The sequence below is a fragment of the Chelonia mydas genome, chromosome 2 (assembly GCF_015237465.2).
Source record: "Chelonia mydas isolate rCheMyd1 chromosome 2, rCheMyd1.pri.v2, whole genome shotgun sequence".
NCBI classification, from domain to species: Eukaryota; Metazoa; Chordata; order Testudines; family Cheloniidae; genus Chelonia; species Chelonia mydas.
This window is the reverse complement of record NC_057850.1, coordinates 130,634,102-130,883,258: the sequence shown is the minus strand read 5'-3', so window position 1 is coordinate 130,883,258 and position 249,157 is coordinate 130,634,102. Positions and strand designations below refer to the sequence as shown.

Sequence of the window (249,157 nt, the reverse complement as noted above, 5' to 3'; positions counted from 1 at the left end):
AAGAGAGAACCCTGAAACGTACAACAAAATGTCAAGATAGGCCAACTGTAAGAGGAGCACATTTGTAATGGCATAATTCATTTGTGAAGGATGAAAGACTTTTTGTGACATTGTTTTTGTAAGAATAAGAATGATAGGTTCGTGATAACAATTCATGATCTTTTAAACTATTTCTTTGGCCTCTGAAATGAACCAAAAATGAAAGGAGAACTGTTCAGGGTCAGCACTGAAACCAATGTCTGTTAGCAGTAGCATTTTTTATTAGTTTAAAAGGTATTTTAATGCATTCATCCCTAATAACTGAGTATCTCACATACATTAATGTCACATTTGCCAACAAATACATTTTATTGATGTTTTCCTCTTGTCTTTGCTGGCTAACATGCCAAATTTTCCTGTGTTATCTTGATGGATCTATAAGTGTTTTAAATGTACCAAGATTTTTACATCAGTTAAAACACTTCTGTTTTTCAGCAGTTTCCCCTGGTGCTAATTCTCTGCACCTGTGTCACCAGTATGAACACTGGATAGCAGATTTGGTTAAAACCAATTATATAGGGCTACCATTACTTGTGTGAATAGTCCCATTGGATTCAATCTGATTAATCACAACAGTAAGGACTGCAGATCCAGGCTTTATGTAGTGCTTATCTTTGTCTGTATCTTCACATTGTATTTAATTCAGAACTCTTATTCCTAAATTTGAGTTAAAGCTGCTCCATAATCTCCTCTGTTAGAATTTGATCACCAAAGTGTTTTTGGAATAGGAATGTCCCCATAGCCTTCTGTAGAGGAGCCACAAGATTCACTGGATGTTTCCACCACTTCATCCTGTTTAATTGCCCTCTTGGTGGTGTAAAGGGCATGTAGTTACACAATCTTCTTCATCCCATCTATTGAAATAACTTTTTCTCCCCTTGGTATCAGTCACTACAATTTGTTCTTATAATATCCCAGTTTTGCACTTTTATTGCTGATTTACTACTTGGGTAAATTTTTAAATGCCTGAATGACTTAGGAATCTAAATACTGTTTTCAAAAGTGACCCAGGAACCTTATGAAGCTATATTGTAGATTAAAATTAGACCTTTTAATTGGGTCACTTTAATTCCCTAGCCGCTGGATATTTCACTAGGGATGGGGGAATGAATATGTAGAGTACCATCAATGTTCTCAAGAAACAGTTCCAGTTCCAAATGTTTTCTAATTTATTAAATAGCTCAACACTTCAGCTATCAAACGGATTCTGTTCAAGTCAATACATGAGGCACAAGGTTCATGTGTGCTGCTCACATTCTTCCCCTGGGGCTCACCTTCCAACACCGTAATTGCATTCTTAAGAAATATCTCTACTTAATCAGATATGTTTGCTAATGATGTTATATAGCATTTTCCAACAAAATCTGTCCCCAAATGTTTTACAAACTCTTACCGATTTCTGAGGCTATATACATTAAACACGTTGCTCACTTCTGAATAGCCGCCACTTCTGGGGGAAACATGGCAACTCTTAATAGCCCACAGTGGTTTAGGACAGGAAATGAGACCATATCTGCTGGGAATTCCAGAGGGGGGATGCATGTTCTGAGTAACATTCTGCAGGTGTCTTTCTGTGGGCACTTAGGGGCATCATTTCTCATATAAGTCAATGGGAGGGGGAGAATGCTCAGTATCTCTAAAAAGTCAATTAGCACATTGCAGACACAGGCCCTGATATAATTTTAAAATGCATCTAACAGGATCAGGCCTGTCATTATTTTTACATGCCTGCATCTTACAACTCCTGATCCTAAAAGTGACAGAAGCAAGATACCTCAAGAAAGGCTGCGCTCATATTTGTGGTCCAAAATAAGCAGAAAGGGCCATAAATCTAGCAATAAGCCTGCTCTTGTGAGATTTCCAGCCCAGTTTTGCAAACTCAAGAGGTTTAATGGCTCTGATAAGATTCAGATTAACATCTAAACTTTAAGTGCTTATCTAACCAATCTTGAATTTTACCCGTTGTTAGTGACAGATACTGAGGAGCAAATCCTGTGAGTATTTACTACTTGGTGTTCTCCTATTAATGAGAGAGACCTTACACTTTATTTGAAGAACTTAATAGCGAAATCAGAGGGAAGAGGGTTGATAAAATTAGAACTACTTCAGTAGATAGGCCGACTATAAATCAAATTGTTCAGAGCCAAAGAATGGAAACCAATACATTTCATTTTATTTGGGCTCTGAGCAATTTGATTTGTAATCAATAAATTTAAATTCCAGAAGTATCAATGCTGAAAATACCGAAAGAATGATCAGAATGTTTTAATATTTTTAGCAAATATTTCATCCATAGATGTTGCTTTCCAATCTTTTTCTATAACTTCAGCGGGACCCTTTTGTGAATGGTCTTGTAATATCCTTCATTACAGCATGACATGCAGAAAAACATATAGAAATTCCTTTTAGTTAAGCCAATACAATAGTTTTAGCCAAGTTGCCTGCTCCTTTGCCTGTGGGTTTGGTCATGCTAATCTAAAGGTACCTGTTTTCCTATTTTATACTCAACTCCTAGTCTAAATATTGTGTTCCTAGTACCTATAAATTCACAGCCACCCTGGGGGTAGAATTTCAACAGTGGCTGTAGTGACTTAAAGCCCTGAACTTGCTTTCATGGAAGCAAATGGCAGAACTCACTGACCTCAACAGGAGCAAGATTAATCAAATCTAAGCGACCATTATGATCTAGTCTTGCCTCCTGTATCTCGCAGGCCAAAGAATTTGGCCCAATAATGCATGCATCAAGTCCATTCCTTGTGGTTGAGCTAGAACATATTTTGTAGCCAGCCATTCAATCTCAATTTAAAGACTTCAGGATGGAGAATCAAGCATATCCTTTAAGTTGCTGCTATGTTTAATTTCCCTCACTGTTTAAAAACTTATACTTTATCTCTAATTTAGCAGACACAGGCATTACAAGACCCAATGGCTGGAAGATAAAGCCAGATGTCCCTCTTTAATAATCTGAGTCCTTGAGGTTTAAGAGGAAGAGAGTCCAAATAGGAAACTTGATAATAGAAAACCGCCAAGAGGAAATGAATAAACAAAGTGTACATGCAAGTGTGATACTCCTGAAGGGTACCCAGGTTTTGAGGCACCTCACCACCGTGTGCACTTGGCGTGAGGAAATCTTGTCTGTGTCTGCTGTGGATCAGCTCCCTGAATTCTCCAGTTTCTGACAACAAATGCATTGCCTCTCTTTCTCTGTACAGGTAGCGAGTCCTTGGAGCATTCCCTGTAGTGTCCAGCCATTTATCCCCCTTCCTACCACTGTTATGAATAACCTCAACTCTACATATCATTCCACACCTTTAGTATTTCTTCAGCCCCAGTCCACTCTGCCTGCTTTGACCAGCGAAACTTAGATACATCTTGACTTCCCTTCAGCTAAATGTCTCAGTGCCAGGTTTACAAAGGTATTTAAGTATTAAAAGATGCAGACAGGCAGCTAGTGGGATTTTCAAAAATGCCTAAGCTGGTTATCTAAGCAAGTATCTCAGTCTCAGGCCTCTAACCTGCCTAGGCACGTCTGTAAATCCCACTAGGCACCTATCTGCATCTTTGACCCTTAAAAATTGAAGATGCTCCTCTTCCATTAAGCTCCACACATCACACCATCTCCCTATAAAAAAGTAGTATTCTCATTTATTCTCCATGGTCTATAATTAAATAAAGGTCCAAGCTTTCCAGACTCTAGGAAATGCAGAATGCTTCTGCCATTATCGCATCAAATGTACAACCAAAAATGAGTATGATACCCTCACCCTTAGTTATGCTGGCGCGCTATTCATTTCAGGACCCAGTTCACACTTAAAGGTTTAATGTTAACTTTTTGCCTTGGCTTACCTCATGGGTCTCCTTCCCTCTTTTCTGTCCCTTAACATTTGCTTCCTCTAAGGCTTCCTACAGTTGGAGGTAGGGAGAGAAATCTTCTTCCCTGTAGCTCCTGTCTTCTTGAGCAGTTTTCTGATATCTCTTGGTCTCACTGACTCCATCTTTTTTCCGGATTCTCTCTTTTTCTCCCTACCCAAACCATCTTAGTGGAGATTTTCAAAGTAGTGCGGGGGGGGGGGGCATGTTAGCTACATCTTTCACAGAAATTAACAGAAAAGGAATATTGCTAATTCCCCTGCACTACTTTGAACAGTCTCCACCCTTATTTTCCATTCCTCTCCTGTTAGGCTCTAATGGATTGTATTTACATTTGCTTTGTAAAGCATTTTGAGAGTCTCAGTGACAGAATAGGAAATAAACTTTCAGCTTCATTGGACATAAAACACAGATCTTCTTTCAAACATGCAATATACTATTGCTGATTTTAGATCTTAAATGAGCTTTAAATGATTGCCACACACGCGCCTGCTTTAAATTAGCCTTGCAATGGAGGGTTATTTGCATTTTTTAAATACTGGAATAAAAATGTTTTGTTAAGCATTCCTACAAATGTCTTTGCAAGCTGGTAGTTTTTTTCCTCAGTAGTTCCTGGGTAAATGCACTGGATTTCTTTTTTTTAATTTCGAGTGTGTGATTAGCCTTAGGCTCAAGTGTTAGGCGTATGAAATAAATCATATGGCCAAAAGAGCAAGAATTTACAACTCAAGCTGAAACATTTGCTGCTGTTCTTACATTATGCTCATAAACCAATGTGGATTCTAATGCAAAACTGCAGCTATGATATGAGTGCTAAATTGATGTTAGGATGCAGAGGGAGATCTATTGAGAAGGAGAGAGTGACAATTTGTAATAGCAGAAGATTTTCCAGATTGTTGCAAAAAATCAGATGACCTGTCTAGACTTTACCATATGTAATTTTACTATGTAGCCCCTCTTATACACATCTTCAAAATGCTATAATCTATTCGACCTGATCCCCCTCATCCTTAATAAGAATTGGATTTGCATTGATCTCAGTCATGTCTGAGAAGGACTGCAGGATCAGGGCTATCTACTAAGTAGAGCTTGATCCTGTCACCCATCCTTGTGTGACCTTTCCAATTCAGTGTAAGGAAAGGCTCCAGATCAGACCTGTAATGTTGTGACCTTCACTGTTCCAGGGATCAGGCAACCTAGGCAAATGCCATTTTCAGGCGACTGGCATCCCCTGTCCCTCACTGATATATTGTTTTATATGCTGAAAAGCCCGAATGTTCTAAAGGAGAGTCTAAAGTGTCACGTGACGTTTTGGTAGCTAGTCAGGAGCACTATGAATACTGGTAGGCTAAATCACAGCTTCATATGACACAATATCAGGGCAAATGAAAGGCCCACATTCACATTGCTAAACCTTCCTCTCCTACTTGCATAAGGCTTCTTATCAGGTTTTATTCAGGGGACATTAATTTCACTCCAATTGCTCAACTATTGCCACCACCTCTCCTCCTTAGCTGAAGTAAGCTTAAGCTAGAGGCGAAACAGAATGTAGCTTCAGAGTATTGAGCGATGGCTCTTGCCTTGATTTTGAAGATCACAGTTAGATAAAATTATATCCCACCAGCTTTCAAAGTTATGAATTGTGACACATTTGTCACTTATGCCAGGCTCATAGTGTCAGTCAAATCCTGCAGCCAGCGACTGTAGTAATTATGTTGTCCAGTACTGTCCTATCTAATTATTTTAAGGGACATTTCCAGAGCACAAGACACATAATATTTTTAACTGCAGCTGCATGGAAACAATCAACGTATTCATTTAACAATAAAATAGTCGTAAAATACTGCCTGTTCGTTCCTGGCATATTCAATTATACTACTCATAAACTGATACCACTGACTACTAATGCACACACTTGTCTGCCATTACCACCTCCTCCACTACTTCTTCCTATTTGTTCCCCTTCCCCACCCCCGATCTCTTGTGTATTGTCCAAATGCTGAATCAAGTTTTGGGACTGCATTATGTTTGTACAGTGCCCCTAATGCCTGTTTGGTGTCCTTAGGTATTACTACAGCAGAAATAAATATTAGAATGTAGATAGGACTTGAAGGCAAGAATCAAAATATCTCCATTTCTGCACAAAAGCCTGATAATGTTTTAAACTTAATATGCTAATATCCAGTCTAGTTTTTTGCATGCTGTATACTATGTCGATGACACTCCATGGCTAGGTCCTCCCACTAGTTACATTCCACTGGAAAAATGAAACTGATGACCTAAAGGGATTTTAGTTCTGTTCTTATTTATTATTTTTTAAATACAGTATTTAAATTGTCTTAGGAGTGTGAGCCAGCAATGGGGAATCAGAGATGAGGTATGATGAAGGCACTGCAGGAGAAGTGTGAACTTGTATAGTATATGGGATCAAGGAGTTTGCTCTAGATGTGGGAGAAATGTGGGCACCAGTGGGAGATAGATGCAAAGGAACTGTGACAAGAAGCAGAACTGGGACAGAAACAGGGCCTGAGTGTAGGTGTGGCTGGAGATGCAGAGAAAGTCAGCTCTATGTAGTGCCTTGAAGACAAGGAAAGTAAGTTTCCATTTGATGTGGAGGCAGTGAAGAAGTTTGAGAATGGGATGAGGTCAGACCAGGCAAAGAATAGTGCTTAGATGGGTGGGGTGCGAGGCAAGTTCACATTGCTAGAGAGATGGAATTTGCAGTAGTTCATGAGAGAAGATTACCAAGGCATGGACAACCGATTTGGTGGTAGTGATGGAGAGGAGGGGACAGATCTGGTAAATTTTGTGGAAGAAATAAGATTAGCCAATGGCCTAGATGTGAGAGGTAAATGGGAGGAATTGAGGATGAAGGGAGGTTGCATGCCAGGGAATCCAGGAGCCTGGTGGTGTTTTCTACCATGAGAAAGAAGTTAGGAAGGATATAGGGGGAGCACATATGTTGAGTTTGTGATGCTAGCAGTGAATTCAGGGAGAGAGACATTTTACTCCTGGGGGAATTCTGTGCCACTGTGCGTGTCCAGAATTCATGTCCCCTGCAGATTTCTTTGCTTCCCCACAGAAAAATAATTTTCTGACAGGGAAGCAAAGTGAAGCTGTAAGAGCAGCCACTCATCACTCCCTAGCAGTGCAGGTACATTGTTTCAGGCACTCAGCGCAGCCAGCAGAAAAGTAAATCTCCTCGGGGCTGGGGACATGCCAGCCAGTGGCTCCTACCCTGAGCTGCTAGTCCCGGCTGGGCTGGAGGCAGGAGAGAACAGGACTTCCTCTTCCTCTGCGAGGAGTTGCCATGGCTGTGTCAGATCCACCCCCAGAAAGCTCCCCCAGCTGCAGGAAGCTCAGCATTCTCCCTGACTTCCTCCCCCCATCGCTCCTCAGCTGTGGGGGGAGGGGTCACTGTATAGGGACCTGCTCCACCATCCACCCAATCCTCGTTCATCCAGACCTCCCAAACCCAGATACCCCTGCCTAGCCTCACCGGGTACATCCAGAACCCCCCTAGCCCTCCATACCCAAACCCCACCCCACTGAACCTCAATCCCTCCATCTGGAGCCCCCATGCACCCAGACCCCCTGTCTCTGGACTCCCCACCCCTGCACCCAGACCACCCCTCACTGAGCTCCCTGCCCTCAAACCCCCACCTTGATGCCCCACCCCTGTACCACTCTGAGCCCTCACATCCAGACCCCCATGCCACTGACCTCCAACTAACAGCCACGCAGACCCCTCTGCTGAGCTGCAACCACCTTCACCTGGAAGCCCCTGCAAAGTCCCATTTTCACTGCACCTGGAACCCCTCCAACAAGCGTCTGTGCATCCAGAAAACCCCCCCACACACTGAGATCCTCCACTGAGCTGCCTGCACTCAGATTGTCCCACACAGAATCTTACCACACATCCTTAATCCCCCCACACTGAGCCCCTCCATACTTGGATCCTGCCTGGTTGAGCCTGCCTGCCGCACACCTGGTGTGCCTGGTGCAGAGGGGCAGGGCCTCAGGGTGTTTCTAGGGCAGGCCTAGGCCTTGTGCTGCGTCAGGATAGGGTGCAGCCTGACTGCTAAGCCTGTGTCCCCGGGGTGGGGGGACTGCACGGTGATCTCCCACCTTTGTGCAGCCAGTGGCCTGTGCTCCCCAGTGCCATGCTGGAGCCTGTACATTTATTTATTGACAAAAAAAACTTGCAGAATTTTGCAGATTTTTAAAATATTGTGCGCAGAATTTTTAATTTTTTGGCACGGAATTTTTATTTTTTTCATGCAGAATGCCCTCAGGAGTAACATTTGCAGATGTGAGACTCAGAGTGCAAAAGTTAAGGGTAAAGAAGGAGACTGTGGAGCAGCTGCTGTTGTCTAAGGGTGTGGAAAGCAGCTGGGGCATTCAGAGGGTCACAATTCATATAGCAATGCGGGGATCTGTAAATGCTGATCAGTATGGAGAACTGCTTGCCTGCGCTAAGAGCAGGTTCTGCTTTGTGGGATATTAGGTGGATGTAAAGTTAAATAAGATTTTATTCTTAACAAGCACCTCTTTTGTTAATGAGATATGAGAGTCAGTTACAAATAGGTTTAGGTTGTTTTAAAGGTACTGGATTGTTGCTGAATATTGTATATCCTGTCTGTGAATGGAGTGTCTATTGGTGTTTGGTCCTTATGATCACTCAGCTGCCAGTTAATGTTACTGGAGGATGTTAAAGTTAATATGAATAGTTTTGACTCAGCAACTTATTAGAGAAGTCAGCACAGGACATATTTAGAGCAATGTGATTGGATGAAGAAATCCAGGGATAAGCTGTAGAGAAAGAAATCACAGACTGAATGCTGAAGGCCACTGACAATGTGGGAGGTGGGAAAAGGGAAATCAGTGGATATTCACTCCTGCTGCAAACCTCAGATACATTGTTTTATACGGGGGATTTACGTAGTATGCTCATTTTGTATGAATGTATTTGCCCTTTAGTGGCACTCCCATTCCCACAAGGAGGTCTGTAGCTCAACAGACAGAGGTCTGAGTTTGGCGTTCATGGAGCAGGGTTCTCCTCACAGCTCTGTGTGTGTTTCTTTACGTAGTAACTGTTGGACCGCAGTACGTAAATTTGCTGAACTCCTTACTTCCATCACACCTTGTATTCTTCCCCTCTCTCTGGCCCATTCCCTGATCTCATGTGGCTCTTTTGTTCTGCATCCCCTGTCACCTGGTTCTGGTTCCTTTGCCCTGAAATCTCCCATAATCTTTTTTTTTTTTTTTTTTTTTTATACTAAGGAGCCCTCTTGACCTCTCCGGCCGGTCTACCAGCAGCAGCATTTTTCTTTCACATTCAAACTCCTTGACTGAACTGTCTGTTCCCAGTGCCTTGACTTCCTGTGAACTTGCCTGTGCAGTCTGGTTTGCCCCCTTCTCTCCACTAAGACTGTCTTACTGGGGCCACTAATAACCTCCTGGCAGGCAGCTTCTCTACCAAGGGACCATAGCTGTCTTCCCTTCATGCCAGGATCAGCAAGATGGTAGGGTAAGGTGAGTGTCTCCCAGTCTTCTTCAAATGGAATTAGAGAGAGAGGCTCTGGATGGAAGCAAAGGCCACTTGGGCTGTGAGCCTTGTACTGGAGTATGCCCTAGCACTCCCTGGTAGGCTGAGATATGTCTAGTGCTTTTTCTCTTCTTGTACCCCTCTTTGGAGAAGTTTGGTTAGTTTAAAGGGGCAGGATGCTATTTTGATTTTTTGTTGATTGACAGGAGAGCAATTGAAAATCTTTGTCCAGTTTTATATTTGTTTTTCAGATTTAGTAAAGCATCTACTTCCTAATGCATATGGTTTACATACAGATATTTCAGATATTTCAAAATTTAGCCAATTTTCAGTTGTCTCTGTGATTTAAAGTGTGTGTAACACAAATCTCCCTCTGGTCACATCATCCCAAACCTCTAGATGATGTCTGAGTTCATCCACCAGGGACAGAGCATCAATTACATGATTATATAAATAATTCAAAAATGACTGAAGGATTTTTCTTCAAACCTTCAAAAAACAAACCACACCAACCACCAAATTTCACCTTTGGTCACAGATTAAACACAGAATCGAAAATTGGCATCCAAAAAAGGGAATGTGTCAGGAAGTGGAGTGTGAAAACATGATGGTGTTACAGAAAATGTTTTTGCAACCTTAAATGTAGTGATCAGTACAAATAGCATCGCAATACTGTACACTATTTAATTCCATTACCATTTCTCTCTAGAGCATTAGGTTTAATAAAATTTCTCCTCAGAACTGAATTGCTGAAATCTAGATAGTGCCTGGTCTTTAGTTTAAGCTGCAAATAAACAAAATAAGCCCAAATAGGCTTTTCAAATCTTTAAAGGCCAAACCAGCCCAATCTTTGTGCTACTATGGAAGAAAATATATTTCTGGCATTGCTAATGACAACAGAAAGCATTAATTTATTTGAATAGCATTAGAATACAGGACTCCTGCAGTGCTCACCAGTGACCTGCTCGGCACAGCTGCCTTCTCAGCTGAGTGTTCTGAATCAGCTCTGAGAACAGAGAGAAATGACCATCATGCATTTGTTCATTACAGCAATTTCCCTCACAGTGATGGAAAGGTACTGTTCAATTAATATCCTAGCCTTCTGTTTTCCAACAGACTCGCTCCCATTTTTTTTTCCATTCACTGTATAAATTTAGTCAACTGAAAATGTCTTGGTGCTTGTAATGATGGTACTAGGGAGCTGATCTTTAAATAGGTCTACTGAAAACAAAGAACAGAGCTAGCAATCATGAGACATACATATTTTATATTTATTATTTAGTGGTAAGTGTGTATAATAGATATACAAATATTTGCACCTATGCAGGTCTCTCTCTACAAACACACAGTGTACTTAATCCTTTGGTCTGCTGAATTCTACTCCATGCAGAAACTAAGTTGAGGGCAAAAGTGGGTTTACGTGAACTTCATGTTACACCTGATCACCCCAGGTCTGATCAGGGATGTTACACTGACTGAGGGACACAGTACAGCAGCACTCCTGCTACAACTGCCCCCTGGCCATGCCCCCTATACCCAGGGGATGTGTAAGGGAGGGCTTAAATTAGCTGCACTGGCTGTATTACTTGGGGCTTTCTCCCTGCTGGGGGAGTCCTTAACATCTTAATGGTAACATTTTACACTCACTTTGCACTAGTGTAAATAACTAAACAAGGTGCAAGGCAGTGGAAAATCAGGTCCTTCAATTCTACATCTATTCCAAAATACACAATTCCAGCAGCAGCAGCAGTGTCCCCTACTGCCATTGTAGGGCAATGGTTTAGTATAGGTTAGAGTCGGAGGGGATGAGAAGAGTACCAACAACTGCGTTGTGCAGGAGGTCAGACTAGATGATCATAATGGTCCCTTCTGACCTAAATATCTATGAATCTATGAATCTATGAATCGCCAGTTCAGTTGCAACACCCATTCAGAAGGGTGTATTTAGCATATTTTTTAAAAGCTAAGACACTCAACTGACAGAAGATATACGTGGTTTGCATAAATGCCTTTGACTCTATGCTTATGAAAGTCATGGATTAACAGGCATAGGATGAGTTCATTAGATATGCTAGGGTGTTTTGATTTCTGTGTGTATATGTATGTGTTTGTATATATAAAACTGAGATTTAAGTTTCAAAATGCATCAGCCACAAATGAACACCAGCTATTTTTTAGTGGTTTATATGCATTGCTTTCCACATTACATTGCAGATGCTGCATTATAACTGAGGTGCTGTATAGATTGGATGCATGCATACACAAATCCCATGTATTTCAAAGAGACATTGCCTACTAAGATTTGCTTTGTAACAGATATTCAGAAGCCATTTACAGTGTCAATATTTTGCTGGGATTTTGCATGATATGGATGGCACATTATTCCACTGGTATTCTTGGTGGGAACAGTGCACAACTGAAGGAATCCATTAGCATTTCATTGGATTAAACAGAATTTTGTATCCAACAGTGTCAGTGGTAGAAGTGGCCAGCTCCTATTGGTTTCTGTGAGAGAGCAAAGGGAGTAAGAAGGTATGAGGGAGCAGCCTTCAAGAGACTTGAAGCCTAGAGCAGGCTTGCTAAATGAGCTAACCAGAGACACCTGGCACAGGTAGGGAATTGCAAGTAGCTAGTTCCTTATAAGAGAGCTGAGCAATTGTTTGTGGGAGCCAACTCTGGGAAGTCAGCTCTGAGCAGGACAGCTACAAGCCAAACCCAGGCTCTCAGGTAAGAGTCATGCCTGGGAACAGATTTGTGGACATCTGAGCTTTTTGCCTTTGAGTTATTGTCTGAATAAACCCAGACCTGTAGCAGGGTAGTGATTGGATAAGCAAGTGAGTGGAATCTCTGTAAAGGAAAGGGGCCTAGAAGTGGGAGAAGAGAGGGCATGGTAGAGCTGAAGCACCCTGGGCACAAGGGGCCAGGCAGCTCCTCTACAGTTTCAAAATATCATCCATGGAAATGCTGCCTGAGCAAGGACTGCAGGGGCTGGCCACTCTAATGCCAGTGGGAAACGTCTTTATAGCTGTGCTCTGATGATAGATGAAGCTATTACAAAGGTAAATAAAGTGCAGTGAGATATGTGAGAGGTAGTGATTAGGGTGCTTGGGTCTTGGGAGAACTGGGTTCAGTTCCCAGCTTTGTCTCAGACTTCCTGTGTGATGAGTGCGGGTTTTTGTTTTCTGTTTTGGACAGGTCACTTAGTCAGTCTGCCTTAGTTCTCCACTTGTAAAATAGGGATAATAGGAGAGTGTACTGTCTCATAGGGCTGTCATGAGGATATCATTAAAGACTGTAAGGTGCTCAGATACTACTGTGATGGGGACCATATAAATACTGAAGACAAATAGCCATGTCAGATAAGGTAAGAACTAACCCAAACACCTGAGGTTCAAAGAGATTTTTCTTTATATTTTCTGTACCTCTTTGGTCCTGGGTCACAGTGTTTTTTGACATATATTCACCTCATGTTATGCTGAACACAAGAGCCAAATTCATCTCTGGTGTAACTAGACTGGCTTCAAAGGCATGATGTAACTATCACTGATTCCAGAGGCCCCTGCAGGAGTTGCTGCTGCTGCAGAGAGATTCAGGCTCCAAAGGATGCCTCTACAACTGTCTAATGTGTGATGAGGAAGGTATGGGGGGCAGAGCAGGTTCAACAGATGGCACAGCTAAGAGGGAAGAGAGCTACCAAGTTTCCATTTTCCCTGAAGATGCTCCACTTGCTGCTAGGGAGTTGGGAGAAGTGACTGGCAAGTACTTGAAAGTTGTCCACCTATCCATCTGCCAACTGGCTCCACTTGGGTCAACGAGCACCCTTTGGAGCTGTGGGAGTAGCACAAGGAGCTGTTGCTCAACAGAAGTATAGCAGAGAGCTTCAGCCCCTCTTGCTGGCCACCAGTAGATGTGGATATGCAGAGAGAGGGAAGAGAGGAGCTATACCGCTGCGGGCTTGTGATGGAGGTGGTGAGTTGAGGGCCCAACACAGTATAAGTAGGACTATTTAAGGAGAAGGTTATGGGGTGGGCTGCTTTAATTCTGAACTTGGGAACCCACCCAAACATTGTTATGCCCCTGTTCAATGGCGTTGTGCCAGAGAAGTTTGGTTACGGCTTTTGTCTGAAAGTAAAAATTGACACACAAAGTACATTTTAAAAACTTGGACCATGTTCACTCAATTTATGTGAACCTCAGTGGAAGTTTTTGGCAAACCTAGCCCAAGTTTCACTTGATTTGGAGTTTTATCAAGAGTTTAATACAGCTTTATTCTCTAGAGTTTTTCAGTCAGGTTTGGAACCTGATGTACTAACAGTGTAAGAAGCTATTCTCATGATAGTCTCAACTAATCCAAAACAAGGAGACACTAGAATTTTCATATCAATACTAGGATGCCTAGTAAGATTTCAATTCTGAACCTTTTTAAAACATCTTAAGGTTCATCCATTGAAAAGAAAGGCACTGACTATGTCCTTTTCCCATAGGCCTTGATTTTTAACTGGACTACACATTGACACAGGGGAATATGAGTCCTCCTTAACCCCTACCCAAACTTATCAGTTCCTAATCACTCACTTATTCCTTCCTGGAAGCAGGTGTGTGGGGAGGGAAGAGAATGACTTGCTGGCTAGTGTAATTGAGCTCATGTGTGGTAAAGGTTGGAATTTACTGCTGGTATAGGCTAGCAGTAAATTCCATCTGTCTAGGGGCAAGGAGGGAAGAACTGTTACTCAATGTGTGTTCAGGTCACAGTAGCTCCTGGGTCAGCATGTCTTGCTCAGGGCTGTGCTGAGAGTCACAATCTAGCCCATAGTGGGGTTTTTTTTGTATTAGTTATGTTAATGAAAGTTTTAGGAAATTAAGATGCCAGTACTGAGAGAGTAGCATAAATCAAATCTTGGACCAAACAATTTGTGTAGCAGGGCTTTGCTCTGCACATAGTACCTTCGTATGTGGGGGTTCTGAGTTCACTTGCTTGGCTTCTCCCAGGATGGGTTTAAGCAAACCTGAACTCCCCTGCCAACTAAAAGACTGGGACCCTGGGATAAAAGCATGGGATTTTTTTTTAATCCCACCTGCCCCAAATTCCTATGCCACAATGCTGGAGCTGAACCCCCCACAACAGGAGTAAAGAGAATAGAAAATGTGTCCAGATCTGCTCTGACAGTTTGATGTTCATTAGAAAAAATGGCTGGAGGTCTCCTTTAAACCAAAGGAGAGGAAAAAAGCTGGTGATGTGTCCTAGAAAGGGTCATGAAAGAGGAGAACTTGAGCACCTTGGGGGATTAGCACAACACCACAGCAGATCATGCTGTCAGCATGAAGCAGCACATCATGTGTCAGTGGGGCTGGAGCAGTAAACATCACGCTAGCTTTTCAACCTGTCCCTGCTGGGAGGAGGTCCCACCCATCAATGACTGCAGATTTGGCAGTGTTTGTCTGAACCAGCCCTGATTTCTCCCCTGCTTTGTCTGCTGTTGCAGTGGAAATACAGAATTTCCATTGCTCTTGGGTTTTCTGTGCCCTTGTGACTTGGATACTATTTACTTTTTTTCAAAATGCATTGCTGAAAGAAGAGCATTGGTGTGCAAGTGTACATCATAGAGTAAATTTTGTGTCTACAGTTTTATGTATTTGTATCTATATATGTGTGTAATATTTTGAGGCTGTCTAGCATACTAATTTAGCCACCTGTTCTAGCCTCTCTCCGCTGCACAAATTAGATTGTCTCAAGGGAGACTATGCAGTTGATTGGGTCTGCCTTGTTACTAAGGCAACCGTTTTTCTTTCTGCTATATGATTTAGACAGTGCTTATAACTCAGATTCACCAGGCAAGAAATACAAGGGAAAAAATTGGTCCAGACCCTGGGGATATCAGTACTTAATAGATGCTCTTAGCAGACTTATTTAATCAGACAAGAATACATTTCCTAAACGTTGTTAAAGTATTGAAGCAAGCAAAGTTAAATATAACAGCACACGGTGATGCTGATAAAGACCAAATTAAAGGTGGAGAATAATTTCTACTGCAAATAGAGTATGAATCTTAAGGGAAACAGTTATTCAATATACTGTACATATTTCATGTGACACTGTCATTAGACATACCAGCAGTTGTTCCTATCAAGGACAGCGACGTCCAGGGACAAAAATATGTATGCACGGAAAATCCAATAATTTAGGGCAAAATTCTCCAGCCATATCCACAGGGTGGATGTGATGTGCAGCAGAATGGTGGTTTGTTAATCTCAAAATGGAAATTGCTCTTCACTGGCTGCTTCTACCTTTTTCAATAGTGATTTGGGTTGATTCAGAACATTGCAGATGAGGGGTGCAAATTCTCTAAAATGTGAGGTGGGTTAGCTACAAAAGGCATCCTAGAGTCCAATAACAATCCTATCCAAAATGAAGCCAAGTCGTGTAAAGGACAAGTAGCTGGTGTGCAGCACTAAATGCAGAGGGGGAGCTACAACAGATACTGATGGACTTATTGGCACTGTGGGTCAGATTTTTTTTAAAATAAAAGCTTGAGGTGAACATGTGAAAGCCGGTATAAATTTGCACAAGCAATTACACAATTGCATAAACATATCCAGCATCTAGACATAGTCTGATTTACATGGAAAACCACCCATAAACAGAATTCCCTCTATAATTTTATTTGGTGTGATCAAATGAAATTGTTTGACATCTTTTAGTGTTTGTGCCCACTGTGCAAAGCAGGCCCAAACTTGTGGGTATACTTATTCACAGATGCAATACTGCACTTATGAAAGTAGACCAAGCTGAAAGTCAGGGCCCAAATGAGTTGTGTATGCAACTGTAATCGCTCACACAAATGTAGGTGGACAGCACGAGTGCCCTTTCTTGTGTGTGGATCTCTTAATTAATTTGAACCTGTGTGTAACCAAATGTGCTAGGAGTTGGGCTTTTTAGTCTGCAACCTGCCAAATGGCCAAAGCCATCCTATAACAACCATATCCAATCTGCGGGGGAGAGGGAGGTTTTGGAGTGCTGGTGCTGATATGGTGTGGGGCTAATGATGAGCTGGAGGCAGCTTGTGGGTGCTGCTGTTTGTATTTGGGCTGGATGTGGAGATGCCAGGTGAAGTGCCAGCTGTAGAATCTTCCACAGATCTGATTAGGGGAGAAGGAAAGGGGAGCACCACTGTGATAAGTTTGGGGGGGGCTGGAGCAGAGGCATGGTAGTAATGGTAAGATGAGAGCGGAGGACATTCTCCTGACGTTCATGGAGACCTAGCAGCTGTAAAATTCTACCCATTTCTCTTCCCCCACACCCCCCCCCCTTAGATGGCCAGGTATGACTCAGTGGGTAGCTACTTAGGATTCATTTTTAGCTTAGCCTCCAAAGGTTCAGAAACATGACTGCATACAGTTTCTGATGTTGGAACTAAACTTTGATTGTCAGACTTTCAATGAAAGTCTGTCTCCTACAGGCCATAAATATTGGCTGACAAGTTCTGATGGACATGATCAGATTACCATGTCTCACAGGATTTAACACATAGAATCAGAATATTGATCCATCAAGGCCAATTTGTCAGTAGCAGTATTCAATACATAATGCTTCAGAGGAGTTCTCCCTCTACCCCCATATCTAATGCAACTATCCTGGTAGGCACCAATATACAAAAATTCCTTCCTTGAAACATGAGATTTGGTAACCCTTACATTATTTGCAGTAGGACCAGTGTTACTTATCATAAAATGAGCCAGGTCTTATTAAAATATAGCCAAAGTATATGACTCAATGACCTTCCCTCTACAATGTATGAAGAACAAATATAAAATTGTTCCTAAAGCTCTTACCTTTCCAGGTCAAATGACCCCCTTGGTCTCATTAGGAGAAATGGTAAAAATATAAAGGTGGGTTTTTTCCACAACACTTCACAAATTTTAAATTCCTAAATCAATTGCCACCCAGCACTTGACTCTTCCTGAAAAATACAGAAGGCTGGATTCTCTTCTCCTATTTTTATACTAATGTAACTTTGGCTTCTGGAAATTATTCCTGATTTGTAACCATGTTTAGTGAGAGGAGAATCTGACTCAGAATTGATTAGTTTCTGCAGTCTGTCAGACTTGCTTTCCACTAACAATCTTTGTTTTCTGTGTACTTTTAAAATCTGACCTAGATCTGAGAAGTTGAAAGAGTGGAACATGAACAGTGCACTGAATGTTGGCAAACTCCCTTCCCCTTTGATGTAAATGGAATTATTTTCTATCCCACCTAGAATGCTCTCACTCATCCAGCTTGCGTTATTAAACTACTGCTGTACATTAGGTTGACATCTTCATTCAGCTGTCCAAAACTGCTCCTGTGTATTTTTTCCCCACTGAGAGAATCCTATAATTTCTCAGACCATTGGTGTGTTTTGAGAATTTAGGCTATTTTTGCCAATGCATGTTACCTCACATTGATCAAATTACATATGCTGTTGTGCGCACAACCTAATGCATTAAAATCCATCTGCAGTTTCTCACAATCCTCCAGATTGTTACTATCTGAAATAACTTGCCCAGTGGCATTATCAACAAGCTTCAACAGCGCATCCAATCTCTCCTCCAAAACATTAGTACAGGCAATAGCCTTACTCACCAAGCGCCGCTTTCCTAGTGATTGACAGTTTTTAAAATTCCACACTTTGGTTTTTTACCCTATACGTATTTATTTAAAGCTGTAATTGTGCAAAAACTAGGGCTTAATTTGACATTGACTTTGAAGAAGCAGGCTGTATGTGAATTTGCTGTCTCCACTCCTCATGGAAGTAGTGCTCTCCAGGGCCCTACTTCAACAAGGCATGTACTTAAGTCCATCCCTATTGAGCACAGTGCCTAAACACAGCTTAACTCCAACTGTAGTCAATGGGATTTAAGAACATGCTGAAGTGATGTGCTGAATAAGAACAGACTGCTTGATTAGAATCCAGGCTCATAAATATTTTATATTTAACTTGTTTCCATTTTTATTCTCATCTTCAATAGATGGATTAAGATAAAACTTGCTCAGTGTTGTATAATTCCATTTCCTCCCTCCCCCAATTTCTTGTAGCTCTGGTGTTGTAAATATTTAAACACACTATTTATCTATTTTTGACTTCCTGTCAGTTCATTCTAGCATTAACTCCCTATGGGTCCATTAATTGAACAGACATACCAGTACCACAACTGGAATAAGCTCTGTTTACTATAGAAATAGTGTGGCACCAGGAGAAAGTCAATGTGTATGGCCAAACACCACTTGGGTCTCCAGTCCCAGGGGGACTGGCTACATAAGGGGGGGAAGATCCTTCAGTGCTGACACATACATGATGCCAAACCTATTGTAAGTACCAATAGGTTAGTGTCAACCATACTAAAACCTGAAATAGAACCAAGAAATTTGAGGGTGCTGCATAGCTTACTACAAGAATGGCCTGAGATTTAATCGGGCTGTATATGGAATTGTCTTTGTAGGTTCAGCACCATGTGATATTTTCTTTGCTAATGGGTTATAACCTGTAGGCAGCAATTCCATATCTAAATAAAATGGTCAGATTCGAGCAGAACAGGCTTCACTGTTGTTGGTATGATCAGCTATCGAAACATACATTTTTCACCTGACAATAAGCATGTCTCTAAGATCTAGTTGCTATACATTTAGTCTTGCCTTTTCTGCTTATTTGTCTGCAATACTGGCAACTGGAGATTCTTACTAAGGTTACATTGTAGGTGGATGAGGGCTGAAGCAGGACCGAGACCTCTGGTTGTCTTGGACTTTCCTGCCACTGGATCCAGGACTCCTTCCTGTAACATCTCATGGGGTTGCCACCTGCACACTAGCTCCCCCACGTTAAAAGATTTAACTTGTATGACTCTGTTAGTGGGAGATGTTAATACCCTTGGCAAAGTCCTGGAGTGATGGAGAAGTGGTGGTGGGAACAGGAGTACTGATCTCTCAGGGTATGGCTACGCTACCCGCCGATCGATCCAGCTGGGTCGATTTATCGCATCTAGACTAGATGCGATAAATCAACCCCAGAGCGCTCTCCCATCAACTCTTGTACTCAACCGCCATGAGAGGCGCGGGCGGAGTCAACAGGGGAGCAGCAGCAGTCAACTCACGGTGGTGAAGACACCACGGTAAGTTGATCTAAGCATGTCGACTTCAGCTATGTTCATGTCGCTGAAGTTGCGTAACTTAGATCAATTCCCCCCCCACCCCCCAGTGTAGACCAGGGCTGAGAGTCCCTAGTCACAAATCTGTACACATGCTGCAGCGGTGTCATCGTGTGCTTGGATGAGTGAGACAGAAGTGCAATTTGGCAGCTGTGGCTGCAACTGAGCAGTCCTTTTTAGGATTCCCTCTGCTTACCCTGAATGAGAAAGGAGCCTATGTATAGGGCACCTTTTCTAGCCATCTCAAAACTGCCTCCCCAACCCCAGCTAGATGGCTGTGTCCAGTGGGATCACTTTACATATTGTCAGAACATACGAAGCAAAGTAATGCCGTTCGCCACTTGGAATGTTCACACTTTCATGGATTCCCTGAGCAGGGGCTGTCTTGAAAGAAATAGTGCCACAATAGCAAGATATGACATTGATATTCCTACACTAAATGAGACCCATCAGGCAGATGAAGACCAACTGGAAAGGAAAGCTACCTGAAGAGAGGCTGTCAAGACTGATTCCCCATTCTGGCATTTCAAGTACAGAAGGTGGGGTCCCACAAGGATTTTTCAAAATTAATATTGGCTGCTCCAGGCTTGCATTAAACTCTCAAGGTTACAGCTTCTCTCTGACCTTGGATGGGTAGATGCTGCCACCACCCAAGTGCAAAAAACCCCTTTTGAAACCAGAAAGGCACACTTGGGAATTCCTTTCTGTGGGATACCCTCAAGCCCTTTCACCCTCCCCCCACCTTCTCTCCCCCCTCCCCCCCCGGAAGAGCTGAAAAAGAATAACAAAGGAAATCAGCTGTTGCCACCAGCTAATTAAACAACATATGCACAAACCCAATCCTGTTCTTAAAGGTAAATTTTATTAAAAAGAAAGAAAATACATTTAACTTAAGCTTTTGGTAGATTTTAAAAAATACACTTACAAAAATTAAACAAAGAATAACCTTCTTGAGGTCCAGTTTAAAGGTTACAAGCAAAACAAAAGCATTTGGGGTTAGCACAGAGGAGTCCACAAGCCAATAAGAAATAAACAGAAATACAATTAGGTTTATCTTCCAAGACATTCCCTAATTTAATTACATATCTGGCATTCAGATAAGCAATCTTTAGGTATGAGCTGATGGTTTTTCATACCTGGCTTTCAGCTTCTTACAGCATAACTGCTCCCTGTTCTCCTCTTTCCCGGAGAAGCACAACACAGAAAAAGGGAAGCTTTTTTCCAATTTTAAAAAGTTTGAGCCCTCCCATTGGCTCTCTTGCTCAGGTACCCACTCCTTTCCTTTTACCTGTGGGCTTGTTAACCCTTTTACAGGTAAAACAAGTAGAGAACAACCACCAAGAGGGATTCCATAGCCAACGGGCTGGCTGGGTGCCCACAAAAGGGAGCAATCCCCCCTCTCATTATCACAGAGGCGTATTCCTGGGGTTGGTTTTGCCATCGAGAACAAGATTACCAGACTGCTTTTAGAACTCCCTATGGGTATTAACTTTGTCTTAAGCTTAGTAACAACCAGTATGACACAGTCACTAGATGGTGATGACAACAGGGAGCAGTTCTATTGTGCTCTTGATGGAGTTCTCACTGCCACAGACAAGGAAGACAAGCTTATCCTCAGGTTACTTCAGTGCAAGAGCAGGGAAACACCCCAAAACTCTGGATAGGTATCACTGGGAAAGTAGGGGTGAAGGAAGTCAACTCTAATGGCATTTTCCTCTGCAAATGTGTAGTGCATGATTTGTTTATCACAAATACCATCTCTAGACAGAGGGACAAATCTAAGATCACTTGGAAACATCCACATTCTGAACACTGGCATCTTCTTGACTATGTCCTTGTCAGAGCCTGTAATCGTACTGATGTGCATATTACTTGAGCCATGAGAGGTACAGATTACTGCTGGACAGACCATTGTTTGGTCAGATCAATCATGAACATGTGGCTTGCACCACAACACCATAAACAACCAAAAGAAATGCAGAAGAGATTTACTATCAAGGCACTTCAAAAATCACACTAGTTGATACTCTTCAACACCTCAGTGAGAAGCTCTCTAATCTACATGACAACATCAGTGACATCCAAGAACATTGGGAGGCATTCAAGACCATTATTCACAAGGCATGTGCTGAACTGATTGGATATTCCACTCATCACCATCAGGATTGGTTTGAGAACAATGAAGAAATCCTGGCACATATTCATCAGAAGAGAAGCACATTTTGCACTTGGCAAAATGAACCCTCTAACCAGCAAAAACAAGAGATTTATCAGCTTAATGCTACAGTTCAAAGGCGGCTGCATGACATCAAGAATAGTGATGGCAAGCAAAGCCCATGGAGATCCAGAGTTTCACTGATCAATATGGCATGAGAAGCTGCTTTTTTTTTTTTTTTTTTTTTTTTTTTTCCAAGCAACAAAAGCCATTTACAGGCCAAGCTCAAGTGGCACAACTCCTCTGAGATCCCAGGACTGCTTCATCATTCTTCAGGACAATGTAGCCTTCAAACAATGTTGGAAGGAGCATTTTGAGATTTTTATTGAACAGAGAATCAGAAGTCCCAGCTACCACCACCAAGTCCATTCCTCAGCATTCCGTAATAGAACCTCTTGCTGACTCCCCATCTTCTGAGTAAGTTTGAGCCATCAGTCAGACTAGAAAAAACAAAGGTGCCAGGCCCAGATGGCATTCCCTTGGAGGTCTTCAAGCTGGTGGAATAGCACTCATGCAAAAAATTCAACTTGGAATTTCCTCATTAATGTAAATTATAACACCTGACCTAAAGAATGCCAATACTGTCCCCAACTTTAGGAAAGGGGACAAGTCAATGTGCAGGAATTACCAAGGCATTGCTCTCCTCTCCATTGCTGGGAAGATCCTTGCTCGCATCCTTCAGAACAGTCTCCTCCTTGTTCTCCCAGAATCCTAGTGTGGTTTCTGCCCATCTCTGGGCACCACTGTTCTTGTTTTGTTTTCTGTTGCATGACAGATCTAAAGTGTAGAGAACAATACCAGTCATTGTTTCTGGCATTTATTGACCTAACTAAGGCCTTTGATTCCATCAGTGATGAAGAATTATGGAAGGTGCTCTCTAGGTTTGGTTGTCCACTGAAGTTCATTTGTGTTCTCAGGCTATTTCATGATGGGATAACCATCACCATCCTCTAATGTGTGGAGATGGACCCATTCATCATGTGTACTGGTATTAAGCAGGACTGTATTGTTCCAACCCTTCCCCCCCAACCCCCCTGCATCTACTTTGCTGTAATCTTGATTCTTATGTGTGACTGCCTTTTTTTTTTTTTTCTGGAATTGGGATTGAGTATCGCTTAGATGACCAGCTCTTCAATCTGTGGCATCTTCAGTCTAAAACTAAAGTCACCAGGACTGTTATTACCAACCTTCAGTATGCTGATGACTGTGATATCCACGTGCACACTGAGGCTGACTAACAATTCACCATAGATCTTTTCTCAGGTGCCTCTCAGAGCCTGAGACTTTCCCTCAACATCTGGTAGACTAAGGTGCTGCACCAGCCAGTTCCAGCACAAGTTGCCCCTGTTCTCCCACAAATTGTCATCAGTGGTGAACCCCTGGAAAACATCGAGCATTTCCCCTACCTCGGTAGTCACCTCTCCCAGACAGCCAATCTTGATGTACAGATTGAACATAGGATCCGTTTTGCCTTCAGAAAGTTGCTTAATCATGTCTTTGACAGAGATCTGCAGATGGAAACTAAGATCCTGGTCTACAATGCAATAGTCATCCCCTCTCCTTTTTATGGGTGTGAGACATGGGTGACATACTGAAGCCATCTTAAGCATCTGGAGTGGTACCAACAGCCCTGCCTTAGGAAGATTCTCTGTATTAGATGGGAAGATCATCGCACCAATGTCAGTGTTCTCTCTGCAGCTAAAACTTTTTTCTCTACTTAATCACAATAAGAGGACCCATGGGGGACAGAGGAAATGCTAAAAGGACACACTGAAAGTAGATCTTAAGAAGGGAGGCACTGACCCCATGAACTGGGAAGAGCTGGCTGGCAATAGACTGCAATGGCGTCGTCACATACGTCAAGCCTCAGCCTGTTTTGAAGAGAATTGCCTTGCTCAAGAGGCTGGGAAATGGCAGAGGAGGAGGGAAAGGGTGCAGCATCCTGGCCAGCAGTGATGCTCTCTCCAAGCAACCACAAGCCTCATGTGGAAATACCTGTAAAGCATGGATTGGACACCTCAGCCATCAAAGTCTCTGACTCTTTTTCCCCCCAGCAGACATCCTTGTACTGAGGGATAGCCACCACCCACAACATTGTAGGAGCTACAACATTAAGCATTACCTTATACAGTAAAAACAGTAACACTCCATGTTATGGGGATATTTAATTGTATGCACTTTAAGTCTTGGAGACACTTTGCTCTTGAGAACCTTGTACTTCACAAAATGCCTTTCAACATATGCAATGTACTACACATTGATATCCATGTGACAAATTTCTCATGTGACAAGGTTTATTTATCATGCATTGTAGATATCCTCACTTGCATTCTGCTTAATAATCCAACCTCCCAGGTTCAAAACCCTTATGCAGCTTCAAGCAGCTCCTATTTTTTGTAAAATTTTGTTACATTAGAGCAATATTTTATTTTCCTTCCACACTCAAATTACAGTAGACAGAGCCCAGGAAAGGTAATACTGTCCTGTACCAGTGACAGATTTCATGTCTGCTCTCTCAGGACCCAAAAGGACTAGAAATGCAGGTTGAGATTTTTAAAGACATCTAGAATATTTAAGACACAACTCCAGTGAATATTAATCTGCTTTGAAACTTTCAACCAGTAGCTTGATACTATTGGAAAGAAGAGCTTCCCAATGGGCTATACAGCATTGGCTTCCAGCCCTGGAAATTCATGATCTTGTACATTCAAATTATCTTTTAAATGTCAGTTAACTTTTCTGTGCCCTGTATATTTGCACTCATGATACTAGGGGATCTGCAATGAGGCTAAATGGCTTTGGGATTTGCCATGATAACTAAGGAAGCCTGTTTTTTCAGAATAAATGTAGTAAAGTACCAATAGAGTTTAGAACTTCTAATATATTTACAAAATATTTTGCTGTCAAATGTTATACAGGAGGTTTGGTATCCCCTACTACCCTTTTTGTCCTCTCTTTTGAGAGCCATGCATGCATGGCTCGGTCTCCTTTAGCTGAGCTCTTTACTAGTTAGCAAGATACCAAATCTACTGTGTATGCTGAATGTGATATTTTGTAAAGCTCAAACTGTCATATGAAAACCAATACTCACTGCAATACTTAAAAGTTTTCACTGTAGAAAAGCGCCATTTCCAAGCCAAATCTCAACTTTCTACCTCTGGCCATTTTGCCAGGAGAGCTGCTTAAAACATGGTCACTCTTTTAAAGGATAGTGCAGATATTTAATTCAATCTGCTACTGAACTGTGTTTTGGTGGGTGTTTGGCTTTTGTTTTTTTTTCTTTCCCCTCTCAAATTTTCCAAAAACATTTCTTTGTTTGGAGAAAAGGACATCCCGCAGATAGCTGTGGAAAGTTACAAGTGACTGAACTACAGTTTGTGATTTAGGATTGAAACCATGATGCATTCTTAACAATAGTGGCAGATGCTACTCTGTGTATGTGTAAATATATATGATCTCCAATTTTTATGTAACTTATTTATCCTCTAAACTCTTAATTTCATAGAAAAGTTTGCAAAATGTTTCCTCAAACATTTCCATGAAAGCAATGGCCCATTGCACAGTATCCTGGAAGATCTGTGTACAGGGCAGTCATTAATTATATAAGCAAAGTGTTAAAATATACCTTAGAACATTTGTAAAATAGGAGTTTGGATTTTGGTATGCCAGGTCATCCCTTATGTGAGCATGTGGTGGGCAGAGGACATGGTATTGAGTCTCTGCCTTGCATCTTGTAAAATTATTTACATCTGGGTAGAATGGGTGTACTACTCGCATTCTGATGTGATAGAATTTCACACCCACTCAGTAAAAGTATAAATGACTACACAAGATGCAAGTATGCAGTGTTGCTGAAGCCATATCCGTTCCAGGATATTAGAGAGAGCTCTTATTGGACCAACTTCTGTTGGTAAGAGAGCAGCTTTCAAGATTCCCAGAGCTCTTCAAGTCTGGAAAAAGTACTCTGAGCATCACAGCCAAATAGAAGATCAAACTGGGGCATGCACAACCTCTTTTGGAGGGGCACAGAAGCTCACTGCCCCCTTCTCGTTCCCCCAGGAAGCTTGCTGCTCCTCCCTCCCTGGCCCTGGCCTGAGCCCGATCTTCCACCCTGCTCTGGGCAGGAGCTCGATCTTCCCTCCACGCTGCCCCAGCAGGAGCGCAATCTTTTCTGCCTCTGTAGCTCCAGGGACAGAAGTTCTGTGCCCCGGATGATTATTGGGAGTGGGGGTACACCTGCTTGACCCACCCCACTTGTGCACACTCCTCGATCGAACAGATAGTTTGGCAGAAGTAGTTAGCATTCCACTTCACCTTGAATGGTCCTGTAGAATGTGCTAACACTCATGTAGACAGAGGACAAAAAGGGGGATTAGTGAGTAACAGATTATTTGTAAAAAGCCATAAATATTGTCTGAAGACCATGATGTTCAGTGTCTAGCAAAACTATGAAATTTGAGTCCTCAGGCTCCTCTTCTGAAGGTGTTTGTCTAGGTTTCTTTTTGCAGGATGAGGACTGATACTTCCAATATAGAGTGCAAACACCACACAAGATACAAAGCATTGAGAATCAGGTCCTTGTGTTTTCTCCAAGTGCTTATGAAAAAGGGTCACAATTTAGGTTACTAGGGAAGACTTAGTTATGATAGCTATGTCTTTATACATTTAGGAACAAAGATTGCACACCATACCTATAGAGTTGGTGGGGAGGAAGAGTGATCCTGGAAAAGATTGGTGGCCAAGCAACCAAACATGAGCTTCCCATGCAATACTTCAAATCCTTGGGTGTATAAACAATAGAGAAGAAGGGAGGTGATTTTTACCTGTATATGGCATGGGTGAGACCGATAATGCAATATTGTGTACAGTTCTGGTGTTTACATTTTTAAAAGGATGATGGAAAAATTGGAGAGGATGCAAACAAGTCACAAAAGTGATACAAAAAGAAAAGGAGTACTTTTGCGAATACAGACTAACACGGCTGCTACTCTGAAAAGTGATACAATGGCTGAAGAAAACACCTTACAATGAGAGACTTAGTTATATTTGTCCATCGGGCCACGCTGAGAATGCTCAGTCAGGGCAAAGGCCAAAGAATGGGGCAAACAATCCCCAAAATTGGTGGTTTATTATAATTAGATTAACTAAGCCAGTCACAAAACAGCTTCTGTAATACCTTACTGGTTACAAAAAAAGCCAAAAATATAGTTCCCCTTAAGCAATCCAGTTATTGGCTCCCAACCAGACAGCCAAGTCAAATATAGTGAGGATTACTTAAAATAACACACAGTTCTATCAATCCCAAGAGATCGAACACATTGCCACCAGGTCAATGACTATTTCAGGTTTTACCCAAATACATGCTGATAGATTAATTAATCTTAGCCAATTCTTATTAACTAAAGAAAAAGCTACTGTGGTTAAAAGATTATACACACAGATATGAATGAAGTTCTTAGGTCAATTTCATAGTAGAGATGGTGAGGATGCTGATGTATAAGTCCTTCCAGAATCAATTCAGTGGGTGATTGCCTATTGGACTATAAATATATAGAGTTTGCTCAAATTCTTCCATGAGAATTTGCAGGGATATTCCAGCATAGGCCTGGAGACCTCAGTTTTGCAGCTTGAACTGCTTCTGACAAAGTTTAAGAAGAGCTGAGATTGTGAGGATCAGGCCTGAAGCTTCCTTTATAGCTCTCTAGAGGGCTAATAGCCTCTTGACAGTAGACATCACATCAGGGGCCTTCCAGGATGAAGAATAGACAGTGTGTATTGTTTTGAAACTAAACTTCTATTTCCTATATATACACAGGTAACAAGTTTGTGTTGATTAGCATAAGGCAATTAACCATTCAAGCAGTTCATAGACACTTCAAAGAGACAATTATTGAACCACTGGTTTCACCTAAATGTTAATATCCCTTTTGATATCTGAATCAATATAATATAGTAATGAAACAGACAAGAGAAGGTTAGTGTCTACAAACTAATTAGATCAGTGTTAACCTCTAACAAGATAGACATAAACCCAGACAGATACAATTGGTATCTATTCATAATACTCTAACAATGCAGGTTTACATTTCAAAGAATTTAGTCTACTTAACATGGCTTTGATAACTATATACAAGAAATTGCCCTGTTTACCATTTCAAAACTTCTCTAATATGTCCTTAAAGGTTGTGGGGGGAGTCTGTTTTTGGTGGTGGGCGGTCACTTAGCCTGCTGGTTGTTTAACCCTTGCTGGCTCAGTGTCAGAGGTATCAGCCACCAGCCTAGGACTTACTGTAGACAGCCGTAACTGACACTAGACTGTTCAAAATACCACCATCCATTTCTAAGCAAGTGTCTGTCTGCTAAAAAGCTGTGCTGGAGACTGTATTCTAATTCTTTCGGAGTATGGCCTTGTCTTCGCAGGGGAGGAAAAAAGGGTGTGTTGCTAACATGTTTAAATCCTAGCATATACAAGGCAGTTTTAGTGTTAGCACATCTTAGCTGGTTAAGATAAAGTTAAAGTAAAACCTGTTAGCTGGTCATGGAGGGGGCAGGGAACCAAACCACACACAGTTTTTGCCTAGTATAGACACGACTTACCAGGTCATAGACAACAGTTGTTTCTTCTTATAGACAAGGAAATTAAATTCATACTTTTTGCTGCTGGACCTTACTGCCGCACATTAGTATTGATCAATCACTCTTGTTTTGCCTCCAAGAAACTGAAGGGATGACCTTAGACACCCTAAAATGGTTCAAATCCTTCCTAGAAGAAACCCAGAATATATAAGGGGCAACTGTTCTTGCTTTTACACAGTACCAGATTTACCACGGCACCAGGACCACAGTCCAAAGGGGGCCCGGCCCAGCTGGCTCTTCTTCACCTGCCCCCTTATGGGGACAGAAATTTGGTGCTTCCAGCTCCTGCTGCAGCAGGGCAGTCTCCGCCAGCAGCCAAGCTCCTCCCCCGCCTGTTTCGCCAGCGTGCTGCGTTTCCCACCCTCCCCCTGCCGCTGATCAGCTGTTTGCCGGCGGGAGGGGGAAGAGTGGAGCCTCAGCGCGCTCGCTGCTCCAAGGAGGAGAAGAGGCGGGGGAGGGGCCTTGCCCCCTCCAGCCCCCTGCCTGCACCCCCAGCTCCCTGACCTGACCCCTCTACCCTGACCCCTGTATCTCTTCACACACACCTCCAGCCCCCTGCCCTGACTCCTGCACCCACCCATCCCCACCCCCATCCTGAGCCCCAAACAGGAGCTCCTGCACCCCCCCACCTCATTCCCACCTGCACCCCTCGCACCAAACAGGAGCTGCCCCAGGTAAGCGCTCTACACTCCAACCTCCTGCCCTCACCCCAATGTTTTGTTTTGTTTTTTTTTTTTACAATATTTGGAAAGATCATTAAATGGTCCATTGAGACCCTCTGATTTTTCAAGTGGTCTCTGGGAAAAATAAGTTGCACTAAAAGAACAATCAAGGTACCTCACTTTATTTTCATTTACTACTTATTACTTATAAGAGTCAGAGTAGCAGCCGTGTTAGTCTGTATCCATAAAAACAAAAAGGAGTACATGTGGAACCAAATTTGTTAGTCTCTAGGGTGCCACAAGTACTCCTTTTTCTTTTTACTTATAGGGAGAGGATAAAGAATGTTCTTTTTCTTGGCTGGGTCCCAAGGAGGGGCCCCAAAAATGAAGCTGAGCACAGGGCCAGGGGGCCCCACTAACTCTAAATCCACTCCTGGCTGTCATGTCACCTGGACTGGGGATACTGTGTCAGCTGACTTTTTTTCCCCCCAGTCTCCAACCTACAGCAGACATGGCCCTGACCATTAGCTCCTCTCCACTTCCTAGCCCGGCCACCCACACCTTGCTTCTCACTGCTTAAAGCTTAACCCTCTCACTTTTAAAAAATGATTGCTTGCCCCTCCTCCCCCACTCAGGCTTCTGTGACACCCCTGGTGCCAGGTATCCAGTTTTAGACTGGAAACTCCAGTAGAAAATGGGACCTGAGTGTCTGGTTAGCAGTGCTGACTGCAAACTAAAAGTTCAGTTATAGGAGTAACCACATTAACCTCTGCTCCTCCCACTCCCAATACCCACCCCACAGGGCTGGAAGAGAACTGTCCTGCTGCTGCTGGATGTCATGGAGTGTGGGGGAGTCAGGGTCCTGCACCCCCGACTTCCTGCGATTCACTGTGACTCTCATCCAGCCAGTAAAACAGAAGGTTTATTAGACAACAGGAACACAGTCAAAGCAGAGCTTGTAGGTATGGAAAACAGGACCCCTCAGTCAGGTCCGTCTTGTGGGGTAGGGAGCCTAGACACCAGTGCTGGACCTCCCTCCATTTCCCCAGCCAGCTCCAAACTGCAACCCCCTCCAGCTCCTCCTGTCCCTTTCCCGGGCCAGGAGGCCACCTGATCTTTGTTCTCCAACACAAAGATGGCATCTTGCAGGGGAGGGGCCCAGGCCATCAGTTGCCAGGAGACAGGGTGTCAGCCATTCTCTGTGCAGACTGCATCACATCTGCCTAGGGCTCTGCAACAATCACCCCCTCCCCCATCCCACCACCTAGATCCTTAAGAAATTCATAGGGGAAACTGAGGCACCCACACAGTATTCAGAGAAAACCTTAAGAACATTCCCACTTTGTCACACTGGAGGAGGGGCAACTCAGTGCAGAGAGAGACTAAGAGAATGGGCTAGAACCAGGGAGAAGGTAAGCACCCACCCTGTGGGCAGGGGTGGGGGGAAATCCTGTTTACCCCCAGCCCTGCTGCGCTTGCAGTTTACCCTGGCCCCTCCCTTACTCCAGGGACCAACCCTAACTCCCACCCCACTGTGCTCTTGCCTCCAGCCTCTTTTACAATCATTCCTTGGGGGGTGGGCCCACAAATACATTTGGTGCTGGACCCACAAAAAGCTAATCCAGCCCTGCTTTTACAGATCCATCACTTGGAATCACACAGCCCTGATTTTTCTCTTGATCACACATGCAGTCATTCGGAAAGCTCTGTGCACTGGCTCCCTGTTAAATACAAAGTCCAATCTGAGCGCTGTGGTGACATTCAAAGTCTTCCATGGGATCAGCCCTAGCTACCTAGGAAATTGCTTCTCTCATCATGATCATATCCTTCCAGAACAGCTGTAATCCACTGGAACCATGAACCTATGGTTAATAGGGGAGACTCACTAACAAGGTAGACAGAATACTCTCAGGAGCTGGGCCCTAAACTAGGGAATTCACTCCCACAAGAGATAAAAATGATGCCACGACTGAGTTCAGAAAGAAATTCAAAACTCATATTTGAGTTGACTTAGAGAGAGAGCTACATGAAATGTGTACTGGTCATGATTTACACTGCCCCTTAACAGGCCAGATTATATCTGTAACTAGTGATTTACTAAATGGTAAATCAGTACTAATACTGTGGTAAAAATGCATAACATTATATTGAATATAAATTGTGCAAGAAGGGAAGAAACAATTACCAGTAGCCCCTACTAAATAATAAGCTGGCACCACCAGTATTTGCTTTCTGAGGATGTCACTGAAAACAATTGAGTGAGAGTAGATTTCATTTTGTTGCCAAGCAGCTATAGAAAAGGTAGCATTAGGCTCAGCAGGGAGTATCTCCTCTGCAATTCCTGCATGCTGGCAGAGCTGTTCCTCAGAAGCCCTTGTGAGTGAATGTCTTTGCTGCTGAATTGCTGCTTAATATCTGTCACTATTCAAAACTGCAATCTGCAGGAGGTGTAAATATTATAACTAAACAAAGTCTAAGCTTGTGTCTGTGGCCATTTTTTGCTTTCCTAGAGACAAAATAATCCCCTCCCAATGTCCAAAGCTTCCTGACCATGTAGGAGTGGTAACAGTACTCTAGGCAGTGGGGCACTGCTATCTTTCTCAGAAGCCATATGTGCACTTACCTGTCAAACACACTTTCTTCTCCTCAGATACTGTTGCTAAGGAAACCATTTCCTTTATGTGTTCAAAGTAGCAGACTCATTTTGGAGCGTGAGTCTGGGATTCTAGCCAGACACACAATTCCCAAATTCAAGACTACTGCAGCTTACTTAACCTCTGCAGGGGCCAGAGTTACATTACTAGCTCTTCTTGCCCCCCCCCCCCCAGCAGGAAAACAGATTATCAGGTCTGAGCTAGGGGCATGGAGAAATCTCTTCCAGTTTAACTGTAAAGAAGGCTAGTGATTCAAGTCACGGCTTCCAGTATTTCAAAAGGAGGATAAAGTCCATTTTGAAATTCTTTAATGCTGCTACAATAGTGTAGTGTAAAGAGAAGCAAATGTTAACCATGAAACCATACCAGGATAGGTTTCAGAGTAGTAGTCGTGTTAGTCTGTAGCTGCAAAAAGAACAGGAGTACTTGTAGCACCTTAGTCTAAACAAATTTATTTGAGCATAAGCTTTCGTGGGCTAAAACCCACTTCATCAGATTCATGCAGTGGAAAATACAGTAAGAAGATTTTATATACACAGAGAACATGAAACAATGGGTGTTACCATACACACTATAACGAGAGTGATCAGTTAAGGTGAGCTATTACCAGCAGGAGAGGGGGAAAAAAAACCTTTTGCAGTGATAATCAAGATGGGCCATTTCCAGCAGTTGACAAGAACGTGTGGGGGGAGGGAGGGTGGGAATAAACATGGGGAAATAGTTTCTTTGTGTAATGAACATCCATTTCCAGTCTTTATTCAAGCCTAATTTAATGGTGTCCAGTTTGCAAATTAATTCCAATTCAGCAGTCTCTCATTGGAGTCTGTTTCTGAAGGTTTTTGTTGTTGTTGTAATATTGCCACTCTTAGGTCTGTAATCGAGTGACCAGAGAGATTGAAGTGTTCTCTGACAAAAGCTTATGCTCAAATAAATTTGTTAGTCTCTAAGGTGCCACAAGTACTCCTGTTCTTCCTACCAGGATAATACTTTTTATAACCTATTCTTCACTGAAAATATTTGACCTGGGCTGTGCAAACACGTTCAAATAAGATTGAAAACAAGCCTGAACTGTCTCCTGTCCTTCAATTTTTATGCAAAGCATAAACTGTTTAAAAATATATGGTGGTTCTCCAGATAAAACTGCAACAAGAGCAGAATCTAATGGGTCAAGTAACCCTCTCCCCTCTCAAGAGATTCAGAGTTCCAGACATGGCTGCCCAATCTTGCCTTCCCTCACACAACCCTTCAATGGACAATGGGACTACATAAGCTTCCTATTCCATGACTGACGCCCTCCTTTGCAGATCTGATTGGGGGGGGAAAAAAGCCCCATAAAGTCAGTGGAGCTATGTTGCTGCTGAATTAGAATGTAGTTTACACACTCTGGAGGCATATAATCTCACAGCACACAAAAGGCTGAATTTAGTGGGAGTGGGGGCCAGCATAGTGTCTGCAAGGTTTGCTCGATTCTTTTCCTCCTGATGCCCTAGAGGGCTGTGTAACCTCTTCTGACTTAACATTCCTGTTGCTATATGGAAGTGAGGGGGGGAAAAATGGTCCCCCTTAAAAATAATCCTCCTGCTGAACTGGATGTGGAGAAGCACAGACATCCCCTGAAGATTGTCCTCTTCTCCCATCTGTGCAGAGAACAATGGACTTGAGGGAGGAGAAGTCACAATGACTATCAAAGGCAAAGATGGCTACCATGGATGCAGGGGGGGGGAAAGATGTGGGTCTGTCAGAGGGAACTGGAATCTTCTTGGGAGTAGACCCTGTAAAATAGCGGGAGAGGGGAATTTAGATGGTCATGAAAGAGAAATGAGGCTCCCAGGGGAGAGCTTAAAAAAATTGATAAGCATCCTAACTTTTGAATAATTATGCTTAATAAGGCCCTGATCTTCTAAACTTTTACTCATATCTTCAATGGGATTGCGGTCCTTGTGCAAGTCATGGTTTGCAGCAACTCCAACCTTTTGTGGTTCATCCATTACATTGACCTTTTAGCAGAAGCCTTATGCTTTAGTGGCTAAAAATATCATTTCATATTCTACAACATTGTGTTCCCCCTTGATACTCTGGATGAGCTACTTTTATGGTGTTGATTTTGGGCAACTGGTTTATTTAGTGATGTCAGAGGTTTTATTTAGTGTTTGCATACATCATCACAAAATTCACCCACAATTTAAACAAAATGCAGCTTTTAAAGCAACAATACCTAGTGCTATACAGCCTCATAGAAATCTCATTTATTTTTTTTATGGAACCCAGCAATGCCTGAAGTGCTGAAATTGCCATCCAAAGACAGTGAGCTCTAAAGACAATATTACTGAATCAGTCAATAGGTATGTAGATAACTGAGACTGCTGCCAGCACTCTCACTAGACTGTCAGAACTTCTCTTTGGCAAGCTTCAAGGAATTGTGCAGGTTTATTTGCTTTCAGATTTTGGTAGCGAGGAAGGATCGCCCAGTGCTTAGGGAGCTTGCCTTACTCAGGAGACCCAGGTTCAGTTCCCTTCTGTCACAGACTTCCTGTGTGACTTCAGACAAGTTACTTAGTCTCTCTGTGCCTCACAGTCAGGATAATAGTAATGCCCTACCTCACAAAGGTGTTCAGGATAAATACATTACATTATGCGGTGCTCTGATACTATAGTAATGGGACTCATCTAAGTAGCTAAGACATTCGTACCTCTCTCCAAAAGCATTGGGATTAATAACCAGCAGTGAGATTTATTACTGTAAGTGGCTTCACTTGCTTTACATTTTGCAAACAACCAGTTTCGTTTCACATACTAATGCACTTATAGTAATTAAAATTAATACAGTTGACGTCTTGTATGCATGATGACACAGACAGTAAAGACTTTTTTTTTTTTTTGCAAAGTTTACACTTCACCGTTAGGAGCAATTACTTTTTTACAGCAAGTGTTTGAAAAGGTACTGGACTGGGACTCAAGAGATGTGGGTTCATTTCTTGGCTCTGCCACAGACTGCATGATCTTAGCAAGTCTCTTAGGCCCCTAGTAAACCAACACACTTAAGTACTTAAAATTAAGCACGTGAATAGTGCCTGTGAGGAAGCGGGATGTAAATTTTTATGCTTCAGTCTGCCCCCACCCCTCAACTGAGGAAAAGTGGTCGTCCCTTTCTCCCACCTGCTGTCACATTCATAGGCAGCGCGCTACATGGACTCCTGGAGCCCTGGCACCAGGAATATTCAGAGCCGGGGACCCTGCTCCGCCAATATTTGGAGCTGGGTCTCTCCCCCGGCCCCGCCTGGAGCAGGCCCCGCCCCGCCCCGCCCCGCGGAGCGTGGCTGCCGCCGGAAGGAGAGCGCGCGCAGCGGGTGGCTGCTGTTGCCTGTGGTAACAGGAGACGCCGACGGCAGTTGGAGGCAGGCCGCTGACTGCTGCACCGGGGGAGGGGGAGGAGGCACCCACGTGCTTGGCAGCCCCCCTCCCCCCACCGGTCCCCAGGAGGAGACTCCGAGGGGACCGAGGGGACCTCGCTCACCTGAGCAGCTGCTGGGGCTCCGGTGAGTATTTGATCCTGTGATCTCCCGCCCCCCCCCCCGCGCAGCCACCACTCCTGCCCCACACTGGGCAAGGGGCAGCCCCACCCCCCCGTGAGGCTATGGTCAGGGGCAGCAGCATGGGAGGCCACACATGATGGCAGCCCCCACCCTCCCCCCACTACCCACCGTAGGGGAGGCGAGGGGGCTTCCTGGACCTGAGTGGGGCCCTAGGAGCACGTGCAGCGTGAGTGTGCTGGGGGGGGGGGGGGAGATGAGGGGTCCCTCACCTGGAGCTCGCTGCTGCGGGGGGGGGGGGGGGAAGAGTCCTCTCTGACCCCAGCCCTGGGGCACCCTGTCTGCACCCCAGCCCTGGGGCACCCTGTCTGCACCCCAAGCTCCTCGTCACCAGCCCTGCCCCACCCCAGAGCCTGTGCCCCCAGCACCCCAACCCTGAGTCCCAGCCCTGAGCCCCCTCCTCAGTGTGAACCCCTCATCCCCAGCCACACCCCAGAGCCCTCACCTGAGGGGAAAAACATGCAACTTAAATTTGGCGGTCAGTTTGGGGTATGATCTTATTTAGCACAATACTTCATTATTTTACACCCTTTAAAGTATATAATTGGTTGTATACAGGTGTTATGAAGTGGGAATGTTCTTAATGTTTTCTCTGAATACTGTGTGGGTGACTCAGTTTCCTCTATGCACTTCTTAAGGATCTAGGTGGTGGGATAAGGGTGTGTGATTGTTGTAGAGCCCTAAAGGGCCAGTGTGATGCTGTCTACAGAGAGAATGGCCGACACTCTGTCTCCTGGCAACTGATGGCCAAGGTGTCAACTGAAAGTGTTGGAGAACAAAGAGATCAGGTGGCCTCCTTGTCCAGAAAAGACACAAAGGTCAGAGGAGGGGCCGGAGGCAGTGTCAGTTTGGAGCTGGCTGGGGAAACGGGGAGAGGCCCAGAACTTGGGTCTGGGCTCCCCACCCCCCAAGTTGGAACTGATTGACGGGTCCTGTTTTCTGTACCTACAACAAGCTCTGTTTTATACTGTGTTTCTTCTGTTTTACCGGCTGGCTGAGAGTCACGTCTGACAGTGGAGTTGGGGTGCAAGGCCCTCTGGCTTCCCCAGGAGCCCTGCTTGGGCAGACTCACTGCAGGAGGTGCACGGTGTGGCAGATAGCATCACACTGGCTCTCTAGGGCTCTACAACAATCACACACCCTTATCCCACCACCTAGATCCTTAAGAAATGCATAGGGGAAACTGAGGCACCCACACAGTATTCAGAGAAAACATTAAGAACATTCCCACTTCGTCACAGCAGGTACAACAAAATAAAATATACTGAAGTAGGCGAGTGCTGCTTTTGACTTTCCACTTTTAATTGACCCTTGAAATCTTGTGGCGCCGGTGCGCTGTAGCTTCATTTTATCCTAGCAACAAATTCTTGATTTGTAGGACCACTAACAATCAACAAGGGATAAATTCTTAATAAAGTTACTCAGAGAAAAAGAAGAAAAGGGTAATTCATCAAGTGAGGGCCTGAGTTCGATACCCAGCTTTCAAACTGAAGTTATACAAAAGAAAGATGTGGCAAATCTACAAAGTAAGAAAAGGAGTTTTCAGCAGTCTTGGCTATCAGGATTTAAGTGGTTGGAATACAATAGCGAATTAAACAGAGCTTTTTGCTCAGTCTGCAAAAACTGTTCTGAAAAGAAGATCTTCATATTTTCTACGAAGGCCAAACCAACATTTATTTCGTCTGGATTTCAAGATTGGAGACATGCATTGTGTGGTTTTACATCACACGAAAAATCCGCCTGTCACAAGGAAGCGGTAATGAAGTATGCTTTTCTGCAATCACAGGTAAATGTTTCTGCACTAATGTTGGCCAGTTACAGAAAAGAATCACAATCAGCTATGTGTTTTAATTTTAGAAAATATTTGCTTTTGAGGGTTTTTTCTGTATTCAGAAGAGTATTAATAACATTGATATTCTTAGTTAAATAATTTTTTCTTACAATAGTGATATCGTGCATTAAAGGGAAACAGTTAAACGCTTATGGTTTCCAGTCCATTTTTACATTATTTAATAAAATATATATCGGCTTACGGGGGGGAGGGGAGGGACTAGACCCATTCTGGGCACCGCCAAAAATTATACAAATCTGCCGCCCCTGGTCACATTAGGTTGTAAACTACTTGGGGCAGAGGTTGGCTTTCTATGTATCTACACAGTGCTCAGCATAATAGGGCTTTGATCTCAGTTGGGGCCCTTAGGTGCTACCATAATACAATAATAGCTATAATATGAAGATTCAGAATGCATATCTTGCCTTCTCAGCTCACACACTTGACCCTTGTGTTCATCCTCAAATAGAAGAAAATTTCTTGACCATAAGTAAATAAAATGGGACATTTACGTTCTTGCTCACCATGTTTCAAATTCTCACAGTACTTAAAATGAAGCAGTCTGTAGGCATACTGGTGTATGCAGTTTGCATTCAAGAAGGAACCAGATAGACACAGTACACTGTTTAATTCTGGAATTCATTTCTTCACTCTGCTCTGAATGCATTTCCCTGAAAAATGTGAATTCCTGTATTCAGCTGTCTTACCTGATTCTGTCACAGAGGTGGGTGAGCAATCTCTACAGCCAGATGATTACTGTTTACTGCCATGACTGGACTCTTTCTTCAATTTCCCATGGCTAGAAGATCTTCATATGTAAATAACCGAACTAATCCTTTTTGAACTTTGTTATTCATAAAATTTGCATCCAGTCCTCTGTGCTCCTGACACAAAACGCATGATCAGAATTCCTTCCACTCTCCTCTCCCACTCCAGCTATAGTTGTAATGTGGGAATATCTGACACGGCATACTTATAAATAAGTGTGCTGGAGACAAGACACATTTGTGGGCACAAGGGGGGAAAAGACACAGGCTCAGCTTTTAGGGAAAAAAAATGTAGCCACAAATCTTCAAAAGTATTTCTAAAGAACTATTGCCTAAAGAAATATGCATACTATAGCCATTATAGGGCAGCCTAACTTCTTGACAGAAGTCTTTACAAATTCCCATATTGTTCCTATTAGCACCCAAATCCTATGATTTCTGCCCTGGGTCCCAATGCTGACTCTGTTTGGCAGACCCTCTGACACCTGCTCGCAGGTCCACAGGGGGACTCAGACCTCTAGTTGAGAATTGCTGCTTTATCCATGTGGGGTAACATGTAAGGTATCTAAATACTCGGTAATATAGGTTGGTGTAATGAGTTTGTCAGATCAGAAATGGGTCCCTTGTTCTTTACAAACAACCCTCAGTTGCTTATCCACCTGATCCAATAACATAATTCCTGTGTTATGACACTTAGATGGGTAAAATGTGGTCATTAGAGCTCCCTATTCAGGTAACTACAAGGAACTTAGCTACAGGGTTCATTCAAAATATTACCGTGCTCCAATGTCATGCTAGGGCATTGCTTGTACATGTACATGTGTACGTACGTGTACACACACACACACACACACACACACACACACACACACACACACACAAAAGCTGCATACTGAATTATCATTGTTATTTGTAGCAAATAGCTATTTGAAAGTTTCCTGTTTTAAGTATTGCCCTAGCCTAGCTCGTGGGAGCTGAGACCACAGCACAAGGTGGTAGGGCCACAAAATGTCAGATAATACTGCTTTACAAATAGAGTGAGGTGTAATAGTATTGGAGACATGGTGTCCAACAGAATAAATAGAGCCATAATGCGTAGTTGCTGACTGTCTCATTTTAGGGTTCTGGTGATGTAAAAATCACAATAGTAAAGTATGTAGTTGCCAGAAACTTAAACTTAAGATTCAACTCCAAATATTCATGGAAGCAATTAAAACGAACAAACAAAAAAACATTTGCTCTCCTGCTATGTTCTGCCCCACGTTAGCAGGCAACTTCTTTGGACAATAGTTAGTGGTACTATAGAAGATTTGATTGATGGGCTAGCACAATGTCCAAAAACATGTAAAAGAAGCTGGATCATACCACATCCATCTCTATCCAATTGTAGGAGATGGACTGGGTGACTGGGAAGGTTATAGTCTTAAATCATCCCTGCTTAGTGTTCCCATTCCCAAGGTCACTGCCAATATGCTTTGGAGTAAAACTTCAGGAGATCCCAAGTATGATGTGGTATGTATATAAGAAAATTAACTGGTGAATTGTTAATTCCATGTATGTCATGAGATCCATTTGCTCCCCAGTAATGAATGATCCTAATAAGTGTATCCTAACTCTCTCAAACTGGCATCCTGCCCTACCGGTCTTTATTAGAGCATTCAGGTACAGTAGCTGTATCTCTTCAGTAACAGTCATTTACAGCAATGCTGTTATGAGCTGGGAAGCTGGAGGACTAATAGTGGCATCAGTTTAGTGGGCTTCAGCTCTCATGAGGGTCGTATTTGTACTTGGGTCATCCAAGAAATAGCACTCTTCAAGCTGTGTTCAGATTCATCTGCCATCAAAAGTTAATTACTATTTTTCCACTTAAACATAAGACCAAAAAATGGTTGTACATAAAACTGTATTTTGCTAATTTGCAATGGCAAAGTTTGATTTGAAGACCTTGGTTTGTTTATTTTTAACAGCACTTTCTGCTTCTTGAAAGCTTTGCTATCAGTCTCCAGACAAATGTAAACATGAAGAGCAGCATATCAGTTAATAGTAGCAAACAAGAAATTAGCAACTGAGGTCAGATCCATTGCATTTATGAGATAGGATAGGAGAGCTAAAAACCATGCTAATTTTCTGCATTAAGCTAAGGTGTACTATGTGAGGGACGTGTGCTGGTGTGCTGTTTGTTTTTTACAGCTTCATTAGCTGACTGTATTGTCTAATGGTTTCAGGAATGCTACAGCTGGCAGCTGAGATGGCAGTTTAATTCTAGTGTAAGTCCTTTTATTTTCAGTTGCTTCCCCAACCCTTTTTTTGTTTTTGCATGGAAATTTCTCATGCCTGCTCATAGCCTAGAGTAGAATATTTATAGGGAGCTTGAAAAGTCCATTCAGCCATTTCAGAGTTAGTCAAGCATTAAAAACCAGTGTGTTCCACCAGTTGTGATATTTTTCAGATTTTTTTTTTTTTTTTTTTTGTGCTTGGATAACTCAAATGATTTGAATTCAGACCTTCAAACTCAGAACAGGCATAGCCTGCAATGAGGAATGTGCATTTTGCTAAGTTAGAGTAAATATAACAGTGACAAGCTATCCCTCCTGAGCTATTTTTCCATCTTTTAAGACTACATCAGAAGGGTATGGCAGAGTTTTGGCTGTACATTGGCATCTCCAAATTCAGTCTGTATTTTAGTCTCATAGCATGCAATATTTGAATAGAATGGCAATCTCTCACACTCGAGTGAACATTCAGTTCCATGGTATTAAACACATACATATAGACTGTCTACACTGTACAATGGTAAGAGAATCAAAACAATAAGTGAGTTGCTATCTACATATATAAAAGTACTTCTGTAGTGCATTTTAAAATTTGAGTTAAATACTGGTATGTATTTCAATCACTAGAAATCAGGTAATCAATAAACAAAATCTTCCTCTAGAAGTTAGGTGTCCGTGCTCGCTCTCAGACACTGGAGAGTTAATTCAGTATATGGCAGTGGGGCTGCCAACAACAATGCCAACTATTTGTGTTCCCAAATCACTTTAATTTGTCCATTAGGAATTGGATTGACATCACAGATTTCAGACAGGTCACTGAAGAGCCATGAAATCTTTGGTTCAACACTAACCAGGGTTGAATTCAAACTGGTGATCCAGAAGTGAAAGACCATTGATAATGCAAAGCCAAACATGCAAGATATCCAGACTCTAGCCAACAGGTCCCTACCCCTACACTAGGTTTTTAATGGATAAAATAAAAACTACAGCCACAGTAATAGGGCTAACCTTATTTTTTGAGCTTCAATGGAACTATTTGCCTTAGTGAGGCAACCAGAATTTAGCTCTGATTTAACTTGTGGAGATAGAAACTGTAACTATCTATAAATAGAACAATGTGTTCAAATGTAGGATCCTAAAGTTAGGCGTCTAAATCTGTATTTAGACATCTAAATAAAGGAGACTCCTAATTAGTGCAGATGCTCATCCTCTGGAAATCAGGCCAATTATTTAGTGTAACTTTAGGATCTCACACTTGAAAAGTTTGTCCAGACCTAAATAATGCTTGTATTGTGGCGGTTTTCACAATTTAACAAAATCCAAAGCCTTGGATGTCTAAGGCTTCCAGAGACATCTACACTGGACACATCCAGGCACAAACACCAATTTTGGATGCATGCTTTCTGATGTCTAAACACATAAGTACATGCAAATGTTTGGGTCATTTTATAATGAGACTAATTACAGAGTAGTTACATTGCAATTGCATTAGTTCTGCTTTTTGATTTCTGTATAATTATTAGTGGTAACATACTGTAATAAAATGCAATACATAACTGAGAATAACTAGAGTGTAAATACAATGAAGCTAATATAGCTGAATTCTAGTAGTATGTGTCATAAGAACAATAAGGGTAAAAGTATAGTGATGCATGTAACCTCCCGGTAATATGAACTGGTGGTGTTAGAAAAGCAAAACTATGGTGTAATAGCACTCATTACACTGTAACTAAAGCACAGTTACCATTATAAGATATGGCTAACTTTGATAACCTGGTCCTAAATATATTAGATGTCTATAAATGTTTGTGGCAGCAAGAGTTAATATCCCAAGTCTTCCAAAACTCTTTGTCAAAAATGGAGGTGCCCTTCTCCCTGCCACTATCCCATTCAGAGTATAGATAACTGCCTGCCAATATTTTTTAAACTTCAATTTTTGTTTTGTTTTTTTTTCCCCAGGGGGCGACATTTTACACCAGTAAAGACATCTTTTAAAACTCTCTTTCATCCAGTAAAAGTCTGAACTGACTCCAAGTTCCTTTATAAAAATTTCAGTGCTCTGTCTTGTGCAAAACTGTGTGTGGGTTTTATATTGTGTGCAACTCACTAAAAGAGAGTAATGCTGGCAGATAACCAAGTACCATGGGATCATATAAACACAACATTGTTGTTTTCGTAAGGAGTTGTTTCAATTAGGAATGGGTGAACTATCTGAAGTCTGAGGTGTTGCAAACTTCAGAGATTGAGGGTTTTGCCAAATTAGTGTCTGATCGTGGAAGATTCTGTGCACCCTTAACTTCCACTGAAGTCAATGGGAGTATAAAATAGTCAGTACATCAAAGGTGGTTCTTGGCAACTCACCTAGGCTATGTCTACACTACAGCCGGGATCAACACTCCGCGATCAATTCACTGGCGCTCGATTTAGCGGGTCTAGTGAAGATCCACCAAATTGACAACAGATCGCTCTCCAGTCGACCTCTGTACTCGCCCTACTCTTCTCGTCAAAGTAAAGTCGACGGGAAAGTTTCTCCCATTGATCCCCCGTGGTATAGACCCCCACAGTAACTCAACCTAAGGTACATCAACTCCAGCTACATTATTCACGTAGCGGGAGTTGCGTAGCGTAGGTTGACTTACTGCAGTAGTGTAGACATAGCCCTAGTTTGTGAACCTCGTTCCTGCAGTTTTTAAAGCTGATTACGTTAAAATGTTGTTTTGTTTTTGTTTTTTGTTTTTTTTTCCTAGCTTGAGTGAAGTGTATGCCATGCAACAGGGTCTCTCAACAGTTGGGTTGGCGCTCGTGGGTGCTATGTCTATGTAATACATCCTGAGCCAGATCTTGATCCTCTAAGAGATGAGTTATCCCCATGTGCAGGAATAAGAGGCATCAGCCTGTACAGGACTGACCCTGAAGATACTCAGGCCAGCATGAAAGGGGATGTAACACAGCTTTGCAGAGGAGACAGACATGCTGAAAGGAAAAAGGAACTCTTGCAAACAGTTAACAGATCAACCTTCCTACTTCCAGTAGGTATTTTTGTTCCCTTCTCTCAAAAAATGGAGTGTAGGGGTGCTGTGCCATCTCCTCTTCCTCTCCCTCTTATCCTTGGGCAGGGGGTGATGCTTGGCCTTTGATTTCTGTCTGTAAGCTCTGTCAGATGGCATTGCAAGCAAGGGCCACTCAGGCCCTTCACCATCTGCCCAGGTGTTGCTCAGCTGAGGAGAGTTAACTCTCAGTGCCTCTGCTGCCATCTGTGCCATCTCACTCTCCTCCAAGGCAGGTGGCCAGGCTCCATGTCCACATTCAGATTTTAGGCTGCTGTTTTCAGTCAAAAAATCCAGTATGCCCTGTTGCTTGTTAGTTCAGCTGAAAAAATTGGTGAAGTCAATGGGAGTCTTTCCATTGAAATTTATGGATTTTTAGAGCACATCCTGTGTGAAATTGCTTAAGCCTTAATACATTACTGGTGTGTGAACGACAGTGATCTGCTTTATTTTTGGCTATAAAATGATGCAAAACATCCTATTAATAATTCTGTATGGCTTAGACCAGTGTTTCCCAAACTTAGGACGCCACTTCTTCAGGGAAAGCCCCTGGCGGGCCGGGCCGGTTTCTTTACCTGCCACATCCGCAGGTTCGGCCAATCGCTGCTCCCACGATTGGCCGAACCTGCGGACGCAGCAGGTAAACAAACCAGCCCGGCCTGCCAGGGGCTTGCCGCTTGTTCAGGGAGTCCCAAGTTTGGGAAACACTGGCTTTGACAATAAGCATTTTCTCCCCCTCAGCCTCTTGTTTAGGCTCTTGGGGAGGCCTCCTTTATTGGTGCATCTTCTAATGAGTTGTTTTAATTACTCAAGGAAATAATATTAGTGAAGAAAAGCATATTCTAATTTCCAAAACAGAAAAAAGTCAATACGTGAATCTCAAACTAAAATCCCAGTTCTCCCTAGGTTTTAATATAAAAATGAGCAAGTGAACAGAGGCTGTTTGATCTCCTGGTAAATAATACTAAAATTAAAGTAAAAGGAGATTTAATTTAATAAGAAAATGTTTGTGTAAAGTAGATTTCCTGAGTCCATTTTAATTTACTGCTACTAATGTTATATTAAAATGACTAATTAGAATTATGGAAAACTCCCCCTCCCCCCCCCATAAATGTGAAGTAATTTGATATTCTTGTGAAATGTGTTGATGAATAAGATCAAAAAGTTCTATTAACAGAATCAGGCAATGAACCTACATTCCAGTTAACAAAAATAATACTGATCTTGTTGGTACATTACTTACACCATAAAAATGAACTTCCCTTCACCCCCTTCTCTAGTTGTAAAGAGTTGACTGTTACAGCAACAGTGAACTGCCTTTTGAGATTTATAAGCTGTGAATAGATCAAGGCCACCTGGCTTGGTGGAAAGGAAAAAAAAAAAAACAACTCAGGCTGGCTTATTTGTTTAAAAACCTGGGGTTCAATGGGGGAACAGATGCACATATAAATTTAGTCTTGGCCCTCCCCTTTCATAAATCCTGATTGCTAATATTTTCAATATTTACTTTTATCTCAGTGAAAACATACAATTCCATGGCTACATTTGATAAAGGCCCAATAAGTTCCTGTATGGTGCAAATCTGCCTTGATCTTCTTTTAGCAGAGGTTTTTTGTTTGTTTTTTGTTTTGCATTTTGCACTGAATGTACAATATTTCTCTTAAGACTAAAGATTTAGAAACATGAGCAGCTGTTTACATGCTTTTGCGAACATCAAGCTATGCTAGAGATGGAAATAGCTGAAAAGCCCCACAACTTCTAGGCCCAAGGAAAGTGAGAATCATTCTTCTGAGAGGTATTTTTCTGTGTTCCAAAAGAGGAAACCTCCTTTAACCCTTGTTTTGTAAAATTTTTAGAAGTGTACATTTTAGACAAGCATTTAATAAAAAAACTGTGTGCTCCTATCAGTGACTTACATTGCCTTAGTCACAATAAATGGATTGCTAAGGTAGTAAAGGGCAGTAAATGCAGGCTTCTGTCTGTTCTACCTGATGTCAGTTCTGTCTGGACAACCTGCTTTAAATGGGGTTGAGGAGGCGTGATTCAGGATCAGCATGTGGACATCCATAACAAATTGTGGGTGTGACACTCTGTACCTCGGAGGAACACACTGCAGCCCCATGTTCATCTTCCTAATATGATTGTGTGGTATCCAATGCAAAGTTTGTCATATTGGATGTCTTCGGAAGGCTCATGATGCAATGAGCATTGTTGTTATAGGTTGTAATTTCATGTATATAGTTACGAAGCTGAAAATGTGTCCTCATGGCTTAAAACAAGCCCAGGCAAAATTCCCCAGGAGCAGAGGGGCAGTTCACACCTCATCAGGGCATATATGGGACAAACCCAGCCCAGCCTCACAGGACCAAAGGACACTGGCCTAAGCAGCGACAAAGGATCTGCTGTACTCTCGCGTGAGTCACCCCCCTTCTCTTGGTCAGTTTGGGACCACGATGAGGTAATGCTCACCTGACTCTGAAGGCGGGGGCCAAAGCCAAGAGGGAGGAAAGAACATGATAAAAGGGAGAGATGTTTTCTATGCTCTCTCTCTTCCACCTTCATCTAAGACATCACCACCAAGCGTCTGAAGCACTGATCAAAGGGGTGAGCCTGGCTGAAGGGCAACCAGCCAGCCTGTGGTGAGAAGCATCTAAGTTTCTAAGGGCACTGAAAGTGTTCAGATCAGATTAGAATACATTTTGCTTTTATTTCATTTGACCAAATCTGACTTGTTGTGCTTAGATTTTGAGTGATTATAAGTCAACCTCTTGTAGTTAATACATTTGTTTGTTTTACCTGAAGCAGTGTGTTTGGTTTGAAGCATGCCATAGACTCCCCTTGGGATAACAAGCCTGGTACATATCAATTTCTTTGTTAAATTGATGAACTCATATAAGCTTGCAGCGTCCAGCGGGCATAACTGGAAACTCCAAGATGGAGGTTCCTAGGGTTGTGTCTGGGACCAGAGATACTGACTAGTGCCATTTGGTTGCACAATCCAAGCAGCGGCTGGCCCAAAGTGTTCACTCTTGTAGCTGGGAGCAGCATACATGCTAGCGGTTGTGCGTGAACAGCCCGGGAGTGGGGGTTGTCAGAGCAGATCAGGGTAAGGCTGGTTCCCAGAGTCAAGGATTGGAGTGATCTAGCAGATCACTGGTCCGGATAACACCAGGGGAATGTCACAGTGGAAAGTGGGAATACGTAGGAGAAAACATTGACTCTTGTTTTTTGGGGGGAAGGGTCATGACTTCATAGACAGCCTTGATTTGACTTCTCTGCAAAGTTCCCCAGTTACACCATGTTATCCTGTGAATGTATGTTTTTTTGGGTGTGCGTGGCTGTGCTCGTAGGGCATGTAAGGGAACAGCACTTTGTGTCCCTTCCAGCTCTTCCACTGCTATCCATGTTCTCCAACTTTGTGAATACAGATTAACACGGCTGCTACTCTGAAACCACTCACTGCTCTGTCTCCTGAGGTCTCCTCTGCCTCTGCATCAAGTCTCCCTAATCAGGGAGGTGTGTCCCTGTCCCAGCAGGAGAGGGACTTGACATTCTGATATTTCCAAGGTAAAAAACAAGCAAACAAGTACAACTTAAAACACAACTCATATTTTAGGTACCAAATCTGCCTCACTATAGGTTTTGTTTTTTTTTAAACTCATGCTTAGCCTGATTAGGCCCGAATCCTAACTGGGACTTATATCATAGTAGTGCATAGAAGAAATTAGTGATAAAGCAGGAAGATATGGCTAGGTTTTTTACCTTTGCATTTCATCTATAATATTTAGCAGGCTTTGTGGAAGACTGCTTGAATTCAAGCAGAGGCTTTGTACAAAATACTTATAGCAATGAAACTGAGGAGAGGGAATTGTCTCAGAAAGAGAAGCTTTGTGTAAGTAACTTTTTGACAAGACTAGTATTAAGCAAAGTAAAGCCAAATCCAATACGTTACATAAGTGGCACTAGGATTCTGCTCTTCTGGTCCAGGTATACACCAAGATTTTATTTTTAAGAAGCTCTGTTACTGATGTACAACATCAGGCATGTCACAAATATATGTGCCAAATAAGGTGTAACATTGAACATTGTGAAATCCAATCCATATTGGTTTTGCTTTCTATATTAGGATTATGTTTTGTCTGCCAACTGGTGGCCAGACACTAAAAATCTAACCAGCTAGCAATCCCTCCATTCAGTGGCTGGTCTTGCTGGGCCTGGTTCTGCTTTTATTTATGTTGGTGTAAGTGCAGGATAACTGTCATTCTCACCTGTGAATTTGATTTGTGGGTGCAGTCATTTATACCTGCAGGAGAGTCTGCATTTGGATGTGGAAAAAGCACTTACACTTGTTGATCAATAGTCATATAGGGTCTAATCCTGCTCAGCTGAAATCAGTGGTAGTACAGGTATAAGTATCTGACTTAAATGTGAAGAAATTTTTATGTACAGAAATTCAATATGATCTGTTGACTTCAGAAGTGGCTTTGGGTGTGCAAGGAATGTAGGATAGGGTTGTCTGTACTTACAAGTGCAAAACTTCTTGCACAAAGTTGTTAGGGTTGCCAACTTTCTAATTGCAGAAAACCGAACACCCCTTCCATGAAGCCCCACCCTGCACGCTCCATCTCCTCTCCCACACCCTCACTCACTCTCACCAGGCTGGGTCAGGGTGTTGGGGTATGGGAGGGGGGTGAGGGTTCCGGCTGCAGGTGCAGGCTCTGAGGTGGGGCCGGATGTCATAGAATCATAGAATATCAGGGTTGGAAGGGACCTCAGGAGGTCATCTAGTCCAACCCCCTGCTCAATGCAGGACCAATCCCCAATTAAATCATCCCAGCCAGGGCTTTGTCAAGCCTGACCTTAAAAACTTCTAAGGAAGGAGATTCTACCACCTCCCTAGGTAACGCATTCCAGTGTTTCACCACCCTCCTAGTGAAAAAGTTTTTCCTAATATCCAACCTAAACCTCCCCCACTGCAACTTGAGACCATTACTCCTTGTCCTGTCCTCTTCTACCACTGAGAATAGTCTAGAACCATCCTCTCTGGAACCACCTCTCAGGTAGTTGAAAGCAGCTATCAAATCCGCCCTCATTCTTCTCTTCTGCAGACTAAACAATCCCAGTTCCCTCAGCCTCTCCTCATAAGTCATGTGTTTCAGACCCCTAATCATTTTTGTTGCCCTTCGCTGGACTCTCTCCAATTTTTCCACATCCTTCTTGTAGTGTGGGGCCCAAAACTGGACACAGTACTCCAGATGAGGCCTCACCAATGTCGAATAGAGGGGAACGATCACGTCCCTCGATCTGCTCGCTATGCCCCTACTTATACATCCCAAAATGCCATTGGCCTTCTTGGCAACAAGGGCACACTGCTGACTCAAATCCAGCTTCTCGTCCACTGTCACCCCTAGGTCCTTTTCCGCAGAACTGCTGCCTAGCCATTCGGTCCCTGGTCTGTAGCTGTTGGGTTCTTGGGTCTTGGGTTCTTCCGTCCTAAGTGCAGGACCCTGCACTTATCCTTATTGAACCTCATCAGATTTCTTTTGGCCCAATCCTCCAATTTGTCTAGGTTCCTCTGTATCCTATCCCTCCCCTCCAGCGTATCTACCACTCCTCCCAGTTTAGTATCATCCGCAAATTTGCTGAGAGTGCAATCCACACCATCCTCCAGATCATTTATGAAGATATTGAACAAAACCGGCCCCAGGACCGACCCCTGGGGCACTCCACTTGACACCGGCTGCCAACTAGACATGGAGCCATTGATCGCTACCCGTTGAGCCCGACAATCTAGCCAACTTTCTACCCACCTTATAGTGCATTCATCCAGCCCATACTTCCTTAACTTGCTGACAAGAATACTGTGGGAGACTGTGTCAAAAGCTTTGCTAAAGTCAAGAAACAATACATCCACTGCTTTCCCTTCATCCACAGAACCAGTAATCTCATCACAGAAGGCGATTAGATTTGTCAGGCATGACCTACCCTTGGTGAATCCATGCTGACTGTTCCTGATCACTTTCCTCTAATGTAAGTGCGTCAGGATTGATTCTTTGAGGACCTGCTCCATTAGCATGTGAGGGGTTTGGGGTGTGGGAGAGGGCTCCGGGCTGAGGCAGGGCATTGGGGTGCAAGGGGTGTGTGTGTGTGTGTGTGTGGGCTCCGGCTGGGAGTGCAGGCTCTGGGGGTGGGGCCAGGGATGAGGGGGTTTGGGGTGCAGGAGGGGACTCCGGCCTGGGGAATGGGGTTGGAGTGTGGGAGGGAGGGACAGGCTCCAGTTGGGGATGTGGGCTCTGAGGTGGGACTCGGGATGAGGAGTTTTGGGTGCAGGAGGGGGCTGGAGTAGGGTGTTGGGCGTGGGGGGGAGAAGGGTAGGCTCCATGAAAGAATTTGGGTGCAGGAATGGACTCTGGGTTGGGTGGAGCAAGGAGTTGGGGTGTGTGTGTGGGGATTTGGGGTGCAGTTTTCCGGTGACACTTACCGAGGCTCCTGGGAAGTGGCCGCCAGATCCCTGCAGTCCCTAGACGCATGGGCAGCCAGGTAGGCTCTGCGCACTGCCCCTGCCCTGAGGGCTGCCTCCACAGTTCCCACTGGCTGGGAACCATGATCAATGGGAGCTGCGGCAGCAGCCAAGGAGACTCCATGTTCTGCCCTCACACCCGCAGGCACCGCCCCCGCAGCTCCCATTGGTCGTGGTTCCTAGCCAATGGGAGCTGCGGAGCCAACCCTCAGGGTGGGGGCAGCACACAGAGTGTACTTGGTTACCCATGCATCTAGGGGCTACAGGGACCTGGCAGCCGCTTCCAGGAGCCGTGGGAAGCTAGGGCAGGCAGGGAGTCTGCCTTAGCCCTGGGTCCCCGCTATGCTCCGACTGGCGCTGCCAGTCTTTTTGACTGGGTGTTTTCCAGTCGAAAACTGGACATCTGGCAACCCTAAAAGTTGTGGGCACAAAATTTAGCCTATTTATGAAAATATCACCCGTGGGTGATGTGGTACCCAGGAAAACATAACAGTTTGACTCATGCTCTCCATGTGAAATTTGATATTCTTCAACATTGTGATACTTCACTGACTCTGTTTTCACTTTTCACTGTTTGTGTATCTGAATGCTTTTAGGATAGTTAAAAACAGATTCCCCAAATGCCAGACCAAAAGTGATCAGGAACTCACACCTTATTACAAGCAACACAGTGAATTTAGTGTGCAAGATGGGCATGTGTTATAGGGAGCATGGGTCATCTTTCCAAAGCAAGGATGTGAAATAAAAAGGGATGAACTCCATCAGACACACCCAGATATTACTAAAGTGAAAGGGTTAGCCTGGTGTTACATGTGGTGGCCAAATATAGATATTGATATTGAAAGTAAGGTACAATCTTGTTTTATTTGTCCAGAGTGACTCAACTACTGTGACTCGACTCCATCCTTGGGAGTGGCCAGATAAGCCTTGGAGGAGAGAACACATTGATTATCCTGTCAGGGGGTGGAGGGGAAGTGTTTTTAGTACTAGTGGATGCACATTCCAAATGGGTAGACACCTGTCCCATGAACACATCAACTAGTGATGCCACCATAGAAAGACTAAGGACTAGTTTTAGTATCCATAGCTTACCTGAAATGCTTGTATCTGACAATAGAAATTCTTTTACTAGCATGAGGTGGCAAGGGTAGGGTCAGGCAAGGTGGTCTAGAGAGCAACTAGCAAAAACTGGTCTGTTGCTCAGGAAGAGGAAGCTATCTATTAGGGGCTTTATATAGCCCAATACCATATGAGAGTGTTGCCTGTCCATCCAATCAGGGGCCCAGGGTGTGGCTGTTGTGGGTCTGTAGGCATTTAGCATGAAGACTGTTGGTCAGGGGTGCTAGATTTGTGCATCTCTGCGGCGCAGCAGCTAAGGCTGCTGCCCCTGGTAGATCTGCATTCAATACCAGGCTCCTAGCATAAGCAAACAGATGAGACAGAGAAAATGTATTTGTTTATGCAAATATTTAACTTTAGGAATGGAAGTAGTCCCATTTACTTCAGACCTGCTTAAAGTTCAGTGGGGCTACTCCTGGTCAGAATTAAGCATGTGTGTGAGTATCTGCTGGATCAAGGCCTCTATTTGTTGGCTTTCCTTCTCCCTGTATCCCATACACACACACACACCATAAATTTGAATGTGTTTTTTCTTCCAAGAGAACAAGCCCAAGATGAAAGCAGGTATCCACTCTTAGTTCAGTCTGAAGCTTATATTCCAAAAAGATCTGAACATACCTATGTCCATCTATGGAGAGATATAATATACTGTTAAAGCCTAGAATCAACATTAAATTAACTACACTACTATTAACTTATTAACGTGCTATTTTACAATATTTAATTGCCATTAACATATATATTGGGGATAAATTATATTGGGGAGGTATATTGAAAAATTAGGTTTTATGTTTTTTCAGTGTGGCACACTATAATTTTAAAGCAATTCTTTATGGTCAAATTGTTCGCTAACATTAACAGTAGGGTAAAACAAAATAACACACTCATCACTCGAGAGTTTTCTTTGGTCTCTTTTAAGAATGAGATGGTGGACTTACATTTTAGACTACAGACCTAGTCCTGTATAGATTGAAGCATGTGCCTAACTTGTGAGTAAAGATATGCATGTTCTTAAGAGTTTGCAGGATTGAGGCTTTTCTTGCTCATTGTATTTTAAAAAAAATTGTGCCCCTATGCAAATCTAATTGAAAAGAGAGAAATGCAATAACTATTAAATAATACGGAAATATAAAAGTAGTGAGCATATAGAAGGCCAAAGACTCAAAAGGCGATAGCATTTTTTTAAAAAAGTACATCAGAAGCTGGAAGCCTGCTAAACAACCAGTGAGGCCACTGGACAATCGAGATGCTAAAAGTATCGGAGGTTAGCAGTGTTAGTCTGTATCCACAAAAAAAAGAGCACTCAAGGACAATAAGGCCATTGCGGAGAAACTAAATGAATTCTTTGCATCAGTCTTCACAGCTGAGAATGTGAGGGAGATTCCCAAAACTAAGCCATTCTTTTTAGGTGACAAATCTGAGGAACAGTCCCAGATTGAGGTGTCATTAGAGAAGGTTTTGGAATAAATTGATAAACTAAACAGTAATAAGTCACCAGGACCAGATTGTATTCACCCAAGAATTCTGAAGTAACTCGAATGTGAAAGTGCAGAACTACTAACTGTGGTATAAAGAAAAGGAGTACTTGTGGCACCTTATAGACTAACCAATTTATTTGAGCATAAGCTTTCGTGAGCTACAGCTCACTTCATCGGATGTAACCTACCATTTAAATCAGCTTCTGAAACTGATGACTGGAGGATAGCTAATGTGACACCAATTTTTTAAAAAGGCTCCAGAGGGGATCCCAGCCAGTAAACCTAACTTCAGTAACAGGCAAACTGATTGATTGCAACTATAATAAAGAACAGAATTATCAGACATATAGATGAACATGATTTGTTGGGGAAGAGTCAACATGGTTTTTGGTGAGGCATGATTTTTCTTTACAATCTACTAGAATTCTTTGAGGGGGCCAACAAGCAGTGGACAAGGGGGATCCAGTGGAAAGAATATACTTTAGTCTATCTCAATTTCTAGATTTTCAGAAAGCCTTTGACAAGGTCCCTCACCAAAGCCTCTTAAGCGAAGTAAGCTGTCATAGTACACAAGAGGACCTTCCCTCTTATATCACTAACTGGTTAAAAGACAGAAAACAAAGGGTAAGAATAAATGGTCAGTTTTCAGAATGGAGAGAGGTAAATAATGGTGTCCCCCAGGGGTCTGTACTAGCACCAGTACTGTTCAACATATTCATTAATTATCTGGAAAAAGGGATAAACAGTCAGGTGGCAAAATTTGCAGATGATACAAAACTACTCAGGATACTTAATCCCAGGCAGACTGCAAAGAGTTACAAGGGGATTTCACCAAACTGAGTGATGAGGAAACAAAATGGCAGCTGAAATTCCATGTTGATAAAGGCAGAGTAATGCACATTGGAAAACATAATCCTAGCTATACATATAAACTGATTGGGGGTGTGTGTGTGTCTAAATTAGCTGTTACCACTCAAGAAAAAGATCTTGGAGTCATTGTGGATAGTTCTCTGAAACATCCACTCAATGTGCAGCGGCAGTCAAAAGAACAAACAGAACATTGGGAATAATTAAGAAAGGGATAGATAGTAAATATATTCCCTCTATATAAATCCATGGCATGGCCACCTCTTGAATATTGTGCAGATCTGGTCACCCCCACTCAAAAAAAAGATATTGGAGTTGAAAAGGTTCAGAAAAAGGCAACAAAAATTATTAGGGGTATGGAACAGCTTCCATATGAGGAATGATTAATAAGACTGGGACTGTTCAGCTTGGAAAAGAGTTGACAAAGGGGTGGTATGCAATCATGATGGGTGTGGAGAAAGTAAATAAGGAAGTGTTATTTACTCCTTCTCATAACATAAGAATTAGGGGTCATCAAATGAAATTAATAGGCAGCAGGTTTGAAACAAACAAAAGGAAGTATTTCTTCACACAACATGCAGTCAACCTGTTGAACGCTTTGCTAGAGGATGTTGTGAAGGCCAAGACTATAACAGGATTAAAAAAAGAACTAAATAAATTCATGGAGGATAGGTCCATCAATGGCTATTAGCCAGGATGGGCAGGGAAGTTGTCCCCAACCTTTGTTTGCCAGAAGCTGGTAATGGGTGACAAAAGATGGATGACTCCATGATTACCTGCTCTTTTTATCCCTTCAAAAGCACTGGCATTGGCCACTGTTAGAAGACAGGATACTGGGCTAGATGGACCTTTGGTCTGACCCAGTATGGCCGTTCTTATGTAAAATATGTTTGTTGTAGCACCTAAAAGCATGGATTAGGATCAAGGCCTCACAGTGCTAGGTGTTGTGCAGATGTATTCTCCAATTCTGCAAACACTTGAAGTTGAATATGCTTAACTTGAAACATGCATATTCCCATAGGGCTCAATGGAATTAATGATGCTTGCAGCACTGGGGCCTAAGTGACTTGCCTAAGGACACACACAATAGGTCTGTGTCAGAACTGGGAACTGAACCCAGATCTCGTAACATCCAGGCTTGTCCCTCAATCACAAGATTAAGCTTTCTTCTCTAAAGTTACTCATGTGTAAGGGCCCAACTGAGCAAAGCTCTCATGTTTAACTTTAAGAATATACTTTAGTCTATCTAAATTCAGCACAAAACTTAAATCCATTCTTGAAATTTAAGCAGATGCCTTCATGTCTTGCTGAATTAGGACCTAATTTAAGACAGTACTGCAAGTAACCAACATAAGGAGATAATAGATACTGGTAACAGTGACTGGAATATGTTGTCATATACACTGGCTAGATGCACAAGTTGTCTGGTCAGAGTATCTTTAAATGATTGTTTTTAATTCTAAGACTTAAATAAATACATAAAATAAACATCAGTATTCCCATTTGCCAACTTAATCATTGCGGGGAGAGGGGGAGAAAGCACAATACAGTTATGCAATAGTGAAGACCACACTTTCCAATGCAAATGATTTTTAAAATGAAGTACGTGACCTTAACAAAACGTTTAATTTTTTTCCAGACCACTGATACAGCACATCAAAACCTTGCCAAAGGAAAGATCTGTTTTTAGAACACTGAACATGTCTAGTTTGGCTTCATATACTTTCATTGTACATTAGATGTGATATATATTTATATTTTTAAAACAAAACAGACCTGAAGAGTCATTTAAGATCCAGTCTGCTGTTGCTAAGAATGGCTATTTCCTAGAGGTTTGGGGGGTGAGACATACAAAGAGAAAGACATGGCACTGAAAAAAACACAGGGAAATATGTAGCCGTGCTTTGAAATGTAAAAAATGCTCTGTGTGCATGGTAACAGTAACTGAGTTTGAAATTAGGTTACCTAAGATGTTGTAGCCATGTTGGTTCCAGGATATTAGAGACGTAACATGGGAGGTAATATCTTTTATTTAACCAACTTCTGTTGGTGAGAGAGAGAAGCTTTTGAGCTACACAGAGAGCTCTTCTTCAGGTCTGGGAAACGTACTCAGAGTGTATCTACACTAGAATAAAAGACCCATGGTATGGCTGCAGCTGGCTCGGGCTGTGAGGCTAAAATTTACAGTGTAGATGTTTGTGCTTGGGCTGGAGCCTGGGATCTGGGATACTTCCCTCTTACAGGGTCCCAGAGCTCTGGCTCCAGCCTGAGCCCAAACATCTACAGAGCAATTTTACAGACCTGCAGCCTGGGTCCCATGAGCCTGGGTGAGCTGACCCAGGCCAGCTGTGGGTATTATTGCTGTGTAAACGTATGCAGAGTGTCACAGCTAAAATCAAGGTAGAGTAAGCAATTCACCTTGAATGGTCCCCTGAAATATGTGTTAACTACTTACTTTAAACAACTGGTAATTTAGCTGTGACACTCTCTAGGTACATTCCCCAGATCTGAAGAAGAGCTTTATGTAGGCTCCGAAGCTTGTCTCTCTCACCAACAGAAGTTGGTCCAGTAAATGATATTATCTCACCCATCTTGTCTCTCGGAGAAGATGTTGCAAGCAACTAGGGTATGTTAGCTAGGAGTAAATTACCTGTGGTTAGGGAAGTAGATATGCTTTTTAAGATGACTTTACAATTCAGTCTTTCCTTATTGATTATCCAACCACACTGGTTTTAGTAATGTAAGGGTTGTGATACTGGATCAGACTTTTGGCCAGCTCAAATTAATAAATGGGAAGAAATACATTAGCTTTTTTAACTTTTCCCCATTCTTTCATGAAAATTTTAAAAAAAATTAACCAGCTCTATGGTTGGTTGAAAAAATGATGGGAAGAAGGGATTATGAAGTATTCATATTTTTTCCCTCTCGTTTTCAATCAGCTTTTCATAATGTCAATTTTTTTTTGGCCAGTTATCAAAATTTGATCAATTTAGACTATAATAAATAGTGGTTGAATCTTCTTTCTGGGAGTGTCCCATATTTAATGTTTTATGGGATGGGAAAACTAATGATTTGAACATTGAGTCTGTATACACACAGATTATTTAATTGCATAATCTTATGACTGCTACCTTCTTCCACCCTTTCCTCCTGTAGGCTCATATCCTCCAAATGCTTATGAACGTGCTTAACTGTTCTCATGTGTAGATCTATTGACTTTGAACAGCATGTTCCATAACCTGTAAATTTGTTTACCTCTATTTCCTGCTGCCATCAAATATGGGAATCCCACAAAAGAAATGCAGGGGTCCTCAGAGGTCAGGAAAAAAAAAGATAATGAGAACATGACTTCCTAAACAGGCTTTCAGTTAGCTGACTTCACGTCCTCATTCATTTAGGAGAAACATTGATAGTAAAACATTTCCTCTATCCATTGCAAGACAAAATATAAAGGGGAATTTTACATCCCCTATTAAGATGGGTAGCAGATATGAAACCCATCTGTGAAAATTAAGTTTTCATTTTCTCTTTAAAATAAATTAAATTTACAAGATAAACACCACCCCACAAACAAACAAAAACAAAACCCACCCTAGATTAAATCTCTTGGTGTTGACCACAATGGATGTAAGGAATATAAATCTAGATGTTGGGGAGTTGAGGGAAGGGAGAAGGTTACTAATTTTCTGATTTAACTCTACTGAACTTGGTTACACCAACGATGAGTTTGGCTCTTTTTGTGTATTATAGCCTAAAAGAAGCAACATAAATGCAATGTTAAAACTGAGCTTTAATTACATGAAATTCAGTTAAAATGTGCATGGCTAATTTAACTTTGCCTCTTTGTGTATGCATGCATGGCAATTAGTGACGGATGAACCTCAAAAGGTCTAGTGTTCAGGTTTGATCCGGATAATCAGTCTCCAGCTATTACAGAAATGGAATGAAGGATATTGAGTTGGACCGAAAACCCAATTAAGTAAATTGGGCTCTCTTCATTGACTTCAGTCCCCCTGTGAGAACGTGGAATAAATAATCTGAGAGTGAAATTCACCTCTCTATGGCAGCCCCCATTTAAGTGATGCATAAGAATTGTGGTGGTCCCTGCAGTGGGGTGACTTTCACCCAGGAGAAGAATTACTTGGTTCTGGGGCTCTAGAACTGAAAGGCTCCCAAACTAGACTCCCAAGATGCCAGAGAGTGGCAGTGGGGGGAAAAACAGGGTCATTAAGCTGGTTCTTGAAGATGCCATATGTGGGAGAGGATCCCTCAGATAATCAATGGAGGGTGCAAAGAGTCCTGTTATGCAGAAAAAGTGGGGGTCTCTATCAAATATTTCAGTATCTTCTAAACTTTCGGAGTCTAGCTTGTAAAACTGAACCAATATGTTTAGTTTACCCGTTACATTTTTTTTACACATTTGAATGGTTCTTAATAATGCAACGGTTGTCAGTGTTATGCATCTGTTTCTCAACTGTATTTTACCAATTGTGTCTTACAATACACATCAGAGACCAACATGAAAATCTATCTACTATCATGTAAGTATCTGCTTCATCAACAAGCAGTTACCAAAAACAGCAGTTCAGTTTTTGCCTCAGATTTTTTCGTAGTCTATTTTTTCAGTAATGTCTCTTCAGCTCAACCTTAGGATGTTTGCTCATAGCACAAGTTCATTTTCAAAATATCCTCAGCTTAATGCAATGCACCAGGTGTCTTTAATATCTGGCAAGCTGGCTGTGCTTGAAATTTTTATAGTTTATATTTTGTCATATTTTAAACATATTTAACATACTACATATGACATATATGGTAAATACGATTTTCCAGTGCCAAACAATGCCTCTAAGATTTACCCATGTTTATAATCTATCCTGTCTCTTGGTATTATTACAGGTGAATTTGGCATCAGATCTGTGGTATTTAGACTATTTTTTCCCCAGTTCAGAAAAGCACGTAAGCTCGCGCTTCACATTAAACGGGTGATCAAATGTTTTCCTGAATTGGGATCTTTATCAAGAGAATAGAATGTTAGACTGTGTTTCCTTAAATCTGAAATGCTGCCATGATGACTCACATCTGTCCATGAAAGTGTTTTAAAACATGCTGTAATTCAATGCTGAGGTTTAAAAAAAAATAAAAATAGAACAATGTCTGACTTTACACATCAGTTTCATCAGTTATTTATGATGCATCTGTATTTTATAAATCTGTTCTCACCAAAATATGAATCAGATATTGCACAGATTGGAAAAACACATTTAATCACTGCTGAAAATTATTAACCATTTAAAGACTATAGTAAGCTTTTAAAGATGCTGTGCATTGTTAATACTAAACTGTTTAACATATCTGTGGGAAAACTTTTTAAATACATGAACGTATGATGATATAATTGTGCATTAGTTTAAATTCCATAGGAAATGGTAAGATAAAAATACTAAAATCTAAGTATCGCTCAGTGTGTGTACATATGAAGACTATATATTATGGTGTTAGTAAGTATAAAAGTTTTATCAGCATGAATGTAGGATGGCTGCCTTACTCATGAAGCTGTGAGTGAATTTTGCAGGTCTATGGATAAATCCTTTTATACCATACTACACTTCTACATATTCCATGTATACCATATTGTGATGCTCCCCAGGGGTACCCAGAGTTGTGTGGTACCTCACAATCACCTACCCTTAGTGTGAAACAGCCTTGTCCATGCCTGCTGTGGATCAGCTCCCTGAATCCACCAGCCTCTGGCAACACAAGCGTTGCTCTCTAGGGCCTCATTCCCTCTGTGCAGATTAGTGAATGGCACACACCTAACCCCCAAGCCTGCTCCGAGCATTCCTTATAGTGTCCAGCCCCTTATCCACTGAATACTCACAGGAACATCTGGCCTGCTGCTCCCAAAGGAACAGTACCAGCTTGTAAGATTAGACTCTTAACACTACAGCACTTAGACATATTTATAGTGAAAACAAAAATACCTTTATTTTAGCAAAAAGAAAAGGAGGATTTGTGGCATCTTAGAGATTAACAAATTTATTTGAGCATAAGCTTTCGTGAGCTACAGCTCACTTCATCCGATGCATGTAGTGGAAAATACAGTGGGGAGATTTATATGCACAAGAGAACATGAAACAATGGGTGTTACCATGTACACTGTAACAAGAGTGATCAGGTAAGGTGAGCTATCACCAGCAGGAGAGTGGGGGGGAAAAAGCCTTTTGTAGTGATAATCAAGGTGGGCCATTTCCAGCAATTGACAAGAACGTGTGAGGAACAGTGCGGGGGCGGGGAATAGTTTTACTTTGTGTAATGACACATCCACTCCCAGTCTTTATTCAAGCCTAAGTTAATTGTATCCAGTTTGCAAATTAATTCCAATTCAGCAGTCTCTTGTTGGAGTCTGTTTTTGAAGTTTTTTTGTTGAAGAATTGCCACTTTTAGGTCTGTAATCGAGTGACCAAAGAGATTGAAGTGTTCTCCAACTGGTTTTTGAATGTTATAATTCTTGACGTCTGATTTGTGTCCATTTATTCTTTTACGTAGAGACTGTCCAGTTTGGCCAATGTACATGGCAGAGGGTCATTGCTGGCACACGATGGCATATATCACATTGGTAGATGTGCAGGTGAACAAGCCTCTGATAGTGTGGCTGATGTGATTAGGCCCTATGATGGTGTCCCCTGAATAGATATGTGGACACGGCAACGGGCTTTGTTGCAAGGACCCATGGAAAAGAAGCCCTTGAGAAATTCCACCATGATTTCAACAATTTCTATCCCACCATCAACCTCAGCCTGGACCAGTCCACACAAGAGATCCCCTTCCTGGACACTACGGTGCTAATAAGCGATGGTCACATAAACACCACCTTATACCGGAAACCTACTGACCACTGTGCCTACCTACATGCCACCAGCTTTCATCCAGACCACACCACACGATCCATTGTCTACAGCGAAGCTCTACGATACAACCGCATTTGCTCCAACCTCTCAGACAGAGACAAACACCTACAAGATCTCTATCAAGCATTCTTACGACTACAATACCCACCTGCTGAAGTGAAGAAACAGATTGACAGAGCCAGAAGAGTACCCAGAAGTTACCTACTACAGGACAGGCCCAACAAAGAAAATAACAAAACGCCACTAGCCATCACCTTCAGCCCACAACTAAAACCTCTCCAATGCATCATCAAGGATCTACAACCTATCCTGAAGGACGACCCATCACTCTCACAGATCTTGGGAGACAGGCCAGTCCTTGCTTACAGACAGCCCCCCAACCTGAAGCAAATACTCACCAGCAACCACATACCACACAACAAGAACACTAACCCAGGAACCTATCCTTGCAACAAAGCTCATTGCCAACTGTGCCCACATATCTATTCAGGGGACACCATCATAGGGCATAATCACATCAGCCACACTATCAGAGGCTCGTTCACCTGCACATTTACCAATGTGATATATGCCATCATGTGCCAGCAATGCCCCTCTGCCATGTACATTGGCCAAACTGGACAGTCTCTACATAAAAGAATAAATGGACACAAATCAGACGTCAAGAACTATAACATTCAAAAACCAGTTGGAGAACACTTCAATCTCTTTGGTCACTCGATTACAGACCTAAAAGTGGCAATTCTTCAACAAAAAAACTTCAAAAACAGACTCCAACAAGAGACTGCTGAATTGGAATTAATTTGCAAACTGGATACAATTAACTTAGGCTTGAATAAAGACTGGGAGTGGATGTGTCATTACACAAAGTAAAACTATTCCCCGCCCCCCAGCACTGTTCCTCACACGTTCTTGTCAACTGCTGGAAATGGCCTACCTTGATTATCACTGCAAAAAGTTTTTTCCCCCTCGCTCTCCTGCTAGTGATAGCTCACCTTACCTGATCACTCTTGTTACAGTGTGTATGGTAACACCCATTGTTTCATATTCTCTGTGTATATAAATCTCCCCACTGTATTTTCCACTGAATGCATCGGATGAAGTGAGCTGTAGCTCACGAAAGCTTATGCTCAAATAAATTTGTTAGTCTCTAAGGTGCCACAAGTATTCCTTTTCTTTTTGCGGATACAGGCTAACATGGTTGCTACTCTGAAACCTTTATTTTAACAGATTCAAGTGGTAATGAGTGAGAATATTGGAAACAAATGGCTACATAGAAAACAAAATCACAACACGCTTTCTAGAGACTAAACTTAATACAGGTTAACATCCTTCTAAAGAAATCTTATCTCACCCAATTCCTCTTTAGCATTTTCAACCAAGGCTGGCTGAGATCCTATTTTTGTGAATGTAAACATGTTATATGTTTAGTTTCCAGGTGCAGGATGAAGGGGTGTCATCTTTGCCTTCTAGAAATTACCCCAAAGTTCATGGTCTTCATTCAAAAACAAGATAATCCTCTGTGGCTTTTTTTGCTGTGTTCCTTCCCTGTTGACTTCAGTAATTCTTGATTTTGCATTTAAAAGGACATCCATTGTGTTAGCTTACAATGCTTAATTTACATCCCTGACAAAGATACACATTTCTTACCTCCTGTCTGGGGGGAAACCTGTTTTTCACCTTTGCTAGTGACTAATACTTTGATATAGACTTTAAAAACATTTGCAGTGTATATATACATTATTCTTAACATAGTAGCTGTTTATATATGTCACACTAATCATCAATATAATTGTGAAACTAACTTTCATTTGAGATCCTCCCATTATATCCTTTGAACTAGAATGTTTACACTAGACTCATTGAGATTACTGCATCTCCTCTACACACCTTGCCAGCTGGCATGAAGAGGTTCTTGGGTCTCACACAAACATCACAGAAAAACTGTTTGATAAATTGTTTAGAAAGCATCTTGTAACTTTGACAGACTTGTAAAGCCAGGTGCCTTAGCATGATTCCAACTCCTACAGTGCTCTTTTTAGATTGTGTCTTACTCTAACCTAAAATATCTTTTCTACACTTAGCAGACTAATAATTTTTTAATAAAAAAAATCTTGGACCTTCAAAGTCAATAAGCTAGCACTGTGTGCTGCTTTAGAAAGCTGGGGATTGCTCCATTTCAGTTATATAAAGCTAGAGTTTCTACCCCTACAGACTCATGAAATGCTAGAATTTTTTTTTTTTAAACATGGAGACAAATATGTATTGAAAATTAATCACTGGTTATATTGAATATTAATCATTGGAAATATTGTTTGTCCTGGGTCATTTTAGAGTCATAGTTTAAAGGGACCAGTAGATCAGCTAGACCAGGGGTGGCCAACCTGAGCCTGAGAAGGAGCCAGAATTTACAAATGTACATTGCCAAAGAGCCACAGTAGTACATCAGCAGCCCCCATCAGCTTCCCCCCCCCCCCCCCCCCCCCCCCCCCCCCCGTACCTCCCTATCAGCTGTTTCATGGCATGGAGGAGGCTCTGCAGGGGGAGGAGTGAGGGCATGGCAGGCTCAGGGGAGGGATTGGGAAGGGGTGGAGTGGGGGCAGGGCCTGTGGTAAAGTCGGGATTGAGCAGTGAGCACCCCCTGGCACATTGGAAAGTTGGCACCTGTAGTGCCAGCCCTGGATTAGTGCCTATACAAGGAGCCACATATTAACTTCTGAAAAGCTGCATCTGGCTCCGGAGCCACAGGTTGGCTACCCCTGAGCTAGACTGACCTCTGTATATCATAGGCCAGTTGAGTCCAATAACTTGTGTTAGGTTCAATCAGAGCATATATTTCAGAAAGGTATCCAGTCATGATTTGAAGGCATCCAGAGAAAGAGTCCACCACTTCCCTGAGGAGTTTGTTTCAGTGTTTAATCATCCTCTCTGTTAAACATCTGTGCCTAATTTGAATGTGTCTGGCTTCAGCTTCTGGCCCTTTTTTCTTGTTATGCCTTATTCCACTAGATTGAAGGGCCCTTTAGTACCCAGCTTTTTCTCTCTGTGGAGGTACTTAGACACTGCAATCAAGTTGCCTCTCAGTCTTCTTTTGGATAAGCTAAGCAGTTTTAGCTGAAAGTCTCACGGTGTAAGGCATTTTCTTGAATTGGTTTTGTGGCTGTCCCTCCTCCACCCCCCCCAGCATCCTTTTTAAAATGTTGTTGCATGCTTCAAGTTAGTAACAGTTGGAGACTGACAAAAACAGGCTGAAATGAAATAGTTAATCTAATATTGCCTAATCAATATTAGTACAGCGTGATAAAGAATTCAGGGCTGGTCTACACTGTCATTAGATAGACATTCCCCACATTAGGTCGAATTTATAATGTGCGCGTCTACACTACAGAGCCCTTCCCGCTGACCTAAAGGGCTTTTAAAATCAACACTTGTACTCCACCTCAACAAGAGGAGTAGCACTAGATTCAACCTTCCTGGGTCGAATTAGGGGTAGTGTAGACAGAGCACAGTGTATTTTGACTTGTTTGGCCTCCAGGAAGTATTCCAGAGTGCTCCAATGTGTCTACTCTGGACAGCACTTTCAACTCCACTGCACTTCAGTCAGGTAAACAGGAAAAGCCCTGGGCACTTTCAAATTTCATTTCCTGTTTGATCAGAGTGGAGAGCTCACCACCACAGCTGAACATGCCTGCCCAGGTACACAAATGTGCTCCAGTGTGGAGCATACAGGAGACACTGGATCTGACTGCTGTGTGGGGAGAAGAGTCTGTGCAGGTAGACCTCCGAACCAGCAGAAGAAATGCTGACATCTATGGCAAAATCGCACTGGGCATGCGGGGGAAAGGCTACACCAGGGACACACAGCAGTGCCATGTGAAAATAAAGGAGCTCAGGAAAGCTTACCAGAAGACAAGGTGGGGAAGGGGGGATGGCGAATAGTCACTCTGGTGCTGAACCACAGACATGCTGCTTCTGTGAGCAGCTGCATGCGATTTTAGGTGGGGACCCCACCAGTACCCCAATGCTGTCCGTGGATACCTCCCAGCGAACCTGGGTGGCCACGGGCAACAACAAGGAGGACGTTGTTGATGGGGGGAAGGAGGAGAATGCACAGCAGGCAAGTGGAGGATCCATTCTTCCTGACGGCCAGGACCTTTTTCTAACTCTGGAGTAATCCCCTCCCAGGACCCACTGGTGTGGGACTGTGATGGCGGGGAAGGCACCTCTGGTGAGTGCACGCTCATAATAACACTACAGGGATTAAATGCAATTGTGGTTAATATTTAATTTGAGGTAAACAATTGGGGTACAGTGGCAGCCAGTGCAGCCATGCAAAGGGTGTTCCCTGGAAAAGCCTGTTTATGTGCCAAGAGTTTCCACACTAAAAAATGTCCCCAGGTGTGCCCTCACACTGCCTACCCTTTCGTGTGTGCTTACCAAACCAAAATCTGCTGCCCAGCGTTCTGCCACATGTTGTACCTTATTGGCAGGCTCTTCTTTTAAAACACACAATTTGCCCGAGTACCTCAGGGAATGTATTTACTGCTGTGAATTGTTTCATTCATTGCAACAGTTAACCTTTTATTTTCTTTTCAACAATGTATGCTTTTCCCTGTAGCTGCAACATTTTCTTTGGGTGTTTCCTCCACTCCAGCACAAAGGCTGTCCCAGATTAGAAGGTGAAAAAAGCGGACAAGGGAAGACATGTTCTGTGATTTGATGCGTTCCTCCGAGGCTGACAGGGCATTCAGCTAATGCATGGAGGCTCACACTCTCAGAGAGCATGCGCATTGACCAAGAGGTCAGGAAAGCAAGTAGGGAACAAGAGTGTAATGCACAAGAGGAGATGTTGCAGCTTATGGGGGAGCAAACAGACATGTTGAGGCATCTGGATGAGGTGCAGGAAAGGCAGCTAGACCTTAGAGTCCTGCTGCACCCAATGATGAACCAGCTACCCTCCTCAAGTTCCATATCCTCCTCTCCTAGACGTCGTAGAATGCGGGGGGGGCGGGGGAGAGGAGGAGGGGAGGAAGCTCTGGTATCCCTTGAACTCAGCTCCGGAGGATGATTCATAGAGCAGAAAGCTCTCATTCCCACAGCTTTGATTGCTAGACAGTGCAATTGTAATAAGCTATGTGTCCTTACTCCTCCCTGTGTTATCAGGCCCTTACCTGGTTATCATTGTTATTCATTGCTGTCTCTGTTCAGTGTTTGTTAGCATAATAAACATGCATGCATTGAGTACAAGAGGCTCTTATTCACTGTGCACACTGTGGTTGGTGGGTGTTTAGTTTACTGGGCAGTACATGCGAAAAAGGGGGCAAGTTGGTAAGGAACAACACACACAACTGTCCCATCAGTGTTGGATCATTCATGAAACTGGTTTTCAAAGCCTCTCAGAGATGCAGTGCACCTCAATGTGCTCTTCTTATTGACCTAGTGTCTGGCTGCTCATAATTGGCAGCCAGGCAATGTGCCTCAACCCCCCACCCCACCAGAAACTTTTTCCCCTTTACTTTCACAGATATAATGTAGAACACAGCAAGCAGCAACAACAATAGGAATATTGCTTTTGCTGAGGTCTAACCTAGTGAGTAAACTGTGCCAGCGACCCTTTAGACATCCAAAGGCACATTCTACCACCATTCTGCACTTGCTCAGCCTATGGCTGAACTGCTCCTTACTGCTGTCCAGGCTGCCTGTGTATGGCTTCATGAGCCACAGGAACAAGGAGTAGGCTGGGTCTCCAAGGATAACAATTGGCATTTCAACATCACCAATGGTAATTTTCCGGTCTGGGAAGAAAATTCCTTTTTGCAGCTTTCTGAAGAGACTAGAGTTCCTAAAGATGCTTGCGTCATGTACCTTTCCCGACCATCTCGCATTGATGTCAGTGAAATGGCCCCGGTGATCCACTAGCACTTGCAACACCATTGAGAAGTAGCCCTTTTGGTTTATGTACTCTTTGGCAAGGTGGTCTTGTGCCAAGATAGGGATGTGCGTTCCATCTATCGCCCCACCACAGTTAGGGAACACCATCGTGGCAAAGCCATCCACTATGTCCTGCATGTTTCCCAGAATCACTACCTTTCTTAGCAGAAGTGAATTGATTGCCCTGGCTACTTGTATCACAGCATGCCCCACGGCAGATTTACTCACTCCAAACTGATTCCCGATGGACCGGTAGCAATCTGGTGTTGCAAGCTTCCACAGGGCTATTGCCACTCACTTCTCAACTGTCAGAGCAGGTCTCATTTTGGTATTTCTGTGCTTCAGGGCTGGGAAAGCAATTCGCAAAGTTCCATGAAAGTGGCCTTACTTCATCCCATACCTGCATCGTGATGTGGTCCCACCAGTCAGTGCTTGTTTCCCTGGCCCAGAAGAGGTATTCCACTGTGTCAACAAGCTCGGCTGCTGCTTCTGCCAGTATGTGAGAGTTGCTCTGTTCCATGGCTTCCAGCACAGCTATTTGCGTGGCATCACATTCTTCTGCGCGGCTGCTCCTGGCTATGCTCTGCAAATACCACAGGATGATGTGCAAGGTGTTTGTGATGCTCACAACAACAGTGTACAGCTGAGCGGGGTCCATGCTTGCTGTGCTATGGCATCTGCATGAGTAACCCATGTTTAGGTGTGAAAATGATTGTTGGCTCCTTCCTCCCGCCCTGAAAGGAATGGCAAAGTGCATCATGGGAGGCTGACTATATGAACCCAAAACACCTCACGAAAATGTTTTTGTCCCCTCAGGCATTGGGAGCCTAACCCAGAATTCCAATCGGCAGCAGGAATTGTGGGATAGCAGCCCACAGTGCATCTCTCCGTGAGTCGATGCTACCAACGGTAGTGGGGATGTGCTCCGCTGACGGAATGTGCATAATGGGGACATACACCATCGATTTTGTAAAATCGGAGGCTACAGATCGACTTTAATAAATTTGACCTAATTTCATAGTGTAGACAAGCCCTTAGAAGAAAACCTACTTTACTAACCTTTGTAGATGGTGAAGAGAAAGTAGTGTGGTGTGGTCCCTTCCTTTGTACCTGGAGGAATGCTGACAGTGTTCGTTCCCAACCTAACTTTCCAGCTCTCTTTTCTTTTATAGGGTGTGAGACAAAAACTCCTTTTCAGAGGAAAAAATTATTTCCCATGATTAATTTCATCACACATTGTTTTCCTAATTACTGATGGAATTTATGGTCCTCAGTTTACCTGGTTGGTGAGTAAAAAGGAATTTCTAACCAGGTCATTATTACTAACAGCTGTGGCAACCAACTGTTCTTAATGAGATAAAAACATCATCTTTCAATAGGTTATTATTTCTTCCATTACAGAACCCATCTGCAATAACAAATATCAATCATCCAGTTTTGTTTATACCTTACTTCTGTGGACATTTTTATTAGTTTGTGGAGTCTTTTCCCTGGAGATCTATAGTCCCATAGATTTGGAGATGCTGAGGATAATTAGATACAGCCCAACACTCAATTACATAAAACATCTTGAGTACAGGTCACACACAGGTTAAGAACCAACACTGGACGTTAGAATTCAAACACATGCATTGCTAATATAATAAAGATTCTGGAAGAATATTTAATATGCAGTTTTTTGGCAAAGAATTTACAAAAAAGAGGATTAAAAGGGTTAATGTCTAACAGGTACTAACACTAGAACTGTAGACAGTATTCCAGTATTGGTGTCACTAATGCAACATACAGAGGTAAAATCACTCCTCCTTACTCTCTCCTGGTTTGTCTCTTCCTAGAATAATTTTGGGGAGAGAGTCTGTGTTTGATAGAGGAGGAGAACACAGCTGTCTGGCAGGTTGATTTAGATAGAGTTGTGAGTCTTTGAAGCCCTAAGAGGGTTGAAAATTTGAATAAGTCTGGGGGGGGGGGGGGGAGGAGGGGGAGATGGATTAATGGTCAGAGTGCAAGTGACGCAGTAAAAGGTATCTTTGATAAATTAATTTAGCACATGGTTCTGCAATTCATTACATGAATATTATGTTCGTAAATATACTTATATTTATATATAAAAAATTAGAGCAATTTTGGCTTTCTAAAATTGTAGCATTTTATATCCATTTTACATTCATTGTGCACTGGTATAAATGACTATATAAGATGCAGAGCAAAGATGAATTGGCTTATACCAGTATTTATTCAGCAGCAAACATCACCATAGACGGTCAAAACAGGCAGTTTAGATAAGCAGCAGCAACACTAGCAAAGCTGGCCTGTTCTCTGCCATGATCCTGCTATGTACCCAAAGCACTTGTTCTTGATTACTCAGGAAGGCACCATTTTATGACCTTTACATTGCACACAGTCATGAGGGGATGATGATCCCTATAAAGTACAACAAATGCAGGCAGAAGAAGCATTAGCTGCAGACCTAGACCTTTCATGCTTGTCATCAAGCATAACCTACTCTAGGAACTAGATTAAATAAAATGTGACTTTAACCATTAGTCTTCAGCCTCATCTTGAGATATGAAATGCAAAATGCACTGTGAACTAAATAGCCATTTAGATAATGAAATACATTTTCTGTGAACTTCAAAAAAAAAAAAAGATGGTTATGTGGAATATTTCATTTAGACCATGTGGAAGCTCCACAGATTTCAAAGTAGGTAAATAGTTTTAAACTTTGCATTGAATATATCACACAACTCTAATTGCTGTGGAAAACATGTAGTTTAGTTTATGTAATTAAAAAATTCTGTAGCACTGTAATAGATTCAATGTTTTTTGCATTAGGGTGAAATTTATCCCTATGCAGAGAGCTAGCCCAAAGTATACGTAAGCCCTCAAAATAAAAATTATTGTTGTATACTGTTGTGCTTTAAGGACAAAAAGTTAGTACCAGAAAACTCTTCAGGAAAAACTTTGTCATTTTTCACTTTTGTGAAGTGTTACAATTAACTTACCCATTCCTCTCATTTCCTGTGTTTACACTTTCTAATTTTCTATCTCCTTTTTCACTTAACACAAGCTAAAAAGTGGGGGGGGGGGAGGGAGGGGAGATGATGCAAGGGAAAGGAATAAAAGACAAATCGTTAGCCTGCTCTGCTTCATCCTCCAGTTCAGATCATAAGCACACTGATCAGATCACTGCAATAAAATATTGTCATATAACTCATATTTGAAAGAAATCTCCCAACCCCCCTCCTCACCCCATCTTCCCTCCTCCCCAAACACAGATACTTCCTAAACTTAAGGGTCTGGAGCATATGAGAGGGTACTGCACTTTCTAAAAAGAAAACAATGTAGGAAAGACAAAGCAAAGCTCCAAGGACCGGACTTATATGATGCCAAAGGTGACTAAAGTATTACTACAAAACACTTGGTGCTTTTAGTCAGAAATAAATGAGCTCTGGAAACTGAAGCATGCTATCACCATCTAAAATAACTTTTCACTTAATATGGAGATGTGTTGGTAGCTGCTTGCTCCTTATCTAGTTTCAGAGCTACAAGATACTGCTGCTATATCATTCCTGGGGAAATATCAAAATATTATATTCTGAAATGTAGTCAGATATCTGACAAGATTCTCTCAGTCACAAAGTTTTGGAACAATTTTTTGGGTGTAGAATGTAATGTTAGATGTAGCCCTCAGTAAGCTGCATCACCCCAGGGTAGCTTCAGGAGCCACTGTAACATAGATGCCCCTCAGTCTGAATCCCTCTCCTGGTGCTGCTTTGTTCTAGTGATTTGGATAGTGATTTTTCTGCTGGCCACTACCGGCAGCAAATTGCAGCACTACTTGTGCAGCCTCAACCATGCTAGTCAGGGGGTAATGGGGTGAAACTTAGGCTCTGACCGTCTTCCTGCTCTTTGCCATCCACTCTCCATCTGTTCTAGGGAGGGAGTAAACCAGTACATCCAGACCCAAGGTCCACGTAGGTCATGAAAGGGTGTTAGGGAGATTCTTCCTTTTTCTCTCTCTCCTGTGTGAGTGCATCATCAAATCACAATCGAGCCCTTAGTAATTTAAACTCAGTTTATATTTCACATACATTGTAAGAGACTTCTTGAAATAATTGCATTGTTGCTCCAGCCAGTGTGAAAGCAGTAGTACAAACGATGTGGGGATTTTCTCTTCAAACCCTAGTTTTCCACTTACAAATTACTTTCTGAGTATTTCTTCTTGCTATCCAAGATCTCAGCCCAGAGGTGATCTTTGAAAATGTGAGGGTGGGTGGGAATCAAAATGTTTGTGCTATAGAAGTATTATTTTGAGCATGCTCATTTGGTGCATCCTCATTTGTGGTATTTTACTATACCTCTCTGGTCTAGTTACATCAGAAAAGTGTGCATGTTGCTTGACATTATTTTAATTTTGCCAAGATGTAAAACAGGTGAATGACCTGTTGAGGATGATAGTTCACTCCTACGATGATCACCCTGGGCTAGATTCCTCAAGTGTGCAGAAGAAAAAGGAAGAGCAATGTCATGCTCAGTTGTGCTTCTGGCCATGGGAGTGGGAAGCACAATCTGGCTACTCCCTCAATATGCACTTTATGGGCAAGTGGGTGGGAAAGGGGTGGAAGGAAGTGGCTGGTGGGATAAGCCCTTGCTCTGCCCCTCCTACGTATTAGTCACAATAGCTTGTTCAGAGCACAGTCAGGAGTAAGCTGCTTCTTGAAAAGGATGAAGTAATTTATTCCCTGTACAGTGAAAAGAAGGAAACAGGGGATGAACTATTACTGAGTAGCACTTCATTCTCTAGTCTCCATTCACATAATAATGTGTTCCCAGATTCAGTTGTGGGTGGCTGATCACTTCACTCTGCAATATTGAACTTCTGACAACACGGTTCCAGAGACACCCTATGGAGTACTAAGGAAAAGTTGGCTAATGTTCACCCTTACTAGCACAAAATGTTGCTGTGCCCTTTTCCTAACAAAACACAGCCTTTAGCTCCACTTCCTCTTGATTTCTTTAAATATTTTTCTCTTTCATTTGACTCCTTGATGCTATACAGCTGCCAGACACAAACTTAAGTAACTTTGCTTTTGATCAGTTGAATAGAAAAGGAGCGTAGGGTTATATTCGTGTGTTTCCCTGATGGCACTAAGGACTCAAGCAAAATTATGTGAGATATGTTAAAGTACTTCCTTCCCAGATTTCTACTTTTTCACCAAAGCTTATAATAAGAGAGGGAAGAATTACTAACAATCTGAATTAGTTAAATTTGGAATATAGGAAAATTGCCTTCCATAGAGTGTGTGTGTGGTTTATAGTCTTGTTAAATGGGAACAATAATGCTTATTGCACAAGTGTGTTGTGGTGAATATTGATAAGGTATTTTTGAAGATGAAAAGTACTGCTGACTGATAATTATCACTGCTTTGACTGAAAAAGGAGGAAAAGCCACCCAAATGGTTATGTAAGTCTTTTTTTATTCTGTGAATACAGCATTTGCAACACAGGGTGTCTACACTGGAGCTGGAGGTGTAATTTGCAGCTCAGGTAGATGTACCCACACTAACTCTGAGCTAGTGCACTACAAATACCAGTGTAGTTATGGAAGGATGGTCTAGCTGCCTGAGTAGGTACCTAGCTGCCTGGTTTCAGACAGGATTGTACTCAGGATGGGTAGCCTCCACAGTTACACCTCCTCCTCAAGCTCCAGTGTAGACATCCCAGAAACTTCAGCCCAGATTTAAAAAGGGATTTAGAGGTCTAAAGGTGCAAATATGCACCTGGTGGCATTTTCAAACACACCTAGGCACCTAACTCCTATTGAAGTCAATGGGTGTTAGGCTCCTAGGTGCTTCTGAAAATCCCACTAGGAACTTAGTCTGTGTGAAATTGTGAAGGAAGCAAACATTTCTTCTTGTCTGCCATAGCATCTGTCATATTTCAAAATAGGGATGTACTCTGTAATAGACTTTCAGTGTAAATGTTATGTTTCAGAGTAGCAGCTGTGTTAGTCTGTATCCACAAAAAGAACAGGAGTACTTGTGGCACCTTAGAGACTAACAAATTTATTTGAGCATAAGCTTTCGTGGGCTACAGCCCACTTCATCAGATGCATAGAATGGAACATATAGTAAGAAGATATATATATATACATTCAGAGAACATGAAAAGGTGGAAGTAGCCATACCAACTGTAAAAGGCTAATTAATTAAGATGAGCTATTATCAGCAGGAGAAAAAAAAGTTTGTAGTGATAATTAAGATGGCCCTGTCTTAAATGTTTCTTTTGCACATCTGGATAAATGCTAGAAAGAACTCTGTGCCTCCGATACTGAAAAAACTGAAACGTGTTTAACTTTACTTATGTGATCTCTAATCACATAATTAAAGTTATGTATGGGTTTAAGTGTTTACTGGATCATGGCCCATATTTCCATCCTTCTATCTCTTTAAAAGTGGACCTCTGCTTCCTGATTTTGCTTAGCTCTAGAGGACAGGAAGTGATTTGGCTGCAGAGGTTTGAGTTCCTTGTAACAATTTGAATTTGCAGGTATACTCATATAGCTGACTGATCAACACCCTGGGCTGTGAATTTTTACAGCCTGGTTAATCTAGGTTGCTTTAACTGACTTGAGTTATCTTTCTGAGGATTCTTCATGGTGCCCTGGGGAGGAACAGTGATCACTGGGACAAATTAAGTCTTTTCTCAAGGCTTTTATGCTGTGACTGAGATTCTGGAAGTAAAGGGTGCAATCCAGAGTATAGTCTGTGGGACAGATTTAGCTGCAGATTACTCGGTCCACTGTTTGGTAAAAGTCAAAGCCAGCTATTGAGGCATTGGAGTTAGTAATAGCAATGCTTAAGGAAGCTATTGTGAGGTTTCTGCTCAACAACCATCAGTACTGACAGGCTTGCTAATAATTTAAGTTTATAATCAATCTTCCATTATTTTTGGAGGCATTGAGGAAAAAGTGGAAGGTTACTGGGGAGTTTGTAAAAGGGCAGCTCCATTTTTCTTGACCCTCTTCTCCTCCTCAATCAGGGTTCAGGCCTAGGAAGCTGAGCTGGTATCATTGTTTGATGTTTTAGCTCTTCCTGTTGCTTTCCCAAGTAGGCGACTCTAATGATTGGAAGTCTGTACCAGCTGCCTGTTAGCTTCTGTAGTGATACCTTTACATACGTAGCCCTCCTGACCAGAGGCATTTAGAAGACATTAGGAGGATTTTAGAATTCTGCTCCTTCTGGTGATGAGGGGAAAAGACAGGTCATTTGCATATTACCAGTAAGTCCACCATGTAAGTTTTGTTGTTTTGGTTCAAATTTGTTTAAGTTTTTAAGAGTGTGCATGATAAACTTACTGTCCAATGAAAAGGCATGGATATTGTACTAATGCTCTGGGTTAAGAGTGACCAGGGGGTAGGAATATGTAAACTAAGGTTGGGTAATGAAGCTTGGGCCCAGCAAAGAAGGGGAAATGCTCTGGTGTAGAGATCAGGAGAGTCTATCCAAAAGTCTTGTTTTTGTCCTGGGTTTCTCCTATACAAAGATCTATTACCCTGTGGAAAGGAGCCTGTGGGACTAGGCTTGACTAGATTATGAGTGGACGGAATAAAGTTCACTCCATGAGGAGACCTGCCTGGTCCCAGGGCAATGGAGAGCCCCCTTCTGGTGAGGATTTGAATTAACATTTTCTCACCCTGACTGATGACACAAGCAGTCCACCACATTTCCATACACAGGTTAGATATCCCTTTAACCTGGAACCAGCACTGCCCCCATTTAAGTCTTTTTTTCCTCAGCTATTTTCAGGAATTCTCTGGGCCTCACTCCCCACACAAGTTAAATTCCCAGTCCAGGTTGTGGAAAAATACAGGTACCAAAATGGAGTTTAGTGTCATGTGGTCTTGCCTTGCTGAGTCCCTTGCATGCCTTGCTGAGTCATAGCAGCCATTACTCATAGTCTGGCTGAAATGTTCACTGGAAGGCTAAGCTCTTCCATGGTCCATTCTCTTTGTTGATGAATCATTAGTACTGTCTAGCGTCTTCATTGTTGTACCCAAAAGACTAGTAGCAGGTTTTACCCAGAGTAAGCACATTTGAAATACAGATACATAGTCAATATTCATAACTTCAGATACAAAAATGATACGTGCACACAAATAGGATAATCATATTCGGCAAATCAGAACTTTTCCAATGACACCTCACATGACCCATCTTGTACAAAATGCATCATAATAAAGCCATAATCATATCATAATCACATCACTATGATGAATATGGGGTGCAGTGTCACAGCCACACCTCAGGGTGGCACCAGGCTGAGCAGCTTTGATAGGACTGGAGCCAGACTGGGAGAAGAGTGCCTCACTCGTGGATGCCTTGAGCTACTGCTTTTAACAGACTCCAATTTGAGAGTGGGATTTCAGATAGGTTGAGTTGTGGTGACCAGGGTGTTGGACTTTGAACTACAGGATATTGATTTGAGAGAGAGTGGTGGTGATGGTTTACCAAGAGTTTGGTCTGTTAACTCGGTTTTGTAATCTCCTTTCCCCAATCTCCTGGCAAATAAAGCCTTTTTATGTTTGCTTGTGAGTGGAGAAGAACTGCACAGGGAGTGTTTGTTTTATTTTTCCCAGAGCTGAAATACAAGATGCTGGTTGGGGGCTTGAAAAGTGATATTTTTCTAGAAGGACTTCAAGATGCTTTGAACCCAGCCCTTGTTGCTGCCATTGACACCTGACAGAAGTGTTATGCTTGTAATACACTATTTAGCTACTAAATAACTCTGTGCTGTACAGAGATGCAGAGGGTGGGTTTCCTCATGAACAAGGGTGTTAAGGTAGAACTTAAGCTATGTGGAAGCCTGATGTGTGTCTGTAGTTGGTAGTCTTGTTTCTTAAACACCTCCTATTTAAGATGTAGTCAATACATCATGACAGCTCCAACTCTAGGTGGAGCTTAAGGTACAGGTTTTGAACTTCAAGGCCCTATGTGATTTGGGGTCTCGCTACCTGAAAAAAAACACTTAACCTGACTGCGATACCGGGGTAGTTGTGATCAGCAGAGACATTAGAGTGAAGAGCCTTTTGGTTGAAAAAAGGGATGGGATTGGTGACAATGATTTTTTGTGCATCTCTAGAACTTACTGTCCCCTCTGACAGGGCCTGGATTTGGCATCCTGCAATGCTAACCTCTCCTGCTGGGCTTCTGAGAGGAGGTGGGTTGAGGAAGGTTGGCTGAATGGAGGCTGGATGACTTAACTATTGTGGCTTGTTTGGGGCAGATCTGTTGTGTATTGTCTTGTGAATTTTATTTCTTAGAATAGCTAAACCTTGAGAAAGGTACTCTAAAGATAAATACAGTGTATATTAATATCAGAGGTATCTGGTACAGAGCAAAGACAATGGGACAGCATTTGCCTTGTTTTTCAATAGTTAGTCAAAGCTTTGAATGAGACAAAAAGAAAACCAACAGAAGAAAACAAAATCAGAACCCAACTTTCAAAACACAGTAATAGTGTATTGAGTTACCTACCTACCTATTTTAAAATGTCACCTCTAGCTAAGAGTATTTTCTTAACTAACTTGTGGCTACTAGTGTTACCATAGCTGAATATACCAACGTATACATTTTGGAGATTGCTTATTTACAGTGAAGTGACATAAATACAGTGTTCAGTGCTAACTAATATGTAATGATTAGAAATTGCTGAATGTGACTCAGAGGGAGAATGTTTGCGAAACTACAAGCACAGTGCTTACAGTGCTCTGATGAACTCTCTGTAGCACCAATATCTTATAGCTAAATACTATATCAAAATAGGTAGTAGAAAACTTGTCTTCACATAGTTTCTCAAGTAGGCCAGCATCTTCTGGAGTACGGGATTCTGTTTCACTTCAGCCAGTCTCCGCAAGTGCATAGCAGGGGCTTGCCAATTGTAGTAAGTCAAGTGATCTCAACTGAGATCTAAAATTTGGTCTTTCTGTTGTGGGAGGGGAAGTTACCTGTGTTTCAGTTAACAACAAAAATGAAGCTTTAACCAGCTATCTACACTCAGACAACGATCTGTTCAAGTTCATAATTTGTAATATCCAGATACTGTACTGGGTGGAGCTAACATAAACTCATAGATATGAAGGTCAGAAGGGACCATTATGATCATCTAGTCTGACCTCCTGCACAATGCAGGCCACAGAATCTCACCCACCCACTCCTGCAATCAATAGCTCAGACATAGGTGAGAGGTTTAAGTCCTCAAATCATGGTTTAAAGACTTCAAGGTGCAGAGAATCCTCCAGCAAGTGACCCATGCCCCATGCTACAGAGGAAGGCGAAAAACCCCCAGGGCCTCTTCCAATCTGCCCTAGAGGAAAATTCCTTCCCGACCCCAAATATGGCCATCAGCTGAACCCTGAGCATGTGGGCAAGATTCACCAGCCAGATACCCAGGAAAGAATTCTTTGTAGTAACTCAGATCCAATCCCATCTAACATCCCATCACAGGCCATTGGGCCATATGAACCTAGAGCTCGAAATCAGGTGATATGGGTTCTGATTCTGCTGTTTTACTGGTGTAAATAAGGAGTAGCTCCTTTGAAATAATGTAGTTTATATACCAATGTAAAAATAGTAAATGAGATCAGAATCAGGCCATTTCTCTGATTGACAGTAGCTGTGTGATCTTGACATTATTAGACCAATATAAGTCCCATTAACTCCATTTCCATCAAACTTTTTTAAAGTGTGGTTGAGAGTGATTGAGGAAAAGTAATATAGAAGTGCAAAGCATGCTTGTCAACCTCCCAATTTCCAATTGCGGGACGCTTAATATTTAGTATTGTTTACTTTTTTTTTTAATAGCACCCACAATGTGTTTGGGGCTATCCAAACCCTTAAGGAGGATGGTCCCTGTTCTGACAAGCTCATGATCTATTGGCAAATAAGGTGACACAGGTCAGGGAATAACAGTAGGCAACTTGTACACTTCTTTCCTTTTCATTTATCAAGGCAACTTATTTCACTTTTGACACATGGCAAAAACCAACCTTTAAGAAGGACTTAAATGCAGACAAGGTAGCGGCCTTGCAATGAGCCAGGGAAAGTCAGCCCATGTATAGTATGTTGCGTGGCAGAAAGCACAAAGGTGATTGCGTGAAAATTTGACTAATGGCCTGATGATGGTTGGAGCAGCGGCAGAGTAAACAGAAGGTGTGGAAGGCAACATGAAACTTAACAAGGAAGGATAAACAGGGAAGGGTAGAGTTATATGGCGCTTTGACAGTGGTGACAAAAAGCTTAAATTTGATACAGTATCAGATGGGAGGCCAAGAGAGGGATTCAAAGAGGAGCATTACATAATCAGAGAGGCAAGGAAGTTGAGCATAGACAATACCCAGAATGAGAGTCAGATTATTCTTGCAGGAAACTTAAAATGCTGCTGGATCCTTTCCTTTAATGAAAAGAAGTCTTCAGGTTTATGTTTCTGTATTGCTCATTAAAATAGTTTTCAACAATAAAAATGAAGACAGCAGATGTGTGTGTGTGTGTGTGTAACTTTGGGACGAAAATGAGTAACGTCCATAACAATGAGACATTTAAGAGGTATTATGCAAAGTAGCTCATTCTACTGCTGTTGCTGCAGTTCAGATGCAAAGAAGGATGCCTACATTGGGTAGCTTAATTTTAGAAGTAATTAGTTCATTAGAACTGCATTACCATTTTTGCTTATGGATGTTTCTGTTCAATGCTTTTCTGCAAAAGACTATCCCCAAAATTATTATTCAATATGCACATTTTTACACTATTAGGAAAAAAAGGAGGTTTTGTCGTCAAACCCAAATTTAGGATTATTTCAAATTCTGCTACCCTGTCTGAGTATGTGCTTCTGCTACAGTGGAGTAGGTAGCAGGGTCAGAGCAGTGATGGGGGAGGGGGGTCAAAACGTGCAACGAACTGGCAAATCCCATAGTTTCAAGTTTACATTTCTACTTTTGGAGTCACTTTAATTAAAACTGTCTTCTCTTTTTACTATAAGAACATAAGGACAGATTTTGGAGACCCGTGGCAACCTGAAGTCAGGTGACACAAGAATAAAGAGAAAAATATCCAATAAAAACAGAAAGAAAAAAGGGAGCAGAGGGACAGGAAATGAAAAGGATTAAACACAAAACAAAGTTTCATACCTCAGAAAAGCTTATCCAGTTTCTCTTTGTGCTGCCCCCAACCCTTGATGTAGCCATTGTGACACAGCATGGCCAGAGGGCAGTAGGAGAGTGCTTTTTTTTTTTTTTTTAATTTTTATTTTAAATCTCTTTTTATTTAAGCCAATCTCATGATTTTTTGAGTACCTGATTCATGATTTGTGAATGTTTGGGGTTGGTGATACTATGTGGAGTACATGGCGGTAGGCAGCCCTCAACTATATTCATAGCTTTTATTATTTGTTTAGCATCATAACTGTGCAGGATGCTCTACAGGAATAAGAGACACTGATCCTGACTCAGGGAGCTGACAATCTGAATTAGACAACATCAGGAGACAACAAAGATATCAGAAAGGAAGAGGTTTACATCAAAATACAGTGATTTGTTTATTTTTGTTGCAAATGTAGATTTTTAGTTCTTTAAAAGCCTGGTCAGTCATGAGAAAAGGAGTAGCTGGAACTGGTAGTGCAGGTTACTGTTGTGGATGTGGTTTGTGAACAGAAAATAATCTTCTATTTTAACTTTTCAGTTTCTTAGACTCTTCTAGTTTTAGTCACTTCCAAAAGGGTAAATATTTTAAAGTTAGCCTGAAAAATGGCTGTACTTCCGCTCTGCATTACCAAAGCTGTAAGCATATATATATATATATATATATATATATATATATATATATATATATATATATATATATATATATATAATGTGATACAGCATGACCAGAGGGCAGCAGGAGAGCGTTGTTTTCTGCTTTAAAAAAAAAAAAGAATTTTATTTGTGTAACACTTACAAAGAATCACGAAAAAGGATAAAGCAAAACTATGCAACAAAACAAAAGCAAACACAAGGTATAACACAGCAGCCTTCAGGAGGGAGAAGTGTTCAGGCTAGCCTGGGCCCAGAGCGGGGGGGCTTCCTCGACACTCATGGTCTTCCATCCCCTCGAGTTACCTAGTGCCAGGCCCAGTGTCACCGATTATTCCTCTCCTGAGAGTGCCCGACAAGATGGGCACGGCTGCTGGGTGGGCGGTTTGGGGGTGGGGGGGACGTACACCACGTGTGATAGGACCCCTCCTAGGTGACAGTGATGATGGTATCCACAGTGGCAACGGCTGGGGCTGGGGTCTCTTGCTCTTCCCCTCAATCAAAGGGTCAGACGGAGGGAACCGGATGGGGTCACCGAGCAGAGAACCTCGGACAGCGCCCATCGCTCTTCGAAGGCGTCAAGGGAGTCTGTGGATGCCGCCCAGAGGAACTCCGCCCGGATACGTGAATGTACTGAGGATCGGAAAACGGCCCTACAATCGCAGGACGTTTCATTAGCCAACCTCCCCTCTCTGGTTTTATAAATGGCTGTTTTAGCTAGGGCTGCGAAAAAGAAAGAGGGAGGACCCCGCCCTGCAAAGACTCAGCCCAGACAGTGGCTAGGTCTGGGCCAAGGATGTCCCAGAACGCGCGGTAGAACTCTACAGTCAGCCCGTCCATGCCCGGAGATTTATTGGTGGGCATGCGACGGAGGGCTTCCAAGAACTCGGCCAGGGTGAGAGGCAGCTCTAGTCGGTGTTGGTCGCCCACGCTGACCGTGGGGAGTTCCTCCCAGAGCACCCTGCAAGCGCCAGGATCGGTCGGATCCGGGGAGAAAAGGCTTGTGTAGAAGTCATGGGCCCTCCTACACATCTCCACCGGATCCGTGAGGGGGTGCCATCTTATGAGTTCTCCTCTTAGATGTAATTTGCAATACACCTTTTGGGTACTGCATATACCTCTCCCAGCCTCTGCTTTACATGAGTCTGCCAGCTCTGTGGACTGGCTCATGGAAGGCTGGGGATGGAAGGGAAGGAATTCTGGATTTCCCTGCTCCCTACTGCTCTTTGCTTCCCTGGGTACTTGAAGACGCAATAATGTGGCTGCAAAAAGTAACGTTGGCTGTGTTGGTTGAGTAACCCTTCTCCCCTTTATTCCCTTGCTCAACTTTTGGGGGGTTAGTTTATAATAAGAGCTGGTCAAAAGGGGGAACTTTTCACCAAAAAGTCATATTTTTTGTGATTATTAACAAAATATTGTGGAAAAATTAATTCTGAAAATTTTAAATCAGTTCTATTTACAATCTAACGCCTAATGAAAAGATCCTTCCTCTGTAAATAGTAAGGCAACTGTGACACTCAGCTCACTCATAAAGGATTATTAATATTGTAACTTCTGAAAGAATAAAATTATTCAATTGAGAACACTTTTTTGCCATTTTCCATTAAAGAAAAATTCCCAGAACCTCAATCAACTGAAAAAATCCATCATTTGATACTTCCCAGTGAAGAAATTGACCCAGAGTCTTTATGGTATGGGAAACTTCAGAACATGAATGAAGACTACATCTATTTCTTTAATAATATAAATCCACATGCTAGAGGTTTACTTCTCATAAGGAGGGTAATTACCTCACATTATTAATCCGAATCAACTGTGGCAAATAATTTTACATTATCAATCTTGAAAGCAAAAGTTATGAGGAAAAAAAACTTTCTGCTCAGCATACATTTTCTTTACTTTGAAAGAAAATTCCCCCCGAGTCAAGTTAAGCAGGTATTATTAAATGGAGATAGATATTGAAGTTCATGTTCAGCTATTAAGCAAAACATGAAGGGGAAAAAAGTAGAAAATTAAAGCTTGATCTCAGTCCATTGAATTTGATGGGAAACTTTTCATTGACTTCAATGCGCTTTCGATTAGGCCAAGAAAGGGGGCTTTTTTTTTTGTTTTTAAGGTGTGGTTTGAAATCCATTGAAGAAATAAGTGAGTATTTCTTTCGTTTTTAAGTGTTTTCTTTTGTGCAATTGAACCTCCATTTGTTCATCCAGGGTTTGTTTCTGAACTGTCAGGCTTATTTAGGGCCAAAGATTGTCATTTTTCTATGTTCCGAAGAGTGCTGAGAAAAATAATAAATAAGCAGCTACTATGGCGTTTTCTAATTTCAAAGCCATATTTTTTATATAACTCATTGCATAAAGGTAAATGTACTTCCAACTGATATCAACTTATATTTTAAATAGGTACAGAAGTTGTTTGGAATTTTTTCCACCACCACGTTTCAGGCTGTTACCATCTCCTGCAACTATCTTTTTTTTTCTATTTGAAGATCAGAGACAAGCCAGGTTTTGTATCTTAAACTCTATGAACATCCTTTGGCTTGATTTTTTTTAAAGTCTTTAAATAGTGTGCTCAGTCCAACCCTCGATACTTTGAAACACACTTGTACATCCTTGCTGTTAAGCACTGCTTACTCAACTGCAATTCATGTTCACTTTCAGAATCTATTATCTTCCAGTTGATAATGACAACACTAACAGTTGTGAAATACTGAAGTCAGCTCTTATTCCAGTGTCAGGACTTTGTGAGATGAGTCACTCCATTTCAGAGTTATTGGGCTGGACATTTGCCTAGCATCCAGAGGCTGGTGCCAACCAGAAAATCTTAAAGCAGTACAGCCTCCAAATGAGGTTTTCTTTTAATAAATGTGAATTTACTGAAGTATTATGAAAGCTTAGGAAGGAGGTAGTTACCACATATGCTGAACTGCACTGTGGTCTCCTGAGGGTTCCCTTTATCTCCTCATAGGGAAGCAGATGCCATTCTGGAAGTTTGGATAGCTTAGCTTAGCTTGTCTATATTCTTTTCACACTGTTTTATTGAGAAGGGAGGATAGGTGAAGGAGCAAATGCCTCCATTGTTTTCTTAAATAGGATTGTCCAAGGAGCATTTTACTGTACAGTTCGAAGCTTGCATTAATTACAGGAGAAATTTGCCAATATGTTGAAACTAACCCATTTCATGGGAAAGAGTTAGTTTCAATGAATTTCTTGACTTGAAAAAAATTCAGAGTTATTGAAATGTTTTTGACAGTTTCTAAAGAAAAAACCCTCCGGTTTTCTGATTCAAAATGACTGTTTCATGATTTAAGCTAATCATAGTGGTTTTTTTTAAATGCTTGAAATCGAAACAATGTGTTGAAATAATCAAAATGTTTAAATTGACCTGAAACAATTTTTTTGTCAGATTTTTGGTTCAGAAAAAATTTCAAGATTTTTTTTTACTCTGTCCCCGTTCAATAAGGGAGGACTTGAAACATCAGATTTTCATCACAGGAGAACCATCCCCACCTCATTCTCATCTTCTTTCCCTCTCATTGGCATCACTTCCGTTTTATACTATTGTACCTTCCCGTTCATCTGAAAGTGTAGAGTGGGATTTTTCAATAGCTCAGTAGGGAATTCGGCAACTCATATATTTTCAGTGGGAGTTAGGCTTCTAGCTCTTAAGTACTTTTGAAAATCCCACCCATGATCTTCTCCAGCTCATCATTCTGGAGTTACTCTATAGTTTCTCCTAGCTCATGTACTCTCTAGCAGGAAACTCTTATAGCATCATTGCTGAAGCTATAATGCTAGCGGAAGAGGCTTAGCTCTGCTTTCCGTAAAGTCAAAAGAAGATTGCTGCTAGAAATCATTCAAATATGCTTAATAAGATTCCAGTTACCATTCTCAGAAACCTACAGCCAGGGTTATTGCTTCCTGCTTCTCAAACACTGATCAATGTATGTTTTCTTTATTATTCTGGGAACTATTTTACAGAAAGCTAAAGATGAACAACCTATGCTGTGATATTTCTGGAATTTCCACATTCTTTCCAGAAGTACCACATCTATAATGTTAATGGTTAAGCAGCACCATGCAAGATTCACAAGGCTAGAACTAAAATACCATTCCTGTAAATGTCTGAACACCTGGAAAGTGTAAATTCTCATACTACTGCCATGCGTTTTTGCTGATTCAAAAAGATCTTTCAAAATTTCTGCAGATGTGGTTAGAATGAGCAGTGTCCAGTTTACACACCTCCATGGTATTGTGTGTAGCTGACTCCTGGAGTACTGCTGGCCTCCAAGAGGTAGAGTCCCCAGTCAGTCCTTCCTTCTCTCTGGCCTCCTTAGAGCCAGTAAGCCTGGGGTTCTTTGTATATTTGCTTTCTCAGGGATGATGAAAAGGAAGAGGATACATCTCTATCTGCTGCTGGAAGCTAGACCCCTTCCCCTGCAACGCTGTTCCCATCCAGGCTCAGTGCATGTGTTTGGCTGATCCAAGTCAAGTGCAAGTTCTTCTGGGCCTGCAGTTTATTGCCCTAGCATGTCAGTCAGATCTCCTGGCCCAGTAAATCATCCTTTTCTTCCTTGGGCCTCCTACCACAGAATGTCCATGTCTTAAATCACCCAGGTTATGCAGAACTCTGGAATTTCTTCCTCCTAGAAATCCTTCTCACGCCTGGAGCCTCTTGATTGGCTCCCTGTTTAGGGTCGCCAAGCATGCATTTTACCTTTTTCCAGTTGCTGCTTGTAGGTTGGTGCTGGTGGGAACTGCTTCTTGCATGTGTAAGGGGACTCTTGTCCCCTTGCTAAAACTCAGTGAGGTGTTTTGGTTGGCTAGCTCCCAGTAGCAAAAGAAAGTTGAAGGGTCAATTTGAAATCAGGACCTGAGACTGACAGTCTCCGGGAACAACTGGGAGAGGCCAATGCTCCAGGCCAATGCTCACTGATGAACAGGGCGGGCAGGCTAATCAGGGAGTCAGAAGGCCAGGGGGATCCCATCCTCTGTGTGAGCGGGAATTGCCTGGGTGAGACAGAGTGGGGCTGAGCTAAGGAGAAAGCAGGGGTCCAAGCTGAGCTGGGGAGCAGAGCGTTGCCAGCAAGAGGGGCCAGAAAAGCAGCCCAGGAAGCAGGTCAATGCTGGGAGCAGAGTCACAGAAGCAGCCCACAGAGCAGACCTGTGCTGGGGGGAGAGCTGCAGCATCCAAAGCCAGAGGGGCCAGAGAAGCAGCCCATGGAGCTGGAGGCAGAGCAGCAGCAGCAGTGCTGAGGCAGAGTGGAGCTGAAGCAGAGTGGAGCTGGAGCAGTCCGAAGCAAGGTGCAGTGAGCAGCTGGGGAGATGGAGGGAGACCCTGGGCAGCAGGCCCAGTGCAGGGAGATGCCCCCAGCCAAGAAGTCTTGCAGGCCAGACTTGGAGGCAGATCATAACCCTGACGGGGCGGGGGTGACGCTGGGAAAAAGGGTCCTGCCATCTAAAGCCTGAGGGCGTGTGGCCACCGCCAGAGCAAATGTCTGACCTGCAACACAGCCAGGGCCTGAGAAGGAGGCCTGGGACTTATGAGGAACAGACTGTGAACTTCCCTTACATTCCAGAAACGCTGCTTGTGATATCCCCATGCCACAGAGCGGGGTTAAGTGTTTTCCTTTAACCTTTCCCATTTTTTCCTTATTTTTTTAAAATTGATTGCTGTTCAATAAATTGTATTTGCTTTGAACTGTATGTAATGATCAGTGGGTCAGGGAAGCATCCAGTGCAGAGAGAGCACCCTAGAGTAGGGTTACCCTAGCCCCTGCCCTAAGTGACCATGACAGACTTGGGGGTGGAGCCCCCCAGGAATCCTGGGCCCAGCCTTGTTGGGGTTACGAGGACTCCGCCACACAGGAGAGTGGAAGGGGAGCCCTTGAGGTCAGGCAGGCCTCTGGGTAAAGGAAGTGGGAGCGAGGACTTGGATCCTTTCGCTAGCCCATTTCACCAGGATAGTGTATAAGCCAGGAAAGTTCCCCACAATAGCGGGACCATTCCCCAGGTTACACATGCTCAAAATGGGAGTAGGAGCTGCACCTAATTCAGAGAGTAAGCAGCATCTTTTACCACAAATAAGGAAATATATTGAGTTTTTATTACAGGTGACATTTGAGACTGTTGCTCAAGTGCTAGAGAGTGCTGGAGTATCCCAGCAGGACATCCAGATTGCTGCCATAGTTGGTGACAAAAGATTTGTTAATTTGTGGATGAATTCATCAAATTCTGGAGAGCTAGGCGGGCTTAAGGTGAGTGTTGTCACTTGCTAGAAAAAATTGGTGTGGAAAATATTCCGACTAAACATTTTAATTAACACAAATATTTCAATAAAAAATAGACCACTCCTTTAACCAGCCATTCTCCAGCCTCTTATATTCATAACACTACTTTTGTTACTAACTAAGGCCCTGTTCCTGCAAAGTAATCTGAATGGATTGATTCTTACACTTGAAAAGAGGCATTGATTTTAGCAGAACTTCTTGTAGGTGTAAATGTCTGCCTGTATATAATTGTGCAGTATGAGGATATTAGCAGGAGTGGGAGCTATGCATTGAGAACAGTCCCTGGGTCTACTCAGTTCACAAAGTTAAACACCTGCATTAATCTTCAGAGGTTTGGATCCTCTGGAGGTTAGTCAGTAAAAAGGCAAGTTGACAGACCTGGTGACTTCCTTATCCCAGTAACTTATTTTGTTGAACTTAACATTGTTTTAAATAACACATTTTTACAAGTAGCTGAAGGAATTATAACACTTTAAATAAAAATACAGTTTCTTTAAAACCTGATTACAATAGTTTCTACTCTTTAAGATTTCTCCTTTAAAAAGAGAGAGCATGCTGGATTCTGGGGAGAGGTCTGCATTTCACTGATAGTTGGAGATGCAAATTTCCCCACACAAATGGCAACACGTGAGCAATTCCCATTTCTACCTCAGCCAAGCCACAATGAGCGTTGTAAATGAGGACAAATAACCTTTTAAACTAACCCAAATATTTTAAGATAAAATTAGCAAGTATTAGGGGAACCATACAATGTTGGCTGATTTCATATTGTATAGCTCTTATTAATGTTCTTCCCAGTGGAATGCAAATTGAGGGTACATATAGCCAGAGCCAACATAAATTACTGGATTATGTTCTTCCTCTCAGTGGAGCCATCCTGATAAAAATACAAAACACAAAGTACTGAAGACTTCCTATGCATATAAAGTATATAATCATGCCTACAGCATTCTTGCTACATTTATTTTGTACAAATACGATTTAACTGTTTCTGTTAATCACAAAACCATTTTAATATTGTGAGCAAAGCATGGATCTGGGTTACTTTCCCATACATTTTCAGAGATATGAAGACCAAAATCCTTGCAAATTGTAGTGTTTTGGAGACTTGGGAATATATTTGTGTGTGTGTGTGGGGGGGGGAATCTCAGTGATAGTCAAATCACCAAGTATACAGAAGTATGACATCTTGACATATTAAAAAGTGGAGGATGGATGGTGTGCTGGCTGAAGCATGACACTGAGGATCTGAGTTCAGTTTCTGCCTTTCTGCAAACTTCCTCCTGAGAGATGGTTGAAAAATGGAAATTTCAACATTTCAAAATGTGCTTTACTTCTATATCAGAATGAAAACTGACCCTTCAAAATTTCTCTCAGAATGAAAATTCCAAAAACTTTCAAGTTGGGACCTTGCGACATTTTGTAATGTAAAATGTCTTCTGTCATAATTAAATTATTGAAATAAAGTCCAGATAAAATATTTTTACCATATTAAAATGAAACATTTTATTTTGACTCTCACCGAAAACTTGGTTAAAATTGACAATTTCATAAAATGTTTTGATATTGATGAAACTACATTATCCAACAGTGTTATGTCAAACTTTTCAGACAGCTCTGTATGATGTTGCACTCCATATGCTTTATGGAAATATGCTTATGAATATGACATAAATGGAATATGCTTTACGCTAAATACCCCTTGTATGGTGTCATTAGAAAGCTTGTAATCTACTAAATGTGTTCATCCTATTTGTTTGCATGTATTATTTCTATATTTGGAGTTAGGCGAATAAGATATAAACTTGTATTACTGATGTAAAGATATTAAGTAGAAGCCATTAAGAGTGCTCCAGAAAAAATCAGTTGTAAATGGCCTTAGTTACATCAAAGTCTTCCTGTGTACGTGTGGGCCAGTCCATGGGGAATGGAGACTAGGGGTCTTACAGTGACATGTGACCATGATAATGAAATCCATCTTAAATCTGGTATTTTTCCTTTTAGAAGAAGGGTGGGGACTCAAAGAGACAAAAGATTCCCACCTTGTGCCAAAGCTATAAAAGGGGGTGGAGCAGAACAAAAGGGGCTGCAAGTCAAGAGAAAACCCCTGCTTACCACCTGAGATGTCTGCTGGAACTAACAAGGACCATACCAGGGGAAAGGATTGGGCCCAGACTAGGAAGGAGTCTAGTCTGTGAAAGAAGCTTATTGGAACATCTCTGAGGGTGAGATATTACCTGTAATCTGTTTCTTAATGTATTAGGCTTAGGCTTGCGTGTTTTTGCTTTATTTTGCTTGGTGACTGACTGTTCTGTCATTACTTGAAACCACGTAAATCCTACTTTTTGTACTTAATAAAATCACTTTTGTTTATTAATAAACCCAGAATTAATACCTGGGAAAGCAAACAGGTGTACATATCTGTCTCAGTGATATAGAGGATGAACAATTTATGAATTTACCCTATATAAGCTTCATACAGAGTAAAACTGATTTATTTGGGGTTCAGGCTCCTAGAAAGGCTGAACGCTGGGGACTGGGAAAGTCCCTGTTAACTGAGAAGCTCCTGGGCTGAGTGAATCTCAGTTTCAGTGAAATGCAGAGAGGCATGGCCCAACCTCTGGGTCTGTGCTGGAGCTGACTGGAGTGTCTAAGTCAACAAGACAGGAGGGTTGATCTCAGTAGTATCCCAGCTCATTGAGTGGCAGTCTCGAGGGGAGTCTCTGTGACCGAACCCATCACATTCTGTTCCTGTGCGATCTAGTGCAAGTCACTTCATCTCTTTTTCTCAGTCGTCCGTCTGTAAACTGGATCTTATAATGTGGTGGTGTGAGGATATATTCATAAATAGGTGATAACAACAATATACTTACCTAGATAGTTATGCTCAAATATTTGCTCACTCCTGATTGGCATACACTAATGTTGCAAGCGTTTTTCTCTTCTTTAAAAATCTTCCATGGAAATATATCTGAACTATGGCTCTGATCAAGCAAAGCAGTTAAGTATGTACTTAACTTTAAGCATGTGAGTCTTATTGGACTACTCATGTGGTTAGCTATGCATGTGTTTAAGTGCTTTACTAGATTGGGTTTTAAAAGCTCTATGGGGAAATGTCTAAAACAACCAAACAAGTCTACTAGACTAGCAGTCTAGTCCTTCTGTCACTGAAATGGGCATCCTGCTATTGAACTGATAAATCAAACTGAGGGCAAAATTATACTTACTGTTGTCACATTAGCCATTGAACTTGGAATACATACATGTATAAGGAGAACAAGGTTTAGTCTTTAAGTAATTATCTGAGATGATACAAATATGAAGTTCTGTAACCACAGCTGACTGTAAGTAATTATAGAGACAAGAACAATGTCACAAGGCTCAAGTAGCAAATGCCCCTTGAGTAGTATTTGATAAGTCCTCTTGAGTTCAATGGGACCACATGCATGAGTAAGTGATAATATGTAAGGCTGCAGAACTGGGACCATTATGAATAGTATACGTAAAACTTCATATGTATTACACTATTCACAAAAGGACTTAGATGCCTAAAGTGGCAGTTAGGTGCCTAAGTTCCAGAATCAGGCCCCACAGAGATTCGCAAAGCCTGTGGTCAGCTGCCTCCAACTCTTATACGTGCGTAAACTCACTCGGTATCTAAATTTTTGCAGTTAAATTCCCTAGGCATGTATGTTTCTGCCTTTGAGCATGCACAGTGCAGCCTCATGCTACACATCCAGACACCTAAGGCCCAGAGGGATGTGCAAAGCGAGGGAAGATAGCCATTCCTCCACCTAACTTATCTGCAGGACTTGATCCAGTAAGCATGTTCAGAGCTCTCCTACCAGATCAGGTCCCAAGAGGAAAGCTTACCCAAAAAGGCTAGGAGGAGGATCTCCCTCATAAGTTTTAGCATAGTGCTCACCTGGGATGTGGGAGACCCCTGCTTAAGTTTCCCTTTCATCTGTGGGTGAGAAGGGATTTGAATAGGAGTGCATCACAAGTGCCTTAACCATTAGGCCATGAGATATTCTCATGTGGGATTTCCTCAGTCTCTCCTCTTGAAGCTGTTCTACTGTGGATACATAATTCAAAAAGTCATGGGATCAGGGGGACTAGAGTCTCCACCTCCCTGGTGAGGGCTCTAAACTCCAGGCTACAGAGTCATTCTTATGTTGGCTCGCTCTCTGTGGCCCAATGAGTCTTTTACTATTTATCCACAGTGGAACAACTTTAAAGGGAGAGAATGAGAGAGTCCCAGATCAAAATATCCCATTGCCCAGTGGTTAGTACATTCACCTGAGAGGTGGCAGATCCCAGTTCAAATCACTTCTCCCCCTACAGGTACAGGGGGGACTTGAAGTTGGAGTTTCCCACATATCAGGTGAATACCCTAACCACTGGGCTAAAAGTTATGAGGGAGCTCCTATGTCTTCTTGCTAAAACAGTTAAATGCCTTATCCCAAGAGTTTATTTGCAGCTGAAAAACACAAGCAGAGGGAGGCAGCTCTCTGCAGGCTGGATTTAGGGACCTACCTCTGAGAGAGGGGCAGGGCCTAGGAAAAAAACCTTCATCTTGGTATCTCCCATTGGCTAGTTTGGGGGAGGTGCTGCCTAATGTGCTGAATTTTGTGAATGCCCTACTGAGGTGCCTATCTCTCTCCATTCAGGGTATAGGGAGCCTAGACATCAAACACAGGCTTTGTGAACTCCAATGATTTTCTACGGGCCGAAAAGTTAGGCGTTTTGATGCTCAGCATTCCATGCCTATGTTCCTCTGTGTATCCACTTCATGGTCTTCAGGAGGTTAGAAACACTGGACCACTTATTTTTAAAAATGGCCTCTAAATCTGTATCTCATGTCTGTGCAAATTGAATTTGACCATACAAACTGAGTAAAAATGTAATTATCTACAAACGCAGGTTTTTATGCTCATGACAATTTGCATGTGCAAATAAATGGGTAGAAATAGAAGTCAAATTGAGGCCACACTGTAAATCTGACTGACTGTTCTATTTTCTGTTGGTTATTTTAAAAATAATTGCTCTTCTATATGCTGAGTAGAGCCTGATAAAATTCCTTGCCAATAATATTCACTTCAAATTTAATCCTTTTCTGTTTGAAGCCAGTCTGTAAACTGATCTTGATTCTGGTGACTGAATTTGCTATTTATAGTGATTCACCACATTTCTAATAGCTGTTTAAATACATTTCAACCTATGGGTTGTTTGCAAACTGTTAATTACTTTAACTATCTTCAGTTTGGTATTTATGGCATGTGTTTGCTCCCCTTAGTCACTTGCTGTTGGTTTGTTCTTTGTTTGAATAAGATTCTGTTTGAACAAGTAAATGAACAATGAGTAACGTGCCTTCTGGGACTAATCATCCAATGCATAATCGTTCCTGACTCCTGAAAAGGTTTGCAAATAAAGGAAAGCTTCAAGAATTTTAGCCCAGCCTTTTCAGGAATCAACTAGCAGTCACCTAAATATTCATAAATAACATAACAGCCTCCCAAGTGGCACTTGTCACTTTTTGTCTTGGAAATGTTGACAACTAACTTTTTATATTGAGCCAGATTTAGTGTTGAGTCCCATAGAATCTCCCTGCCCATGCATGTACTTAGCTGATTGGCTTTTGCCTATTCTCAGCCCTTCTAGCCTCCAGAAGACCAATCCTCTGCTTCTGTTTGCCAGTTAATCTTTGGTGGCCTCTCTGGACAGTTCTGGGTATAGGAGGGGGCTGAATTCAGTGATTTTCTTCCCCCAAAAGGAGACCTTCTTCAGGTGGAGTGTGCCATGGCAGCAGGGCCTCCACCAGGAGGCAACCAATGCCTCTCGCACAGTCCTTGAAGCAATAGATGAACAGACTATAGCAGACAAAGAAATTTGTATCAGACATTTTCTTTCTTTTTACTAAATGGAAAGGGTCCATTACAGTCTATTTCTCCTTTGGCAGCTCTCCCCTTTTGTTCGAATATAAAACAGTAATTAAGCCAAGATAAGATAGGTATAGGGTTGTTGTCATGCTCTCTGTGTGCAGTCCACTAATAGATGTAATTGACCTTATTAAGTAGTTACTCCAGATGACTAAGTCTGACCTGCAGTTTAATATTAAACACTATGAATCCGTGTTTCTCGATGGCAACAATCCTCTGACCTGCCCAGGCTATCTTTTGGTTTCTAGACTGAATTTAAGGCATTGATTTTTATCTAAAATGCTTTAATTTGGGTTGGGAACTATTTGTGTGTCTCCCCCCCCCCCCCCCCCCCCCCCCCCCCCCCCCCCCCCCCCCCCCCCCCCCCCCCTGCTGTGCTGCCACAGATAAGACCAGCAGTGGCACTTGAGCTGGATTCCCCTCAATTTGAGAGAGGGCTGGCAGCAGTAGTCTCTGTTCGTGGTCCTCAGCTCTGGAACATACTTCCCCATTCGTCTTATATAGCCCATGTGACCTTGAGAGCGTGCTGCAAGATGCATCTGTTTATGCAAGCTGTGACAGAGGTGGGCTTTTGAGGGGATCAAATTTGGTAGGGAAGGAAGGTTGGCAAGTTTGAGTGTTTGTTTTGCTGGCAGTTTAATTTTGGTTTTGTACGGCAGGGAAGCTGAGAGTCTTGGATTGGTTTGCCTTTTAATTCTTTGTATAAATCTAAATGAATACAACTAATTATACTCCAAAGTAATTGCATTTTTAAACACTCAAAACCCTGTCACATGCAGCTGGCCTGCTTTGCGGTGTGAATGAAAATCATGTAAAATTGGTGGTTCTAGGTGGTTTTAAAGTGGAAGCATTTCAAACTTGATGATTTGATGGAGTATCCTTTTATGATTCTGCGTTACTCTAAATATGAAATTCAAAGGCAATCCCTGGTTTGTGGATAGAAACCATAGAAAATATTCAGATGAACACCTGCAAAAAAAGAACAGCAATTTTTGCATCACTCAACACCTGTGCTCCACACTGCCTTATTTTACTTTCTTGGATCAAGAAGTCTCTGAGCACTTTATGAGGTATGTGGAGAAAAATTGCTTCTTCATCTTTATGGTGATCAACTAAGGCAATGAAGATTTATATTAGAATAGCCCATTTTAGTGTATGTAATGTTAGTAGTTGTTTGGTTATATTATGCAATTACTTTTTATGTCTCTTTATCAATCTCCTTCTATAAATCTGCTCATAGTTCATGGAAAAACCAATTTAGCAAGTACTTTATATCATGTGATTAGTGAAGGGATAAGGTAGGGGGATTAACATACAGTCCACCTAAAATGTACGTTTTTTTCCTCCCTATGGGCCTGATCCAAAGCCAACTGAGGTCAATGGGAGTTTTCCAATGAATTTCAATAGGCTTTGGATCAGGACCGCTATGAAGAAATATTTGTCTTCCATGTAATGAATAAATAATTACATTATAAATGTTCTAAATGTTACAAGGAATATTTTAGGGCCTGGATGGCACTTAGGTAAAACACACCATTTTAACTTGTAGTTGTGCTTAATTTAGGCCTTCAGGTTCTGTCCCATTTTGTCTCTCTCTAGGTGTTGCAGTGGAGAAATAAACTTCAATATATTTTCAAATTTGCTGGAAATGTGTCACTAACAGATTGACTCAACACTTAGTACACAATTGACATTCTCTCTATTTTAATTTAATTTTATTTTATTTTATTAGAATACAAGGCAGTTACACAATTTAAAATTGTCTAGAATACAGACCTATGCTCAAGTGCATTATCCTGGTTTGTGTTTAACATGGTTATGGGGAAATAGCTTGATAAATGTCTCAGTGAATGAATGACATAATTGAATGTCTCACAGCTTGACTTTTTTTCCTTTTTTCATGTTTGTATAAATTGTCTAAGATATTTGTTAAAGTTAAGATTATGTAACTGTTCATAGGGACATAAATTGTGGTTTAAACCAGAGGGGCTTGAGCTGCAAACTTCCCAGATTTTGATACTCTTTTCTCCTCCTTGAAGTTTGGGGTGATTGGATCTGAAGAATTGGTTCAGGCCCATCTCTAGTTTAAATTTATTTTTCCTCCACTTTTATGAGGCACTTCATGTTCTCTTAATGGCAACCCTGTACTAGATACATGTATTGTAGTGCATTTAGCTTAGGAAAACACAGCTATTATTGTCAAGAAGAGCTCTAATAGGTATATTTATGGCAGAAAGCCTTGCTTTCACATCCTTCAGTTGTACAGCTGGATCCTACTCACTGCAGCAAGCCCAAATAAACAGAATTTTGTTGCTGCCTTAACAGCATACAATCTTTGTATGTGCTTGTACCTCAACGGTCAGAATGGAGCTCTGGTCCCTGACTGGGGATCCTAGGGGCTACTGAAATACAAATCGTTATTAATCTGATGGGAGGAGGGAATCCTTGATTCTCCCAGATCCTGGAGTGGCACTAGAGATGATCTAGCTGTTTCTGCAGCCTTAGTAACTTCTCCACCACCATGACATTAAGCACCCCTGTGTTCACACCATATATGCTATTGTAGTAATTTTTGTACAGATATGCCTGAGATATCATTGGAAAACTAATAACTCACTGATCATAATATTCTTGTGTGATGTATGTACATGGTGGATATCAAAAGTTGTGGAAGTATGCTAGAATTATGACTAAAGTGTTGTTTTTAAACCAGGCACGTCAGGAGGAATTAGGGTGACTAGATGTCCCGTTTTTATAAGGACAGTCCCTTTTTTTGGGACTTTTTCTTATATAGGCGGCTATTACCCCGCACCCCCTGTCCCATTTTTTCATAGTTGCTATCTGGTCACCCAAGAAGGAATTGGTAAACAGTTCTGTACTAGACAAAGGAATGTGATTTCCCTACCTGGGAGTTACTTCCGAAGTATTTTGAAAGACCAGGATAATGTATTTACATATAACATAAACAAACCTATCATGCTAACAATGTGTGGAGACAAACCTCACACTATGAAAGCATGGTGTCTACACCCACAAGGGGAGAGAAGCTTGGTCTGGGTTTTACTTTTCAAATAATACATAGGTCTATAAAGACTGGGGGGCTGAACTGGAAGTGATAAGCAACTGAATCAACTGATTGTATACAAATATTACTGTATTATAAAAGTGTATAGAGTGAAGCCTTTTTTTGAAAGCTTAATGACACACTGGTGATTAATATCATTTGAAATATATGTATTAACACTATGAGGAATTACAGATACTCATTGATATTACGTAGTACAGTCTGCCCAGATAGGAGGGAATGTCATGGCTATCTGCCTGTCTCTCATGTAAATTAAGCATGGTGGAATCAGAAACAATGAAAGCCACATTTACATAGAAATCAGCAGGGGGAAGCCTTCAGGAAGGGAGGAAATGCAGGTGGTCATCCTTACCTGAAACAAAGTAATTGAACTTTTGAAAATATAAGCAAGGACATCAGTCATCTTTGGCATCCATCGCTAGACAGGTACAAGAGAACAGAGTTCTTGCAAGCTGAGAAAGATGGGTCTTTAAACCAAGGGGGTGGGTTGAAATGTTAGGAAGTGAATACTGTATAGGGGAGAAACCTGCTTAGGTAAAGATCTTTACCTAGGAAGAATAGGGAAATCAGCCCCTCTTGCTCCTGTGGAAGGTCCTTTCTAAGACAGACAAGGCTGGGAAGAAGAGTGAATGGTGAGAGAAACCATCTTGAACAAAGCTGCCTGTACCTTGCTAGATTAAGTTTTAGACTTTTAGATGCACGCTTTCATTTTTATTTGCATGTAACCCTTTCTAATTTTATTCCTTTTACTTGGCATCAGTTAACCTATGTCCTGTGGTTAATCAAATTTGTTTTATGTTTACTAAAACTAACTCAGTGGAGTGTTTAAAGGGAAAGGTGTATTAACCACAGTTACATTAATAAGCTGGTGGGTTTTGTGTCTGTAGAGGAACAAATGGCCCTTTTTATTTCTCTGAACTGTCCAGGAGAGAGCTGGAAGTTATAGAGAACACATATTTTGGGAAAATTCGGGTCTGGGAGTTTGTTGGGGTCACCTTGATGCTTGTAACAAAGACTGGTGGAAGTCAGCGTGGGGCTATATACAGGCTGGTAGGGTCAGAGATGCTGACCCTGGGCTGTCTAAGCACACAGTTGTTTCAGTGTATGACCTGCATGCTGGTAGGTGTGACATTACCTATGGTAAAATCTGGACTGATGGACAGCTGTGTCCCCTCAATGCTCCAACCTGGGATGCCTTTTACACTGCTTCACTGGGGGAGCGACCAATCCCGGTGTGTCCACACACAGCCTCCGACATGTAAATCACCCCCAGCTATATTGTATGAATGCTATAACCAGCCACCCATGAATTACACTGCAATACAACACCAGCAAACTCCCAGTCCCAGACTTTCCCCCAGAAATGTGCATCTTGTACTGTCCAGCATCCTCCTGGACAATATAAGCTCATATAAACTCCGTCATTTCATTAACAGAAAATGATATGCCCAAATCCTGTTATTCTAAATGGAGTTTCCCAAACACTTCAAACCAAGCACACTGGTTTAGATGAAACAAGTTTATTAACTACAGAAAGAGAGATTTTTTTAAAGTGATTATAAGTAATAAGGTATAAAAGACAGAATTGGTTATAAGAAAATAAAAGGTAAAACACAATATCTAACTTAACAAGCTAAATGTTTGTTAAGGTTCAAAACAAAGGTTTCTTTCACCACATGCTTCAGGCTGGAATCCTTTCAGCCAGGACCCCTTCCCCAGTTCAGTGTTACTTTCGTTGTCCTTCAGTTGGTGTTGATACCATGAGCAGAGAGAGAGGGGTGAGTATTTTGGAGCATCTGTTCCCCTTTGTTATAATTCTGTTTTTTTGGAAATCATCTCCAGCTTTGGGTCAGGAGACAGAAGGTCTGTGGGGATGGGAACCTCCAGCTGTTTCTTTGCCAAAATGTAGATTTCTCACTCTTACCCTTTTTCCTGCTGAAGAATGGCCACTTCACTAGGTGATAGCCAGGTATCAACAAAATCAAATAAACTGAGGCATCAGTTTGTCTTTGAGGAACTGATTTGTTCCTGCTTTTCTAAACTTGGAACATGTCTCAGTAAAGTTATACAATAGAATCTTAACTTTACATACAATGCCACATATATTTTACCAGGACAGTAATAAGCAAATTGAGTTTTCAAATGATACCTCACAAGGAATACTTTGTACAAATCCATTATAGTTTTGTAAAAATGGTGAACATAGGGATGCAGACTGCTACAGTAGGCTGGTTGTGAACATCCCAGGCTGGGAGCTATAACAACAAAGCACCGTGAGGCGCCCAGGGTTACAGACCAGGCAGTGACAGAACCCCTTACTCGTCTGGATTGTACCCAGAATGTCCATGGCAACCACCACCTCCTCCTCCTGCAGAGGGGAGATATACAGCCAATGGCCCCACATAGCTCCAAAAGGTTCTGAAATGGAAGGAGTCCCCAGAGAGCACAGTTCCATAATGCTAGGGCATGTGAATTCCCTGTGTTCGCTGTTTGCTCACTGAGCAACAAAACCTCAACAGTTCCACTACATATTGAGTCTTTGGCACCTGCAGGGATCTGGGAGTGGAATGTGCTTGGTAATATTCTTAAATCCAGTGTTAAACTGTTTCATATATGGCCTTAAACAAGAAGACTAATATCCTTTAAAGTGACATTATCATTGACCTTTAACTCATGTTACACACTTCAGGTTACATGGCTGATTTTTCAAACCTGTTTCTTGAGCCAGTGGAGATCCATGGAGAGCTGCAAAATCACTCACTCAATGGTGCTGCCTCCTGTTGGTTTCTAGTTCTTCTTATATGTGTTTTGGGTCAAATTCTTTCATTGTAGCTCCATAGAGATGAATAGCTACACTGGCGCTGAATTTGATCCCTCATTTCTAGCTGCTTCAGTAAGCTTTTTTGGATGAGCCTGGACACCTGTACAAGAAGATGGAAACAAGAAAGAACCTGCCTCCATTAAGGACCAGAAGGAATTAGCAAAGAAAAGAGGAGCCACTCTCAGGGCTCAGAGGTGCCAGCAGGAAAGGCGTGTCAATGGGACAAGAGACCCAGTAGTTGGCCAACGTGTCCGGGGAGGCAGGGATCAGGTAGCCAGGAGATCTGGGGAACCGGGTGCTCAGGCAGCATGCGTGGGGGAGATGAGAACCACAGACTGTGAAGCGTTCAAGGGAGTTAGCGAGAAGGGAACTAGAGGCTTCTACAGCATGTGCAGTGAGAGAGGAGGATGAAATGGAAAGAGAACAGGTCCAGGGGAAATCCTATTGTAACAGAAGGTTAAATGAAGAGCAAAGGAGAGAAAGGGATAAAGTCCTGACCACATTAAGGACAGCTAAAGATACATAAATACTTTTACTTTTCCGTGTAAACAGTTGCTGTAGCTGCCTCAGATCTCCAGTGGAACTGGGAGGGGATGTGGCCTGTGAGAAAGTTTGAGAACCCCCTTTCTAAGCCCACCTTGGAATGAAATCTGTGTTAGCACAGGCCAGCTGGCCTCTTCTGGTTTTTTAGGTTATGATGTTCAGCAAGCTTTGGCAGCAAGTAAAAGCAGTTGCAGTGCACTTTATCAAGTGGCAGACTGCCTGTGTAAATCAGAACTGATGAAAGCTTAGATGGGTAGAGGGAAGGTGAAATATTTTCATAAGAGATGTTGGAAACACCATGAACAACTCCGCATCGAGGCACAAAATGAGCATCTGAATTATTTACAACCCTACTGTGTGACGCAAATATAGACAAAGCATCATGTTTTTGTTTACCCTCTGGAATGTTGGTAACTCCCCAGTTAGGCCATTATTGTAGCACAATTTTTTTTTGCCTCGTTTATTTCTTGAAAAATATATCTGTACATTTCAGGGTAGTGGTGGTTCTATCCAGCGGTGCCTGATGTTTTACACCTTTTGCTTTGAAAGGCAAGTGGTTGTGAAATAGGCCAGATTTTAAAAAGGAAACACTTCAAAAAGGAAACATTGTTTATAGATGCAAGTTGATGCCACTTGCTGAAGCAAGCATTCTCAGATCAGTTCTAATTTCACTGCTGCCAATAGATGTCACAGCAGACTGTTTACTGTATGCTGCAGCATCATTAGGAAAATTGCAGAGAAAATGTAACATACTTTGAGAGAGGCATAATAAATTAAGATATCACTTTAGTTTGCCAAATATGTATCTGTCTTGCATAGTAAAAGCTAACTGTTATTTTGAATTTACATAGCATTGCACAAGAGAACTGCACAATAAAATACCTTCTTGAAATAACATGGAAGCAAAACAAATTCGTCTTTAAAACATATTATCTCCTTTTGGGCAAATCCAGTTTGGTGACACTCTAGCTATGTGTATATGCAAGTCTGGTGGAACGTGAGCGAAGTATAAACACTTTTGAATCCATAAATGTGTACCTGTCTATATGCTGCAAATGGGGCCAAAATATTTTTCATTGCTTATCCTCTTAGATCGGGACTGGTAAAAATAATGAATACTTTGCATTTTATAGCACTTCAGGAATCTCCAACCTTTTTACAAACATGGGTCTTGATTCAGAAAAACATCTCTATACAAAAAGGGCACTTAAGGACAACTTAATTGCTTTCCCGAATTGGGGGCCATTCTAATTAAGCCTCACATCAACCATGCTGCAAAGGTAAGGAGACTCCACGGGTCAGATAATGACTTCATTTGCGCAAGTGTACAACTGGAGTAATTCTATTGAAGTCAATGCCATCACTGAATCCTATATTTAAACCCAGTGGAGAAAGGACCCCACTTCAGCATTGCATGTAGGCATGTGCTTAAAGTTAAGCTCATGATAAAATGCTTTGCTGATCAAGGGCTACTTTTGATGTCTTGCTGAAGTTATTGTTACAGGTTCTTAGATGTCTGAGCCCTCAGACAGAGCAGTGCCAGTTGAACTGGGGCCTTGATAATGAAACAGTAAAAGCCATATTATCACTATTCACATCTCTGTGACAAAAAAACAATTATCTCTTCAGCTTTGCTCGGTGTCTGAACGACAGACTCCCTAAAGCCCTGAGTGGTTGGAGAATTTCAACAGAGGAGAAATGGTGCTTCAAAGGAGGGATGTACCATAGCTCTGCATGTGGAAGAAGTGCCTGGAAACCAGTTTTCCCACCAGTGAAACTGTCTCAAAGTCTAGATGTGTGTCTAGCATATCAGTTTATTTTTTGAGTTGACAGCAGTAGGTCTGAATCATGAGGAAGGATTTTTTTTCTTTCAATTTTTTAACGTGTTAGTTGCTTATAGTTAGGCATTTGTGGCAATCTCTTTGAAAGCTCTTATGGGTGCTGTCAGTTGCAAGCACAGTTATTAGGCTGAGGTGAAGGAAACAAAGAGCTGGGAATGTGACTGGGCAGCTGGCACCGGTACTGGTAGTTTCAGACATGTCTCCATAGACTTCTTGGTTAGCTGAATAGTGTTTAAGTGATGTTGCAGAGATGGGATTCCTAGACTGTAAAAAATCTCTGCTCACGCTTTGATGTACTGCAGATGGCAAGGCAAAGATCAGCTTTACTGACAAGGAAACACATTGTGCAGATGGAATGATGTTCCTTCTGCAGGCAGAGGTAATCCTTAGTTCCAGTTCATACATTCCAGCTGGTATCCTGATGTTTGTAGCAATTTTAGCACTTGTTTCTTTTCTGACAACCCGAGAGCTGGTTATTTATTTTAATTACTTTCCTTCCAACAGCAACTTTGTTTATCCATGAAATTGGGAACAAGTTGCTGAATCACCACATGATAATCAGTGAGTACAGGGGAAGCAAAAATACATGTATGTGGAGGATGCTGTTGAAGGCAATGATGTCACTAACCCATTCGTCTTTATGAATGGAGCAAAACTATAACTTGCAAGCACAGCTGTGAAGCACAACAGAGTCGAAGGCGGTAGGAAATATGCAAGAGGTCATATAGCCAATACAGGGTGTGGCCTAATCTGAAGCCATATGACCCTTCCCAGATATTTTCAGTCTGAGACAAATGCGGGTGCCCTACTTGTTAACATCGTACATTGACACTTGGAAACAACAGCTGCCTGTAAAACAGCACAGCAGTATGGTGTGTAGCAGGGCACAAGAACAGATGGCACAGCGAGTGTCTTCTGTGTTGCATAAAGGCATTCCTCTCCCCCCACCTCCTATAAACAGCTTCTGTGGGTTTTCTTCATTGCATAGAGAGTTTAACCTTCTCTCACCCTTATAAACAGCTGCTGTTTTCTACTCTGTGTGTATAAAGGGGAAAGAGGGAAAACCCCATTAAACTATGAATTTAGCAGGTCAGAAAGGTCATAGGGGAAACAAATCTCCAGGCAGCTTTCTGTTCTGAGGGTTGATGGTTAGAGAATTGTAACAACATTTGATGATGGAGTTACTTCATTGTGCATAAGGGAAGCAGCGCGATATCAAACCATTGGAGGGAACTGGTGCAGCCATTATTGTCTCATCTTTTCTTCTAAACCATAACGTCACAAAAGATCTTAAAGCTTAAACTTTTAGTTGGTATAAATAAAACTTTTAGTTGGTATAAATAATATAAATATAAATAAAAATTATTCTATGGCTATTACATATTAAATACTACCAGTCGGGGAAAAAGGAAATAGCCTGATGATATATGTTTAGGAGACTGGCTTTTAGAAATTACATGTTTCTCTGTACTGTGTGTGTCTGTGTACAAACCAAGAGTTACATGGAAAATATGCACTGAGTCATCCCTGCCGAGAACACAAATGAGTTATTGAGGTCATATTGATACTTGTCATCTCACTGCTATTGCTGTGCCTGCCAGGGCCAGTCTCAGGCCCTCAGCTCATCACAACCCAAAGCCACCCTGGCCCTGCACCCTCCAGCAGCAGTGGCTCTCCTATGCCAGGGAGGCAGGGGTGGTGGTAAAGGACTTCCCCACTAAGGAACAGCAGAGGGGACCCTAGTGCTCACCCTTCAGATGCTGTGCTATCTAGTTGGTTGGGCTCATCCTACAGTACTCACCACCTCCTGCCTCAGAGTCCTTTGCAATGGTGGTGTTGGTAGGAGTCTTTAGAGCAGTGGTTCTCAACCTATTTGCCAGTGTGGGCCACACAATATATATAAATATACTACCTGTATGGCCCTGAGGATGTCACATGGGCTGCAGCTGTGTGCTGATTGGGCCGCAGGTTGAGAAACACTGATCTAGAACCAATGGGTTTTGGAGTGAACATCTCGGGTATGCATGGGGTATGTCATGCCTCCCGGGGCTACTTGTTCAGACTGTCTGCAGGGTCAGGTAGTGTCTGTGATTTGGTTGCACTTGGTTCACATTTTCAGACCTTTCTCTGAAACTATGAACTTAGTCATTATTTTTTAAAAATGAAAGTTCAGATTTGTATATAATCCCATGACTCCAGAAACTGGGATTTTAGACACTGGTGAACTATGCCTGTGCTTTAATCCATGCCTGGTGTCCTCTGTCTATTCCTGTGATTGTGGCCATCCTGTGATTCTAAGAAGCTTCACATATACAAAGGATTCATACAACATATAAACTCAGAACAGAGGCCTAAGCATAAATGGACCAGTGGAGTCAGAGTTCATTTATATCTTTACTAGGTAAATATGTTTCAAAGGGTTTTCATTTCCATTTGAGAATAAGGAAATCTCTCTTCATAATTTGCAACAATGTCCTACATGATATTGAAAATAACCTCTTGAATTGTTTAAGGATCAGAATCCAAAAGTTAGATGTTTGCCCAGGGAAGCCCTTGAACACATTGTTCAATTAACTGTTCATAAGCAGAAGAAAGTCTTATGGTTTGCTTTCAAAGTCTTCGGGAAACTGCCTCCTGATCACCTCCCCCATCCACATAAATACTCCTTACACATTCCATTAAGATGTGTTTTGTGGTGCTGTAGTTGAATCTCCAGAGACTGGATCCGGAAAGGCGCTCTTTGATATTTGCTAATCTTTTCAGGGCTTTGTAGAAACTCACTTTGAAAATGCAAAATGATGGAAATTGGTTAGCTGTGCTCTCAAGCACTATAGTTTATGTAAACATTGAAATGTTGCTTCTAGTTGATATGGTTTATAATGTCTATCTTGTGCTTTATGACAGGATAATCATTAAGCTGCTATTCTCTATGAAAGAGAAAAACACAATGTATTTCAAGTACCTTCTTTTAATATAAAACTATCTAGTTAGATTTTTACATTGTTTATGGAATTAACATGGCAAAAACAAAGCCACAATAAAAAAAATTAGACCATAAATCCAGGGCAGATGTTTTTACTTTTAACAAAACTTATTTCTCTGTACCTCTTTTACGAGTCTGATCTGTCTTGCATACTCCCAACTTTCACCTCACTTAAAAACTACTTGCTTACAAAATCAGACATAAGTACAAAAGTATCACAGCACATTATTTGTGAATATTTGCTTACTTTCTCATTTTTGTCATATAGTTATGAAATAAATTGATTTGAATATAAATATTGTACTTACATTTCAGTGTGATACTTTAACCTGTTTTTCACTTGTGAGCCTTATCTGATGCCTGAGCCCTGCCCCCTGGGGCTGAAGCATGTAACTTAGCTTTGCGGGGCCCCCTGCAGCCACCCCTAATGCTGGCCCTTCACTTGCAACCCCTCTAAACCCATCCCGCCACCCCAGTTTGAGAAACACTGATCTAGATGAGTACACCCTGGAAGACCTCTGCATACCCGCAGTGGTACTTGTACCCCTGGTTGAGAACCACTGGTGCAAAACATTGTTCCTATTCTAAAGAGTTAACCATCTAAGGGCCTTAAGTCACTGGAGTGCAATTACCCTCAGGAATAGTTCCAACAGAGCTCATCCATACAGCTAAAAACATTCGTAATCTGGATCCATGTAGATGGGCAACATGAAGCAGATATAGAACCCATTTGGAAATTTAGAAGATTGGATCTTTGTGTAATTTGCTTCACAATGGGTAGATGGTGGCATTTTTACTCATGTGGATTAGGTGTTTGTCGGCTTTGTGAAACAAGTTTTATGGAGACATTTGAAATAAAATATGGTAGGCACCTACAGCTCGTGCTGGCTTTAGGGGCAGGTGAGCAGAAAAGTCCCTAGGAGCCTTCTTCCAGGAGGTGCTGTGCCACTTGGGTGGTATTTGTCTCACTCTGATTAGCCAGCTTTTTTCTCTCTCTGCTCATTAGCTAAGAAGGGGATGGGACTTTGGGGGGGTCTTGGATTTCTTTATTTTTGTTTTCTGCTTTGATCAGCCTAAAGCTTTTGAACATCCCCTTAAGCACTGATTTGAATCTGTAGGCACCTAAATACCTTTGAAAGATCTGGATCCTGGTCCTATGAAGTGCTCAGGTCTCTGGCCCTCATCCAGCAAAGCACTTAAGCATGTGCTTGACTTTAAGTATGCAAATAGTGCCATTGACTTCAATAGGATTGCTAACAAGTAGAAATTTAAACATGTGCTTAAGTGCTTTGCTGGATCAAGGCCAGAGTGCTTAGCACCTTTCAGGATACAGCCCTGAGATAGGGCGAGATTTGCAGGGTGGGGGGCAGCATGCGAAAGTGAAAGGAGAGATGAGGTGGAACTCACTGGTGGATTTAGAAGTGAAAAATCAAAATGAGATACAGCGGGCGATGGAATTGTATGGGACCTTGAAGGGGAAGACAAGGAGCTTGAACAGAGGGCAAGGGGATACAGAGAGGCAAGGGGAGGCCAGTAGAGGGATTCAGCTGTGTTAACCACCAGACTGTCCTTTCTCTTCCTCCAGACCAGTCTGCAGCATCAGTCACAATACATTTTTCAGCTCCTTCAATAAATAAGGCAGGGGTCAGCTGTCAGACACACAACAGCCTCCTTCACTACCCAGCCTTGAGTAATTCCCAGAGCACATCCATCCTGTGCACTGAATGAGACAGAGGGACTGCTGAACAAAATGCAATTACAGTATCGACAACTCTTGTGCTCTTTTTGTGAGTGACATGATTTTCAGCTGTGGCTGGAGCCAGTCTCATGATGATGTGAGAAGCTCCAGCCGTCCAGAGAATTCAAGCCCTGACTGGGGGGCGGGGGGGAAAGCCCCTCTGTCAGCCTACCCCACTTGCCCACCTCCTGGGCCTGATCAACTAATCAGAGCTCCTTTGGGAAGTACTCTTCCCTCTCCCCTTTTTGAAGTAGGTGTCCCATGAAACCTGTTCAGGGGCTCAGTGCACACCTGCCAGCTGTCAAGTGTTATGGGCTCAGGATCATTCCAGATGCCCTGTGTTTTTGTACCTGAGAGATGGCAATCCTATAAGGGAGGAGGTAGAGCTCTCTGTCCCATACCTAGAAGGGACCCCCACTGCAGCCCCCTTAGGCCTGGGTGAGTGTGAAGAACTCAGGAGGAACAGAAGTGAGGTTGGGAAGCTGAACTGATTGGGGGGACAGGACTGATTTGGAAGTTGGGGGCAGAATTAATTGCTGCATGGGTGTTGGGCAGATGTGGGGGTGAAATTCCTGCAATGGAGGCCAAAATCATCTTTCCTAACAAACTTGGAAGAGTGGGCAACACTTACTGACAAATCCACATCGGGGATGGGCAGGGGAAATTCAAAAAATAGACCAAAAAAACCTACCATATATTTTAAAAAAAAACTTTTTGGCCAATCTCATGATTTGGGGATTCTGACTCATAATTTTTGATCTCTTGAGATTGACAAAACTGTAAACATGTAGTTGAAGTGTGTGTGATTATGCATACATTCAAAGGGCTTAGAAGTAAGGGTGCATAGGTGGCCTTAATTATGACATTTTCAAATTTTTGAGTGCCTGAGTTTGCAACCTTGACGTTCTTTTAATGTGGATCTTTTTATCTAATGCTTGTGATGAGGTTACTAAATGAGAAAACTGATTCCCACCTTCCCATTCAGCAATAACTTTGAAACTTCATAGGCTGCTCAATGCACAGAAAAGTCCCAAATGTGATATCTGTCCTATCCACCAGAGGTGGGCCAAAGATCATCAGCCATTTCTATCAGCTTTCAACTGTGCCTTTTCTATTGCATGTATATTCATCACCATCATCATGTTCCCATTTCGGGTCTGGCATTTAGGGCAGTGACGAAGCTCCTCCATTCCTGTCTGTTTCTGGCAGGTCTTTCGATGGTTCCCCAGCTGTGCCCCAGGTTTTTCAGCTCGGCTTCCACAGCTCCTTGCCATGTTGTTTTCAGGCAGCCTCGTTTTTGCTTGCCTGCAGGTGTCCATCTTACTGCTACTCTGGTGATGGAATCAGTTTCCATCCGAAGCACATGGCCAATCCATCTCCAGTGCCTCCTGGCAATGATGGTGCTCATATCCTCTTGGCTGCACTGTATCAATAGATCTTGGTTTGAGATTGTTCTGGTCATGTATATAGGGGGGTGACAATTTTTCATTTGTATTAATTTCTTCTATGAGGTGATCTCGCTGGGTAAGATAACTCTAGTTTAAAGATATGAAGATGATAATCTAAAGTTGATCACATTTTAGCCAAGAAAATGCCCACAGAGATGTGTCAGCTAGGTGATTACAAAACTTACATTAACTTAAGTGCCATGTGCTGCAATCAGTATTGCCAGTTGCACACATTCAAAAGTCATGCTTCAGACCCCCAAAAATCACAATTACCGGTAGTTTAAAATTTTGATTTTGACTTTTTTTTTTTAATTTGCCTTCTGGTTTTGAGCCTTTAAGGCTCATGTTTCCAAGCTTTCAACTGCAGCTGGGAGGGCTGGAAATGTATTTAAACAAAAAAGGGCATGGGGGCTTCCAGAAGCTGGGGCTTTAAGTAAAATGCCAACTGTTGTGAGACTTGCAGTTCAATTGCAAGGGCTGGCAATGCTTTGCCATGTAGGGCCATGTGTATTTGCCTCTGGGCAGTTGTATGTTGCACTAGAGTAGGCTTGGATCACTGACTCATACAAAAATGTTCAGTAGCAAAATATTAGTATGAAGAAACTAACTTCTTACCAAACTCTTTCCCATTATAAGACTCCTACAACTTTTAAGCAGGTACATACAAAAATAAGGCTTTAGGATATTAAAATAATAGACCGTATACCAACTTTACTGTGTCTTAATGGATGATAAAATCACTTCTTCAGTCTTTACCATACATCAAAAAATCGGAAGCAGTGTTACCGGGAGGCTGAAAAGTTGAATATATATGAAAAACAGATTGATGATGAAGATAAAAGCATCTGTTTATTGATTACAGGCTGTTCTGAGATGAAAATAATAAAACTAATAAAACTAATGTTGCAGCATTCAAATGTGATTTTACTGAGCAGTGAGTAAGTGTCCCTGCAGGGAATAACATTGATAGTCACATCCTCCCCAATACTAATAAATCTTTTTAATTTTGTTTGGTTTAAAAAATAAGCAAGTTGTGAAGGCAAAGAATTGGAACCATTGGTGTTCGTGGAGTGCTATAGATATGCATAGTTCTTTATCTTTTATCTGTATATAATGTGCTTGCTCTAAGTAGGTCATGAGAGGAGGCGGGGTAAGGGAAGGAGTAGGGATATGCAGTACAAGGACATAACATATGTTGCTTCCTGTTTAATTTATATTTCAGTTTGTGACTATAAAGAAAAAATACAGGGAAGATTAGTTAAGGACTGAAATAACAGAAGCTCAGTGTTTACAGTATTACCAAAAAGAACAGGGGTACTTGTGGCACCTTAGAGACTAACAAATTTATTTGAGCATAAGCTTTCATGAGCTACAGCTCACTTCATCGGATGCATTCGCTGTAGTTCACGAAAGCTTATGCTCAAATAAATTTGTTAGTCTCTAAGGTGCCACAAGTACTCCTTTTCTTTTTGCGAATACAGACTAACATGGCTGCTACTCTGAAACCTACAGTATTACCATTCACCTGTCTAAATACTTTAATTAAGCTATGAAGCAGGACTGCAGTTTGTGATATCAGTGATCCTATTGCTTTCTATTATATCAGGTGTCTTGCCACAATTTATTGTGGTGCACGTAGACATGTCAGGCCTGGTTACTCCTTGTAACATCCTGTAATGAAGCTGCTGGCTCACTGCTGTGGGGCACTGTGTTAATTCCTAGTTTGACATCTAGCCAGCAGCTGGTTCCATAACCACCAAAGAACAGGAAAGGGAAGTATTGCCAGAGGGCAGAGGGAACTGGTTCAGGAAGGAGCCATAGGCAGGAGCCTGGGGACTGGCTGCAGAGGGAAGGTATGGGAGGGTGGGGTTGGAGGGGGCAGCAGGAAGATTCAGGGCTCCAGTCGCAGGCAAGAGTACAGTGCAGAGCATTACCCTGGGACTCTTACTTTTGTGCCCCTGGGCTGGGCTGCTCTAAGGAGCTTGTCTGGGAACTGTTGGGTTTCCTTTTCCTTATTATAACCGTTAAAGAAAATGTGCCCAGGATGTTTTCACCTTTCACTTCTGGCAGCCCAAGAAAAGGAATCCTGAGTTACTCAGAGGCAGTCAGTATGTATGGGAACCAACTGAGGGTTACAGCGTGGTGAGACCCATGCTTCCAGTGCCCACAACACTTCCTTCCAAACATGTGGGCCACCTCGCGTGCTCCCAGACATCGAGGGGGTTTGTTACAATACTGAATTTATGGTTTTGCTATCTGAGAGTACTAGTCAGATCCATTTTGGATATGCATAATGAGTGTACCTCAAAAAGGTTGAGAGGTTCATTTCATATAAGCTTCACAAAAATCTGGATGAATTTGTACATATTGATCTAAGTAACCCACACTGCGGAGCCTCCAAATTTGGGCTGCAGATATCAAAAAGGCTGCTGTCTTGAGATTGCAGCACTTCCTTTTCCAAGCCTAACAACAACCAGGAAAATCAGGAGGCATTTAAAAATAGTCCAAGTCTCAAAATAGGTTTAGGTTTGGTACAGATTTTGGTGAAGAGTCAGGAATGGGGACAGTGGATTGTATTTTATCCCAAATCATTAACCCTTCCCTAGACTTGGGGCTTGATCTGTGAGTGAAAATTTTGGTGAGGAAATGGAGATACAGAAATTGGATCGAATCTATAGAGATGTTGGTAATAATTAAGGCTACGTTTTAGTCACAGGTATTTTTAGTAAAAGTCATGGACAGGTCGTGGGCAGTAAACAAAAATTCATGGCCTGGTGCTAGTGCTGGGGGGATGCGGGTGGCGGCGTGTGGCCCAGGACCCACACTGGTGCTGGGGGTGGGCGTTGGTGGGCCCAGCAGGCTTCCTACTTGACTCCCTCCCACTCCCCCAACAGCAGCAGAGTTTGGGTGTGGTAGGGAGCAGGGGGTTAGGGCAAGGGACGGGGTGAGGCGGGCTCTGGGTGGCGCTTACCTGAGGGCTTCCCGGAAACAGTGACATCCCCCTCACTCAGCTCCTAGGTGGAGGCATGGCCAGGCAGCTCTACGTACTGCCTCCACCTGCAGGGAAGGGAGGAAGTGCATGCAGGCTTGTACTGTCAGGGCCTGATTTAGGCCTTGATTTAGCAAGATGTTTTAAACATGAGTGTAACTTTATGCACATCAGTAGTCTCATAGACCAGTTGTTCTCAAACTTTTTTTTTCCGCTGACCACTTGCAAATTGCTGAGGGTCTTGGCGGACCACTTAATGATCTTTCCAAATGTTGTTTGTACCGTTAGCTAACTATTGTAAAGCACTTTGGATAAAAGCGCTATATAAAAAAACCTTAATAATATTTGTTTTGTTCTACAAATAAAAGCACACCACTCATATTTTACTATCAGTAGTATTACTTTTCTAAAGCGATGGATGTGCCCTCTCTCCCCTGCTGTGGCAGCCTCTGAGCTGGGGCTGGGAAGGAAGGAGTTGTCTCCCTCTTTTCTCCCACCGCAGCAGCCCCCAATCTGGGTCTGGGAAGCAGTGAGGTCTCTTCCCCATCACAGAGCTGAGGTTGGGAAGGAGGGCCATCTTTCCCTGGGAGCTGCAGCCCTGGAGTTGGGGAAAGTTGCCTCTTTCTCTGGCCGCCACAGCCCTGCACGTCCCAAATTTCCCCCATCCCCTCTTCTCACCCCACTGCCTGCTCCCACCTACCTCCTATTCCTCCCAAGGCCACCACCTCACCTTACATGTGCATCTTCTCCAGGGTCCATACACCTAATTAGTAGAGCCACGCCTGTGTGGCTCCACTAATTAGGTGGGTGGCCCTTCATTCTTTTGTGTGCCGCCACCCAAGCACACACCTTAGAGGGAACTATTTGCAGACCACCTGAATGGAGCTTGTGGACCACAGTTTGAGAACCTCTGCCATAGACTTCTACAGGACATAGCTAAATTAAAACAGAGAGAAAACAGAAAGCTATTCTTGCCCATATGTTGCACTATTGTCTCTACCAGTTCTGTTTTACAGTGTAAACTAATGAAAGATCATGACATAAGTTGCTGAGGTCCAAGCTGTAGGAACCTTTTGTGTAACTAAACCTTCTATGGGGGTGGTGGGTAAAGTGTGTGTAAAAGAGAATGCACCTTGGAATGCTGTTCTGCATTTTTGTCCAAAGCCATTTCTACTCAGAGCACTGTATATTACCTTTCCTCTTGATGTTTTCTACTCAGCTCCTTATTAATTGTATCCAGAGATTAGAGCATTTCTTTTATGTTGCTTGCCTTTAATCTCTTTTACAAATCTCAGAGGTTACTCTACCTCAATTGTTTATTCTTTTCTTGCTTTTAAAATTAATTTATAGTATATTATGGGTCTAAAATAATTGTGGACATGAAACGTGTTATTTAACAAAGCTGCCTAGTTTAATACTGAAAGAGTCACAAAGTTATATATTTTACCCAAGGTATATTACATCTATTTCTTTCAAATCATGGATATCAGAGTAGTTTAAATTTATCCAGTTCCGACTCAATATATAAACACACATACACACACACCACACAAGACATGTGTTTTACAGTATTTCCCATAAATTTGGGGAAATGTGGACAAATGCAATATGTAAGTAAATATATATTTCACACGCAATAACTAGTGTTCAGAATGAGCTCATGGAAAGATGATTCAAGTAAATTTAGGCTTTTTCACCCCTCTTTAATGAGGGAATCACTTCTTGCACAATTGAGAAATCATAAATATAGACAAATGATGCAAAGGACCAGATAGCATGATCTCAGAAATGCAAATGCTCCTCAACAATGCAAAACATGCTGCACAGTACATAGTCCAGTCATAGCACTTCCCATAAGGCAAACTTATCTCAGTTCCTAATTTCAGTGTTTATAAAAAACTTTAAAAAATCATTCCTGTTTTCAAAAAGGGCTTGTTTCTCCTGTCACACTGGCTTAAATCAAAAGTGACTCCACTGAAATCAATGGCATTACACTGGGGTAAGACTACAATAAGGCCTTATGTATTCACAGCTCTAGCTATCATGATTAGCCTTTAATCTCTGAAGGCCACTAGTCCCAAAGGCATCCTGCCTGCAGAATACACAGGCAACATGCCCCTGAGTGTGCTAAGCTAAGGAAACCATGCTGTGAAGTGCCTCCTGTGCTTTCTTTCAAAAGGTGCAGCATGCTCTCATAATGTGGCCAGTCACACCCACATTGCTTTCCAGTTGTGTCACTGGAGAGCTGAAAAGGGGTGGAGACTGTCTCAGTCTGTAAAGATGACTAATGGACCCAGAACTGTTATAAACTTTTTTCCCATTGTGTGCCAAGTCTTAAACTTGGAGGGAAGTTTCAACAAAAAATCAGGAGAATAAAAAATTAAGTGTTTCAATTCTGTCTTGCTCCTGCTGCTAATGCAAACAAATGAAATGAAGGGTTGCTGCCTCTGGAATTGCTTCTGAGATCTAAAGGACAAGATTCAGTTGGAAGAAATATTGTATGTCAAAGCTATGGGTTTTTTCCTGCAATAATTTTATAACTGCCTCTTGACATTGAGGAACAGTCTAGGGAAACCAATATCAGCATGAGCTGACATGAGAAACAATTTAATGAGAACTGAATTTCACACTTTTAGGTCAACACAGAAAATAAGCTTTATATGTTGAGGCAGAAGTAGGGTTGGATTGGGTCCATACTTTTCACAGTACCAAATCAGTCTTTTATCCTAAGCTGCATGAAAAATTGCAGTGCCCTGAGAAGCTGCTCTTGGTACTATTAGAATACATTTACTTTTAGCTTATAAACTGTACATTGTTTTAATATATTCCAGGCCCTGAGATGGGATAAATACAGAAATAACAGAATAGGGCTCTTATGTACTTAACTCAGGAAAAACTTCCATGGGGGTGCACTCTGCAGCTCTTTACTCTGTCATTATTTAGGCAAAGCTATTGAAGTCAGTTTTGCCTGACTAAGGATTGAGTTAACATCTCTGAGGTGGGCCCAGTGGGAGTTTTGCTTGAGTAAGAAATGCTGGAATGGTCCCTACATATAACACATTTACTGATTGATGTTATACTACATAGGCCTAATCTATCCTGTATTCGTTTCAAGCTGCAAACTTCCATTAACCTCTGTGGAAAATAAATGCAGGACTGGGCACCAAAAGTGGCGCGTATAAATATATAGTGTGTGTTCCACTGCCCTCTTTTGGGTGGACTCAGAACTGCTCAACTCTGCATCACGTAGTGTTGACCAAATGGTGCAATAATTTTGTGGTGAATATTTGTTCAGATACGAAAGCAAATCTCAATTCAGTCAGGTTCATTACCCTTTTGTGTTCACTTTCCATGAATGTTTAAGCAAAAGAGCTTTTACTAGCGTCAGTGTTTGTGAAAAGCTGATTAGTGCAGGAATCTGCTTGATAATGTGAAAAAACCTGGAGCCTGAGGCGTTTGCTAACAGACTGTTTAACATTTTTCAGTCCTTTATGCCAATAACTGCATGTGGACTAGGGCTGCCTGGAAAACAATTCCATCTCATGAAAAATGTCAAGTTTTTAGAATTAGGTTTTGTTCTGATGCAGCATGAAACGGAGACCTTTCACAAATAAACAAGAGATGGGGCAAGAGATCCCAAAGGTAACACACTTACCTATGAAGAGGGAGAGTCAGATTCAAGTTCCTGCTATGAATTAACGAGAGCTGACTTGAATCTGGGTCTCCTACACCCCAGGCAAGTGCCCTAACCACCGGATATAGAGTGTCACACTAGAGTATGAATATTGAAAAATTTATACAAAGTGAAACCACTCCAACACCGGGAGAAAAAGACTGATTCACCTTGGGTGCAAGAAACCAAAGGTTGAAGTCCCAGTTTGTCTGATGCAGAGCTGGAATTTCAGCATTGTCTCTCACATCCCAGGTGAGTGCCCTGACCACCAGAATATTCTGAGGGAGTGGTGAGGGGTGGGTCTGTCTACAAATTTCAGTCAGAACTGATACATTTCCACAAAACATTTAAGTTTAAATAATTTTAAAATCCCTCCCCCCTACCAGTTCTAATGTAGATGACTGTAGCCTGAAAGGAGCTATGTTTACTATGAGCTAGGACTGTGATCCTTCTTCTTGTATACGCATGCACTCATAGGTGCTGGAACCAGGGGTGCGGGGGATGCTGCAGCACCCCCTGACTTGAAGTGGTTTCATTAGATCCAGGGTTTACAGTTTGGTTCAGTGGTTCACAGCACCTCCACTATAAAAGCTGTTCCAGCATCCCTGTTTGCACTAGCTCTGATGGAGCTAGCATGAGTATAAACAGCAGTGTAGCTGAGGTAGCATGGGCTGCAGCAGTGGAGGCATGGCTGAGCCACACTGAGCACAACCCCCCTTTCCTCCCCCCGAAACTGGTGGGTAGGTACATAGCATGGCTCAGCAGTGCCTCTGCTGCTGCCTGTGGACTGCAGCTACACTAGTGTTTATACTCACACTAGCTCTCCTTTGAGCCTGTGTGAATGTGTACACAAACAGAGGAATCCCATCCCTAGCGCTTAGTGTAGATGTAGACTTAACCTTCAGGTTTCATAAATAGCTGAACATTTAACAATGGACTGTGTATGTTCAGTACAATAATATTCAATATAACTGGTTTTTAGCTAAAACTGTATGTGTGTTAAATAGCTCTTCACTCTGAAGTGAGAATACACCTCTTAAGGATCCATTACAACCTTAGCCTGGGGAGTTTGCAACCTAAGTATGAGGGACCTTCTCTTGAAACCTATCATTTTGTTGAGTACAGAACCCCTCAATAGTTCTACAATTGTAGGTATCTCGTATAGGGAAAAGAAGCAATTAAATAACCTGAAAAGTAATCGGTGGATGTAGTGCACTCAGTAAACTGCCATTTTTGATGGTATCAGTGTTGGCTCTGAATTGAAAATGTTTGTAAGACAGCTATTTTTGTTCATACTGATCTAGTGCTTTATGTCCCTGTTGTGAAGTCTGGTGCCCTAGCTACCATTGGACCAACTGCACAGGCCTTGGTGGAAGAGAAATGTACTTAAAACACCCCTAAAATGACGCAGAATAGCTTTTCTATATATAGAAATATCTTTAAAGACTCATTCATGTAAATGCCTTTTAGAAACTCTGATAACTGGAGACATTGTAAGGGTAGAAGCAAGTGCTGCATAACCCTTTTGGAAAGCTGTGACTCTCCTCCTTTCTCTTGGTGTAAAGCTCCTCTTCCCCTAAAGGGATGTTAGTTGAGCTCTGCACAGCTGTAATGGTCCACTCAACAGAACTCAGTTGAAGGACTGGCACTCTAGATTGGAAGTTTTTCAGTGCAGAGGCTCACTTCATCTTGTGTCTTATACAGCACCATGCATATTGTTAAAGCGTAACAAATTAACTGGAGGTACAAAATAAATGAAAGAGCAGCATGATCTTGGTTTTAAATCTGACATCCTTAAATACAAGGACTCTTTTGGCCAAGGACTACTTCTGCATGTTTTTTGTGTGCAATCTCTACCATTGTTTCCAATTATTCTTTTTTATTATGTGAGAGATTTTTATTATATTGTATAGAGCCAAAAGTAAAGGGTATAAATCACGATCAAAAGCAGCTTTCTTCCAAAAAAGATCTATTTTTGTTTTGTCAAGTAATGGTTGAAAAAATAAAATCTTAAACCATTGTATTTTAACTGCTGTAACCTCCAGTGCTTTGTTTTTCTTGCTGGCAGCTTTCTGGTAAATGTGGAAAACAAAATCCGTTCTGTTGTTAGTTATGTAATGCCTTGAGAGGAAAAAATGTGCTTTGAACTGACAGCAGCCTTGTCAGCCTGAATGCTGAAGCTACAAATAGCTTCACAGATTTCTTTATGCTGCAAAACCCTATTTAGTGCAAAGGGGAATGGGAAGGAAGGAAGAAAGGGAAAGCATGTACGCACACATGACGCACACATGGTGCAACAAATTAAACGGGATCAGTAGCAGCAGTGAACTATATATTTTAGAAAAGCTACACACCTTGGGTGTTAGTAAGTGCTGTGCACTGTCTTCCTACCAGGGCTAGTGTTGATTCTCTGCATGCACACATTGTGCTGAATGACAAATGGAAAGAAATGGCTTCCTTCAGCTGTAGAAGTCCTCGTGGCACTATATGACTCAAAGTCCTTATCTGTCACTCTGCATGGATGTCTATGCATCCACAGTTAATCGCCTCATTTAAAAACCAAAATACTGTAAAATATACAGGGGGAACAAGCTGCCGGTAATAGGATGGATGAGCTAACAGTTCTTCTCCCTCTCTCTTCAGTATGGAACATATCATCCCCCACGCAATCAGATGCCATGGTGCTTAGTGCATCATAAGACTATAGACAGAATATTTATTCACATTTATACTACACTAAACAAGAGTAGTTCAGAGTACCCTTGTTAAACTTCAATATACATTGAATCAAATAGGCAGACAACAGCAATAACCTGCAGATCACACTGTGACGGGGTAGATCACAGAAACCCCCTTGGGGCTGCCAACTGATGTGCCAAGACTACTTCTTCCCCTGCTTTCCCTGCCAGCTTGGGACTCCAGCACCCTGTCTTGTCGAGCCAGACATGCCAGTCGGCTCCAACACAGACCCAGAGTCTGAACCACATGCCCCAAAGCTGCAGATTTAACTGAAAGCAGCTTAAGAAGTGTTCCTGTCTTTAACACTCAGATACCCAACTCCCAGTGGGGTTCAAACCCCAAATAAATCTGTTTTACCTTGTATAAAGCTTATACAGGGTAAACTCATAAATTGTTCGCCCTCTATAACACCGATAGAGAGAGATGCACAGCTGTTTGCCCCCCCTCCCCGGGTATTAATACATACTCTGCATTAGTTAATAAGTAAAAAGTGGTTTTATTAAGTACAGAAAGTAGGATTTAAGTAGTTCCAAGTAGTAACAGACAGAACAAAGTGAATTACCAAGCAAAATAAAAAAGAACATGCAAGTCTGTCTAAGAAAACTGAATACAGATAAAAACCTCACCCTTAGAGGCATTCCAGTAAGCGTCCTTTTACAGACTAGTCGTCTTCTAGTCTGGGTCCAGCAATCACTCACACCGCCTGTAGTTCCTGTCCTTTGTTCCAGTTTCTTTCAGGTATCCTTGGGGGTGGAGAGGCTATCTCTTTAGCCAGCTGAAGACAAAATGGAGGTTTCTCCCAGGGGTTTAAATAGACTTTCTCTTATGGGTGGATACCCCTCCCTCCCCCATGTAGAAGTCCAGCTATAAGATGGAGTTTTGGAGTCACGTGGGCAAGTCACATGTCCATGCATGACTCAAAACTTACAGGTAGCAGTCATGGTTTACATGCTACCTTGAACGTCCTCATGTAGACTTCTTATGTGGATTGGAGCCTTCCAAGATGCATTGTTCGTTAAGTGCTTCTTGATTGGGCACTTAATTTGCACATTCCTTTCTCAAGAAGCTGACCAAATGCTTTACTAAGGCTACTTAAAAATTAAGCAAGTAAACAACCAATATTCATAACTTTGAATACAAAAATGATACATGCATACAAATAGGATGAATAGATTCAGTAGATCATAACCTTTACAGAGAGATGTTATATGGCATATGTAGCCTAAAACATATTCTAGTTATGTCATATATACATTCATATGCATATTTCCATAAAGCCTTGTGGGGTGCACATTGTACACACTATCCTGGCAGCAACTTGGATCACCAAACTTAGCAAACTCTAACAATATTACCAGTATATGGATAAAATCAGTGATTAAAATAGATTGAAATAGTAGGGGAGCTCTTACCACACTAGCCAAGAATGAGGGGGAACTGTGAGGGAGTGCTGCTCTGCTAGGCTAGGGAGTGGAGGGAGAACTCCCTGCATTTAGATGCTCTGCTCCCCTTTACTTCAGCCCTTGGATTATACTGCTTAGATAGGTTAGTTAATACCAAGTTAGATGCTGGCTATGGCCATGTATGGTAGGGGACCAGAAACTGTACAAGCTTGCACTTCACATTTGTCTTGGAGAGAGTGGGCTTCTTCCCTGTCAAAGTGGGGGTTGGGTGGGGGTTTGGCCCATAAATCCAGCAGGATTCTGCTAATATATGTGGAGGGCAGGGACCTCAGCAAGGAATCCTCTTTGGCAGTATTGTCTCACTAAGGGTACAGCATTTGAGTTACGTTAGTACCATAACTTAAGTCAACGTCGCTTAGATCTACTTAGGTCCACACTACACTATGGCGACCGGAGACGCTCTCCCGTCGACTCCCCTTCCTATTCTCATTCCGGTGGAGTACCGGAGTCGATGGGAGAGTGATCTGCGGTCGATATAGCGGGTCTTCAGTAGATTCTCTTGGGTTTCATCCCCTCTGACTGAGGTTGGCAGAGGGGAGTGATATGTCTCATGATTCTAGGCTATGTTGATTGCCTTATTTCCCAGGCCCTCATGAGTTAATGCCCATGCTGCAGACTGTTTGGTTCTGTTTCCCTGCATGAACGCTTTCAATCATGATTTTTATTTATCTCTCTGAGGGAGGTGGGAAAAGCTATTATTTGGCCATTTTCACCTCCCTGGGATAATGGCTTGAGCTGTTAATTTACAATTTGATTGCAACAATGATTTAGTGCTGTAAAGTACTGCTTTGGGTTCTGTAGGCTCGTTTGATATTTGCTCTAAGATTTCTTTTTTTCCCTCTGAGCTTGCTTCAGGTTTTGATTCTCTTTTCTGAGTATTTTTTAAAAATTTTGCAGCTGCAGTTTATATGTCATTATTAGTGGCATTCTAATACTACGTTATGCAGTATGTCTAGTGTTCTATTACTGTGGCCTTCTGTGACTTTCTTTAAATTTATCCCACTCTGTTGATAAGTATTTGCTGTATTGTATTACATTTTATGATGAGTTAGGAATAGACATAACAGTTCTGGGGCAGCCCATGCTTTACAGATGTACTAATCAATTGTACAGATATCAGTGACTCACCAATCTTGCGTCAGAAAGAGAGAATCTATCAAACTGACATCCAAATGAGTGTGACATTCTCAAGACATCCAGAAATGTCTCTTACGTGAGAATACTTGGAAAGCTAGGCCAAGTGACTCATTGAACAGGGTCTTTAATAACTTCTGTCATAACTGTGCTAATTTATTCCTTTTACAAGTAGTTTACTTTGTATTGTGTTTAGTATTAAAATAGAACGTATTAAGGTAAAACATGCTAGGTACAGAGACAGACCATCACTGACATGCTCCTATGTTTACTTGAGTGACCACATGACTATCTGAACCTGAGCATCACTGGAGCCGCTAATAGCCTAATTTTCTGAGATGCTGAGCAGCTGCAGTTCTGTTGAGTTCTTTGGGAGCTGTGGATGTTTGGCAATCTGATTTTTTCAGAGGTGTTACACTGTGCCATTTGCTTCACCTACATATAGCTTGACTAATTGGGTTTTGTATCAGATGACCAGATGCCCGATTTTTATAGGAACAGTCCCGATATTTGGGTCTTTTTCTTATATACCCCAGCCCCGTCCTGATTTTTCACACTTTCTATCTGGTCACCCTCGTTTTATATGAATTAAATAAGTAGAGGGGACACCCATCACCCTTAACCACAAACACCTGGATTGCTTTCCCAGGCCATTTGCTAGACCAGTGACCATAGCCTCTCTGACTCCTTTCTATAGGATGTTAAAGTCTCTGGCTCTAAAGGCTGGGCCTGGGGAAGATCCAGACTGCCAACCTATATGGAAAGCAGGCTATAATGAATTTCTAGCTACCTACTTACACCACATCCAATCACACATGTACAAACTGGGGATCACGTTCTGATCTAGATGCATAGATCTCTATCACTTGAGCTAACAAGATCGGTCTATTTGGAGTCAGGTATCAGCATAGAGGACTCCAGTCACAGTCTCAGTATTCAGAGGGAGCAAGCTTGTGTATGAAAACAAACGTGTGAGTGCAAAACAGGTAACTCAGTTCAATACACAGATGTGATTTAAAAAAACTCTGTGTGTGTGTGTGTGTGTGCGTGGGGAAATTGCATACACAAATGCCAGTTTATCAGTTTTCCATGCGCTGGCACACTTCTTTTCGTATGGAAATTGATGTGGGCACTAGATAGAAGATTATTTAAAAATTGTCTCTATGTGAATTAACAATTTCTGTGGAAGAAAGTAAACAAGTATGAGTAAATAGAGCTGATACCTTTTCCCCGTGAAAAATTAACTAAAGGATTTTTTTCATTTTTTGTCAATTTGTCACTGAAATATTTTAGGGTTTTGTTGAAAACTTTCAAGGAAAAAGGAAATTTTTGAATAGACTTTTTTCTGGCAAAAAGCCATTTTGTTTTAAACACTTTGGCAAACTCTAATGCTAGTCACAGATTTCCATGTTAAGTTAAATAACCTTTGAGCATACAGTTAATATTATATTAATGCAATACAGTAAGATATAACTTCAATGACTTCATGAGATTTATGTACTTGTATATGCATGCTTCAAAAATTTAGGATTCATAACTAGCCAAATGCAATGAAATATTTGATACTGTTGTAACTTACTAGGTGTGATGGTCTAGCAATGTACAGTGGAGGCCTTTAATTAAGAGTGGGACTAAGGTGGAAAAAACACTAAAAATCTATTGGCACAGCTAGAAGAAATGAAGAGGAGCATGTAAACACTTTATTCCATGGACTACAAAATGTTATTATAGTTATTCTTAGAATTCTAATTTTAAACTTTTGGTCTTGATAAGAGCTGAATGAGACGTCTGTCAGAACAGAGGATTCTATGTTACAGGGTGTCATAAATATAGGGGGAAGGGTAGCAATCTTTATGTATGCATAGCATAAAATCCCTCCTTGTCAGCTGTACTGGATTGCCTTACCTGTAAAGGGTTAAACAGTTCAAATAACCTAGTTGGCACCTGACCAGAAGGACTAATGAGGAAAGAAGATACTTTCAAATCTTGGGGGTGGGGGGTGTGCGAAGGATTTATTTTTGTGCTGTGTGGTGTTCCCTACCTGGAATAATCCATCTGAAACCACAGAAACTGTGAGTAGGGCAAGGAAATGCATTAGGTTATCTTTTGTTTTGGGCTTGTGACTTTTTTCCTATGCTTTCGTTCCTGTTTTTGTAATGGTGAAGCTGAGCCCAGAGGGGAATCCTCTGTTTTAAATCTTTTTATTACCCTGTAAAGTTACCTTCCATCCTGATTTTGCATGTATGATTTTTTTATTTATATATAAAAAAAAAGTTCTTCTTTTAAGAACCTGATTGATTTCAGTGTCATGAAGACAAAGGGTCTGGTGTGTGCTCACGTTGCTAAGGCAACTGATTGCTATATTATTCTCAAGCCTCCCCAGGAAAGGGGATGAAGGGGCTTGGGGGGATATTTTGCGGGGATAGGGACCCTTTCCTGAATTTTTGTGTAAATCACTTGGTGGTGGCAGCAATACCGTCCAAGGATAAGGAAAGGAATTTGTGCCTTGGGGAAGTCTTAACCTAAGCTGGTAGAATGTAAGCTTAGGGGGTCTTTCATGCAGGTCCCCACATCTGTACCCCAAAGTTTGGGGGTGGGGGGACCCTGACACAAGGTCTTCAAAGTTTTGAGATACAGCTTTCAAGCTTCCTGATATTCACTCAGCAGGCTTGTTCTTCATTTGTGAACCTGAACGTTTTTCTTGCACAGATGATTGAGTCTAAGAGATAAAAAGGCTTAATTTAATGTCAGAATTGCACTGAAAAGATGGATACAGGTGGAAGTGCCAACACAGCTTCTGAAATCAAAGCATTCAGAACAAGGTTATTGTGGTCTAATCTCATTTTGGATGAAGGTCCATGGCCTACCATTGATTTGATTTTGTATTTGTCTCTCCCCCCACACCCCTTCAAAAAAAAACTTTAGTAACTTGTGACAATTAACTGAATTAGCATGTATGATTTACAGTTTCTATGGTGGTACAGTGAATCTGTTGGATTAATACGGTCCTATCTGTATTTATGGTTTTTATGCTATATCATTCTTTCACACAAGGGAGCCAAGAGTTGTTAAAATACTAAGGGAAAACTTATGACTAGAACTCATTAAAGACAACATCTAGTAGGACAGGGATTCTCTCTTCACCTAACTATGACACTCATGCAAGCCTGATTTCATATCTCAACTACTGCATCCTCCTTGTAATGGGGCCAGTTGCCCCTCTCTGGTCATATCTGTCGCTTCAGTTTCCCCAAATCAGCTCCCCAACAAATGCACAGACATTCATGTAATTAAAGTACAGCCTTTCTTGGGGTCTGGTTTATTTAACAAAACAGAACACTTCAACTTCAACAAGGAGGATACAGGATGGGTTAAAAAGGATTACAAGGGAGAATGGGAATGGAAAGAACTTGCAGCCAGAGGGAACAGGGGATAGACTGGAGAATAACACCGTCACTAGGAAAAGGCAGGTCTTTGTGATTGGGGACTCTTTACTGAGAAGAATAGATAGGCCTGTAACCAGAGCTGATCCAGAAAATAGGAGGGTGTGCTGTCTTCCAGGTGCTAAGATACGGGATGTAGAGGTTGAAAAGGATTCTAAAGGGAGCGGGAAAGAATCCCCTAATTATCCTTCCTGTGGGAACAAATGATACGGCTAGATTCTCGCTGGAAAGTATTAAGGGAGACTATGCTAGGCTGGGGAGGACACTTAAGAAAATTGAGGCTCAGGTGATCTTTAGTGGGATTCTGCCTGTTCCTAGAGAAAGGCAACAAAGGTGTGACAAGATTATGACTATCAATAGATGGCTTAGGCAGTGGTGCTATAAGGAGGGCTTTGGGATGTATGGCCACTGGGAGGCGTTCATGGATAGAGGACAGTTCTCTCAGGATGGACTTCATCTGAGTAGGGAAGGAAATAGACTTCTAGGATGGAGGCTGGCACAACTGATTAAGAGAGCTTTAAACTAGGAATTTGGGGGAGATGGTTGGGAGATGTCCAGGTAATCTCCACGCCAGAATTTAGCATTGAGTGGAAAGAAAATGAAGTAAGAGTGGATACAGCCGTAGGTAGGAGGAAGGGCAGTGTAGATACAAGTCTAATAGGTTATACTAGTAGTAAAATAACCGTGCCTAATAGGGTACAGAATGTGAGCGAGGCCAAACAGCAAAAATTAAGATGTTTGTACACTAATGCGAGGAGCCTAGGTAACAAAATGGAGGAACTAGAGTTACTGGTGCAGGAAGTGAAACCAGATATTATAGGTATAACAGAAACCTGGTGGAATAGTAGTCATGACTGGACTACAGGTATTGAAGGGTATGTGCTGTTTAGGAAAGACCGAAATAAAGGTAAAGGTGGTGGAGTAGCACTGTATATCGATGATGAGATAGAATGTAAAGAAATAAGAAGCGATGAAATGGATATGACTGAGTCCGTCTGGGCAAAAATTAAATTGGGGAAGAAAACTATTAGAGCCTCCCCTGGGATAGTGCTTGGGGTGTGCTATAGACCACCGGGATCTAATTTGGATATGGATAGAGCCCTTTTTAATGTTTTTAATAAAGTAAATACTAATGGAAACTGCGTGATCATGGGACACTTTAACTTCCCAAATATAGACTGGAGGACGAGTGCTAGTAATAATAATAGGGCTCCAATTTTCCTAGATGCGATAGCTGATGGATTCCTTCAGCAAGTAGTTGCTGAACCGACTAGAGGGGATGCCATTTTAGATTTGGTCTTGGTGAGTAATGAGGACCTCATAGAAGAAATGGTTGTAGGGGATAATCTTGGCTCAAGTGATCATGAGCTAATTCAGTTCAAACTGAACGGAAGGATTAATAAAAATAAATCTGCAGCTAGGGTTTTTGATTTCAAAAGGGCTGACTTTCAAAAATTAAGAAAATTAGTTAGGGAAGTGGATTGGACTGAAGAATTTATGGATCTAAAGGTAGAGGAGGCCTGGGATTATTTTAAATCAAAGCTGCAGAAGCTATCGGAAGCCTGCATCCCAAGAAAGGGGAAAAAATTCATAGGCAGGAGTTGTAGACCAAGCTGGATGAGCAAGCATCTTAGAGAGGTAATTAAGAAAAAGCAGAAAGCATATAGGGAGTGGAAGAAGGGAGGGATCAGCAAGGAAAGCTACCTTATTGAGGTCAGAACATGTAGGGATAAAGTGAGACAGGCTAAAAGTCAAGTAGAGTTGGACCTGGCAAAGGGAATTAAAACCAATAGTAAAAGGTTCTATAGTCATATAAATAGGAAGAAAACAAAGAAAGAAGAAGTGGGACCGCTAAAAACTGAGGATGGAGTGGAGGTCAAGGATAATCTAGGCATGGCCCAATATCTAAACAAATACTTTGCCTCAGTCTTTAATAAGACTAAAGAGGATCTTAGGGATAATGGTAGCATGACAAATGGGAATGAGGATATGGAGGTAGGCATTACCATATTTGAGGTAGAAGCGAAACTCAAACAGCTTAATGGGACTAAATCAGGGGGCCCAGATAATCTTCATCCAAGAATATTAAAAGAATTGGCACAAGAAATTGCAAGCCCATTAGCAAGAATTTTTAATGAATCTGTAAACTCAGGGGTTGTACCGTATGATTGGAGAATTGCTAACATAGTTCCTATTTTTAAGAAAGGGAAAAAAAGTGATCCGAGTAATTATAGGCCTGTTAGTTTGACATCTGTAGTATGCAAGGTCTTGGAAAAAATTTTGAAGGAGAAGGTAGTTAAGGACATTGAAGTCAATGGTAAATGGGACAAAATACAACATGGTTTTACAAAAGGTAGATCGTGCCAAACCAACCTGATCTCCTTCTTTGAGAAAGTAACAGATTTTTTAGACAAAGGAAATGCAGTGGATCTAATTTACCTAGATTTTAGTAAGGCGTTTGATACCGTGCCACATGGGGAATTATTAGTTAAATTGGATAAGATGGGCATCAATAGGAAAATTGAAAGGTGGATAGGGAATTGGTTAAAGGGGAGACTACAACGGGTCCTACTGAAAGGTGAACTGTCAAGCTGGAGGGAGGTTACCAGTGGAGTTCCTCAGGGATCAGTTTTGGGACCAATCTTATTTAATCTTTTTATTATTGACCTGGGCACAAAAAGTGGGAGTGTGCTAATAAAGTTTGCGGATGATACAAAGCTGGGAGGTATTGCTAATTTAGAGAAGGACAGGGATACCCTACAGGAGGATCTGGATGACCTTGTAAACTGGAGTAATAGGAATAGCATGAAATTTAATAGTGAGAAGTGTAAGGTCATGCATTTAGGGATTAATAACAAGAATTTTAGTTATAAGCTAGGGACGCATCAATTAGAAGTAACGGAGGAGGAAAAGGACCTTGGAGTATTGGTTGATCATAGGATGACTATGAGCTGCCAATGTGATATGGCTGTGAAAAAAGCTAATGTGGTCTTGGGATGCATCAGGAGAGGTATTTCCAGTAGGGATAAGGAGGTTTTAGTACCGTTATACAAGGCACTGGTGAGACCTCACCTGGAATACTGTGTGCAGTTCTGGTCTCCCATGTTTAAGAAGGATGAATTCAAACTGGAACAGGTACAGAGAAAGGCTACTAGGATGATCCGAGGAATGGAAAACTTGTCTTATGAAAGGAGACTCAGGGAGCTTGGCTTGTTTAGCCTAACTAAAAGAAGGTTGAGGGGAGATATGATTGCTATCTATAAATATATCAGAGGTATAAATACCAGAGAGGGAGTACTCAGTACCAATGTGGACACAAGAACAAATGGATATAAACTGGCCACTAGGAAATTTAGATTAGAAATTAGACGAAGGTTTCTAACCATCAGAGGAGTGAAGTTTTGGAATAGCCTTCCAAGGGAAGCAGTGGGGGCAAAAGATCTATCTGGCTTTAAGATTAAACTCGATAAGTTTATGGAGGAGATGGTATGATGGGATAACATGGTTTTGGTAATTAAATATTCATGGTAAATAGGCCCAATGGCCTGTGATGGGTTATTAGATGGGGTAAGATCCGAGTTACCAGGAAAGAATTTTCTGTAGTATCTGGCTGATGAGTCTTGCCCATATGCTCAGGGTTTAGCTGATCGCCATATCTGGGGTCGGGAAGGAATTTTCCTCCAGGGCAGATTGGAAGGCCCTGGAGGTTTTTCGCCTTCCTCTGTAGCATGGGGCACGGGTCACTTGCTGGAGGATTCTCTGCTCCTTGAAGTCTTTAAACTACGATTTGAGGACTTCAATAGCACAGATATAGGTGTGAGGTTTTTTTGTAGGAGTGGTGGGTGAAATTCTGTGGCCTGCGTTGTGCAGGAGGTCAGACTAGATGATCATAATGGTCCCTTCTGACCTAAATATCTATGAATCTATGAAACTTCACACATGTCTTCCAGTCCTCTTCCCCAGGCTCCACAGTTCCTCCAAAGCGGGTTTTATAACTCAGAATCATGCCTCCTGATTGGTATATACATCTTATCTTTTTCCAGCCAGGATTTCTGTTCTTGCTCCTGTTGGGTGTCTTCTACCAATCATTCCACGTGGTTGGTACAGAAAGTCTACATCCAACACTGCCCCTGGGTTGTCTTCTTTGTCAGAACAGGCTTTCTCTTCTAGGAAGTACCACCACATGGCCATCATCAGGTGACTGTTGGCCACCTGAATCATCCTTAGGCCAGAGCATTGAAACAGAGCACAGGGATGTGCACTTGTGCCCCTAGGACTTGCTGGCTATTACATGACTTGCATGCTCCCACGGCAAGTTCTACCATATTTATTTTAACCAGGATAGCACTTCCTCTTTTGGCCTCAACCAAGAAGGTGACCAAAGTCTTGGCAGTATTTCTGTTCTTGTCATTAAAGAATGAAGTGACTAGACCCTGGGCTTCACTACAGTCTAAATAACTCATGCAGCTTTCATAGTCCTTGGCAAATTGTAGTTTACAACATGTTGTATGCCTGAGGTGTCCAGTACTTCTGCTGCTGCTTATATTTTCTACAACATTCCAACTGATGAGTCCAGCACACTGTGACACTTCTCTTTTCTGGCCTGCCAAATGCCATCTTGTCCCCATCCCTGCCTTAAATACATTCAAAACCCTGCTGAAAGATAATCTCCATGCTTTGTCACTCAGACCATATAATCCCTCTCCCTGTTTTCCCCCCCTTTCACCACATCAAACACAAACTACTTGTCTTCAGTTTTAAGGCCCTACTTACCCCTTATATGCTGCAGAGCTGTCAGCCCCCACTTTTGTTCCACCTACAATGCAAGCCTTTACTGCCCATTAGTTAACCTTCCCACCAGTACCTTATTTCGTCCCTAGTGGACCTTTATGCACAAAAGGAGTTCCCCATAAAAATTTATTATCCTTCTTTAAATCTCTATTTTAAACTGCTCTGCTGCCTACAGTCCACTCAACAATAGCTAGGCAGTTGGTGTGCCATGATCACTATTGATTATGCTTATCACAGTTTTCACTATTACTTTGTGCTTAATTCATAGGCCCCGGGGCACCCACGGAAAACAAATGGTGGGACCTTAGCACCCACTGGCAGATAGCCACCCCCCTCTTCCCCAGCGCCTCCCATCCACAGGCAGCCCCACCAATCAACCCCCTTCCTCTCCCACCTGGCACAGCTTGCAGGAGGTGGTGGAACTGAGTGGGAAGAGGCGCAGTGGGGGAAAGGGTTGAATGGGGCTGGGGCCTGGGGCTTGAGCGGTGGTTGAGCACCCCCAGACAAAGGAAAAAGCTGATGCCTGTGCTTAATTTTACTAAAGTTGTAAGCTCTTTGGGGGCGGGAATCATCTTTTCATTGTGTGTGTACAATGCCTAGGGTGCTGGGGCCTTCAGGCACCACATTATTTCAGCAGGTTGTCTGAACTGTTATGAATCCTACACTAATCTAGGTATAACAGCAAAAGGTGGATTTCAGAAGAAATATCAATGGAGGTCAAGTAACTGGGAGAGTGGGTGTGATAAACTATACCCTGTGTGCACACCCTACACACTATTGTAATAAGGCTTGTACAAGATATGCCTTGAGCCATCATTTTAAAATCTCAATTAGGTGATCAATAATATCATGGTAAAATGCACGTCACTGGGTGTGGCTCCTTTGTGGCCTTCTCCCTGCAAGATCTGTGCTGACTCCCATGGTTGTGCCTTCACAATGTCTTTTTCTTTTGTATTCCCTCCACCAATTTCACAACAGTCCTCATGCAACAGCCTATTTACAATATTCAACTAGTTTTTGGCCCTCTTACCAGGGCGTGAGAGTAATAGAGGCTCAGAACAGGGAGTCTTCTGTCTGGCGAGGCTCAGCTAATCCTGTTCCTCCCTCTCTCCTTCCTTTTTCCCTTCTCACACTTCCTTCCTGTGTCGCCTCTTATCATCCCAGGGGTGATGGGGTAATTGGCTCATCTGGGAAGCCTGACTGAGTAATTACCCCCATCAGCTTCCTACTGGGGAACTAATTACTATTAGAGTGATCAGAGTGCAGGTGTTCCTGTTTGCACTCTGTCACAATGTTTAAAAGTGTGTTTTCCAGATAAGTCCGGGGAGAAGCAACAAAGTTCCTCAGAAACAAAGTACAAGCTGATGACTTAGCCAGGTACAAACAAGTCTGCTGGACCATTACCCACTAAGTGGCCATTCATTTTCAGGAAAGGGGGCAGAGGTAAAAATCTACATCTCAGCAAAGACACAGCGTAGACTTTCCTTCCACACACACAGGCTGCTTGTTGCCCTGCTCCTAGCTAGAGATGCTTCTCAAAGGGGGGGACAGGACTATAGAAAGAAGGGGCAGACACATTAAGACAACACTCCTCTCTCTCCCTGTCTGCCTCTGGAATTGCTCTAAAAAAGACAAATGAAAACAGCCCTTGGACTCTGGAGGGTTGTTCCTGACCTTACAGTCTGGTCAGTGATCTGCTGGAGCATGTGGAGATAACACAATGCTTTGGCTATAAAATAGTTTGTTAAGTTAAGCACCAGTAAGTGCTGTATCTTTATTTTTCTTGTACCTATTTCTGATTTTATGCCTCATTACTTGTACTCATTTAAAATCTCTCTTTTTAGTTAATAAACTTGTTTTATTGAACCAGTGTGTTCAAGTTGAAGTGTCTGGGTAATTCCATTTGGAGTAACAAGTTGTGTGCATATTATTCCCTTCAACAAATAATGAACTTATTTGTATGCCCAGGAGGGGGATGGGTAGTACAGGACATATATTTGTGGGGAAAGATCCTGTATTGGGGCTGTGTTGGGGTCACCTTGCAGCATAACTAAGGCTGGTAAAAGCCAAGATGTGGCTAGCCGACTGCAGCACACACACAGACATAGCTGGAAGTGACTTGCATGCTGGAGGCTGTTTGTGAGCAGTCCAAGTTGGAGGCAACAAGGTATTGTGAAGGTATGAGATTCGCCTCTGGTGTTGTTTGGACCAGTGATCTGCTGGGCCACTCCAGTCCTTGACTCTGGGAGCCAGCCTTACCCTGTTCTTCTGTGAGAACCCCCACTTCTGGGCTGTTCACGCACAGCCTCTGGCATGTAAGCTGCTCCCAGCTACTTGAAGTGAATGACACAAGCCAATATCTCCAGTCCCAGACACAAACCTAGGTACCTCCATCTTGCCGTGTCCAGTTATGCCTGCTGGACGCTGCAAGCTTATACAAGTTCATCAATTTAACAAAGAAATTGATATGTACCAGGCTTGTTATCCCAAGGGGAGCCTCTGACACACTTCAAACCAAATTCACTGCTTCAGATAGAATAAACAGATTTATTTGCTATAAAGATAGATTTTAAGTGATTATAAGTCAAAGCATAACAAGTCAGAGTGGTTACCAAAAGAAAAGAAAATATAAGCACACAGTCTAAACTCTCAACCCTATTAGACTGGGCAGCAGCTAGATTAAGCAGTTTTTCTCACCCCACTGGATATTGCAGACTTTAATGGCCCAAGTTTAAGGAACAAACCTGTATAATCTCCTCTGTTGGAGTCTTGTCATCTTCTCAGCATCTAGGTTGCTTACAGCATAGGTGGGGGCAGGAGAAAGGCCCAGTATGTGTCCACTGTGTCTGTTTTATACTCTCAGTCCATGTGCTTGTAGAACACAAGTCCAGGCATGTCTGTGGGGCATTGCTGGGTCTCTCCAAGCAAGGTTGAACAATTCCCCTGGTGGGGCCTCATGCAGGTGAGTCACTGCATTGCAGCTCCCTTGCTGGACAATGGCTGTTGATGGACTGTTTGACACCCTGCCCAGGCGTTGGTTACTTTTCTTGCTGTTGCCTCTGGGGAGCTAATATCGGTGTGATTCCCCAACCTACAGCATGCTTTAGTGACCACCATACAACACAATTCTCATAACTTCATATGCATTAACAATACCCATATATGGATAGAGAAATGACTTTCAGCAAATCATAACCTTTCCCCTGATACCTTACAAGGCATGCTTTATATGTAAGATCACGATTATATGAAAATGAGGAATATGGAAGTTACAGTATGCTCCCCCAAGGTATGGAATGTCACAGAAGGTCACCCCAGGTTAGAGAGCAGGGGTGACCCAGCTGTGCATTAGTCTGGATTGTAGCCTGGTATATCACACCGGGGTTCTGAAAAGAATCATGTTTTGTGTATTTGGAAAATTAAGATTCCTTATGACTAAATAGAAGGATAGTCTGTTGCCTGAAAGGTGATGTGACATAAAACAATAGTATTTGCTTACTTATTGTAAGGCAGATGTAACCGTTAATTGACTTGAACAGGGGAGTGGGAGCTAAGCTCTCAACACACTATCTTTGGGAGCTTGCTTCTTCCCAAAGCCTGTCTCAGTGCTATTTTCTCAGACAATGAGCAGAGAGACATGACACGATTGTAGCATCTTGAAAGTCAAGTAATTCAAGTAATTTTGCTATAACTTTAGTGCTAGACTAGTAATGCTTTTGATAGTTTCCTCTGGGAAAATGTGTTTTCTCTTTATTTTGGCAAAATTGCCAGTAAAAGCTGCTTTTAGTCAGGTTTTCAGTTCATTTCAGTATGACTTATCGGAAGCAGTTGCTGACTAGCAGACTTTGAAGAAAACTGAACTTAGTCTGCTAAAGTTGCAGACCAGCGTGGGGATAAATTTGTCAGTGCATCAGACAAGAGGCATGGAAAAGGCTAAAGTTCCCCTCTGAATGGGAGCCTTTGTGTCTAGTGAAGGATGTTGTCAACAAAGATATGAATGAATACAGACAAGCAACCAGTGACCACTTCAGCTGGACTTCTGCCTACAAAGTGATGGCTAGACATAGTCCATAGTCTGTGTGCGGTGGTAATTGATAAAGATAGTACATGGTGTGGATAAATTGGTGTGCCTCACTTGAAGTGGGGACACAGAGAAAGGGCCAGATAATGCTCTTAGTTGCAAAGGGGTTGCCTTAGGGGTGTATGGACCTGTAGTGTCTAAAGTGTGGTGGTGCCCCGAGGCATTATTTCTGTGTCTGGCAGACACATGCAGAATGTCAATCCTCTCGCTTCCAACTACTCCTTTGAACAGGAAGTGTGTGAATTGCTTTCAGGCCTGATGTGTCATGTCAAATGGTGAACAAGAGTGGGGCATGGTAAACCTTAGGGTTTACTGAAGGTAGCAGCAGCAGCAGGTACGTTGGCAAATTCAAGTCTAATGCTTCAGGAAATGTCAAGACTAGATACTGGCTGGCTCCTGTGTGGATGTACTAGTGGAAGAAGGGGTTCCTTCTGCAAGTTCTCACAGCACACCTGTGCAGGAGCAGTCAAAAGCTAGCACTAAATACAGACTTACGGAGAAAGGACTATGTAACAACACTTAGAGTGGCAGATTCCTCTCCCCTTTTTCAGATCTAGTCCCCATACCCGACTGGCCCCCTCTGCTCATAAGGGATATGCTGGGATGGGGGTCAGGAGTAGGAGGGGGCAAGACTATAGAGCATGCTGCTGTCGTTGTTCTGTCGTGGGGAGGCTGCTGTACATTATGGTCCATCATAACCTAAAGAAACCCCAGGGCCACATCCCTTCTGGCCACACACCTTTTCTCCCTCAAAACATCTGTGCCAAAGCCACAGCTTGCCCCTGTGGTGAGGGCTGCAAAGTGCCTTGGTATAGGGCTCTTAGCTGGCTCTGTGCCATGTGGGGAGAAAAATTAAAACACCAAACACATATTTTCAACATCCTGGTAAGTACGGTGGCACATTCTAATACCACAGAATGTTACAGTATATTCTCTACTGCATTCTGCTGATATGTTCCCTGCAAACAAACATCATGTTTGGCATTGGAATCAGAAACAAAATCCATAGTGAGGTTGGGAGTACTGGCCCATATGCTTCTGTGGTGGGGACAGGGGCTTGGGATTAGAGGCATGGGACACGGGTTTTAGCATATGCCACCTATGGTCATCTTCACTTATATGGTTCCTTCAGTATTTTGCATGGCTGGCTGAACAGGAATTGTGTGGGCTCTCCGAGGCTGGGCACAATCTCAGCTGAGAATAACACTTCTTTTGTAGTGTTGTTTTCCACATTTTACAGAGGGCAAAAGTGTGGAGGCTCTTCATTTGACATGTATTCATAGGATATATGGTACTTAACACACTATATCCACAGCTTCATGCTGGCAACTTATCTTTTTCCAACCTGGAAAACAATCACAATAAGTAGTGGCTTTATTTATGCATCAAGAGAAGCCAAAGCACCATCTTAGTCATAGCTGCAGCGATAATAAGAAATAGAATGAACAGCTCTTTATTGAGAGCACAGATCATTTCAAGTGTGTTTCATAAGACTTCTGACAAAGCAAGTATCTTCTAGTGAATGAATCAGACACTCTAGGGCCATAAAATTATACTAGCCCTTTGAGCTGAAAATAAACTCAGCTTCCCTGCAGGTTTTCTGGGTCTACCTTATTGTCCTCATGTTATACTGGCATATTGCAAATGTCTACATCAGAAATGGAAAATTTAGGAGGGGATTTAAAAAATGCTCCATTTTGTCCCAAGTCTGGTCCCACTGGAGTCAGTGCGTGTTTTTAAATGATCTTCAATGGGGGCAGAAATAAGGTAACATTGAATGTTTTTGAAAATCCTACCCTAAATGGAAAACGTTAATTTTTATATGATCTTCTCTCTCTCATTCCAAGTGCCTCAAGGTAATGATACCAATATGACTCTACCTCTCTCTTTCAGGCTGATTTGGTGCTTTCAATGAAAAGGAATTTTAGACAACCTTGTGAGCAACACCCACCATAGCTCTCAGTGCTCAACATTACAGTGTTCTTCAGCATTCGCTACATGACATTTGAAGTCTCTGCTGCCTTAAGCTTCCCTTGTTTAAAATATAAAGCTGGACATCCTCTTCCTCTAAGATACCATCTTCCTGGAACTTCTCTGTATAGATCAGAACACTTTAGAAGTCTGTGGGTGTCGGGGTCAGGATCCAAAACCGAGAAAGAAAGGGTTGATTTATGCTTCCAGGGTTTGAAAGTAGAAATCCAAGCTTCAATTCAGGCCTTATGGAAGCCTTAGCACCTTTCTTTCACTGGGACTCCACTCACTCTTGCTCTTTTCTAGGAGTCATCTCACAGACCACCTCCAGCCTATCCGAGGCTTTCTGAGGGATTGTCAGCTGACTACTCCTCTTACCCACTGCGTCTTTGAAGTGCTGCTGTATCAGGCAGCCTCTTGTATCCTAATACAATGGGGATATTTCTGGGGTGTGGTAATTACCCCAAACTCCCCACTTCATTCACACACAAACACAGTTAGGGTAGAAGAAGTGGTCAAATTGTAGCTAGCAGCAAACTTTGCCTCTCACTTCTGTCCTGTGTATTTATGTAGGAACAGGTGAGTGTTGGTTGTATAGAGTGCCACTCATAAGTCTGCTGCAGTAGCTGCATAGTGGCGCTTCTATCACTCCAGACCATGGTAGTATTCCGGACCCATCCCTCTAGCCCCTGTGGACCTCCTTAGAGCCCTCTTCACAGTGTCCTGCATTCCCAGAACTCTCACTGAACATGAGCATGAAGACAATGCAGGAACAGAGACTTAATATTGCATTGCCACAGCAAATACTTCTGTAAAAATTTAAATAAGTTAGCATTCCCAGTGATTTCCAGGGAAGTCCCTGCCTGAGTAAAGACTACTATGTGAATAAAGGTTTTTGTATTTGATTTCCCACGTTTTGTCTGATGAAGGTCAAACTAGATGATCATGATGGTCCCTTCTGATTGTAAAGTCTATGAAAAAACTGCTGTCATTCCTTACAAGAATTTGACAACTCAATGTGAATTTCTGGAAACAAGTCAAAGTAAAATATTCTTTCCTGTGTTTGGTGAGTTGGAAGGGTTTATTCTACTCTGGCTTGCTCCCACTTTAATATGTTTTGGTTTAATTCTCTTTTGGTTAAAAAATGAACATATTTTACCTCTGCCATCATTTAGTGAATCATGTCAATTCTTTTCTAATTCCTGGGATATTTTAATACATCAATTTCCTATTTGAAGTTATGCACAATGTATACTATTAATAAACATAAAAGGTGCATTTCACACTTTCTTTCAATTGTTTTATTCCTGTTCTGTTTAGTTTTTAAAGAGAAAACTGAAAACAGTGATCTAAAGGCACAATGGAGTTCATGATCATACAGAAAGTAGTCACAGTGCTAAACAGTCTGTCAATTATGGCTTAAATGCTTTCCTCACTTCCAGCAGTAGAGATGAGCACACAGTCCCAGCTTTTGGGGACTTAGGAGATGACAGTGCCTATTCCATGCTATGATAGCACTTTCCTCTAAACCTCTGACTCCCCTCTGTTTGTGCTTTATGGAGTCTGGGTCTTAGAGAGTGAGGAAGGTGTTGTGTCTTGCCCATTACACAACATGCATAATGTAGTTGAACCACATGGGCACAGTGGGGTCCAAATAATTGTCTTTAGTAAACATATATAACATATCTACCTAGGGTTACATAACCATTGCTGATCTGGCAGCTTCCAGAAATATAGTACACACTGGGTGCCATGCAGGGGCTCACAAACTATTTAAAGGGATACTATTTAGTTCTCTTACACAACAGAATGTTTGGCTGGGAGGCTAGATCCATGAGTGAATTGTGGGGATGGTGCTATCTGTGGAACTGTCCTTCCCTTAAATCTGTAGCCCCATCCCAGAACAAGTTAATACAGACTGTGACACTCTGGCACCCCAGTATTCTGGCACCCTATCAGAGATAGTTTTACACAATGGGAACTGTTTGACCCAGGTCACAGCAAAAGAGCTTTCCAGCAAGTGGGAAGAAGATACAAAAAGGGGGAAAATGACATCATGATGGTACCTCACTCTCCCTACAACAACATACCTGGAGACACCTGAGGAACAAAGACTGAACTGGGGGAAGTGATGGTCCCAGGCTGAAGGAATTTTTAGCCTGTGAATGGAACACCTAAGGATTCCAAGCTGTAAGCCTACACATCTTATCTTGCCCCTTAAGAACTTGAGCCTGTTTGAATCATCATTTAGGGTGAGAATTTGCTACTCATATCCAATCTATTTAGTGTATTAAGCTCAGTTTGCGGGTTTGTTTATTTCCTAGGTAATTTGCTTTGCTGTTTGCTACACTTATTTAAAATTTATCTTTTATTGTAGCTAAACTTATTTTATGTTTTAATCCAAAAGTGTGTGTGTTTGACTAAGAGGTCTGGGCAAAATCTCAGCTTGGTTACCACAAGTGTGCATGGTCCTCTTCACATTGAGGGATAGGCAGACGGGGTGTTAAACTCATACACTGGCCAGATTCATCTCCATGGGGTCCTCCACTGCATGCTGAACCTCTATCTTGGGTATTTATCTGGCCCCCATCACTATAGTATCTGAGCAGCTCACAATCTTAAATGTACTTGTCCTCACAACACTGCTGTGAGGTAGGGAAGTTCTACTATCTTGGTTTTATAGACTGGGAACTGAAGCACAGAGGGTAAAGCCCAGATTCTCAAGGGTATTTAGGCTCCTAACTTCCACTGAAACCCATGGAATGCCTTTGAGGGCTGGGCTCAAGTGATTTGCAGACTGGGAGTCTGTTGAAGAGCAGAGAATTGAACATAAGTCTCAAATTCTAGGCTAGTCCCTTGTCCACTGGATTATCCTACCTCAGTGACCCAGTCCTTTGAGCTCAGTGGGAGTTCTGGTTTCAAAAAGAACATTAGGATTGTGTGACGAAAAAAGGAACACACTTAAATGTAGTCAGTAACTGAATTATGTTATCCAATACCTAATATTCCCCATTAACTTCAACTAATCTTATATAATGTAAGGGGAAGGGTCAATGGGAAGTGAGGACCCTGAGACTGGCAATCCCCAGGAACAATGGGGAGAGGCCAATGCTCCAGGTCAGCCTGATTGACAAGGCAGGCAGGCTAATCAGGAGGCCAGAGGGGTCCTGTCCTTCATGTGAGCTGGAATTGCCTGGGTCAGACAGAGTGGGGCCAAGCTAAGGAGAAAGCAGGGGCCCAAACTGAGCTGGGGAGCAGAGCCATGCCAGCCAGAGGGGCCAGAAAAGCAGCCCAGGAAGCAGGTCAGTACAGGGAGCAGAGTCACAGAAGCAGCCCACAGAGCAGACCTGTGCTGGGAGAAGAGCTATAGCAACCAGAGCCAGAGGGGCCGGAGAAGCAGCCCAGGGAGCTGGAGGCAGAGCAGCGCAGAGGCAGAGTGGAGATGGAGCTGAGGCTGGGGCTGGAGCAGTCGAGCCACGTGTGGTGAGCAGCTGGAGAGAGCCAGGGGGATGCCCGCAGCCAAGATGCTTGGCAGGCCGAACTTGGAGGGGGATCATAACCCCGACGGGGCAATGCAAGGAAGAAGGGTCCTGCCATCTAGAGCCTGAGAGCGCGTGGCCACTGCCAGAGCAAGTGTTGGATCCGCAGCATCCCTGCAGACAGCCAGGGCCTGAGAAGGAGGCCTGGGACTTGTGAGGAACAGACTGTGAAGTTCCCTTACATTCCAGAGATGCTGGTTGTGATGTCCCCATGCCACAGAGTGGGGTAGTGTGTTTTCCTTTAACCTTTCCCCTTTTTTCCTTGTTTTTTTAAATTGGTTGCTGTTTAATAAATTGTATTTGCTTTGAACTGTATGTAATGATCAGTGATTCAGGGAAGCATCCAGTGCAGAGAGAGCACCCTGGAGTGGGGTTACCCTAGCCCCTGCCCTAAGTGACCAGGACAAGCTTGGGGGTGGAGCCCCCCAAGAATCCTGGGCCCAGCCTTGTTGGGGTTACGAGGACTCCGCCACACAGGAGAGTGGAAGGGGAGCCCTTGAGGTCAGGCAGGTCTCTGGGTAAAGGAAGTGGGGGCGAGGACTCAGATCCTTTTGCTAGCCCATGTCACCGGTGTAGTGTATAACTCAGGAAAGTTCCCTGAGTACCGGGACCATTCCCCCGCTTACATAAAGAGGTCAGAGCTTGAATGGACACCTTTAAAGAAATGGGACCAGATTGCTTCCATTATTTCTCTACAGATATCTCCTCTAGGCAATGCTGAATCAATGAAGGAACAGCTTGGTTCTATTTGAGAAGCTATTACCTCTTTCTCAGTTATAAGAATCCTATTTAAAAGCCAGTCTAAATAATGTTCAGTTAATTTTATTTTCATTTATGTCCCTCAGGAAGCAATTGAGCACATGGGGGGATAAGAGGTGTGTGAAATAATTTACAGGATATACAGTACTTGGTTATTTCCACACCATGGTCCTAGTTCTCCATTGCCTTATACCTTATGAAACCCTGCTGAATCAATATGGCAGCCTTTTACACACACTTATGCTTAGATGTAACTGAACATGCAGAGTCCCAGGCAGCGAAGAATCAGGTCTCCTATGACTATGGTACATTGCATTTCTACAGATGTCAACGTGCTTTACATACATTCATAAATTAAGTCTCCCAAAAATACGGTGAGGCGGGTAAGCATTGTTGTCAGGAATACCTGTGTGCTGCAATTCTGTGACCATTGAACTTGCTGTAGAATTTACTCCTTTTCTGCAGTATTGTGCTCCAAAATCTGTGTCCAGTTTTCAATTTAAAAAAATGTGGTTATGCTATAATTAAGGATACATTTTGTTTATAAAAAGTTAATAATTGTCACAGAGTAAGCTGCCCCTTTAAGGGGGTTAGGGCCCAGCTGCATCCCATGCCAAGCTTAATGTCCTTCCCCCCCACATGCCCCTTCCCAAGTGAAGAGAATGAGTGAAAGGAACACAGGATAAAGATCATGTGACTAAAAATTAGGAGGCTCCCAGGCCGAGGACTGGGGAAAGAAGTTATTGGATCAGGGAAAGGACAAAGCTGAGCTGAAGTTGTCAGGGTTCCCTCCCCACTCTGAACTCTAGGGTACAGATGTGGTGACCTGCATGAGAGACCCCCTAAGCTTATTTCTACCAGCTTAGGTTAAAAACTCCCCAAGGCACAAATTCTCCCTTGTACCAGGTAATGCTGCCACCACCAAGTGATTTAGACAAACTGAGAGAAAGGACCACTTAGAGTTCCTACTTCCCCCCGAAGCCTCCACACCCTCTTTCCTGGGGAGGCTTGAGAATAAACAAGATGAGCACAGACCAGCCTTGGGGTTTTTTTAGGACACTAAAAAAAACACTAATCAGATTCTAAAAGAAAACAGAACTTTATTATAAAGAAAAAAGGTAAAAGAAGCACCTCTGTAAAATTAGAATGGAAGATAATCTTACAGGGTAATCAGATTAAAAAACACAGAGGATTTTGCCTCTGGGCCAAACTTTAAAGTTACAAAAAGAAAACCAGGCATACAACTTCCTCTCAGCACAGAGAAAATCACAAGCCAAAACAAAAATAAGCTAACACATTCCCTTGCTAGTACTTACTAATTCTAATGGAATTGGATTGCTTGCTTCCTTGATCTGTGTCCGGCAAGTACACAGAACAGACAGACCAAAACCTTCCCCCACCCCCAGATTTGAAAGTATCTTGTCCCCTTATTGGTCCTTTTGGTCAGGTGCCAGCCAGGTTACCTGAGCTTCTTAACCCTTTACAGGTAAAAGGATTTTATGCCTCTGGCCACGAGGGATTTTATAGTACTGTATACAGGAAGGTTGTTACCCTTCCCTTGATATATATGACAGGAGTTATAGCCAATGAGTGGTATAAAGAACTGGTAAGCCTGAAGGTGGCTGGGAGTTTTGAATTAAGTCGGTAATAAACCAAATCCTAGAAGAGGAAGGGGAGTGTAATTGCAATCCCTTGTCTGTGATGGTTTATCTAATGATGGACAAGTCCCAAAAAGGCATGTCTGGGGATACTTTGCTACAATTAGATATGTATTAAAATGTGCATTAATCAGTTGTTAGAGTTTGATCAAAAAGTTGCTCATAGTAATCATTAACAGTAGTACTCATGTCTAACATGCTTATAGCATTAAGTCATTTATAAAGGATATTTTAATATAAAGTGTGACCAAAAATATTTCTCAGGGCAGAGAAATGGTCTGCCATTCACTCCTCCAGGTTAGCCATGAGTCACAGTCACCAGTGTAGCAAGATGCCCTAAAGCTGTGGAAAGGGTATCTTCTATGGTTACAATTAGTATAAATAGTTCCAGTCCAAACTTATCAGGGTAAACACCTCCCCACTTATGGAGTGGTTCAGCAGAGACCAAAACATTCAGTGCTGTGGAAAGGCAGAGAGACCCCTTCAGGAATGTGTTTATAAGATTCAAAAACCTATTAACAATGTTTGGATGTGCTGCCTTGTGGTGAGGCCATGTCAGGCAGATAATGAGTCCAGAAAGGAATGGTCTTATCCATGGGAAAATATAAGAATTTTGGGGAATTGGTATAGCCAGGAACACTTTCATACTCATTCACCTACTATGTGGTCATCATGTGGTTAATGCTGCCATTTGAATCCAGGTGCTGAGCACCCAGGCCCTAATTTCAATATTCCTTGTAGCAGATGCAAAAAAGGTGCTGGTGTGAAGCTGAGATACAAGAGCAACAAGTGGGCAGTATAGCAGAATGGCACTCTGAGACTCCTTTATATAGCCACTGAGCTGTGATAAGTTACCAAAATCTATACCTTCTTGCATAACTTTTGTTATTAATTAATTAGTTCACTGCTAAGTGCTAGCAGAAGCATTTCACAATTCCAAATCACTTACTGAAACTGAGATACCCGAACCTTGTATTGTCCCCTCCCTAGCTCTGTGCCCCCTTCCCCCTTGATGGGCGTCCCTAATGGTCTGAAAATTACCTATATTCCACACACATGGTGTTCCATATTGCTTGCATTCACATTAGAAATAATGACTCATGACACTAAGCTTATAGAAAGATTTATTGACACTAATGGAATGAATCCTACAGCACTCAGATTTCCTTCCTGAATAATTTTGTGTCCCACTGTTTTTTTGTTTTTGTTTTTTATGCATTGCAGCAACATTTGGACTCTAAGTTGAAGTAAGTTGGACTCACCTGCGCAATCTTGCCCCACGTGAGGCAGTGTGCAGAGAGGCTGTGCTCGCTCTACCTGCCTTTAAGCTTGGTATTCTCTTGGGCGCCAGTTTGGAGGAGGGACAGACTTATGTTCTCCTCTGCCCTCACCTTCTACCTCCCCTCTTTGGATGATGTGATTTGCAAAGTTAGCAAGGAGCAAAGGGATGGAGGTTGTCCCTGGCTTGCGTCAAGAAGAGGGAGGGTTTGCCCCCTACCTTCCCCCACCATCTGTAAGAACATGCCAAAGTTCCTCCCTTAAGAGTTGGTTGTAATGAACGAGAAAGGTGGCCCTGAATATTTCAATTACACTGAGCTACAGCAAAAGTTAATTGTGTTACACCAGTGTGCGATCAGAATCAGGCTCGAAGCCTTGTACACTGAAGGCTAAATAAATCCTGCTCATCTTAGTCATACAGCAGTCGATCCTATAAACTGATGAGTTCTCTGGCCCCAATCCAGCAAAGTACTTAAGCACATAGTTAATTTCAAGCACATGAACAGTCCCACTGGCTTCAGTGGGGTTATTCGCATGTTTTAAAATGAACCAGGTGCTGAAATGCTTTGCTGCATTGGAGCCAGCGTGTCCGGCACCTCACAAGATCGAGCCCACAAACAGACCCTTTGAAGTTAATGGGGACTAGGGCTGTGAATAAGATAAAGGGATTGACTCCAGCTGAAGTCTTTTCACAAATCAAACTAAGATTATTTTGTAGGTGCCCTTTCTTCAAAATGGGCCTGGCATGCATAACTTTAGCTATGATCTTTTGGTATTCTACATCATCAGCCTCAGTAGTCATCAGAATCAGAAATCAGAATTTCTGTGTTATATACACAATTGCCTGCATATAATATGCAGTGGGAGTTCTACTCTTCATGTACATCAACTGGAGAATAGATCCATTAACTAGCCCTTTCTTAATTGTTTCATGAGGCAGATTAGAATTGTCTGCTTTCCAGCAAATATATTGGCTCTTATGCCACCAGCAGTAAACCATTTCCATTTGATTTTGATGTATATGAGCTGTGTTTTTCTTTTATGTGTGTTGGGTCTCTGTTATGCTGCAACAAGTATGCTGGTAATAAAACACAAATTGCCTTAACAAAAAGTAAACCTGGCCCTAGGCTAGTCAGAACTCTGTCTGCCCTTCTAAAACCAATTCATTTTTTTCTTTGATTAAGCCCTCATTACATTCTCCAGTATAAATTATGTGGAAAGAAAATATTTCAAAATAAGTCTTTATTTTAAGTTTATTTTCTTTTTTCTCTTTAATAAAGTGAATTTAATTTTTCATTACAATAAATCCTATGGTATTTGAAATGAGGAAAAATAATCAAAAATGCTTGCTTGCTAGTGCCTGAGTAGTTGATACGCTCTGCCAACAGGGAAGTAATGTAAAAGTCTATCCTAAAATGATCAAACTAATAAATGTTCACACTTCAAGCCCAAATTCAGTCCTGTGAGTGCCATATCATCCACAAGAAAGCCAAGACGTTACCATTCTGTATTTGTACACCTGTGAGAGAGAGTGCATTTTTCCTAATCAAAATAAACTACTGCCCATTCTGTCCCACTGAGGCTAGTATCCTCAGATCTGTGCGCCATTGATCAGAGGAGCTATCTGAAAGGAATGTAATATAAGATGTATAACTAAATAATGAACTATTTTACATGTCATAAAAAAGATTTCCAAGGTCCCAATCCTACAAATACGTAAGTAAAAGCACCACTTTATTCATATAAACAGTAGTGTTGAAATCACAGGGACTACTCGTTTAAGTAAAGATACACCTGCTTAAGTGTTTGCAAGATCTGGTCTCAATAATAAACAAGGTGTAGTTACCCTATATTTAAGGTGGCAAAGTGTTGCCATTTTAAGACATCATTTTCAGGTGCAATTTTTTTTTAAAACCTTTCAGGCTGCAATCTGGGAAGCTTGCTAGCCCAGAAATGAATTTATTTTGAAATGTTAAGGGAAAAAAATGGAGGTTGTGAGTGGGGGAAAAATACCTTTCCCCCCATTATTTAAAAAAACCTTTTTTGAACAGCTGTAATGGCAGAAATTTTGGTAGGGTGACAGTCCCTGGGTCCCAGATGTACCTTTGGATAGGTGGTGAAAATTAATTGTGATCTGTGAAAGTTATAAGGGGGTTAAAAAAGGAATTTTGCTATTTGCACATTTGAAACACATGGTGGAATCTGAGTGAGGGGCTGGTATAGCCTGAATTTGGAACATTCTGAAAGACAGCAAGCCAGGCAAATTGAGGGCATGTTGTATTTCACAATGGACATATTTATTGTTGTGACTGAAGTCCCGCTTTTCAAGGAGAGGATCTCTTGACATTTGAATCTTTGTAAAAGCTATAAAGTGCGATGCTGGAACTCACTGCATACAGAGACATTCCTGGCCTTTATATATTATAAAAAACTCCTTGAACATGAGATTTCAAGGGATCAAGATTTCGAGATGTTTAAAGGCCAAACGGCAGAAAAATCATCTCTACATGCTTTGAAGCTCCTACCAAACATACAGATGGCAGATGCAGTATGTTAGAACTACCACCATTGTTTGGCTATGCCAAAAGAAGGATAGGAGACATATTGACATCGGTTTAGTCAGGCCACAACTTTATTATTAGATGTCTGGGACTACCCGGCAGGTAACAGTGTACAGTGCAGGTAACCATGTTTATTTTATTCTGTAATTAAGTGGGGGCTTTAACCAGCTCCCCCTCTTTTTTCCATCCAGGTCCCTCCAACAAATCCATTGCTGGGACCTTACCATCCTCCCACAGAGGAGGGTTAAGGTGGGCTATAAGAATGCGAGGGTTTGGCTCTCTGCTGTACCAGTCATAGCTTGGTCTTATGTTTAATTTTGCCCTGATGACGTTAATTACAATGCTCCTTCTGCCATCAGTTCCATGCTGTGAGTAAGAGCTCAGAGTAGCTCCTCTACTTGCATTGTCTGAAGTTGCTGTTCTCCACTCACAGTAATTGTGTCCACAGATATGTCTTGTTTCTGATCCACATCTCAGCCAGAGGGCCTGATACTTTATTGCTTTGCACAGGTGTAATTGACATCAGAAGGTATAAAGTGAATGTAAAACATTCCCATTCTGATTTGGAAGCAGTTTACACCTGCTTTGCACAGACATAAATGTCTGCACAATGTACAAGGCAGTGGAAAATCAGGACCCCAACATGCCAAAGCCCATATACTGTTTATCACATACTGCCATTATTTTTGTCTTTCAGAATGACACGAAACTAGGAGACACAAGCACCTAGACAGATAAAATGGAATAATCTCTCCTACCTGTGGTGGTTGTAAAGATCTTTTGTTGCCCCCTGGAGAAAACCCCAAGCTCTGTTTGCATCTCACTGTTTGTAGTGCCATAGGAAGAAATACTGCTAAGCCAGACAGTAGTTTGAGTGGTGGGTTCATTCCCCAGGAGGCACTCCTAGCTGGGAGTTAGTTAGGTGCAGTTCAGCCTTGTTAGGCTAAGCACTGTAAAGAGGGCTGGGCAGCGGAGAATGAGCATGTTTAATACTGATTGCAAAAATGGGAACTCCGATGAATTACCCTATCCTACTTGGTTTTTATTCTTCTGTTTTGTGCTTGAAGTCTGTTGTTTGTAGATTGCGTGAAGAGAGATATCCAGAGACTCTGCTAGTATTTTGGTTAAATTAGAACCTGGGAAATACAACAAACGTCTAAACTTGTTGTTTACATAAACCTGGATTTTCAGTAAGCTTGTTTACTACTTACTCTGATTCTGGCCTTGCCATAGTATTGTTCTAGATCTTACTGGTTACTTTCAGAACTGAAATGTTTTATTTAAATGAGCCTTTGTGTACAGTGTATATGCTACACTAAAAATAATATTCTAAACCTTCAAACTTCAGGAAACATGACAATATTGCCATCTCCAAATGCTCAAATCATGAATCAAACCCCCCCCCCATCCCCCAAATCATGAGATTTTTTTTTTAAATAATACACTTGAAATTTTTCTTAACTTTTGATCTCTTATGGTTTGTGTTTCCAAGCTTTTCTCCACAATCATGAAGGACAGAAACATGCATATTCTTTAAAAGGAAAGCTAAGATTCTGTGGTATTCATGTGGCTGTAGGGCTTTATGATGAACCTCTCATATTACAAAACTTGCGATATAATTGGCAGAGTTGGCGATGCTGATATCGTGTTCAGGGGCTACAGCTTGCATTGTCTTCGATTTGAGTTGGAGATTCTCTGCACATCTGACAAATCTGGCCCAAGGTTCCCAAAGCACTTTTCAATTTCTACCTCCTTGTTTACGTGCTTTATGATGCCCCTCAAAACTCAGGCTCGTGTGCATGAAGAGTGATTCAACCTATGGCGCAAGTAGTGTTAGTGCTCAATCTTAAAGCACAGGTTGTGTCTATGTTGAGACTTTGGACTAAAAAGTACACCGTGTTAAGAATAACTTGGCTTAGTTAACAAAAGGAGGTCTTGCAATTCAGGATTATGAAAAATAACCAAGGGCCTAATTCTGTTCATACTGAGTCAATACTGTAGAGCAGGGGTTCTCAAACTAGAGGTTGGGACCCCTCAGGGGGTCGCAATGTTATTACATGGGGGGTCGCGAGCTGTCAGCCTCCACCCCAGACCCCACGTTGCCTCCCGCATTTATAATGGTGTTAAATATATTAAAAAATGTTTTTAATTTATTAGGGAGGTTGCACTCAGAGGCTTACTATGTGAAAGGGGTCACCAGTACAAAAGTTTGAGAACCACTGTGTATAGCAACCTCTTTTCACTGATGTGGTCTCCTTACTCAGGGGAAGGGCGTGCCTATGTGTGTGACACAAGAATAATAATGGTAAGAACGACTGAACTAGGCTCTGATGCATCATTCCATTATGAGTTAATATATTATTTTCATTTAGATCCCTTCAATGGCTTATTCTTATACATAAAACCATTCATGTGCATAAGTGTTTCCAAGGCTGGGATCAGACTTTTAGAAAGTATTTGGAAAGACTTTCAATTCTGTACCTAATTAGCTTAATCATTTTTTCTTTCAGATAGAAGAAGCAGAGGAAATGCAGATGGCTCAATCACCTGAGGAGCAGTAAGTTCATATTTCCATTTATTCATGAATACTGCTTTTTTTTAAAAAAAATCCCATTCACCCTCATGCAGGAATAATCTGCATCGGTGAAGAGAAACTGTCCTTAACTCAAGGAGTTTCCATGACATTCTGTTGGGGGAGCAGAGTGTGTGTTCCATACACACCTCTGGAAGAGGCCAGAGGTTCTGTAGATCACCATGAATCTTGAGACACTTATGTGAGAGGGCCTGCCATTGCCCTGCTGTTGATTTTCCTGCTTTGTTATAAACACTGGCTGCAGAGCATGTTTCCAGTGGCTCCTGCCACTGATAGCCGCCCCGGGAGCATGATAGATTCTACAGAGCAAAGAGGGAAGGGAGTAACTTACTGAAGACTCTGGACTGGTCTAAAGTGCACTGCAGTTCAGACTACAGGGGTGTGAATTTCAGCACGCAACACAGCATTGCACTATAACTGCCCCGTGTGGACGCTGCTGGTGTGAACTAAAAGGTACCTACTTTGTGTTAACATAGATCTGCTTGAATAGGAATATGTTAATACAAACTAGGTTCCTTTTAGTTCATGCCAGCAGCATCCACACAGGGCAGTTACAATGCAGCACTTTGGTTTGTGCTGCAATTCACACCCCTTAGTCTGAAGTGCATCCCAATGTAGAGGTAGCCTTAATCTATAGTAAAGGTATGTGACCCAGGGGCTTTGGAGGTGAAATACAGAGAGATGCTGGCTCTTCCACTTTGTTGCTTCTCGAAGCACGCAGATTAAACCTAACTGAAACCTTGCAGGGCGGTTTCTGCAGGGTCAGTGGAAAGGGATGAGTCATGCAGAGGTGCTTGGAGATGACAGTGGTTGATTCCATCTGAGAACTTGGAGAGATATGTAAGGAGGCTGTCCATTCCTCAGCAGGGCCCAAACTTCCCTCAACTTACCAGAACAGCGGGGAGCACAGGAGGACTTGAATTGAAATGAGTGAAGTTAGGGTTTTGATCATATTTTATGGGATGCATTGCAAAGTGTTTATACTCTTCTTACTGCTGGATCCTTGCTTCATGTCTGAGTGTCTTTACATGGCGGGTGGGAATGAACGTTGGTGATGGGAGTATGTGTGAACCAGGCTGGGAAACAAGAAGGAAGGAAAATGGGGCCAGCCCATACTTAAAATGGCTGTCGTCATGTGTTGCAGGTCATTGTATGTAACAATTATTTAGAGACTTATGGATATCTGTTTGAATCAACTTGGGGTCAAGGAATTGACATATCCTTACTCTAAACAGATTTGTGTTAAATTCAAGTTCCCCATAACCTGTCTTCGGTTTTAGCTCTGCATTGCTACCTTTTGAAATGTAAAGTGTAATTCTAACTGCTCAGTCTGTACTAATGAGGAGAATTTGAGAGAAGTGCATTAGTTTTTTTTTTTTTTTTTAAATCAGACAATTACTTTATAACTCAGGGCATTTCTCTGTCTCCACACCCGCGTTCCCCACGTTGCTCTCTCCAGATTTATATTTCATGATTTTCTCTTAATTTTTGCTGTCTGGTTTTTCTTGGTCTCTCAGACTATTTTTTCCTCTGGTGAATAGCTGAAATGCCCTGTAGCAGGGGTTCTGCTGGGTAAATGAGGCCACGCTGGAACTGCTACGTGGGCAGGGATTTCCTAGGAGGTGCTCGTAAGACAAGACAAGGTTGCTCAAAAGTGAGGAACTTTACAAAGTGAATATGTATTCTGTGAGAATTCCCTTGCACTGAAACTTTTCATGTGAGGAATCTGTGACTTCCTTCACTTAAACATAGCTCCCCTTCTCCCAACCCTTCTCCCTCTGTTAAAATATTCCTCGATCTAAATTTGTTTGTATTTCCTGTCTCTATATTGTTTTGTTTTATAGTGACTGTAAATCCATTTAATGTGAGCAAAGTTTGTAATGTTGTATTATTCCATTCCTCTTTAGTCCTGAGACTTTAATGGGTTCTGAGGTCCAGCTTCATAGTGATTGAAAAAAAATAACAACGAGCTTCATGTTCACTTTAAAAAGAAACAGAAAGGCTGATTATAGGTAAGATGAACAACTTGACATAAGAGTATCACAGAATGCATGAAATTGCCACTCTTACCTGCTTTCTTACTGCCCAAAATGAAATGAAGCTACATTAGCCTCTTTCCCAGATCTTTTAATCTGATCTGGTAGTGCCCAAAACAGTAATCTGCACTAAGGATAGAAAGTATGCACAAGTCTCCAGAAGCACTGGTCTCTGTGAGTGAACAAACCCTTAAAGCTGCCCCATGGAAAAAAAACAACAAAAAACCTTCCCTCCTTCCTCCATGGCTTTTGTTGCCAGAGAGATCAGTACAAAATCCAGGTAGGATATATGGTAGAGAAACGAAATAAGGATTCTGATTGTTATTTCTGGCATAGGTAAACTGTGTCTAAACACATGAGCCTGTATAGTATGTAAGTACCTAATAACTATTTAGATCAGCTCTCACTTCAGGGTTAAAATATTGAGGCATAGTAATGGACAGGAGGTATGTGCCTGGTTGTCAAGGCTGGGCCAAAAAATGTGATGTAGCAGTTGTTTCAGAAAGCCCCTGTGTAGCTCTATGGAAGAAACTAGCTGCACTGGCAGAACACAGAAAATGGCATGTGTGCATGCGTACACAAAAAACTGGAGAGTGCATAAGAAATAAGGTCGTCACACCATCCTAAAATTAGATTAAAGGTACAGGTACTAGCAAATGCAGCATGCATTCACAATGCTAGGGTTGAGGCTTAAAGAATTTTCCAAAACAAAACTTCTAGACAATCAAATGAACTTCTTGGGAATTTTCAGTGCTGCAGCATCTCGCACCTAAAGGCTCAAACTTTTTCAGTTGCGCCACCTTACCATGAATGGAATCTGTCCATGCCCCCCACCCCATTACTGCACAGCCAAGGCTTCCTCAGCAGCGTGGCTTGGGCTAAAAGCGGACTGGGGGGCAAAACTGGGGATGGGGGGATGAGGTGCAGCTGGGGTTGGAGCTGGGCTGGGGGCGGAGAGGGAGTGAAGTTGGAGCTGGGCCTGGAGGCGGAGCAGGACTGGGGTCTGAATGGGGTTGAGACAGAGCTGGTCTCCCTCCCCGGTCCTGCCATGTCTCCCCCCCCCGCTCCCCCCAAACGTTCCTCTGTGCCCCCCTAGGGTGGCATACCTCACAGTTTGAAAAACACTGCCTTGAGGTAGAATGCTACTCTGTTAAAATGGTGTTTTGGGGTGCTATGTTTGTTTGTCTCTCCAACCAGTCTGCTTAAATTATGCAACAAATCTGCTCAGTGCACAGTTTAAAATAAATTAAAATGGCTAAGAAGAAAAAGACAAGGATGAAAACATTGTGCTGCTTTTGTTTTTGTTACAGTCATCTCCACAAACTCAGCCTGAGCTGTGATAACCATTGTGGGTTCTTTCTTGCACACTATCACCAGTAGTAAAGGTTTTGCAGGTCAGAGTATGATGTGTGATCCATTGTACCCTGAGTGACAACTGCACAGCCCCATTATTTTTGGTGGAGGTTTACAGGATTAAATGGCTATATCGTTAGAAATTAAGCATTTCTGTTTGCACAGGAATAAAATATCTAAGCAGGTGCCATTTTTAGTTATTAAATCTTCGCAGCAGAACTGGATCTTACTTTTAAATAGGATTTTCATGTCTCTAAGGAAGCCTTACTCACCAAGTGCTCACAGGACTAATGTCTAAAGTTGGAGTCTTAAATAAGACTTTCAAAAATACTGAGCACCCAGCAGCTCCCATTGATTTCATGGGACATGAGGCTCAAAACTCCAATAGTTAGGCCACTTATGTGATCACTTATGGTGATCTGCTTTCATCCTTATTTCTTCTGTGTCTGTTAAACTTTTTATGAAGAGGTTTCACTTGGATCTGGTAGATGGCTCATGGTCTCTAACTTATCATAGCTTCTCCAACCGTTAAACCTTGACTTTCTTTTTGTTTACTAATGCAGTTACTGTAACTTTCAAAACCACTTCATACTTAAATTTAACAGAAAGCTTACTGTTTAGATGGAATTTAAGCACTTACAAGAGTCTTCTCTTGGGTTAATTTAACCTGGCCTAACTTTTTCCTGCTGGACATGTTTCAAAAGGTTTTTGGTGCCAAACACTGCACTGTTTGTTTTAATAGCTTTAATAGCATCACAAAACTTGCTACAGCTTGCAAACTATACACTTGAATGATTTCTAAAGTGAGGAGTCTTTCATCAGTGTTGTACTTCTGTGCTTTGTTGAATATAATTTGGAATATGAGCACAAAGGGTCTCACTTAAAGTGAATATAAAATAATTTTTAGGTTACATCATGTTAATAATATTTCCCCTGCTGGAAGAGAAGACAACCAAGAGAGAGCAAGTATATATGTGCATTCCAAAGCATAGATTGCTTCTTGTCTGCCTGCCTGCTGTCTCAAATTCCTGTATAAATTGGTATGACATCAAGTGCAATAATATGAGCTTTATGTGGTGTTGCAACATCAACCCTAGAATGCTTAAGGGCTTGGGACATAAGTGTACTGGGCCCTTGAGAGGGTTTCCAGGAACTGAGAAGCAAGGCAGATTGTGACACTTCTGCTAGAAACCCTAGCTGATCTCCTGCATATGTGTTCCACACCTGACTGCCTTCCAGCTGTGGGTACCTGCCCCGTTTTTGGGAGGCAGGTCAGGTGAGAGTGGATATCTGTGGGGGAAGAAAGAGTCTTGGGGCACTTCTGAGGGCAGCTGGAAGCTAAGATGGTATTGGGTGTCTTGCCAAGACTGGGAAAAGAAAACTGGAAGGGACTTGGGGCATTTGTCAAGGAGTATATTGATTCATAGATTCAAAGGCCAGGAAGAACCATTTTGATCATCTGGTCTGTTCTTCTGTATAACACAGGCCACAGAACTTCCCCAAAATAATTCCTAGAGCATATCTTTTACAAAAATATCCAATCCTGATTTTAAAAAAATCTCACCATAACTCTTAGTGAATTGTTCCAATGGTTAATTGTACTCACTGTTGAAAATGCATGCCTTATTTCCAGTCTGAATTTGTCTAGCTTCAATTTCCAGGCACTGAAATGTGTTATACCTTTCTCTGCTAGATTGAAGAGCCCATTATTATGTTTTTTGTCCCCTGTGTAGGTGCATAAAGGGTGTTATCAAGTCACCCCTTAACCTTCTCTTGTTTAAAGCTAAAAAGACTCAGGGAGCTCAATCACTATAAGGAATGTTTTCTTATCGCTTATTCATTTTTGTAGCTCTTCTCTGAACCCTTTCCGATTTATCAATGTCCTTTGTGAGCTGTGGACACCAGAACTGGATGCAGCATTCCAGTAGCAGTTGAACCAGTGCCAAATACTTAAGTAAAATAGCCTCTCTGCTCCTCCTGCAGATTCTCCTGCTTAGCCCTTTTGGCGATACCAGCGCACTAGGAGTTTTAAGCTGAGTATCCACCATGACACTCAAATACTTTTTAGAGTCATTGCTTCCCAGGATAGAGTCCCCCGTCCTGTAAGTATCACCCTACATTATTTGTTTGTTTATTTATACACACACACACACACACACACATTTACAATTTAGTCATATTAAAAGGCATATTATTTGGTTATCTGATCCCTGTGGGACCCAACTAGAAACTCATCTGCTTCATAATGATTTCTCTGTTGACACTTGCATTATGAGACCTAACAGTTAGCCAGCCTTTAATCCATTTAATGTGTGCCATGCTAATTTTATATCATTCTATTTTTTTAAAATCAAAATATTGTGCCATACCAAAACAGACTCCTTAGAGAAGTCTGTTTACTACATCAGTACAACCAAACCTGTAATCTCATAAATAAAAAGCATCAAGTTACTTTGACAGGATCTGTTTTCCATAAACCCATGTTGATTGGCATTACATATATTCTCCTCCTTTAATTGTTTGAGTCCCATATAAGCCACTCCTTTGTCTTGCCTGGGATCTAAGTTAGGCTGACAGGCCTATAATTACTCAGGCCATCCTGTTTACCCTCTTTATATGTTGGCACAACATTAGTTTTCTTCCAGTCTTCCGGAACTTCCCCAGTACTCCAAAATGTTTAGAAAATCAACATTAATGGTCCAGTGCGCTCCTCAGCCAGCTTTTTAAAAAACTCTTGGGATGCAAGTTATCTGGACCTGCTGATTTAAAAATGTCTAACTTAAGTAGCTGCTATTTAACAGCCTCCAGAGATACTAGTGGAACAGAAGAAGTGTTGTTATAATCATATGATAGAACTATAGCATCTGTTCCCCCCGGCCCTAGATACAGAACAGAAATATTTATTGAACACTTCTGCCCTGAGAGGTGTTAAGTCTCCACAACTCCCATTGCAGTAGTTAAGTTGTCTACATATGTAGGTTTCAGAAGGATTTATGCAGTGGTTAAAGTAACTCGGAGGAAAGGGAGCTCATAAACGCTGATCATCAAGAAGCAGGGCTGGATTTTCTGCATCAAGTCCATGGGAGATGGGAGCCCTGGTGGTGGTGAGGTGGGGCGCAGAAGTCATTGCTTATCTCTCTGCTCCCTTCAGGATGGGCAACGTAGAAGCGCTGCAGAAGGATTGGCTTTGAGAGAGTTTTTCCAGTCAGATATACAGAACAGTAAAGAACTCCATTGCCAGGACTCTCAGTGGGGAAAAATGAGACTGCATGGCTCCTTTTTTCCTAGCTCCCTTATCTGATAGTGTGAATCATAGGACCATATGGAAGGGCTGCTCTATATAGGCAGTGAACACCAGACAGATGTAAGGCATTCCCTGAGCCTGGAGAGAGGGACAGTAGAAGGACATCTTTCTGTATGTTTACCAGAGATTAACCATGCTCTCCACTCAGTATGTGACTTTGAAATCCACATTGGGCTAATAGGCACATTAAGCAAGATGACTTGGAAAAATGACATGGACTAAAGAAGCTGTGTCACAACTCGGCAATAAAGGCTCAAAGAAGTTAGACAGGATTGCAGGAATTTTCAATTTCAAGGCTGATAAAAGCTTTTAAGAATTCAAAGGATTTTAATGAAGGCTTTTAAAAATGATGTGTTTCTCTTGATGAAATCTATGCTATTTTTCAACTGCCATGCTTGGAGTTTATTCAGAGGACACACAGAAACAACTGAGGTTCTTGGCCCCCTGTGAGGTCATGAACAGGTTTCAGAGGGGTTGCAACCATCTTTCTTTTCTCCTTTTTTTTTTCAGCCATTGTGTTTGCAGAGAACTTCTAAAGATGCAAACTGATGTGGTGATGCTTGCCTGAATCTGCAGATAGCCTGACACAATAGCAGTAAGAGGGGTGAATTGCCCTATTTGTTTCAATAAGGGATTTCATGGACTCTGTGATTCTTTGGTCAAGGAGTCTGGCATTTTTTCATGGTGCAATGGAGCAGAGCATTTTTCCCATTGAATTTGCCATTTTTCTGTAGCTAGTTGCCCAATGTTGCTTTGTGTCCCCTCCTTTCTGGACCTTGCCTGCTGTTGCCACTTGCTGTCCACTCAAGGGGAAATCAATTGGATTACAGGCCTTGTTCCCTGCACTCTTCCATGGAGCCCAGCAGCAAGTCAGTCCAGACCACCCTTCATATCTTCCCTTTTCCAAGCACCTGCCACTTACAGCCTGCTGTTCCTTCCTGGCAGACTTGGACAAAAATATGCACTAGAAAGCTTGTCAGTTACCATGATCCTTCAAAAGTGTTACACTAGTGGCAAAGGACTCTGGGACATGCATGTTCCCAGTAAAAGAAGGCAGCATTGAGCCATTTGGATAACAACTGTCAACTTAATGAAAGAAACCCAGTGAAGTCTTCAAGTGAGAGCTATGTGGGTTTAAAAAGTCAGAAAACAGTGATATTAATGACAATGCTGTGGACATGAAAGCCCTCTGAGCATTATATTGTTATACCTGTAGATAGCAAAAGCTGCCAAAGCAATCAAAATTGCTGAAACTTTCATTTGAGATGTAGGGCACAACTTCGTTAGTGGGATATGCTGCCACCAGTCAAGTCAAAGCAATTCCCTTCTCCAGTGACTTGATCAACTGACAAATTTATGACATGGCTAAAGATACTTGAGAACAGCTGTTCAGGACTGCCAGTGCTTCTAAGCATGACTGGAGGAAACTACAGATACATTTCTTTCTGAGCAAATTCTAACACTTGCCCAATATGAGTTTTTTTCCTAATAAAAACATACATCCCTGAATTTACACAGGAAGTGGATCTAACCAGATACCACTTGTACTTAGTGGTGCTTCAGTGTAGAACTGAACTTTATCTTTCTGAGCCAGCCACATTTTGTGTGAGGCTGCCAGACCCTTGGAAAAATGAAAAGCTCCTGAGGACATCAATTCTATATATCAAGATTGTAGCCAAAAATGTTAACACATTTATTTATTATTGATAAAATAAATCTTTACATGACACCATCTAAGACAGTGTATTGATTCATGTGCTAGGGTGTGTTTGATCATGGACTTATATTAGAAACTTAGTGGCAAAGCTGTGCCTTCTTATTCCATAGACTTGCAACGGGATTTAGAACACAGATCTGCATTTGTCTTGCTGACCTACCATGGCTCTGGGTGAACTGAATTCTTTTTTAGCTATGTATTAATAATTTTGATGATCAGGTGATCAGAATTTGTATTGCTGACTTCTTTCCTTTTTGTGTGTCATCAACTTGACTCTTAGATAGTCAGCTGAGTTTGTTTCCTTTAACAACCAGCTCTACATCTTCTTAGTTGTATTTTGGTCACAGAATCTAGAAATCATTGAGTCAGTAAATGTAGTTGTACAGTCCCACTTTTACATTCAGAATAGAACCATTGCTGCTGTTAATACATATGAAAGGAAACTTGAATGGCTGTGGGGGGGTCTCTTTTTTAATTACTCACTCTTTCTGCAAAGATCACCAGATGGTCAAAGTAGGGATTCTTTTCACCTATATACGGTGGGTCACAATAAATGACATTGACAGTGTCATTCTAATCAAAAGAGAATGTGGAAATTTAATTGTTTCACTTGGCAATGTGTGACCTGTTACAAGCATCTCTTTCTATATATTAGATTTCTACAAAATCTGTAACTTCTTAAAATTATTACATTCTGCTGAATGTGTGTGTTCATAGTGCTAATTAGTATGTGGGGGTGGGGTGGGGGAGGATTCAGTTGAATCATTTACTGAATAAATGATCAGTTTACTTTCCAAACCTGGATGGAATTATTTACTTTAACTGTGTATTACTTGAAGAATTTTCTTACCTGTTATGCAGCAATTTCTGGGGGGAAAACCTCATGCATCTAAAATATCATTTTATTTAACAGTTACATAAATTGTAATCCATATTAATTATTGTGGAACATTTCCGAGTTCAGCTTGGGAAGCAGATTTCCTTGATAAGAAAGCACCATGGGCTAGAGTCACAAAGGGTCGTAAGTGTTGAAATGCTGTTAGGTGCCCAGGCTCCCTATACAATGCACGGGGAGAATTAGGTGCCTAAGAAATCCAGTATTCTGAGTAGGGAGCTGCCTAAGATAGCCTGTAGGAAATGCCAAGGAGAGGGAGTGTGTGGCTTAAGTCCTGGCCCCCAAACAGGATTTAAGCATCTACTTTTTGCTTGGGATTCTCTGTTGTGAACCCCCTCTTGAAGTTAAGCAAGATTTTTGCAGGAAATGCCAGAAGAATAGAAGGTTGTTTTAAAATCCTTCTTTACATGCCACCTCCTCAGATGACGGATGGATTGATGTTGAACTAGGGCATGTTATAACTTTTAGCCCACTGGTTAGAGCACCTACTTGAAATGTGGGAGACCCAAGTTCAAATACCTCTTTCCCATCAGGCACAGGAGGAATAGAACCCTAGTCTCCTGCATCCTGAGTGGGTACTGTGATGTAAGCCCTGTGTCCTGAAGCCTGAGAGAGGAGGGAGCTGTCTACTGGCATCTCTTGGAGAGAAAAGAGAGTTGACTGAATGGGCCAGGCCTCATTGTGTTCTGACAATTCAGGGCATTTTAGTTAAAGTACAGTTAAATTTTGATTTGGGGGGTCATTAAACACAGTTGATGTGGTTGGGTGATATGCTACATTCAGGGTTACTGTCAACTAGACTTTTGATGGAGAGGAGTGGGGAAGAGAGAGAGACACACAAAATATTGATTGGTATGATATATAATCTAAAACTTTAACCAATTCTAAACAAGTCACTTCAAAACATTTACCCCTGAAAAAGTTGCAACAGGACATTTCAACTTTATTGGGACCCTTTTTGTGATTTTTTTTCTTCCAAAACAAAATTCCTGTGAAATGACCCGATTACATGTAGCGTTTTGATTTTAATGGAACTGCATATTCTGAGGGAATATGGCTTCACTGAAGTTTTTCCAACCAGCTCTGATTTATATCCCTTGTGCATAAGCACAGCAATTAAGACACATTAATACCATGAGCTAAAGTCTCTTCTCAGTCACACTCATGCAATGCCATAGAATCATAGAAATGTAGGGCTGGAAGGGACCTCAAGACCTCAAGTCTAATCCCCTGCTGCAAGGCAGGACCAACTAAACCTAAATTGTCCCTGACAGATATTTGTCTAGCCTGTTGTTAAAAGCCTCCATTGATGGGGATTCCATAACCTCCCTTGGAAGCCTATTCCAGAGCTTACCCTTAGAGTTAAAGTTTTCCTAATATCAAACCTAAATCTCTCTTGCTGCAGAGTAAGCCCGTTACTACTTGTCCTACCTTCTGTGGACATGGAGAACAACTGATCACCCTCCTCTTTGTAACAGCCCTAAACATATCTGCTATCAAGTCCCCCCCTCAGTCATCTTTTCTCAAGACTAAATATGCCCAGTTTTTTTTTTAACCATTTGTCCTAGGTCAGGTTTTCTAAAACTTTTATCATTTAAATTGCTCTCCTCTGGACTCTCTCCAATTTGTCCACATTTTTCCTAAAGTGTGGCACCCAGAATGACAACACTGTAATCAAGAGGTTGGCAGTGCTCACTGAGAGGGGAATTTGGAGCATGATGTATAAAAAAATGTAGTGAGACAGAGGATGTTTTAAAATTGCCAAATTGAAAGGCTGATAGTGCCTTATCCTGGAGTGGACCCAACATATAAGAGAGAAATTTTGTCGCAAAATCCAGTACTGTATCACAGGAAGGATTGAAGTTTTTGAAACTGAAATGGCAGAGGAAATAAAATTGTGCAGAACGGCCTAGAGGGGAGAATATTTTGCTCTCCTAAATTAGATGATCCGGAGAGGGGAAACTGGAGTAGCTGCAGCCAGAGAGAATGGAAACTCTGGGGATGAGTGAGCTTGAGAGAGGAGAAAACTGAAGTGAATTTGGTGCATGTAGCTCAGGAGAAGGGAGTAATTGCTGGGCATGGGAGGGAAATCATATAAAAAGGGGAACCAATGTGTCATAAATATAAAGGGAAGGGTAAACACCTTTAAAATCCCTCCTGGCCAGAGGAAAAATCCTTTCACCTGTAAAGGGTTAAGAAGCTAGGATAACCTTGCTGGCACCTGACCAAAATGACCAACGAGGAGACCAGATACTTTCAAAAGCTGGGAGGAGGGAGAAAAACAAAGGGTCTGTGTCTGTCTGTGTGATGCTTTTGCCAGGGACAGAACAGGAATGGAGTCTTAGAATTTAGTGAGTAATCTAGCTAGATACGCATTAGATTATGATTTCTTTAAATGGCTGGGAAATTAAGCTGTGCTGAATAGAATGGATATTCCTGTCTGTGTGTCTTTTGGTAACTTAAGGTTTTGCCTAGAGGGATTCTCTATGTTTTGAATCTAATTACCCTAATAAGGTATTTACCATCCTGATTTTACAGAGGTGATTCTTTTTTACTTTTTACTTCTATTAAAATCCTTCTTTTCAGAAACTGAATGCTTTTTCATTGTTCTTAAGATCCAAGGGTTTGGGTCTGTGGTCACCTATGCAAATTGGTGAGGATTTTTACCAAACCTTCCCCAGGGAGTGAGGTGCAAGGGTTGGGAGGATTTTTTGGGGAAAGACGTTTCCAAACAACACTTTCCTAATAAAAATAAACCCAGATAAACGTTTGGTAGTGGCAGTGGAAGTCCAAGGGCAAAGGGTAAAATAGTTTTTACCTTGGGGAAGTTTTAACCTACGCTGGTAAAAGTAAGCTTAGGAGGTTTTCATGCAGGTCCCCATATCTGTACCCTAGAGTTCAGAGTGGGGAAGGAACCTTGACACAATGGAAGGCCCTTAACTTTCTGGTGTTCAGGGGAAGGTTTGACATTTTGGTGGAGCCAGGTTTAGGTAACCCTGATGTGGAACACTTTCTTTTTTTCCACCTTATTTACATTGCATGAAAACCTGTCACAGACTTGCACATCTTGGAAGGTTCATGGTGGATATTCATGAATTAAGCCCTAGCAATTATACATGTGACACCCAGTTTCTGGAGCCATGTATTGTAACAAACTGTGATACATCTTGTTGCACAACCGGATGGTCAGTCTCCAATTTATAAAGTTATATTAGGTACTGATGTAATTTGTTAGAAGTGCACAGGATTGATTATATGGAAGTACCATATTATATACTTCCATCACTCCACCTGTACATCTGACAGCTAGTTCAATTTCTGGCAGTCTTTACAATGTATTTTAATAAATTTAATATCCATAAATGAACAACTTAATTGAATTTCAGTGTTTCTTTAACATGACATATAATCAATCTATTTTAACTTTTTTGTTAATTAACAGTTAATGTCCTTATCTTGAAATTAATAAGTCAGACAGTCGGCACCTTATAAGATGCCCTCAATACTTTATAGAATTGGGTCTGATTTGTCTTACCATCTAATATTTTCATAAGCAATACATGCTGTAAGTAATTAGATTTGTGTGTAATATTGAGTAAATGACATTTGAGTAACATGACATTTAATCATGGCAAAGGCTATTAATAATTATCAATATCTAATACTCTAATATATATGGTAATTATTGTCCTACTAAACTAAATAATGAGACTATCCATTAATAAATATATTGGTTTACTTCATATAACTTCTTTTTTCTGGACATGTGTACATCTTCATGTGTGTGTTGCATTGATTGTTTATGATCTAATAGAGCACGGTATAGACCAATTTTAAAAAAGTATTTAGGTGCCTAACTCCCATGGGATATGAGCAGTATAGGAAAAGCTGGAGCTAGAAAGGTGTGAACTTGGGGGATGGGAGAGCTTGAAGAATCGGAATGTGAGGGAGTTGAGTGGCTAAATACTTCTAAAAATCTGGCCCTACGTTTTTTCAGGGAGCTGCAAAATGACACTCTTCAGTATCACATTGGATCAGAAAACAGCAGAAAATGAGAAAATGCTCTATATTTTTTGTTGTGGTGCTGTGTACCTGATTATCTTGATTTACTTCTTTTTATTCAAAATTTGTGAGACTCTTGATTGTATGTTCAAAAACCTTAACAGTTTTTGTGCCAACTCTATTCTAGGTAAACTTCTCTTAGTTACTGGGTCTTAGTAAAAAGAAAAGGAGTACTTGTGGCACCTTAGAGACTAACCAATTTATTTGAGCATAAGCTTTCGTGAGCTATAGCTCACTTCATCGGATGCATACTGTGGAAGCTGCAGAAGACATTTTATACACACAGAGACCATGAAACAATACCTCCTCCCACCCCACTCTTCTGCTGGTAATAGCTTATCTAAAGTGATCATCAAGTTGGGCCATTTCCAGCACAAATCCAGGTTTTCTCACCCTCCGCCCCCCCCCCCCCCCAAACTCACTCTCCTGCTGGTAATACCCCGTCCAAAGTGACCACTATCTTCACAATGTGTATGATAATCAAGGTGGGCCATATCTTTAACTGAAAGCATGTGTTTAAGTACTTTGAATTGGGATGATCTAAGCACATGCTTAAGTGCTTTTCTGAATCCGGGCCTGAACATAAGAATGACCATGCTGGGGCAGACCAAATGTCCATCTAGCCCAGTATCCTGTCTTCCAACACTGGCCAATGCCAGGTGATTCGGAGGGAATGAACAAAACAGGTAATCATCAAGTGATCCATCCCATCACCCATTCCCAGCTTCTAGCAAACAGAGATTAGGAACATCATCCCAGCCCATCTTGGGTAACAGCCACTGAAGGACCTATCCTCCAAGAATGCATTTAGTTCTTTTTTTGAACCCTGTTAGTCTTGGCTTTCACAACATCCTATGGAAAGGAGTTCCACAGGTTGACCGTGTGTTGTGTGAAGAAATACTTCCTTTGGTTTGTTTTAAACCTGCTGCCTATTAATTTTGTTTGGTGACCCCTAGTTCTTGTGTTATGAGAAGGAGGTAATAACACTTCCTTATTTACTTTCTCCAAACCAGTCATGATTTTATATACCTCTATTATGTCCCCCCCCCCATTCAGCTCTTTTCCAAGTTGAAAAGTCCCAATCTTTTTAATCTTTCCTCATATGGAAGCTGTTCCATACACCTAATCATTTTTGTTGCCCTTTTCTGAACCTTTTCCAATTCCAATATATCTTTTTTGAAATGGGGCAACTGCATCTGCATTTTGAGATGGGGCAACTACATTCAAGATGTGGGTATACCATGGGTTTATATAATGGCAATGTGATATTTTCTGTCTTTTTATCTATCCCATCCTTAAAAACAAAAAGGAGTCCGATGGCACCTTAAAGACTGACAGATTTATTTGGGCATAAGCTTTCATGGCTAAAAAACCCACTTCTTCAGATGCATGGATCTGAAGAGTCTCCATGCGTCTGAAGAAGTGTGTTTTTTACCCATGAAAGTTTGTGCCCAAATAAATCTGTTAGTCTTTAAGGTGCCACCGGACTTCTCGTTGTTTTTGTAGATACAGACTAACATGGCTACCCATCTGGTACTATCCCTTTGTTAATGATTTCCAACATTCTGTTAACTTTTTTGACTGCTGCTGCACATTGAGTGGATGTTTTCAGAGAACTATCCATGACTCCAAGATCTTTCTTGAGTGGTAACAGCTAATTTAGACTCCATCATTTTATATATATAGTTGGCCTGGAGTGAGTAACCTAGCTGGTAAGTATAACCCTCTTAATTTGAATGATCTGTGCATGGTTTTTGATTTTTACAAATTTTCATGTTATTTTTTAATGTATTACAGCCTATGAATTTCTCATGAACAACTTGTATATGTTAGGAATAATTAAAGCAACCCCGCCCCATTTCCATTTTTTAACGCTAAAGTGACATTAATTGTGGGATGACTATTTCCCTTCTTAATTTACTACTCCGTGGTACACTGAGTATGCTTATTTAACAGAAATATTATTTTGCAAGCAGAAAGGTTGAAAGAGAAAAGGCTATGGGCCCAATCCTGCTCCCACTGAAGTCAACTGTAAAATGACCATTGATATGAGCCCCAGGAGGATACAGGATGGGTTGAAGAGGATTACAAGGGAGAATAGGAATGGAAAGAACTTGCAGCCAGAAGTAACAGGGGATAGGCTAGAGAATAGCACCATCACCAGGAAAAGGCAGGTCTATGTGATTGGGGACTCTTTACTGAGAAGAACAGATAGGCCTGTAACCAGAGCTGATCGAGAGGATAGAAGGGTATGCTGTCTTCCAGGTGCTAAGATACGGGATGTAGACCTGAGGTTGAAAAGGATCCTAAAGGGAGCAGGAAAGAATCCCCTAATTATCCTTCATGTGGGAACAAATGATACGGCTAGATTCTCGCTGGAAAGTATTAAGTGAGACTATGCTAGGCTGGGGAAGACGCTTAAGGAAATCGAGGCTCAGGTGATCTTTAGTGGGATTCTGCCTGTTCCTAGAGAAGGGCAACAAAGGTGTGACAAGATTATGACTATCAACAGATGGCTTAGGCAGTGGTGCTATAAGGAGGGCTTTGGGATGTATGGCCACTGGGAGGCATTCATGGACAGAGGGCAGTTCTCTCGGGATGGACTTCATCTGAGCAGGGAAGGAAATAGACTTCTAGGATGGAGGCTGGCACAACTGATTAAGAGAGCTTTAAACTAGGAATTTGGGGGAGATGGTAGGGAGATGTCCAGGTAATCTCCATGCTGGATTTTAACATTGAGAGGGAAGAAAACGAAGTAAGAAAGGATACAGCCGTGGGTAGGAGAATGTATATAAGGAGGAAGGGCAGTGTGGATACCAGTCTAAGGTTATACTGGCTGTAGAATGACCGTGCCTAATAGGGTACAGAATGTGAGCGAGGCCAAACAGCAAAAATTAAGATGTTTGTACACCAATGCAAGGAGCCGAGGTAACAAAATGGAGGAACTAGAGCTACTGGTGCAGGAAGTGAAACCAGACATTATAGGGATAACAGAAACATGGTGGAATAGTAGTCATGACTGGACTACAGGTATTGAAGGGTATGTGCTGTTTAGGAAAGACAGAAATAAAGGTAAAGGTGGTGGAGTAGCATTGTATATCAATGATGAGGTAGACTGTAAAGAAATAAGAAGTGATGGAATGGATAAGACAGAGTCCGTCTGGGCAAAAATTACATTGGAGAAGAAATCTACTAGAACCTCCCCTGGGATAGTGCTTGGGGTGTGCTATAGACCTCTGGGATCTAATTTGGATATGGATAGAGGCCTTTTTAATGTTTTTAATGAAGTAAATACTAATGGAAACTGCGTGATCATGGGAGAATTTAAGTTCCCAGATATAGACTGGAGGACGAGTGCTAGTAATAATAATAGTGCTCCAATTTTCCTAGATGCGATAGCTGATGGATTCCTTCATCAAGTAGTTGCTGAACCGACTAGAGGGGATGCCATTTTAGATTTGGTTTTGGTGAGTAGTGAGGACCTCATAGAAGAAATGGTTGTAGGGGACAACCTTGGTTCAAGTGATCATGAGCTAATTCAGTTCAAACTCAACGGAAGGATAAACAAAAATAAATCTGCAACTAGGGTTTTTGATTTCAAAAGGGCTGACTTTCAAAAATTAAGGAAATTAGTTAAGGAAGTGGATTGGACTGAAGAATTTATGGATCTAAAGGCAGAGGAGGCCTGGGATTACTTTAAATCAAAGCTGCAGAAGCTATCGGAAGCCTGCATCCCAAGAAAGGGGAAAAAAATTCATAGGCAGGAGTTGTAGACCAAGCTGGATGAGCAAGTATCCCGGAGAGGTGCTTAAGAAAAAGCAGAAAGCATACAGGGAGTGGAAGATGGGAGGGATCAGCAAGGAAAGCTACCTTATTGAGTTCAGAACATGTAGGGATAAAGCGAGACAGGCTAAAAGTCAAGTAGAGTTGGACCTTGCAAAGGGAATTAAAACCAACAGTAAAAGGTTCTATAGCCATATAAATAAGAAGAAAACAAAGAAAGAAGAAGTGGGACCGCTAAACGCAGAGGATGGAGTGGAGGTCAAGGATAATCTAGGCATGGCCCAATATTTAAAGATGTACTTTGCCTTAGTCTTTAATAAGGCTAAAGAGGATCTTAGGGATAATGGGAGCATGACAAATGGGAATGAGGATATGGAGGTAGATATTACCATATCTGAGGTAGAAGCGAAACTCAAACAGCTTAATGGGACTCAATTGGGGGGCCCAGATAATCTTCATCCAAGAATATTAAAGGAATTGAGACATGAAATTGCAAGCCCATTAGCAAGAATTTTTAATGAATCTGTAAACTCAGGGGTTCTACCATATGATTGGAGAATTTCTAACATAGTTCCTATTTTTAAGAAAGGAAAAAAAAGTGATCCAGGTAACTACAGGACTGTTAGTTTGACATCTGTAGTATACAAGGTCTTGGAAAAAATTTTGAAGGAGAAGGTAGTTAAGGACATTGAAGTCAATGGTAAATGGAACAAATTACAACATGGTTTTACAAAAGGTAGATCATGCCAAACCAACCTGATCTCCTTCTTTGAGAAAGTAACACATTTTTTAGACAAAGGAAATGCAGTGGATCTAATTTACCTAGATTTCAGTAAGGCATTTGATACGGTGCCACATGGGGAATTATTAGTTAAATTGGAAAAGATGGGGATCAATATGAAAATTGAAAGGTGGATAAGGAATTGGTTAACAGGGAGACTACAGCGGGTCCTACTGAAAGGTGAACTGTCAGGCTGGAGGGAGGTTACCAGTGGAGTTCCTGAGGGATCAGTTTTGGGACCAATCTTATTTAATCTTTTTATTACTGACCTCGGCACAAAAAGTGGAAGTGTGCTAATCAAGTTTGCGGATGATACAAAGCTGGGAGGTATTACCAATTTAGAGAAGGACCGGGATATCACACAGGAGGATCTGGGTGACCTTGTAAACTGGAGTAATAGTAATAGGATGAAATTTAATAGTGAGAAGTGTAAGGTTATGCATTTAGGGATTAATAACAAGAATTTTGTTATAAGCTGGGGATGCATCATTTAGAAGTAACGGAGGAGGAGAAGGACCTTAGAGTATTGGTTGATTATGGGATGACTATGAGCCGCCAATGTGATATTGATGTGAACAAAGCTAATGCGGTCTTGGGATGCATCAGGCAAGGTATTTCCAGTAGAGATAAGGAGGTTTTAGTACCGTTATACAAGGCACTGGTGAGACCTCACCTGGAATACTGTGTGCAGTTCTGGTCTCCCATGTTTAAGAAGGATGAATTCAAACTGGAACAGGTACAGAGAAGGGCTACTAGGATGATCCGAGGAATGGAAAACTTGTCTTATGAAGGGAGACTCAAGGAGCTTGGCTTGTTTAGCCTAACTAAAAGAAGGCTGAGGGGAGATATGATTGCTATCTATAAATATATCAGAGGGATAAATACCGGAGAGGGAGAGGAATTATTTAAGCTCAGTACCAATGTGGACACAAGAGCACATGAATATAAACTGGTCATTGGGAAGTTTAGACTTGAAATTAGATGAAGGTTTCTAACCATCAGAGGAGTGAAGTTTTGGAATAGCCTTCCAAGGGAAGCAGTGGGAGCAAAAGATCTATCTGGCTTTAAGATTAAACTCGACAAGTTTATGGAGGTGATGGTATGATGGGATAACATGATTTGGTAATTAATTGATCTTTAAATATTCATGGTAAATAGGCCTAATGGCCTATGATGGGATGTTAGATGGGGTGGGATCTGAGTTACTACAGAGAATTCTTTCCTGGGTATCTGGCTGGTGAATCTTGCCCATATGCTCAGGGTTCAGCTGATTGCCATATTTGGGGTCGGGAAAGAATTTTCCTCCAGGGCAGATTGGAAGAAGCCCTGGAGGTTTTTCTCCTTCCTCTGTAGATGGGGCACGGGTCACTTGCTGGACGATTCTCTGCTCCTTGAAGTCTTTAAACCACAATTTGAGGACTTCAGTAGCTCAGACATAGGTGAGAGTTTTTTTGCAGGAGTGGGTGGGTGAGATTCTGTGGCCTGCGTGTGCAGGAGGTCGGACTAGATGATCATAATGGTCCCTTCTGACTGTAGTATCTATGAATCTGTTGAAGCATAATCAAATTCCAAGAATTTTGTTATCTGAGTGTGTCATAAATATAAAGGGAAGGCTAACCACCTTTAAATCCCTCCTGGCCAGAGGAAAAACCCTTTCACCTGTAAATGGTTAAGAAGCTAAAGATAACCTTGCTGGCACCTAACCAAAATGACCAATGAGGAGACAAGATACTTTCAAAGCTGGAGGGGGTGGAAAACAAAGGGTTCTCACTGTCTGTGTGTTTCTTTTGCCGGGACCAGAGCAGGAATGCAGGTCAGAACTCCTGTAAAGAGTCAGTAAGTAATCAGGTCTGTGAAGACTTGTGAATTTCCCTGCAGGAGGTTAACTACCCTGCCTTTCCCCCGCAAATTCCCCCAAGCCCTACACCCCCTTAAAAGAAGTTTCTTAAAAGAAGAATTTTAATTAAAGAAAAAATAAAAGAATCACCTCTGTAAAATCAGGATGGTAAATACCTTACAGGGTAATCAGATTCAAAACATAGAGAATCCTTCTAGGCAAAATCTTAAATTACAAAAAGACACAAAAACAGGAATATACATTCCATTCAGCACAACTTATTTTATCAGCCATTTAAACAAAACAGAATCTAACGCATATCTAACTAGATTGCTCACTGACTCTTTACAGGAGTTCTGACCTGCACTCCTGCTCTGGTCCCGGCAAAAGAAACACACAGACAGAGAGAACCCTTTGTTTCCCCCTCCTCCAGCTTTGAAAGTATCTTGTCTCCTCATTGGTCATTTTGGTCAGGTGCCAGCGAGGTTATCTTTAGCTTGTTTACCCTTTACAGGTGAAAGGGTTTTTCCTCTGGCCAGGAGGGATTTAAAGGTGGTTATCCTTCCCTTTATATTTATGACAGAGTGTCAGGCAATATCTTTGGAAACATGCACCAGTCTCCTGTCATCTTTCCAGAGCTGACTGGAAGTCACTTTGTTAGGTACTGTTAGCTTTGGTACATAACTAGGGAGATCAGCTGATGTTTAAAGCCCATGCTTATCTAAATAGGCCAGTTTAGCATTTTGTAGACGATAGATTTCTAAATCAATAATCCTGTAGACCGCACATAACAGCAGTTCTCTGATGATGATGTAATACAGAATTGGATTCGCTGCTTTGGTGGGTAAGACAGACAAATCTAATTTACAATGTAAAAAGCTTGACATAAAGGGAATATGCCCCCTGCACATTCTCTTTCACCCAAGGATAAATTATGAAATTGGAAGTCAAGGTCATTGTAACAGGCAACATATGCTTAGCAGAAAATGAAATACCCACTTTGTACTCCATTATTTTAAAGCTCTAAAATGCATATTAGGTTTTTTTAAATACTGGAGTTTAGTCAAGATGGTAACAATAGGTTTTGAGGTACATAGCTGTGTTTTTTGTTAGCAGAAATAGAATCCACTGATATTGCAGCTGCATATTGATATGTCATTTATTTGGAACAAATAGAGGGTGATAGGCTAGTTGCTATGGCAACCAGTTCTACTTTAGAGTAGCGAAAGACCTCTAAGCACATTTTGAAATTACTTCCTTATGATTCTGCTTCACCAGTGAGAAAGGTGATGCTTGCAATTAAATACCAATGAAGATATTTAATTTTCAAATTAAGGTACATTTTTAGCATTGTTCTTAACATGGTACTAAGCCATCAGAAGTTGAGGCAGCAATACTGCAAGCATAAGGGCTTACTGAATATATTTATAGCCTGGAATCTTACAAGGAGAAAAATCTCTATATATGTCATGTTGTGGCATCCTATTCCTCTGGCAATGTTGAGTGTGTGTGTGAGAGAGTGACTGTAACTAGGGCGTATAATCCAAGAGTGATTTACTTCAGAAAAATCCTGCTTTATCTAGGCAATACTACAGGGTGGGCAAGACTTAGGCAAGCAAGAGAAAATCAAATGTTGGCACTGGGTTGATCAGATGGCCAGTAGCTATCTACGGTATAGTAGTGTGTTGAAATACACAGATGTGCATTCTAGAGCAAGCAATCTTAAAGTACGTTGCTTATAAAATAGAAGGACACTAAATACTCTGTACTCGACCATCAAAATCTATAATGTATTAAGGCCTAGGAATGTGTCTTTTTTTATGTAATTCACCAAAGAGGGTGGGTGTAGCATTAAAGTATAGTGGCAATCTGAACTTTTCATAAAGGATAGTGCACAGAATTTGGCAGTGGTGGTGATGTAATCTGGAGAAATGTGCTGTTGAAAATGTATTCCATTATGACAGAAGTGTATGTCATGTCTGTCTATCTCTCTATCTATCTCTCTATCTATGCATGGAATTCCTAGTCAATAGGTATCAGGCTTGGACAGCCAACCTGTAAAGCTAGTCCAGTAGATATGCTCATGTGAACTGATGTCCATGTCAAATGTACCTGAGAGAGAAATTATCCCAGTCAATTGGCAGTCAGAATGCAAGAATACTGTTTAGTTACTGATGTACCATTCATTTCCCCCGTATGCTATTTTTTTGCACTCTGATTCTGAATATCTAATTTGCATAATCATTGTACAGTGACTTCTCTAACTGTACAGTATTCCAAAATTTATAATCTTATTATGCAAATCGCTGCACTCTGATTTGTTGAAATGATTGAACCGTTATATAACTCTAACCTTAATATGAGTTGGCTTCCATTTTCAGAACATTCAGCTTGGTTGCTAGGGCTAATGATACAAGCTCAGCTTCTTCCTCCCTTCTGCTGAAGTAGACATACACCAAAATGTGTATGAAAGGACAGGGGAGGGAGAGAATATTTACAAAAAAAACCCCAAACACCTTTGATTCATTTCCATCTATTCCCTCATCACACATACACCAGTACAGGCCAGCAGAGGTCCTGGCCCTTGAGAGTGAGAGAGAGAGAGAGAGAGAGAGTGTGTGTGTGTGTGTGTGAGAGAGAGAGAGACACACACACACACACACACTTGCTGACTTATAGTATGAGCTTTTTTTGCTGAGCCTTTTTTAACGCAGATTTTTTCCATTTAATATTTGAGTATTTAAAAATGCCCACATGTAAAAGGCCTATAGAAGGCATGATTAACTTAACCCATTCCACAGGGTTCAACAGAGAATTATATATCTGTTTCAGACTATACCACCGAATTCTATAACAATCTATAGACAGGATCTCATTTTCTACTAATTCTTCTTTTAAGAGCAATTTCTATTTAAGAGAATCCTGTTGACTTCACTCTTAATTTTATAGCACTTGTTTCCTGAAAGGTTTTGGTTAGCAGTAATTTGAATGATTACTGTGCTGATTAATAGCTACAGCTGGATAAAAAATGAAAGTCTGCTAAAATCATATGAAATTTTTAAAGAATTTGCTTCCTCTATTCTGATGCCCGTTTCCTGTTTGCTTTCCATAAGCAACAAATGCCCATGGAAAATGAATTTTAAATTAGCACGTGCCATGTGTTTATGGAAACAGTTTTTGAAATTCCCACCTGTGAGTATATGTAATAGAAATGCTTCCGTGCGCACAAATAGGGAATAGAAACAATACTACATATCTTATCTGACTAGTTGAAAATAGGCAACATAACTTGAATTTGCAGTGCTGTCATGCCAACCCCACATATTCAAAAATTATGAATCTGGCCCCCCAAATGACAGGATATTAAAAATAATACATTTGGGGTCTTATTTCCCTTCTGGCTTTTGAGCCATTAAAGTTCATCTTATGCAGCTTTTCTCAGTTTAAGGTCAGAGCCAGAGCTCAACATCCTGTCAAGCACACAGGCCGGGCCATGGGTGGATGTGCAGGAAGGGGAAGAATTCCCCTACCCTCTCCATTCCTTCAGGCAGTGAAGTGGTTCTGTAAAGGCTTCTGCAGTCCAGTGGTTGGAGTAGTTGCTGTAGGCCTTTATGTATCTATCTATAAGGAACAGGAGGATCCATGTAGTAGAAATTCCTCAAGTCTTGCCCCTCCGTAACAGCAAACAGTGCAACAAATCCTGCACGAAGCAGGTGGAACCACACTTGCTGCTTTTTCTTAGGAAGCCACTGAGACATTGAGGTGTCGGGCAGGGATTTGCTCCATAATTAATACATTTGCAGAAATCATGATCTGATTGTGGAATATGCTGTGAGCACAAAGATAAGCTGTCATGAGTATAAAGGGAAGGGTAAACACCTTTAAATCCCTCCTGGCCAGAGGAAAAACCCTTTCACCTGTAAAGGGTTAAGAAGCTAGGATAACCTCGCTGGCACCTGACCAAAATGACCGATGGAGACAAGATACTTTCAAAGCTGGAGGGGGGAGAAACAAAGGTTCTCTCGGTCTGTGTGTTGTCTTTTGCTGGGACCAGAGCAGGAATGCAGGTCAGAACTCCTGTAAAGGGTTAATAAGCAATCTAGTTAGATGTGTGTTAGATTCTGTTTTGTTTAAATGGCTGATAAAATAAGCTGTGCTGAATGGAATGTATATTCCTGTTTTTGTGTCTTTTTGTAACTTAAGGTTTTGCGTAGAGGGATTCTCTATGTTTTGAATCTGATTACCCTGTAAGGTATTTACCATCCTGATTACAGAGGTGATTCTTTTACTTTTTCTTCTATTAAAATTCTTCTTTTAAGAACCTGATTGCTTTTTCATTGTTCTTAAGATCCAAGGGTTTGGGTCTGTGTTCACCTATGCAAATTGGTGACGTTTTTTATCAAGCCTTCTCCAGGAAAGGTGGTGTAGGGTTTGGGAGGATTTTGGGGGGAAAGACGTTTCCAAGCGGGCTCTTTCCCTGTTATATATTTGTTAGACGCTTGGTGGTGGCAGCAATAAAGTCCAGGGGCAAAAGGTAAAATAGTTTGTACCTTGGGGAAGTTTTAACCTAAGCTGGTAAAAATAAGCTTTGGGGGGTTTTTCATGCAGGTCCCCACATCTGTACCCTAGAGTTCAGAGTGGGGAAGGAACCTTGACAGAAGCTAAATTATTTAAATGCATAATAACCATGGGTTCGTTCCTGCAAATCCCTAGTCCATCTGAGTAGTCCCACTGAAGTCGGTGTGCTGTTTACAGGACCCACAAAGGGATCCTTTATGGTACAGTAGGCTGAAGCGGTGATCATAAGAATATCAGGGTTGGAAGGGACCGCAGGCGGTTATCTAGTCCAACCCCCTGCTCAAAGGGGGACCAATCCCCAATTTTTGCCACAGATCCCCTAAATGGCCCCCTCAAGGATTGAGCTCACAACCCTGGGTTTAGGAGGCCAATGCTCAAACCACTGAGCTACCCCTCCCCCAATGCTGAATAAGGACTACATTTGTGCAATGCTTTCCAGAGTGGGGCTCCATAGACTGAGCTAGTAACTGGTACATTTTTATTACCTGAGTTCCAGAGACCGTGAAATATTGGGGAATATGAATATATTGTAATTGTCAACTGGCTCTAATTGTTACCTTGTGGACAGAGAGCACCCTCAAGTAACACTTAAAATCACAGATCCAGCCCCTGCGTGAGGGACAATCTGTAAATTCCTTCTATCCTAGAACTGCAGTTTGACAACTGCCCTCCCACCCCCGAATTTGAGAAATGTATATTTTTAATTGGATGTGCCTAACTTCTTCGGCTAGGAATCCCCTGTTTATCACGACTATATCATTTAATTGGAGTTTGGTATTTCTGATGCATAACCTGTCAGCTGTTTAACTATGGATGTGCTTGTGTGGGAGAGCAAGCCCTGATGTATAAAATATTCCTGTTGCATGGAGACCCATGTTTATAAAGGGGCAACTGAGGAACCGAAAACAGAATAATCTTCTGTAATAACAAGGTCTCTGTGGGTAGTGAACAGCTGCTCCATCAGCAGTCTTGGAACTTTCATGTGGCTACTGTGAATATGTTCACAGCATGAGGAGACTGACAACATGCTGCTAAAATGCTGGCATCACAGAAACTTGGTGGGATAATTCACAGGCCTGGAATATTGGTATAGAAGGGTACAGCTTGTTCAAAAGGACAGGCAGGGAAAAAAGGGAGGAGGTGTTGTCTTGTATATCAAAGATGTATATATTTGCACTGCTGTTGAGAGGGAAGTGGGAGGCAAACCTGTTGAAAGTCTCTCTTGGTAAGGATAAAAAGAGAAAAACAAACAAACAAACTAAGGGTGATGTCACGGTAGGGGGTTGGCAGTAGCCCACCTAACCAGGAAGAAGACCTGGATAAGGCTTATTTTAAACAACTAACAAAATCATCCAAAGAACAGGACTTGGTGGTATTGGGCGACTTGGTCTACCCAGGCAGCTGTTTGTAAAATAACATGTCAGAGCACATTATCCAAGAAGTTCTCGGGTTGCATTGAAGTCAACTTTTTATTACAGAAGGTGGAGAAAGCGACCAGCGAGAGGCTGTTCTAGATTTGATTTTAACAAACGGGGAGGAACTACTTGAGAATTTGAAGATGGCAGGCAGCCTGGGTGAAAGTGATCATGAAATGATGGAGTTCACAATTCTAAGGAATGGTAGGAGGGAAAACAGCAAAATAAAGACCAAGGTCTTCAAGAAGGCAGACTTTAGCAAACTCAAAGAACTGATAGGTACAATCCTGGGGGAAGCAAATCTAAGGGAAAAAAGAGTTAAGGAGAATGGGCAGTTTTTTAAAGAGACAGTTTGCTCTTGTGCCCTTAATGATATCTCAATGCACAGGAAAGAAAGAAAGTATGGTAAGGGACCACCCTGGCTTAACAAGGAGATCTTCAATGACCTGAAACGCAGAATCCTACTAAAAGTAGAAGCTAGGTCAAATTATGAAGGACAAATATATTAAAAAAAAGAAAAAAAAATAGAAAGGCCAAGGCACAAAATTAGATTAAACTAGCTAGGGGCATAAAGGGTAATAAGAAAAAAATTTACAAATACATGAGAAACAAGTGGAAGACCAAGGACAGAGTAGGCCCATCAGTATTCTGACAATTTTCAGCTTTGTGTTTTTTCTCATCCAGCACCGAGAGTGCCTGACCCACTGTCTAAAGGAAACTGGATGCTAGACAAATGATAGCTGGATTCTATTAAATTCAGGAAAGATGGAGATAGTGAAATGGAAAGTATTTTGAGGAAGGTAAAGAGCTGAGTTGATTGACAGTCTCAGGGTCACTTGAATATACTGGTTGCTCTTATGAAACACAAATAGCAACAATATCTAGGAAACTTTCTCACTATCTTTTACTGGCAAGTAGGCTGCACCCCCTACTACTCATATAAATACCCTATCCATGGTGACCATGCTCACATTAGCTTCAGGCTAGATTACTGTAGTATGTTCTACTTGGGACTGAGAGGCCATGTGGAAATTGAAACTTGTCCTTCACTTGTGTGCCTCCCAAGCAGAACAGGCCAAACACATAGCACCAGTGCTTCACACCCAGTACTAAAACAACGAGGAGTCCGGTGGCACCTTAAAGACTAAGATTTATTTGGGCATAAGCTTTCATGGATAAAAAACTTATTCCCAAATCTGTTAGTCTTTAAGGTGCCACTGAACTCCTAGTTGTTTTTGTGGATACAGACTAACACAGCTACCCCTCTGATACTTGACACCCAGTACTGACTCCTCATTTAACTCTGGATCAGTTGCAAAGGGCTGGTTCTGTTCTTTAAAGCCCCTAGGTCGCATACTCTCTTCCTTCATGCCCTGTGAAGGCAGCTCCAATGATCTGGGGGCGCTGCTGCTTAGGGCTCTCAGGACAGTAGAATTCTTGATCGGAGGACTGTTCTTGTGAAACCTCAGATCAGTCTGAGTGCTAAGTTTTGCATGTTAGGGCACACTGCAAGACTCGGCTCTTTGCGCCAGTTTTCTTCCTATATCGGAATACACCCATCACTTAAAAACATAAAAAGGGTGAAAAGTTCAGGTCCGACTTCATGTAGGAAGAGTTCAGGGTGAATCTTTGTTATGTAACTAGTCCATAGATACTGCATGATGGGCTCATTTGCAATGTGTGAGGCAGACAGGCCTGCATAGAAAGATTGAACCCTCAAACTGATTTTTAGGAGGGAAAGGATTTTTTACTCTGATCACTAAAATCTAACCTTTCTCCCAGATCTTCTGTGTGTTTAAAAAAAAAAAATCCTTTTCAGAGTTGGCCTTCTGAGTACCGAAATATAAAAGAGAATTTGTAAGCATTTGTCTGTAAAACAGGAGCTGTTCCTTTCTGGGCATGGCTGAGTGAATATTTGATTTCAATTCCAGCTTTCTGCTAGCTTTGTGTTTTGTTTGTTTGTTTTTTTAATTATTTTTGAGTCAGGACTTTTTGGATGTTTGAGATCCATGATCTTGAATGTCTCAAAATACCTGCAGACCTGCTGATTGACTGACTGGGTTTAGTTTTTGGATCTGTGAACTTTCCCAGCCTGAAAGTACTAGAATGTGGAGGTTCTTCATTTGCCTAAAAGTGATCTAGTCAGACCCTGTTTAGTGCTGCTAGTGACCTCAGAAGAGTGTCCTATTCTGATTTCCAAATCAGCTCCTGCGAGGAGTGGCAAGGGGGAGGAACCAGACAGCTCGCCATTTTCAAAAACTGAATATAAGGAACAAGGTTTGCTTCTGTTTCATTTGTCTGCAATGGCCACTTTTGTGGCTGTTACTGCAGTGGCCATTGGTTGCTGGCCTCTGGCTATGCAATGCCACCATGCTTGATGGAGCCTTGTGCTTCCTCCTCCCTCCTAGTTCTCCCCTTGGGGATAGAAGTCCAGCAACAGCTCAGATTCAACATCTACAAGCAAGTAATCTTGAATCAGCTAGTAAGTCTGTAGGCTTTAAAAGTCAGAGCCAGCTGGACCATTGACTAATCTTCGCAACCATGTACTGGCTTGGAAATGGATGAAACCACAAAAGTTGACAAGCATATGTATCGGCTTTTTGGTTTGTTTTTGTTTTCCAGTCTTTATTAATAGAGGGATGCCTCTACCTCATTATTTCTTGTGTTCGTTTTTAACTCCAGTTGTAACCCTATGTTGAATATCCTTTAATTATATGGCCAGGCTACCTTAATTGGCATCAAAGCCAACATTAGCTTCAACCTGGGAATGTTTTGACTCTCTCTATATCAGCTATTTGGCTGGAATCTATATATAGTGATTGGTTTGAGACTGATAATGCTCCTATTATTTTTGATGCTGATAGCTAAACAAGACTGCTGTCTTCCCAGATTATTACATAGAGTTCATGAAAGACTTGGTGGTTGATTTATTATTGTCAAGCTGATGCTTCGATTAATTTGAGTTTATCCACTCTTTTGTAATCTGATTTGTTTTTACGTATTTTATGCTTTCGCTTAATTATTTAGTTTAGTTAATAAAATTGGTTTGGATGTTTCCTCCCCAGACATTAGTGTTCTGAACCTGAAGACTCCCTGGAGTAAATAAGATGCAACTCTGTGATCCACCTAGCCATGGTCCATAGAACTGCTTTTATTGTTCTCCTTTGACTGGTGCCTAAACTAGAACAATACTGCTTTTGTGAGGGGAAAATTGATTTATGTATTGTTTATCAAAAGAAACGATCAATATGGGTTCCAGAGCTTTTGAGGGCCAGGTGTGTAGCTATGAGCCAGTCAACCTAAAGGCTGACCAGTTTCCCATAATAAATCTGTACTCCTCACAAATGCATATGACAGGACATTTTTATTATGGTTGGATGTAGAAGTTTAGAATTACTAGATGTGAAAGCTTGAACTTCAGGGAACTCTGATAATGTCTGTGAATATTACAAGGTCCATTTGAGATCTTGCAGAAATGATAAGCAATGCAAGTTTGTCTGTGGATTTTACACATTCCACAAATCAAAAAGCTGTAAGACGGTATGCATTTGCTGTTTAAGCACAACTTTAACCCACTCGGACTTTCTGAATTGAAATCCTCATTTGTGGTCTGTGGCAGAGGATGAATGTTGGTTTTTTTTTTTTTTTTTTTTTAATTTCTGATCAACCAGATTAGCCCTTTCTGAGATGGGCTTTAGAATTAATGGTGGTTTCCCTCATTTTGAAAGCTCTCTTACATTCTTTTGCTTTTCTCATAGTTCAAAAATTGGTTGGTTCAAAAACTTCTAAGTTGCTTTATACATTAGATATCCTCTATAGGAGGTTTCAGAGTAACAGCCGTGTTAGTCTGTATTCGCAAAAAGAAAAGGAGTACTTGTGGCACCTTAGCGACTAACCAATTTATTTGAGCATGAGCTTTCGTGAGAAGTGAGCTGTAGCTCACGAAAGCTCATGCTCAAATAAATTGGTTAGTCTCTAAGGTGCCACAAGTACTCCTTTTCTATAGGAGGTGTTACATAGGAGAACTACTTCTGTAAATGCTTTCTGGGAAACTTTGGAATTATTAGATAGAAAACATTGAGCCTCTGTGAGCTTCATGAAGAGTTTTTTGGATATTTTATAGATCATTGGAGAAGTTGTTTGGGAGTTGTAAGCAGTGTGATTCTTTGCAGATTTTCGAAAGTCTGGGTGTGAAATAGCTATCGTTCAAGGAACTGACAAGCTCTGCACATGCATATTTTAAAGTCCTGCATCGCAGCTAAAGCACAAGGAATTCACTATCTCTGCTGGTGAAGTCAATGTGGCCTAAGTAATACCATAAGAACAAAACTGTGTCACAAGGAGTTAAGTTGAAAATGTGTTTGTTTTTTTGTTTTTTTTTTTTAAAGAAAATAGTGATTTTTTGGGGGTGGGGGGTGTCTTGAGAGACCTTGGGCCTAACTTCTAGATCTGCTGAGGATCCGCCACTGCAACCGAAGTTAGGTACTCAGCACCACTGAAAATTGGATGCAAGTGTCAATATAAAATATATTAAAGTATTCTAAAATATTTAAAGTACCCCTAGTCAGCAGCCACTGTTGGAAATTGTCTTGCGTACATACACTGTGGAAGCAAAGCCAATGGTACTTGGAATGTTCTTTGAAGTCTAGAAGGTAGGCCTCAAACTTTGAAGTTAAGCTTCTGAAAACAATCTTAACTTTACTTCTGTATCTTAGTTCAGTCTCCCCCCATATGGCTCACCATATCTAGTCCATATTTTCAATCCGACCACAGTCCTGAGTATTCCCTTTCATACTCTACATACTGATTTATGAACCACCATCCACTGTTGCTACATAGGTCACTTGTAACACCAACCAGAGACTCCAGTTCAGTTGATCTTAGTATCTCCCTACCTGTTCTGTTCAACTCTTATCCTAAATATACAGACCAGAAATTAATCCTCCTTCATTCCATCCTATCTTCTGTGTTCAAGACCCTGCAGCATTTCAGTTCTTATCCCCCCAATGTAGTCCAGAAATTGCTCTGCCCCATACCCGTCATTCCACTGGAGTTGAAGTCTGATCCTCCAGATGAAACTAATATTCTTCTTTGCCCTAACTGTTCTACATGTATTCAGACAGATTCTGATATCTACTTTTCTGGTGTAAATCTGGAGTTTCTCAATTGAAGCTAATAACTGAAACCAGAATTTGGCCCACTGATCTTAAACCAAGGAGTACCCCATCACCAAAATAGGGCTGGACTGAGCTTAGAAAAGGGAGTCGTCATGTATTGTATCACATTTTCCCTGGTAACCAGTGACTTAAAAGATTATTTCTAAGGCTGTTTTAATAACTACAGTATTTTTCTCTATCCCCATTATGTGAGTGACGGGCAGTGGTTAATTTGTTTGTGAAAACTCTATCATTGGATTTCCTCACTTCAGAGTATTTGGTTTTAGAAGTATAGTAATTTTTCCTTCTATTGATGGCTATTAACTTACAACTTTAACTCTATCTTATCAAAATTTAGGAAGGTTTTTTTTTTTAACTGGAAAATAGTGTATTGTAGGACTTCTGTCTTTCCATAGCTCGTCAGCTTCAGGGTGTGTCACTCAGTGGACAGACTTAATGTACTAGATTGAGTTTGTCTGATAGCCTGTGGGGCAGACTGGAGAGGTGTCTGAGATGTGCTACTCAGGTTGGGTGTGTTCAGATCTTAGAGTCCGAGCTACACCGTGTGGGTAATCTTTGGCTATTCTGTCAAGATTAGCTCCCTTAAATGATATGGCGTGTAAGCTTTCAGCCTGAAAACATGCAACTGTTTTTTCTTTCACTGAAACTTGCTGTTAGTAATTATTAATTCTGAAACATTATAGAATACAGAATAATATCAGTTTAGCAGTTCCAACTCCACCTCAGTAATTGCAACAAAGCAGAATATGCTATTATGTACTATGAGTAACAATACATTATAGATTACATGTGCTGACAGAATGCTTTCTGGAGTTTAAGCATCCATATATGGTGTACTCAGTCTGTCTCTTTCAGCTTTCATTCAATCTCATTTCCAGTGTTTGTCACACAACTGTGATCATGATTCTAAGTAAAAAAAATCCACATTGGGTATTTTTAACAAGTATTACTTTGATGCTTATTGAATAAATGGACACAAATCTGACATCAGGAACGGTAACATACAAAAGCCAGTAGGAGAACACTTCAATCTCCCTGGACATTCAATAACAGATTTAAAAGTAGCCATCCTTCAACAAAAAAACTTCAAAAACAGACTTCAAAGAGAAACTGCAGAGCTACAATTCATATGCAAACTTAACACCATTAATTTGGGCTTGAATAGGTACTGGGAGTGGCGGGCTCACTACAAAAGCAGTTTTCCCTGTCTTGCTATTGATGCCTCCTCATCAATTATTTGGAGTGGACCACATCCACCTGACTGAATTGGCCTTGTCAGCATTGGTTCTCCACTTGTAAGGTAACTCCCTCCTCTTCATGTGCCAGTATATTTATGCCTGTAACTGTAATTTTCCCTCCATGCATCTGAAGAAGTGGGGTTTTTTATTCACGAAATCATATGCCCAAATAAATCTGTTAGTCTTTAAGGTGCCACTGGACTCCTCATTGTTTTTATGGATACAGACTAACACAGCTACCCCTCTTATTGTGGTTAGAGTGTTTCCTATATTTTCAAAGAACACAATACTCTTATGTGTTAAGTGTGTGATATTTATATTGGAGCAAAAGAGGGCCATCTTGTTCTGTATGACTGCTTGCTGTCCTTTTAAACACTTGAAGTTGAAGTTAAGCACAGGTAAAACTTTCAGAAGCCTGCATCCAAAGCAAGGGGAAACATTTGTGGGGAAGGGTTGCAGACCATACTGGGTGAGCAAGCATCTCAAACAGGTTATTAAGAGAAAGCAGAAAACCTACAAGGGATGGATCTGCAAGGAAAGCTACCTCTTGGAGGTAAGAAAGTAGAGGTGGGGGAGTGAGAACTGCCAAAAGCCAAGCAACATTAGACCCTGCAAAGGAAATTAAAACCATTAGTAAAAGGTTTTTTAGCCATATAAATAAAAAGAAAACAAGGAAAGAAGAGGATGGGGTGGAGATTAAAGATATTATAGGTATGACCCAACACCTAAACAAATACTTCGCTTCAGTTTTTACTAAGAGTAATAAGGAGCTTGGGGGCAGTGACAGAGTGGCTAATCAGAACAATGAAAAGGAAGTAGAAATGACCACATATGAGGTGGAAGCCAAACAGCTTAATGGGACCAAACTGGGGCGCCCGGATAATCTCCATCCAAGATTAGTAAAAGAATTGGCACATGAAATTGCAAGCCCAATAGCAAGAATTTTTAATGAATCTATAAACTTGGGGGTCATACCTTATGACTGGAGAATGGCAAATATAGTAACTATATTTAAGAAAGGGAAAAAAGTGGTCCAGGAAGCTAGAGGCCCATTGGTTTGACCTCAATTATATGCAAGGTCTTTGAATTAATTTTGAAAGAGAAAGCATTTAATTACCATTTGTCCTTGTACTCTATGTCCTTATGATAAAATACCCCATGGTTTTACAAAAGGTAGATCATGCCAGACCAACCTGATCTCTTTCTTTGAGACAAGGGAAATGCAGTCAATCTTATCTACCTGGACTTCAGTACAGCATTTGATACAGTTCCACATGGGAAAACATTTATTAAACTGGAGAATATGGGGAATAATATGAAAATCAAAAGGTGGATAAGGAATTGGTTAAAGAGACCACAGTGGGTTATGCTGAAAGGTGAACTATCAGGCTGCAGGAAGGTTACTAGTGGAGTTCCTCAAGGACTGGTCTTGGGAGCAATCTAGTGTAATGTTTTCTTTAATGACCTTGGCACAAAAAACGGGAATGTACTAATAAAATTTGCAGATGACACAACGTTGGAAGGTATTGCTAATATGGAGGAGGACTCCAGTATGGATGAAATTTAATAGTGCAAAGTGCAAGGTCAAGCACTTAGGGACTAATGACAAGAATTTTTACTGTAGGCTGGGGAAATACCAGTTGGAAGCGATGGAGGAGAAAGACCTGGACATATTGGTTGATCACAGGATGACTAGAAGTTGCTAATGTGATGTGGCAGTGAAAAAAGCTAATGCAATCCTAGGTTGCATCAGGTGAAGTATTTCTAGTAGAGATAGAGAAGTGTTAGCACCATTAGACGAGGCACTGGTGAGACCCCATCTGGAATACTGTGTGCAGTTCTGGTCTCCCATGTTTCAGAAAGATGAATTCAAGCTGGAACAGATGCAGAGAAGGGCTAATAGGGTGATCAGAGGAATGGAAAACCTACCTTATGAGAGGAAACTCAAAGAGCTTGGTTTATTTAGCATAACAAAATGAAGAATGAGGGGATATGATTGCTCTTTCTAAATACGTTAGAGCGATAAACACCAGGGAGGGAGAGGAATTTTTTAACTTAAACACCAATGTTAGCACAAGAAAAAAAAAGGGATATAAACTATCCATCAACAAGTTTAGGCTTGAAATTAAATGAAGGTTTCTAGCCATTAGAGGAGTGAAATTCTGGAACAGCCTTCCAAGAAGAGTAGTGGGGGCAAAAATCCTAACTGACTTCAAGACTGAACTTGATAAGTTTTTATGGAGGGGATGGTATGATGAAATTGCCTACAATTGCATGTGGTCCATCCACAACTGCTCTTGACAAACAGCTCCAATGGCTGGAGATGGGACATGGGGGGCTGGGTGGGGTCTCTGAGTTACTTCAGAGAATTCTTTCCCAGGTGTCTGGCTGGAGGATCTTGCCCACATGCTCAGGGCCTAACTGATCACCACATTTTGTGTTGGGAAGGAATTTCCCCCCAGCTCAGATTGGCAGAGACCTTTGGGGCATTTTACCTTTCTCTGCAGTGTGGGCCATAAGTCACTTGCTGGATTCAACTAGATTAAATGGTGAATTCTCTATAACTTGAAGTCTTTAATACAAGAGTTGAGGACTTACTCAGCTAGAGGCTATGGGCCCACTACAGAAGGTGGTAGATGAGTTTCTATGGCCTGTGATGTGCAGAAGATCATCTTAATAAATGATCATGATGGCACCCTTTACACTGACCTCAGTGGGACCTGACCTGGTGCATATGGGAAGCAGGCCTGCTGTACCACTCCTTAGCTGGATGCAGTGTACGCTTCCAGATACACTTCCCCTTTTGGTCATTCAGTTTCACTGGCTAGTACAGAGAGGATAATTAAAGGATGGGTCTGCCTTTTCCCTACACAATAGTATGCCACAAGGCACTAGCAGTGGACAGGCCCTGTTAGGGTGACCAGACATCCTGATAAAATCAGGACTGTCCCGATTTTTAGGTCTTTGTCCCGCGTCCCGACCGATATACGGTCGGGACGCCATTTCTCCCGATATTGTGGGTTTGGCCACTCCGGCTTTTTTTTTTTTTTGCTTCAGCAACTCTGGCGTGTTTTTTTTTTTTTTGGCTTCCCCTATGTGTACCGATATTTTCCCCCTTAAATCTGGTCACCCTAGGCCCCGTGCTCATGAGAACAAGTGTGACATTGTACCCGGCTTTGGTGGGCATCAGGCAGGGGAAAGCTTCTCTCTTGTATCTAACAAAGATACAGCCTGCCCCTATCTGAACTTAGAAATTGATGGCACAGGGGTCCAGACCTACTGAGCCCCTTTGGATGGTAGGTTTAAAATGGTGTGATTTGGGATGGGTAGATGGGGTGGAGAGAGTTGGTTTCTCAACACCTGTAGAGTGGTCAGGGTTGTTTGGGGTTTGTGAAGGCAAGATATGTACTGAACTACATATTTAAAAAAAATCCAGACTATGTTCCCAGTTATAGAAGCACCAAACAAATATGCTCTTTGGGGGGAAAAGTAGGAGTTACCAGTAACTGAGGATTAGAATGAAAGTGAAATCACTGTATAATGCTGCTAGTATAATCCTATTATACAGTATTGTAAAAAAAACCATGGGCATGTCATCCCCATTTGGGGATTGCGAGCTCCTTTGTGCTAGATGCTGTACAAACACACAGGACAGGACACAACAGTCCCTGCCTGAGCAGCTTACAATCTAAATAGACAAGACAGACAGACAGTGGGAGGACGGAGTAAAAGAGGCACAGGGAAGTGAAATGATTTGTCAAATGTCATGTAGCAAGTCAGTGCAGAGCTGGGAATGGAAATGAGGTTTTCTGACTGCTGGACCAGTGTTCTGTCCACTACACCATGAAAGCAGTAATAACGTTTAGATAATCCTGCCAAAAAGTGAGCTAAAGGAGAATCTTGAACTTTAAGCAATAAGGCTACGGTATAGAGTTGAGCCATTCTGATACTATCCAGCAGAGCACAGTTACACATTAGCCAGTGCATTAAATGATTTAATTCTGTATTTAGACAAGAAAACAAACTTGGTCTTAAAAATGCATCTAATGATTTTTTGATGCACTGTCCATATGTTTTTTTCAATTGCACTACCCCTCTAAGAGTACAGCTTACTATTAAATCTGTCCTCGGTGAGAGACTCTACATACAAATGAAGGCTCCCAGGTTCATTGGTTTACACCTAGAATTCTTTGCATATGCAAAACTCCCATTAAAATCCATGGGAGTTCTGTGGGCACAAGAGTATACGATCAGGCCCTGTGCGTCGTTCAGACTACAGTAGTGTCCCTATTTGAATGAAAATTTTCTAGATAATCTAACAGTTCTAGAAAATCTAACATATTAAAACAAATGATGAAATTTGGAGCACTAGCTAACATCACCCTGATTCTGTGATGGTTGCAAGTTTATTTTCCAGTTTTGATATATGTTCATCATTGTTTTTTTTATATTTATGACTGGCCAAGCTTTAAACCACATCAGTTGAAACTTACAATTCCACATCAAGAGTTTTACAAAATTTATTAGCTACAATTTTTTGGCTACAATATGAGAGTGAATTAAAAAAGAAAATACAAAACCAGAGCAATGTGGGCTTTCATAATGGAAACAAGCAAGTAAAATAACTTTGAAGTTATGTGCTGCTAACTTACTCACTGGAAACAGAAAATAATTGACACATCTGATATTATTCTTGAGATATTGCAGAGACTGAATTCATTACAAGCCAAATACCAATAAATGTTTAAAGAAAGGAAAATACAGTATGCAACATGACAAATGATCACAATCAAAATAAGCTAAATTGTTTTGAGCGCTAATAAAAATTACATAAAGTTTTGTTGTACTGCTATTGAGTTACCAGAGAATAATGGAAATTAAATTACAGTAATTTAAAAGAATGAGATACCAGTGTGATATTACACTTTCTTCTAATGACAACACTGGCTATGTCTAGATGCACAGCATTCGAGGATCACTAGCTGAAAATTATCCTGAAATTGAAAGACTGTTTTATACTGCACTTGCTGTGTTGACCTTTTCAGTGTTCTGTATTTAATTGGGCTATCAGGGCATTATTGTTCTCCCCTTTCATGGCCTTGACTACCTGTGAGAAACAAACATGATGGAATGTTGAAAAGGTTACAGTAATTGTAGTAAGAACAGAAAACACCACAATATACGAACCTTATCTCATGATAACGATCCCCAAATGGGATGGGGGAATAAATGATATATGATAAAGCATATTGATTACTAAGATTGCATGTCCTGTGTTGCTACTGTACAACATGCTGTCTGGAAGTATATTCTATCTACACGGCCCCATTCTTAATTTCATCCCATTGCTCTTAATAGTACCATCTTAAAGTTAGGTAAGACTCCAGTCTTTGTGTTAATCTATTAATGAAGTACATGGCAATTACGGAAACTTAAAAACACAAGCCATTGTCGAGTTATCTAAGTGCAAAAAAGTTTGAAAAACTTTAATATGGATAAATTAGCCCTAATGGGCAAATGTAATTTTCTTCAAACAATTTCCTCTATTGACTGAGCACAAGCATTAGACGTTTTAGTTCAGATATTTATTACGTGAATAAAACAAGTTAAAAGCAGCTTAAATTAGGGGTTTGTGATAAGTGCTGTTCCATCTGTATAAAGAGCCTCATGATAGACCAATGTGATGTTCTGATAGCCTGGTCAGTCCCAGGATATCAGAGAGAAAGGTGGGTAAGGTAATATCTTTGACTGGACCAACTTCTGTGGTCTCTCACCAACAGAAGTTGGTCTAGTAGAAGATATTACCTCCCCCACCTTGTGTCTCAAAGTGATTTTAGTCTTGCAATGTCCAATAGGTAACTTATCTGAATTGGTGTATGCTTGTCTTGAAAAATTCTGGGTGTTTGGTGCTATTTCTGGCTTCACCTCTCTCTTTTTATGCACTATCAAACTGACTTTTAATATCAGAAGATGCCATATCTGTGTCTGCAGTATACTGTGAGTACATAATTTTCATTTCTAATGTCCCTTACAAGGGAAAGCTTCAGAAAGCTACTAAACCAGGGGTTCTCTCAACAATTTTTTTGGTGGCCTCAGAGTGCGGCCACCATTTCTTGCTGGCAGCCACTCTGACAATTTTTCCTGAAATACTTAATTAACTTTAGGAAAAACAAATAAATATGCACATATCCATGTCCAAATCATAATTTATTTACGTAAGATTTTTTTCCAGACTCAATAATAAAAATAATGTACGGTTCTCTCTATTCTTTATTGGACTTAAACAGAATAGAAACACAAATAAGGTACTTTGTACGTTCTTGTCTTTTGCTTTCTTTTGGTTGCTTTTTTTTCAAGATGTGCTAGTTAGTAAGTCTGCTGTGAAGAGCAGTATTAACAAACATACAAATATCACTTTTCACTGCAGACTTACTCAGCCCCGGCAAGCCCTGGATAGGGAGGTGGATATGGAAGCAGCAGGGGTCAGGAGCACTGGATGGGGGGTGACCTTGGGGCCAGAGCCCACCACCGTACAGCTGGGGAATGAAGCCTGAAGCCCCGTGGCTGGAGCCTGCCACCCAAGGGCTGAAGCCTGACCCACCAGCTCTGGCAAGGTGGGGAACTCACTGGCTGCCTGTTCCTCAAGATTTTGTGTCTCCAAAGTTGGGTAGGGCCCAATCGCTGTTGGCGGCCCTGTTGGAGGGGGCCACTGCTTTGCCCTCCCCCTAACACCGCCCAGGAGGCTCTGGCCACAAGAAAAGTCCCTTGTGGCCACATGCGGCCACGGTGGCTGCATTTGAGAAATGCTGTACTAAGCCATATGCCACCTGTCCTATTGGCACATGGTTTGTTTTTCCTTGTCTTTTATGGAAAGCTTTTTTTTTTTTTTTAAAGGAAATACTGATAAGAGGACTGAGGTTTTTGAGGTCTGAGGTTTTTGGCTGAGTTTATTTGTGAATGCTACTAAGATGCTGTCTAACATAACATCGTAGCTCTCTCTTTTTGTGCTGAATCATGCTAAATAGAAGTTCAGGCCCTGATCCTGCAACTGATAGCACAGAGGTGAACTGCGGAGCTCAGAAGAAGCACCATTAACTTCAGTATGCCTCCATTTTGGTGCCCTTGTCTTCCTGCAGAGTATCAATTGTAGGATCAAAGTCTTAGTTTTACAATGGAAGTGTGAAAACATTAACAATTTCAAAACGTTAGCTCTGTTGCACTTTGTTGTGACTTCAGATTTGGTTGCTGTAACTGGGCCGGCTGCCTGCTATGCATTCCCTTGTGCCCTACGGTCATGCTGCTGGCATCCTGCCTCAGTGTCCCCTCTTGGACTGTTCAAATAAACTTTACTTTATGCTTTTTCTTGGTCAAAAAATAACCACTTCTTGGGATTTATTAATATCAAAATGTAAACAAAAGACATGAATGTTTTGGTGTTGTAAGTTTACATAACGCAAGGTTTCTCTTCCTTCTCCCAGGTTTCCCTGATGGAGAGCTTTCCTCACCCTCTCTGCAGTCTCTGCCACAGCTTCCTGAAGTGTCTCCCTTCACTGTAATTTCTGACTCTTTTAAAATCTTTTTAAAGGAATCACCTGATTCCTTTCAGGTGGGGCTCACTCAGGCTCTCCAGCCCATGGGGCAAGCCATCCTATTACACACCCCGTCTCCCCTCTTGTCCCCCGCTTTAGAACCTTGCTCACCCCATGACAAGTTGTACTTGAGAGAACATTTTTCCCCATTCGTTTTCTAATTACCAATGCTCTCACCCCTTGCCAGAATGTATTCTTTCCGCAAACACTTTAGCTGTATTTGCTTTCAGTTTGCTCACCATGATATCTTGTCAAGATGCCTGACACTCCTCAGCCTTCCCTTTCCCTCAGGGCCAACTGCCTGGCTTATTGCAGTTTCCACTGATAGCTCTCTGCCAGAGAGGTCAGGCTTCCTACAGCCCCTTCTTCCAGTGCTGTACTGCACATCGTGGCAGCTGCCAGAAGTGCTGCTGTGGGTGCAACACTCACTTTCACTGCATCCTCAATGTTCGTCCCCTTTTCCTGGGGACCCAGGGTTTGACACACTCTGTGAACATATATACTGTCTCCCCCCTGCCACTCCTTTACAGAGATTCATAAATTTCAAGGCCAGAGGGGACCACTGTGATCATCTACTCTGACCTCCTGTTTAAAGCAGGCCATAGAACTTGGGAAACCGCGGCCAATGGGGCTTCAGGGGAGGTACCTGGAGGCGCGGCCAGGGCAACACACAGACCCCTGTGCCCCCCCCCCCCCCCAGGTCCCGGCCGCTTCCTGGGGCAGCGCGGGGCCAGGGCCGGCAGGCAGGGAGCCTGCCCTGCCCCCGGTGCGTGCCAGGCCGGAGCCGCTCTAGGTAAACGCTGGGGGGGCTGCGTGTTTGAGACCCCTGCTATAAGGCATGTTTTCTGATACTTTTAACCATTCTCGTAGCTCTGAATCCTCTCCAATTTATCAACATTTTTCTTAAATTGTGGACACCAGAACTGGACCCAGTATTCCAGCAGCAGTTGTACCAGTGCAACTCAAAATTCCCTTGTTTTATGCATCCCAGGATCGCATTAGCTCTTTTGTCCACAGCAACACAATCAGTTGATTATCCACCATGACCTCTAGATCGTTTTCAGAGTTACACTTCCCAGGATATAATCCCCCATTCTGGAAGGGTGGCCTACATTATTTGTTCCTAGATATATATACTTACATTTAGCCATATTAAAACTAAATATGGCTTGCACCCCATTTACCAAGTGTCATAAATATAAAGGGAAGGGTAAACACCTTTAAATCCCTCCTGGCCAGAGGAAAAACCCTTTCACCTGTAAACGGTTAAGAAGCTAAGACAACCTCCCTGGCATCTGACCATAATGACCAATGAGGAGACAAGATATTTTCAAAGCTGGGGGGGGGGGGGGTTCTCCAAACCCCAGGAGAACAAAGGGTTCTCTCTGTCTGTGTGTTGCTTTTGCTGGGACCAGAGCAGGAATGCAGGTCAGAACTCCTGTAAAAAGTCAGTAAGCATCTATGTTTTGAATCTGATTATCCTGTAAGGTATTTACCCTCCTGATTTTACAGAGGTGATTCTTTTACTTTTTCTTCTATTAAAATTCTTCTTTTAAGAACCTGATTACTTTTTCATTGTTCTTAAGATCCAACGGTTTGGGTCTGTGTTCACCTATGCAAATTGGTGAGGATTTTTATCAAGCCTTCCCCAGGAAAGGGGGTGTAGGGCTTGGGGGGATTTTTGGGGGAAAGACATTTCCAAGTGGACTCTTTCCCTGTTAAAAGAAAAGGAGTACTTGTGGCACCTTAGAGACTAACCAATTTATTTGAGCATAAGCTTTCGTGAGCTACAGCTCACTTCATCAGATGCATACTGTGTGCATCCGATGAAGTGAGCTGTAGCTCACGAAAGCTTATGCTCAAATAAATTGGTTAGTCTCTAAGGTGCCACAAGTACTCCTTTTCTTTTTGCGAATATAGACTAACACGGCTGTTACTCTGAAATCTTTCCCTGTTATATTTGTTAGATGCTTGGTGATGGCAGCAATAAAGTCCAGGGACAAAAGGTAAAATAGTTTGTACCTTGGGGAAGTTTTAATCTAAGCTGGTAAAAATAAGCTTTGGGGGGGTTTTCATGCAGGTCCCCACATCTGTACCCTAGAGTTCAGAGTGGGGAAGGAACCTTGACACCAAGCGACCTGGATCACTCTGAATCAGTGACTTGTCCACTTCATTATTTACCACTCACCCATTTTTCTGTGATCTGCAAACTGTGATTATTTTATGGTATTTTTGTTGTTGTTAGGTCCTGGCTAAAGATATTAAATACTGTAGGGCCAAGAAACAATCTCTGTGGGACCCCTTTGGAAACAGCATTTTTACACTTTGAGACCTATCAATTAGCTATTTTTAAAATCCATTTAATGTGTGCCATGTTAATTTAATATCTTTCTACTCTTTTCAATCAAAATGTTCTGTGGTAGCAAGTCAAGGGCCTTACAGAAGTCTAAGTATATTATGTTCGCATTATTACCTTTGTCAGCCAATCCAGTAAGATCATCAAAAAAGGATATCAAGTACTTTGACAGTATCTATTTTCCATAAACCCATGAAATAACTTTTGTTTTTGTTTCCTCATTTAAAAATAAAATACAAGGCAAATATAGGTGTCTGACACCCCCACTTCTGCAGCTTAATGTGCCATAAAATCTCAGACTCTCTTTGTCTTAAGAGTTCAGAAGCTCCATAGAGTCCTACTATTTCTCCTTACAATGTGAGGTTTTGGAACTCGTTTAATATCGGAGTCCCCTTTGCTCAGATTACTTTGCAAGGCTCATGACATTTGCAAGCCTCATGGCTCTCTCCAGATGCCACGGCACTAAGAATCTCAGAGTCGCTGGCTTTCTATGTCTCTCTTGCCTTGCACAGCTTTGCACCTCCGCAGGTTTCCAGACCTCCCTTTCTTGGATTGCTCTGCATATGCCTTTTCTCTTCACAGAATATAATCCACCCACAGGGGCAGGAAGGCTTTATAAAATGCCTGTACCGTGTAGAGTGTGCTCTGCTTTAAGAAATAAGGTTTATATCTGTAAGTAAGCCTTTTACTTTTTTTCTCTTTTTATTTAGCCAGGGCCTTGGATTTTAACTGTTTAGTTGTATGTAAAGCTTTACAGTGAAGCTATATTCTAGCAAAACGACCAAAACATGACGTTAAAATTTAAAGGAAGTGCCATTTTTAAACATCCTTAACTTGAAATGAATGAATAAAATGGCTTAACCAGTTGCCCTCAAACTCTCTAGTACTATACACCACAACAAAACCTAAAGAACCATTTGGTATTAGGTCTGGTTGCCAACCTGAGAAAATGAGGAAAATAAGCCTGATCACTGAAAGTCAGTGGGAATTTTGCCTGAGTAAAGCCTGTGGGGCCGCATTAATAGACATAAAAAAACAAAGGGCTTTTATTTGTTTTCTTTTTTTTCAAGCCTTACGTCAGTTTGATTCTATGAGACCTGATCCCTTGAATCTAACAGGCACCACTGAGATCTTGACATTTAATATTAAAAGTAATTAATTATGCTAGAATGCCGAATACATAGATGGTATTTTGAATACCTCTTCTGAATAAATCTTATGCAATGTCAGAGTCATTTTGTCTTTGTTTGGTGCCCCTTTTTGTTTACTTTCCACAAGCTTGTGGTTTGATTTATTATTAGCACAAATAAAAGCGAATTTAAAGATTACATGCTCTATTACTCCCCGAACATTAAAATCCCTTTCTGTAAGGATTTAGACCAGAGACTTGACTACAAGCGTTACAGCCATCCCATGGCTGTAAAGAAACAGTATTGTATGCCTTAGGCCAGGGGTTCTCAACCTTTTTCTTTCTGAGGGCCCCCAACATGCTATAAAAACTCCACAGCCCACCTGTGCCACAACACCTGGTTTTCTGCATATAAAAGCCAGGGGCGGCAATAGGGGTAGAAATCAGGGCATTTGCGTGGGGCCCCACCCCACAGGGACTCCGCTGAAGCTACATTGCTCAGGCTTTGGCTTCAGCCCCTGGTGGCAGGGCTCAATGCCCCAAGCTTGAGCCCCATACAGTGGGGCTTTGGCTTTCTGCCCTGGGTCCAAGTGAGTCTAACTGGCTCTGCTTGGAGGACCCCCTGAAATCTGCTCGCTGCTCCCCAGGAGGCCCTGGACCCCTGGTTGAGAACTACTACCTTATGTGACCAATTACAGGAAAGCAACATAGATCAAACAAGCTAAAAATAAATGAAAGTTATTTGCAACTTAAATTAATTTTGAATGAATTATTTTGAGAATCACAATCTGACTGTGAATAGAGGTGAATAAATTCTTCCATCGTGATTCATTGACTCAGCTTTACAAATTGAATATAGTAAGTGTTCTCTCAAATCTCATTTACAGCAAAAAATGATAATTTGTAGGTGTTGCAGCGGGAAACAAAGGTAACTTCATAAAGTAGATGATGTACAGGATTCTTTATCAATAAAGACTAATATAAAACAAGTACAGTATTTAACACTGTAAAAGCTTTAAATTAGTTCAGGCAACATCTGCCTCTTAATTAAAAAAGTAGTAGATTTTTGATTGAGTTATTTAACCTAAAATTTTAGTTACTCCATACATCAATGTCTATAAACATTGACTGATGTCTTCTCTCTCTCTCTCTCACACACACACAGTATATATTTTAGCCATATAGTAAAGGTTCTAATTTCAGTTTTTATTACAGTGCTAAAAAAAAAAGTATACAAACTTGTCTTAAACCTAGTCTAGTTTAAATGACTATCTTTTTTCTTTCTTTCAATGTCAGATAAAATCAATATTGGTAATACTATTATTTGTATTGAGGTAGTACCTAAAGTTCCCAGTCAGGGACCAGACCTCCATTGTCTTAATCACTTTACAAATCCATAATAAAAAGATGGCCCCAGTCCCAAAGACAGTCTTGCAAAGAATCTGATCTGCTTTTCTTACTACATAAAATTAATCCATTAGCAGGGAGATACTGAAGATGCCCAACAGAGAATCCACAACACTGCACAGGGTGAGCAGTTGTAGAGAAGGTATGCAGAGCGGCTCTTCATTTGTAGCATGTTATGAAGTTCTCAAGTGCCCATCTGTCAGTCGCTAATTTTGGTAGAGACAGGGAGAATATGTCAGTGAGAGGTGGGAATCGCCTCAGGTTTCTGGTAGGGAAGAGCTGAAGAAAACATAGTGGATTGTAGGGACAGACCACTGGGGTTGGGAGCAGGAGGAGGGATAAATGCTCATTTTCTTTTAGCTATTAGGCTTTTGTAAAATATAAGTGTGACACTGTCTGGAGTGGCTCATGAGCAAGAATACCAACCTCAGGGCAAAACCACAAACTAGTTGTGAGTTCTATGCTTAGATTTCACCAACCAAGTAACAAGTCTAAGCTCTTCAGTACTATAGAGCCTTAACGTGGAGTCACAGACAGCCCCATTGGGCATTTTGCTTTATCTTGCCATCCAGGCAAGCTTGGCTGTGATAGATGGTCATTTTACACCAAAGATCACAAAATATTAAGATTACTCCTAGTCCCAAAGGTCAGTTTACTCCTGGTCAATTTTCACCTTACATCTCACACCGAAGACAACACTTGTAGCCAATCCTATACTAAACTAACTAAGGATTAATTAAGAAAAAGAAATGCGAGTTATTTACAAGGTTAAAACCACGAGCATACACAAATGAGTTGCAGTATTAGTTTCTAAAAGTTAATAGAAACTTCTATAATAAGCAAATGTAGTGAGGCGGTGTTGTGCCCCACCACCCTGGAGAGGGAAGAACGTCCCCAGACACCAAAGTAGGCGGCGCCAGTGTATCCTGTGCGTGCCCCCCAGAGGTCAAGGTGCAGGACAGGAAGTATAAAAGCCCAACCTCAGAGCTCACTTGGGCTGCCGCTGCCGGAGAGGCCAGAGGCCTGTAGCTTCGCTCTGGCTTGGGAGACCCCGGCAATCTGTGGCTGACCTGAGGACTGGCCGGACCGGCCAATGCCTAATACTGACCGGTGCACGGAGGAGCCACCAAGCTTACCCATTGCCACCTACCCAGAGGCACTGCAAAGCCTACCCATCGCCAGCTACCTGGAGGAACCCATGGTGCTGGAACCCTCCGACACCACCCTGACCCAGGTACCCTACGAGGGGGAGTCCGGAAGTAGCCCAGGGTCAGCCGACCCTAGTCTGGCTGCAGCACTGCCAGAGCCAATGTCAGTGTGTTGTGGCCAGGATCCCTACTGACACAGCAGTGGGTTTTCTGCCGCTGCTAGGGCCCTGGGCTGGGACGCAGTGGAGTGGGTGGGCCTGTGCCCCCCTGCCACCCACTTTGTGGGTGGCAGTTTCCCCCTCTCCCTTGTTGCTCAAAGCCAGGGTCTGGGCTTATATTGAACTATTTGCTCAGTCCGTCTGAGGGCCTGAGCCTGTGACTATTTGTTTGCTACCTGTGACTATTGTACTGCTTGCGGGGCCCTGCCTGAAGGTCTGGGCCATAGACTGGGTATTCCCCAACCCAGCAGAGAAGGTATAGCGAGGCAGTGTGGTGCCCCACCACCCCCCAGAGAGATAAGCCCTGGCTGAGTCCCCTTACAGCAAACTATATATGCCTTTAGGGTGAACTCAAGCCAAACAGCTGGAGATCCCTTGCTTATGCTTAGAAATCGTCACCCCTTCAGAGTTCAAGCATCACGGGGAATCTCAGTTTCTCCTTAATGGGCATCTTTTTTTTCCTTCCCCCAGTATTCAAATTGTGATGAGACAGGGGTTTGTGCGGGCTTCCCCCGTACCCTCTTCAGGAGTGCGGGGAAAGCAATCAACAAAGTCTTTTGTCCAAAGTGGCTTCTCTGATGTCTGAAGACATTCTTTTGTTGGGGAGGAGATAACCTCTTGTGATAAACTAGCATTTCACACTTGGTGATGTTTCTCCCCTGACTAGGTGGGATTTAGAGTCTTGGCAAACATTTTTATAGTTAAAGAGCAAACGTTTAAACATTACCTTATCATATTGGATACCGATATTATAAGTAGGATTAATAAATTCAACATCCTACAAGTATCTCTTAAAGTCTAAACACATTCTTAGAATTCTAATATGTATTTCAATAATACTAACACACAGGTGAGCCAGACTAGTTTCTAGCTATGCATTTCAGTGTTCAGTGAGGCCTGTGGGCCTTGGCATGCAACGTTACCTGGTCTGCTAGTGTCACAATACAGAAATCTGCTCACAAGTGGTGTAGGTACCTAAGGAGCTCACAGTGCATTGTCTCCTGTTTGTCTAATATTGGCCTCTTACCATGGTCTGAACCAGAGGACAGTACTTCAGATTAGAGGTTTGGGGATGTGGGAGTGGGATTCATGGTTGGGAAGACAGAGATCTGGTGATATTGAAGCCTTTCTCTGCTTCCAGGGCTTTGAAGCTGTGCTCCGGCTCCGCTCCAGCTCCAGGCAAAAACCTGCAGCTCCACTGCTCCGGAGCTGCTCCGCTCTCCAGCTCCAGGCTCTGCTCCAAAGCCTTGTCTGCTTCAGTTGTCTTTTTGAGCTTTTCTTTGGCTGAGGATCATGCTTTTCAAAAATGACATCCACAAATTGCTGGTACGGTATCAGATACTTTAATTGTATTCTGTGTAGGATCTTGAATACTCATCACCATAGTATCTGAATACATTCCAGTAGTGCATTAAGCAATATAACTAACATCTGACAGGTGTTTATTTTTTCTCATCCTCTCACCAAAGGGAGAAGTGTGTGTAGTGGAGTGGGGTATTTTGGATTTTTTTCATAATTGTACTTCAAGTGAAAGGTGGTGAGGTTTGTGATGGTCCTTAGTTCCTGTGGGAGTTTGTTCCACACAGGCCTATGGTCAGCCCCCAAGAAAGTTCTGTCTTCAGCACAAACTTCACCTTTGTGGTAGAACATTCCATTGTGCCAGAAGAGCAAAGTTGTTGACCACGGTCTTCATCCCAGACTTCAGTTAATCTTGAATATATGTGGGTGGGTATCTTTTTTTTTTTTTTTTTAAATAAGAACCTTAAAAGGTTTTAGAGAGCAGGTGCTCAGCACTCTTTGAAAATCAGTGGCCTTTAAGGCATTTCAAATTGGGCACTCAAAATCACTAGTAGCATGGATTGGAATTTTCCAAAATTCCAAATTGATCTTTTTTTTTTTCTTTTTTCTTTTGGTTAACCTTGAGTTCAGACAACCACTGGGCTGGCTGTGTTCCCAGTTTACACTTGTATGGCTAATTTTCTGTCTGAAAGTTACAATCCATTCGCCATCAAAACATAGATATACAAAGGATGGACACTTAAAGGAAACTGATTTTCAGAGAGTAGTGCCCAGCACTTTCTGAATATCAAGCCCTTTTAAGTGTGTCTCAAGTTGGGCACCCAAAAATGGAGGCATATGGGATCATTAGTCACTTCTAAAAATCCTGGTCCATAGCGTTTTAAATGCATATGGATGCCAAGAGAGAACACAATTGTTTAACCAAAACCTTTATAATGTAAAGTTTTCAAATGTATACAAAATTCAAGAGAACCAGGGCTGGCATGTGCAGATCAAACAAACACAGACTGATACTAAATACATTGGAGATTCAAGCACAATATTTCTCTCATCTCAAATTCCTGGAGCTTGACATGGGTGAACATAAACAGCTATAGCTTATAAATGTACTGCATCTTGGAGTATGAGCAGGCAGCTGGGCTGGTCAGGGTCCATCATCTAGATGCACATGCTATGAAATTTCATTCTTGATATAAAATAAACAAATACAAAAATTTGTTCATTAATGACCCAAACTTTTTATCTATTTAACCCTGAAGTACAGGCATTTGACTTTTGAGGGGCAGGTTGGTGTTTGCCAATCTTATTACTACCATTTAGTTAATTTATCAAAAGAAATTGATTCTTCAGAGAAATATGCTTCATGATTTTCTCTCATATCCATGTTTAATGAGGCAAGAATGGAAACGAGTCTGTCTTTACTGAAAAAGCCTCTCTTCTCAGTGAAAATACCACTGTTGAAGAGTTATAGCTGTCATTAAAATTTGTTCTTAATGTCAGTATTTCCCAAATGAACTTATATTTTGTGAAAATGTTCCCTCCATTTAAAAAAATGGTAAACAATTACTGGCTGATGTGGGTATTTGACACATCCCTTCTTTTCTCTCTCCATCTCGGCAATGTTCCAGGAAAGATAACTGGCAAGGGGAAGGTACATGGCTATGTTCACAAAGCTTTGTGCAGCAGTTGTAGTCTTTTCAGATTTACTTGGAATTTCATTTCAAACCTTGTGCGGGTGCTATAAGAAATTTGTATAATTGAAGTTCTTGTGTATGAAACAGCATAGGATAAAACAATTAAATACCATGGTGGCAATACTTGCATTGGTCCGGAATTCACTAAAATTTCAAGATGATGAGAGTACTGTGTTTCTTTTTGTCCCTCTCTATTACACTTCATTTGTATTAATTGTATTGAACTTTACTGCAACTGTTTATTGAATTTTACATCAGTTAAAGGACAATTGGAAAGTTCTATTGTATCAAACAGTGTAACAAAATGAGGTGTTTTATAAATTTTTCAGTTTATAAATAAGTCCAAGCACAATTAAAAAAAAATGTTTGCACTCTTGTATACGATGACACTGACTGATATTATATAAAATAGTTTTCTTAGTTGACCTAAGTCTGTGACTCCTGGACAAGGTGATTCTGTGAGTGAGATTAGTTGCTGCTTGACAGTCACCTGCATGGTTATGAGGTATATAGATGCTTAAAATAAGTAACTTTTCAAAACCAGGGTCCAGATCCTGATAAGCATTTTTAAGTCTTTGCAGCTCAGCACTTGCAGAAATGGGCCGATACTTAGTTAATAAACTTGTAATATTAACTGTATAAGACCCAAGCGCAAAGGAGGAAAAATATGCTCCCACACACTTGTACACAATATCCTAAAAGATTGAATGTCTTCTCATTAAAGCTGGTTAAAATGTTGTAAATTGCAAAAATTTGGAAATCATGATTTGTCTTCATTCCTCCCTGTCTTGTTTATATTCTTCACTATTCAGATCCCCAGGTCTTAAATACAAAAAAAATCTATTTTGTGGGATGCTGAGCGCTTTCAATTCCCTTGAGCTTACTTTATTATCCACAAAGTTGTGTTGGTCTTAGGACTGGCTGCTCAGAGAAAACAGGTAGAGTGGACCAAGTTATGCCTTAAGTTACATGTTTGTCATGACTATAGGGGCGAAGGGGAATATATGTAGTTTTTTCAGGCCAACAGGAAGGAAGGTCTTAGGTGGGCATGATTTAAGAAACAAAAAAGCAACATTTAGCCAAAAGTGACAGCAATATTGAAACATCAGGAGTTTGATAATGCCTTGTTTAGCAAGGATTTTCTCTCAAAAGCACACCCATCCTGTCAATGTTTCTTTCTTAAGTATACCTTCTAACAGGCACATCCATACTTCATCTCTTAATGGTTGCAATTTCCTATGTCATTGGGGGATGGGTAAATCAGCTTTAGGACAATCAGAACAGATCCAAAACTCAAGTCAGATTTGTACAGGGTTTTAAAACAGCCATTTTTGTACGCTCTGTTCTGCACAGCCTGGTGCCTAAGAAAAAGGCTGTTCACTTCCTTATGTCTGAAATGAGGCAGAAGCAACCTGTTTTTGAAGATTTTGAAGTCAAATATGTGGAAAGAAGCTTTATACCTGCCGGCATTTCTCCTCTTACGCACACGGCTGATCTTCGTTCTCAAGATGAATTCTGTATTCTTTCTCCCTGTTGCAGTGCAACCACTTTCTAAATTTTAATTTATTTTTTCCAAAATTGCTAGATTAATAGCTATGGAAACTGAAGACTAAGAATAAGAAATAATTGGCACTTACCTGGTATTTAATTTTTTCAAAACTTAGTACAAACATTAACAAATCTTTCCAACACTTCTTTAAGATAGGGGCTTATCCACAGAGCAGACACAGTACTAACAGTGATGGTAAAGATTGACCTGCTGAAAAACCAATACCCTACCTTAGAAAAATATGCAGCCACATCTTTTTGAAACTACAGTTTTTGAAAGGGTCCCTAAATACCCTCCTGCTCTGCTTTCTTTGCTTGCTAATGCAAATCAGTACAGTCTTTAGAAAGCATTATGTGTTTTGTTGAGCAACTAAGAATTTTCTGTACGAGCGTAAGTAATCATACTGTACATTACAAAATCAGAGGTGATGCTTTTTAAAAAAAGGAAGCATTGACACCGATTTCGTACAAAGCATGAGATATGAAATGAGCACAGGGTGGACAGGCACTTGGGATTTGCAGTCTGATGTCATTTAAGAGGCTCTTTAGGGAACATGCTCCTAGCACATTACAGGGCAATACAAACGAGACTATTTTAGCATAACTGAGTGCCCAAGCTCTTTGAGTGGTGATCGACACTGATTTCGTTCCTGGTCTGCACACACAAGAGATGGATTCTTTTGGCCAGCCTCAGTTGGGGCCATGTCTTTGCCCTAAGTGCCTTTGCAGCACCCCACCCAATGGCATACAGGGCAGAGTGGGCCCAGCAGTCTTTTTGTTTTTACTGCCTATGGCAGCAAGACAGAAACCTTGTAGTGTCCACTTATGCTGCACGCTGTGCAATTTACTTAGTCTTGTGTATTAACAATGTACTTCATATAATTTGTATAGTTATAGTGTAGTTTAGTTCTTTTTGATTATATATAAATTCTCCCCCCCCACCAAACTCCCCTCTCTGTACAAGGGCACTAGAGCTAAGTACCAAGATTTAAGATCTGTCCTTTATGTGATACTTCAGTGTTCATTAATGGTGGGTGCTCCTGATGCCTATTTTGTCTTGGAGAAATACATTTCCTGGAATGATGTTCTATCTGTCACTCTTTCCCCAAACATGTGTAGAGAGTGAGGGAGGTGAGACTGAAACTTTTCCTTCAAGACAAGTCAATGCAAAACTCCTAGAGCAGTGGTTCCCAAACTGGGGTTCACGAAATGTTGCAGGGGGTTCTCGGGGAAAAAATTCCCTAATGGCGGACAGAGCTGTCCCGAGGGACCCCGGGCAGCCTGGGGCCAGAAGCCCCTGGACTTCCAAGAGCTAAGCAGATCAAAGCAAGCATATCTATCACACTGAGGAGATTTAAACTTCAAGACTCCTTATAAGAAATGGAAAGGGAGATGGATATTTTTTGCTGTTTTTAAAATTCATTAGGCAGCTAGTATTGTTTTAAAAATTATTATGAAGAACAAGTTTAAGCTTTGTTGTAACGTGTGTTGTTTGCCTGGACTGCTCAAGACCTGAATGCTTGTGTAGGAGAAACTCTTTGAGTTGCCTTCTTAAATATCTTCATGCAGTTTCACATCTGATACTCCTTGATGAAACATAGGGGCCTTGTCTTATAACAGGCTTATTCAAAGTGATACAAGCTACGAAAGTGAGATCTTGGAAGAGTGTTGCCATTTTTATAATGTAATAAAAATACTGTAATGATAAATAATAATAAATAGTGTGTAATAAGCATGTCATAAAAACAAATTTTATATTTCCAAGATCACTGCTTTTATAATTTATACTCAGGTAAAGGAGAAAATCCCTGGAAATATTCATGTTTCAGAGGGGGTTCGCGAGACTTGACATTTTATTGAAAGAGGTTCACAGCTTGTTAAAGTTTGGGAACCACTGTCCTAGAGGAAGACTACAACCAGATATCAGACATTGGGTCACTGCCACAGGGAGCCATGATTCCATTCTGAGCTCCTGGGTCATATCTATTCAGAGTCCCTATTCATCTGTCTGACATGCAGAAATGAGCACATCTGCAATGAAGAGCCTATGTTAAGGTCACTGCCCTCTGGCACCTGGCAAGAGATAGAAGGCTTATCAGCTGCATGACACATCTTGGACTCATACAATAAGGGCCATAAGCTCAGAAGACCTATTCCTGTACCCTGGTACCAACTTACAAGACATCACATGAGTTATCCTCTTAATCAGCTGACCACACTTTCCTTGATACTGACTCCAGCAGAGAGTGCCCTGATATTTAGAGCCTCAGCACCTAGTATTTCTGTGATAATAGCCTTGGTACCTGCCACCTCAGTACCAAATACCTCCATGGTACCAGTTATCTCAGCACTGATACCTTCTATGGTGCTGAGTGACTTATCAGAGGGCCCAGTACCAGATTCCTCTCTAGTTGAAAAACTGAGAGGTGATCACCAAACCACCAGTTATTCAAGGCTAGGGAGGTGTCCCCAGTGCTGACTTCCCTGCTACAAAGATGGAGCGCACATTCTCTTAGAGCAGGTACACTCCTTTTTCCCCCTCTTCTGCTGAGCACAGCAGAGAATCCTCTCCTAGCCATCCACCATCCCCTTCCTGAGTGTAGCTCACTGATGGTCAGGGAGGGATTCTAGGAAGGAGGCTATGATGGATAGTAGAAAGTGGCATGGGCTTCATAGGATCACGCCTAGTACTCTCATATATCCTTCACCACAGATCTTCTGCCATACCAGCCCTGGCTGCACTTGCCCCCTGGGCTGTACAACCTTACTCCAGGTAGCCTACTTTGTCTACTGTCTTTAGCGCTAGATCACACTCTCCAAATGGACAAACCAAGCCAGTTGGTCCAGTCACAACTACTTGAGAGGCAGGAGGAGGAAAGTGAAGAGTAACATTAGCTACCAGGAGAAGAGCATCCAATCCCTGCTGCAGTATCATCATCGTCCCTGACAGGACTGTGAATCTACCATGCTCCAGCCTCAGCTCATGACTGTAAGGTATTCCACAAGAGATGAAGTACATGACAGAAACCTTGGACATACCCCTAGAAATGGTGCAAGAGGAGCAGTGCAAACTTTTGGCTATTCTGCGTTCCTCCACAACAGGGACGCTTACCATACCTGTTAGTGAGGGTAGATTCACTTAGCAATATCAGAGCTCAGGCACCCTCTTCTACCCGTTTGAAAAATATTCCTCTCTGAAATTTGTAGAGCTCCTACATAGCATTTGGTCACCACATTTACAAGAGACTCTCACTTAGTAGAGGCTTCCAGATTGAATGTCCATTTTGGAAGGGCTGTCTTATAGTCATTGCTTATGTAGGACTCCTATTACCCACCTACAAGCAATTAGACAACTGCTTGTTAGTCACCAGGAGTGGAGTCTGTGTGGACAATTGCTCAAAGAAGAGAAAGATTATGACCTTAGATGTGTTTCTTTATAGTAGTGGCCAAAACCACATTTACTCTGAGTCCTACTCCTAGATGATTCTGTATTGATGAAGGAACTGAGGGGTTGTTCGGCCATCTCCTCTCTTCATTGCCTTGCATGGTTGGGGAGTGAGGGAACTTAGGGCACAGGCTTGGCTTCAGTGGATGTGTGTATGGTGCACTAAAACTAGAATCTATGAGGACAACACATCTCAATGAGCCACGCTTACTGTATGGAAAGTAACAATTTTATTTGTCTTGTTGGTTCGGAAGCAGAGTACGAATGAGGTTATCAATCAGCAGCAAATAGCTGCAGTTATTATAGTAATAATAGAAACAATTTCAGCTTTTCGAGGAGCCAGCAGGCTGCCTTTACCATTTTGTTATCTGAAAACCTTGGACCCATTATGAAGAATTCAATGCTTGGAGTATTTTTTTTTTTTTTTACTGTGTAGTTACAGAAATAACTAAGCGTTCAGAGGCAGGCATGAAAGAAAGGTCACTAGTTTTGCATCTGCAGTTCTATATTTGCACATGTTGCTAGGCAATGCAAGAAAATCATAGCCCTTAGCTGCAAGACTGCCTTTTCAGAATCCATTGTTAGAAGGAAATCAACAACTGTACAGAGTAATATAATTTCACACAATTACTTTTTTGTCAATGCTCCTAAACCCTGACACTTATCAGAGGTAATAAAGAAAGATTATTTGTTTTGCACTTACTTACAAATGGATGTTTTCTTACCATATGGCACATCTTATATTTCTTGTAAAAGGTTTCATTAGCAAACTGATGCCAGCATAAAGGCTGGGTGCATTTTTCTTTAACACAGACTTGATAAATGTCTCTTCTAAATATACATCAATTATATTTTTATTTTTCAACTGGTATAGACTTGACTGTCCTGATAAGTGTCATGAGAGTTAGTACTTGCATGAAGATTAAGGAGTTTGTGTAGTTTTAGCTTCTCTCATGTAACATGAGCTGCTAAAAAGGAATATGTATGACTGTAGTTAGTATTATAGAGGTCTGTGTTGTTGACCCATTTCTGATACGGACTGAGAGAGACCTCTCCAATAGTGTCCAGAGTGTGGCCTGGAGAAGAAAAGGGAAAGCAAAAGGAAGTGATATGAGTGGGCCTAGCTCAAAAAACAATGGAGGGAGCTGCTTTCTCTGGGGAAGACTCAGGGAATGTCTACTCCTAAAACATTACAGTGCTAAACCTGCACTGCTGTAGTGTTTTAAGTGTAGACACTTGCTACAGTGAAGGGTAGGGTTGCCAACCCGCCAGGATTGTTCTGGAGTCTCCAGAATTAAAGATCAATCTTTAATTGAAGATTGTCATGTGATGACACCACCAGGAATAGATCCAACCAAAACTGGTAACCCTAGTGATGGGAAGGGTTCTCCCATTGCTATAGTTAATCCAATTTTGAGATGTGGTAGCTAGGTCGACGGAAGAATTCTTCCATTGACCGGTGCAGACAGCGCTAGGGGGTTAGGTCAGCACAGTTATGGATCTCGGGTATGGATTTTTCACCTCCCTGAGAGACATAGCTATGCCAATGAAAGTTTTCAATGTAGACCAGCCCTTAGAGTCTCTGCCTAACTGGACTGCAAAAGGGAATGACTCAGCAAGTTGCTTCAGTGGCATAACGAACCATAAGAGGTTTCTGCCCTGGCTGACTGCACTGTCAGTTCATATTAAATGTGATGGATGAGCACAAAACATTTAACAACAAAAGTCAAAGACCTAAGTTTTATTATCTCCCTACACCAGTTCCAAGTCCCTGATTCTGATGTCAGAACAATGTAAATCAAAGGCAATTCCCTTGAAGTCTTTCAAGTGATGTTGATGTGAAAAGAAGAATCAGGCTCATAAAATGCATCCTAATTTGCTTTACTTAAACGCTCAAGTGGATAACTAGCTAGCTACAAAAGGGAAGTTAGGGGAAAGGCGAAAGCCTCTACTCAGAATATTCTTTTTTTGTGTGAAGTTGTTACATAAACCCCCAATGTTGTTTTAACAAAGCCTTTTCTATTTATTATTTTATTCCAAATGACACACATACAGAAATACTTCCTTCTAACAACCTGGACTTTGTCTTGGATGACATTTCCTTTTAATTAGCAAACAGCCCCTTGTGATTCCTCATTCTTAAAAACCCTGTTGTTCAGTTAATACTCCATGTGCTTGAGCCAGGCTGTTATAAGAGGGAAATTCATATCTGAATATCTCAAATGCTTGTGTGGAAAAAGATGCAGCTGGAAGCTCCAAAAGCTTGAGACAAAGCTGCGAGGACTGAAAAGGTGAACATGATGATTTTTTCCTGGTTAAATTGATATTATATAAGAAGCCATTACAGAAAAGTTAAAACAAGACTGCTTCCACAGATTTTTTTTTTCAGGCACTTTCATTACTTGGAACAGCCAAAATTCTGCATAAACTGAAGCCTTGTGATCACTAAACCAGAAAATAGAGATGAAGCAAAAGAAAATTTTAGAACATGTCTGACTGGTGTCTAGAAACTGTCCATTGGCGAAATATTGTTTGATACATGAACATTATAACCGTATGATAGAGATGAATGTCCAAGGATAGCTCAAGATGGAGATCGGCCTCTGGCTTTCTGGAGTCAGTATTGGTCAACCAATAGTTGATCAACTTACAAGTTCTGTAAAGTTAATTGATTATAAATTACTGAGATATACTCAGTGTGATCAATGGCAAAAAATAAAATGAAGTGAAAATGCCGATAGTCTTTCTATTCATTGTTTAAAAAATGTTAAATGGCAGTGGTGACTTGCACAGTCTCCCAAATAGAGCAGTGTTGTGTGTGATTTCTGCAAGCCTTTTTGTGCATTTGTTGAGCCAAAAGAAACTTTAACCTCTTAAAGTGAACCTCTATACTATGGCAAGTGTGCATTTCCATTGCCTGGTGTCATAGGTATAAAATAGACCTGTCCTACTAATACAATTATTTGTGGAGGATACACTGAAATTGTTTTGGGTATTGTTGCCCTAATCATAGAGTCCCTTCAGTGTCACCATGTCTCTTTCTGCAGGAAGTATGAAAACTCCTAATCCTTGTATTATTTCATTAATGACCGAGGCAGGTTTCAGATAATAAAATTTAACTAACAATAGGAAATCAAATAAAATGCATCACTGTCTGCTGCTCTCGTGTCTGGTGTAGTTGCAATGACCAGCTTGGTACCTGCTACTAGTCCCAAGCCTTTAGCCATAAGAAAAACCTACTGGTTTTCCCAGAGAAACAAGGCACACACAGAAAATGGAATTTGGGAATGTTTTGAGAAGATTTCTCACTTACCTGAGGTTCTAGCAACTTCATTTTTTCCCCTCCACTGCTGCAAACATGCCACCTTTAAACGCCAAGTTAAGCCCAGCAATAGAACAAAATCATTCCACTCCTTACATCTGAAAGTAGTCTCTAATGCCAAATCAGTATATAGTTGCACAGTACTTTGAATCATGTGGGACAGGGACATTACCCAGGGCACAATCAGGACTCATGAACAGCTGTGTCCCCTCACTTCTCCAACCTGGAGTGCCTTTTACACTGCTTTGCTGTGAGAATTGCCACTCCTGATCTCCTCACACACAGCCTCCAGCATGTAGGTCACTCCCGATTATATTGTATGAGTGCTATAGCCAGCCATTCATGATACCGTCTTAGACTTTATATGAGCTTGTATTCCAGGAGAGAGCTGGGAAGTATGTCATTTTATTAATAGAAATGATATGCACAAAACCCAAATGGAGTTTTCCAAAAACTTCAATCCAGACACACTGGTTTAGATAAAACAATAAAATAAGTTTATTAACTTCAAAGGATAGATTTTAAGTGACTACAAGTAATGAGGCATGAAAGTCAGAATTGGTTACAAGAAAATAAAAGTAAAACACAACTAATACCTAACTTAACAAGCTAAGTGAATTCAAAGCCAACGTGTCTCTCACCACATATTATAGCAGTCTTATGTGCTGAATTCCTTTCAGTCAGGATCCCGCCTCCAGTGCAAAGATATTTCCTTTGTTCTTCAGGTGTTGTGGATGTCATGGGTAAAGAGAGAGGGAGGAATAATTTGGGTTGCTTCCTCTCTCCTTGTATAGTCCTTTCTCCTCTGTGAGAATTGTCTCCAGCTGAGGTTCAAGAGACACAGTCTGTGTGGATGGGAATCCCCAGCTGTTTCTTTGTCAAGATGAAGATTTTCACCCACATCCTCTTTCCTGCCAAATAATGGCCACTTAGCCAGGTAATGCTCCTTTTGATTTTGCTGACACCAGCTGAGGTGTTGGCTAGCCCTTTGTCTCTGGGGAACTGGTTTGTGGTTGTTCCCCCCTAGACTTGGAACATGTCTAGTAGCACTATACAAAATAATCCTATAACTTTATATGCAATGTTGCCACACATACTTTACCAGGACAATAATGATCAGAAAATTATGAGTTTTCAAATGACACCTGACAAGCAATACTTTGTACAAAATTTACCATAGTCTTGTAAAAGGGTTGAATATAGGATTTAGATTGTTACCGGGAGCAACTCAGGCAGTGAATATTTGCAAAGCAGTCTGAAAAGGGGGCTATGACAAAAGGTGGGTTATTGGGAATGATTAACCAATACAGATATATCACTGCATGTGTAATATATAGTGCTTAGTCCTTTTCCATGCCACAGTTAAGAAGAGTAATTCTTGCTCTTCAAGTGCTGGTGACTTAAAATGGCTCATGAATCCCACCTAAATCCTCAGAAGAATATTCTAATGCTTCCTATAGGCTCACCAGATTGGTTGCTGAAAGGACATCTTAACAATGTGTGTTAGATGCCTAGATAGATCGAATACGTTACTGTCTTGCCCTTGGAAGGTCAGCAAGTTTTCTTAGCATATTGTATTTTATACCACATTGTCATCATGCATATTTTGTCTTGTCAAGAAGAGGTAGACATGCAGTAGCTGCAGGAAGTGGCAGTAAGGCAAGGGGCCAATATCCCTAGAGCCCCAGGCAGGGGCAGTATAAATTCAAGGAGCCTTGCCCTAGAGGATGTTTCTAAAATTTAAATGATCGATTCTAAACTTTGGTGAACTGCAAAAAGTAAATATCCTAAATGATAGAAAGAAATATAGATTTTTCTACAATTGTTTCAATTGTTGTTGTATTCTAGAATTAGTAACAAAGTAAGAATATACATTAAAATTTTAAACCTGATCAGTGTCCCTTAAGTGACTTGACACAAGATGTCCGAACATGTTGCTATTAAAGCTGAGTGGGTTTAATATTTATTTAATTTACTTTCTTTATATAGGAATTAGGTATAGTGCTCCTGTCAGCTAATTTCTAAGATATCTGCGCAAAAAACCAAACCACACACAAACTGAGCTCAAAGAACGTTGTTAGGTTGCAAAGTCAAGCACTCAAAAGACAGGAAATGCCAGAATTAAGGTTTCCAGTCTTTAAATACATGATCACATGCTATTTTTTTCACAGAACCCCTATATCATTCAGTGCACAGGATGGACTGTACTCTGGGCATTACTCAGGGTTAGGTAGTGAAGGAGGCTGTTGTCTGTAGGACCGTTTCCTCACTTATTGCAGAATTTGGAAAGTGTGTAGCTATTGTGGTTGCCTGGTGGCACAGGGCCAAAGCCCACCCAAAGTTAAAGGCCCTCCCCTCCACCAAGGGGAAGGGCTTTTGAACACAGGCCACAGGTAATTTCTAGGGACAACAAATGAAAAAACAGGGATTAAACCAATTTTTTCCAGAGGTGGTCACTAATTGTGTTCCTCATTTTCTGGAAAAACATTGCCCTATATAATGAGAGAATCCACTGATGATGACAGTAAAAAGTTGAATGACTTACCTGCCCCCCACTTCCCAAATTATCTGTGTGGTTTGAGATAACTCTGAATTTTAGAATACCTGTGCTATGTTTTAAATCTTGGATACCAGTATGGTCATTACACTAGACATTTTCTTGCTTCTGTACTTTTACTAATTGGTGGCTGTCACTCCCTGGGCAGCCATCCTTTTTAGCTCACCCAGTGTCCATCCCTTTTCTAAGCTGGCGATCCTGTAGCGGTTTAGTCTGCTCCTTTGATCCTAGGCTTAGCCTTCAGAAGATTAAACTGTTCTTACCCTTTACCTGGTTCTATCCAGGCTATTTCCCAATAAATAGCTTCACCCTTGTTTCTTCAAGGACTTTTATCTGTATCATTGTTTGCCTTTCCTGTTTGGATCCTTTAACAACCCCTTTGGTTTAACTCTCTGCATTCTGGCAGGAGAACATTTCACAGGTAACCTAAGGGCCATATGATATATCTAAAAATAAATAATACACAATTCCCTCATTTACCACAACAGCTATTGCCTCAGTGGTGCCATACACTATGTATAATTACAAATTTCCAGGACGCTGAACAACCCAGGTAGGTCACACAGTTTTTAACTTTCTGTAGCTAATTAGTATTCAAACTACATAATACATTTGCATGCATGTCCTGACACTTGTGTGGCTTGAGAAATCCCCCAGCCACAGTCTGGAGAGAACTGGGGCTCTACACACATATTGTTGTTTATTGAGGTATCAGCCTAAAGGAAAACAGGAGGAGGAACAGAAATGATGGAGTCTGTTCCACCTAAGGAATTTATTCTTACTTAGTGGATTAAGACATATGATTCAGTGGATGATTAGTTGATGGCAATATTTCAAAGAGATGTTTAGCACTTCCCCATTTTGTACTAAGTGGTACTTCCTTCACTTAACTTAATGGGTTCTCGATGAAAAGATATGGCGCGGTATTTTTATGCCATTTTATGATTAAGGGAAAGACTGATTATTTCTTGCCCTACCATCCAGCTTACCAGAACTCAGACCATATATATGACTCTCTCCTGGTCCAAATTAAATTGTTCATGCACTCCTTTGACCAAGTTTTGCTCAGTTATATTAGTGCAATAGCACAGAGGAAGAATGTAAGTGTGAACAAAATGTCTCCCCATCTCTTACGAGCTATGAACAGGTAAATTTAGAGAAACTGATAGCAGAGTTTGTCCACCTATATATAAGAATGTAATAGGTGGTCAGGGTTTCAAACTCCCTGTGCATAATAACAAACAGTTTGGGGACTTGCCAAAATTCTCATTCTAGACTAAAATGATGACACACCAAGCATAATTTTGCAAGTTCATAGCAGAGTAAAACATTACTGCTAGCATCAAACTGAAAAAAAAACATTTTTTTTATAAGAGACTATATTTTTTTTGAATGATCTACTAAAAAATAAAAAAAATAGTTTTGTGCTGATTTAGGATCAAATCAGTGACAACCCTAATTCTCCATATAATAGAGTTAAATGGATGTAACTGAGGGCAGATGAAATTGTGTCAAGGTAACTATTCCCATTTGTTTGCTTATGTGTACGTGTCCTATCTTTCTTCATCAGAAAGTCTCAATGGCTCACTACTCTTTGAAAATATATTGCATTTAAAACAAAACAAAAAACCTACCACCCAAATGCTATTACAGCTGCATTAGACATCCCCTCATTGCCCCCAGATGAATTGCATAATTTGGGTAAATCTTTTTATTCTGACCTTTTCTTTATTCTGTCTTCTTTATAATAATTTTTCTACAGTTACAACAGTATTTAACCCTATCTACTTGTACTTTGTTTTGAAATGTTGAAAATGTGCCCATCCAAATCACTCCAGGGGCACATACAAATTATGAATAAAAAATCCTCTCTATACACCTACTCCACCCATATACAAACTGAAGAGGAGCAACAGCAGAATGGAAACCACTATAAGAGAAGCTTCGTGGTGGAAAAGCAGTTGCTCCAAGCCACCACTGGAGAACTCTGACATTGAAAGGAAATAAATCACTTAAATACAACTATATTGCTGTCACATATATTGCTTGGTCAATGGTAATGAGGCAGCTGACAGAGCTAAAATAAACAACATGGATGCCTGAACTTTGTCCTTTGCCCAAGAGGAGATCACTATACAGTCCTTGCTATGTCCGTATTATGCCATAGCCTACACCGAAACTTACCGAGGTCAAAGAGAGCTCCAGATTCCAGATATTGTTGGAGTTGTGACACTACAGCCTACTTAGTAACCTTCTGCCAAACTGAATAATTGGGACAGTATAATAATTGGAGAGATTTTTGGCTTCTCAGAAGAAGGTTTCTGGAACAAGTGTATAACAATCACTTCTTTGAGAAACTGGTATGTTGCCTGGGGAGATATACACATTTATCTCCAACAGTGGCTCCAATATTCCCTTTCTTTTCACTAACCAAGAGCAGCATTCATCTAACTTATACACTGGTAGATGTACATGCTCCATCAACCTCAGTGTAAGACCGCAACTGACACTAAAGTAGAGAAGATTCAGCACTCGTCTCTACTAGACATGGCTCTGCTACCATGGAGATAAACAGGTTGGTCCAAATTTGAGTGATCTTATCCACAAAATGTGAAAATACTTCACAGCAGGAAACATTGGGCTCTGTAACTGAGCAAGCAACCCCAATCAACAAGGTCGTTCACCACCCAGATCTGATCAGAACTTGGCAGATAGTATGAGGAAGGTCAAGAAGTTTGTCTTATGGCACATCCTGCACTGCCACAGCATAAGAATTCAAAAATGCTTGTATTGAAATCTTTCAGGATACGCTGAGTATGAAAGATGATGTATAGAATACTATTCTATAGCCTAGAACTTAAGCTGATTCACTCTGGACATCTTACTTAGGAAAAATTCGGACCTGCTTACAATTATGTGAACCTTTTATATTTTTTGTGGATCTGTTTTTCTCATGATGAATTTGGAGTTCTGCTGGTATTGTGATTAATTATAATTGGTGCAAGTGTAAAAGCCCTTTCTTGCTGATTGATAGCTTCTGAACCACTCAGCACTTCAAGAGGTGGTATAATTTTTTTTAATGGCTGTTGGTCATGGAGAATGCTATTATATTTTAATTTGGGAATAAAAATTATGAAATGGACTATCAAGACAATTGCCATGAAATCAGTTTTGCTGGAATTAATTATATCATGAGATTTGCTATCCAGGGAATTTAAGTAATTACGTGAACTGTGATACTGTTTGAAAATCATGGGTTTTTTGCTTCTTAAAATGAATGGGCTCTTCTGTGTATGCTCAGTCTACTGTATAAACCATTGTCCATTTAGCTTCATGATATGAATCAATGATCAACTATATTTTATAGTTGGAAGACATTTTTGAAGGATTTTATGGTTGTCCTGAATCCTAATTATATTATACTTCCCAGCTTCTTCTATCTAATTCATCTCCAAGAGCTCTTCTATGTTAGTGTCTATTAGGATGCTGACCTACCAAAAAAGAACACAGACCCATGTGATGATAAAAATTAATTAGACATGGTTCTTAACATGACCACTGCAATGTGCTAAGGAAATTATTCTATGGAACGTGATGGTTTTATGGCTCAGATCAGCCACTTCGTTTCACCTCAGATGTGGAAGAAAACAGCAAAAAGTATTCTTGGAAATAATACTCGCCCTTTGGCTTTGCCTATGTTTATAATCCCTTGCACAAACTTGTTCAGGAAAATTCAGATGTTCGTTTTTTATTCACCAGAATGTATGTGGAAAGCAAACATGTTGCAAAGGTTGGTGTGAATATGCATGTGCATATTGCATAGGCATGTTACATTGCTGTTTTGAAAATGCTGTGTATTATTCTCACATGAGAGTCATCAGACAATTACAAATATTTGCAGAGAATTTGCAAATAAAACAAGGGACTCCTCCTATTTGTAAAGTTTAAGTTATCCAGTGGGGGAAACAAAAATTATACCTTGGGATGTAGGTGAGCCACCATAAGGTGCACACAAAGAGTAGCAAGTACTCATAAAACCTAGTTAGTGAACAACTGCAAGCTAACCTTATTCACACAAACTGTTTGTCAAAGAACTCTGAATATGGGCATGTTGGTAGAAATTCTGACTTGGTTGCAGAAACAGAAGATTTACTGGATAAGTTATTTACAATCAATAATTTGGCCAGCCCTAATCACAGCAGGCTAGAATGTGTGATTTACACATTCTGTGTTGAGGCCATTGTACAGCTTAACAAGCTCTTGAGTGTGCAGGGGGACTGTGTAAGCTGCATCATCCTTTTGTTGGTACTGTTTACTCCTTCCATTTTTCTGTACCCATTCTGTAAGAGCCAGGAATGCAATGGGACCCCACCTCTATCCGGCATCCCACTGGAACACTGAGCACGCATGTAGGTAAAATGGCAGGCAGCTCCTTAAAAGACCCCTCCTTGGGCTGATTTAACCATCCTTAGTGTCAGATTGTGCTGTTAGTAAAGCATTGCACCGCACCAGAGTATCCAGCTCATTATTTATAAGCTAGCAGTGGTGAGCCTTTATAAGGTACATTAATAAATGTGTGGTAGCAATCTGAACAAAATAGATTGTACTACTGCTAATGTAATTTTGTTTTTGTCTATTGTCAAGCAATTCCATCTATTGTGATGCTTGGAAACATCACTCTCCAGTGCTGCCTGATGGCTATGTTTGGGAACTAGAAAAGATTTTGGAGTGAAACCTTCCGGTGAGAGATCAGAGGAATTGTGCCTGTCTGGAGATGCAGGAAGTACTGATTAAAATATAGAGTTCAAGTTTGTGACATTTGACATAAAAATAGACTAGACGTGGATTATGTGGAAATCAGTTTAGTTTGTGCATGTTGTGCTCTAGCTGTTCAAAATGCCAGCTGCAGATTGACAGTTCTAAAGTCCTATATATTTCCTACTGATAACACTAAGTTCATATTGCCGCTGTGCTATAGTGACTGAACTCTGTGCAGAAGGAGACAAAGGAATTTTGGCTTATGCTTAGTGATGGGTAAAGGGCCTGAGCTTTGGTTTACATAAGCCACCCACACTTCAGATTTCAAATTTTATCAAAATCCACAGGTTTCCACAAAAGTTTCACTTTCGATGAATCAACACTTTCCAATGGAAAAACATTCTATCAGAAAACTTCCAGCCAGCTGTACTCATCAGCATTCATCTCAGCCTTATAGTCTCTCGGGCCTAGTTCTCTCAAAGATCAGTATTGGTGGTCATACACTGGACCTATTTTATAGTGGCTGTGCCGCTACTGCTTTTATATGTATTTCAACCCTTATTTGAAGCCCAGCTGATAATACTCTGGTGGTGAGCCTTGATGGAGATCTTTACAAATTTACAAAGTTAGCACCGAGTAGCTTGTGTGTTTCCTCAAAAAGTTGCAGATGTTTTGGCCAGTCAAGCTTATATAAACCTCAGGAAAGGAAGTATTAATAATAATATCAGCTGTCTGTAATCGCCCAGGAATGTGGAAAATGGTACACATATACACTCACAAGCGTATCAATTTACAAAGTCCTAGGTAAGGCACATCAAGAAAACTTTGACATCATTCAAAACAAACAAAGAAGCCTCCCCTTCCTGGTGAATAGCTGAAACTTCTAGAACTTGAATTTATTTCAGGTAGCGCTGTTCAGAAAAATGCTGACAATATTTTTTGCCAGAAGTTGCTGATTCATCAGAATCAAAACATGTTGTGGTGTCAGTTTGATGAAATTTCGATGGAATCCTGCCTGCCAGGCAGATTCCTGTCAGGCAGGTTCCAGCCAGCCAGCCTGCCTGCCCACTGAACTTCTTTGGCATCAAGAACTATCAGAGCTTCCAGCTTCTGCAACTCGGGCCATTTGCCTTTCACAGATAACGATGGAATGTTTTGGTTTTTGTTCTGAACTGGAACTACACCAAATTTCAAAATATCAAAATCCTCTATGAAACAGAATTACCTCTTTCCACCCAGCTCTAATTTCAGCAATTTTTCCCCAAGCCTTATTATATTCAGATTGTATGGAATATGGATAAATACTCACTTTCAATTCTGAACTGGTTAGCAATTTTCTAGTGTCCTCAGGCACTGTGGTGCATCTTCACTTTGAGGGGAAAGGTGTTTTCTTACTTGGTGTTAGCTATCATATAATAACTAACAGGAGGTAAAGTCCTAGTGAAGATAAGGCAGCTTGGTAAGGCATGCACATATCCTAATGGTTTTTACTTGTTTTTGCTGTTCCCTATCTTCACTGAGTTATTAGGAGAGATCTTTGAGGCTTTTTAAAACTTAGAAGGGCATGAACTTCATATGAACTCTGGTTTCTTTGGTTGCCTAATGGCAGGACTGTAAGGCTCTCAAATGACTCACAATCGAAAAGACAACATATATTTGGAGTGTCAGGCAACATCACTCAGAGCACATCTTAAAAGACAATTTATCAAGGGACATTCCCCAAGCTCCAGAATAATCAGCATGAACCCATTCTTATAAATGAGCAAGTAAGAACAAATAGAAATTTGGACTCCCTTTTTAGTTGGACTCCCTTTTTATTTCTGTGCTCTCTGTGCATTGCATGCTTCAGGAAGGGTAGTGATGAAGAATTCTTGGTGAAGAAGTCCAAGGAAGACCTAAACTTAAGGTTTTTATTAATGTTAGCTGAAAATGTTTTAATAACGATTAGTCTCCTGTTTTCTTAAGAAAAGAGCCCTAATATTTTTTCCTTTGATGAATTGTGCTTTTATTCCTATGAATGTATGTGGGTGAGAGAGGAAATGGCAGTGTGATAATCCTTCTGAGATATGTGAACTCTAAAACCTGTTGTGAAATTTTTTCACAACATGATGTTTCGACAGGAACCTCAAATTCTTTAGAAAACAGGACATCTCTAATTCTAAGGCCAAGGTCATAAGGGTGTAAAGGGGGTGTCTTTCCTTTATTATCAGACTAAATGACATGGCCTCTTAGGGGTTTTATAATTAAACAGACCTAAAATAAAGACCCATCAATAGTCTTTACAACTGTGTGCTCAGGGCTTACCTAGTGAAGCTTTGGAAGTTCTAAGAGTTTAATGAGCCACAAGCATTTGGGTATTTCCTCACCTTTGCTGAGGCTGAAAAACTTAGGAAGCCCAAGGCTTTTGCAGAAAAATAAAATTCTTTACAACGTCACTCTCCTTCAAGTTGGCAGAAGATAAATGGAGAAATCAAGTCCCTGTAGCTTTCTACTTTGACTCATATCAGCTCATGGCTTACTCTGGAAGCTTGAAGGTTTTAAATCTTACAGATCTACATACCTGAGTAGGTTTTTTTTTGTTTGTTGTTGTTGTTGTTTTTCTAACCAGCATTATTAAGGAGCAATATTTTTATAGACCGTATCTACTTGTCACTTATCCTGAATAAACAAAAATGCCGGATTGTCCAGCCTGAGTAAGGGGCAGCATGAAGTTGTATTGTCCCAGGAACAGAGCAACCAAGATCAAATTATAACTCGGGAAGTCACAATTCATATTCTACTTTCCCGTATGTCCCCATGGAACAAGTTGTACCATCACTCTGCCTGGCACAACAACCCCCTCTCTGTGTGGGTTCTGCTTCGCTATTTGGAAAGAGAGGGCATAGCTATGGCTCCAGCATTGATTTCTAGAGCCTGGCATGATGAAATCCTGGTCCATGACTGAAGCTCCTAAGCAAACAATAAATAATAGCAGCAGATGCTGGTATAAATCAGCTTAGCTCTATTGAAGTCAAAGGAACTACTCATTAACACCTTCTGATATTCTGGCCCACAAACTTGGAATTAACATGAACTGGATTTTTGAGTTCAAGTTTACAGGTGAAGAACTAATGGTAGCTTGTTTCTAGTAGTTTGACAAAACCTGGTATGGAGAAATCACTGAATACAATACCCTGGGGTTTCTCTCTATTTGTGAGGTCACCTTTGTAAGATTTTCAGTCCAAGCATTGTAAAACAGATTTTTTTTTTACACATAGAAAATGTTTCTCCAAACAAACTTTGAAGAACGTGACAGTCATTCTCTGTTTAGCTTATTATTGTGAAATTTACAAGGAAAGAAAAATATTACTAAACTTGGTTAGGGCTGGTTGAAAATGGAAACTCTCTCACAAAAACCTGAGTCTTTTACAACCCCAGAATTTTTAACTGAAAAAATGTTCTGCTGGAAATTTTAAGTTCAGCTCTATACATTTCTTGCTTTGCTTAGGGTTAATAATGAACATATGACATATATCCATTCTTGGCAGCTCTTAGTTACTACTACCAGACTTAGTATCACATCCTAACAGCATTAACTGCATTGTTCCGTCTTTGGGTAGCTGATTTGAAAAAGTGTGGGGTGGTATTGTTATGGAAAAGCTAGTATGAACATGGAAAATAATAAATATTTATTTGGCTTTGAAACAATGTGTTTGATAAAATATATAAGCAGCTGCAGCACCTGTGTATTTTCCTTTGTACTATTCTGAATTTTAACATAACAATTAATAGTTTAAACCTGGTGTATTGCATACACAAGACTTGCTCTACTTGAAAGGAGCATTTTATTGTCTTCTCCTGTGTGTGATGGATGCCCATATTGTATTCGTGGCAAACTGCACAATTCTGTCCTGACTTCCACTTTCCTTGCTGTTCGTTTTTTTAAAAAATGGGTTTGCTATGAAGAATGCATGTTAAAGGATAAATAGGTCTCTTGGAGGAGCTCAAGTCAATAATACTGGCCAGACTGTGCGCAGGCTGGAGACAAGGTTTCATGGCATTCCTTTCCCTCCATTTCCCTGGTAAAGCAACTGAGCAGGAGTGTAATCTCTGTGCTTTCATGAACTGCAAAGGCTGTTCATTCTGAGCCTGCTGGAGCACAAGATATCCCAAAGGAGGTGGGGGTAGAAGGCTGGGCTATGTTTTCCCCTCCCGACATCACTTCTGGACCAACAGAGTTAGCCAGGAATATAGGAGGCAGAACGGTGCATCGTCTGAAAGCACCATTTAGGTAACCTTATCTTCCTTCAATGTACTAACTTCTGGAGCTCTCCCTCAAGTTGGTAACCCACACTGCCCCCAAATAGGGGCTGTGCTTAAAGGGCATACATGAGTCCTATATTTGCGGTGGGAAAAACTCCTAAAGGTTCAGAGTTCAGTATCCGTTCAGGTAAGTACCCACATTTTTGGTTGCTTATCTGATGCTTCAGTGAATTATCTGAAGCTCAGAGCTCCAAAAAATGGACTGGAAATCCTGTGAAGACAGAGCTTTAATTAAACTTTTGGCACTACCTACTTCTAAACAGTAGTTAGTAAGGTCATGAAAGTAGTGCCTTTGTGTATCATGGCATTTCCACTTCTGGTCCTGGCCATAAACTAAGAATTCAGAGGTGTGAAAAACAATAGCTGATGAATGTTTCCTGAACCCCCATTGAAGATCTAGCCTGATTATGGGACGGTGTGGGGAGGATTTCTAATTTTGTCAAAACTGGTTCATTTGCACAAGTCTAAACTAAGGCCTTGCCTACAGTACCGCAGTAAGTCGACCTAAGGTACGCTACTCCAGCTACGTAAATAACGTAGCTGGAGTCGATGTAGCTGAGGATGACTTACTGCAGTGTCTACACCATGCTACGTCGATAGGAGACACTTGCCTGTTGACTTACCTTAATCTTCTCATTCCGGTGGACTATCAGAGTAAACCGGAGAGTGCTCTGCGGTCGATTTAGCAGGTCTTCACTAGACTCACTAAATTGAGCCCTGTTGCATCGATCATAGCAGCATCAATCCCCAGTAAGTGCAGACATGGCCTAAATAGTGAAACTGGTGCCACAATAAACAGGAATAGTTAAACTGCATTATGGTCTGTACTAAGGCTGTTACCTTATTTTGTAGTTCATTTGATTTGTCTGCCCATTTATTTAAAGGATATTCTCTACCGGAATTCATATTTAACATGTAACCTAAGATACTGTGCCACCCGTGTGTTGGTGAGCACTTGAACACACACAAGTAGTCCTATGAACTAAGTGGTGGTCACCAGTATAAGTAAAGTTTATACAATCTATCCCAAAGTATTCTTTTGTATTTATTGCAATCAGAAGGTCTTAATCCTGTATTTATTTATTTAGTTTTAACTGAGACTTCCACTGCAGCCAACACCAACTTCTGGATATGCAGAAAATGCTTGTTTAAACCCAGAGTATGAAGATACATCACATCCTATCACCTTGTTTCTCTTTTTCACCTACTCCTTGCTAAAAGTATCAGTTGCCCGGTACAGATTTTGGCTATTAACAGAGCCAGTGTTTCAATACATGAAAGATCCCACAGCAGTAAAAAAAATCCTTTTTCCCCTGTGGAAATCAGCATTTTGGATGCCTTCTCATCAGTTTGTTTACTGTATGCAAAAGGGCCTTGTCAGTGGTTCATCACAAATGTAAGGAGGCAGTAGCCAGTTCTCAGTCTGTTTACCCCACAAGGGTTGCAGCAAGCCAAATCCTGGGGTGTTCCTGCTGACTCTGGGAATGAGCTGAAGTCTGGCATGCTTCTGCTACAGTTTGAGGCTACATGATACAATGTAGCCAAAAGTACAAAAGCAACTTTTTAATGAGTTGGTAGTTACTAATGAAAATCTGTTTAGCTAAGCAGGAACTAGGTCTTTGACCCCAAAACAAAATTAACTGAACTGAAACATCTTATGACTGTCAGATGAGTTCTAGTAACCTTAATTAAAAAAAAATCTTCATGCATTTCTGTATTATCTTTCATAACAAGAATAGGAGCATTACAATTTTGAGAAATTAGTACTTTAATTTCAGATTTTTTTTTTAAAAAGGGGTATACAGGAAATTGCTGGAGACAGTCTTGGAAGATGTGCAGAACAATATCCAGTCCAAATAAACTCAGATAAGTTGGGCTAAACATATGAAATGCTGCATAGATAGATGGTTGCATGGCTTTTTTCTTATTCTTTTTTTTAATATATAATGAGCTTTAATGTTAATGAACACAGCTATGTTTACTCTACAGAAGACATAAAGACCCTGGTCCTGGAAGGAAATCCTGCAGTGTTCCATTGACTTTAGTGAGGTTCAGTATGAACATGCCCCTCCCAGTTACTTGCAGAATCAGAGACAATGTTTCTATTTACCTACAAAACAATATGTAAGCCAGTGTGTTACCGGCATTGTTCAGGAGGTCTCCTCTTAAGGAGACCTTTTTCTTTTAGTCTTTGGCCTCTTGCTGCAGTGCTGAACCAGAGTGGTAAATGTGGTAATGATATTGTGATGTATACACAAATCCAGTCGAAAATTGGTTTGAGAACACCAACATATTTTACATAGGCCACGAGACAGAGTCTTTCTGGGGATATATTTGTAGACTTGGGTTACATTTTTACTGGCAGCCTTCAGGAGCAAATTCTAGGCTCTTTCACAACCTCCTGTGATAACTCCTGTACATCTGACACTTTAATGACATTTTGTCTAACATTTCAAATTTTCTCTTCCTCCAAACACAGTAAATTAACATTTCATTGTTTTTAAGAGCCCTCTCTGGCACTTACCTAAAAATATTCCATGCAAAAAAAATTCTGCATTAGTGTCTTTGTTTGAGAAATTGAGTGCTCACGTGTTGAACCTACAGAAGTAAAGTGCAGTTCTGTGTTGAAAAGTGGGTGTGTAAAATGAGTCTTAACAAAGATGTATGTGCATGCATTCTAAGTCTGATAGCTCTAGGTCACTTTTTAAAAATAAAAATATTGTAACTGAAGAGAGAAATTTTTTTCAAAATTGTAAATTTTTGTTGAAAGTCCTAGAAATTGGTCAGTGTTTTTGACAAAACTGGAAAATGAAAAATTTAGTCATTTTTTCTAACCTTTCTTCCACTTCTTCCTCCCCTCACCCCCACTTCCTTTTTTTTTTTCCAGTGGCAAAAGGAGAAAAGGGGTTAGGGGAAGAGGAAAATGAAAAAGGAGAAATTAGAGCTGGAATGCCCCTTTTCATTGTTCTGTGAAGGTATTGTAGATCTTGTGTGCAACGGTTCTATAAGATTTTAAACAGCAGTAACCTCATATCATGTAGGCATTTTTTTCATCCATTGCAGAAGTTTTTCTGCATATCACATAGTCACATTTTCATCTATCATAGATGTTTTCATGGTAACTTATTTAATTTATCTTTGTTCTGTGACAAACTAATGCTGGAAGCATATCAGTCAATATAGTGCCAAGTATAATGAGAACAATTAGAATTACAATAGCAAGGACCAAAAACCAATGTAATGCCAAGGGTTTTTGGAAGGGATATAGATTCTCATGTTTGAGAGCGTAAGATAACAACTAATTAATGGGGCATGGGGAGAACCTTCTCCATGATCAGATTATTCCATAATCGCCTATTGTAGGGATTCTTGCATCTTCCTCAGAAGCAGCTGGTACTAGCCACTGGACTAGATGGACTAGTAGTCTGATTAAGTATAGGCTCCCTTGTGTGATTAAATTATGTTTCCAGCATATAGTATGTGTTAATAGTTGGGGTACTCAACTCAGGAGTGGGGAAGTGGTGTCAGATAGGCACAACCACCCTGTTCTTCAACATTGCTAACTGCATAGGTGCTGGAACTAGGGGTTCTGGGGAGGGGGGAGGTGCTGCTACACCCCCTGACTTGAAGTGGTTTCCATGATATACAGAGTTTACAGTTTGATTCAATGACTCTCAGAACCCTCAGCATACAAATTGTTCCAGCACCTCTGACTAACTGGGAATGGTGTCCTGGCTAGACCTCAATGAGACGGGAAGAAGGGTATAAAGGGGGCCATCCTTGATGTGGGAAAGGTCGACAACCAATATAATGTGGGATTAAATGGAATGAAGATCTGTTTTGTATTGGAAGAAATGATGTAATTAAATTTAATCTATTAGTAAATTTACCTTTTTTAAAGGTTGGTTTATTTGTGGTGCCCGCGTCTTCTTTTGTTTTCCTGTCCCTTCTATATTTCTTTTCTCTTATGCAGCTATTTAAAACACTTTTGTCTTTATATTTATTAGACATAATCTCTGGACAGTTATTGAACTAATTAACTGACTTTACAGTGTACATGAATTAGTCAGTACAGAACATTTTGACTACAAGTCACTTGTATGAATAATGACTCCTGCTTTGTTACTTCATGGCAAAGTAACAAAAAAATCATGTCCATACCATATTATGAAGTATAAATGTGTGTGGATGCCATCAGTTAGCAGCCCTAAATCTTGTAAAAGCAATTGGAGTTCTTGGTTTGGACTGATCACAAAAAGTTGCATACCCAACAGTGAAATTTGAGGAACATATGGCTAGGAACACTTAATAAACTTTCCATTGCATTTTGGTATCTCTTCACAATACTCTGTCATTTGACTAGGACAGTATTGTTACAAATAGTACTGCATATATGAACAATATTTTGCTTAATAAAAAGAAATAGACATGAAGCAGTGTGTGGTTTTGCACTTTTTCCTCTTGCTTTGACCATTCTGTTAAGATACCTGGGTTTCCAAAAGTCTCTAGGTAGCTCAGAGAACAGGTTGACAACCCAAATAATGGAGAGAAATAACAATGGACACTACAAAGTATTTTTCCTAAACATAGTATTTTTATCCAGTTAGGCCACAATTACAGCAAGGAGAGAAAGCAATGGCTCCCAGCTAATTCCCAGCAATTGCAGCCACAAACCAGCTTCCAGCAATCAGAGAAATAATCAGTCATTTTAAACACTTGTCTGGGTAAAATCCAAAATTATGTGACACTTTACATTGGATCAAAGAGCTCCTTCTCTACTCTTTTCAGCTGCAATTATGGATGATAATTGGACATCTTCATTTTTATATTATTTCCCAGACAAATTACAGAATGTTTAAAGAATTAAGAAAAGATAATTATAGTTTGTAATTTGATATTATGGGATAATTTGTCTTGACAATTTTATTCAGGCATCAGGGGATTTAAAAATGACAACTCCATAAAATGTGCTCTGAAAACAACAACTGCATATGGGTTAACAGTGAATTAGTCTATCAGTCCAAGTATACTATATGGATGGATTTTTTTTTTGTAACCTGTATTGCTGAACAGATGCACTTTGATATTTGCTGATACTGATTGTGGATACATGTGCAGAGAGGTCTGAGGTTGGAAAAGGAAGACCGTAAGCTTGTCATTTCTAAAGATCACAAATAAGTTTATATGATGTTATTCTGGTTAATAATTCAGAGTGACTCAGAAGGTCACTTGTAAAAGTTGCATATAAGAATCAGTTCACTAACAGTGCATCTATCTATGGGAACTTCAGTAGCTGTCTTTCAGGCAGGTTTCAATATGTCATGGCTAGTGGCAAGCAAGCTTTAAAAAAAAAGAAAGAAAAAGAGTAATGACCCTCCTCCTAACCTAGAAGGGAGAACTGTGGTTAGAGTTAGTCATGAAGTGACTTCCTTCCTCATCTTGCCCCCATTCTGAAAAACTGATGTGTGTGTGGGTGGGTGAGGGGGGAGGGGAGTTGGGTTATTTTTGTTTTTCATTTTTGTTGGAAACCTAACCTCTTATTTTAAAACTAAAACGTTTTCATTTTTGGTTGCCAAACACCAAACTTTTTTTGGATTCCATTTTTTGTTTGTTGGATGAACCCTCCTTGCCATCCCCCAAAATGACAAAAATTTAATATTTTTTGGTGAATATTTCCCTTTCATCAAAAAGCCTTTTAAAAAATCTGATGATTGTTTTTTATTGCAACTGTAATCACGGGACTATCCCCACCAGTGGATAAAGTATGTTGAGTCAGGAGGGGGAGTTCCTGCTATTGTTTTAGCAGCACCAGCTAAGGTGAGGAAGAGAAAAAGGAACTCTCCCTTAGCCTTTAGAAGAAGAGGGGGAGCTGTCCTCTTCCGTCCTCCTCTTTTGAGCATCTTCTTCTAGCACTGTTTTTGCTCCGTAAGGTGGCGGGGGGGGTCCCAGATTTTGAAATGTCAGACTTTCCACTAATCTCCATAAGAAGCTTGGGGCCCTATTCACTCACCTCAGGATGTGAGTAATTCCAATTAAAGACAAGGACTCACTTAGGTGTTTACTTTATATGACCTGTCCCACATCCTGGTCCATTGCTACTAAGATTGCTGCTTCTCAAGAGACAACAAGAGCATCCATTCAGATGGAGCATCTCTCAGATAGCACTTCAATTGAGTTCAATGAACAAAATTTTATTGGGCTGTGTCAACATAAACAATTTCTATATCATTGTTCTCTCTCATCACCCTCTTTCCTAAATAGGAAAAATACATCTCCTCTGTTTAAAGTAGTATCAGATTTATTGCATTCAGGAAATACAGTAAGTATGAATGCTACAGACTTTGCCTGGAATTTTAGTTTCTGACTAATGTACGGTTGCTCATAATTTCTCCCAAGTCATTAAAATTTGTGGAGTCCGAGATAGAGGTCTGTTAACTATAATTGAGAAAATAAATTTGTATGGATATATCTGTTATGTATTGTACATCTGTACATGTGTTATATTCTCATTCTTCCACTTTGTGTGTGTATGTGCATATATGGCATGTAGTTAGAATATCAGGAGAATGCACATATGTACTCTGTTGCACAAAATGTATAATACCGAATAACAAGTTTTTTCTAAATAAGGTTTCATAATCTCCATTATTAAAGCAGCATTTTCATTCTAAAGTTAGAGAAGCTGAAAGTTATACCCCTTTCACTTTGAAAAGTGCTTAAACTTCACACATACACAAGCCAAGCTTTTTGGCTTATTGATATTGAAGTAAAAAATCCTCTGTGAGATTCTGTCAAAATTAATATGTCCTCAGGAGAAATGTAATAACAGAATTCCCTATGGCAAGACCAGTAGAGCAAAAGACAGACTGGTGCTTATTGTCTATGCAGCAATCCCTGTTTAGAGAGACTTTAAACTGATTCACCATAAAAGATAAGGAATAATTTATAAAAATTATTCTATTAATTTTAAATTACAGAACCAATATAGGTTCTTGTTTCTGCTAGAGGTAAGGGTGGGTGGAATAATTCATATAATATAAAACCTACCTTGAACCAAAATTTAGCATATGAAAGTTTGGATCACTTTTTAATTCCCTTATTTTTCATTTTTGTGCATGTTTCCCTGTCCTTGTTCCAGCTGGAAGTAGAAACAGAAGAGCTAAATACTATGAGAGAGGCTGTTCTTCTCATATTTGTAACTAGGCTAATAGCAAAAAAGATTACTTGTTTTGAGGAGAGCCTGTTTCTCATGAGGTTTGCCTCGATATTGCAGCCATAGCAATTTCGGATTAGGTTCAGATAAACTCCCAAAATTTTGGATGTTTTCCTAAACTGAACCAAACATTTTGAATTCCTGGCTTTCTCTGTAGAGAGTGTCTCACTGTAAAATGACAGGTTTCAGAGTAGCAGCCAAGTACTCCTTTTCATTGTAAAATGTTTGCCCGAGCATTATTTTTGCACTTGATGTCATCTGATCTGGTACAGTCAGTAGCCACTAGATGGTGCTAGGTTTCAGAATAGCAGCCGTGTTAGTCTGTGTTCGCAAAAAGAAAAGGAGTACTTGTGGCACCTTAGAGACTAACCAATTTATTTGAGCATAAGTTTTCGTGAGCTACAGCTCACTTCATCGGATGCATTCAGTGGAAAATACAGTGGGGAGATTTATATTCATAGAGAACATGAAACAATGGGTGTTACCATACACACTGTAACGAGAGTGTGTCCCCCCCCCCCCCCCGGCTCTCCTGCTGGTAGTAGCTCACTTAAGTGATCACTCTCGTTACAGTGTGTATGGTAACACCCATTGTTTCATGTTCTCTATGTGCATATAAATCTCCCCACTGTATTTTCCACTGAATGCATCCGATGAAGTGAGCTGTAGCTCACGAAAGCTTATGCTCAAATAAATTGGTTAGTCTCTAAGGTGCCACAAGTCCTCCTTTTCTTTTTTAGATGGTGCTAGAAAGTCTAGTCAGTCTACATGTGTGTTCAAGTCAAAGTCCTTATCTGTGACCCTGGCTTCTAAACTACTATCTGGATCAGAGAGGTGTAGAAAGGTCACAGAGATGGAACCCAAGCAGAAATTACTCATCGAGAATCCTTCCTAGGGAAGTGCATGTTATAAGAACATCAGCTCTGCCACTCTCTGCAAAAGTGCAGCATGCATACTAGTCAAATGAAGACTAACACTGGATATAAGATGGCTTATTTAACTAATAATTGATCATGCTGTAATTTAGTCGGGCTGGATTCTCTGTCTCAGCTTCTGAAGATGTGCAAGAGATTCTGTGAAAGGCATCAGGAAGTTCAGGACTATGTAGCATCCAACAGGGTACGTGGCAACTTCAAACTTCCTGCTGAAGCTTAGCCATCTCTTGCAGAGCGTGCACTACCCCACACACTGCATCATGCACCTATTTAAAAAAAAAATCCCTACTGTGTACACATGATTATTTCCGGCCCCCTCCATCCCCCAGAGAATGGGTGAACCACATGTGACAAACATTAGTCATGTGACCTAGCACACTGTTGGAAAGTGCTCAGATACTTTGGTGAGGAGAGTGGAATAAGAGCCTATATAGAATATACCAGAATATCAGCACTTCAGGCCAATCCAGAGAGAAGACGCATGGTCCTGGTCTCATCCTGTCCATCCCCTGACCCTTTGGGGAAGGCTAGCAACATTGGTAATACTAACATGGAGAAGTCTCTGCTCTAGCAAGATTATGGCTGATACCTGGGCAGGAGGGCAAGAAGAGACGACATCTTGTATCCCTGTCTTCTGAGCACTCACAGGACCAGCTGCAATGTAGCTTTGGGATTTTACTGGGATGGAATTATTTGCCAGCTTTAATTATTGCAGGTTTATTGGTGAGATAATTTCCCCCTGCAGATAAGGAATGTTGGAAATGTATTTGTATTTGTTGTTAGTTTTGCTTTCACATATTCTCTAAGAATATCTTACTCTAGCATCAAAATTGTATGTTCCTGAGGCTTTTGGTTGAGTCAGAGGTCATATGTTCCTCTTTCAGCCGCTGGCTAGCTAAGCAATAGATCATATTGTACTGTTCAGCAAGGAACACCAAGCAGTTTTAGGTCTCTCAAGAATATTGGGCATTTTTATAATAATTTTCACCCAAAGATCTTAAAGTGATTTGCAAAAGTGGGAAAGTATTATAATATCTGTTGTATTGCCAGGGAAACTAAGGCAGAAAAAGGTGACTTGCTCACATCCCATTAGTGATAGTGAAGATTATAACCCGAGTCCGATTCGCTACTGCCTTGAGGCCTGAGTAGTAACTTACGTCTGCAATGATCACTAAAGTAAATAAAGAGAGACTTTTGATTTGGTAGCATATTTCACATACTTTAGTTTGTTTAAACAGGTATAAATGACTAGACAAAGCAGTGGAAAATCAGCTTCCAGTTCTCTTCTCTAGCCATAAGGCCATGGTGCTTCACTCAGCTGGGCTGTTTCTCACTCAAAGGGAGTAATAAATACTGAGAGTTAGACAAATTATGTTCAATTCAATATGTTAAATTGGTTTATCCAAAGAATAGAAATTAGCACTTTGTTGAAACTGCATAGCAGTGCACTCTTATTTTGGTTTAGCAAAGTAATTCTGCCAGCTCTTATCTGAAATAACATAGCAGGTCATTGTTAACTGAATATTTGTTAAGCAAATGCCTTTTGAACTGTTTTCAAATGTGAGCAACTGTATGGGTACAAAATTGGAGATATGTGACAAGAAATAATTACTGGGCACAGAGCTACATGGCTGGGACGGTCTTTTCATTGAGTCAGCCAAAGAGCAGGTATAAAGCTCCTAATTTGTCATTCTGAACAAAGGCCATCACATGATTACAGACTAGAGTGAAACTAAAAAAAACCACCCTACATCACATGAAAAATTAGAAAAATACAGTTCAATAAAAGGACTAGTTCACGTCAGTGACGTGGGGAAAACAAGTGTGAATGTTTCTCAGCTGCTGTTGCTGAGAGTTCAGCAAGGCAAAACTTGTCATCCACAGTGTGTATGGTGCAATCTTAAAGGATTCTGGTTTGACAGATGCTAGAAGTGTGTGGAGAGGACTGAGGTGGATCAAGCTTATTTGGAGAAGTCTGCAGAGCTTAAGTAAAAGATAGTAGGCCAGTGGATTATATTGGTTTGGATGTTCTAGCTTCCAGAATACTTATCTTGAAGACTGCTTCCAGAAGAGATGGTGAAATGTAATAGTAATGTAGTACTGTACCTAGCACTTGTATTGTGCTTTGTCAGTAGATCTCAAAATGCTTTGCAAAAGTATTGTATATCATTGCCATTTTACAGATGGGGAAACGGAGGCACAGATGTGCAGTAACTTGCCCAAAGTCAGCTAACAGACCAGTAACAGAGCCAGGAATAAAACCCAGGTTTCCTGAATCCCAGTCCTGTGCTCTATCCACTAGATGATGCTGTCTTTCTATGAAAATGTAGTAGCTCTCTGGTATTCCATTCTGTGGATAGCTGATTAGATTGGATGTTACCATACCTGTCTGTATTTATTAGTCACCTTCAGTCGTGCTACAAAAAAAAAAAAAAAAGTGGAAGTGACAAAATATACACCGGAGAATGGTTACAATAGATATGCCCATGAATCCACTTAGCATCTGCTCTATTAGGGAAGTTATATATGATAGGAGGGGTTCTCATCACCTATATAAAGTGTGGGTAATGGCTTTGTGGAAAAACCTTTTGTGGGCGTTGGGAGCAACAGAATCCCCACTTTACCCAGGGGAAGGGTGTTGTGCACCTACCCCATGGTCACTACTTAAACCTCCAAGTTTTGAGCAGCCACAACTGGCAACACGGGGATTTTGTCTGCCGAATAGATGCAGCTTATGGTTACCACCCCAAGGGTCGTCCATTCTGCCACAGAAAGAACCCCAGACAAATGATGTTCCATGGTAGGAGATTTGTGTTGTGTGGCCTCTCTGTAGCTTGCTCCTCAGAGACACAATAGAAAAACTGAAGTTCCATTGTGTTATGTATCTTGGGTGCTCGTGCAGGTGGCAGTAGGCTTTGCTTTGGAGTAAAATATATGAGTAGAAGGACACAGTGAATAATGTTATAGTAATAAGAAAAGGAGTACTTGTGGCACCTTAGAGACTAACCAATTTATTTGAGCATGAACTTTGCCACAAGTACTCCTTTTCTTTTTGCGAATACAGACTAACACGGCTGTTACTCTGAAACCTGTTGTTATAGTAATAGAGACCACCAGCATTCTTTATTGTGTAGGTTTTGTGGAATCTATTTTGTAGTCAGGTTAAAAATGGGACTTGTTCATCAAAGGGTAATGGGAAATAAGATTAGCGTGATCACTGCACAGAGAAAATTTCAATGTGGGTAAACAGATTTTACTGCAAATATGACTCTGTGTCTTTTAAACTACAGGAAACATATACAGCTGGTTGAGAACTATGTTGTTAGGAAGTTAATACATCATCATCCAATGGCTGTAAGCTAGACAAATTGAGACGGGAAATAAAACCTAAACTTTTAGCAGTGAGGATAATTAATCATTCGAACAGCTTACCAAGGGTCATAGGGATTTCTCCATCACTGGAAATTTTTAAATCAAGATTGGATGTTTTTCTAAAAGATATGCACTAGAATTATTTTGGGGAAATTCTATGGCCTGCGTTAAACAGGAGCTCAGACTAGGTAATCACAATGGATTTGTAATCTATGAATCATATTTAAGTCTTTCTATCAGTCCCCATTTCTTTGTCATTGATATATTGGTAATTCCCCATGAAAGCCCAGAAATTATTCACCATTAGGAAAACTTGGCTGATTTGTGAACTATGGTTTTTATTAGCATTTGTCTTGTCTTAATATGTTAATTATAAGGAGTGTAGACTATATATCACAAGAGGAGAAATGCAAAATATGTTGTTGATAAATTGTATAGTCAGTTGCTTCACCACCTTTTGGCTTGTTATTTTGTTATGAAATATACTCAAGAGAACAAATAACCAGCATCAGTCAGATTTGTTAATATGGCGGAGGAAAAAGGTTCTAAAGGATACTAGTCTCCAAAGAGCAGTCCCATGCAGTGATGTTACATCTCTAAAGCCATAATTGTATACCCTGCTCATTTACCAGTAAAAGGTACCATATACGTCACCTGAAACTGAATTTAATGAATCCCCTTTTTATCTTGTTTGTTTCTGGTACCATCATGAACCCATTTATCTTTGTTCTGAGCACATGCATTCCAGGTACAAAGAGACATAAAGACGACTCCTAGGTTTGTGTGGGTAACTCCTTTCTTGTTGCTGTGTGTCCTGAAATTGACAATTTTCCTATCTAGTCAAGCTGAGGCTTACTTCGACTAATGCAATGTGTTATGCTAAAAATCCCATGTGTGTACAGGATTATAACAAAGGTACAGGCCAATTTGGTCTATATAACTTCTATACTAATGCTTAATAATATGAATACTTAAATGCGTGGAATATATATTGTGGGTAGTATTATCAGCATAATATATATGTATGCTAGCCAACACATGTGAGTCAACAATATGGATTTTTCAAAGGGTTATTTGTGTGTGTGTGAGTACCAGGGCATGGGCAGCTTCGCCTAGGGATTAGTATCAAGTGCAGGCTGATGCTCCAGGAACCGATTACTAGGAATCAGGCTGGGTTGGAACACCAGGAAATCAGAATTGAGAGACAAACTGGACGGCAGGAACCAGAAGGCTGTGACCAAGAGTCAGGCAGAATCAGGATATCAGGAGGTCAGGGACATGGAAACTCCAGACCAGCACTCCATGGCAGTAGGAAGCCCAGTTTTACGGACAACTTCCTGTTTTGTCCTTGGGCTTACATAAGGGCTGCAGCTCAATCATGAGCCTTGGAGCTCTCTCAGTCAGAGCATGGGGGTGGGGCTTGTGTCCCAGCTGGGCTTCACTGATCTCAGTTCCAGCTGCTGTCCATGAGCTGCTGGGATGAGGACTGGAGTGTGGTGACTTGCAGGACCCCACATACCCAAGTTTGACACCTGTGGGGCCTGACATTGAAATAGGATAATCCTAGATATATAAAAAAATGTAAATTTTGCATCTTCCTTTCTTGGGTCTTCATATCAAATCTGCTTGTAGAGACATGTGGGTCTGTGCAGGGCCTACTGAGGTCAATCGGGCTCTGCACAGGGACAAAGGACCAACCTAGCAGACCTGATCAGGGCCATCGATTTTAATGCATTTTTAGCTATTAAAAATAGAACAGGGGTATGAAGAAGGAACACCTTCCTTTGTGATTGTTTGGTCTCTACTAGTCTGCTCTCGTGTAGGATTCCTTTCTGCAGGATACTTTTATCCCAGCATGCCCTTCTAGTGGTAGCCATTAACAGTTGGCAGAAGCTATTCACTGCAGCCTTAATTTTTTTTTTTCAACAGACTGTTGTACCTTCCCTTCTTTAAACTGACAAGTATTTTGAACTTCTGTTAGCATATTTCTTACTTATTCCTGAGGGAACTTATTCTCACATGAGGTAATTTGCTTAATTTTTAATAGGATTTTTTAAAAAAAGAAAATGAATTTCTGTTTATTTTGCTGGCTAATTCGTCAATTTAAGTATAAGGAAACAATTTATTCAGACTAAGAGAAGGCATATTATGTATGTTCATATTTAGGCTCTTAGTTACTTCTCAGCATTTAAAATTTTCAGCAAGCACTCAGCTCTAACACCAGCATCCAAGCAGTTGTGAAGTTTTTGCTTTAGCGTAACTAATTTCGCCCTCCATCTCAAATTATTCATAATGGAGAAAATAAAATGGAAATGCCTTGAGATAACAATAAAAAAAGATGGCTACTCTGGGATTACTTATTGGTTGTACAGTGGAAAATATCCTTATTTGTCTGATCCATTTTGTGACATAGAAAACAATAAATAGTGAAGAAATCTTACGTAGGGCTGGAAGGGACCTCAGAAAGTAATCTTGTGCATCCCACAGTGCTGAGGCAGGAGCAAGGCAGAAATGTCGTGCTTTTCCTCCCTCCCAACACAGTCAGTTTTTCACTCAAAATTCAGCTGTTTGTGGAAAACAAACTTTTCTTTAATTCCCCAGTGAGAGCTAGCATTGAGTACAAATAGTAGTGTAGCTGCGGTAGCATGGCCAAAGGTCGTGACAGCACAATTTAGCTGTGCTGAGTGTGAACCCATGTGGTTCAGGCAGGTTTGTACTCAGCACAGCTAAGCTATGCAGCTGCTGCCTCTGGCCATGCTGTCATGGCTACTTTACTACTTATGTGTGTGCTAATGGGGAATCACACCTCTAGCTTGTAGCATAGACAGTCCCACCAATTGCTTCTAACCAACGCAGGGACAGTAGATTAGATTATTCTATTATTTCTTGCAAGATTCTGAGCAGAAAATTGTTTAAACTGCGAGCTTTTTTCCTTTCTCTAGAAGAAAATCCAGAGTTAGATCAATGTTCTTGTGGGACCAGGAAATCCAGTGGGCGGAGAGACTGGCAAAGACAAGATAGTTTCTCTCTCACCAAGTTGTAGCACATTGCAGCTGGTCAGAGATTTGCCATTCAGGTTTCAAAGGAAACCACGTCACTGAAGGAAGATAGTTTGCTTCATTAAATTTCAGACTTATAAAGAGCTGAAGTTTATTCTTGTGTACTATAGAGAAAAAAATGAAGTGTTTATCTTAATAGAAATGACTTGGTTGAGATTTTCCTCTAAAATTATTCTGCTTTCAATAACTGGGTGAAATAAAAGGCATTATAGTGTCCTACAATTACATAGATATAAAAACATCGGTACAGAAGTAAGATACAAGTACTGTTTACTTGCAGTGCAGCTCTGTTCCAAAAGAAAAAAAGTCAATTGCAGTGCAAGGAGCTGGTAGCCACCACACAATTGATTAGCATAAAAGTAATATATCTGTAAGATTACAGAATAATCTTTTTATTAGGCAGCTTCTCAATTGCTCATATGTTGCAGCTAGCTAGATGCTATCCCTGTATTCATTGTTATTCAACATAAACTAGGGGCTAAGCCTTCTATTCAGATGTGCTGTGTGGATTTCAGATAAGCATATGAAATTAAGGCTTCTTTTGGCTGTAGTGTTGAAATGTTGCTTCACAGGATGCTACAGTGCTCAAATATGGATTTTTTGCTAGCCAAGCACCATATTCACTTTGGGCCAGATGGACACCCAAAGGAGTGCACATTAGACCAAAATAGAGCTTGTTTTTGGAGCCGCCTTTGTTAAACAAAATTTGGGGACAATCCTTGGAGGATGGTCCTGGGAACAGAGGCACTTGTGTTCCTATGTGTTCCATGCAAAATTAAGGGAAAATATGTCCATTCTGCTAAGAAAACCTTACTGAATTTAAGATAAGCAGCACCTCCCTTCATGGTGTGTGTGTGTGTGAGAGAGAGAGAGACACACACAGAGAAACTTAGTAATATATCTATGCATATCTATTTAGGATCGTTTTAACATTTAAGGCTTTCAAAATTAGAAAAACAGGTATAGCTATCTTTTTATTTTCTTTAAATACTAGATGCAAGAAACTCTACTAGAATGGAAAGTGCTTAAATAAAATGTGGCAGTGGGTACAACTTTTTGTGGCATATGGTGTATCACTGAAGTGAAAGGAATATCAGATGGCACCTAATCAATACCATAGCACAAGCTAGCAGTGGTATGACCACTTAAGTGAAATATCAACACCAGAAAACAGATTATCTGTGTCTAGTTTGTGACTGCACCAACATGCTGGAGAACTGACTGATGATTTGTAGTTTCCTCAAAGTTACAAGGCAGATGGTGACATGGACTAGAAAGAAATTCTGGTCTTTGCAAATTTCTTTGGATACCTAACTTTGAGAACAGTAAACTTGATGGAGCAGAGTTCTGGCAGAGGAGTCATATGATCTTTGATTTATGTGTGCATAGCTTGGAAAACATTTTCCAGGTTAATCTGTGATGGGACAATATTTTGGATTAACTGTTGTGACCCTTGTTTTCCAACACAAACCAATGTTCTTCAGATAATGGCAGACCAGGCGAGGAGGAGGAAGACCACTGTAAAATCAGATGGAAGAATAATTAAGGTGATTATTCTTAATTTGGCAATTTTAACAAAGAACCCTGGACGACCAATAAAATATGGGGTTACTTAATGGCTGAATAGTGATACTGAGCAACATGGATGTGAAAACTTCTCTCTCAGATGGATACACAATATTTAAACCCATATGACATGGAAAGGGAGAGTCAGAATGAATTCAGCATTCCAAAATTGTTGGCAAATTTTGATGGAATAATATATTGTTCTAATCCACCTGTGGGACTGTGAGATTTGCTCATTAATACCATTTAACCTCTCACATGTGAAGATATGTGTAGGCCCATAAGATTGAAGGACTTAAAAAAAAACAACTAACAAAAACAACTCAGGTGGTTCTGAGCCTTACTCAAACCTCTGGAGTCAGCAAAATTTGGGTGGAATTCTTACAAGAAAAGAGTTTTTTGTGAGGATTTCACTATTTCTTGCTTTCAGTCAGGTCACGAATATTGCAAAAACTGCTTTTTTCCTGAAATTGCATCAATTCTACTTCCACAATCAAGATGTACAAAGGTGTGTGAAAATAAAAGAAAGAGTTGTTTGACCTCATTATTACCTCCAGATGTTTAACAAACCCTCACACTACTTGAACTAATCTATCCAAACTGTTCACTAACCGCTCATGTTGGTGAGGAATTCAGTTAAAATATTAGGCGGTGAAGATACCTTCAGAGATGGTGGTCCAGATCTTGAGGGAAATTCTTGATACACACCAGCTAAGGATTTCACCTGAATTGGCTCAATGTATGCTTGTTTGGTTTTGTACCCACTTTTCTGTTTTTCCAGTACAGGTAAGCTTATGCTATTTTTAATTACTTTCTATCTCCAAAGGGGCAATAGAAAGTGGTTTAATTCATTGTCAATCCCCTTTCTTATTGGCTGTTCCTTTTATCCATATTTTATCTTCTGAACACTTGGACAGGTTCAGAGAGACTGCAGGACTTGCATAGGCAACAATTGCACACAGCTGTACTATTTTCAAACCCTCTTCCTCCTCCAAATCCAGCATTACTTTGTTAAAGGATTGGCTTTCACTATTATCCAGTTGATGGTAGATACTGTTGATGTTTTGCCAACATGGGCCTCCTCTGAAAGAAAATAGCTGCCCTATGTAACGCTTTCAGATTAGAACAAGCTTTTCATTCGAATGTGTAATCCTATGAAAATCACAAAGTTGTCAATATGTGTTGGCCTCATGCATGTCAAGCTACATGGAACAGTTCTAAAGAGAATATCTAATATTTCTGTAATTTCCTTAAGCTCTCATGGAGCCACCTCTAATTAAAAGAATAAGGACAGAAACTCACTCAAACCAGACCAGCAACTTTTATTTTGTCTGGATTTGAGTTTTGTAGTCCTTAAAAATGCTTTGATTGGAAATTATTTGTGTGGCTTCTCCAGTATCTTTCTTGATGATCTAATGTTTTCAACAGTGGTAATGGCGTAACTGGTCCCCATTGGGCACTGCTGTTTGGCTTTTTTCATTCAAACAGAATAGAGTTAATGCAATTCCACCTGAAAGGCCAAGATAACTTTGAATCATATCTTCCACCCACAGGATCTTGAGACTTCTGAGAGACATTTTCAGTGCTGATTATTGGCATCCCTGAGGATAACTGCTGTAGCTAGAAAGCAGATTCTTTTGAAGAGGAACTCTGCATCAACTGCAGTCCTTCTAAATGTACTACTTTCCATTTTCCACAGTATATGGAATGACCCATTTTATCCCCCCCCCACCTAAAAATATAGTTGCCGATTTAACTGTTCTGTTCATTTGATTCTGCCACCTGTAGTGTGAATTGGCTTTAGCTCAATCTCTGTAAATGTGCCTTAGAATAATTATCAGCATTTATTGATGATCTTTAATGATCAGTCCTTTAAGTCATGGTGCGAAAAAATCCTGAGAGGAATGCTTTGTAAAGATTTGTTTGCAATAAACTACTATGTGGCTGCAGGATCTTGCTCACCTTGCGGCTGGGTCTTGCCTACATGCTCAGGGTCTAACTGATAGCCATATTTGGGGTCGTGAAGGAATTTCTCCCTGGGTTAGATTGGCAGAAACCCTGGCAGGGGGTTGCCTTCCTCTGCAGCATGGGGCAGGGGCCACTTTCAGCTTTAAGCTAATGTAAATGGTGGATTCTCTGTAACTTGAAGTCTTTAAACCATGATTTGAGGACTTCAGTAACTCAGCCAGAGGTTATGGGTCTATTAAAGGAATGGGTGGATGAGGCTCTGTGGCGTACAATGTGCAGGAGGTCAGAAGATGATCATTATGGTTCCTTCTGGCCTTAAAATTTATGAGTAGGTCTACACTAATCCTGTAAGTCGACCTAAGTTATGCTAGTTCAGTTACGTAATTTACGTAACTGAAGTCAACATAACTTAGGTTGACTTAGTGCAGTGTAGACACCGCTGTATGTCATAGAATCATGGAATATCAAGGTTGGAAGGGACCTCAGGAGGTCATCTACTCCAACCCCCTGCTCAAAGCAGGACTAATCCCCAATTTTTGCCCCAGATCCCTAAATGGCCCCCTAAAGGATTGAACTCACAACCCTGGGTTTAGCAGGCCAATGCTCAAACCACTGAGCTATCCCTCCTCCCATTGACATAGCTTCCACCTCTTGGGGAGGTGGAGTACAGACATTGATGGAAGAGTGCTCTGCCATTGACTTAGCATGCCTTCACCAGATCTGCTATATCGAAATTGCTGCATTAATCGGTGCCAATTTAGCCAGTAGTGTAGACATGGCCTATGAGTCTAATACCTTGATCAAAAATCATCAATAAATTGTTTCATAAAACCATTGCAAATGTTTGAATTCTTACCAGCTAGAAAGCTGGATATAAATGAAGTTCCCTAGCCTTTTATCTTCTAATACATACAATGGAACCCTTTTTAATTTTTCCGTAGTGCTTCACAAATAGCCACCTGTTGCTTCACTGGGGATGATTTTTTGTCAGGGTCTAAGATCTGTGAATACATATGAAATCTAAATCAGTAGTTTGTACTTGGCATTTCTCAGACTAATTGATTTAAACGTAATAAAAGTATAACCAATTTGAATATGTTCAGTCCAGAGACTGCCTCATTCTCTGGAAGATCTCAAGTTAAATTGTGTGTGGGTGATGGAGGGTTTAGGAGAGTGCAAATTCTCTGAGTCCTGATCTGGACAGTCAGGTAACCTGAGCTGCTTGTTCATGAGTTTGAGTAGTATCCTGACGCTGGGTAGGATCTGTGTTCAAAGGCAAATATTTTACAGAGCCTTAAAATGTATCTTGAACACATTTAGGTCTTGCCTACCCAGAGAAATTAAGTATGTGAATTTAAAGGAGAATAGGCCACTCCCAGTGTGGATGCTCTTATTAAAAAATAGGTGTGTCTTATTCTGAATTAGATTAGTCTGCTTCTAAAGTGGATGAAGCTAATTTGGAAAATTAGGTACTTTTATTCAGGTTTGGCTACATATAGCACTCTTATTCAGGTATGGTTACATTTTAAAATATAAAATTGGTATCTTCTCTTATTTTTGACTAGGGGAGAAATGAAAACATTGTCAGAAGCTATGCAGAGGTCCCTTCAAATTTAAGGAACATTACCAAGCAAGATACAAGAGTCTAATAATTTTTAGTTAAACATGATAAACTAACATGATGTGTTGTTTGTGCACGCACATCCCCTTCTTTCTGATTCTGCAGCTCACTCAGAGCCAGGAGTCAAAGGATGTAGGAAACAATATCTTTTAATGTAATTGATTCCCTGTTGATTCCCTATTGGATTTCAGAGAATGAGGCACCAGTGTAGCAGCCAGCCACAGTCTGGACGGGTGTTAGGTTTACAGTGTACCTCTTCAAGCAGATGTTCTGACACCCTTTGAAGTGCTGGCTCCCCCACAGCCCTGGGAGGATTTCTGGCCAAGTTAGCCAGAAATCTTCCTGGGTTTCCAGAATTTTGGGAAGTGAATATCAGCTACACTACTCTTTCCCACCCCAGGGTAGGGCTGTGCCTTAAAGGAACAATTTAATCTTAAACATTTTACAGAGAGTTAAATATAAAATTTTAATATAAAAATCAATTATCAAAGAAGTTGGAAAGAAATCAATATGTTTTGCCAATTGATTTCAAAATTATTTTTTGTACATAGGGTGAAATGTAGAGATGCAGCAACAAAGCCCTACATGCCACTCTCCCACTTAAGGTAACTAGCATGGCTGAAGGTAACTCATTAAAACCTTGGAGAAAATTGACATGGAAAGTAGTTTCACTTTTTGTTCAGACCTATTCATTTACTGTAGTTATTTCAACAAGACTTTTGGTGACCCAAGCCTGGGTTAATTTGAATCAGCATTCTACGGGACAATCCTCAAGCACTTTAGTCTCCACAGTAAAAGATGCTTCTACTAATTTCTTTTCCCTATCTATTTTTTTCAATGTCAAGCATATTTTTACTTTGTGTGTCCTTAAACAGCCTTAGATTCTAAGAAATAGTGAAGTGACACAAGTGAGAAATGAAACTTGAAAACAAGACAACTGATAGAAATTAAATAACCCTGTACGTCTTAATTCTCTCTATTGTAACAGTAATCTAGGTAAGTTTACTGCCTTCAGGTGCCCATTTCATAGTAATCTATTTAATAGAAATCTCACTTTAAGGAACTAACTCTGCATCTCCCTAATTATCACTGTGTAGTGGGGAAGCAGTGTTCAGATTTATGTCTCCACATTTCTTAAGCTCTTCACAGCTGTGGTACAGTGAATTGCTAAATTCCCCTAGCTGCTGAATCAGAAAATCAGAACAAAGGTACCTAAATGTTTCTCAGTTTAAGCACAGGAAATTCCAACATGTCATAATCTTGTATAATGTAAAATCAGTGTAACTGTACGGACAGACATAGGTTACATCCGTGCATTTCTGGTTATAGAATTTGCCATCATTTTCTCCAGCTGTCAGATATTGCCTACATTAAATGTTCCTTTTCTGGAAAGTGCACTATTTCATTCTGCATTTTATGGGTATCTCTGCATAGATCTTGATAGCTAAATGTTTTCCAAGCATAATTCGCATAGAACCTTCTCTTCTTTTCATGATGCACTTAAAACAAACAAACAAAAACCCTGAAAATGAGTAAAAGATGACATACAATTGAAAATGTTCTATAACATAATCAAATCAAAAGGCTCCTCTAGTGATGCAGTGTTCTTAATAAACTAGTTATAAAGTGCTGCACAGCCCCAAACATATTCTAATAGCCTCTAAAATTAAGAAAGCTACATTATAATAATAAATCTTGAGCTGAGGTACTCTATTGCCTATTTATTATCTAAATGACTTCATAATGATTGTAACCCTTTTCCAAATATGTGCACTTGGGAAAACATTCTTGTGGTCTGAGTAAATCAGTTTCCAACCTACATGAATAATGTACAACTTCCTAATTTCTGTACAAGTAATGTTATCTGGAAAAATGTCTCCAAGATTTAGAAGGTCCTGTATTATTGCAGAATTTTGCTAGAAATGCATAAGTAGTTAAGGAAATTAAAATGTTATAATGTCTGCATCATTTCTTTAAAATATCAAGGTTAATATATTTTGGCATAATCATCCTACCATAGATTGCTTAGTTTTGTGAGTCTAGAATCCAAGAACCATCACAAATTAAAGATTTAACATTCAAATAAGAATAGATTTATCTGGTTCTTTTCTACCTGTTCAATAGAACATCTCAATTCCCCTTGGTATCTAGTGCACATATGCGTAGACACATACACAGTAGATAACAATGGGAAGCAATTCTTTTTTTTACGATCAAAGCAATTGTGTATTGTGATGGCGAAGGAATCTTAGGGGACAGGTAAGGGAGGAGACATAGGATGGCACTGGGTCACAAGGGCAGTAGAAGGGTTAGAAGTGGGGAACAGTCAAACTTCAGTATTCTTGGGAATACTGTATTCCCAAGTATTCTGGGTAAAGTATGTTATAGGGCAGAGTTGACATCACAAAGGATTTTGTTCTTTTCCTTGAAAAAATTGGCAAGATCCTGCACAGAGATTAAATAGAGGGGAAGTAGGTTGAGGAAGGTGTCACCAATCGAGACTGGATAACTGGGATTGCTGGTATGGCAAGTCAATGGTAGTGGGAAATGTAGTGCTGCTTGGCCAGGAATATGGCAAAATTGAGGGAGGGAATAGATTTGTAGTTGGAGAAGTCTGTGTGACCATGAGAATATCTTCTGAGGCATGCCAAAGTAAAGCAGTGCCAAAGTAAGATCAGTGGAAGCTGATATTGGGGGTAAACCAGCGTGGAGTGTTTCTGGGAAGGAAGGGCATAGTAGTCAAGGGTGATGGAGAGCATGGAATGGAGGGAGGCAAAGAGCAAGTTGATTCAACAAAGCAGGGGACAGGAGGCGGTATGGTGAGGAGGAGCAAGGATGAGACTTTGGTAAAGAGCAGGATAGTGGGGCAAATGAGAGAAGAGTAGTGGCTGGCATGGTATAGTAATTAATTCTCCTGAGAAATAATTATATTGTAATTGATCAATAGTGCATAGAACCAATTAAGATGCAAAGTATTTGTATGAGTGCTTGGTTATGGTATGCAGTAAATATGCAGAGGAATAAGTAATATGATTCAATAATGCAGAGAATCATTAATAAGGTGAATCAATTAATCAGGTAAACAGATATGCAATGAATCAATTATGGGGAAAATCAAAGATGCTGAAAATTAATTACAGAACAAGTCAGATATGCAGAGGCTTGGTTATGGATCACCTCAATTATAGGATGAATCAAAAATGCCAGAGATAAATTGCTGAACAAGAAAGTTAGAAGGGGCAGCCAAAGGGATAGAGGTGATGGGCAGCCAATGAGGGGGCTTCAGGCTTTGTGCTTTCCCAGGGAGGTTCAAAACACCATGGAAGACCTGCCCTTCAGTGACAATCATCTGTTTAACCAAAAGATGGATGAGTCTTTATGCACCCTGAAGGACTCCAGGGCCGCCATCCTCTCCCTGAAAAGTTGATCCTGCCCTGAAAAGGAAATTTCATAGGCAATCATACAAGCCTAGACTGATGGCTCAGCAAGTGTACTACCAGAGACCTAATGAGCCACCCTGTAAGAGGCAGAGAGTACAAAACCCATTTCTCTATACTTTCCATGCCTATTTCTTCATCCCAATCCCAGCCCTCAGCTAAGCATTACCTTTGATGGGAGCATGAGAACTTCAAACTACTAAGTTGAACACCTGCCAACCACCCTATGGGGGTGATCTAGCACTCTGTCTCCCTGCCTGGAGTGCAATAACAATTGACCAATGGGTGCTAAACAGCATCTGTTCTGGCTAGATGATAGTTTGCCTCTAGTCCCTCCACAACCCTCTTTCCCACCCCTTTTCGGGGGCCACTCTTATGAGGGAATTATTGAACAAAAAGTAGAATCCTTCTTACTGCGAGGAGCGATAGAATGGGTTCCTCATCAAGACCAAGGGAAGGGATTTTACTTAACATACTTCCTAGTAACCACAAAGGGTGGTTGGAGATCCATTCTCGATCTTTGCCATCCCAATCATTTTATTCGCAAACTCAATTTTCGTATGGTCATTCTGGCATCTATAATCCTCTCCCTGGAAAAGGACATGGGATTTACAGCTCTTGATATGAAGAATGCGTACTTTCATGTGGACATCCACCCCATTCACAGACATTCTCTCAGATATATGGTGGGTTCTGACCACTTTCAGTACATAGTACTTCCTTTCAGTCTTATTACTGTCCCCTGGGGCTTTACCAAGGTATTCTTTGCTATAGCAGCCCATATCAAATGCCATGGCTTCACCATTTTCTCCTACCTTGGCTCCTGGCTTCTTGTCGCCAGGACATGCCAAGAACCCTACAAGTCGACTGGAAGTGCTGCAATTCCTCTCCTTCTTGGGGTCACCATATATTGGGAAAAATCTGTCCTCACCCAAGCACAGATTTTAGACTTTGTCAAGGCATCCTTAAATTCAATCATGGCAAGGACTTAACTGCTGATGGATAGATTCCAGGCAATGAAAAATCTCATAGACCAAGTCATAGGCAAACCTCTAGCACCTGTCAAGATTCGTCTCTCCTTCCTTGGTCATATGGCTTCATGCACATACATCATGCTATTTGCCAGGCCCCACCTTTGCTATCTGCGGGCATGGCTTCAAATGGTGTATTCACCAAACTGGGAGCCCGTGAGCATCATGGCAACAGTTACCTCAAAATAATATATTCTTAGAAGCATATTTTTACTTTTGTTTGTTTTGTAACCATTTCTATGCTTATTCCTTATGATTGATACCATTTAAACCTATGACTTTCTGTTTAATAAAATTGTTTTACTTACACTACAAACCAGAGGTTCTCAAACTTCATTGCACCATGACCCCCTTCTGACAACAAAAATTAGTACAGGATCCGAGAAGGGGAGACTGAAGCCTGAGCCTGCCCGAGCCCCACGACTCCAGGCAGGGAAGGGGCAAAAGCTAAAGCCCTAGGACTTCAGCCCCAGGCAGGGGACCTGTAACCTGAGCCCCGCTATCCCGGGCGAAAGCCCTCAGGTTTCAGTTTCGGCCCCAGGTGTTGGGGCTCAGGCTTCGGCCCCAGGCCTCAGCAAGTCTAACACCAGCCCTGGTGACTCCATTAAAACGGGGTCATGTCCCACTTTGGGGTCCCAACCCACAGCTTGAGAACCACTGCTATAAACCAATTGAAATAGTGTATTTGTTAACCCCTGTTAAGGTAATAAGCTTCTGGATACTTGCTCTTTAAGGGAGCAGCAAACGTAACAAATTCTCTGAGTTAACAAGAGGACTGGACACTGTAGGGCTGACGGTTTGGGGGAAATTTGGGACTGGGGGAATGTTGGGGTCACCCTGCAAAAAGTAACTGGGTGGCGGAAGCCAGGGTGTGACTTGGATATTTGTAGGCTGGCTATTAATGTGTGGGCTGTGAGACACAGCAGCATAATATTTAAGACACCCAGAATATACCTGTAACCTCCCCTCAGGTATGGAAGAGTCTGGCCCTGATGAGTGGGAGCCAGACTTAAGGGGGGGGCATGTATGGAGGTGGTGTGGTTCCACGATGCCCCGAAGAGGGACAAGCTTTGCCAGACAACAGAGTGGGCGGAGCCAGAGCACTCCAAGCTCGCCCCCCCGAGGGTCAGAGGCTGGACAGGAAGTATAAGAACCCAGCCTCAGAGCTCACTCGGGAGGCAGCTGCTGGAGAGGCCAGACTCCTCCAGCCCAGCTCCTGCTGGGGAGACTACAGCAACCAGCGGTGGACCTGGAGACTGGCCCAACTGGCCAGTACTCAACACGGATCAGCGTGTGGGAGAGTCGCTGAGCCTAGCCCTTGCCAGCTACCCTGAGAATCCAATGGTGATCGACCCCCCTGAGCACCCCACCTTGACTCAGGTACGTCCAGAGGGCGAGTTGGGAAGTAGCCCGGGGGCAGCCGACCTGAGTCTGGCTGCAGCAGTGCCTGAACCTATGTCAGTGTGTTGCGGCCAGGATCCCCACTGACACAGCAGCGGGCCTTTGGTCACTGCTAGGGCCCCTGGCTGGGATGTAGTGGAGTGGGAGGGCCTGCATCCCCCCCGCCACCCAATGCGTGGGTGGTAGTCTCCCCCTCTCCCAGGCCGCTTGGAGCCTAAAGCCTGGGTGTGTTATTTACCTGTGTTTACTCAGCCCCTGCCTGAGGGCCTGAGCTGTGACTCTTTGCTGCCCGCCTTGACCCAGGGCCTGGGCCTGTTGATGATATAAACTGCTGCTCAGCCCCTGCCTAAGGACCTGAGCCCTGAACTCATCGCTGCCCCGCCCTGACCCTGGGCCTGGGCTTATTAACTGCTAATTGTTACCTGTGTGTGCTCAGCCCTCTCCAGACAGCTTGAGTCAGGACTCCTGTGGCCCAACCAATTCCCCAAGGGGCCAGGCAAGGACTAAAGGAGGCAGTGTGGTTCCCCACCGCCTCAGAGAGGGACGAAGCCCGACGAACCCTCTCTACAGGGGTGAAGAGAGAATAACCATACTGTTGCATCATTGTTAGCAACTGGCCAAGGCATAAAGGTCAAATTCATCCCTCGTATAACAGCAGAGATAAATTTGGCTCATTGTACTTTGTAGTCTTAGAGGAGAAGATACCATTTTATATGTCAGTAGCAAAGGGAAAGGGGTTGTGGGAAGCGGTGGGTTCTAGACTATAAATAGTGCAGAAGAGTTTGTATATTTGCAGCTATGCTACCTTGTGTTGGGAAACCCTTTAAACCACACAGACTTTCATTGAATTCCTGCCAGTTTGCCTGGCAAGCTGCTGGGGTCAGGCTGTACCAGTATTTGGATGAGAAACCTCCAAGGAACACCTTGCTGCTGCAGGAAGAAATGCTGGTGGTTTAGTAGGTGTTGTTTTGTGAATTATTATAGTGCTTAGTAACCCCATTTGAGGATCCGAGCTCCATTGTACTCATGTAGACCAGTGGTTTTCAACCTGTGGTCTGCATTAGATATTTCTAACCATCAGAGGAGTGAAGTTCTGGAACAGCCTTCCAAGGGGAGCAGCAGGGGAAAAAAAATCTAACTGGCTTAAGACTGAGCTTGAAAAATTTTTGGAGGGGATGGTATCATGAGACTGCCTACAATGGCATGGAGCCAATCTGTGACTGCTAGGAGCAAATGTCTCCAATGACTGGTGATGGGACACTAGATGGGGAGGGCTCTAAGTTACTACAGAGAATTCTTTGCCAGTTGTCTGGCTGGAGGGTCTTGCCCACATGCTCAGGGTCTAACTGATTGTCATGTTTGGAGTTGGGAAGGAATTTTCCCCTGGGTCAGATTGGCAGAGATCCTAGGGTATTTTGCCTTCCTCTGTAGCATGGGGCTCGGGTCACATGCCAGTTTAAACTAGTGCAAATGGAGGATTCTTTATAACTTGAAGTCTTTAAACCATGATCTGAGGACTTCAGTAACTCAGCCAGAGGTTAAGGGTCTATTACAGGAGTGGATGGGGTGAGGTTCGGTGGCCTGCAATGTGCAGGAGGTCAGACTAGATGATCCCTTCTGACCTTAAAGTCTATGAGACCCCTGGGGGCCTGCAGACTATGGGCAGGTCTTCACTGCCCGCCACATCGGTGGGTAGTGATCGATCTATCGGGGATCGATTTATCGCGTCTCCTCTAGGTGCGATAAATCAATCCCCGAACGCGCTCCCCGTCGACTCCGGAACTCCAGCTCATGAGAGGCGGAAGCGGAGTCAATGGGGGAGTGGCAGCTGTCGACTCGCCACAGTCCTCACGGGCAGGTAAGTCAACCTAAGATACGCCAACTTCAGCTACGCTATTCGCGTAGCTGAAGTTGGCGTATCTTAGGTCGACCCCCTCCCAGTGTAGATCAGGGCTATGTGTTATTTTCCAAAGTGGTCCACACCTAAGTTCCCTATAAGGTGTGTGGCTGCACAGCAGCCTATTAAGGGCAGTGCAGGCGCTCAGGGCTGCAGTGGGGAGAGATTCCTCTCCCCCAGCCACGGACCCAACCCAGCCCAGCCTGGACCTTCCATACCCCAGAGCCCGCACCCCCTGCCAGAGCCCTCCTCCCCCCTCACCCCAACCCTCTGCCCCAGCCCTTAGCCCCTTCTACATTCCATACCCCTCGGCCCCACCCCTGCCACATGAATTTTGTTATGTGCACCAATATGAAGGTGATTTGTCATCACCTCCATATTGGTGCACGTAACAAAATTCATTCTGCACATGGGTGGGAAAAATTAGAGGGAACACTGGTCCGTTCCTCCATTTGAAATATTTTAGGGGGCTGCAAATGAAAAAAGGTTGAAACCCACTGCTCTAGACACATAACAAATCAGACTATCCCTGCCCCAGACAGCTCACAATCTGTTTATTGGAAGGATTCAACAGGTAGACCTTCAGAGTCAGTACTGTATACATGTTTTAGGGATGGTGTTAGGAGTGAAAGGGATGCTGGAGATTGCAGTCATTTGCATGAAACATAACACTGAGGATCTGACCACTTGGGATTATTAAACACCCTATGGCACTGTTAGCATAAATGGGAATTTCATTCTGCCTGCCTTAATTTACAGTTGTTACAAATAAGTATGGTATTCTTCACTTCGGCTGTATAGTGTTGCCCTTGTGCAGTGTTCTATTCCAGAAGGTGCTACATAGGGAGAAAATGAGCCCTGTGAATACTGTGTATGTCAGTGTGTTTAATGCTTCGGTTGGAGAAGGCTGATCTTCTGGCTGAGGCTGAGGAGGAGTTAAGATCTTGGTGTTTGAATCCTGCCTGGCTGTATCTCGAACTTCCAGCATGACCTTGTGCAAATTATTTAAACTCTGTTTCAACTCCCCTAGCTGTAAAATGTGAACAATAATACTCACCTACCACAGATGGTTAATGAATTATTTGTAAGACATTTTTAAATCATTGGGTGGAAGACACTAAAGAAGGCAAAATACTATTACTAGTTTATTTGGGATTCCTTGGGAGGAAAAATGCTACATAGATATAAAACTATTTATTCTCACCTGACAAGAGTAAACGTGAGGTTTGGTTGCGAGTGGGCGTGGAGTAAAAAGGAAAAGTCTCAAGCTTTAAGACATAGACTTTTATAGATCTGCATTATACTGTACCTCCACAATGTTGTTTGATAATCTCTCTGTGCTATTTACTACGAACTCTTTCCTAGTAAACAGCACAATGTATAAATTGCCACTAGAGACGTTAAACAGACCCTGTTCAGGTGCCACAGATATTGTTATATGCCTTTTATTTGTCCAGAATAGGCATTCTGCAGCGGGTGAGAACAAGGTAGAGGGTCTGCTTTTTGCTGAACAGGACTCTCTTTAGGACAGACATAAACCAGTGACAGTACTGAATCTGCTTATGAAGCCAGTTTGTCTGAGCAGTTAAAGACCGGAACGGATTTCAGGTTGACTTCCCAGACTTGGTGGGGAGGGACTTTTCTTCCTCCTCCATCCTCATTTTTCTTCACGTTTTCTTGTTTCTCTCACTCTCCCTTCCCATCTGAGGTCCCCAGGAGGTGTGTCAAATTTGCCCATTGGCTAAGACTTGGTAGTGTTTTGTCTCGTTTGACCCCCTCTTCCACCAAATCCATCCCCCTCCTCTCCAGGTGCAGAGGGACCTTTAGCTGGTGTGATTCTACTGCACATGGGCATGCAGGAGGCAAGATTGGGCTATGCAAGGAGCATGAATTACCTATATGAGGTGAGTCCTATTCTTCAGCAGCATACATAGGACAGGGCCTGTGGGAGATGGGATTGGGACCCAGGGTGTCTGCTTCTATGTGACGGGTTTCAGAGTAGCAGCTGTGTTAGTCTGTATCCGCAAAAAGAAAAGGAGTACTTGTGGCACCTTAGAGACTAACAAATTTATTTGAGCATAAGCTTTCATTAGCAATAAATTTGTTAGTCTCTAAGGTGCCACAAGTATTCCTTTTCTTTTTGCTTCTACGTGGATTCTCACTGTTGTGAAGGATAGAGTGAATAAGGGCCCACAGAGGCTACTTCAGACAGCTGTTCAAAACAGTCTCTCTGGAGCAGCTCCACACCTGGGAAAAGTTCCTCTACCCTTTCCCACTATCTTCCTGGAGCCTGGCCTGGCTACTTGGGCTGGGTCCAAGGCAGAAAGTTTCTCCCTGAATCATAGTAAAGGCCAAGGATATTCTAGTCATGGTGGTGTCCTATTAGTACAGTGGTATCTATCTCCCTTAGGTACTTATATGATACTTACAATCTTGGATGTATCCTCACAACAACACTGTGAGATAGATCAGTAGTACTACTATTATCCCCAGATCGGGGAGTAAGACCCAAGGAAACTAAGGTTATGTCTACACTGCAATGGAAGGTGTGATGGCAGCTCAGTGGGCAGACCCACAATAGCTTTAAGACATGGTGGGGTGGGCTATACATCCTTATACCCCCTCCCCTCCCCCTGACCTGTATATGTACTTATGCTCTTAGCCTGAACTGGAGTCTGCGCCACTCTGCTTTCACTGCTATTTTTATCCATGGTAGTTAAATGAAAGGCAGCACAGGTACGTTTACAGGAGCTGCAATCACAACTCAGATTTCAGTTTAAGGAATACCCTTAGGCTATGTCTGCACTTACAGTGGCATGTAAAGTATAGCACTATACATGTAGCTGTATGCAGCAGTGAAAGGCAGGCTCCATCCATACTTGTCCCTGTGGTGTGTAGCAACGCACTGCAGTGAATGGCTCCAGCAGTAGGGAAAGGCTCTCACAGGAGTGGGCCAGTGTAGCCGTGCAAACATAGAAGGCACTCCTTGGGCCATGTAGGGTGTTGAGGCATGTAGGGCACTCTACTACCCTAGGCAGTACCTTATCATCTACACTGGTATTTATACCTGTGCTTGCTGGCCGTGCAGTGTGTATACTGTAACTGCCACCATAAGCTTAGATTTACCTAAAGGGACTTGCCCAAGCAGAAAATTGAACCTGGGTCTCTTGAGTCACTGACTAGCACTCTAAGCACTGGACCATCCTTCCTCTCTTTAGAGAGCCCTACCAATAGGGCTTGAATGTGTAACACCTTGTAGCCTTGAATGTGTAACACCACCCACTGTGGATGCCATCAGCAGGGATTCAATCTAGGACCTCTTGAGCTAAATGCATGAACCTCTACTGCATGAGCTAAAACAGTGGTTCTCAACCAGGGGTTCCCACCTCAGCTAGCTTGGTACAAATAATTTGACCAGCTCTAGACAGCACAAAGTCAGTTTCCCTAGAAAATTAACATGCTGTGTACTTTATTGTATCATGAGGTATGGAACTGGTGTAGTTGCACTCACTATACGTTAATAGCCTCACTTCCATGCTTCTACTCTAATTAGACAATATAACTATTCTGGTTAGGAAATGCTCAACAAAATGAGGGTGGAAAGTTATGTTAGAACAGGTTTAAAATAAAACATTTAAAATAATCTATACACATTATCCTCTTCTGATTTTTTTTCAACTCTGCAGTAAATCCCCTTTCTTAATGAACTATAATGATTCAAGTAATTGTTTATGGACCCAATTCTCCTCTCATGGAAATCAGTAGGAATTTTGACATTGGCTTCAGTGAGAATGGGACCACCACTTTTATTTTATTTTGCTTTCTGGGAATGGGACAAAGGAGGTAGCACTTCACATGAAAATTCTATAATGTTGAAATGTGGGTAATGTATCTTATCCTGTGAACTAGGCCCTCTGGAAGAGGCTTGTTTGTTTAACAAACCATAACACACTATTTTCAAAAGCCTATCAGCATCTAACAGGTTGCATGTGTGTGCTCACTAAAAGCACTCCCTATTGCAACTCTGATAAGAACTAGAGATTCCCACCTACATTCTCTTCTCAGCTCTTTCACCTCTATCTGCATAATTTAAGCTACCTGACTTTTTTTAAAACAAAAGAGGAAAAAATCGTCAGGCTACGTAGGGCTTGATCTACATTTAAAATGTATACCTCTATAGCAATGTGGGTTGGGGTCTAAAAAACATGCCCCCCCCAGTAATATAGATATGCTGACAAAACCCCCTGTGTAGACACAGCTCTGGTGACAGAAGAGGGCTTCTGTTGGCATAGCTAATGTCATGCAGGGGGAGGTGTGTTCCTGCACTGGCAGAAAAACTCCTGTCAGTGTAGGCTGCATCTATGCCATGGGGCTGTGCCAACATAACTATGCTGATGTAGGCTCTATAGTACAGATGTAGTTGAAAACTCAGTGAAATGCTTGTCTTTAGCTGGAATGAGTCTGAGCCTCAGGGTGTTTCAGAATATGAGGTCGGTCTTACATAATACAGACCAGTGATTCATATGTTTATCCTCATTTACCTTAACATTTTTGTCTGGAAAATAAGCTGAAATATCATATTTCTCATAAATTTTTCCCATGAGATTTCTTGTATTCCCCAATTTCATCAGATTTGAAAATACTAGGACACCAGTCTTTCTCATGGTATTTAGTATTTCCAGGGATTATTAGTCAGGAAGTGAAGACATACGCAGTGTTGTTGTAGCTGTGTTAGTGGCAGACATTAGAGAGACAAGGTGGGTGAGTCTATCTTTTATTGGACCAATTGGTTTTGGTGACACAGATAAGCTTTTGAGCTTACAGAGAGCTCTTCTTTAGAGATATGCAAGAAAAATGAGCTACCTAAATACTTCAAAGCCTCAGTAAAGGGTTAAGCTTGGAGTGAATTTTAGGTTATGGGAACCGCCTCATCATCCCTGATGCATTGTGTAGCAAAACAATGGCTAGTGCCTAAAAATGATACATTGGGCCAAATGCACCCTGTTTTAAGCAGGCACAATTCCTTTGACTGCAATGGAGTTGTGCCGACTGAAACTAAATATGAACGTAACCCATTATGTTCAAACTTTTTGCACGGCTACATGTCTTCATACAGAACCCATTTGAAATATTTCAAACATTATTTTCCATTGAAAAAGGGAGTTTAATCAAAACCCTTCCCCCCACCCCCCAGAACATTTCATTTGATGATTTTGTTTTAATTTTTACCTGAGACATTTCTAAATGAAATGAAATGCATTTAATTACAAATTATATTTTTTATTTTTCCATTTTGGTTTTCAAAAACTTATTTTGGGGTTTGATTTTCAGTTTTTGAATTTGGGTTCTTTTACCCCACTTTCTCTCTGTTCCCGTTCCTCTTTTTTGTTTGCACTGCAAAGGAGAAGAGAGTAAAAAAGGGAGGAGAAATGGGGAAAAACAAACATTTTTTGTGAGGGTGCTTTTCACCCATTTTCTTTCACTATTTTATTGTTTTCCCCATCTTTTTGCAGTGTGGTGGGGGAGAAGTAGAAGAAGGAACCTCCCAAAATTCAGACACCAAAAATAAAAAAATGACACGTGACATTTCAGACAGCTCTGCTTTAAGTATAAACAAGTGGCATAACTGAACACGTGCACATACCTTAGAAGGTAGGGGAGCTGGTATACAAGGTACAGTACAGCAATATCACTGTTAAAACCAAAATATACTGAAGACCTATTTCAAGAGTAGCTGGGATCGTTACTTTGGTATTATTGGACAAAAAGGAGGAAACCTCCTGGCATTGTCTGATATAAAAGAGGAAAGCTCCTGTTAATAGTTATGCCATTCTTTAAATCAAAGCCAAAGCACTTAGAAAAATATCTTTTCTTGGGTCACACATGGCTTGCACTGAAGTTGCTGTGTACTTCAATTGTTAGAAGCCAGTTTGGACAGAGTAAAGTGTATCCCATGGAGAAATGTGAAAGCCCAGTTCTAAGTCTGATCTTGAGAAAACCAAGATCAATCATTCTCATCTTAAAAGCAAAGGAATGTACAACAGCTGTGGTCTTGGGAAAAAGTTAATACTAAAAAAAAAACCTGCATCAGTTTGTTTGCCTTATGTTTCTGTTGAACTATGCCTTATGTTTCTTATCTCCAACAAGTCTGTATTCATGTTTTACTTTTCAGAATATGTTATCTAATTTATTGATATTGCTTTACAGGTTAGGAATAAGCAATATGTAAGCACTAATATTTGTTAATATGCTAAATTGAAAACAGACTGATACTGAAAATTCTTGAAATGTTTCTATCATCAACATTTCCATAATTATTACCTTTGTCCTTTCATTTTATTAGAACACTTTTGAATAATGTTCATTGGTATGACCTCATGAGATGAAAATCTCTCTCTTTTTGTTTTTTTTTTTGTGAGGGCCTCGTAGATGACAGGAATCACAGATGCTATTCTAGCTCCAATTTATATGTTGTAAACAACCCACAAAACTGAATAAAATGTTATTTGAATTTATATTTAATAAGCACCATATCACTTCATGAGAAATGTTAGGGAAAGGCCAGCCCGCCCAACAGGCCTGTCTATTTCTAATTGATCTTAAATTCTTGTTCCCATTTTCTTGCTTTCCCTTGCCCTTCCTCCCCCATGTAAATCAATCTTCTTTTCCAAAAACAAATCCAGATGTCTTTCCCTTGCTAAAAAATGCCTTCTTTTGTGATCATTTGATCTTGGTTATTAGAAGGAATGCAAACAATTGGTTTGAGTTTCCTAGTTTCTTCATGTACAGAAATAATCTTTCTAGTTAAAGTATGTAATAAACAGGAGACCACGGCTATTTCTAATACTGGGTCGCAAACAAAATCCGTTACATTTGTCTGTGTAGTGGAAATGTGACACTGACTCCTGATCAATCCTCTGGTAGGGAATCTTCAAGAGGACCATCTGGATTATGCCCAGTCCCACAAACACAGACCCCAAAAGTCTCTTGAGCAACTAAACAACAAAACCCCATACTGTCTGAGAGTTTCAATGGAGGAAGAAAAGTATTTTTTTGTAGCTGGAAAGCTAAAGGGATTGATTCTGCATGTTGGCTGATTTGTGATGTTCGGATGGTACAGGACAGCTGGAAAGCTATTTTAACAGGCCTCCTGAGGTCTCCTCTTGTGTAAGGAGAGCCCCTAGAGGCACAGAGCTGGTGCAGCAGCTCTGAATCAAGCCATGTTGTCTTTGGTGGTGGGAGGTGGGGAGCTGCTATTATAAGGGCATAAGAGGAGGAAGGAGAGGTTGAGCTTCTTCACATCATGAATATTTAACAAAGTATAACCAACCATAGATTTATTAACAGGGCAACATGTCCAGCTAGATTTGAGGACAGTATGAATTTGAGAATAAATTACATGTAATTTCCCAAAGTGATGCTCTATCTCATTTCAATATGTTAATTGAAGGCTTTCACACTTGTCAGACATAAAAAAGGGTAACATTTAGGGACAAAATAAACTCAGCCCATAATTTACTGTCTGCCTCATTATTGTAGCTATTGGTGTTTGAATAAGAGCTTTGACTCTAACCACCAAGCTTTTCCTTCTGCTTGATTCCAAAATGAAATAAAAAAAACCTCTGCTTTTGATACTGCAGCCTGTTGTCATGGAAGTTACCACCATGTTACCAATATAACTTTGCTTCAGGGTCAGTTAGGAGGAGCAGATGAGTTGAAAGAGAAAAAAAAACTTTTAAAATTACTATTTAAAAACAAAAGTTAAAGTAATAAATGCCTTTAGTTAGTAAATGTGGCAGGAAAAATGTGTAATGGGTGTGAAAGTGTTCACCTAGTGTCTAAGTAAGATATAGTTGAAAACTTTCTACATTGGAAAAATCCTCTTTTAATAACCTACTCTTGTCTCATTATTGGTTTTTCAGATCAACAGACCACCCCCTTAAACACAGGACTGTAAGCCAAGTTGAATGAGGCTTGGTGTACATCTACAGCCTAGGCTGACCTAGATATGTTGCTTAAGGCTATGAAAAACTTTGCACCCTATGCAAATGTAGTTGGGTTGATCTAATCCTCATTGTAGATACAGCTAGGTTCATGGAAGAATTCTTCTGCCGACCTAACTGCCGCCTGTTGAGAAGGTGGATTTACTATAGCAACGGCAAAATCCTTTGTGTCACTGTAGCAAGTTTCTAAACCACAGCACTACAGCGGCATAGCTGCGGTGCCACCACTATGCCACTGTAGAGCTTGTGGTGTAGACATACCGTGACTCTTCCTATAAGTTGGGCAAGTCAGTTTTTCCTTCTGACATTTGGATGCTCAAATAACACATAGTGGTGTTTTGAGGTATGAAGTGCTAAACGAGTACC

The 249,157-nt window shown here is 41.4% G+C and overlaps 1 protein-coding gene across 1 annotated transcript; it reads left to right on the top strand.

Annotated features, from left to right (window-relative positions):
- Positions 1-6,639: 6,639 nt before the first annotated feature.
- Positions 6,640-144,308, top strand: LOC114018394. Its single transcript, XM_043538827.1, has 8 exons — positions 6,640-6,757; positions 34,689-34,741; positions 35,177-35,339; positions 37,054-37,179; positions 80,591-80,763; positions 85,094-85,237; positions 87,275-87,379; positions 144,258-144,308. Exons 1-8 carry the CDS (start codon positions 6,640-6,642, stop codon positions 144,306-144,308), a joined length of 933 nt encoding a protein of 310 aa, XP_043394762.1.
- The last annotated feature ends 104,849 nt before the right edge of the window (positions 144,309-249,157 follow it).

Excerpts from the sequence above, each read along its gene's own strand:
- LOC114018394 (XM_043538827.1), top strand. The coding sequence starts at position 6,640 with ATGAGAGAAGATTACCAAGGCATGGACAACCGATTTGGTGGTAGTGAT. Across the intron at positions 34,742-35,176 it reads TACAGCAAGTGTTTGAAAAG|GAGACGCCGACGGCAGTTGG; the intron begins GTACTGGACTGG and ends CTGTGGTAACAG. Across the intron at positions 35,340-37,053 it reads GAGCAGCTGCTGGGGCTCCG|GCCAAACCAACATTTATTTC; the intron begins GTGAGTATTTGA and ends TTTTCTACGAAG.